This window comes from Phycodurus eques, chromosome 18 (assembly GCF_024500275.1).
Source record: "Phycodurus eques isolate BA_2022a chromosome 18, UOR_Pequ_1.1, whole genome shotgun sequence".
Taxonomy (NCBI): Eukaryota; Metazoa; Chordata; class Actinopteri; order Syngnathiformes; family Syngnathidae; genus Phycodurus; species Phycodurus eques.
The window spans coordinates 3,831,471-4,104,948 of NC_084542.1; the positions used below are offsets into that span (position 1 = coordinate 3,831,471).

Below are 273,478 nucleotides of genomic sequence, written 5' to 3' on the forward strand. Positions count from 1 at the left end.
GTCACATGAAAATAGTAATGTTCTCCACACCACACAACATTGGAAACATTCATTACAGGTATGAAAGAGGATGAGCGTGGACCAATGCAGGGTAAGGAAATGGTCTCGTTATCTTAAATCCAATAATGAATATTTTTATTCCACTGGTTTTAAACCACAAAATAATCCGAGAATGGAAAAATAATTCCAAAAGGCAGTCCAGCCCCTCGGTGTTCGCGAAGGTGGTAGAAAAGGAGGGGGGGGGGGGGGGGGCGACCCCCCGTTTTGACCCGCTCCGGCCATAAAAGGGGCCAGAGTTGAGAAGTTGAGCAGTTGAGAAGTTTTTGGAGTCTTGGTGGAGAAGTCTTCCTTTGGTCACCCTGACCAACTCGCAGACGACCGGCCCAGGCAGGACGCCCACCTCACCCGAGGTGGCAAGGACACACTGGACGATCCCCGGCTGCAGCGCTTCCTTCAAGCGCTCCGAGCCACCTTGCTTGGGGGCCCGAACTCAGTCTGTGGGAACGGAGGCGGACGCAACGCGCCCACTCCGAACGTCACCCGAGAGACGTCCTGCCTGAGAACTCGTTGGCCTCCTTCTTCTCCTCCCTTTTTTTCTTCCTTCCGTCGAATCCACCTGTTCCCGGTGTGGACCGGGCCAGCTGAACACTCGGGAGCCTGACTCGCCTGCCTCAAAGTCCAACATTGCGATCTACTAAAAGTACGGATTAGTGCATATTTGGGTTTTATATTAACGAGACCAGGAGTCCTCAGCTATTCGCATTCACTACATGCCCATTCTGCTCATCTCACGTCACAAATCCCCTCCTTTGCCAATGTTCGTAGATACCTTGTTTGTTTTGTGTTTGTCTGTGTTTTATTCTGTAGAAACCCCTTTTTATTATTACATTTTCTATAAAATTCACCACTTGGATTGATTATGTGTGTGTTTGGGCTCAGAACGAAACCTCTAGAAAGTCTAGAAGTTTCTTAAATGTAGCCACCTTCCGATAAGAGACTGATTATAAAGGTTTGTTGTCATTTTGCCTCAAGTTAAACTTGTAAAAATATGACGTGGTGCCCCTCATATCTATCAAATATCTTGATTTATAACACTGTAATTTAAAATTACGATAACCCGGAAGTGACGCACGCGCCGCTTCCAACTCATCATTTCCTTCTAAATTAAGCACAATTATTAATCCATTCCATAAACGCTACGAGTTACAAGCTCTCAGAAGGGCATTCCAAAATCACGTAAATAAAAAAAAAAAGGCCAGCTAAGGATCTTTTAGGACTTTTGAACCTACAAAAGAATGTTGTATTTCTATAGATATCTGGATTACTGTGCATATGGACGGAAGTCGAAGTATTTGTTTCCACACTAAATGGCTTCAACTCTTCCATTTCAACTCAATTGAGCTCTTCCTCATCACGATTTTCGAGGGCGCTGACTATTCACACCACAAATAATGTCAGAACTAAGGTGTTCTTAATATGCAATGACACATAGCCCTTGCTACACAGAAAAATATCCTTGCTAAAATCTTTAGGAATTTCAAAAGGTTGTTATAATTATGATTTAATATATTATGTATGTCATTTTAATGCAGCCCTATGGGGGGCACAAGTCTGTGCAAACTGTAGGCCGGTCCCAAGCCCGGATAAATGCAGGAAGGGCATCCGGCTTAAAACCTTGCCAAACAAATATGAGCGTTCATCCAAAGAATTCCATACCGGATCGGTCGTGGCCCGGGTTAACAACGTCCGCCACCGACGCCATCAACCTGTGGGGCGCCGTTGGAAATTCAGCTACTGTGGGTCGAAGTCAAAGAAGAAGAGGAGGTGGAAAGCGGGTTCTTTGGCAGAAAGAGAAGAGGAAAACACAGAGCCTAGAGCTGAATGTGGGGACTTTGAATGTTGGGACTATGACAGGAAAATCTCGGCAGTTGGTTGACATGATGATTAGGAGAAAGGTTGATATATTGTGTGTCCAGGAGACCAGGTGGAAAGGCAGTAAGGCTAGAAGTTTAGGGGCAGGGTTTAAATTATTTTACCATGGTGTAGATGGGAAGAGAAATTGAGTCGGGGTTATTTTAAAAGAAGAGTTGGCTAAGAATGTCTTGGAGGTGAAAAGAGTATCAGATCGAGTGATGAGGCTGAAATTTGAAATTGAGGGTGTTATGTGTAATGTGATTAGTGGCTATGCCCCACAGGTAGGATGTGACCTAGAGGTGAAAGAGAAATTACATCTTGTGCAGACGATGTAATCTGAAGGAGGTTACCAACTGTAAGGTATTGGTAGGGGAGAGTGTGGCTAGACAGCATAGGATGGTGGTGTGTGAGATGACTCTGGTGGTGGGGAGGAAAATTAGGAAGACAAAGGCAGAGAAGAGAACCATGTGGTGGAAGCTGAGACAGGACGAGTGTTGTGCAGCTTTTCGGGAAGAGGTGATACAGACTCTCGGTGGACGGGAGGACCTTCCAGAAGACTAAACCACTGTAGCCAAGGTGATCAGAGAAGCAGGCAGGAGAGTACTTGGTGTATCTTCTGTCAGGAAAGGAGAGAAGGAGACTTGGTGGTGGAACCTCACAGTACAGGAAATCATACAAGGAAAAAGCTAAGAAGCTTTTTCCTTGTATGCTAAGGAATATGCTAAGATGCTAAGAAGAAGTGGGACACTGAGAGGACCGAGGAGAGGCGAAAGGAATACATTGAGATGCGACACAGGGCAAAGGTAGAGGTGGCAAAGGCAAAACAAGAGGCATATGATGACATGTATGGCAGGTTGGACACTAAAGAAGGAGAAAAGGATCTATACAGGCTGGCCAGACAGAGGGATAGAGATGGGAAGGATGTGCAGCAGTTTAGGATGATTAAGGGTTGAGATGGAAATATGTTGACTGGTGCCAGTCGTGTGCTAGATAGATGGAAAGAATACTTCGAGGAGTTGATGAATGAGGAAAATGATAGAGAAGGGAGAGTAGAAGAGGCAAGTGTGGTGGACCAGGAAGTGGTAATGATTAGTAAGGGGGAAGTTAGAAAGGCATTAAAGAGAATGAAAAATGGAAAGGCAGTTGGTCCTGATGACATTCCTGTGGAGTTATGGAAGCATCTAGGAGAGGTGGCTGTGGAGTTTTTGACCAGCTTGTTCAATAGAATTCTAGTGCGTGAGAAGATGCCTGAGGAATGGAGGAAAAGTGTACTGGTGCCCATTTTTAAGAACAAAGGTGATGTGCAGAGCTGTGGCAACTATAGAGGAATAAAGTTGATGAGCCACACAATGAAGTTATGGGAAAGAGTAGTGGAGGCTAGACTCAGGACAGAAGTGAGTATTTGCGAGCAACAGTACAGTATGGTTTCATGCCTAGAAAGAGTACCACAGATGCATTATTTGCCTTGAGGATATACTTTAAATACTTGGGGTCAACCGTCCAGAGCAATGGTGAGTGTGGTCAGGAAGTGAAGAAACGGGTCCAAGCAGGTTGGAACGGGTGGAGGAAGGTGTCAGGTGTGTTATGTGACAGAAGAGTCTCTGCTCGGATGAAGGGCAAAGTTTATAAAACAGTGGTGAGGCCAGCCATGATGTATGGATTAGAGACAGTGGCACTGAAGAGACAACAAGAAGCAGAGCTGGAGGTGGCGGAAATGAAGATGTTGAGGTTCGCCCTTGGAGTGACCAGGTTGGATAAAATTAGAAATGAGCTCATGAGAGGGACAGCCAAGGTTCGAATTTTTGGAGACAAAGTTAGAGAGAGCAGACTTCAATGGTTTGGAGACGTCCAGAGGAGAAATAGTGAGTATATTGGTAGAAGGATGATGAGGATGGAGCTGCCAGGCAAGAGAGCTAGAGGAAGACCAAAGAGAAGGTTGATGGATGTCGTGAGGGAAGACATGATGGCAGTTGGTGTTCGAGAGGAGGATGCAGGAGATAGGCTTACATGGAAAAGGATGACGCGCTGTGGCAACCACTAACGGGACAAGCCGAAAGGAAAAGAAGAAGATATTATGTATGTCATTTTATAAGACTCATCTTTTATCATTCAGACTACAAGGGAACACAATCCTAACCCAATGTTTCACTGTATGTTTGCAAGACAGGCAATACTACTCTGACTCAATTTGCACAACTCAAATATGATTACATTTTATTTTAAATAACACACACTCCACTCAACTATCAGATTGAAATTAGGAGTTCACATTAGTCTGTATGTAGATGGAACCTTTTGAATTAATATGGCCGTAAAATGTCTGCACATTACATACAGTTAGTGTTGTGTGGGTGTCTCATGAAAAATGTATTAGTTGTTGCAGCCAATTGGTCAGCTGGAGATTTAATTATGCCCAAAGGAGGTTTTAAAATACAAAGAAGTCAGAAGCTGCTGCTGATCGCTGTATCGTGTCCCAAGTATCAGGTGAGAATTGTTTAACTTGGTTGAATACTTCGTTTTGCTGTTTTGGATTTTTTTTTAACATTACATTTTATTTTATTTCTTTTTTGCAGAAACATGGCTCATGTCAACACGACTGATGTCATCAATGACGTACATCCTTGTTATCAAATAGATAATTTATCTTACGTACTGACAAGTAACCCGTCGTTCACATGTGTTTCTTTGTATTTGTTTCTTGCTTTATTGTCTGTGGTCACAATCTGTGGAAACTTTCTTGTAATAATGACCATCCTTTACTTCAAAAAGCTCCAAACCCCGACCAACTATCTCATTCTCTCCCTGGCTGTGGCTGATGTGCTTGTGGGTCTTCTAGTTTTTCCCCTCAGCATGGCCTTCTCTCTGAGCTCATGCATGTATCATGAGGACCTGTTCTGCAAAATACGAGGCAGTTTTGACATATCGCTAAGCACATGCTCTATTTTGAACCTCTGCTGTATTTCCATTGACAGATATTATGCAGTGTGTCAGCCTCTGACATACAGGGCTAAAATGAATCACTGTGTTGTTGTGATTATGATATTGATCAACTGGGGGGTTTCTGCTCTGATTGCAACTGGTGTCATGATTGCCGGATTACAGAGTGAAGATTGTGAAGAAAGGTGTTTAATTGATGTTGTCATGGAAAACACTATTGGGCCGATTTTATCTTTTTACTTACCTGTCGTCATAATACTTTGCATCTATCTGAAGATTTTGTTTGTTGCATTGAGACAAGCACACAGCATTCACATCTCAACAATGCCTGGCCTGACTGTCAGTAAGATTGAGAGAAAAGCCACCAAAACTCTTGCATGTGTACTTGGAGTTTTTCTGATCTGTTGGACTCCTTTCTTTCTTTGTATAACATTTATGCCTTTTAGCGATGTTTTAGTCCCAGTTCCAGTAATTGAAATGCTTAACTGGCTCACACTGTCCAACTCAATGCTTAATCCATTCATCTATGCTTTCTTTTACAGCTGGTTCAGGTCTGCCTTCAGGATGATTGTATCAGGAAAAATATTCCAGGGTGATTATGCTAATTCAGCATTGTTTTGATTTGATGTCGATGTGTGTAGTAGATGCATTGCCTTGTTTAATGTGAGTTGGACACATTATTACAATACATTTAATTTAGAATGAAGGGAGTGGACTTACACTTTCTTGTACCTGTTAGTTACGTTTCTCACTGTCTTGTACCTGTTAGTTACGTTTCTCAACTTAATGACTCCTTTCTGGTTCTGCGATAGTTTTTTTCTTTTGCATTCAACTTCAATTCACCATGACCATCGAGGAATAACATATCAATGCACAGCAAATAATCATCTGAACAGAACTGAAGGTGTTGTGGTGTTGGCATCACCATATGAATGGGGATCTTTGTTGTTTTTTTATATGGAAATGTTTAATCTTTACACTACCACTAATGAGGGAATTGTTTTGAACCAACGTGCAAAAGGAGAATTGACTAAAACTGTTGCAGTGTGTAAAAGCCCTTGAGGCACTTGTCGTGCTGATGCTCTAGACATTCTTGGTCCTTCAATGTAAATATGGTTCTTGGGCTCATGTAGGACAAATCCGCTGTTTATTTAGCTGAGTTCATGCTTTGACACTGCACTGAAAAAAAAAAAGAATAACAAAGATTTGATTTGTTTATTTATTAAAATTCCAATAGTTGACAAATAATAGTGTTCTGATTAAAAGTAAATGTGATAATGATGGTAATTTTTTTTTTACTTTGATGTAAATTTATAGTGGGCATTTGATTGAGTATGATTTGCTCATGCTTTCTTTAAAACTTGAATGGGAAGGAAGGAGCGACGTTGACAGTGGTAAGGAAAAAAAGATTAACCTTTTCATTCTGGTAATGGGCGGCACGGTGGACGACTGGTTAGAGCGTCAGCCTCACAGTTCTGAGGACCCGGGTTAAAAAAAAAACCATGCATTAATTAGAGACTCGAAATTGCCCGTAGGCATGACTGTGAGTGCGAATGGATGTTTGTTTCTATGTGCCCTGCAATTGGCTGGCAACCAGTTCAGGGTGTACCCCGCCTCCTGCCCGATGACAGCTGGGATAGGCTCCAGCACGCCCATGACCCAAGTGAGGAGAAGCGGCTCAGAAAATGGATGGATGGATGGATTCTGGTAATGTTAAAGTCATTTATGTTTTTAAACATTTTTCTGTCCTTGACTGGACGTAATTTTCAGCCGGATAGATAAGTCACTCAGATATCAATTAATCATGAATGTACCAAATTTAATAACAACAATAATAATAATCATCATCATAATCATACATTTTATTTGCAAGGCAACTTTCAAGCCACTTCAGGTCACTGTACAGGACAATTAAAACACCGTTCAAATACAATCAAGAATCAATTTGCCGCAGACCACCAACTTAAGGGCAACAGGAGCAGCAGAATAAAAGTGACAACAATCAGAGTGAACAGGCCTGTTTAAAAAGGAGGGTTTTCGAATGAATTTTCAAATTGGATATGGAGTCCATGTTTGTGATGTCAGGAAGGAGGGAGGGAGTTCCAAAGCCGAGGACCAGAACGGCTGAAGGCTCTGGACCCCATGGTGGACAGACGGACCGGAGGGACGATGAGACTGATGGAGGAGGCAGATCTGAGTCTGAGTGGGATACGGAGCGATCAGAGAGATATGAAGAAGACAGGTTATGAATGGCCTTAAATGTGCGTGCTTAATTGTTGTGTTATGGCTGAGAGTGGACTAAAGACTAAAATAATGTTTTTAAGTATAATGTTAGCCATTTGGCCAAAAACAATCAAACATTTAACAAATGAATAAGAATAGGTTTATAAAAAAAAAAAACTTGATTTTTTTTTTTTTTTTTATTTAATTTGAGACAACAAAAATTCCAGTTCCAACATTCAAAAAATGGTTTACATGAAGTAAAAATGTTCAGGTTCAACTGAAACGATTATTTGCATTGTGTAATAAAGCCAAATTATTAAGTTAAAAATTTCAGGTTGCACTAAATGAATTATTTACATGAGTCTAAGCTAAAATATTAGATGTGATGGATTACTTAAAGTGTTTTAAGTTTATCCAATGTTTCATTTCTTTTTCAGTGTGGATGTGAGACTAGGTGCACAGCACACAATAAAAGAAAAGTAATATGTTTTTCCCAGTGTCCCCTCTCCCCATCCCTGTTCTTTTGTGCATTTATAGCACTCGGGCCATATGGTCTCAAAAGAAAAACGAGACCAGCAAACATAACCACTCAAACATTTGTTTGCACTTATCAACAGACTGAGACCTACAGTATACAGCGGACCCCTACATATTTGCGGGTTAGCATTTTGCGAATTTACCTATTGTCAGAATTTTTTTTTGGGGGGGGGGCATATTTTTGCAGATTTTTTTGCGATTTGGGAATGCAATGGGACACCTTTTTTTTGTGTAGCAAAATACTGTCCACAGCAGCGGTCCCCAACCTTTCTCACAAATCTAAGCCGTGTTAGATTTGTGATTTACCAAGGGCAGAGGATAGCGAAAATGGCAGCAACCATGTGTCCTTTGGCTCACAATAGTTTCAACAGGACTAAACATGGAGTCAAAAACCAGTGGAATCTCTAACAACAGCTCAGCAGAACATCGCTAAACCTAATATACAGTCATCATACTCATCAAAAAAAAAAAATTCAATATTTGAATATACTCCCACGAATAGCGAGGGTCTACGTTACAACGGGGGTGGGCAATTAATTTTTCAAAGAAGCCATGTGAGAAACCAAGACAGTTGTCAAAGGCCACACCAATACCTCAACTCTATTTAATATGAAGTGAAAGTCTTTATATAAAGCAGTAAATTGAATTGTTCAAATAAGCTGCTACTTCTTAATAATAATATTAAGAAATACAAGTGTAAATTATAATCAGTTATGTTCAATTTACACATGCTGTATACTCATATAGCACAATTAATCAATTAAAAAAAAACTCATTTTTAAATGTTGCTGACATTATGAGCACCAGCCGCTAACGCATTTTAGACGCTCATTATTATCAGGGCACATGCCCATCTCCCCTCTGCAGTAAAGTAAATGAGAATGTTGCTAACATTAAAACTAATGTTGGCATTGTTGCGTGTCGCTTTTTTGAAAAAAAAACAAAAGTGACAAAGTTGCTAAATTGGCAACACCGAAATACTGTAGTTGCTGTTGTTTGCTTGTACTGCATATTGCAGCCAACTTGTGGACTGGGGGGGGGGGCACAGTCCTCAGGGGGGAACTTCCAACAAAGAGGGCAACCATGCTAAAAAATTAAATACATATTGGTTGCTACATGTAATTATGCTACTGATAATCAACATCCAGTATACTCAGATGGGCACCACCCAATGCAATAAATAAGGGGCAAAGGGGCACATCTAAGGTAGGGCAGAAAGTGGATGGCACTGTGCTCCCCTGGTTCCGCTACACTGGGCGAAAGGTATGACGCACCCTTGACTGTTCGCCAAACAAACTGAAAATGTAACGAGATGTCCATCCCAAATAGCGATTCTAAATATGGACGCCCTAAAAACAGCGAGCCTGTATAGGCGTTTGATGCTGTATATACAATATATTGTACTTGATCACATTTCTTAAATCATAAAAAGATAGATGAAGAGTTCAACAAGATGCAGGTTGTTAAAGAAAGAGGATGCCGGCAAGAGTTAAAGGGAAAGTGTGACATGAACGGAACAGAGGACAGAACCCAAAAATGCATGACTCCAATACAAATGGACAGTTTCACAAAAGAGAGGTTTAATCAACGAGCAGAGGTCGGTACACAGGCAGGCAATCCGAAAAGGCAACAGTATCCAAAAATCGTGAGGCAAAGAGGCAAGGTCAATAATCGGAACAGGGTCTAGTCTTACTATGAGTCGGTGGCGTGGAAACAAGGAATGCTGGAACGTGACAACAAGGTACAACGAACTGGCGACCAGAAAGAATGAGACACGAGGTTAAATGCATGGGGTAATGAGGGTAAACGAGGCACAGGTGGGGAAGATGCTCTCAGGAGCAGGTGTGTATGAGACAGGGGGAAGACAACAATCAGAACACACACCCATGACAGTACCCCTCCCCCCCTCCCCTTAACGGCCGGCCCCAGACGGGCCCGGAGCCCCAGGATGCACAACGTGGAAGTCCCGAATGAGTGAGTCATCAACGATAAACCCAGACGGCACCCATGAACGTTCCTCAGGCCGTAGCCCTCCCAGTCCACCAGATATTGAAACCCCCTCCCCCGCAGACCAGACGACAACAGCCGCCTCACCGAGAAGACAGGGCCACTATCCACGAAACGGCCAGGAAGGCGGGACCAGAGGGGACACCCGGGCGGGCTTAAGCAGGCTGACGTGAAATGCAGGGTGGACCCGCATCGACCTTGGGAGCCTAAGCTTCATGGTTATAGGGTTGATGACCTTTGTGATGGGAAGGGCCCAATGAACCTGGGAGCGAGCTTCCTGGACTCCACCCAGAGTGGAATATGCTTGGTGGAGAGCCAAACACCCTGACCCACTTGATAGTTCGGGGCCGGTGTCCTCCTACGGTCAGCTGCGGTCCTTGGCGTAGCAGCATCTGGTGGGCTCGATCCCAGGTCCTCCTGAAGCGTCTCACCAAGGTCAATGCAGCTGGAACCGTGGACTCTGGGGCTATGGCAGGAAACAGAGATGGTTGGTAACCATGCACAATGTAAAAAGGCGATAAACCAGTGGGTGCAGAGGGGAGAGTATTGTGAGAGAACTCGAACCAAACCAGTTTCTGAGACCAGTATTGTGGCTCCTGTGAAGCGAGACATCAGAGCCCAGTCTTCAGGTCCTGATTCAGCCTCTCAGTTTGTCCGTTGGTTTCAGGATGAAACCCAGATGACAGACTGACAGTAGCACCTATCAGACTGCAAAACTCCATCCAAAATTGTGAAATGAATTGGGGGCCCCTATCAGATACCACATTCTTGGGGAAACCATGAAACTTGAATACCTGGTTAATCATCAACTTGGCAGTGTCTTTAGCTGAGGGGAGTTTCGGAAGTGCAATGAAGTGTGCCATCTTAGAGAGCCTGTCAATAATTGTGAGAATGGTGGTAGGCCCTTTCGAGGCCGGTAATCCCGTCACAAACTCTACGGAGATGTCTGACCAAGGACGTTGTGGTATTGGCAGGGGTTGCAACTCCCCAGAAGGACGTTTATGAGATGGCTTGTTAGCAGCACATACCTGGCAAGCAGTGACATAATTGATAACATCCCTTCTAACATTGGGCCCCCAAAAGCACTATTTGACCACAGATTGTGTTTTGGCAATGCCTGGGTGACATACAGTCCGGTTAGTGTGAGCCCAGTGGATGACTCTTCCACTTAAGGTCGGGACCACATAAAGCCTGTTTTTAGGGCAATCTTCAGGGCTAAGAGTGTTATTCAGAGCCTCTTTCACCACAGTTTCAACGTCCCAAACAAAAACAGAAATAAAACATGACTTGGGCAATATAGTATTAGGGTCGGACAAAGAATTCTCGTCGCAGAAAGTACGTGACAAAGCATCTGGCATTTTCAGAACCAGGTCGGTAGGATAACATGAAATTAAATCTCGTATAGAGTCCATCTAGCCTGCCTAGCATTTAATCTTTTAGCAGATTTAATATACTCAAGGTTCTTGTGATCTGTCCATATTAAAAACGGAGTCTGTGCCCCCTCTAGCCAGTGCCTCCACTCCACCAAAGCCACTTTGACGGCCAGCAGTTCACAGTCACCTGTGTCATAATTTCTCATTCATAATAACAGAGAGATAGGCACAAGGATGTAACTTACCATCCTTGAGACATTTCTGGGAGAGCACTGCTCCTATTCCGGCATCAGACACATCAAGTTCGACCACAAACTGCTGTTTGGGATCTGGCGAAGTGAGGATGGGAGCAGAGGTAAAGCTCGATTTTAGTCTCTGTAAAGCTGACTGACAAACCGGGTTCCACACAAAGGGTCTGTGTGGCGAGGTAAGATCATGCAAAGGTGAGGCTATTGAACTGAAATTTCTGATGAATTTTCTGTAGAAGTTTGCGAACCCTAAGAACCTTTGTACATCTTTGCGTGACGTGGGAGTAAGCCAATTAATCACGGCATCGACTTTGCAAGGGTCCATTTTGACTTCACCTTGAGCCAGCACGAAACCCAGAAAAGAAACGGACGCCTTGTGAAACTCACATTTCTCAGCCTTGACATAAAGTTCATTCTGCAGGAACCGCTGCAATACAGAGCGGACATGAATGATGTGAGTCTCCTCATCCGGGGAGAATATCAAAATATCGTCCAAATAGACAAAAACAGGCGGCACGGTGGCCGACTGGTGAGAGCGTCAGCCTCACAGTTCTGAGGATCCAGGTTCAATCCCCGGGCCCGCCTGTGCGGAGTTTGCATGTTCTCCGGGCACTCCGGTTTCCTCCCACATCTCAAAAACATGCATGAATTGGAGACTCCAAATTGCCCGTAGGTGTGAATGTGAGTGCAAATGGTTGTTTGTTTGTATGTGCCCTGCGATTGGCTGGCAACCAGTTCAGGGTGTACCCCGCCTCCTGCCCGATAATAGCTGGGATAGGCTCCAGCACGCCCGCGACCCTAGTGAGGAGAAGCGGCTCAGAAAATGGATGGATGGATAGACAAAAACATACACATTCAACATGTCACGCAAGACATCATTGACAAGGTTTTGGAAAACAGCTGGAGCGTTAGTGAGGGTAAAAGGCATTACCAAATACTCATAATGTCCCATTGGTGTGTTGAATGCTGTTTTCCATTCATCCCCCTCCCTTATCCTGACTAGATGATATGCATTTCTTAAGTCTAGTTTGGTGAAAACCTTGGCTCTCTCCAGAAACTCGAAGGCAGTGGACATGAGAGGAAGAGGGTACCTGTTTTTTACAGCTATCTCGTTGAGACCCCGGTAATCGATACAGGGTCGCAGGGTCTTGTCCTTTTTGTCCACAAAGAAAATTCCTGCTCCAGCAGGGGATGAAGATGGGCGAATAATCCCGACTGCCACTGATTCTTCCACATACTCCTTCAGAGTCTTGTGTTCCGGCCCTGAAAGAGAAAACAACCTCCCCCATGGAGGTGTGGTCCCAGGCAGCAAGTCAACTGCACAGTCATAAGGTCTGTGGGGTGGAAGGGATTTGGCTTTGGATTTGGAAAAACGTCTTTAATGGTAACAGGTGGGCACTTGAGATAAGTCAGGATCCCCTGATGGGGTCTTTGGAATTTCATTACAAACATATCCCTGAACATTACATGGAGACTTGAAACAGTTCTGGGCGCAATTGCTGCCCCATAACATAACATTCCCAGAGGACCAGTCAATGTGGGGGTTATGTAATTTCAACCACGGGTTCCCTAAAATATGGTCATAGTTCATGGCGTCAAAAAAATGAAAACTAATGTGTTCCGAGTGAGAATCAGGAAATGTTAATGTGAGTGTTTGGGTGCGGTGAGTGATCCTGCCCATAAAACTCCTGTCTGCAGCATAGGTGTTGCGGTGGCGTTTTACTTCTAAGGTGCATACGGCTAACGAGGAGGGAGTTGAGTAAATTTCCGTCAGAACCAGAGTCAATCAATACAGATGTATGAATCTCTTGATCTGGAGAGCATAGTGTCACTTTAGGAAGAACCCGGGTCGGGTCTTCTTATTTAGACTCACCGCTCTCGTTCCCTTGTTACCGGCACCGGCAACCTTGACGTAACAGTTGCTCACGGAATGACCCAACTGCCCGCAGTAGAAGGACCGCCCTATGGCTTGGGCCGAGGCAACGCAGCAGCACTGCCCGCGAACCTGGAAATGTATTTTCACCGTAGGGGAAAGCTTCTGTGCATTTTGATTGAATGCAAATTGCGACGTAAAGACGGCACGCAATGGCGATTATAATTTTGAATTGCGTCAAAACCTGCGGCCGACCGATCGGCCGCTCAAGGAAACAATTGCCCAACCATGCACACACACTGCGCCATAGTTCAGTGGGGTTCGGCGACAGTGCTCGGTGTGCGACAGCCTTAACCACCATAATCCTAAACTTAACTCATCCTAAACTGCCTTAACCTCAACCCTAGTCTTAAATCTATCCATCCATCCATCCATTTTCTGAGCCGCTTCTCCTCACTAGGGTCACGGGCGTGTTGGAGCCTATCCCAGCTATCTTGGGCGAGAGGCGGGGTACACCCTGAACTGAACACACACAAACAAACAACCATTCGCACTCACATTCATACCTACGGGAAATTTCGAGTCCTCAATTAACCTACCACGCATATTTTTGGAATGTGGGAGGAAACCGGAGTGCCCGGAGAAAACCCACCCAAGCACGGGGAGAACATGCAAACTCCACACAGGCGGGGCCGGGATTGAACCCAGGTCCTCAGAACTGTGAGGCAGATGTCCTAACCAGTTGTTCACCGTGCCGCCCTTTTGTTAATTTGTTTTCTGAAATGTAAAAGTGTTTTGGATTTTCTTCTTTTTTTTTTTGAAATGTAAAAGTGTTTCACAATTTGTTATATTGTTTTGCACTTCCAGTGATAAAAAGCGATTAAAGTTGGCCCATGCCGAGAGAAAAGTATTGCTTTGAGCACTTTTGATGATGAACAAAATAAAACTTTCACCTGTGTTTGACACCTCAAAAATATGGATGTAATGGATGGATCACTATAGTATGCCTTAGATTTCCCACAGTGGGATACGATAAAAAGGTGAAGCATTGTAATGAATGTGGGGATCCATACATTACAGGACAGTATGTGCTTCATAAAACATGACTGATGAATTTGCCTTTTTCCACAGCAACGTTTGTGCTTTTAGATATTATTCAAAGAAACTCTATGCAAAAAATAAAATAAATCTCCTAGTAGAGAAAAATGTTGACTTCAAATATCAGAGATGTTTCTAGAAACCTCAAAACAGCCCTATGATGTCATCAAAAAACCTGTGCTGTGATTGGATAGAATATCCGCCTTAAATGTAATAATGATGCAGGGACTCAAATGTCTTGTGCACATGAGTGAGAGCAACACTGCTGCACTTACAAGGTAACCTTATTTGTTTGCATGAACATTGATGTTGTCTATGTGCTAGTTGAACTGTATGTTTAATGTATGATGCTTTTCATGATCAATGGCTTTTAATGAAACATTTATTCACAGGAATCCCGAAGAATGGAATCAGAGATGACCAACATTCTGAGTTACATACATCCTTGCTATGTATTAGATAATACATCTTACACATTTACAAGCAAACCTTCGAAGATATGTGTTGCACTTTATGTTTTTCTTGGCTTATTATCTATTTGTACAATATGCGGAAACCTCCTTGTAGTAATCACTATTATTTACTTCAAACAGCTCCACATGCCAACAAACTATCTCATTCTGTCTTTAGCTGTGGCCGATTTGTTTGTCGGAATTTTGGTGTTTCCTTTCAGTATGGCCTTCACTGTCTTCTCCTGTTGGCATCATGAAGGGCTGTTTTGTAAAATACGAGGTTGTTTTGATGTCACACTGAGCACAGCTTCAATTTTAAACCTCTGTTGTATTTCCATTGACAGATATTACGCCGTGTGCCAGCCTCTGACCTACAAAAGTAAAATAAATTATCATGTTATCGGCATCATGATATTGGTAAGCTGGGGTGTTTCTGCACTAATAGGAATTGGAATAACAGTAGCAGGATTTAATCAAGGGAAATGTGAAGAGAGATGTTTCATTGATGCACTAATTTCGACCACTGTAGCATGTATATTTTCCTTTTATATCCCAGTTATCATTATGCTTAGTATCTATTTGAGGATTTTCCTTGTTGCACACAAACAAGTACGCAGCATCCAGAGTACATGTCAGAGTACAATGTCACGAGCAACTGTCAGTAAGATGGAGACAAAAGCTACCAAAACTCTAGCAGTTGTTATGGGAATTTTTATTTTATGTTGGACACCATACTTCATTTGTATCATCTTTCAGCCTTTAACGTTTGATGTTACTCCAATCGCCGTGATTGAAACATTAAATTGGCTTACACTTTCTAATTCAATGCTGAATCCTTTGATTTATGCTTTCTTTTATAGCTGGTTCAGGGCGGCTTTTAGATTGATCATTACTGGAAAAATATTTCAAGGCGATTTTACTAAGACGAAACTCTTTTGATTTTTTTCATAGTTATTTGGATATTTTTGTAATTCTGAATGTTTAAATGTGAAGAAAGAGGCTAAATGGATGCACTAATTTTGACCAGTCTGGCATCTACATTTTAATTTTATATCCTCGTTAACATGCTTAGTATTTACACAGAGAGATGTACACAGCATACAGAGAACACCATGTAAGCGTACAAAATCAGGAGCAACTGTCAATAAGATGGAGACAAAAGTCAGCAAAGCTGGCTATTGTTATGGGAGTTTCTATTTTATGTTGGACATCATACTTCATTTGTATCAGCTTCCAGCTGCCCTCTGATGAAGAAACCATCTGCCTCGACCAGTTCAGTTGTTGTCGAGTGTCGTTTGTGTAATGCAGTTGCTGAATATTTAAATTTTTATTCATTATAGTTATAATGTGTCAAGAGAAAATCCAATGTACACTCTGCTGTAGATTTTTTGTTGGTTGGTGTTATGTTTTATGTCTTACATTTGTAAAGCACCCTCTAACCATACCTACCGCAATCACATCTAGCCTACTACATGTCTACTATACATACAGTTTGCACCATACTTTTTTACCAACATTTATTTATTTATTAATATGCCTGTTCTCACTCCAATCCTAGTAAAAATGCACCTTGACAATTTTAGCACTTTTGAGTAAAAGGCGTGTTTCTCCAAAATAACACCCTCTTTAATCACTTTTATAAAGAATGACTGATGGGGATAGTAAATGGAACGTCCCACACAACTCACACATCTTTTTTTTAACATCACAAAAGCATAATGTGATATCGATGGCTAATGGAATGTAAAATGTTAAAACCAGTCGGCAGTATCAAATATTTGAGGAAAGTGGAGAGAAATCCACCAAAAGTCTTCTTTTCTCATATGATGGTTCCTACTGTACCTGACTCCTTACCTTTTTTTTTTTTTTTTTTTTTTTTTTTTTTTTTTTTTCAACCATTGTTCCACTACCCTTCATTAGATACTGTTATTAAAGCATCATTTCTAGTGTGCTTTGAAAATGATGACTGGAAAAATATTCAGATATACTGTATATATTGATATATAATACATAAAAATATGTTTGAAAGTGCTGAAAACATGTGCAAAGACTGAGAACTATTTAGGACTGAATTGTTTGTTTCAAGATCTAAAACGAACATTTGCAGGGTTCTTTTTTCCAATGGCAGATTTCCGCTCCCCCCAAAGATTTTCAATTGGATTGAGATCAGGACTCATCCCTGGCCATTTTAAAACAGTCTTTTTTTTTCCTTTTCAACCATTCCTGTGTGGTTTCGGTATTGGTCTTGCTGGAGGACCCATGATCTTTGTTCACCTCAAACAAAGTTTTCTTACACTGGGTAAGACATTTCACTCTAAAATCCATCCATCCATCCATTTTCTTTACCGCTTCTCCTCACTAGGGTCTCGGGCTGCTGGAGCCTATCGCAGCCATCATCGGGCAGGAGGCGGGGTACACCCTGAACTGGTTGCCAGCGAATCGCAGGGCACATATAAACAAACAACCATTCACAATCACATTCACACCTACGGGCAATTTAGAGTTGTCAATTAACCTACCATCCATGTTTTTGGGATGTGGGAGGAAACCGGAGTGCCCGGAGAAAACCCACACAGGCACGGGGAGAACATGCAAACTCCACACTGGCGGGGCCGGGGATTGAACCCCAGTCCTCGTAACTGTGAGGCAGACGCTCTAACCATTCGTCCACCGTGCTGCCCACTCTAAAATCTCTTGATAATTTTCTGATTTCATGATACCTGAGATACAGTCAAGGCCTGTAGTACCAGTTATAGCAAAGCAGTCCATCAGCATCATGGATCCTCCACCATGCTTGACTGTTGGCAGGGTGTCCTTTTCGTTAAAGGGTTCATTGCACCGTCTGTAAACATGCTGTTTTCTGTGCTCGGGTTGGTCATCTCTGGCACAGGACCGATTCGATACGTATCTAGATACACAGGTAGCAATTCAAATAAAAAATGATATCTTTAAGTGTGGAATGATTCGATTCAGGATGGGAGCGAAACGATTCTCGATTCGATTCGATGGAGATAAAATGTAATACTTAACCTTTGCACATGTGCTTATCATAAAGAACCTTGACTTGACTTAACCCAGTTCTATAAGATGATATTTGTCTCACCTTATTTTCAAACATTTACAATAAAAGACCACTTAACCATGAGCATTGTTGCTTTATGGCACTGTAAAACATAAAAAAAAAAAAAAAGAAATTATTAATTAATTCAAAAAAAGTTATTATTGAAATAGATCACAACAATACAACAATGTATTTTGAAGAGTCCCTCAACACAAACTCTGCACAAACAATATCTTTAGACCACGGGGGGTCTCGCACACCATGCCAGAGTCTGGGGTCTCTGAGGCGGGTTCTCCTATCTCTGGGGTTGAGGTCACCAAGGTGGTTAAAAAGCCCCCGGGAGTGGATGAGATTCGTCCAGAGTTCCTAAAGGCTCTGGATGTTGTAGGGCTGTCCTGGTCGACACGCCTCTGCAACATCGGGTGGACATCGGGGATAGTGCCTCTGGGTGGTGGTCCCCCTTTTTAAGAAGGGGGACCGTAGGGTGTGTTCCAACTGCAGGGGTAGCACACTCCTCAGCCTCCATGGTAAGGTCTATTCAGGGGTGCTGGAGAGAAGGGTCCGTCAGGAGGTCGAATCCCAGATACAGGAGGAGCAGTGTGGTTTTCGTCCTGGCCGTGGAACAGTGGACAAGCTCTTCACCTTCGAGGGTGCATGGGAGTTCGCCCAACCAGTCTACATGTGTTTTGTGGACTTGGCGAAGGTGTTCGACCGTGTCCCTCGGGGAGTCCTGTGGGGGGTGCTTCAGGAGTATGGGGTACCGAACCCCCTGATACGGGCTGTTCGGTCCCTGTACGACCGGTGTCAGAGTTTGGTCCTCATTGGCGGCAGTAAGTCGGAATAGTTTCCAGTTTGGTGGCCTCAGTTTTGCATCTCTGCTTTTTGCAGATGATGTGGTTCTGTTGGCTTCATCAAGCCGTGAACTCCAACTCTCAGTGGAGTGGTTCGCAGCCGAGTGTGAAGCGGCTGAGATGAGAATCAGCACCTCCAAATCTGAGATCATGGTCCTCGGTTGGAAAAGGGTGGAGTGCCCTCTCCAGGTCGGGGATGAGATCCTACACCAAGTTCAAATATTTTGGGGTCTTGTTCACGAGTGAGGAAAGAATGGAACGGGAGATCGACAGGTGGATCGGTGCAGCATCTGTCGTAATGCAGATTTTGTATCGGTCAGTGGTGGTGAAGAAGGAGCTAAGCCGAAAGGCGAAGTTCTCTATTTACCGGTCGATTTACATTCCTAACCTCCCATATGGTCATGAGCCGTTGGTCGTGACCGAAAGAACAAGATCCTGGATACAAGTGGCTGAAATGAGTTTACTCTGCAGGGTGTCCGGGCTCTCCCTTAGAAATAAAGTGAGAAGCTCAGTCATCCGGGAAGAGCTCAGAGTAGAGCCGCTGCTCCTCCGCATTGAGAGGAGCCAGATGAGGTGGCTCGGGCATCTGTTTAGGATGCCTCCAGGACGCCTCCCTGGTGAGGTGTTCCGGGCATGTCCCACCAGGAGGAGACCCCGGGGACGCACCAGGACACGCTGGAGAGACTACGTCTCTTGACTTGCCTGGGAACGCCTCTGTATCACCTCGGAAGAGCTGGAGGAAGTGGCTGGGGAGAGGGAAGTCTGGGCTTCCCTGCTGAGGCTGCTGCCCCCACGACCTGACCTCGGATAAGCGGAGGAAAATGGATTGAATAATACCAGCATATCATTCTAGATTTAGTTGGGCCTCAATATTGATGAGATCACGGAGAAATGGAAAAGCCATGTTGGCTTCAGGTGGGAGGAGATTGTTAGAAAGTCAGGATTTATCATGCATAACTTCTTTCTTTTATCATGCATAACTAATTTCTTTTACCTGGCTTGTTGAAACCGATTGATCAGGCTTTCCCTCATCTCAGGGTCAACTTTCTCGGGTTTTCACACAACCTACTTGGTGGAATACCCCTGCAGTTTTTTTTATTTTTTTTTACAAATGCAAATAAAACCTGTCGGCTCATGTTTCCCTCGTGCCTGTTTGCTATTATTATTTCCAGAATCTGCCCCTTTAGTGACAACGATAATATTTGGCCCATGCCAAGAGAAAAATATTGTTTTGAGCACTTTTGATCATGAACAAAATAAAACTTTCACCTGTGTTTGAGACCTCAAAAATATGGATGTAATGGATGGATCACTATAGTATGCCTTAGATTTCCCACAGTGGGATACAATAAAGAGATGAAGCAGTACAGTATGTGCTTCATAAAACATGACGTTTGCCTTTTTCCATAGCAACGTTTGTGCTTTTAGATATTATTCAAAGAAACTCTATGCAAAAAATAAAATAAATCTCGTAGTAGAGAAAAATGTTGACTTCAAATATCAGAGATGTTTCTAGAAACCTCCAAACAGACCTATGATGTCATCAAAAAACCTGCGCTGTGATTGGATAGAATATCCGCCTTAAACGTAATAATGATACAGGGACTCAAATGTCTTGTGCACATGAGTGAGAGCAACACTGCTGCACTTACAAGGTAACCTTATTTGTTTGCATGAACATTGATGTTGTCTCTGTGCTAGTTGAAATGTATGTTTAATGTATGATGCTTTTCATGATCAATGGCTTTTAATGAAACATTTATTCACAGGAATCCCGAAGAATGGAATCAGAGATGACCAACATTCTGAGTTACATACATCCTTGCTATGTATTAGATAATACAACTTACACATTTACAAGTAATCCTTCAAAGATATGTGTTGCACTTTATGTTTTTCTTGGCTTATTATCTATTTGTACAATATGCGGAAACCTCCTTGTAGTAATCACTATTATTTACTTCAAACAGCTCCACATGCCAACAAACTATCTCATTCTGTCTTTAGCTGTGGCCGATTTGTTTGTCGGAATTTTGGTGTTTCCTTTCAGTATGGCCTTCACTGTCTTCTCCTGTTGGCATCATGAAGGGCTGTTTTGTAAAATACGAGGTTGTTTTGATGTCACACTGAGCACAGCTTCAATTTTAAACCTCTGTTATATTTCCATTGACAGATATTACGCCGTGTGCCAGCCTCTGACCTACAAAAGTAAAATAAATTATCATGTTATCGGCATCATGATATTGGTAAGCTGGGGTGTTTCTGCACTAATAGGAATTGGAATAACAGTAGCAGGATTTAATCAAGGGAAATGTGAAGAGAGATGTTTCATTGATGCACTAATTTCGACCACTTTGGCATGTATATTTTCCTTTTATATCCCAGTTATCATTATGCTTTGTATCTACTTGAGGATTTTCCTTGTTGCACAAAGACAAGTACGCAGCATCCAGAGTACATGTCAGAGTACAATGTCACGAGCAACTGTCAGTAAGATGGAGACAAAAGCTACCAAAACTCTAGCTATTGTTATGGGAATTTTTATTTTATGTTGGACACCATACTTCATTTTTTTGATCTTTCAGCCTTTAACGTTTGATGTTACTCCAGTCGCCGTGATTGAAACACTAAATTGGCTTGCACTTTCTAATTCAATGCTGAATCCTTTGATTTATGCTTTCTTTTATAGCTGGTTCAGGGCGGCTTTTAGATTGATCATTACTGGAAAAATATTTCAAGGCGATTTTACGAAGACGAAACTCTTTTGATTTTTTTCATAGTTATTTGGATGTTTTTGTAATTCTGAATGAATCTTTAAATGTGAAGAAAGAGGCTTAATGGATGCACTAATTTTGACCACTCCGGCATCTACCTTTTAATTTTATATCCTCGTTAACATGCTTAGTATTTACACAGAGAGATGTACACAGCATACAGAGAACACCATGTAAGCGTACAAAATCAGGATCAACTGTCAATAAGATGGAGACAAAAGTCACCAAAACTGGCCATTGTTATGGGAGTTTTTATTTTATGTTGGACATCATACTTCATTTGTATCAGCTTCCAGCTGCCCTCTGATGAAGAAACCATCTGCCTCGACCAGTTGAATTGATGTCGAGTGATAAGAGAGAGGGGACAGAGGGCAGAGGGAGAGACAGAAAAGATGGATGGATCGCAGCAGTAGTAAGGAAGATTGTGTACTGGCTGATGGGAAAGGTTTGTGTATGGCAACTGCATGTCTGTAAATGTGATTTTTGTTTTTTTTTAATGGTGAGTCTGTTTTTCAAAAGTTCATTGGAATGTCTATTTTTACTCAAATGTACTGGAGAGCTGAAATCTTACAGTTTTATTTTCATGTCGTAACCTCTTTTTGTTGTTGTTGTTTGTGTAATGCAGTTGCTGAATATTTCAATTATTGTTCATTATACTTATAATGTGTCAAGAGAAAATCCAATGTACACTCTGCTGTATGTTTTGTGTCTTACATTTGTAAAGCACCCTCTAACCATACCTAACAAAATCACATCTAGCCTACTACATGTCTACTATACATACAGTATGCACCATCCTTTTTTTTTACCAACATTTATTTATATGCCTGTTCTAACTCCAATCCTAGTCAAAATGCACCTTGACAATTTTAGCACTTTTGAGTCAAAGGCGTGTTTCTCCAAAATAACACCCTCTTTCATCACTTTTATAAAGGATGACTGATGGGAATAGAAAATGGAACGTCCCACACAACTCACACATCTTTTTTTTAACATCACATAAGCATAATGTGATATATATGGCTAATGTAATGTAAAATGTTAAAACCAGTTGGCAGTAGCAAATATTTGTGGAAAGTGGAGAGAAATCCACCAAAAGTCTTCTTTTCTCATATGATGGTTCCTACTGTACCTGACTCCTTACCTTTTTTTTTGTTTTTTGTTTTGTTTTCAACCATTGTTCCACTACCCTTCGTTAGTTACTGTTATTAAAGCATTATTTCTAGTGTGCTTTGAAAATGATGACTGGAAAAATATTCAGATATACTGTATATATTGATATATGTATGATATGATACATATTGCGTTAGATTAAATTAATTTATACTGTTTATGTTGCTTACCCTGTAGAATAAATAACATGAATTTTTGAGTATAATAAAGTGGTGTTTTTATATCCCATCATTAAGTGAAGTAAATTCTTAAAGGGACAGTAAAGTTTCTGTTTTGTTTCTAAATACATAAAACATGTGCAAAGACTGAGAACTATTTAGTACTGAATTGTTTGTTTCAAGATCTAAAAGTAAGACTGGCCGAAAAACCAATCCTGGTCACTATTACTGGCACCCCTTAATTCTTTGCAAAACCTGTATAATATCTTCAGCCATAAATGGAAACGTACCAAACATATATCATCAGAATCTTTTAATTGGAGGTCCAAAGTAATATAAATTTAACAAAGATTTTTTTTTTTTTTCAACTTGGAAAAAATAAAAAGAAAACAGCATGTGCAGCAATATTAGCGCCCGTCCTTAATATTGAGTTGCACACCCTTTGGCAGCATTGACACCCTCCAAATGTTTATTGTATGCATCTAATAAGCTTTTTGCACTTCTCAGGTGGTATTTTCTCCCACTCTTCCCTTGCAGTTGATTCAACATTTCTTGAACATTTGCAGGGTTATTTTCTCCAATGGCAGATTTACACTCCCCCCAAAGATTTTCAATTGAATTGAGATCAGAACTCATTGCTGGCCATTTTAAAACAGTAAAAAAAAATATCCTTTTCAACCATTCCTGTGTGGTTTTGGTATTGGTCTTGCTGGAGGACCCATGATCTTTGTTCACCTCAAACAAAGTTTTCTTACACTGGGTAAGACATTTCACTCTGAAATCCATCCATCCATCCATTTTCTTTACCGCTTCTCCTCACTAGGGTCTCGGGCTGCTGTAGCCTATCCCAGCCATCCTCGGGCAGGAGGCGGGGTACACCCTGAACTGGTTGCCAGCCAATCGCAGGGCACATACAAACAAACAACCTGTCATGAACTGAACAGAGGATAGGACCCGAAAATGCACGACTCCAAAACAAATGGACAGTTTCCAAAAAGAGAGGTTTAATAGACGGGCATAGGGCGGTACACAGGCAGGCAATCCAAGAAAGGCAACAGTATCCAAAAACATGAGGCAAAGAGGCAAGGTCGATATTCGGAACAGGGTCAAATCTTACTGTGTGTCTGTGACGTGGAAACAAGGAATGCTGGAACGCAACGACAAGGTACAACGAACTGGCAATGAGAGGGAATGAGACACGAGATTAAATACAATAGGTAATTAGGGTGAACGAGGCACAGGTGGTGAAGATGCTCACAGGAGCAGGTGTGTGTGAAACAGGGAGGGGAAGACAAATCCCGGAACACACACACATGACACAACCATTCACACTCACATTCACACCTACGGGCAATTTAGAGTCGTCAATTAACCTACCATGCATGTTTTTGGGATGTGGGAGGAAACCGGAGTGCCCGGAGAAAACCCACGCAGGCATGGGGAGAACATGCAAACTCCACACTGGCGGAGCCGGGGATTGAACCCCGGTCCTCAGAACTGTGAGGCAGATGCTCTAACCATTCGTTCACAGTGCTGCCCACTCTAAAATCTCTTGATAATTTTCTGATTTCATGATACCTGAGATACAGTCAAGGCCTGTTGTACAAGATATAGCAAAGCAGCCCATCAGCATTATGGATCCTCCACCATGCTTGACTGTTGGCAGGTTGTCCTTTTCGTTAAACGGTTCATTGCACCGTCTGTAAACATGCTGTTTTATGTGCTCGGGTTGGTCATCTCTGGCACAGGGCCGATTCGATACGTATCTAGATACACAGGTAGCAATTCAATTAAAAAATGATATCTTTATGGGCAGAATGACTCCATTCAGGATGGGAGCGATACGATTCTCGATTCAATTCGATGGAGATAAAATGTGATACTTAACCTTTGCACATGTGCTAATCATAAAGAACCTTGACTTGACTTAACCCAGTTCTATAAGATGATATTTGTCTAACCTTATTTTCAAACATTTACAATAAAAGACCACTTAACCATGAGCATCGTTGCTTTATGGCACTGTAAAACATAAAAAAATAAATACGAAATTATGACTTAATAAAAAAAAGTTATTATTGAAATAGATCACAACAATACAACAATTAATTTTGAAGATTTCCTCTACACAAACTCTGCACAAACAATATTTACAGAGCCACTGGGGGTCTCGCACACCATGCCAGAGTCTGGGGTCTCTGAGGCGGGCTCTCCTATTTCTGGGGTTGAGGACACCAAGGTGGTTAAAAAGGCCCCGGGAGTGGATGAGATTCGCCCAGAGTTCCTAAAGGCTCTGGATGTTGTAGGGCTGTCCTGGCTGACACGCCTTTGCAACATCGCGTGGACATCGGGGATAGTGCCTCTGGGTGGTGGTCCCCCTTTTTAAGAAGGGGGACCGTAGGGTGTGTTCCAACTGCAGGGGTAGCACACTCCTCAGCCTCCATGGTAAGGTCTATTCAGGGGTGCTGGAGAGAAGGGTCCGTCAGGAGGTCGAATCCCAGATACAGGAGGAGCAGTGTGGTTTTCGTCCTGGCCGTGGAACAGTGGACAAGCTCTTCACCTTCGAGGGTGCATGGGAGTTCGCCCAACCAGTCTACATGTGTTTTGTGGACTTGGTGAAGGCGTTCGACCGTGTCCCTCGGGGAGTCCTGTGGGAGGTGCTTCGGGAGTATGGGGTACCGAACCCCCTGATACGGGCTGTTCTGTCCCTGTACGACCGGTGTCAGAGTTTGGTCCTCATTGCCGGCAGTAAGTCGGAATAGTTTCCGGTTTGGTGGCCTCAGTTTTGCATTTCTGCTTTTTGCAGTTGATGTGGTTCTGTTGGCTTCATCAAGCCGTGATCTCCAACTCTCACTGGAGTGGTTCGCAGCCGAGTGTGAAGCGGCTGGGATGAGAATCAGCACCTCCAAATCTGAGACCATGGTCCTCGGTTGGAAAAGAGTGGAGTGCCCTCTCCAGGTCGGGGATGAGATCCTACCCCAAGTTCAAATATTTTGGGGTCTTGTTCACGGGTGAGGGAAGACTGGAGATCGACAGGTGGATCGGTGCAGCGTCTGTAGTAATGCAGATTTTGTATCGGTCAGTTGTGGTGAAGAAGGAGCTAAGCCGAAAGGCGGAGCTCTCTATTTACAGGTCGATCTACATTCCTACCCTCACCTATGGTCATGAGCTGTGGGTCGTGACCAAAAGAACAAGATCCCGGATACAAGCGGCCGAAATGAGTTTACTCTGCAGGGTGTCCGGACTCTCCCTTAGAGATAAGGTGAGAAGCTCAGTCATCCGGGAGGAGCTCAGATTAGAGCCGCTGCTCCTCCGCATTGAGAGGAGCCAGATGAGGTGGCTCGGGCATATGTTTAGGATGCCTCCAGGACGCCTCCCTGGTGAGGTGTTCCGGGCATGTCCCACCAGGAGGAGACCCCGGGGACGCCCCAGGACACGCTGGAGAGACTACGTCTCTTGGCTGGCCTGGGAACGCCTTGGGATCACCTCGGAAGAGCTGGAGGAAGTGGCTGTGGAGAGGGAAGTCTGGGCTTCCCTGCTGAGGCTGCTGCCCCCACGACCTGACCTCGGATAAGCGGAAGAAAATGGATTGAAGAAAACCAGCATATCATTCTAGATTTAGTTGGGCCTCAATATTGATGAGATCACGGAGAAATGGAAAAGCCATGTTGGCTTTAGGTGGGAGGAGATTGTTAGAAAGTCAGGATCAGAATCAGAATCAGAATCAGAATCAGAATCAGAATCATCTTTATTTGCCAAGTATGTCCAAAACACACAAGGAATTTGTCTCCGGTAGTTGGAGCCGCACTTTGGAGACATAAAGACATTGACAAAAAACAATTGTGCAAAAAGATGCAGAGTCCTCTAGCACTTAGAGCAGTTCGAATGACGAATATTGCAATAGTCCGGTGCAATGACCATTGTGCAAAGGGCGCTGAGACTTCAAGGAGTGTATGCGGTTTAAAGTGACAAGTAGTGCGATCATCTGGGACAATGTCGGTTGTGCAAATGTTACAGATACTCCTCAATCAGTGTGCAAATGGAGCAGATGCTACTCTGGCATGAGTGGCCAGTATATGCAAATAGTGCAGGATGGCGAGACAACTACAGTGAGTGCATGAGCAATACATAATTGGCCCCACAGAAATGTGACAACGAACTCAAGTCAAAAAATTTCCAGCTTGTTGTAATGGAATTATAGGTTAGGTGTTTAAGAAGTTGATCGCAAGAGGGAAGAAGCTGTTGGAATGTCTACTAGTTCTAGTTTGCGTTGATCGGTAGCGCCTACCTGAGGGAAGGAGTTGGAAGAGCTGGTGACCGGGGTGCAGACGGTCCGAGAGGATTTTGCACGCCCTTGTCTTAGTTCTGGCAGCGTGCAAGCCCTCAATGGTGGGTAGGGGGGTACTGACAATCCTTTCAGCAGTTTTGATTGTCCGTTGCAGTCGGAGTTTGTCCATTTTTGTAGCAGCACCAAACCAGACTGTGATGGAAGAACACAGGACTGATTCGATGACCGCTGTGTAGAACTGTCTCAGCAGCTCCGGTGGCAGGCCGTGCTTTCTCAGAAGCCGCAGGAAGTACATCCTCTGCTGGGCCTTTTTGAGGACGGAGTTGATGTTGGTCGCCCACTTCAGGTCCTGAGAGATTGTAATTCCCAGGAACTTGAAGGTCTCGACAGTTGACACAAGGCAGCTGGACAACGTGAGGGGCAGCTGTGGCGAAGGATGCCTCCTGAAGTCCACGATCATCTCTACAGTCTTGAGCGTGTTCAGCTCCAGGTTGTGTCGGCCGCACCACAGCTCCAGCCGCTCCGCTTCTTGTCGATATGCAGACTCGTCACCGTCCTTGATGAGGCCAATGACAGTGGTGTCATCTGCAAACTTCAGGTGCTTGACAGTCGGGTTCGCTGAGGTGCAGTCGTTCGTGTAGCGAGAGAAGAGCAGCGGAGAGAGGACCCAACCTTGGGGCGCCCCAGTGCTGATGCTGCGTGTGGATGAGGTGGCCTCCCCCAGCCTGACCTGCTGTGTCCAGCCCGTCAGAAAGCTGTAAATCCACTGGCAGATGGCAGGTGAGACGCTGAGCTGGAGAAGCTTGGTTGAAAGGAGTTCAGGGATGATGGTGTTGAACGATGAGCTGAAGTCCACGAACAGGATCCTCGCGTAGGTCCCTGCACTGTCGAGGTGTTCTAGGATGAAGTGCAGTCCCATGTTGACTGCATCATCCGCAGAACTGTTCGCTTGGTAGGCAAACTGCAGGGGGTCCAGCAGGGGACCTGTGACACTCTTGAGGTGGTCCAGCACGAGACGTTCAAAGGACTTCATGACCACAGATGTCAAAGCGACAGGCCTGTAGTAATTCAGACCAGAGATTGCAGGTTTCTTGGGGACTGGAATGATGGTGGTGCGTTTGAAACAGGATGGAACTTCGCACATTTCCGAAGATCTGTTGAAGATCTGAGTGAAGACTGGAGCGAGCTGGTCCGCGCAGACTTTGAGGCAGGATGGGGACACATGGTCCAGGCCTGCCGCTTTGTTAATCTTCTGTTGTTTGAAGATGCGTCTCACATCCTGTTCATGGATGGTTAACCCAGAAGTCAGAGGTGTGGTTGTGGTCGCGAGTGCGGCCGGGTGGGTGTGTGGTGTGAAACTGTCCTTTTCAAATCTGCAGTAGAAGGTATTCAAGTCGTTGGCTAGTGTGCTATTGTTCTCAACTTGGGGGGATCGTCGCTTGTAATTAGTCAGCGATTGGAATGCATGCCAGACTGATTTAGAGTCGTTTGCGCTAAACTGTTTTTCCAACTTTGCTGCATAGATCCTCTTTGCAATGTTAATTTCTTTAGTAAGCTGGTTTCTATCTCGATTATACAGGGCCCTGTCCCCGCTCTGATATGCATCTTCCTTAGCTTGGCGAAGCTGCTTAAGTTTAGCAGTGTACTACGGCTTGTTGTTGTTGAATGTGCGAAATGATTTTGTTGGTACACAAACCTCTTCACAGAAACTGATATAGGATGTGACAGTGTCCGTATATTCATCCAGGCTGCCAGCTGAATTTTCAAAGACACTCCAGTCTGTGCAGTATAAACAGCTTTGAAGTTCCATCTTGGCTTCATTGGTCCACTTTTTAATGGTTTTCACTGTAGGCTTCGCACATTTAAGTTCTTGGCTGTACGTCGGTATTAAGTGAATTAAGCAGTGATCAGATGAGCCCAGGGCTGCACGAGGTATAGCACGGTATGCGTTTTTTACCGTAGTGTAGCAGTGGTCTAAAGTATTATTTTCCCTGGTAGGACAGTCGATGTGCCGCTTGTATTTAAGGAGTTCGTGGTTGAGTTTAGCTTTGTTAAAGTCCCCGAGAATAATGAGGGGTGAGTCCGGGTGTTTTTTTTCAATTTCGTTGACTTGTTCGGCGAGCTTTAGCAATGCGGCGTTCGTGTTAGCTTGAGGCGTAATATAGACTCCAACCAGTATGAACGATGCAAACTCACGTGGTGAGTAGAATGGTTTACAGTTCAAAAACAGCGACTCCAAATGCGGGCTGCAGTGTGTGCTGAGCACCGTGACGTCCGTACACCATTTTCCGTTGATATGGAGGAATATCCCGCCGCCCTTTGTTTTCCCCGATGATTCCATGTCGCGGTCCGCTCGATGAATGTTGAAGCCGGGAAGCATGACGGCGCCATCGGGTATGGCGTCGCAAAGCCAGGCCTCCGTGAAGCACATGGCCGCGGAACGTCCGAAGTCTTTACTGGTCTTTAACAGAAGATGAAGCTCGTCCATTTTGTTGGGTAGGGAGCGTACATTCGCGAGGTGGATCGACGGGAACGCCAATCTGTGTCCTCTCTTGCGGAGTTTCACCTGAATGCCGGCTCGTTTCCCTCTGTGGCGCCGCTTCCGCCTCCATGCGCGGAAAACCGCGGACGCCGCTCCGGTGAGTAACTCGGGGAAAAAACTGAGCGGATTTTCGAAAGTTGGTGACAGAAAGTCCGGAGTAGCCTCCTTGATGGTTAGCAGGTCTCCCCTTGTGTAAGTGAGTCGTGTAAGGTCTCCAAAGACGGACGTAAAACACAAAAACAAGGACAATACTAGAGAGCGCGTTACCGAGGCGACCACACTGGTAGGCGCCATCTTTGCACCTTGCAATTGCATTTCACTGAGTCTGCTGTCGTGGTGACTGAGACGAAATTTATTTTACCCGGCTTGTTGAAACCGATTGATCAGGCTTTCCCTCATCTCAGGGTCAACTTTCTCGGGTTTTCACACAACCTGCTTGGTGGAATACCCCTGCAGTTTTTTTTATTTTTTTTACAAATGCAAATAAAACAAGCTCATGTTTCCCTTGTGCCTGTTTGCTATTATTATTGCCAGAATCTGCCCCTTTAGTGACAACGATAATATTTGGCCCATGCCAAGAGAAAAGTATTGTTTTGAGCACTTTTGATCATGAACAAAATAAAACTTTCACCTGTGTTTGACATCTCAAAAATATGGATGTAATGGATGGATCACTATAGTATGCCTTAGATTTCCCACAGTGGGATACAATAAAGAGATGAAGCTGTACAGTATGTGCTTCATAAAACATGACGTTTGCCTTTTTCCATAGCAACGTTGTTGACTTAAAATATCAGAGATGTTTCTAGAAACCTCAAAACAGCCCTATGATGTCATCAAAAAACCTGCGCTGTGATTGGATAGAATATCGCCTTAAATGTAATAATGATGCAGGGACTCAAATGTCTTGTGCACATGAGTGAGAGCAACACTGCTGCACTTACAAGGTAACCTTATTTGTTTGCATGAACATTGATGTTGTCTCTGTGCTAGTTGAAATGTATGTTTAATGTATGATGCTTTTCATGATCAATGGCTTTTAATGAAACATTTATTCACAGGAATCCCGAAGAATGGAATCAGAGATGACCAACATTCTGAGTTACATACATCCTTGCTATGTATTAGATAATACAACTTACACATTTACAAGTAATCCTTCGAAGATATGTGTTGCACTTTATGTTTTTCTTGGCTTATTATCTATTTGTACAATATGCGGAAACCTCCTTGTAGTAATCACTATTATTTACTTCAAACAGCTCCACATGCCAACAAACTATCTCATTCTGTCTTTAGCTGTGGCCGATTTGTTTGTCGGAATTTTGGTGTTTCCATTCAGTATGGCCTTCACTGTCTTCTCCTGTTGGCATCATGAAGGGCTGTTTTGTAAAATACGAGGTTGTTTTGATGTCACACTGAGCACAGCTTCAATTTTAAACCTCTGTTGTATTTCCATTGACAGATATTACGCCGTGTGCCAGCCTCTGACCTACAAAAGTAAAATAAATTATCATGTTATCGGCATCATGATATTGGTAAGCTGGGGTGTTTCTGCACTAATAGGAATTGGAATAACAGTAGCAGGATTTAATCAAGGGAAATGTGAAGAGAGATGTTTCATTGATGCACTAATTTCGACCACTGTAGCATGTATATTTTCCTTTTATATCCCAGTTATCATTATGCTTAGTATCTACTTGAGGATTTTCCTAGTTGCACAGAGACAAGTACGCAGCATCCAGAGTACATGTCAGAGTACAATGTCACGAGCAACTGTCAGTAAGATGGAGACAAAAGCTACCAAAACTCTAGCAGTTGTTATGGGAATTTTTATTTTATGTTGGACACCATACTTCATTTGTATCATCTTTCAGCCTTTAACGTTTGATGTTACTCCAATCGCCGTGATTGAAACACTAAATTGGCTTGCACTTTCTAATTCAATGCTGAATCCTTTGATTTATGCTTTCTTTTATAGCTGGTTCAGGGCGGCTTTTAGATTGATCATTACTGGAAAAATATTTCAAGGCGATTTTACGAAGACAAAACTCTTAGATTTTTTTTCATAGTTATTTGGATATTTTTGTAATTCTCAACGAATGTTTAAATGTGAAGAAAGATGCTAAATGGATGCACTAATTTTGACCACTCCGGCATCTACATTTTCATTTTATATCCTCGTTAACATGCTTAGTATTTACACAGAGAGATGTACACAGCATACAGAGAACACCATGTAAACGTACAAAATCAGGATCAACTGTCAATAAGATGGAGACAAAAGTCACCAAAACTGGCCATTGTTATGGGAGTTTTTATTTTATGTTGGACATCATACTTCATTTGTATCAGCTTCCAGCTGCCCTCTGATGAAGAAACCATCTGCCTCGACCAGTTGAATTGATGTCGAGTGATAAGAGAGAGGGGACAGAGGGCAGAGGGAGAGACAGAAAAGATGGATGGATCGCAGCAGGAGTAAGGAAGCCTGTGTACTGGCTGATGGGAAAGGTTTGTGTATGGCAACTGCATGTCTGTAAATGTGATTTTTTTTTTTTTTAATGGGGAGTCTGTTTTTCAAAAGTTCATTGGTATGTCTATTTTTACTCAAATGTACAAGAGAGCTGAAATCTTACAGTTTTATTTTCATGTCGTAACCTCTTTTTGTTGTTGTTGTTGTATGTACACTCTGCTCTATATTTTGTGTTGTTGGTGTTATGTTTTGTGTCTTACATTTGTAAAGCACCCTCTAACCATACCTACCGCAATCACATCTAGCCTACTACATGTCTACTATACATACAGTATGCAGCATACTTTTTTACCAACATTTATTTATTTATTAATATGCCTGTTCTAACTCCAATCATAGTAAAAATGCACCTTGACAATTTTAGCACTTTTGAGTAAAAGGCGTGTTTCTCCAAAATAACACCCTCTTTCATCACTTTTGTAAAGGATGACTGATGGGAATAGTAAATGGAACGTCCCACACAACTCACACATCTTTTTTTTTAACATCACACAAGCATAATGTGATATCGACGGCGAATGTAATGTAAAATGTTAAAACCAGGTGGCAGTATCAAATATTTGAGGAAAGTGGAGAGAACTCCACCAAAAGTCTTTTTTTCTTATATGATGGATCCTGCTGTACCTGACTCCTTACCTTTTTTTTTTTGGTTTTTTTTTGGTTTGGTTTTCAACCATGGTTCCACTACCCTTCGTTAGTTACTGTTATTAAAGCATTATTTCTAGTGTGCTTTGAAAATGATGACTGGAAAAATATTCAGATATACTGTATATATTGATATATGTATGATATGATACATATTGCGTTAGATTGAATTAATGCATATTGTTTATGTTGCTTTCCCTGTAGAATAAATAACATGAATTTCTGAGTATAATAAAGTAGTGTGTTGTCAATACACTGTTTTTATATCCCATCATTAAGTGTAGTAAAATCTTAAAGGGACAGTTAAGTTTCTGTTTTGTTTCTAAATAAATAAAATATGTTTGAAAGGCGGCACGGTGGCCGACTGGTTAGAGCGTCAGCCTCACAGTTCTGAGGACCAAGGTTCAATCCCCGGCCCCGCCTGTGTGGAGTTTGCATGTTCTCCCCATGCCTGCGTGGGTTTTTCTCCGGGCACTCTGGTTTCTTCCCACATCCCAAAAACATGCATTAATTGGAGACTCTAAATTTCCTGTAGGTGTGAATGTGAGTGCGGATGGTTGTTTGTTTGTATGTGCCCTGCGATTGGCTGGCAACCAGTTCAGGGTGTACCCCGAATTGCTTTGCACAATATACAACAATGTACCACAAACACTGTCCATTCTGGTTGAGGCTTTATCCATTTTGCGTGATCTAATATAACAGTTTAACCCGACATGAAAGAAACCGAAGTTCATTTCTCTCCAAAAAAGGATGCAAGTGACCATGGTTAAGTTCATTAGCAAAGGTAAAAACATGCATTCCATGCATAGACTTGCACTAAAAGAAGCAATCCAAAGACCCCAAGACAGTCAACCACAGCCTATGACATCAAATTATTAAATTGTATATTTTTATTCTACTGTCAGTAGTTGTAATTATGTTGTTTTTGTGAAACAATAAAAATAGACGTGGATGAGTCGTCCATCATGCATCATCTGAATTTGCATTACATCTACATCTAATTGGCAGACCACAGTCTGTTAGGATTGTATTAATGAGATGTGGATTTATAAATAGCTACTGTAGATGACACACTGACTATGGGCAGGCACCACTGATTGAAGAACTACTACTATTATATACAACAAAAATAATAGGCAAGAGAACAGAAAAAAGTCGACAAGTGATAAAAAAGTATTATTTTCCTTATTTATTCATTAAATGTTAATGAGTTATACTAGTGTTTTGTTTTAGCTGCAATCCATTGTAAAGCAATTATGTTTCAAATGCTGATATTGTGGATCATTATTGCAGAAATCCTGAAGCACGGAACTGGAATTGATCCACAATGGGACCGATGGTATTAATGTCCTACATCCTTGTGATGAGTCATCCAATTTATCTTTAACATTTACAAGTGACCCTTCTGTAATCTGTATTCTAATGTTTTGTGTCCTTGCTTTTTTGTCCGTTTCTACAATATGTGGAAATCTTCTTGTTATAATCTCTGTTCTATACTTCAAACAGCTTCAGACTCCTACTAACTATTTTATTCTGTCTTTGTCTTTTGCTGACCTCCTTGTTGCTGTTTTAGTCTTTCCTTTCAGTATGGCTTTTACTGTGACCTCATGTCTTCATCACGAGAATTTGATCTGTAAAATCCGAGACATTTTTGACGTGTCACTGTGCACATCATCAATTCTGAATCTATGATGCATTTCCATTGACAGATATTATGCTGTGTGTCAACCTTTAGCATATAAATCCAAAATAACTGTTCAAGTAGCTCTGACTATGATTCAAGTGTGCTGGGATGAAGGCTGTTATGATTGGACTCAGTATTATAGTAGGAGGATTCAGCCAAGGGACATGTGAGGAAATGTGCTCTGTTACTGTTATTTTATCAAACATTATGGGAGCTGTTTAATTTTTTTTACCTACCTGCAATCATGAGCTGCATCGACTTGAAGATTTTCTTTGAAGCTCAGAAGCAGGTGAACAGCATCCAGAGCTCCAACTCTGTGAGTAAGGTGGAGAGGAAAACTACCAAAACTCTGGCTATTGTTATGGGAGTGTTTTTATTATTGATGTCTCATTAATTTTTTTGGTGTAGTCTTTCAGCCACTCTTCTCTCATCCCTCGATTCCTGTGATTGAAACTTTGAACTGGCTCACATTATCTAATCCAATGCTGAATCCATTTATTTATGCTTTCTTTTACAACTGGTTCCGGTCGGCTTTTGAAATGATTATAACTGGAAAGATATTTCAAGGTGATTTTGGTGATTCGAAATTGATTTTATGTTTCTCATGCTTGTATTGTGAAATGTATAATACACTACATGATATTGTTCAGTTTTATCATTTGTGTTGACTGCGTGCCATCATGTAATTTCATTTTCCCTGGTTCCATTTTCTAAATTAAATGCATGCAATGTAGCAATGATTCCACTCTGAATAAATTACAACAAGGTATTTCACAAATGTATTGTTTTTTTTTTTTTTTAAATAATATTACATTTTGAATTTCAGTACACACCAATGTCTGTATGCCCATATATGCTTTCGAACTCCCTAATAAATCAGATAATGTGGTAGAGAAAATAACAAGACAAAACAATTTTCTTTCTAATACAACTGAAAGGCCAACATTTGCATCTACTGAATCAATTAAAAAGTGACTAATGAATAGTATTAAATAACTTATGTACAACGTGTATAAAGAGAGAAATACTATGCACATCATAATGTCACAAATCATATATTCAAAACAGCTGCTATTTAACCATTAAACCTGCACTGTGCATTGTTTTGGTAGAGTACTATGGAAAATATAGTATACTGTATTCACCCAATCATGTGAAAATTCATATTTAATTTGGATCATTATAGAATGTATTCATGGATGCACAGTGTGGCCCTTCCAAATAGTCACATTACCAAACAGACATTACATATGTTAAAAGATTAAAATGTGTTTTTCAGTAGGCCAGTAAACCATTTTAATTATCCATTCATCTACCCGTCCATTTTCTCTACCACACATCCTCACTCGGGTCACGAGTGAGCTGGAGCCTGCACCCTGGATTGGTTGTCAGCCAATCGAAAGGCACATATAGAGAAACAACCCCCTTCACACCTCAAGACAGTTTAGTCTTCAATTGACCAAAGAAGCATGAAGCGTGCACGTGTGAAGCGTGCACGTGTGTGTTTGAAACAATGTTCTGTAATTTCCCCTTCTTCCCTTCAGTTTTATGAACTTGTCTTTAAAAAAAAATCCAATTAATTATGAGAAATTAAATTATTTTATGGAAAAACAAACAAATATTTCATGAGGTTTGTGTCATGCCAACTAGTATAGCACCGAGGTAATTTGTAGTGAGACACTGAAATACAATTTCACCTTCGATAGGCCAAGAAGCGCAATCATTCATTGCACAATAAGTCAATACTGGTTTAGTAATAGCAATAAGTCTGCGTTGTTATCTATAAGAATATGTTACAATTCAAAAACTGAAATAACGGAGTCAGGATCAATGATAATTTTAAACAGCTCACTATTGAACCGTTTTCAAATATTTACTCTTTAATCCTGTTGGAATTAACATAGTGTCTACAAATCAGTCCTTCCACTCAATATGCATATTGTATTTTAAAAGCTCTGTGCAAATTTTATAAATTGTCCTTGTAATGACTCGCTGGAACATGAGTGGCCACGCTAACTCCTTTTTTTCCCAAGTTTAGCCTTGTACAGCCCTGGATGTTGCTGCCCTCTATTGTTTTCTCAAAGACCGTGCAACCTACCACTAACATTGATGACAAAAATAAAGATGCAGGTCACAATCAGATTTTAAGAGTTGTTGCTGACTTTCAGTCCGATTTTTCTTTTCTTAGTGAATAATGCATTCTTTGACAACATCCAAATGCTGTTGTTGTGTATACGCATGAAAAGTGGGTGGAGATTGTAGGTATTGGAGGTGCTGGAGGGAAACGTGGAATTGGTTGCAAGGCCAAACAAAAGACGACAGCGTAATACCCCCAAAATATCACTAAATACATCCATCCATTTTCTGAGCCGCTTCTCCTCACTAGGGTCGCGGGCGTGCTGGAGCCTATCCCAGCTGTCTTCGGGCAGGAGGCGGGGTACACCCTGAACTGTTTGCCAGCCAATCGCAGTGCACATACATACAAACAACCATCCGCACTCACATTCACACGGGCAATTTAGAGTCTCCAATTAATGCATGTTTTTTGGGGGGATGTGGGAGGAAACCGGAGTGCCCGGAGAAACCCCACGCAGGCACGGGGAGAACATGCAAACTCCACACAGGCGGGGCCGGGGATTGAACTCGGGTCCTCAGAACTGTGAGGCTGACGCTCTAACCAGTGGCCCACCGGGCCGCCTCACTAAATACAACCTATGATAAAAATTAAACAAACCAGACATCCAACATGTTATTCATATTACCAGTGCTGGGGAGTGACTAATTACATGTAACGAGATTAATGTAATTACTGATTTTATGTAATTGTAATGTATGTAATTGTAAAAAAAATAAAATAATAATTACATTACAATTGCTTTTGGAAATTCAATGTATCTTTGTTCATCTACTTATGCCCACACGGGCATAAATAGATGAACAAAGATACATTATTTCTTGTAAATAAATCATTTTTGAGCAATTCAGTGAAATTTTGAAGAGCACTCACGGCGCACTAATCTGGTTGCACACAGGTTGAGAATCACTTGTTTATGTACTTACATTTCACCATATTTTGTCATCAGTTTATTATGTGTGTAGAGCACAAATATGTGGTTAATTCCAAAATAATGATTACAGTTTTAACCACTTTTTTTCAGAACAAAATCCAAGGCTCCTGTTAATGAATTTATTCCAAATTAAGAAACGTAATCCAAATGTAATCAAGTGTAATTAGTTATATTACTTTGAGAAAGTAATTGAATTAGTTTCACTACTATTGCATTTTCAACACGGTAACTTGTAACTGTCGTTGCAACTACAATTCTAAAGTAATCTCTGCACTGCATATTACACATATAAAGATAAGCTTGAATGATTTTGGGTTTCGTTTGAATCAAAATGTACGATTCATCGCTATTATTAGGCGTTAAAGCATATAATGGGAATCAGTATTCATCCTTTTTTTACTTTTTAGCGACAAGTTTGTAATACCATGCAATGGAATGAAATAATGAGATGAGGGAATGCAAATGCTGAGCCACCAGCACCGCTCCTCCTCGTCCTTTAGGGGATTTGTAGTTTTTGCTCCCAAGAACTCCGTCGCATGCTGGAGAGCTTTTTGAAGGGAAAACTACAATTCCCTCGGAGCTCCTCGAAAGTGCTACTTGTCAATATGGCTGTTGTCAGACAGACAAAGCGGAGAGGCAAATAATTCGCCTCTGATTAGAAATCCTTGGGAGAAAAAAATAAAAAAAAGTCGAACGGAGCACTGACATCAAAACTGCGTTAACACCGGGCCTCAGTTTAAGGAGAGGTGTGCTGTTGGTCGTTTGTTGAAGGTAGATGGTGAAGCAGACGATTTAAACCGAGGTAAGTCTTGTAGTTTGCCACACAATACACCGGAAAGGGTTGTTATATTAATATCAAACCATCGCTAGCCGCAGCAGCCGGCGCGTCGAACGTCAGCTAGTCATCGCGTTGGCACGGTTAGCATGGAATGCTAACTAGCGCATACAGCATATACTTTGCTGTTATTTGATGTTTGTGGCGTCTGCGGGACGACGCGGCTCTCCAAAAAAATATATATGGTGCGGAATGGTGTAATGGTTTGAAGGTGGCTCGTTCAACGGCACATCGGACATTATCCGTCTGCCACAGCGACATTCGCTAACATTAGCAGTTTGGGCAAAGGGCGTGAAAGCTGGCATCACCAGTTGTCGTGCCCGCAAGTGATTAAACCAAAGACACATTTTGTGGTTCTAACCTAACGACAACTAAAAACCCTTGCTGCGTGGGTACATGTAGAAACTAGATAGTAATGTAGTAACTTGTAGGACTGCAACAGTTATGAAAAACGCAATGTAACCATCGGATGAATGTAACCTGTCGGGAGAATGATAAGCATTGTCTCTCTGAGTCTGCACCCTTACATTAAGGAGTTTGTTGCATAAAATGTCAAAATTCGGTTTAAAAACATGTTCCTCAAGTGACAAACCACTTACAGTAGATATAAAGTCAACACGCCCCTGTTCAAATGCCAGTTTTGTATTGTTTTTATTTTGGTGATTTCCAAACATGAGACTTAATGTGATGTATAATCTGTAAAACTCTATTTAAAAACAAACAAATCTTTTAAGAAGAAAAAAACAATGTACAAAAACCCAGTTGCGTAAATATGCACACCTGCAAACAAATACTTTCTTGTAGCACTTTTGGCTTTTACTCAGTCTTTTAGGGGGCTCAGTGGTGTATCTTAACATGGAGGTCTTGGCCCTCTTCTTTGCAAAAATGCTCCAAATTGCGAGGGCACCACCTGTGCATAGTCCTCTTCAGATCACCCCACGTTTGCTCAGATTCAAACCTGGACTCTGGCTTGGCCATTCCAAAAGTTTTTGGTGATTTTGATGTGTCCTATGGGTCTTTTCCATGCTGAAAGATGAAGTTTATATTCATCTTCAGCCTTCCAGCAGAAGCCTGAATGTTGCATGCTAACACTGAAAAGAAAACGGCCCCAAAGCGTTTCACTGTGGCTCAGGTGTTTTGATGATTAGCAGTGTTGTGTTTGCACCAAACATACATTTTGGAATTATGGCCAAAAGGTACAACCTTGGTTTGATCAGATCATAATATATTTTCCCATGTGCAACTGGGAAAGTTCAAGTGTGTTTGTACAAAATGTATGTTTTCCTTTATAAGATAAGGCTTCCGGGTTGCCACCTTACCTCCATAGCTCAGATTGTTGTCACATGTCCTTAAACAGCCAGTCCTTGCCAGAAATTTCTGCAGCCTCCCAGAATGATATTTTGGTCAATTTTGGAGGAGCATGTCCAGTTTTGGGTGATTCCACTGTTGTGCCATATTTAATCCACTTGATAAGTACTGTCTTCACTGTGTTCCATTGTATAGTAATGACTTTGAAATTATTTTGTACCCTTCTCCTGACTGATACATTTCAACTCTAGCCATGTTTACCTGCAGACTTCTTTGTCATTCCGATTGAAATAATTCCCATTCAAGATCTCTGGTCAACTGTTTACATGTGACCTGATCTATTCCGATTTGGTGTTTACATGGGCCACCACATTTAATAAACAGCCGTTTTACAGACATGCCAAATGTGCAGATCGATGAAAATATCACGGAATTTATCATGATGGAGCTCGGTCATCTATTCAGAACAGTTGTTGCGATTGTTATTATACTTTATTAAAGCAACAGCCTGTTTAAAAACAAGTTACAAGTAGCTAAAAACATCTCTGTTGCAGACGACCTATGCTTTGAAGTCTCCATATTTTCAAGTACGTAAACGAGGACGTCACGGGGCACTTTACGTCAAGGCACAGCATGCACAGACACAACGTAGCCTGACACCATTCCGATTCACAGTTTTCATGACGGAAATTTACTTCTGATCGGTTTGGCAAAAGAAATATTCCACCCCATTGAATCCAACTTGGATTCAGCCTGTTTATTCCGATTGAGGTGTTCATATTGGTTTGGGCTTCTAAGCAGATTTAAATCGGAATACAAGGCTCCATGTGAAACAGGTTAATGAGATCCTTCTGGTGCTCTGGAAGCTCTCTGCGGACCATATCTTGTGCTGTGAGATGCGACTACAAAAAATGTCAGAAAAAGACTATTAGAACAATGGAACTTTATTTTTGGTTAATCAGCGGCACTTCAAATGGTGCCAGGTGTGTGCTGACTCCCATTTAACATGATCCACATCCCCAATTGTGAGGGCTTTGCACACTTGTGCAACCACAGTAGCTTAGGTGTTTATATCTACTTCCCTTCTCGAAAACAAAATCGTTTTTTTTCCCCCAACCGAGTTTTACAGGTTATAGGTTACATTAATTGTGGAAATGGTTTCTGGAATGATTCATCTTCATCTGTTTTGTTTATCACAAAACAGGAGTGTGGAGACTTTTATTTCCACTGTAAGTTGCTCAGCCTCTCAGTGTTTTGTGTGCAGGACAGTCATTTGTGTTGCCTTACATATCTTAAATTAAATTATTTAAATGTGTTGAAGTCTGTAAATAGTTAACTCTGTAAATGCTTGAACGGGATGGCTAATGATCACTCAGTTGCCGTTTTGAGTGTAACATAGTGCCTGCACAAAATCCGAATTGCTATTCAACATTTAATACTGTATTTATGAATCTATATGTTGCTGATGTCAATGCCATGTGCCAGTTTTCCTGTGTAACTTTGCTTGATCATTTACAGCTTTAGCGCACTTTATAAACCCCTAACGATAATGCAGAAAACTTGTTTCAATGTGCAGCTATAATGCCAAACTACCCTATAGAATAGAGGCAATGAACATATGCTGACCCAAAATGATGCTGCAATACTGAAGCTAATTGAAGTTCCCCATTTGAGAGTGTTTTAGTGCAGACAAGTAGCAGACAAGTATTAATCACAATGCCCACATTACTTTAAAGTGAAATGGATCTAGTAAACTGAACGTGACCACCCCTTCCTTCTAAATTTCTTCCAGAATTTCCTATCGGATCAATAAAGTATCTATCCAACCTACGATACCTAAACCTAACCACATTATCATCCCTGTCGTTATAGGTTGCACCAAATGTAACTGCAGTCGTATTCTATACGCATTGATTTTTAGCATAGCAAATTGCTGATGTGAAGCAATGAGCGCGGGTGGTGCGTATATACAGGAGCTGTTAAAGAATGGCAGTCAGAATGTTAAGATCGAATCAGCTGTCAAGGTGACTCTCGCACTCTGCGTGTATTGCTTGCTGGTTCCCAAAAATAGCTTTTTTTTTTCTTTTTTTTTTAAAATGCGTAGCCCCTCCCTTCCTTTTTCTTTTCACACTTCTATCTCTCACTCTTCATTTTCTTATCTACTGCAGCTTTATTTTAATCTTGCAGTTTTTGTTCTCTCACTTTCCCTACAGTTTCTCTCGACTTTCCCCTCTATTTTGCCTCACTGCTTCCTCTCTCTGGCTCATCCGTCTCATTTTCTCTGCCCATCTGCAGCTGCGTTCTTTTTTACCCTTTCCTACTTAATCCTCTCATTTCCTACTTGACAATCCCTTCATCGGTCTATTTCTTCTTGCAGTTCTTTGCCTCAATATATTTGTATACCCCTCCGTTGTCCTCAGTCTTACAACCATTCTGATTTGTCTCCAGTTCAGCATCAGGATGTCTGACTTCAGTGAGGAGCCGCGCTTTACTATAGAGCAGATAGATCTGCTGCAGCGGCTGCGTCGCTCCGGCATGACCAAGCAGGAGATCCTCCATGCACTCGAAACTCTGGACCGGCTGGACCGGGAGCACGGCGACAAGTTTGGTCGTCGCACCTCATCCTCCTCCTCTTCCTCTTCCTCCTACATGGTAGGCGGGACAAACAGCTGCACCAACAACTCTGCCTCCAACAACACTGCCTCGGCAACTACCACCTCTTCCGTGACGTGCAACGGCGCCATCAACAATGGCGAAGCCAGCGTTGGCGACCACTCCGCTACCACTGCCTCCTCTATGACCTCCAAGATATCTACCGCCACACAGACGCAGTTTGGCAACAATGGGGGGCTCTCGCCCTCTCTTAGTAACACCTATGACACCTCCCCACCTCCAGCGCCGCCTCCATCCTCCACTATCCTGCCCTCACCTGTCTCATTGGTCGCACTGTCACAGAATGGGCGCGACAGTCTAGCTGCCACACCCAATGGAAAGCTGTCTCCTCCTCGGTACCCCGTGAACAGCGCCGCAGCAGCAAGAAACTTTGGGTTTGAGGCTATAGAAGAGGACCTTGACGTTGACGATAAAGTTGAGGAGATGATGAGGTCAGTAGAAACAAGTCTTGAAGAGTTTTTAAAACTTTTGAATATTTGTTGTCATATGTGACCATATTTGGAAACTTATGCCTGTTTTCCACGGCATGGTGGCTTCTCAGCTCAACTTGGCTCGAGTCACTCATCCCCCGCTATAGCAGGGGATAGGGACCGAGCCTGACCACGAATTTCCGCAGATAATTGACACTCCCCTAAAAGTGATTATAATTTGTGATGAAGGGATACACGTTTTAGCTGCCTGTATTAATTGTTTCGATCAAAAATATACCACAAACTATGATCCCAAAACAATTGAATAACATTTCAAACGTTTATAATCATCTTTAAGCATTTCTGTGCCCTTAACAATGCAGTCAAGTACAGTAAACAGAAGCAGATATTCTTGGCAACCTGCTTGCCACATTTTTCCAGACAAAAAAAAATAATGCAAATATGTTAATACACGATTGGCGAACGGTGAATGTGCGGGGATCAACTGTACTATAAAGTGATTTTTCTCTCATTGGTTAACAGATAATTGACACCACATTATAACATTTGAGGGCATGTTAATACTGAAGACACTTGCTCAAATTTGGTAAGCTTACACTTCTCCCTGTCTGCAGTTATACTCCACAGTCTCCATTTTGCTGCAGCGCTACATTGTTCTCCACTTGAAAAGGATTTGGCTTTTTAGCCTGCCCAACAGTCACATGCCGAGAAGTTTAGTGGATTTCAAAGGTCTACATGCCCTTGTTCGAATACTAGGTTTTTGTCATATCACAAAATGAGACAAGATACATCATTTAAAAACTTTTTCCACCATTAATGTGATGTCATAACTGTACATCTAAATTGAAAAAAAAAAACATGTTTTAGAGTGAGGAAGTAAAAATATCTGAGTTAATATGGTTGCACAAGTGTGCACATGTGCTTATAACTGGGAATGTGGCTTTGTTCAGAACTCATGTCAAATGGGAGTCAGCACCCCCCCCCCATTTAAAATGCCTCTGATTAGGCCCAAATATATTCCAGCTCTTCTGGAATGCTTTTTATGATTTTTTTTTTTAATTTTTTTAATTCCCTAGCAGAAGCCTGAAGGTTTTGTGCTTGCACACTGACTGGTATTTGGAACTGTTCATAATTCCATCCACCTTGACTAAGGCCCCAATTCCAGCTGAAGAAAAACAGCCCCAAAGCATGATCCTCTGTAGGTATGATGTTCTTTTGTTGATGAGCAGTGTTGTTTGCTTAAAACCGACCTTTTGGAATTATGGCCAACAGGTTCAAGTATCTTTTTGCCAAATGTAGCCAGGCTGGCATGTTTGTTTTTTTTTCAATTTTTTTTTTTTTTGTAAGATAAGGCTTCTGTTTTGCCACCGTAGTCCAGACATATGTATGAAGAAGACGGGAGATTGTTGTCATATGTATTAAAGAGCCAGAATTTGCTAGAAATTTCCACAGCTCCTTCAATGTTGCTGTCGGCCGCTTGGCAGCCTCCCTGACCATTTCTTTTTCTAGTCTTTTCATAAGTTTTGGACAGACGTTCACTCGTCCATTTCTTGGTATTTTCACTAATGTGTCATATTTTCTCCACTCGCTGATGACTGTCTTCACTGTTTTACTATATTTAATTAACTTAAAAATCATTTGACTGATACCTGACTGACTTACTTACCTTTAAACAATGAGGTCCTTCTGATGTCTAAGCTCCCTGCGGACCATGGCTTGTGCTGTATGATCTGACTACAAAGATATCAGGAAAAGCTGATGAGAAGAGCTGACCTTTATTTGGGGTAAGCAGAGGCACTTTAAATGGTGGCATGTGTGTGCTGACACCCATTTAACATGAGTTTGAATGTGATTGGTTTATTCTGAACACAGCCACATAACCAGCGATGAAAAGGTGTGAACACCCTTGCAACCACACTAACCTTTTACTTCCCTTCCAATTTTTTTTTCTCCTGTTGAGTTATACAGGGTATAGGTCACATTAGTGGACACTTTGAAATGATTTAGCTTTGTTTTTTTGTCACAAAACCTTTGCATTTGAACAGAGCTGTGAAGACTCTTTATATTGATAGTAAATACAGGAAACCCTTGCTCTCCTCCGTTGTTGAATTTTAACCCACCTTTCTACCAAGAGCTCAACTTAAGTTCGATTTGCCATAATACCGGCTTGGGGTTTTCAGGCGGAATGATAGCGGTGCCAGCTATGTAAATAGTATGGTCAGTAAAAGGCCGATCTCACTGGCGAAGACGTCGCTGAGACTGATCACTCACCGGACTCCGAGACCCGACATATCAAAGTATCGCTTGCGCTCTCACCAGAAAGATGTCTCGGAGACACCTCCAGAGAAGTTGACAACCATTTCACCTGCAAGTTGCTGTTATAGGCCGATAAACAGTATATACACTCCCCTCCAAAAGTACAGGAATGGCAAGGTCAATTCCTTTGTTTTTGTTGTATACTGAAGACATTTGGGTTTAAGATGAAAAGATGAGTATGAGACAAAAGGTCAGAATTCCAGCTTTTATTTTGTGGTATTTACATCTAAATGTGTTAAACAACTCAGGACAGAGCACCTTTTGTTTTAACCCACCCACTTTTCAAGTGAGCAAAAGTATTGGAACAAATGACTGATGGTTGTTTTGAGGTGTTGCCTTTTAGATTGATTGCTTAAACATTAGTACTTGTTTTTGGCTTTGGGTTTCACCTATGAAAATTGCATTTGTTGTTAAGCAAACATGAAGATCAGAGAGCTGTCTCTGGGAGAAAAGGAAACTATTTTGAAGCTGAGAGAAAAGGGAAAATCAATCAGAGCTATTGCACAAACATTGGGCAGAGCCAATCCAACAATTTGGAATTTTCTGAAAAAGAACGAAACTACTGGCGCACTGCACAACTGACATCGACCAGGTCGGCCAAGGGTATCAACAGCAGTTGATGACAAAAACATTGTGAGAGCTGTGAAGAAACATCCAAAGACAACAGTCAGTGATATCACTGCTAAGCTCAACAGGCCAGGGGTGAAGGTATCACAATACACTGTTCGAAGAAGACTTCGAGAAAAGAAATATACGGGCCATACCACAAGATGCAAACCACTCATCAGGCCAAATTGGATTTTGCAAAGAAGTACAGAGATGAACCACAAACGTTTTGAAACAAAGTTTTATGGACTGATGAGACCAAGATTAACCTCTACCAAAGTGATGGAAAGGCCAAAGTATGGAGAAGAAAGGATCTGCTTCTGATCCAAAACATACAAGGTCATCTGTGATCATGTCATGGTGGTGGTAATGTCATGGCTTGGGCTTGTATGGCTGGTTATGGAATGGGCTCACTACTCTTTATTGATGTCACTCATGAAGGTAGCAGCACAATGAATTTTGAAGTCTACAAAACCATTTTGTCTGGCAATTTACAGAAAAATGCATCAAAATTAATCGGGAGAAGCTTCATCGTGTAACGAGACAATGACCTAAAACACACTGCCAATACAACAAAGGACTTCACCGGGGGGAAGATTTTAGACTGGCCAAGTTAATCACCGGACCTTAACCCAATAGAGCATGCATTTTACCTCCTGAAGAGGAGAAACCCCCAGAAACAAACAAGAACCGAAAGAGGCTGCAGTAAAGGTCTGCATTTCAAATGAAGATTGCAACAGTCTAATGAAGTCAATGGGTTGCAGGCTTGATGCAGTTATTGCAAGTAAGGGTTATGCCACCAAATATTAAATTTTATTCACTTGAAGTTAATTTAATCATGTCTGTTCTAATACTTTTGCTCACTTGAAAAGTGGTGGCTTAAAACGAAAGATGCTCTGTCCTGAGTTAACACATTTCAATGTCAATAACATCAAATAAAATCTGGAATTCTGAATTTTTGTCTCATATCTTTTGATCTGAAACCTAATGTCTTCAGTATACAGTTGTGTGTTTGTGTTTTTAAAATACGGAGATGGAAAGTTGATGGATTGCTTACAGGGACCCAGACAAGTTTCCACTTAACCAATTTATTAATGAAGACACACAGGCCTAATCCAGCTCACAATTCCAACGAAACCATTTACACATTTAACTGGGCTGGGCAATTGATCTAATTTTAATTGCGATTTCAATTTTGGCTTCTCACAATAATAAAAACATAATTTGAGGAAAAACGAGTAATGCGCTGTTGGCGTGGTGCTTGTTGTGTGGAGATGCAGCTGTAGCTGCTGCCCGCCATGCATTTGAGAGTTCGACAGCAAAAGAAAAGAATATAGTCTAGTCTGTAATTGGTCTAGGGCTGCACAATTCGATTTGAATTTTAATTGTGATCCCGATTTTGGCTACTCTGATTAAATGATCCTGATCATAGGGCTGGGCGATCTTGCAAAAAAAAAAAAAAAAAATGTTTTTCATATCGGCCGATCTCGATTTTTTTTAAATATATATATTTTATTAAATAGCCGGTTTTAAAGCATCTACAGTGAAAGCCAAAGAAGCTAGAGAGTAGTTCAACATTTTATTAACGCCTTTTGTTAACAACACTCCTCATAGTCAATATTTAAAACAGTAACCCCAACATGATATTGGCAAATAAGGCTAAACAATTTTCACTCGACAGCACAATGAATGCAGTAAAATATAACAACAGTGCACTAGTTTGAAGTCCTGAAGATGATAAATTACTGTCCCCTCTGGGATAATGAAGAAACCTTGGATTGTAAACATTATCCTTCTCCAGTTATGATGCTGTTGTTGTTGTTGATTGTATTATTGCTACTTTCAAATGTGCATCATCTTTAATAATAATACAGATGAACTAGTTTTACCATTCTACCACACCTGAATAATGATGACATGATTGACTGTTGCTTTGGTGTGGTGGCCTCACTGCTAGCAGTGGCTAACTGATATTGCTACTTGTGCTGTGCAGTGAGTGACAGGCTATACTGACTGTGCTCACATATTTATGCTTTCCACATAATGTGTTGGGTGGTGGTGGTACTTTTTCAAATTAATAAACATAGGAGTGTTGCCTGCCGACATATCTTGCACATTAGCTACTTAATAGCATTGCTCCACGTCGCTTTGGAGATGGCACCGCACAACCGGCGATAGAAACTCGCGGACCGGCTGGCTGCATCCATCGCCGGTCCGGAGCATGGGCGAAGAGTGGCCGCCGAGGACGCGGCGTGCTCTGTAACGACGGCTGAGTTGGACCCAGAGTTTAGATTTCGCCAGCCGAGGAAGCGCGTTTTATGTTTACTCCCACAACTGGCAACCAGAAATGGAGCAGTGCTCACTCTCTGGAGCAAGGACACAGGGACAGTAGTCTATAATAAGGAAAATGCTTTAACGTCCATCAAATCCATCCATCCATCCAATTCCTTTACCACTTATCCTCACTAAGGTCGCGAGGGTGCTGGAGCCTATCCCAGCTATCTTCGGGCGGGAGACTGGGTACACCCTGAACCGGTCGCCAGGGCAGATGAAACAAACAACCATTCGCACTCACATTCCAAAATATATATATATTTATTTCCCCCCAATTTTCCGTACCGCTTATCCTCACTCGGGTCCCGGGTGTGCTGGAGCCTATCCCAGCTGACTCTGGGCGAGAGGCGGGGTACACCCTGAACTAGTCACCAGCCAATCGCAGGGCACACATAGACAAACAACCATTCACACTCACATTCACACCTACAGACAACTTTGAGTCCTCAATTAACCTACAATACATGTTTTTGGGATGTGTGCGGAAACCGGAGTACCTGGAGAAAACCCACATAGGCCGTATTTTGTTATGGAAATCACTAAACGTTGACTCGTTACGGCCGTAACACTGATTGTTCTGGGTATTGGAAAAAAATAAAATAATAATAATCCTGCTTCTGACATAACTGTCGCGTCCACATTGCTTGGTGTACGCTATTATATTACGCACCTCGGCTGCCAAGCCGCGGATGCGAATGTTCTCTTTGCATCTGTCCATCCATCCATTTTCTGAGCCGCTTCTCCTCACTAGGGTCGTGAGTGTGCTGGAGCCTATCCCAGCTGTCATCGGGCATGGTACACCCTGAACTGGTTGCCAGCCAATCGCAGGGCACATACAAACAAACAACCATTTGCGCTCACAGTCACACCTACGGGCAATTTAGAGTCTCCAATTAATGCATGTTTTTGGGATGTGGGAGGAAACCGGAGTGCCCAGAGAAAACCCACGCAGGCACGGGGAGAACATGCAAACTCCACACAGGCGGGGCCGGGGATTGAACCCGGGTCCTCAGAACTGTGAGGCTGACGCTCTAACCAGTCATCCACCGTGCCGCCCTCTTTGCATCTGGTTTCAGCGCATTGTAAGTCGCCTCCATGGTAACGAATAAGCTACACTTCTTACCATGCTTCTAACAAGTGTCATAAAGGGAGTACGAGGAGTGGGAAGGAAAAGACGTAAGAGCATGATGCTAATTGCTAAGCTATCGTGTAATGCAGTCGGAAAACATCGAAATAAGTGATTTGGTGATACAGTACACTTGCCACAGTTCTGGCAGGAACCGTGTGTTCGCAGAGAGTAACCAACTTTGAACAACAAAATAACAGGCCAATTAATACGTGTTTCGAGTAAGTAAATAAATATTTGTAATATAACTTTTGGTAGTCTTACAATGGGGAAATTTGCATCATTTCATCAGCAATTGTGGATATAGAAAATATAAATTTTATATAAATGGCATGCAAGAGAAGACATGCAAAAAGTATATTGCACAAAATTGAAACCAAAACTATTGCCCGTACATAAACTATCCAATTCAATCTATCACCAATGTTATGTTTGTTTGCAAAATAGTGCCAAGTTTTAATTTTGACGTTTGAGAGCTGATTAATCTACTTTAATAGACTTTATTTTATTTATTTATTTATTTTTTTTAATTACCAGGGTTGAAAAACAGAATTGGCAAATTTCTAATTAATCCATAGACACATTTTTGATGATGGCATGTCGAAATCTAATATACTGGTACTTTGATTCAGGCTGCAACTGTGTCTGCCGTAACAAGGTTGAGGTTAGGGTAAGGTGAATTTTTATAGGTTGAGTTCAAAAGTCAGTGCAATTGTTAAAAAAAAAAAGGGGAAAAAAGACAACAAAACCAAACATTGCATGTGTGGTGGCACTGTGTACAATGTAGATGTATATTGTTAATTTGCGATTGGCTGGGGACCACTTCAGGGTGTACCCCGCCTCCTGCTCAAAGATAGCTGGGATAGGCTCCAGCACTCCCGTGACCCCTGTGAGGATAAGCGGCTCGGAAAATGGATGGATGGTTTGTTAATTTTTTTACAGTGCCATAAAAAAATCAAATCAAGGTTCTTTTATGGTTAACGTCTTCATCAACAAATTTTAATGATCGCATTGTTTCCGCACCAAATTGAATCGAGTCGTATCGCTCCACTATTGAACCGAATCGTATAGTTTTTTTTTTTTTAATCAAATCTTATCCTGTGTATCCAGATAAGAATCTGCCTCATGTCAGAGATTCGCAACCCTAAGTACCGTCCAACCCCTAATATCTGTGGTTGTAGGTGTAGGCATTTATCTGGGATAATGCATATACAGTACAACTCTGTTTTGTCTGCCTGGAAAATGAAGCAGCTAGATTTTGCTCATTTTTAAGATGTGGTTTTGAAACTGGGACGTGACCTGCAAACTAAATCGTAGGGGCACATTGGCCCCATTTCACTGTATGCTTTTGTTTCAGGTGCGGTTTGTTACTATTCTTACTTCCGAGTAACATTTTCATTAGGGCTGGACAATATATAATTTCAGCATTGTCATTGCAATGTACGAGTGTACAATAGTCACCGCAGTTTCCTCCAACAGAGGGACCTGGTTGGACATGCTAATAACTGGTTGGACATGCTAATAAGATTAGCACAAAATTCTGAACCCATCAAACAACACACGGTTTGTTTGATCGAGGGCACAGGAAACGATTACACACCTGGAGTTTCTGTATCTCTCTTCAGAATGTGACAAACAAACTCATGTTGCAGCTAGGCCTGTCGTGATACCTTTTTTTAAAGACGATTATTTAAGACCATATTTTCGCCCAAACTATCACCCATCCATCTATTTTCCGTAACGCTTATCCTCACTAGGCTGGTGGGCCTGCTGTAGCCTATCCCGGCTGACTGTGCGAGAGGCGGGGTACACTCTGAACCGGTTGCCAGCCAATCGCAGCAAAACTATCATGATAAATGATAGATGTTTTTTTTTAATGCCTCTGGAATCATGAAAAATAATGTTTTATGTTATTGCTTTTAAATCAGTATTGTTGTGGTTATTATTACAATTTCCTTTCTTGTTTCTCTATTAAATTGTTTTTCTTTACTCTATAATATGGATCCCGGTGGGTCTGAAATAAAGAATAAAGAGCTACAAGACAAGGTTTTTTTTCAGTTACTCTAACAAGCCTTTCCATATTTGAAAAATAGAATTATGCTGTATGAGTCAAAATACAGACTGAAATTAGTGGTCTTCAAGTACATGTTATGAAAATACAATTATGTGCACTGTATTTCCAGGCTTTGGTCAAGCTTTTTTGGGGTTTTTTTAAGAAATGAGTAAAAAGTAAATGTAAAACCAGTCTTAACCATGCAATGTAAACCTTTAGAACAATGTTGACTTCTAAACTGTGAAACATTGCATTCCAGTTTGCAGCAGTGTCTTTCACACATAGTCGAGTTTGCATAACACACGACGTCAGCTGCCCATCATCTGAAATAAAGTGTAAACGTGACAGAAGACTGGGTACCTTGTGAATTCCAGGAGTCATAAGTATATTGTATAAGTATATATGTATTGATGTGCTACTCGTTTGACATTAACCATTGCTTCTTTAAATTTTTTCTTTCTCAACTTAAAGTTGAGGCACAACTTCATCACGAAAATAAGAGCGGGATGGTACGACATACCTTGGATTACACGTCTTCATCAAAAATCTAAACCCCTGATTCTCAATCATGCTTTATGGTTCCATTTTGTTTTTTAATGATAAAGCAGGCATTAGAATTGGACATATTTAAAGACTTTGCGGAATTAGCTAGTAGTTTGCTGCATTGTTGTAAAGTCCTCTGGTCATCTGCAAGCACTGGATGCTTTTCAGTTTGTTTTAGCTGCTCGGAGGGATGTTACGCTAAATGAGCCGGCGCGTTTGTTGTGTTTCCCAAGTACCCCATTCGCGTTTTGCACTCCTTGCATCCAATCGTGGTCATGTCAAGCTCTCTTTTCCCTGGGACATTGTACAATCAAAAGTGCGCCCACACTTTGGATTTTAGTGACGGGCCAAATCTCCAGTTGCTGATCCACGCTGCTAATAGACTCCACTGCTAACTCATTAGCTTCCTTTATGGCAGCCCACAGGTTGAAGCCGCCGCATACGTGCGTAGCACTCAGCGAGGTGACACGGCCAAACATATATATACAGGGTGATTTAAAAATAACTCCCTATTTTAAAATGCTTATAATGTATTCATATGTAATCTTTTTATCAGTTGTTTTTGTGTATGTTCCATGATTAAAAGAGCAAGTCTATTCTACCAAACCAACGACTTTGGAAGAACTTGAAGGGCGAATACTAGAAGTTATGTCTTCCATCCCACAAGAGTTCCTTGTGAAATCAGTTAATGCAGTTCCCAGGCGGCTTGAGAAACTGCTGGCTAATGCTGGCGCCCATATCGAATTTTAAATAAAACTCCATGCAATACACTTTTTTCTCGTATTAATTTCTTGTAAGAATTATAGTTAAGAAATAAATTACAAGTAAAAATAGGGAGTTACTTTTCAATCATATTTAAAACATATCTATTTTTGAGTATCGTGAATTGATTCAAAATCAAGGCTTACAGTCGAGATTCTTTATTAAAATCTTTGGTTTTTCTGCACTCCTACTTACAAAGATGCCGCTTATTTGCTCCTACATAGTGATCAACCAAATGTTTACGTATGATCTGTTTTTAATGAGTGGTGGAAGTGTTTGTGATTGATTGAACAATCTGAATCTATTCCTTACTGTGTGGCCTTTTAGCTTACCAGTGTGAATAATGGCTGAGGATGAAAGTCTGAAATAAAAAAAAAGAATAAGTAATGTGATTTTAATGTCATCAGTTCAGTTTTTCTGAAAATCATTTCCCTTGCAAAGTTACAAATTTTTTGCTTAAAAAGAGCACAGTCATAAATAAAGGTGTTATTTATTGTGCCTACAGTCAAAATACTTTATTGCAAAGAAACGCACCACAATATTTATGTTGTAAGAAGAAAAGCTGTTCAGTCCCACCTCAGACAATTTTATAAGATTGAATTCTCAAAATGTCAAATAACATTAGGGCTTGGAATCACATGCTCAAAGTAGCAGCGTGGTAGTTACTTAGAGCCATTACAATCCATCAGTATTCTCCCCTTAGCCACCTTTTCCTCAGGCTGTAAGCACTTTACACATTAGCCCTTCCGTCCCATTGTAAACCTGATGCCTTCATGCTGCCTCATATGAGCAGTCAGACGTTGAACATGTCCTCACCGCATTAACCACTGCCTCTGCATTAAGTTCCATGTCCTCCATGAAAAACCCAAGAAGTTAAGTAGCATTCAAGTCCATTCCCATATATAGGGCCCTCCAGCATTATGTTCCACAGGGCTGCGGGGGTGTGACACACCGATTCAAGCTAGTCAACGATCCAATGTTGCCCTTGTGATTTTTCTCACTTATCAGTGCACATTTCTGTCTCTGTAGGGGATTTGGCCTTTTTTGAGTCAATCGCCTAGCGCCCTCCCTCCCTCTGTCTTCTGCTTTCCACTCTTCCTCAGTCTTGTACAGCAACTCGTGCTACATTGATTCTCTGGTGTCAATACAAGTAGCTTTTTTTCATCTCTAATTTTAGCTGTGCTGGAAGACACCACCAATGTGGAGGATATTGAAGCTGGATGTCAAGAGTCCTGACTAATTTTGTTTATTTGAGAAGTACAGTATGCTAAAAAAAAACATCTACTCAGGGCTTCGATGTGCGTTTTATGTTGATTACGATCAGGTTAAACTCCATCATTTGCAATGTCTTCATTTACTATCTGTAGTATAATGAGAAGTTATGCCCTGAAATTAATGCCCTTGTTTGTTGTTGTAGATCAGAGATTACCAACATGGTGCCCACAGGCATCAGGTAGCCCCAAAGTCTAATGACCACAGGAGTAGCCTACGGGGAGAGATTCATAGTTTTGCATATTATTTATTTCCTAGCTAGTTGTTTCCTACCTAGTTAAATCATTGTTAATTACTGTGAGTGGGACATCATTAAAATGTGTATTCACATAGCTGAATATAATTAATGATAAGTAACAAATGTAATTTGAGCGAACTTGTTAAGAAGTGTGCATCAAACTGGTATCCCTTAATTAATCAGTACTGAAAGAGTCGTTCTTTTTCAAAAATGTTTGTGACCCCTGTTTAAATGTACTGTACAGAAAATTAGGTGGGTACACTATACACATTTAATCACCACCCTCCTTTTCCTGCACCTCTGTACGTATGTATATTTTCCTCCCTTGAGTACAGACATACTAACACGATATTCTCAGCTAAATACATTTTGGAAATCTGCATCATATGATCATGGCTCAGAGGATTTTGATTTGGAAAGCCTTTGTGCTTCTCTGAGTTACAATGCTGATGTATGAGTCATAAAAACATGCACCAATACTGTTAGAATGCCACCTAGAATAAGACCCTTTTTTTTTTTAAAAAAAAAAAAAAGGTTTTTCAATAAGAATGTGAAGCCTTGAGATTCAGCAGTCATATTTTAGACACGCTGCATATTTTAATATCATTCTTGGGTAGCCAGTAAATTCCTGCTGTGGACCCAAGAGTATGAAAACTGCCTGATTTGTAGCGGTTTGGTTCCTTAGCTCTGCTGATGTGACCTTAAGCAAGGCATCCCCAACTGCCTGGAAGCTCATTGTGTATTTCTAGAGCGCTTAACACACTGGCTCAGCTGTCTTTAATACCCTCTTTTATTTATTTATTTATTTATAAATACACCTCGCTGTGAGGCACTGATGCTGGATGGAGGCCCAAATACAGTATTGAGAGGTATAACAGATTGTCACCACCTGTGCTGTGACCAGTGCTACATTGAACACCAGAGACTCTGCCCATACCCCTTTGTGTTGAAAGCAATTGCTGCTGCCGTGCTGACGTCATGACACCCATCTGGGGCCAGCTGCAACAGCTCTGTGAAAGTGTGTTTGGACGCGAAAATGTGTTTCTTTAGGGAGTTCTGTCCGAAAGGGACAGGTGAATAATTGTCTTACACCTCGGATGTTCCAATTTACTGGGAATACAGTGTGAAAACAGCTTTCTATACAAGCTTGTCTTCTTCTATTCCTTTGAGCTTGTTCAGTTAGGGGTCGTCACAGTGCATCATCCTTTTCCATATAAGCCAATCTCCTGGATCCTCCTCTCCAACACCAACTGCCCTCACGTCTTCCCTCATGACATCTATCAACCTTCTCTTTGGTCTTCCTCTAACTCTCTTGCCTGGCAGCTCCATCCTCATCATCCTTCTCCCAATATACTCACTATCTCTCCTCTGGATGTATCCAAACCATCGAAGTCTGCTCTCTCTAACTTTGTCTCTAAAACATCTAACCTCGGCTGTCCCTCTGAGCCAATTTATAATCCAATCCAACCTGGTCCCAAGAGCAAACCTCAACATCTTTATTTCGGCTGTGCTTCCTGTTGTCTCTTAGTGCCACTGTCTCTAGTCCGTACATCATGGCTGGCCTCACCACTGTCTTATAAACTTTGCCCTTGATCCTAGCAGAGACTCTTCTTCAGGACACACCTCACACTTTCCTCCACCCGTTCCAATCTGCTTAGACCGATTTCTTCACTTCCTTACTACATTCACCATTTGCGCTTTGCTCAGTACCAACACTATACCCTGCCACTGCTCCCCTTTGCCCATTCACAAATTCAAATGTATTTAAATAAAAGCCATGAATGATCGCCTGTCCTTGTATGGTTCAAAATTTTAAAAAGTCAATATTTGTATCTGTGTATTATTTGAATATTTTAGTCCTTTGCAGGTACATTTATTCATGGCATCTCATCTCAATCTCATTGTACAGTGGGGCAAAAAAGTATTGTCAGCCAACAATTGTGCAAGTTCTTCCACTTAAACCACTTAAACAGATGAGAGAGGCCTGTCATTTTCATCATAGGTATACCTCACCTATGAGAGACAAAATGAGAAAAAAAATCCAGAAGAAAATAAAAAATAAAATAAAAAAGCTGGATGCTCACAGAGTGCTCTATCAAAGTACATTAACAGAGTGTTAAGAGGAAGGAGAAAATATGGCCGGAAATGGTGCACAAGTGACAGGGATGACCGCAGTCTTGAGAGGATTGTCAAGCAACGGCGATTTAGAAATCTGGTGGAGCATCATAAGGAATGGCCTGTGTAGTGCATCAAGAACCACCACATACAGATGTCTGCATGACATGGGCTTCAGCTTTAGAATTCCATGTGTCAAGCCACTCCTGAACCAAAAACAACGTCAGAAGCATCTGTGCTGGGCTAAGGAGAAAAAGTACTGGTCTGTTGCCCAGTGGTCCCAAGTCCTCTTTAGAGATGAAAGTAAATTCATTAGGAAGTCAAGGTCCCAGAGTCTGGAGAAAAACTGGTGAAGCACAAAAGTAAAGCTGCTTGAAGTCCAATGTGAAGATTCCACAGTCAGTAATGGTTTGGGGAGCCATGTCATTTGCTGATGTGGGTCCGTTGTCTTTTATAAAGTCCACAGTTTACACAGCTGTCTACCAGGAAATATTAGAGCACTTAATGCTTCCCACTGCCGACGAGCTTTTTGGAGACAATGATTTTATCTTCAAGCAGGATTTGACACCTGCCGACAAAGCCAAAACTACCAATACCTGGTTTAATTGCCATGGAATACCAGTACTTGATTGGCCAGCAAATTCTCCTGACTTGAACCCCATTGAAAATGTATGGGGTGTTGTAAAAAGGAAGATGAGGGAACAGAAACCCCGAAATGCAGACAATTTAAAGGCCAATATTAAAGCAACTTGGGCTACAATAACACCTGAACTATGCCCAGGGCTGGTCACTGCCATGCCACGCCGCCTTGACGCTGTAATTAATGAAAACGGAGGCTCAACAAAGTACTGAGGGAATATTACTTTAATACACTTTTCAGAAGGCCAACATTTCTGTTTTAAGATCCTTTTTTTGTTGGTCACATGAAATAATTCTAATTTTGTGAAATACTGGATTTGTATTTGTTTTGTCTTTCTGCCGTAATTATCAAAATTGAAACATAAAGGCTTGAAATATTTCACTTTGTGTCTGGTGAACTAATATAACATACAAGTTTCACTTTTTGAAACTAATTATTGAAATAAATGGACTTTCCCTGGTTATTAAATTTTTTTGGCACATACCAGTATCATATGCAGCCTAATGTTGCTGAATGTGTTCTAAATGATGCATTTGTGCACCGAGTAATGCTGTGGGTATTTGCAGGAGGGATAGCAGCATGGTGAAAGAGGAGATTAAAGCGTTCCTGGGGAACCGCAGGATCTCTCAGGCAGTGGTGGCACAAGTCACCGGTGAGTACCAAACACACCGACAAAGCCAATTTACAACCAGTGCTATTGTTACTCCTTGATGTTCTCTGTAATCTAGAGACATACACATGGAAGTGTTCACAGTACTGAATGTGTTTATAAAAAGCCTGAAAAACAGAGGGCCATCTCCTTCTAGGAATGGATATTTTAATTTCTTGATAGAATTCTGTCAAATGTGTTTAATTGTTGATAAACCGCTTCTTCAGGCAACTTATAATGAATGAAAGTCGCGGTACAACATGTAGTGAGCCATGGAAAGTTAGGCCTGCTACACGCAAGGATTTTTCAAATCTTAAAATATTTTTTGTCTGCTACAGACCCCACACATGAAGATTGAGGGCACAGCATCCTTATTTAGGGCCGGGAGCGTCAGGTAGCCCATTTTGTACTGCATCACACTCACTGAAATCTTCAGGGTACTTGGACACTGCACACGCGGGATTGTTTATCTTTTGGTGGCTCTGGCCAGCCGCATTTCGACAGCCACTGCCGCTGTAGATTAAAATTTTGTTTTAATTTTAATTTTATTTATTTATTTATTTAAGAAGGAAGAAGGTGAAACCTGACATGATTAGTATTGACTTGTCCAAATTATGGCAATACTTGGCAATGCAACAAGGCATTTTGTATTAAGAATCACTCCCGGAAATACCAATTGAAAAATAACGACCGCTGTCACGTTTACGTACGGGTGGCGTCACAGTGATCATCCGACTGTCAAAATGTCACTATACGGGGTAACGTTATTATTTTGATACTAATTCCGCTTTTTTCAGGTCATCATGTGCCATAGATTTTTTTTCTGGATTATTTGTATGCACACTGTTTAATTGAATGATGGAAATAAAATTTTCTGTGTAATGGCCAATGTATTCCTTTAACAGTTTTAGTCGTATTGTTTATTGTGTGCTTCAATAACCTGAACACACAAGACCACACGCATAAAGATTCTGTTCCACCGCCGATCTTGGAACACGTCCTCCTGGAGTGATCATAGGTGATCTAACAAAACCGAAGAAGAAAAACCCTAGCGGATATGCATTCATGTTTGCCGAAGGTTGCCGGAGCCGAGAGCCTTGTAAAATTGCAATCTCGTCAAAAAAAAGACTTTCATTGTAAAATACTTGCTGTCCGGGGTACCCACTTTTATACCAAAAAAATGACATCGGGTGAGACATGTTTGTTTTTATTTATTTACGTTTCCTTGTTCCTGAGTCAGGCCACTTCTTTATTGGCGACATTGTGTTCCACGTCACAATTCACGGCATCGTAACTCGGGGAGAGGTCCGCTTCCCCCCCACGTGAAAATTTTTGGTCGTAAATGTATAACACACCTCAGACCTAAGGATAATCTTATAAAACATTAGATAGTCTGGCATTTGATGTCCTTGGGCAGGAAGGGCAAAATCGGGACAAAAAGAGCCCACTTAAGCTACATCTGCAAAGACCTCTTCTATGAGACAACTTCTCCGGTCAGCATTAATCTACTCTTCAACATACTGGTTTTGGTGGGACATTATCCCATTCCATTTAAAATCATATTACAAAAAAAATTTCAATTTTGCCAAATGTTCAACCATGGAAATATTGTCAAATGCTCACCTTAATTGCCTTGTCATATTCGCATAATAAACTTTGATAGGAAGGGAATTTAGTGCAGTTCCCCACAGAGGAGAAGCATTCCAGTATGTCTGCGTCCACTCACCTTTAGAGTTGCTCTTTTAAGCTGTTTGACTGACTGTCACTGGACTGCTGTCACAGGCTGGCATGTTCTCAACAAGAGTCAGTAGGTTGTAGTAGTTTTATTTGGTCACATTTGGCATGGAATGTAAAGAGATTTACCGCTGAGCATCTGGCTTCATGTTCTGCCTTTGTTTTGTTTTTTTCCTTAGTAAGATCTTTAAATACACATAATTATTATAATGTAATTATGTATTATTTCATTAAGGGACAATGAAACATTTTTGATAAAAATAAATTTAGAAATGACAAAATTCTGTAAAACAAACAATTTATCAATTTATCGTTAACAGAATTTTCCCTAGGGAATTTAATATTTGCAGCCTTAATTTTTCCCTGTTACCAGTGTTTATCTGCTCCAAGATCAAGATAACCCAGACCAATAATAATTTTGATTTATCACCCCCACTCTCTGGCTCTTATTCACTCCTTTTATAATAGTGTTCGGTATGAAAGAGTTTTTTATTCTTTCAACAAGTTTAGTTGTTTCTTTAATAAATGAAATCACCATTTAAAAACATTTTAAGTTAGCTTGGGTTATATTTGTCTATTTACACTTGTTTGATGATCTTAAACAAAGTGGGGAAACTATGCAAAAATATAAGAATTTGAGAAGGGGGCCAATACTTTTTCACGGCACTGTACCTGTGCTGCTACCACATTTGTGTTTCACTGTGACAAAATGGCTGTTTAAGTTGTCAGTTGAAATTCAAAATCGGTTAATTAAGGTGTGGCCATGGTGAAGCACTATTCTTAGGAGTAAAAGGGATGATGAGATCAACCACAGTAGCGCCTTCAGGCACTTTGAAGTGGAGGTCGGTTATATGAAATAACCCAACAGTACAGTAGTGATGCAAGGAGCTAAATTTCAAAGATGAGTGCATTTTTCTCTCGTTTTCCCTTTTGTCTGTAAATCTTTTTTCAAGGGATTTGTCTGCAAACTGTGCCAAGGCGTGATGTAAAACAATCACTAATTTGATGTCTGGCTGCCTTGCAGGCATCAGCCAGAGCAGAATCTCCCATTGGCTGCTCCAGCATGGCTCTGACTTGAGTGAGCAGAAGAAGAGGGCCTTTTACCGCTGGTACACGCTGGAGAAAACTACTCCAGGTACAGATAAATATTTTACTCTGACAGACCAAATGCAGAGAATCCGTTGAATTTCTACATTAAATGTAAAGATCAGAGCTGTTCTTAAAAAAATAAAATAATACAAAATTTAAATACATATGCTGCCTGCAGTTTCTTAAAGAGTTGTTGAAATACTCAAGTGTTGACCATTACATGCTTTTATTGAGGGTTCCGAGCTGATGCCGTATAGGTAAAGTAAACCGCTTTCCTCTCTGGTAAAATATGTCTCCTTACTTTGCCCAACAACCACATGACGAGAAGTAAATCCAGGAGACCTGTTTCCTGCTGCACTATTTTGAAATGGAAAATTGGCCACCCTAAATGGAGGTGAATATGGTATACGCTGGAACCTTGCCGTGGAAAAGCAGTATTAGTCCATGTGGCCCTTGGCAATCTTGGGTCAAATTATCCGCCAACATGGACTGATGTTTCAACTCTATGCCGACAACCCCCAGCTCGACATCAGTACACACCCAACCCAAGCACACTTTTATGTGCATGCTTCAACAAACCACATGCTGATGATTTTGCATCTCCAGTGTAAATGTGCTGTATCAACCGATAGACAGGCAGCAGGCATCCCACACCTTGTCCTCTGCGGCATGCCCCTTGGTGAAGGTCTGCCAACGCCATCAACGCTGTAACCTGCTCTTTACTTGTGATATTTATGGCCACACTGAGCCCAGCCAAGTACCAGACACACTCCCATCACTGATGCAGTGGAAACTGATGCCCTTTAATGCTGATTGCATGCATTGTTGAAGGGTTAGCCAGTTGTGTTGGGTTGTGACTCTGGAAATGTTTCCCAGCTTTTAGCTGGATGCTAATAGTGTGGTTGCAGTTATAGTTTGGCTTTGCATTCATGTTTTCTGTGTTCTTTATTTTAGATACCAACTGTCAGCACTATTCAGATTGTAACTCATTCACTGCCATTGATAACGAAATTTTATGTCAAATATGCATTTCAACTGGGAGGGCTGCCAGTGACTAAGGTTTAATAAGAATGTGTGGTTTGAATACCATTTCATTAAAGGTTTGGCTTGCAGTCTGTTGTGCGTAGCTCAGTGGATTTGTGCTCTGCTATGCACATTTGTGTTCTGTCTCCATGCACAAAATGCAATAGCATACATCGTAATTTCTCTTGCATAATGAAAATTTTTCCTTCTCAAAAATTTAACTGTCGCTAGAGCGCATTATACAAGGATAATTTAAAAAATCTTTCACATAGTATAAATGTATACCAGTACCTAGGGGTTGTGAAAAGGTGTACTTTCATTCCAATGTTACACATTTTTATATAATATATATTTTCTATACGTCACTGATAGTGTAGTGGTACACCCTCCTGACTTTGGTGCGGGCAGCGTGGGTTCAGTTCCCACTCAGTGACGGTATGAATGTGAGTGCGAATGGTTGTCCGTGTCTATATGTGCCTGCTACTGACTGGCGACCAGTTCAGGGTGTAGGCTCCAGCTCCCTGCGACCCTAACCAGGATAAGCGGTGTTGAAAATGGATGGATGGAGATATTTTCTATAATACGGTACATTTTCATAAAACCCACGAAATCAGGAATTCAAAAAAAATAGAATACTGTGAAGAAATAACCATTTACTTCTCAGTTTTTGTAGAAAAAAAAGAGACAGAAATTAGGGTCACATTAAATCAATCAAAATAGGGTACTTTCAAAATGAGATGTTAATCTTCAATACTTGGTTGAGAATCCTTTTGCTTTAATCACTGCCTCGATGTGCTGTGGGATTGAGACAATCAGCCCGTGGCATTGCCTGGGAGTTATGGAAGCCCAGATTTCCTTGATGCTTGCTGTCAGTTCTTCTTTGTTTTTGGGTTTGGTGCCCCTCATTTTCCTCTTGATAATACCCCTTAGATTCTCAATGGGATTTAGATCCGGCGAGTTGGCTAGCCATTCAAGCATTGTGATGGCATGGGCATCAAACCAGGTTTTGGTGCTTCTGGCGGTATGGGCAGGGGCCACGTCCTGCTGGAAGATGAAATCTGCATCTCCATACAGATTCTCAACAGAAGGAATCATGAAGTCCTCTAAAACATCCTGGTAGACTGTTGCGGTGACCTTGCATTTAAGAAAGCAGAGTTTACCAAGACATGCACTGGACATTACACCCCTGATCTTGACTGACTGTGGCTATATCACACTGGGCCTCAAGCAGCTTGGATTCTGTTCTTCTTCTTTTTTTTGCTCAGTCTCTTCCTTATTGTTGAGTCATGAACATCGACTTTAATTGAAGCAAGGGAGTTCAGCAGTTCGTTAGATGTCCCGTTTTCCTTTGTGACCTCCTGGAAGGGTTGGTGCTGTGTTCTTAGGGGATAATTATTATAGGCCACCCATTCCTGAGAAGGTTCACCACTGTTCCATTTTTTTTCTCCATTTGTGGATATGACTCTCACTGTGGTTCCCTGGAGTCCTAAAGCTTTAGAAATGGCTTTGTAACCCTTTCCAGACTGATAGATGTCAATTACTATAGTTCTCATCTGTTCTTGCCATTTTGCTGCAACTTTTTGAGATCTTTTCGCCGACTTTTATTTTGTCAGACAGGTTCTATTTAAGTTTTTTCTTGATGGAACAGGTCTGCAGACAAATCAGGCTTCAATGGTCTCAGTAAAAGTGAACTTAGCTTTCCAAAAAATGTGATTAGCCGCAGTTAATTCATTATTTACGAAGGGGGCAGATTACTTTTCATGCAGGGCCGGCAGCTTTTTTGCAACATTTAAAAATATATATTTTTTTAATATATACATTTATTTTAACTTGGGAGATGAGCTTTGTGAAGTGGGGGTACATTAAATAAATCTGCCGTCTTGTAAACTAACACGTTAAATCGGATGCCGTCAACAGACAGATGCGGGAGCCACAGATATATGATATGGATGGCGGCATCTGTGAGGACGTCATGAGTCTCGGGTGAGCGGTGTAACTTTACAGTATAATATATAAATTTGTAACATTAGACATTACATATAATATTGGAATGAAATTAAATCTTTTTCACAACCCGTAGGTGTTTGAATTGTTTGTTTCCACAGGATATTTGTTTACGTTTGTCATACAGTAACTTTAAGGAAAAATCATATACAGCGGCTGAAATAAGTATTTAACACGTCACCTTTTTTCTCATTAGATGTATTTCCAAAGGTGCTATTGACAAAGTTTCACCAGATGTTTGGAACAACCCAAGTAAGCCATACATACAAATAAGGTCAGAAATTAAGTTGTGTGACACAAGGAAAAAGTATTGAACACGCCAACTGGGATTTATTTAATACCGTATTTTCACGACCTTAAGGTGCACCATATTAAAAGGCGCAGTCTTAGTTACGGGGTTTATTTCTGCATTTAACACATACATAAGGCTCACTGTATTATTGGGCGCAGGCACGGTAAAACTGATGCTACCTTAAAACATACGGTAGCATGCATGCACGCTAAAACATACGCGAGCATGCATGTTAGCGTATGTTTTTAAAAAGGCAGTGGGAGCAGAACTGAGGTCAGTTGTACTTTGTTGAAGTATTTAACAATGTAGTCACGTTATTTTTTTGATCAATCCTCATCCACAAATCCATCTGATAGCTTGCAGTTTAAACTGTACTTCGTAAGCGTGTCTCTTCGTGGGTGCCATTTTCGGGGGTCCTTTTGCACAATGCACATACCGGCGCAATATACCTACTGCGGGCGTGCCTTTAGCGTCCTCTTCCACGCGTCCTCTTCCACGCGCACCCTTCCCCCTTTACCGTCCGCATGCTGTCCTCAGTCACGTCCGCCTTTCCTCTATATCAGCAGCGTGTCGGCAGGAAATGCTCCCAGTCAGTCAAGCGGAGCGCTCATCAAAGTCACACAACATTTACAGATTTTGGAACTCAGTGCACACATAAGGCGCGCCACATTATAAGGCGCCCTTGTCCATTTTGGAGAAAATATAAGACTTTTAAGTGCGCCTTATGGTCGTGAAAATACGGTACTTTGTACAAAAGCCTTTGTTTGCAATGACAGCTTCAAGACACCTCCTATATGGAGAAACTAGTCGCATGCATTGCTCTGGTGTAATTTGGGCCCATTCCTCCTCACAAGCAGGGCTGCATTGCTGTTTCATTATTGATGGATTTTAGTTGTTGTCTTGGCTTTCCATTCCTTTTTGCACCTCCCTTCATGTGTTCAATACTTCAGTTCACATTGTTACACACAATTTCTGAACTTATTTGTTCTACTTTTGTATGTGTGGATTACTTGGGTTGTTCCCAACATCTGGCATAATTTTCAGGTCAATAGCACCTTTTGAAGTATATTTAGTGCGAAAAATGGTGGCGTGTTAAATACTTTTTAGCCACTGCATGTGTACGCTATATAATATTGGGATATAAAATTTCCTATATTGGGTTATATCTTGTTTGGAGTCTTTCTTGTGGTATGTGTTTATTTTTATGACCAAATCAATTTTCATCCAGGATATCCCTGTACTTGGCCGCATTCATCTTTCCTTCTATTGCAACCAGTCGTCCTGTGCCTGCAGCTGAAAAACACCCCCCCACAGGATGATGCTGCCACCACCATGCTTCACTGTTGGGACTGTATTGGACAGGTGATGCGCAGTGCCTGGTTTTCTCCACACGTACCGCTAAAATTAAGGCCAAAAAGTTCTATCTTGGTCTCATCAGACCAGAGAATATTATTTTTCACCATCTTGGAATCCTTCAGGTCTTTTTTTAGCCAACTCCATGCCGGCTTTCATATGTCTTGCACTAAGGAGAGGCTTCCATTGAGCCACTCTGCCATAAAGCCCCAACTGGTGGAGGGCTGCAGTGATGGTTGACTTTCTATAACTTTTTCCCATCTCCCGACTACATCTCTGGAGCTCAGCCACAGTGATCTTTGGGTTCTTCTTTACCTCTCTCACCAAGGCTCTTCTCCCCCGTTTGGCCAGACGGCCAGCTCTAGGAAGGGCTCTGGTCGTCCCAAACGTCTTCCATTTAAGGATTATGGAGGGCACTGTGCTCTTAGGAACCTTAAGTGCAGCAGAATTTTTTTTGTGACCTCGGCCAGATCTGTGCCTTGCCACAGTTCTGTCTCTGAGCTCTTCAGGCAGTTCCTTTGACCTCATGATTCTCATTTGCGCGGACATGCACTGTGAGCTGTAAGGTCTTATATAGACAGGTGTGTGGCTTTCCTAATCAAGTCCAGTCAGTATAATCAAACACAGCTGGACTCAAATGAAGGTGTAGAACCATCTCAAGGATGATCAGAAGGAATGGACAGCACCTGAGTTAAATATGAGTGTCACAACAAATGGTCTGAATACTTATGGCTGTGTGATATTTCAGTTTTTCTTTAATAAATCTGCAAAAATTTCAAACAATTCAGTTTTCTTCTGTCAATATGGGGAGCTGTGTGTACATTAATAAGGGAAAAAAATTTTATATAAACAGTTGGCGATTGAGAGCAGTGTTGGTTGTAGTGTGGTTGTACATTGACTCTTCAGTGACTGTGCTTCTTCTCGACACAGGTGCCACTCTAAACATGCGGCCAGCACCGTTTCCTCTGGAGGAGATGGAGTGGAGGCAAACTCCTCCTCCACTGGCCACTGCCCCAGGAACCTTCCGACTTCGCCGGGGAAGCCGGTTCACTTGGAGGAAAGAGTGTCTGGCTGTGATGGAGAGGTGAGGAGACGAGAGTTAAAACTTTTAAGAGTTGTGGATCGACGACAAATGAATTGTTTCACAACACCCACTGGTCTTCACAAAGAACATTGGCAAAGTTGTAGAACTTACAAACAGTCTACTTGATTGTCTTCATCCGTGTGTAAAATGATTAATTCAGCCTGATTCTTGTGTGATTTATAGCTACTTCAATGACAACCAGTACCCGGATGAGGCCAAAAGGGAGGAAATCGCCAACGCCTGCAATGCTGTTATTCAGAAACCAGGTAAACCACAGGAACTGTAAATTTGTGCACCACATAGGGATGTGTACCTTTCACATTTGAACTGGTACAGTACCAATTCCCTGTACCTGGGAATCAATAGCGGTACTCAACAGTGGCAATTTTCAGTACTTTTGTGTTTATGTGGTAATAAATAATTTGTTCAATAGTAAAATGTAATTTGTTTTCTATTTAATATTTACTTTTCAATATATACACATTATAAACAAATGTAACAAAATAAGGAAAGTTTAAATCAAATTAGCAAAAGAGGATGGAGTGACAATAAAGGTATAATATTTCACAAATAAAAAGTATAAATCATACAAACAAATAATTACAAAATACAAAGTGCAAAGCATGCTTATTTGCAATGAACTGCACAAAGAACGAAGATAAACAGTCATTTGTCTTACGATGTATTATGATAGCTAATGCAAGTTAGAAAGCCAAGCTTTTTACTATGCACATTGTGTGCGTACGGAAAGTATTGAGACCCCCTTAAATTTTTCATTCTTTGTTATATTGCAGCCATTTACTAAAATCATTTAAGTTCTTTTTTTGCAGATTTATTAAAAAAGAAAAACTTAAATATCACACAGCCATAAGTATTCAGACCTTTTGCTCAGTATTGAGTAGAAGCATCCTTTTGAGCTAATACAGCCATGAGTCTTTTTGGGAATGATGCAACAAGTTTTTCACACCTGGATTTGGGGGTGCTCTGCCATTCCTCCTTGCAGGTTCTCTCCAGTTCTGTCAGGTTGGATGGTGAACATTGGTGGACAGCCATTTTAAGGTCTCTGCAGAGATGCTCAGTTGGGTTTAAGTTAGGGCTCTCTGGGCCATTCAAGAACAGTCACGGAGTTGTTCTGAAGCCACTCCTTCAGTATTTTTAGCTGTGTGCTTTGGGTCATTGTCTTGTTGGAAGGTGAACCTTCAGCCCAGTCTGAGGTCCTGAGCCCTCTGGAGAAGGTTTTCATCCAGAATATCCTTGTACTTGGCCGCATTCATCTTTCCTTCGATTGCAACCAGTGTCCCTGTCCCTGCAGCTGAAAAACATCCCAACAGCATGATGCTACCACCACCACGCTTCACTGTTGTGACTGTATTGGACAGGTGATGAGCAGTGCCTGATTTTCTCCACATATGCCACTTGGAACCTTTTGGCCTTAATTCTATCTTGGTCTCATCAGACCAGAGAATCTTATTACTCACCATCTTGGAGTCCTTCTGGTGTTTTTTTAGCAAACTCCATGCAGGCTTTCATGTCTTGCACTGAGGAGAGGCTTCCGTTGAGCCACTCTGTCATAAAGCCCCGACTGGTGGAGGGCTGCAGTGATGGTTGACTTTCTATAACGCTCTCCTATCTCCCGACTGCATCTCTGGACCTCAGTCACAGTGATCTTTGGGTTCTTCTCTACCTCTCTCACCAAGGCTCTTCTCCCCCGATTGCTCAGTTTGGCCGGACGGCCAGCTCTAGGAAGGGTTCTGGTCGTCCCAAACGTTTTCCATTTAAGGATTTATGGAGGCCACTGTGCTCTTAGGAACCTTAAGTGCAGCAGAAATTATTTTGCAACCTTGGCCAGATCTGTGCCTATATAAGTTCTTATATAGACAGGTGTGTGTGGGTCCAATCAGTATAATCAAACACAGCTGAACTCAAATGAAGGTGCACAACCATTTCAAGGATGATCAGAAGAAATGGACAGCTCTCAAGTTAAATGAGTGTCAAAGCAAAGGGTCTGAAGACTTATGGCTGTGTGATATTTCAGTTTTTCTTTTTTAAGAAATCTGCAAAAATTTCAACAATTCCGCTTTTTTTTCTGTCTATGGGGTGTCTGTGTGTACATTTAATGAGGGAAAAATATGAATTTAAATGATTTTAGCAAATGGCTGCAATACAGGAAGTCCTCGATTTACGAACCAGTTCCGTTCCTACGCTGGCGATGTAACCCGAATTTCCGCGTAAGTCGGATTTCACCGTTAAAGTTGAAATTTACGTCGAAATACTTCTGTTGCAGGTCTTATCCCACGTGATTGTGACAGCAAGCTCAGTGTGTGTGGGCGTGTGCGTCGATGTGTGAGTGAGACGGGACTGCGAAGGAGGAAGGAGTGCGCGCAGGTGCGAGTGTGTACAGTGGCAAGTGTAGTGACGGCGACCGGGGAAGAGTAGCGATTAGCGGAGGACCCGTTGACGTTGAATATGCAGAGGAGCTAATAAAGCCATTAAAGCAGCAAATCGGTGTTTCGTGCCTTTATTGTTGCCGCCACCCACCTCAGCTGTGCAACGAGAGAAGGGAGTTAACCCCTGCGTCTCCCGACCACGGTCAGGTGACCGTAGCAGGAAAGGTTAAAACGTTGTATAAAGAAACTAAAATACATTAAAATAAAAAAACAAGATGCTGTACTTACCATTTCTGCTGAGAGTGTGAAAAAAGGAGGGTGAAAAAGGCAAAGATAGTCCCGGCGCACAAACACAGACAAGCACTATGCACTAGCTAAGCAGAAACACTATGGTGCTGGGGACAAAATGGCGGACGAGGCACGGCCGTCGTAAAGTCGAAACGTCGTAGGTCGAGTACATCGTAACTCGAGGACTTCTTGTATAACAAAGTGAAAAATTTAAGGGGGTCTGAATACTTTTACTTTGATGCAGTTGCCCAAATGAAAAACAAATCAGAGGGAGTGAGTAAAATTAGGATGAGAGACTGTGATGCTATCAGCTTTTAGTTGATTGATGAAAGGAGGGGCAAGGTAGACTTTGCATTGCATTGAGTCGATGGAATGAGACCTCTGTGATCTTTTTCAGGGAAGAAGCTATCTGATTTGGAGAGGGTCACCTCCCTCAAAGTTTACAACTGGTTTGCGAACCGCCGCAAAGAGATAAAGAGACGAGCTAACATTGGTAATGTATCTTTTTGAGAGAACAAAGTTTGTTTAAATCACTGCACATTAAACATTTACGTCACATTTTTTCATTTTAACCCAGTTTCATGACATAATGGTTGGTCAATGGTTAGCCGACTCCCATCCCCCCCGGCCGGCCACATATGTATACAAATATGTAAGCCTTTTTTGTCATTCTGCTTTCTCATTACCATAATTTTGTATTAAAGCTGTATATTTTTTGTATCAAGATGCCGTGAATAGCGGGGAAAAAAATCTGACTAGTACACTGCCCTAAAAATGTTTTTGTGCCTTTCATGGGATCCAAGGACTTTCAACAATTACTAATGGGGGTAATTCAAATGTTTAGGATGTTGGGAGAGCCATGCTCGTGGACGAGTAGCTAGTGTTGGCCACCAGTTGATAGCCGGCTCGCTTGACAATGAACATCGGTGGGATGGAAGATTCGACAGGCTGGCGAGGATCCTTGTGGGGTTAAAGCAAAGGAAAGCAGTATGTTAAACTTCTCAAGATGATCTATGCTATCGACAGAGATGGAAGTTAACAGCGTATTAATTGATAACGGCTAGTTGCTCAATCCAAGGTACAGTGAGTCCCAAATTAAAGATAGGCATTTGCGATATGTATTTAAGAAGTGAGAGTATCAATTTATGACTAAGTCCAAAATGTAATAAAATGGAAAGTAGGAAAATAGTAATTGGTATTTTTATAGGTTACAAATTCCTTGACCTTCAGGTGCATTTTAAAAAAAAAAATGTATTCTATATATCTTAACAATGGCTGCGTGAAAATAACTGACAAAAAAAAATATTTTTGTGTGTCCAAATCTGCAGATAAGCGTGAATAGGTGTGTTTTTCCAGTAAGTAGTAGGCTCATTTGTTTTCGAGTTGGGACAGCCTGTTAGCACATCTGCTCACAGTTCTAAGGTTGGGGGTTCGAATCAGAGCTGAGGCCTCCTTGTGTGGAGTTCACTTGTTTTCCCTTTGCTTGCGTGGGTTTTCTGCAGGTACTCCAGCTTCCTCCCACATTCCAAATTGTACGTAGGTGTGAATGATTGTTTGTCATGTGGCCTGTGATTGATTGGGTGCCAGTCCAGGGTAAACACAGCCTTTTGCCCAAATTCAGCTGGGATAGGCTCCAGCTCACCTTCAACCCTAATGAGGCCCAGTGGTATAGAAAATGTATGAATGGATGTTTTTGTGTTGACCAGTTGGCACAGATGGTCCATTGTTAGTCATTAGCATAAAGTGTGACCTTTGGTACTGTAAAAGGCTTGCATACACACACTGGCACCTATGCTGTCAAATGGGCTAGACTTATTTCTTAATGACTCTCCGAACTTTGAACATTGGTGTTAATGTACCTGAATATATATTCATTATCGTGGCTTTTTTGCTGTGATAATAAAAAGGCTCCAACTAGCAAAGACAAGCTCCTTGTGCTTTAGCGTACCGTAATTTCTCGTGTATAATACGCACCCCCCAAAGTTGACCTCAGAATTCTGGAAAACCCTTCTACCCATGTATAATTTGTTTTTACAATGCATGATTTTGCTTCTACCTATAATCAAAACATGAAGTATCATTTTGTAAGGTTTTTTTCAAATACTTATTCTGAAGTATAGCACTTTATTTGAATATGTTATACAGAATTTCTAAGATGGGTAAAATTGTTTAAAGAAAACATGAACGGCCAGGTGCAACACATTTAGTTTTATTTTAATAAGATTGAAATTAAACTGTCAAGCATTTCAGATAAGCATTATCATCAAACAAAATACAACCATAAAGAAATTAATCCTGGTTGTTGTTCAGTCATCAGTCGTATTTATATTAAAAAAAAATAATAATAATTCTCAAATTCTGCCAGGGTATCTAAACTTAGGAGCACAACGGTACATATATGCAGTCATACTGTCTACCTACCATACCTGTCATACTGGAATGAAAGTGTAGGCTACACCTTTTTCATAGCCTCTAGGTGGTGCTGGCATATTAGAATGAAAGTGTACCGCTTTTTCATAACCTCTACATAGCGGCATACATTTATAAAATGGGAAAGTTTTTTCATTTCCCCCTATACCCATGTATAATGCGCACCATTGATTTTGGACATTTTTGGGGGATTATACATGAGAAATTACAGTACCTGTCTAATAAAGTTGATTATTTTCTGACTCAACTTGAATTGTTGGATTTTCAATATCCAACAAGTGCTCATGAGCCTACCTATATGTTGTTTTGCTGCCCACTACATTTTATACCCACTGCAGAAGTCTCCCAAGTGGTGAATCATGACTGCACAACAGTTTGTAATGTGATTCACGAATGATCAGTGATCAATCATAAATGTCACACTCTGTCCTTTTCCTCCAAGAAGCCACAATCCTGGAGAGTCATGGGATAGATGTGCAAAGTCCAGGGGGACACTCCAACAGCGACGACGTTGATGGGAGCGATTTTACAGACCAGGTACAGCAGCATCCTTTATCTCCGACAAAGAGGGCACCTTTTTTTATGGACCTGCTTGTCATTGACGGTCATTAGACTAAACAGAATTGTATTTATCGAATTCAGTTAAGCCCAACTCACAAATAAAATAAAAATATGAACTGAAAGACCATGTAGGAACTGATCTACTGTTTGACTGAATATTTGCTGAAGTCTTAATTGTTGGTAAATATTGATTGATTTGTTCATTTGTTTGTTTTTACATCTGTAAACTAGGGGATGGAAATTAGTATTGATCTGCATTCTTGAAGCTGTACTGTGGTTACACCACAGATTTGGAATGTTTTACTTCTCAAATTATAGTTCGGTATTTCTTTTCCCTGTAGGCATGTGATCTGCCGTATTTTGACAAGAGACCTCTCAGCCGACCATTTGGCCTTTATCGCTTGGAGCCTACCTCCCCAACACAGGTAACTCTTCACGTTTATTTACAATAGTCATAACCAGATTCCCTTGTGCCGTGGCAATATTATTTGCATTGTACACAACCCATATACAGTACTGTAACTGCATTACAAAATGTGCTTCGTTGCTAACCTCTCGTGTTGGGATGGTCAACACAACTTGCCCAAGGCTTTGTTCCCCCCTGGAGTTTGGTCCATCCATCCATTTTCTGAGCCGCTTATCCTCACAAGGGTCGCGGGAGTGCTGGAGCCAATCCCAGCAATCATCGGGCAGGAGGCGGGGTACACCCTGATACCAATACAACCATTACTATGGCGCTAGTTTTGATTGGGGCAATGTTTTGTGTTGATTAAAAGAACAACAAACAAAAAAAGACGTGTGGTATAATCCCTGGGTGCTCCGGAGAGGATGGTTTCGGCTGTCCATTCTTCAAGGAGACCTTGAGGTAATGTTCACATACCTTTGATACTGTTAGCAAGCAGGCGATATAACGTTATGTAGCCAGCTAGTGCTAGCATTCATGTTTGTATGTAAACATTATCCCAGCGTTTTGACAATTCATTCTCTAAGGTTTCGGTAAACATTGGTTTGTGCGCATAGGATTGCAAGACGCAATCCTATTGGTTGACGTCAAGGTGCTATGATGGAGGGTTCTTGTTGATATGTCACCTTACACGAAAGATATCCCAAAAATAAAAAATGCCGGACTTTTCATTCTAGCATCGTAGAGTTATCGTTGATCATGGATTATGTCACACAAGAAGTTTTGTGGTTCCTGACAAAATATGTTTGGCCCGATGTAGAAAATCGTTCTGAATAGGAAAATCAGGCCAATAACAGGGCTGAAATCTTGTAGTCTGATCCAGGCATAAACTTAACGAATTACACAACTCTATCGTCAAAAGTTCAGAAAAGTCATTATCCAGTTCAAACTTCCCCATGGAAAATATACTGCAGCAATATGTACAAGATATTCAGATGAGATATTAAAAGAAAATCCACCATCCATTATCCGTACCACTTATCCTCACAAGGGTCGCGGGCGTGCTGGAGCCTATCCCAGCTATTTTCGGTCTAGAGCTGGGGTACACCCTGAGCTGGTCGCCGGCCAATCGCAGGGCGCACAAATAACCATTCACACTCACATTCACACCTACAAGCAATATAGAGTTTAAATTGACCTACCTCACATGTTTTTGGGATATGGGAGGTAGGGTTGGGCGTCGTTTGAATTTGAGTGATTCCAGTTACAATTCTGGTTCATTTCGATTCCGGTTCCAAACGATTCTCTATTCCGATTCTTTTAGGAGCTGGGTCAAAAAACTTTTGCATGGTCTAAATAAACGGTGTCCAAATTATGAAGATCCATTTTCTTAGCATCCCACAGCATAGACTCTTGTGTGATGTTTGCATGTTGTCCACCATGCTTGTGTGGGTTTTTACCAGGTACTTCTCCCACATTCCAAAAAATTATAGGCTCCAACTCACTTTAATGAGTAGAATTTGGATGGATGGACAACTGAAATCATATACTTTGTAGATGTCAACAACCAAGCATTTCGAGTAAAGTTAGTCCTATCTTGTCCCTAAATGCTATTGTCCATCAGGTTACAATTAAAAAAAACATTACACTACCCATCAGAGAACTTATCTTGCTCACGAAATACTGCGTCATGTATGGCAACCCGGAAATTCAATTTTTATGGACTCATTGTGTGACCCCCTCTGATCCTGCTTTAATCCCTTTAATCCTCCTTCCTTGTCTCAGGATGACAGTGCCACTCATAGCGAGCATCAGGACCCCATCTCCTTGGCTGTGGAGATGGCTGCTGTCAATCACACCATCCTGGCCCTGTCTAGAACTGGAGGGGTCCCCAGTGACATCAAGACAGAAGTCCTGGAGGATGACTGAACAGTGAGAGGGGAGGAAGCAACAAGATGGTGAAGGGAAGGAGGAATTAAAAGGTGCATTTCAACAGCAGGAACCTTACCTGAGAACTGGGAACTTTTGGAGGACCATTGTTTGTTTGAACCATGGGAAATATATGTAAATTGGGGTTAGCGGTTAAGTTCCGTGTCGGAAAAACACCCTACCTGGTGGTTATAACTCTTGAGAGGTTTTACAAGGGGCAGTCAAAAAGTAATGAGTCCAATTTAATTGAACCTAGTAAGAAATGAGAATTTCTTTAGAACCCTTCATGGGTTGTAGTTTAAATACTTGTTTGAAGGTTTTTTTTTTTTTTTCAAACTTTTGTTTATACCTGTCCTCTTCCCGTCAGCCATTTTGTAAATTAGGTCGTTGTGGGATGCCTATCAGAAGGCAAAGAGCTGCGGTTGAATTTCTTGCATTGGAAGGGGTACCGGCGGCACGGTGGAAAACTGGTTAGAGCATCAGCCTCACAGTTCTGAGGATCAGGGTTCAATCCCCGGTCCCGCCTGTGTGGAGTTCGCATGTTCTCCCCGTGCCTGGGTGGGTTTTCTCCGGGCACTCCGGTTTCCTCCCACATCCCAAAAACATGCATGAATTGGAGACTCTAAATTGCCCGTAGGTGTGAATGTGAGTGCGAATGGTTGTTTGTTTGTATGTGCCCTGCGATTGGCTGGCAACCAGTTCAGGGTGTACCCCGCCTCCTGCCCGATGATAGCTGGGATAGGCTCCAGCACGCCCGCGACCCTAGTGAGGAGAAGTGGCTCAGAAAATGGATGGATGGATGGATGGATGGAAGGGGAACCACCACTAAACACTTTGAAAAGGTTGCAAAATGTGTATGGGGAAGCTGTAACAGGCTCCAGCACTGTTAAAAAATGGGTGTCCAGGATCAAAGGCAGAACAAGAGCTTGCTTTGAGTGATCTCTGTGACAAGCAAGGTGCAGCAGAACATCTTCAGTGGTTAATCCTGGGAGTAGTGCTAGGGTTAATTGGGCTCATTGCTCTTTTCTTTTGCTGTCCCCTTGTACCTAAATGTTCTGGGGACTTAAGATTGATACACAGATGCAGAACACACAATGCACTTTTGCACCAATGTTACCAGGAAAAAAACAGAACCTGAAAAAAATCCAGAAACTATATAAATTGAGTTTGTAAGGCCGGGTGAAATAAAATGCGGTGATTAGTTGCCCAATCATATGTGATGTTTGACGTTCAAGATCCCGTCCCAAAGAAAAAAAGTTTCTGGGCTTCTCGAAAGTATGATTCTCTTTGCTTCCCAGAAAAAAAAATCCAAGGAACTGAATTTAGGGGAGAGTTCCTACGATCCAAAAGTGCAATGTTTAGCCGAAAGTTCCTTATTCCAGGGTGTTCCTTGTTCCTAATGAGATCTCACACCCTGCCTTCCCAAAACAATCCATCGCGACTGATTGTCTCAACTTCCTTAATGTATTAACTAATCCTTACAACTAAAGACAAAGGATACAGCCTGAAAGTGGTCTATGGAGGGAAAAAAAAGGAAGTAGAAGCCCTGGCCTTCTCTCAAAACCAAAACCTGTGCTTCTAATTGTGCGCCCCTGCTCCTCCCAGGACACTCTCCTCTCTTTTTCCTCTCCCCGACTCCTCCTTACCTCTACAGCCTGGTTGTCTGAGCCAATCCTCATTCAGTCTCACTCAACCTCAGAGACAAACTCAGCAAACGTGTACTGTACATAAGATAAATGGTTCTTCTAGTTCTCAGTCGCCCCAACTTAATGGTGTGCTACCTACCTACTCTCCAGACTTACCCTTGTCATTGTGCAATTAACAGCAAGAGAAGACTCTGGACGATGTCTTTTGGAGAGACAAATGGAGAGCGTCTCCTTCGTCAGAACAAATCTGGTTGGTAGGCAGTTCCATTTCCTGACCTCCCAACCCTTGGAATGTTCTCAGCCCTTGACAGAACCATTGAGGTTTTCTGCTGTTGAATGAACACACCTCTTTTGAATCTCACTGCAGGACTGCTTGCATGTCAGGAATCATGATTAGTACTGTACTTTAAAAAGTGTGGAACAATGCTTATGGTAAGTTTCCATTCAACAGCAGAACGTCTTCACAATCGTGATATTTAGGTCATCGATGACTTAAGTGCTTGAGGCAATGACGAATCAGTTTATGGATCAATGTGATAATCAAGCAAATGTAAGCTATCTACTAATGGAATCTGTGCTTTGTTTTAACGCCATCCATGCCAAAGGAAAAGATGCTGTGATGTGGCCGGCTCAAAGTCGGCTTTCGGCACCACATACTGGTCTGACCACGGTCTTCATGGACACCCGAAGCCATTTCTTCAAATAGAGTTGGCACACGTTCTTGATGTTTTCTATTGGGCCAGTTTGACCCAAATACAGCAAGTTGTAATGGTCGCTAACAGAGGTCGGACATATAATCGTGGCTTCTCTGCCTCTACAATGGCCAAAAGAATGTGATTGGAGCAGATTATTATTATTATTTTTTTTTTTTCAAGTAATTACGTACATCAAGCTTAAACCACACATGGAGTTGGTTTGGATTATGGCAATGTCATTAATTAACTAATGGGTAAAAAGTACCACTTTTGCATGCAGTTTTTCCTCTCAATGTGGCTCTCGAAATCGTCAAAGGGCAGAAGTGTCATTTCTTAAAGCCAGCGTCTCCTCCTGATGACGCGGCGACTTTTCAGTCAAACTGAGCTCGGCCCTTTTTCACCAAAGGAATAGATTTACATTCTGGGAAAACTGCTGATATGCATCTTTGAGAAGGTTTGTATCCACAACAGTTAACAAGTTCAGGAAGTACCGTATTTTCGCGACCATAAGGCGCACCGTATTAAAAGGCGCAGTCTCAGTTACGGGGTCTATTTCTGTATTTAACACATACATAAGGCGCACCGTATTAAGGCCTCATCTTCTGTATCCGAAATGAACAGCCGGGCGGTTTCGCCATCAAACATGCCGGGTTCCCTCTCGTCGTCGTCGGAGTCGGTCTCGTTGCCGGCGGGCTGTTCAGCGATGATGCCGGCTTTCGCGAAAGCTCGGACAACAGTCAAAGCAGATACCTTAGCCCGGGCATCCCCTTGCGAACCATGGATTCGTTGATCTTGAATTCTCTCGCGGCTGCTCGATTCCCATGTTCCTCCGCGTAACTGATAACTTGCAGTTTAAACTGTGCTTCGTAAGCGTGTCTCTTCGTAGGTGCCGTTTTCGGGGGTCCTCAGCAAATATATACCTACTGGGGGCGTGCCTTTAGCGTCCTCTTTCACGCGCACCCTTCCCGCTTTAACGTCCGCGTGCTGTCCTCAGTCACGTCCGCCTTTCCTCTCAATAAGCAGCGTGTCGGCAGGAAATGCTCCCAGTCGGTCAAGCGGAGCGCTCATCAAAGTCACACAACAACGTCCATTTTGGAGAAAATTGAAGACTTTTCAGTGCGCCTTATGGTCATGAAAATACGGTAACTAGCTTAACTTGAATCTGAGCAGAATCTGTCAACCTAATCAACTTGGACTGATGTCCATTCATAGTCTTGAATGGTCAGCTATTGCTTATAACTTCCACTTTTGCAGTAAGGGACAAGGTGTTTGTTTCTTTTGTTTGTTTGTTTTTTTATTTTAGTTTAGCGGCCTAAATGCATTTTGATTTTTAATATCTTAACTGATTTTAAAAATGTAGGACATCCCAACATTCAAAGGAAAACAATTTAAGCAAAAACTAAAAATATAGTTAATAAAAAAAAATTAAAAAAAATCAGGTTCTACGAAACTTTGTCAAGAACCTACTAAATAAGGTATGAAAACATTGATTGATTTTCACCTCTTTCCCAAAATATTAAAAATAGTAGAACTTAGTTGCTCTTAATGCTGTTATGGTCCTAATGAAATTTAAGTGCTCTGTGATTTTTTTTTTTTTGGCTAATTTTGTTTTAAGGAACATAACGGAATAAAAAAAAATTGTGCTCCTATGTCAATTCATGAAATTAGCCTGCCAGTGGACAGATAAAATGCAGTTATCCTGTTTTTCTTTTTCTGTTCCACCAATTTATTTTTATTTTGGGTAAGAGGTGAAAATAAATCGTGCCCGCACATTGCCCTCCAAAAACTAGGATCTTGCCAACATATCAATGCAAATTGTTTAGACTCTTGAGTTTTATGGAGCAACATTTTGCATAATAATCCAGTCTGTAGGCTAAACTAATTGTTTTGGGGGTGGGGGGGATTCATTTTTAAAAAGTCGTCATTAATCTGATGCTTAAATAAATTTTTCCCAAAGTGTGAAACTATTCTTTATAAAGACAAAATATTGGAATACTTTATCAGGAAATGAACATATAATGGAATACTAGTTTTCCTTTTAAGGCGTTTCAATGGTCTGATTTGGACGTTATCACATACTGTGGTTTTAATGACATTGAAAGTGTTTATCAAAAGCTCCCCTTAAATGTAAAATCTTAAGCGTGTATGAGGATGACTCATATCTGGCATCTGCAATTCAAAAAGGATTTTAGGGTATAAAAAAAAAAAAAAAGAGAGAAACATAAGTATTTATACTCATTTTTTATGCTAATGTACAAAGTGTTTTGAAAAAGATACATACTTATTGTTAAATTAATCAAGCTTTTTTTAAGTTTGCCTTTTTTCTTTTTTTTTTTTTTTTTACACCTATATTTTCTATTGTCATTCATTATTAGACTGAACAAGTCTTCCTGTTTATGTCTGAGGTATGTAGTGAAAGACAAATGACAATGCACCTTAAAAGGAGGAAAATGTTTTGCTTTTGACTTAAACGTGATGTGATCTTGTCCTCTCCCCTTAAGCCAGGCTCCATTGTGAAATTGGCGCAATTTGATCTTGCCTAATTTGTGAGAACTGGTGCATGAAAACGAAAATAAAAAAAATAAAAACATTGACCTATTAGGCAAATACAGTTAGGCCCAGAAATATTTTGACATTGGTTTTCATCATTTTGCCTTGCTACACCCCAAAAACAATGGATTTGAAATAAAACAAGATGTGATTGAAGCCTAGAATTAAACATCGTGTAAAGTGAATTCAGAGATATGTTTCTAAATACGTTTGAAGATAATTGCAGAAAAACGTGCCTAAACAGAACTATGTGGTACTGAATTGTGGACATATAGCGTTAAACTGTTTTTCAGCGTTTCAGGTTTCCCGACTTTTCAAAATGTATGTAGGTATTTATTTTTATTTTTTCCTTTAATTTCTTCTATTATTTGGCTATAACGGCGCACAGTGACACACTTGTGCATCCAGCATGAGTAGCCCCTCCCCCACTATGGCAATTGCGATGTCCAGTTAACTAGCTAGCTGGCTATCCCCCACCCGGAAAATGCATCTTCCCTTCCGAAAGTCCACTGACATGGCCACTTTAGAGCGCCACCTTGTCTGCCTTAAGTGCATGCACAACACTGTGAAGAGCGTGGAGGAAGGAAATTTTGTCCGGCTTGACGGCTAACGTTTGGACTAGGGCTTCGGGCTGGCGTGGCCACTTTAGAGCGCCTCGTTGTTGCGCTGTCAAAAAAGTTGTCAGTTGCTTTCTTTGATGTAGTTTGCACTACTACTATGAGTTTAGTAGCATTTGGGTGAAGAATTCGTATGGTTTCTTCTCAAGTGGCAACATCGGTAAGCAACAGTGAGCCCCCACCATTAGTAGCCTTATATAACCACTCCGTAACATCGCCTCTACTAAATTTAAAGTCCGACACAAGTTGACCTTAGTTTCATTCATCAAAATGTTTTATTACAGAACATGGGATGCCTTTTGTTGTTGTGAGTATAACAAATGCCATATTTTTTGTGGAACGATTTAAAGATGAACTTAATCCAGTCACATCATGTTTTTTCCAAATCCATTTGACATTAGTTTTTTTTTTTCTTAGTTTTTTTTTTTTTTTTTTTTAAACTCAAGAGGCACAATGATTTAAAAATGACTTATTTGGAAAATTGTCCAATGTCGTGGAGTCAGTTGTTGTGTGAGGATCGGGGCCCACATAAAGAAGATAAAAATCACTTTGTCTTTGCCACGCACATACGAGTGCGTCGAGACATTCTCACTTTAAGCTACTTTCAAATGAATTGTCGATGTTGTTTCAGATATTAAATAGCAGTCGAAATTTCTGTCCAGCAGTGTTTAACCTGAGTCTTCAAGCGGGATGGACAAAAAGAGTGTTCAGGTGCTAAAGTAGTGAATCAGATGTATTGCATTTCCAGTAAAGTGACTTTGCTGAAATATAGGCCACAACCCAAGACTTGGTCCCTCCCAGCATCAACATGTACTCCAGTCGTCGTGCTTCTTCTCCAGAGATGTCCTCTCGTGGTACATCAGAGTTTCCATGTTATACGTTTCTCCTCCGTATCCCCTGTTAAACACCTCATCCGATGATAGCGCCGAAAAAGAGGACTGAATGCTGTTGTGTCAATTTCAAAAGCTATGTTATGTTCAATTTTATTGTATTGCCCATTTTGGAATTTAGTGCCTTTTTTGGACAGTAGACTGTTCTGTAATTAAGATGTAGTATATATACATTTTTGTACAGTTTCTTTGTTCATTTTTTTAACTTTTGTTTATTTTAGTATGATATATATATAATGTACAAGAGAATAAAGCTATATGACTGAAACCTCCTTTGGATTTACTACTTATTGTAAATAATCAGCTTGTGTTTACTTTAGCTCAAATAAATGTTAGTTAAAATTTTTTTTTTTTAAAGTAGGTACACAGCAGTCCCCAAGCTTATCACATCACACATTTGGACCAAGTCTGATGCAATTGTTTACATTTAAATTGAGTTTTTGGGGTTGGATAGAGTGATTGATAGGCTTGTGTGTGGGTGTTGTTGGTACCTCTCTGTTAAAGAAAAACCCATAGTCTGTAAAATAACAGACACAAGTTAATGAAATTAATTACTGAAAATGAACCCAAAAAATCTGATATTTTTAGTTTTATTTTTAAAACAGGCCTGGACTAATCCACACCGTTGCGAGGCAATCACTGCAATCAAGCCATTTCTTTAACTGTTAGTAAGACATCTACACCTGTCAACAAGACTGATTGATTACAAGTTTGGACACACCTTAGTTTAACGTGTCTGTGTTCAAATGATTTTCAATCAAATCAAAAAGCAACGTCAGCTTTTCATCGATCCATTTCTTGTACCGCTCATCCTCCTCATGTTTGCATGTGTGCTGGGGCCTATCCCAGCTAGCTAACTTAGGGTGAGAGGCCAGGTACATCCTGGACTGATCAACAGCCAATCGCAGGGCACATTTCGACAAACGTCTCACATAAGGACAATTTTGACGTTCAATTAACCTAGCATGCGTGTTTTCGGAATGGAGGAGGAAACCAGAGTACCCAGGGGAGAACATGCAAACTCCACAGGAGGAGGCCAGAGGACTGATTTGAATGCACGATCTCTGAACTGTGAGACAGATGTGCTAACCAATCAGCTACCATGCGTCGTGCCAGACTTCCAGATTTTTTAATTATTACTTTTGTCACTTATTTCTATGATCATTGCTGTTTTTCTTTTCCTTAACAGAGGGATATGAGCAATTCCTTAGGGCATGCAATTCGTTGCTCACATTGCTTGTGTTCACTAGGACTGTATTCTTCATGCATGTTTATGGGTACAATTATGTAGTATTTCTTTTATTAAGATACAAGTTTTCTATTTTTAAAGTCTCAAACATGGCAAGCATCATCAATCTGTTCAGGGGTGTTGCTAGGCCTATTTCGACAACTTCTCAAGCACCCCCAAAATTATTTGCTAGTGTGCGTTTTTATTGTCATAGTGTCCCTCCAAAAATGACCCCTTCTCCAATCAGACATCCATGGCCCATGATTGTTTTGTCAAAAAAATGACTCATTTTATTTACAGTCACATCATAAAATTGTGTAAAAAATAAATCTCCCAAAGGTGATTATGAAGATTGCAATGTTTTTAAAATGTAATTTTAGAAGATAAAAAGCTCTTTGCACAGTTCATGTGGAAGACTTCTCAACAAACTTTAAGGCACACAAAACATCAGTAACCAAAAAGCATTAAAATGCATGTCAATTTCCAAAAACATTTTTATGCCATGTTAAGATTCTTAAGGTAGTAAATGGGGGGGAACAAACTATACTTCTTGGCATGTAGCATTACAAAGTGTGCTGGTGTTTTATCAGTTTAAATAGAATTGAACAACACATTGAATGAAAACTCTTAGGGAGAAATGAGTAAAATCTGCACATGTATAAACATTTTGTTGTTAAATCTCATTTACAGCAGCAACTATGCGATGTAGAAGATGGTTCAAACCCAAATCTGCACAGCTGACGGTCCTCACTTTCTCCTGTCAGGAATTTTTATTGTCCTCTGCACTATTGCGAGCAGATGATGATGATGATGATGATGCACAGGCACCATCACCTTTAGCCAGAGCCGTGAGGGCCGTCAGGTTCGGGATGGATCCCGACAAGTTGGCGCTGCGACGCTTCGGCTGCTGCCGGCGGCGTTTGCCACCGCCGCGGCTCACCCGGTCTGGCCGGACTAGGACTCCGTAACCGGGATTGCAGTGGAAGTAGTGCTTCCCGCCAACGGAGCCGTCATTCTTTCCTGGTAAAAGACAGAAATGATGACTGCAAAGAAAGATCAGTGCTTCGCTTTCCTGGACAATGCGCCTTTAATGTAGGACACAATTTTGGACAATCACACCTCACTAGTCCAGTGTTTACCAACCTTTGTGAGCCAAGACATATTTTACATGAGAAAAATCTCATGACACACCACCAAGCCAAAATGTAAACATAGATACAGCTCTGGATGAAAATTCAGAGACTAAAATACACTGGCCCATTTCTTTGGTGTTTTGTTTGTTTAATTTTCTGCAACTAAATGCTTTGACAATATTAACATTTGGGAGTTGTCATTAGTTTATAGAGTTTAAAATATTTTTTACTCGGTCTTTCCTATAAATAGCAAAATTGGAGAAACTTATAATTTTCCAGACTTGCACATTGGTGGATGCACAGGTTCATTGTATCTTCTGCCATCTAGCGGACAAGCGTTTAAATGTTCTGCCTGTCACTATCCGTCGTTGGCATAGATAGATGATACAATGCATAGAATGATACATTATTTGTAGTAAATAATCATTTTTGGACCAATTAAGTTAAGTTTAATAATTTCCAAAAACACACTAATGTACCATGGGCCAGTGTTCGGAAATTCGTGCAAGAGGCCATTGGACCAAGAGATCATTGGTCCGCGGACAGGTACCAAGGCGCACAGACTGAAAATTGTGATTTTTTTTGTTGTTTTTTTTTTTAAGACAAGGAAAATCAACTGTCGAGGAGCGTCACAAAATGGATTTTCGTCTTCGAGGGGCCAGTGCACTGGTTTACTTTAACCCCTCTCATACTAAACTGACGCCCGCGCTGGATGGAATGCAGATTTTCTTTTTCCGCAAAACTGGTGCCAGGCTAGCACCGACTCTTTGCTGGTTTCGGAGCAGCTGGGGGTCGGTGACCCAGGTGCTAATATTCAACATCCGGTGACGAAATAAAATAGTTCTGAGTTGCCCTCTGCCTGTGTGAAGTCAAACCTATGTTTGGAAGTGCACGAGTTGAACCAAACTGAGCAATGGTGCCATCTCCGTGTCAAAGAGAGGTTTGCAGTGCACTTCCCTCACTTGTTCCATCACTTGTCCTACAGAGGTTTGATGAATTCTAACAGGTCCACATAGTTAGAAAGGTTGGGAAACCCTGGTTTTAAAGCAAAAACAAAGAAAACTCACCTGCGGGTACCTCAAGTTCAACTCCCACCCACATGCCCTCTGCAAAGTCTGTCGGGCCTAAGTAGCGCACGGTGCCTCTTTTATTGGTCCCTACGGTGACAAATTCGCCTTCTTTCATCCAGTCAGGCAGAGTGACTGCAGCAGTTGCCTCTCCTTCCTCACAGTCTAAAATAAGCTCCAAGGGCTCAGTGAGATTGGTGTCCAATTTCGAAAAACTGCCGGTCTCGGTCTGACCAGATTCCCCCATCGGTTCACCGAGTATACGCTGGAAGGACTTGAGGTCTGATGACTGGACTTTCTGAATCTTGAAAGGGTTGACTGCTGCTGCAGGAGGTTTGGAGCGTTGGACATTGGGCTCAGCAGAGGCATCAGGCGGTGCTTCTAGGTGGACCTCATCACTGGATGAAGCTGGGATGGGAGAACAGCTGGAGCTCTTTAAATGGGATTGTTCCTGCGAACAACCTAGTGGATCAGAATCCTTCAATGGGACTAGAGGCGAGTCAGAGGATATTTGGGTTGAGACAAGAGCAGGCTCTTCAGAGTCCTCCTTAGTCTGGTCTTGTTTTGAGTGTTCAATCTTCTCCAATACTTGTTTTTCTTCATGAATCGTTTTAGTGGATTCTTTTATATCCATTTGAACACTATCCTTCACAGAGGTCTTTGGTGTTGTTTGTTGTTGCTCTTGCACTAAAAACGAATTTGTCCCTGGCAGCACACTGTCTAATTGTTCAGATTCCATCGAGTCCCGCTCCAAATACACTGGCCTGGTTGGAATATTGGACTCTACACATGGAGCAGGCTCTTTTACTTCCTGTACTACAAGAGATGGACCTGGTTCCTGGTGACTCTGATTTAAATCAGAGGGATAGTCATTTGGTTTGGACTGCAGCACGTCCGTGTTCGCCGCAGCTGCCTGCAAAGTCTCCAGAGGTTCAGATCCAGAACCAATGTCAGATTGCAAGGGGAGCATCGGTGTCACTTTATTTGCTTCTTCATCTGTCACGGCTGCACAGCTTTCACCGCTGCAGCCGGACGATGGAGGAAGGTCCCAGCTGAGCATGTAGACCTCTGAAAGCGGTGCCGTGGAGATACTCGTAATGTAACCACCACTTGACGCTTCACTCATTGAGCTCTGGGTGGAGTCTTCGGTCACTGGGATGATTGGTGGAGGGAGAGGCACTGATCTGGGGCTCTCCTGTTGGATGTCAGGAGGGCTCATTCCCTGAATAGGAACCTACAGAATAACCACATACAACTTGTTAGAGATGCTGAAAGTACGAAAGGAGATCTAAGATGGGTTACTTGGAAAGCATTAACGTAGGGTCTCCCAATCTGCATATGCACTAGTATAAGTGAGTTTAGAATAGTACACATCTAGGTAATGCAACGCTAGTAAACATTTGCAAGAATTAGTATTGATTTGATCGTAACATACTCCGCATGTCTGCCATTTTCACAGATATCCATTTTCAGCCTTTACATGGAAACATTAATGGTGTCATTTTAAAACAAGTACAGCAGAGACCCATTTGAAGGTGCCGGAATGCTGTTGTCTCTCCAGAAACAATTGTCAATTTTGGCTTTCATTTTTAAAAGAAGTTATCATTGAAACAACCCTTTAACTGAGCGTGCCTTCTTGTGCCGTGTACCTTCGTATTCTTCTAAACTAGCTCACTGCACGCCATGCACGACCTCAAACGTCGTATGGCAGGACTTTCAATATACTAAGGATGTCCCGGACAGCCTGTTTCACACAACCCGTCAAAGCGGTCTTCCTGTCTTTTCCACTGTTGTATTTGGAAGGCCCTGATACGGAATAGTGAGGGAAAATTGATCCCCAAATTTTCTGAGCTCGTATCAGAGGTAGGATGGCGGCTGTGGCAAACGGGATAGTGGAAAGCCGGGACTCACTTCTCCCACTCTGTTCTGTTGAACGCGATTGTCGCTGTTTGAAAAGGATTTTATACATGACACCAGCCGCTGGAGTGGATGTCATCAGCTATCTATCAATCTCTTTGTGCTATCTGTGTCAGCAACATGCCGCCCCCTGTGAGCTCGGTCGGCTCAATTGTTAAGTCTTTGATGATGCTGCAATTGTGCGGTAACTGTGAGAAATGGGTGGCGCCAGCACATCTGTCAGGACTTGCTTGGGCTTTGGAACCGGCAGGCCATGTCTAGCGCAAGAGTCAGAGCCCAACATCCTCTAGCTCAAGAGGTGCAGCACTCTAGCAAGGTGTGAAGACAGAGTTATCCATAAACACAACATATGGCTGAGTATTCCCAAAGGGACTAAATTGCACGGACATTCTTGATAGATGCATCATATGAGAACATCTTGACTAGAACTTACTTGCTGGCGTGTGTTCATTCCCTCTTCAACACTGGCTGACTGCACAATGATACGAGGCACATTCTGAAACAGAAGAGCTTTTTTCAAGTCTCAACTTGGGTTTTCTAACAGGTCTCACGGTAGAATCATCATTTAAACTCCCTCGACCTGCACGTGTTCCCCATGTGCATTTTACAACGTGCATGCAGGTGTGATTTACCGCTGTGAAGAAATCACACAACTCAGGCTTCAGTTGAGCCAGTAAAACAGAAATCGAGACTGTGGGGAAACGTTCGTGTGTGATCTGTAAGACAGATAGTGAAACCAGACTGCCTCAAAGAATATGAAAGCGGGAGCTAACCGGCCCATCTGTTTCATGATATTATAGGCCAGCACTTTTCATCCATGTCATGAGGTCCGTATATTCATGTTTCACAAAGAGAAACAACATGTATTTAATGTAGTGATTAGCAGTGAAGCTGGTGATATGAGACAAATATTTGTTTATCAGATTCCTCAGACACAATCACGGTGAAACAATCAGGATAATGGCAGCCTTGGCAGGGTAATTATAATTGCACTCAATCGTTTATCCCTATCCAGTCTTGTGCCGCCGCTCGACAGGAGCTGTTAGCTGATGAAATATTGTGCCATTTGCTTTTAAACACTTTTTTTTTTTGTTGTCATTGAACAACATGATAAATCTCAATCACAAATCTGGAGCGTTGCTTTTTTTTTTTTTTTTTTTTTTTTTTTTAGGCTCAATGAGTTACACAATGAGGCAGGGAAAAAAGCTGATAAATGAATTCATATGCATGCATGGCTGAGCGATGTGCTTCATTCTCCATGTAGCAAATGAGAACTTAAAAAAGCAGCAGCACAACCAACATGAACAGGAGAGAGCAGGTGAAACAAATGTATCCTGTCCTGCTGGGGCTCACGACAGTCAACCTGAATGTTGACACATGCAAGACGCCACCTTGAATTACAGCGGAACAAACAGTCAAACCAAAGTCAAATGATTCTCAAGTTCTACAATTTGGACTTCAATCAGTATTCTCTGGAAAAGCAACCCTCAAACTTCCCAAATGTACTTTACTTTTCTATGGTTTTTATGTGTTCCCTCGTGCTGACCTGTTACCTTGCGCTTTAGGGGATTTATTGAAACTATGGCGGAATATCTACCTCGGGAAAGAATAAAGAGAAGAAGAAAAAAAGCCCATTCCTCGTTTGCTAACAACTGAGTAAGACTAGCAAACAGAAGCAAAGCAAAGGGACTTCAGGCATCTGAGAGGATTCAGAAATCTGATCAACAGGTAAGTGTATCACCTATTTTTTGGTTCTTAATTGATTGTACATTCCCGAAAAAAATCACTTCAAACCAAAGCTATTTAGTGTCATCGTAACACTCCATTACAAATATGTCACGCTACCAGCGCCGCAGCCGTGGCTAATGTCGGCTTGCTTACGGTGCGAATGCTAGCGTTGCTATTTTGTTGGAGCTGGATATACATTTTCTGTGACTATTTCATCACAACTACGCACTTTCATTTTCTACGCACATTCACGTTTGCGGCTCGGCATGGCAGCCAACTTGGGAGATCAGTTGCACATCGAGTTGGATGTGAGTGACGCTATTGACATGTACATTTACATACAGTTAGTGTTAGCTTTGGAGGCAGATACAAGGTGAAACAATCTTTGGTCACAGGACTTTTTTAAAAGATGGTGAGGTTCTGCTGTAGTCTTTGACATATGACGGCTAAATAATATCCGTCAACATACTAAGGTCGAGTAATTTTAAAAAGGGTTAGGATTAGTTATTAAAGTGCATCTGGAAAATATTCACAGAGCTTCAGTTTTTCCACATTTTGTTTTGTAACAGCCTTATTCCAAAATGTATTATTTTCCCCCCTGAAAAATCTAAACACTAGACACAATGACAATCTGAAAAAAAAAAAAAAGATTCAGATTCTCATTTGCCAATGCCAACCTGTCTGCAGACAGCAGAGTAAAACAAGAAATAAAAGCAAATATAAATAAATACATATACAACAAATTGTACAATGTGACATAGTTAATGTAAATGTTCATTAAAGTCCTTTCAACATATGATCACTGCCATCACTAGCCTAACACAAATCTGCTAGCTTAAGGCGAACAATGGAAAATGCCATAGATAGGCAACTTAGCATCACTATTGCATTCATTTTAAACCGTCTAACTCTTTTGCATCAGGTCCATGTTTACACTCCTTTAATCTCTAAAACACTCTTTGGCAAGACCACGCTATCTTCTATTTCTGCTCAACATACAAACTACCACCCCCACACTCTGTTCTGGAAGTTTTATATTCTCTTCATTCCCAAAGTCTGCTCTACTTTTAGTCGGTCCTTTCAATTTTCAGCCCCAAATGACTGGAATACTCTACAAACAAATTATAAAACTCACCTCATTCATCCCAATATCATTGTTTAAAAGGTTAGTAGGGGTACTGTCTATGATTGCCGCATGTGTTTTTAGCCTGTTTTGAACCTTTTATTCACCATGTGTTACTCTCTTTCATGTTCAATTGATACACTATTCTTGACATTCTCTTTTATTATGTTTTGTGTTTCATTAACATTACAGTGCTATTTTTCTTTATTTAAAAACCGACTAAAAACGGGGGGGGGGGGGGGGGGGGCTGGAACAGCTTAATGACATTTCAATTCATTTCAATGAGGAAAATTGACTTGAAATTGTGTTACGAACTTGGTCATACAGTAAACAATTTAAACTTCTAAGTCAAGATAGCACTGTATTGACTAATTGTATCTATCCATTATATTGTCTTAGACATCAATGTATTAATCAAGTACATTACATTTATATTCCGCCCCATGATACGATCGACATGATTATCTTAATGCATGCGGGAGGCTTTTGTTTTTGATCTTTGTAAGATTTGTAATCATCTGTCAGGTCAGGCGAGGTGCTGATTTTGGTGATGGGTGCCTCCAACGATGCAGTAACAACCTGCTCAAGAGTTTCCACTGCACTACAGCACATGATTTCCTTGATTAGCTTCCATCTGTGGGCCACAGAGGGAAGCCACAGACCTTGGCTTAAGGCACTAATCAGACAACTGGAGAGCTGTCATGTATTTACTGCAGTGAAGAGCTTTGTGCTCTCGCGACGCAATAGCACAAGCATGACAAGGTTCACCTGCTCCTAATTACTGCTCCTTTTACACAGTGTGTTCCTGTCTCAGCGGGGGTATTTGGAACAATCTTGGCTTTCATCGCAAACAGCACATTAAAAAACACATTATGAAACCCAGCAATCATTTGCACTATAAGTGGTGCTACTTTGAATTTCTAAACAGCTAACTCTAATTGACAAAACAAAGTTATACATGACTCATACTGCATTTGTCAGGTTGACTGCGTGTTTCATTGGAGCAGTTTTTGTCACTTTCATTATTACCAAAAGTGTAGTGGTCGCATTTTAAATGTCCATCCATCCATCCATTATCTGAGCCGCTTATCCTCACAAGGGTCGCGGGAGCGCTGGAACCTATGCCAGCTATCATCGGGCAGGAGGCGGGGTACACCCTGAACTGGTTGCCAGCCAATCGCAGGGCACATATAAACAAAAAACCATTTGCACTCACATTCACACCTACGGGCAATTTAGAGTCGTCAATTAACCAACCATGCATGTTTTTGGAATGTGTGAGGAAACCGGAGTGCCCGGAGAAAACCCACGCAGGCAGAACGTGCAAATGACTTAATGACAATTTGTTTTGGCGAAAAAAATGATTGCTTAAAGTGATGTTTGTATCCAATGAATGGACAGCTGATGAAAGAAGTGTGTCTTTAAAGTAGCCATAATGCAGAGTTTTCACAATTTAAAACAGCGGTAAGGTGTCTTATCATATCTATGATGTGCTTACATCAAAATACCAGGGATTGAGAATTACACCACAGCTTTCCTCTGATATTAGGCAGTTTTGAGGGGGTGAACCTGACACATGCAAATGAGCCACTGAATACCCCACTCCCCCTACAGCGGGACCAATGCCCAAGACAGCTTTCATTACTATGATGACCTGGAAAGTAGCTAGGGCATTGCAGTTAATTGAGTCGCTACTTGTTCTTTAAGCAGCCCAGAGTATGAAGAGAAAAGTGAAACCCCATAAAGATGAGGTGTCAATTACGATGCAGATCTGACCATATTTTTATATTATATTATATATATATTTATATATATATACACACACGCACATACACACACAGACAGTGGGTATGGAAAGTATTCAGACCCTTTGTTATATTGCAACCATTTGCTAAAATTATTTAAGTTCTCCCCCCCCTGCTGAATGTGCTCACAGGACCCCATATTGACAGAAAAAAATGGAATTGTTGAATTTTTTGCAGATTTATTAAAAAATAGAAAAACTGAAATATCACACGGCACAGTGACCAACTGGTTTGCACATCTGCGTCACAGTTCTGATGCTGGGGGTTCAAATCCTGGCCCCACCTGTGTGGAGTTTGCATGTTCTTCCCGTTCGTTTTCTACGGGTACTCCGGTTTCCTCCTACATCCCAAAAACATTCTTGGTAGGTTAACTGAAGATTCTAAATTGCCCGTAGGTGTGAATGTGCGAGTGAATATTCAATATATGAATATTTATGTGCCCTGCGATTGGCTGGCGACCAGTTCAGGGTGTACCCCGCCTCGTGCCCAGAGATAACTGGGATAAGCTCCAGCACGCCGCGGCCCTTGTGAGCATAAGCGAGACAAATATGGGATGGATGGATGAAATATCACACAGCCATAAGTATTCAGAACCTTTGCTGTGACACTCATATTTAACTCGGGTGCTGTCCATTTCTTCTGATCATCCTTGAGATGGCTCTACACCTTCATTGGAGTGCAGCTGTGTTTGATTATACTGATTGGACTTGATTAGGAAAGTCACACACCTGTCGATATAAGAATCATTAGGTCAAAGGGACTACCTGAAGAGCTCAGAGACAGAATTGTGGCAAGGCTACAAAAAAATAAATAAATAAATTCTGCTGCAGCACTTAAGGTTCATAAGAACACAGTGGCCTCCATAATCCTTAAATGGAAGACGTTTGGGACGACCAGAACCCTTCGTAGAGCTGGCTGTCCGGCCAAACTTAGCAATCGGGGGAGAAGAGCCTTTGTGAGAGAGGTAAAGAAGAACCCAAAGATCACTGTGGCTGAGCTCCAGAGATGCAGTCAGGAGATGGGAGAAAGTTCTAGAATGTCAACCATCACTGCAGCCCTCCACCAGTCGGGGCTTTATGGCAGAGTGGTCTGACGGAAGCCTCTCCTCAGTGCAAGACACATGAAAGCCCGCATGGAGTTTGGTAAAAAACACCTGAAGGACTCCAAGATGGTGAGTAATAAGATTCTCTGATCTGATGAGACGAAGATAGAATTCAGGCCAAAAGGTTCTAAGTGGTGTGTGTGGAGAAAACCAGGCACTGCTCATCACCTGTTCAATACAGTCCCAAAAGTGAGGCATGGTGGTGACAGCATCATGCTGTGTGGGTGTTTGTCAGCTGCAGGGACAGGGCGACTGGTTGCAATTGAAGGAAAGATGAATGCGGCCAGGTACAGGAATATCCTGGACAAAAACCTTCTTCAGAGTGCTCAGGACCTCAGACTGGGCCAAAGGTTCACCTTCCAACAAGACAGTGACCCTACACACACATTTAAAATAATGAAGGAGTGGCTTCAGAACAACTCTGTGACTGTTCTTGAATGGCCCAGCCAGAGCCCTGACTTAAACCCAATTGTACATCTCTGAAGAGACCTGAAAATGACAATTGTGCAAGATCTCCCACTATGAGACATAAAATCCAGAAAATCACATTGTCTGATTTTTAAAGAATGTATTAGCAAATTTTGGTGGAAAATAAGTATTTGGTCAATAACAAAAGTTCATATCAATGCTTTGTTATACTATATACCCTTTGTTGGCAATGACAAAGGTCAAACGTTTTCTGTAAGTCTTCACATGGTTTTCACACACTGTTGCTATTTTGCCCCATTCCTCCATACAGATTTCCTCTAGAGCAGTGATGTTTTGGGGCTGTCCCTAGGCAACACAGACTTTCAACCCCCTCCAAAGGTTTTCTATGGGGTTGAAATCTGGAGACTGGCTAGGCCACTCTAGGACCTTGAAATGCTTCTTAAGAAGCCACTCCTTCGTTGCCCGGGCGGTGTGTTTGGGATCATTGTCATGCTGAAAGACCCAGCCACGTTTCATCTTCAATGCCCTTGCTGATGGAAGGAGATTTTCACTCAAAATCTCACGATACATGGCCACATTCATTCTTTCCTTTACACCAGTGGTCCCCAACCACCGGTCGGCGGGCCTGGTGCCGGGCCTGGTACCGGGCCGTGAAGCATTTGTTACTGGGCCGCAGAGAAAGAATGACCAATTTATATAATTTCTGTTGTATTGCAATTCGCGTGTCAATGTGTTTTATTTTGAAAATTGACTGGATCTTCTCCGCCGCAACAGCAGCGTGTCTCAATTGATACGTCGAGACTGCACAGAACGCTTCCGTTTCTGTTCCCAGTCGGCTCGAACGCTTCTGTTTCCGGTCCGACCGGGCTGGCTAACGACGGCAGAGCTCAAAGAACTAAATCATTTCATAAACTAATTCAGCTCATTACGTTTACTGAAAAGATTTGTTCTTTCGATCGAAACGTTCGATCGAAATAACACTATATAAGGAGTCCTACTTAAAATAGGGGTTTATCGCAACAGTTAACTCTCACGCACCAAGTCCGCTCTGATACAGATACAGTCGTAGGTTGCTGCTCGACACAGGCAGAACTACTTTTACGGAGTTAAAAGTCTACTCTCATTGAGCAGCTCTGGAACTGCAGTCTGGTCTGGCTGCCTACAATAACTCCGGCCCCCACTCCTGCATCGCGCCCACAGTGGACGTGCCACGGACAGCAAAGGAGTAAGCAGAAGCAAGGCAAGCACGTGTGTGTGTGTGTGTGTGTGTGTGTGTGTGTGTGTGTGTGTGTGTATGTATATATATATATATATATATATATATATATATATATATATATATATATATATATATATATATATATCTCAATATATATCAATATATACACACGCACGCCACCACAGCCGGTCAGTGAGAAAAATGCTGACTCCTAACCGGTCCGCGGTGCAAAGAAGGTTGGGGAACACTGCTTTACACGAATCAGTCGTCCTGGTCCCTTTGCAGAAAAACAGCCTGACAGCATGATGTTTCCAACCCCATGCTTCACAGTAGGTATGGTGTTCTTTGGATGCAACTCAGCATTCTTTCTCCTCCAAACAGGACAGGTTGAGTTTTTACTAAAAATTTCTATTTTGGTTTCAACTGACCATATGCCATTCTTCCAATCCTCTTCTGGATAATCCAAATGCTCTCTAGCAAACTTCAGACGGGCATGGACATGTACTGGTTTAAGCAGGGGGACACACGTCTGGCACTGCAGGATTTGAGTCACTGGTGGCGTAGTGCGTTACTGATGGTAGCCTTTGTTACTTTGGTCCCAGCTCTCTGCAGGTCATTCACTAGGTCCCCACCGTGTGGTTCTGGGATTTTTGCTCACCGTTCTTGTGACCAGCTCTTCCATCTCCTTCCCTCAGGTAGGCGCTACAGAACAATGCAAACTAAAACGAGCAAACGTTCCAACAGCTTCTTCCCTCTTGTAATTAACTGCTTAAACAGTTAACTTTCATTTCCATTGCAACATGCTGCCAATTTTCTGTCTTGAGTTTGTTGTCAACATTTCTGTCGGGCCAATTATACATTACTCATGCACTCAGTGTAGTAGTCTCGCCCCGCTGCACTATTTGCATTTCTGTTGTTGACCAATACTGGCCCACTCATGTGCCTGAGTAGCATCTGCGCCATTTGCACAATCGACTGAGTAGTATCTGCAACATTTGCACAATCGACATTGTCCCAGATTATCGCACTATTTACTTTCAACTGCATACATTTCTTGAAGTCTTGGCGCGCGTTGCAGAATGGTGATTGCACCTGACTATTGCTCGATTAGTCTTTCAAACTGCTCTAATTGCTAGAGGAGTCAAAAAATAAAAATAAAATTGTATCGGCATTACCAGCAACCTTTTACTGCGCAGTGACTGTTTTTTCAATGTCTTTATGTCTCAAAAGTATTCTCTGACAATTGACTGTCTGTTGTCGTACTAGAGCGGGTCCAACCGGAGACAAATCCCTTGTGTGTTTTTGACATACTTGCCAAATAAAGCTGATTCTAATTTTGACCCCATGGGGTGAGATCTTGTGTGGAGCCCCAGATCGAGGGAGATTATCAGTGGTCTTGCATGTCTTCCATTTAATAATCTAATAATTGGTCCCACAGTTGATTTCTTCACACCAAGCTGCTTACCTATTGCAGATTCAGTCTTCCCAGCCTGGTTCAGGTCTACAATTTTTTTTCTGGTGTCCTTTGACAGCTCTTTGGTCTTGGCCATCATGGAGTTGGCAGTGTGACTGTTAGAGGTTGTGGACAGGTATATTTTATGTTGATATCGAGTTCAACCAGGTGCCATTAATACAGGTAATGAGTGGAGGACAGAGGAGCCTCTTAAAGAAGTAGTTACAGGTCTGTAAGAGCCAGAAATCTTGCTTGTTTGTAGGTGACCAAATACTTATTTTCCACCATAATTTGCAAATTAATTATTGAAAAATCAGACAATGTGATTTTCTGGATTTTATTTTTCTCATTTTGTCTCTCATAGGTGAGGTATACCTATGATGAAAATGACAGGCCTCTCTAATTTGTTTAAGTGGGAGAATTTGCACAATTGGTGGCTGACTAAATACTTTTTTGTCCCACTATGTGTGTGTGTATGTATACACACACACACACACACACACACAGACACACACACGCACTTCAGTAAATATCTGTATAGGAGCAATAAATAAAAAAAAATTAAAAGTACATTTTCCATACTATGTCCATTTTAAATTCAGAATCTGGTGATAAACTTGAAATCCTTGATCAAAGAGTAAAATAAATCCTGAGCTGAAGCGACTACCTGCTGATGGACAGGCACCTGGTCTCCACTATCTTCTTTGCCAGCAGAAAGCAGCGACTTCAGGAGGTGAGGCACAGCCTTCACTGGAGGAAGAGAAGATACAGCAGAGCCTCAGAATGTGTTTTGCAGAGAATTGCAGAAAAGAGAACAAAAAGTAGGTGGAGAAGAGGTGATGAATGGAAGAAAGAATGAAGGATAACTTTGGCATCACAAAAAGCAATTAGGCAATGCTAATCTACTAAGTCGCACCTGTGTCTGGGTACAAGCTGTGCGATATGGAGCTGGGCATCGTGCGCCTGGTCTGAGTAGCAGCAGCAGAGAGGTCCTGATGACTCTCCCAACCCTGTACACACACGCACACACAACACACAAGAAAGAGCATGTCATCTGTGGCTTTAAACAACCACTACTGAAGATAGGGGTTGTACAGCCTAGTTGACTAGTCAACGTTTACAGCGTGACGACTCGTCGTAATCACGTGGTTTTGACTTGACTTTTTGATAGAAATTAGTTTGTCAGTGTAATTGATTCATATCTTCTATATCTGCATACAGTGGGTACGGAAAGTATTCAGACCCCTTAAATCTTTCACTCTGCAGCCATTTGCTAAAACCATTTACGGTATTTTTTTCCCCTCAATGTACACACAACACCCCGTATTGACAGAAAAAAAATGGAATTGTGTAAATTTTTGCAGATTTATTGAAAAAGAAAAACTGAAATATCACACAGCCATAAGTATTCAGACCCTTTGCTGTGACACATATACTTAACTCGGGTGCTGTCCATTTCTTTTGATCATCCTTGAGATGGTTCTACACCTTCATTGGAGTCCAGCTGTGTTTGATTGTACTGATTGGACTTGACTAGGAAAGCCACACACCTGTCTATATAAGAATCATGAGGTCAAAGGGACTATCTAAAGAGTACCGTACCCACTGTACGCAGCTTTAGTCAGTAAGTGAGAAGCACTACAGGGGGAAAAATAAACCAGACTCGGGCAGGATTTCGAAAAACATTTCGGCCTGTACTATCCAAGTAGAAGGAGAGTGGGGACTGTTCCAGCAGCAAGCACACCAAGCAAGAGGATATTTCTCTGGCTGGAAATACCGTCACGCAACAGTAAACGACCTTTCACTCAGGCCCATGTAAATTTATCTTGCGCTGTAACGTATATTCGGCATAAATTCAGTGTATGAGCTGTCGGTGAATATAGATCACTGTAAAGCATTCTCCCCTCCTGCTGTGATTTTTGTTTTAAATTATAGTACTGTACAGAAACAAAATTACATCAGTGATTAGTCTGCGACTTTAAAAGTTGAAGTCCAACCCCCACTGAAGACAATGTTTTTTTTTTAATGTAACATGTTAAGTGGCTTAAATGTTATAAATACAAATGGCATGATTATTTTAAAAAATGTCAAGTCCAACCTTTAGAATCAATTTACATTTAAGAGACCACAGAGCTCAACTTATCTTCCGAGTTCATCCATCCATCCATTTTCTTCCGCTTATCCGAGGTTGGGTCGCGGGGGCAATAGCTTTAGCAGGGAAGCCCAGACTTCCCTCTCCCCAGCCACTCCATCCAGCTCTTCCGAGGGGATCCCGAGGCATTCCCAGGCAAGCCAAGAGACGTAATCTCTCCAGCGTGTCGTGGGTCGTCCCCGGGGTCTCCTCCCGGTGGGATGTGCCCGGAACACATCACCAGGGAGGCGTCCAGGAGGCATCCTAAACAGACGCCCAAGCCACCTCATCTGGCTTCTCTCAATGCAGAGGAGCAGCGGCTCTACACTGAGCCCCTCCTGGATGACTGATCTTCTCACCTTCTCTCTAAGGGAGAGCCCGGATACCCTGCGGAGGAAACTAATTTCAGCTGCTTGTATCCGGGATCTTGTTCTTTCGACCCACAGCTCGTGACCATAGGTGAGGGTAGTAACGTAGATCGACCGGTAAATTGAGAGCTTTGCCTTTCGGCTTAGCTCCTTCTTCACCACAATGGACCGATACAAAGTTCACATCACTGCGGACGCTGCACCGATCTGCCTGTCAATCGTCCGTTCCATTCTTCCCTCACTCGTGAACAAGACCCTAAGATATTTGAACTCCTCCACTTGGCGCAGGATCTCATCCCGACCCGGAGAGGGCACACACATCCTTTTCCGACTGAGGACCATGGACTCAGATTTTGAGGTGCTGATTCTCGTTCCAGCCGGTTAACACTCGGCTGCGAACTGCTCCAGTGAGAGTTGGAGATCACGGCTTTATGAAGCCAACACATCCATATCATCTGCAAAAAGGAAAGATGCAACACTGAGGCCACCAAACCGGACTCCTTCTATGCCTCGGCTGCGCCTAGAAATTCTGTCCATAAAAGTAATGAACAGAATCGGTGACAAAGGGCAGCCTTGGCGAGTCCAACCCTCACCGTAAACAAGTCCGACTTACTGCCGGCAATGCGGACCAAACTCTGACACTGGTTGTACAGGGACCGAACAGCCCATATCAGGGGGTTCGGCACCCCATACTCCCGAAGCACCCCCCACAGGACACGGTCAAACACCTTCTCAAAGTCCACAAAACACATGTAGACCGGTTGGTCGAACGCCCATGCAACCTCGAGAACCCTACCGAGGATGTAGAGGTGGTCCACTGTTCCACGGCCAGGGCGAAAATCACACTGCTCCTCCTGGGATTCAACTTCCTGACGGACCCACCTCTCCACCACCGCTGAATAGACCTTACCAGGAAGGCTGAAAAGTGTGATCCCCCTGTAGTTGGAGCACACCCTCCGGTCCCCCAACACCCCAGTCTGCCAATCCAGAGGCACTGTCCCCGATGTCCATGCTATGTTGTAGAGAGGTGTCACCCAGGACAGCCCCACAACATCCAGAGCCTTTAGGAACTCTGGGCAAATCTCATCTACCCCTGGGGCCTTGCCACCGAGGAGCTTTTTAACCACATCGGTGACCTCAGCCCCAGAGATAGGAGAGCCCGCCTGAGAGAACCCAGACTCTGGTTCCTCATAGGATTGTGTGTTGGTGGAATTGAGGAGGTCTTCGAAGTATTCTCCCCACCGACTCACAACGTCCCGAGTCCAGGTCAGCAGCGCCTCATCCCCACTGTACAAAGTATTGATGGTGCACTGCTTCCCCCACCTGAGACGCTGGATGGTTGACCAGAATTTTGTGGGTGAGGTTCTGCTGGAGGTGGGAGTTGAAACGCCTTCTGACAGGGGATTCTGCCAGACGTTCCCAGCAAACCATCACAATACGTTTGGGCCTGCCAGGTCGGACCAGCATCTTCCCCCACCATCGGAGCCAACTCACCACTAGGTGGTGATCAGTTGACGGCTCCACCCCTCTCTTTACCCTAGTGTCCACGACATGCGGTCGCAAGTCTGATGACATGACCACAAAGTCGATCATCAAACTGTGACCTAGGGTGTCCTGGTGCCAAGTGCCCGGCTGGGCCCCATGGGTGCAGGTCCGGCCACCTGGCACTAGCCTTCGAGCCCCACCTCCAGGCCTGGCTCCAGAGGTGGGCCCCGGTGACCTGCATCCGGGCAAGGGAAACTGATCTCCATTTGTGTTGTCTCCCTTTTTGTATGCCTAGTTTCTTTCTATTGCCATTATTCATGTTTCCTTTTTGTAGTTAGATCTCCCTGTATTGTTTCCCTGTAGTTTGCCTTAATATATATATATATATATATATATGTTCTATAAAATTCCACTTGTGTTTTGTGTGTGTTTTGAGTTACAAACATAAACCTCTGTAATCGAGAACTTATATTTCATAAATGTAGCCGCCTTCTAGAAGAGACTGATCAAGGTTTTTCATCCCTTTTTCCTACATTTTACACATCTAAAAAGAGATGTGGTGCCCTTTTACGAGACAGAAATAGTTTGATTATAACGTTAAACGTAAAATCAAGCAACGCTGGCGTCGCTTCCGGCGTATTTTTTTCTCCTAAATTAATTACGTTTTATCCAAAACCAATATATGCTACACTGTGTAAACATGTCCCACAGCTGATGAATTCCTTCCCTGTCCCCACACTCTCTTTGCCTGCACTCTTCCTCGATTCACCTTCAATTTACGTGACTTCACGTCGCTTCCCTTTATTTGTATTGTGCAAAATGGTGGTTATCATTAGCAATCACATTGATTATACAATACATCCAGGTTGGGGGCGTGTGTTTTTGCACAAGAAGGTTCTCTGTGGTCAGCCTGCAGACACCACATTGGTTGCATTTGCACAATACTACGCGAGAATTTAATCAGGATCCTTTAGAAGAAAATCATCTTAAAGTATTTTTTTCACACAAAAAACTTTTTTTTGTACAATATATAGCAAGGAGGGAAAAAAAAAAAAAAAAAAAAGAAAAATCACAGGGTTCAGGACTATTAACAACAACAAAAATAAACAAAAGACGAAGCTGCAGTACTATGCTTCTCACCTTGAAGTCACCAAGTTTATGAGTTGAAGAGAACACATCCAGATTGCTGGCTGAGAGCTGAGTGGGGAATTGCAAAAGCAGCATGTAGTAGAGAGTTAGTGACTGCAGTTCAGCCCAGGGGTGAAGAAAAAAAACCTTGACGGCCACGAAGACCCAGGAATGAGTTAGCAGTAAACTGTTGTTAACTTACCCGGTGGACGGTTGGCGTGCTGAGGCAGCGTCTGGGAGCTTTCCCTCTGACTGCTAGTTGTTCCTTCACTGTTACCTCCTATACTCAAATATTAAGTTAGGAATAGGAAAGTTGGGAGGGGGCAGTATATTTATGTATATGCTCTATATTTACTGTATGCCACAACCTGTCGCAGTCTGTCGAGAGTGAGAATGTTCTCCACAGCCAAGACACTGCGCAGGTATTTTTCTATCGCTGCCTCACTGTCGCCTGACTGATCATCATCCGTGCTAGCGGCCAATCGCGCCAGCATCTCTCTGTCTTCTGGCCCGTGAAAATCCTGAGGTAACAAGGGTACAAATCAGCAAAAGGAAAAGTAATATTTAAGGGGATTATCGGCTACTCTTGATAAATCATGTTTCAGTTTTACTTGTGAGATAAATAAAACATTACATCTGCTATCATTATTAAATACCGTATCAATGGTACAGTACAAATGTGTATTGAATTACACTAAAACCGTGCCGGTTGCACAATCGTGGTATCGGCAACCTTAACTGATACTCGTGCCCTTAGTTAACCAAGATGGCTGTAAAATGAGCAAGTTTACAGTGGGTACGGAAAGTTTGTTATATTGCAGCCATTTGTTAAAATAATTTAAGTATTTTTTTTTCCCTCATTAATGTACACACAGCACCCCATATGAACAGAAAAAATTTAATTGTTGAAATTTTTGATTTATTAAAAAAGAAAAACTGAAATATCACACAGCCATAAGTATTCAGACCATTTGCTGCGACACTCATATTTAACTTGGGTGCTTTCTTCTGATCATCCTTGAGATGGTTCTACACCTTCATTGGAGTCCAGCTGTGTTTGATTATACTGATTGGACTTGATTAGTGAAGCCACACCCGTCTATATAAGACCTTACAGCTCACAGTGCATGTCAGCGCAAATAAGAATCATGAGGTCAAAGGAACTGCCTGAAGAGCTCAGAGACAGAATTGTGGCAAGGCCCAGATCTGGCCAAGGTTACAAAAAAATGTCTGCTGCACGTAAGGTTCCTAAGAACATAGTGGCCTCCATTATCCTGAAATGGAAGACGCTTGGGACGACCAGAACCCTTCCTAGAGCTGGCCGTCCGGCCAAACTGAGCAATTGGGGGAGAAGAGCCTTGGTGAGAGAGGTAAAGAAGAACCCAAAGATCTCTGTGGCTGAGCTCCAGAAATGCAGTCAGGACATGGGAGAAAGTTCTAGAAAGTCAATCACTCCAGCCCTCCACCAGTAAGGGCTTTATGGCAGAGTGGCCCGACGGAAGCCTCTCCTCAGTGCAAGACAGATGAAAGCCCGCATTGAGCTTGCTAAAAAAACACCTGAAGGACTCCAAGATGGTGAGAAATAACATTCTCTGGTCTGATGAGACGAGGATAGAAATTGTTGGCCTTAAAGCTAAGTAGCATGTGTGGAGAAAACCAGACACTGGTCATCACCTGTCCAATACAGTCCCAACAGTGAAGCATGGTGGGTGGCAGCATCATGCTGTGAGGGTGTTTTTCAGCTGCAGAGGCAAGGAGACTGGTTGCAATCGAAGAAAAGATGAATGCGGCCAAGTACAGGGATATCCTGGACGAAAACCTTCTCCAGAGTGCTCAGACCCTCAGACTGAGCTGAAGGTTCACCTTCAAACAAGACAATGTCGGGTTACACAGCTAAAATACAGAAGGAGTGGCTTCAGAACAACTCCGTGACTGTTCTTGAATGGTCCAGCCAGAGCCCTGACTTAAACCCAATTGAGCATCTCTGGAAAGACCTGAAATGGCTGCCCACCAACCTTCACCATCCAACCTGACAAACTGGAGAGGATCTGCAAGTAGGAATGGCAGAGGATCCCCTAATCCAGGTGTGAAAAACTTGTTTCATCATTCCCAAAAAGACTCATGGCTGTATTAGCTCAAAAAGGTGCTTCTACTCAATACTGAGCAAAGGGTCTGAATACTTATGGCTGTGATATGTCAGTTTTTCTTTTTTAATAAATCTGAAAAAATTTCAACAATTCTGTTTTTTTTTTTCAATATGGACTGCTGTGTGTACATTAATGTGGGAAAAAAATGAACTTAAATGATCTTAGCAAATTGCTGCAAAATAAAAAAAGAGTGAAAAGGGGGTCTGAATACTTTCCGTACCCACTGTAGGTTAATTTTTGAATTTTGTTACACAAGAAATATTTGGGGTTCATTTCAGCTATGCATGGAGTGATTCACATTGGTCCAACCTATAAGCCACTATTGTGTGACTAAAAACATAAGGCAGGAATGGAAGAAAATGTGTATTTAAAATTTTTGTTTGATGAATATTCATTCAGTAAAACATCATTTGTGTAAGTAAATTTAGCTTGAAATATACACGTTAAAACATTTTTTTACTTCCCTAATTTCACCAGTGGTTTTAGAGATACACAGTCACTTGCTTGTATATGTTTAATAACAACAGTGTGGTGAATGACATGCTGACAAATGCTGTTAAAGTTGTGGGTCGCCTTCATTTGAGAACAATATTCTTTTTGATTTGCTCCCTTTATATTGAAAAACTGCATCCCACTTGGGTCACAAATTGTAAAAAAAAGGGTTTTTTACAGTTAATCACTGTGCTATTCTGTAGCTTTTGGGCAGAATATATTCTGAGTCAATATAAAATGGTGCAATCCGGACACTTACTCCCGGGATGTTTGAAACAATTTCAAAGGTGACACCACTTCCTGGGATGGTGCTGCGCTGGGACATCCTCTTCAGAAGGCTCTGGGCAAAACCCTACATCACCAAAACAAGCAAAATCTCTTAAAATAGCTCCTTTTGCATCTTAATAGATAACCTCGTGTTAATACCCGGATTTGTCTTTCAGATTTCTAAATATTTATTGAAAAAACAAAAAAAAGCATTCAAATGCTTTCTCTTGAAACGTTAACAAGAGGGGGGGAAAAAAATTTAAAAAAATCCCTACTCCATGTTTTTATCTCTATGCCTACCAATGAACTAATTCACTACTAGCCGTTTTTAGGGAAGAGTTCCCCATATTGCCAGCTGTTTTAGAGGATTTTGACCGCTCTTTCAAGACCCACAGAATATTGTGTGTGAATGATTGTCTGTGACAATGTAAACTACTAATAGAAAGAGTAATCCCTTCTTTCACTAGAAAAAGTTGTTTTTATCTTTTCTTTCTCCTCTCTTTCATAATCAGCAGAACATAGGTTCGTTTCATAAAAAACACCTGTTTCTGACCTTTTTTGTGGTACAATGTCAAGCAGAACAGTGACTGACGGTTTTGTTTTTTGCTTTTGTAACCCCTCAAACTATATAACAACAAATAATTTATTTACAGATATACAACTTTGAAACGCTGACTTACGGCATAGCTCGTGTTGAACATCAAGGGCTTTTTTTTTTTTTTTTTTACATGAAGTTCGTAATTCACTCCCCGAACTGTGCCTTCTTTTTCTCATGATCGCGACACAAACGTTCTACTATCACGACACGTACTCTTTACACCATATATACACATACCGTATGCCCTACCCACTACAAAGTCTGTAAATTAGTTAGTGTAAATCTGTTGAAAAACGGGAGGAAAAAAAACCTTACCTTTCTCCCACTGACATTAACACAGATGCGTTTCCTCAGGACCAATTGCATGTGGGCGGGGTGGCTCAACTCAACCACGACACGGATCGTCAGGTAGACCCTCTGCTCACCAGATGTTACACGGCTGAGCTCGGGGCACTCGTGTACTGTTGAGTCCCAGGATGCCTCCACTTTCACCTAGACCACATAAAACGGTAAATTAACAGGGAATGAAATGTTTTCATCAAATATTTAATTAACCAAATAGGATAAATCAAAGTTTAGGTTTGCAGAACAGAACTGGTGAATGGCACCTTACTTCTGAATCGTAGTGTTTGACAATGTGAAGGTCAAAGAAGTCGTCTTCATACTCCCCACCAAGATAGGCATCCACACCCCCAGCTGGAGGGGCTGAAAGGTTTGACTGGAAATCATCAGCTAAAGACCAAAAAAATTAAGGAAGTGAGTTCACCATAGAGTCAGTGAAGGAAAGTGTCGAAAGAATTACAGACAAAATACCACTGAGATCCAGAAACAGGACAGGGATGTGCGTTTCCATCCCAGGCACAGGAACTCTGCAAGAGAACAGCAGCATCAGTGTTTGGCTTAAGTGAGTAAACCACTTAGTAATTATAGAGACGAAGTGGGAAGTTTTAATGCTAAAATGCGCGCACACACACACACACACACACCTTTCAACCGGTGTTCCAGGAATGCCGCTGCCAGCTGACGGCACCAAAACAGCATTGCGTTCTTCGGTGAGTGTCAGACGGCACTCCAGCAGCTGGGACTCCCTCTCCAAATCGTCCTCTGACTTATCTGTGTGCACATACACAGGTGAAACGGGTGAAATCACTGTTTGGTAATGAGGGAGAGAAGATAATGTTACTTAAAAATGATTGAGATAGAGGAAGGGGGATGTATCCAACTGCAATTTGAAATGTCTTGCCAACCATAATTACAATAAAAACACGTGACAAAATATTACAAACGCTTTAATAATACTGCTGCAACCTTTTAAAACAACCAATGACACATCCGTCCTTTATTTATATTCTATATCCTACAAACAAGTTGCAGGGAGGTGGAGCCTAGCCCAGCTCTCAATAACAACAACCTTGAGCTAAAGAGCCTTTTTTTACAGAGGGGAAATCAATGACCCATGTTATTGACCCTTTTGATGCTTCTGTATTATTCATATGGCTGTGCTAGTGACATTTCTGGATTAATTATGTTTTTATTATCACTCCTTTTTTAATATAGTTTATGTGCTGCCTACTGGTGGTAGAAGCGGGAAGGTGTTTCCTTAAAATGTACACCGTAAGACAGTGGAGTTTTTGAAGAGATCTGTACCTGGTTTGGACACTACTTTCTGCAACTGCTGATCCAGATACTCCTGTCTCTGAGTGAGCGTGGCCAGCCACTGTTCCCTCATTCTCTCCAAATCCACTTCCTTCACACAAACACACGCAAAATAACCTTTTGATGTTCTGCTCACCAAGAAAAACACTTTCATAGTTTAGCCAAAAACGTTAGCTAATATATTACAATCGGTTAGAGCAAAGTGTGAGCACTTACTTGGTAGCTGTCCATTTCTTCATCCCTAGCCTGAAAATTTATATTTTTAGATCAATATTTTGATAGAAATGATCATCTGTGGTATTTAAACCAGGAAGGGCAGATGGTTGGCATATAAAATGAAGATCAACTAATAATATAATATATAATATAATCATCTCCCCTTACCAACAATGAGTCCCTGCGTTTTGGTGTATTTTGGACCTTGACGTCTCCAATGGACACAGAGAGGATGGAGCTGGAGATGAGCGGCATTGTGCCAGAGTCTGCCACAGAGTGCAACTCCACCTGGACACGACGAGACTGACCCTGGATGGCAATGTTTCACAAGTGTAGGTTTTGGATAATGAGCAATAAAAATATGTTTTCCAGACCAATGTGACACTGAATAACTAACTGCAGGCAAACTTATTAAAAAGAAATACACACCTGTCTGAGCTGAAAGATTCCTCCAGTGCGTACATCCTTAGCAGAAAGAATTTCTACTGGTGTGAATTGCCCTGCATCATTGAGCTCCATGAGCTGCACCCACAGGTCCACCCGCCGAGTCACCTCACTCCACCTGCCGAGTTGGGGGAAAAGAACAAAAGAATTTGCAATACTTCTAACAAGGTTAGTCATCCATCCATCCTTTTTCTCCAACGTTTACTAGTCAAGGTAGCAGGCAAGCTGGAGCCTTTGCCAGCTGACTTTGGGCAAGAGGCGGGGTACAATCTGGACCTATTGCCCGTCATTGCAGGGTACTTATAGACAAACAAAAATCTACTTAACACCTATGAAAAATAAAGTCTTCAATTAACCTAACATGCATGCTTTTAGAATATGGAGGAAGCAGAGGAAGAACATGCACGCCACACAGGAAGGCTTTGGCCGAGAGTCGAACCCAGAAGCTCTTGACTGTGAGACAGATGCGCTAAACACACACGAGCAAGTAAAGATGAGTAAAAACAAATATCAACATAGAAAATCCTATTTAGCAGTCCTTTAAGTATATATTACATATACATTTTTTCCCCTAGACTCTGAACTTCTTCAAGTGATTTCTTAATAAAATTGGATAATTGTGAGATTGTAAACCTCTCTCTGAGTGAGCGTGTTTTGGCTTGAATTACACCGAGGTCCCACAGTGCCAGGTTCCTCCGATGGTTGTCCTGTTTGTGACCATACACTTCGATTGCCACCGCACCCTCAGACAAATACTCGAGAAAGTCCTCTGACACCGGCACTGACAACTCCTAAAAAGACAGCACAAAGTACAAATCAACCATTTCATAATAAATTCCAATTACGATGAAGACTTCACATTAATAATTGTACAACCCCCATTCTAATGAAGTTGGGCCGTTGTGTTAAACAAATAAAAACAGAAAACAATTATTTGCAAATCATGTTCAACCTATATTTAATTGAATACACTACAAAGACAAGATATTTAATGTTCAAACTGATAAACTTGATTGTTTTTAGCAAATACTCATTAACTGAGAATGTTATGGCTGAAACGCATTCCAAAAAATCTGGGACAGGGTTCATGTTTTCACCTTTTCTTTTAACAACATCCAATAAACGTTTGGTAACTGAGGACACTAATTGTTGAAGCCTTGTCGGTGGAATTCTTTCCCATTCCTGCTTGATGTACAGCTTCAGCTGTTCAACAGTCCGGAGTCTCTGTTGGCGTATTTTCATAATGCGCCACACATTTTCAACGGGAGACAGGTCTGAACTGCAGGCAGGCCAGTCTAGTACCCACACTCTTTTACTACGAAGCCACGCTGTTGTAACACGTGCAGAATGTGGTTTGGCATTGACTTGCTGAAATAAGCAGGGGCGTCCATGAAAAAGACGTTGCTTGGATGGTTTTTCCAAAACTTGTATCTACCTTTCAGCATTAATGGTGATGTGTAAGTTAAACCATGCGATTGGCACTAACACAGCCCCAATACCATCACAGATGCTGGCTTTTAAACTTTGCATCCAGAACAGTCCGGTTGGTTCTTTTCCTCTTTGGCCCGGAGGACAAGACGTACACAATTTCCCAAAACAATTGAAATGTGGACTCGTCGGACAACAGAACACTTTTCCACTTTGCATCAGTCCATCTTAGATGAGCTCGGCCCCAGAGAAGCCAGTGGCGTTTCTGGGTGTTGTGGATAAATGGCTTTTGCTTTGCATAGTAGAGTTTCAAGTCGCACTTACGGCTGTAGCGCAGAACTGTATTTACTGACATTGGTTTTCTGAAGTGTTCCTGAGCCCATGTGGTGATATCCTTTACGTATTGATGTCGGTTTTTCATGCAGTGCCGCCTGGGGGATCAAAGGTCACGGGCATTCAATGTTGGTTTTCGGCCTTGCCGCTTGCATGCAGTGATTTCTCCAGATTCTCTGAACCTTTTGATGACATTATGGACCGCAGATGATGACATCCCTAAATTCCTTGAAATTGTACGTTGAGGAACATTCTCCTTAAACTGTTCGACTATTTTCTCACGCACTTGTTCACAAAGAGGTGAACCTTGCCCCATATTTGCTTGTGAATGACTGAGCAATTCAGGGAAGCTCCTTTTATACCCAATCATGGCACCCACCTGTTCCCAATTAGCCTTTTCACCTGTGGCATGTTCCAAACAGGTGTTTGATGAGCATTCCTCAACTTTCTCAGTCTTTTTTGCCACCTGTCCCAGCTTTTTTGGAACGTGTTGCAGCCATAAAATTCGAAGTTAATGATTATTTGCTAAAAAGAATAAAGTTTATCAGTTTGAACATGAAATATCTTGTCTTTGTAGTGTATTCATAAATATAGGTTGAACATGATTTGCAAATCATTGTATTCTGTTTTTATTTTTGTTTAACACAATGTCCCAACTTCATTGGAATTGGGGTCGTAAATCATGAAGTGATACCTTGGAGCTGTCAAAAACAACTGTGCACTGAGGGTCTTTGGAAGCAGATGGCGAGGGCGCCCGCGCCATCTCTGGAGGGATGAACATAGGTTCGGTCTCCCCACAAAAGTGATACTGACAGAAGACAAAGTTCGACAGGTGACGAGGAAGACCGGTAGCCTGGAGGATTTTTACCTGAGGCGACAACAGAAAAGCATATTACCTGCTTATTCCTTTGGTCATTCAAAACAAAATGCATCAAGACACATCTCGCACCACATGAGAGAGTTCTCAAGTTCTCACCACACAGTTCAGTTTACGCTCCTGTGCATCTCCATCTGTGTTACTTTCTTGTGAACCTTCTTCCTCAGTGTCTTCTGTTCCTCGCCACACTTCCACATGAAGCCGACCCGCCACCTGACAAACAAACGTAACATAGCTATTGTTTTGGCAACAGCTTTTAATCTGTCTGCCCGGACAATAAGAATTTGGAGAAAACATAATCAGGACTGTCCTACCTCTCCCTTTTGGTTGATGATGGGAACTGCGTACTGTAGTTTTACATCATAGAACAAACATGCCAGGAAAACATTGGCCACCCCAATGAGACTGTGGTTCTCCTGCTCATCAAAAAATGGGTCGGCCCGTTTGAAATAAGACCGCATCACCTGTGTTTAAAAAAAAAAAAAAAAAAAAAAACGGAAGAGCAATCATTACATTACTCTTAAAGACCCTGTAAAGTTAATTCAGAGATTTTTTTCGAAATAGGTTTTACATGTCTGAAGATGATTGCTCAACTCCTTCCAAGACTAAAACCTGTGTAGCATAAGGAGTGTAGTTTATAGCATTAAACTGGTTTCACCATTTTCCTGATTTTTGGGGGGCGTGGCTAAAACAGCGGCCAGTGTCGCACTTGGGCGTCCAACATGAGTCAACTCTCCCCCACTATAGAAGAACTGAGCACCTTTGTTCCATGAGTGGCTATTCGGCCTAATTGCAAGGTACTCAGTTATAATTACTTGTCAAATTTCTCCCACTAAAGCATACAGTTAGCGAGCAAGCTATACCATCCATCCATCCATTTTCTACCGCTTATCCGGGTCGGGTAGCGGGGGCAGTAGCTTTAGCAGGGACGCCCAGACTTCCCTCTCCCCAGCCACTTCATCCAGCTCTTCCGGGGGGATCCCGAGGCGTTCCCAGGCCAGCCGAAGGACGTAGTCTCTCCAGCGTGTCCTGGGTCGTCCCCGGGGTCTCCTCCCGGTGGGACGTGCCCGGAACACCTCACCAGGGAGGTGTCCGGGAGGCATCCTAATCAGATGCCCCAGCCACCTCATCTGGCTCCTCTCAATGCGAAGGAGCAGCGGCTCTACTCTGAGATCCTCCCGGATGACCGAGCTTCTCACCCTCTCTCTAAGGGAGAGCCCGGACACCCTGCGGCGGAAACACATTTCAGCCGCTTGTATCCGGGATCTTGTTCTTTCGGTCACGACCCACAGCTCATGACCATAGGTGATGGTAGGAACGAAGATCGACCAGTACATTGAGAGCTTCGCCTTTCGGCTTAGCTCCTTCTTTACCACAACGGACCGATACGAAGTCCGCATCACTGCAGACGCTGCACCGATCCGCCTGTCGATCTCCCGTTCCATTCTTCCCTCACTCCAAGATACTTGAACTCCTCCACTTGGGGCAGGATCTCATCCCCGACCTGGAGAGGGCATGCCACCCTTTTCCGACTGAGGACCATGATCTCAGATTTGGAGGTGCTGATTCTCATCCCAGGCGCTTCACACTGCGAACTGCTCCAGTGAGAGTTGGAGCTCACGGATTGATGAAGCCAACAGAACCACATCATCAGCAAAAAGCAGAGATGCAATACTGAAGCCACCAAACCGGACCCCCTCTACACCTTGGCTGCGCCTAGAAATTCTGTCCATAAAAGTTATGAACAGAATCGGCGACAAAGGGCAGCCTTGGCGGAGTCCAACCCTCACCGGGAACGAGTCCGACTTACTGCAGGATATGCGGACCAAACTCTGACTCCGGTCGTACAGGGACCGAACAGCCCGTATCAGGGGGTTCGGTACCCCATAATCCCGAAGCACCCTCCACAGGACTCCCCGAGGGACACGGTCGAACGCCTTCTCCAAGTCCACAAAACACATGTAGACTGGTTGAGCAAACTCCCATGCACCCTCGAGGACCCAGCCGAGGGTGTAGAGCTGGTCCACTGTTCCACGGCCAGGACGAAAACCACACTGCTCCTCCTGAATCTGAGATTCGACTTCCCGGCGGACCCTCCTCTCCAGCACCCCTGAATAGACCTTACCAGGGAGGCTGAGCAGTGTGATCCCCCTGTAGTTGGAACACACCCTCCGGTCCCCCTTCTTAAAAAGGGGGACCACCACCCCAGTCTGCCAATCCAGAGGCACTGTCCCCGATGTCCACGCGATGTTGCAGAGGCGTGTCAACCAGGACACAGTTGGTGAGCCCATGGGAAGGGAGACCCACGTTACCCTTTCGGGCTGTGCCCGGCCGGGCCCCATGGGTGCAGGCCCGGCCACCAGGCGCTCGCCTTCGAGCCCCACCACCAGGCCTGGCTCCAGTGGGGGGCGCCGGTGACCCGCATCCAGGCAAGGGAAAATGAAGTCCATTGTTTGTCGTCATCATTAGGGGTCTTTGAGCCGTGCTTTGTCTGGTCCCTCACCTAGGACCTGTTTGTCATGGGTGACCCTGCCAAGGGCATAAAGCCCCAGACAACTTAGCTCCTAGGATCACTGGGACACACAAACCCCTCCACCACGACAAGGTGACGGCTCAAGGAGGGGCTAGCTATACCTACACCCCAAAAAAAAAAAATGCATCTTCCCTGGATGCCATAATTTACATTTCAGCTGGGTGTCGTTATTTAATTTGCCAAGTGCTATGTATTTTGTATTTTCTGGGCTACCGTAATATGTTGAACCGTATTGTGGTTATATAACTAGCATGAAGCATGTGCACAAATGTCCGCCATGTCGTATGAGCTACAGGCTGAATGACATGTGCTGCCGTGTTTAATAAACGGTTAACTTTCCCTGAAGTGTCTCTGCTATGTGGACCTACACACTTCCATAACACCAAAGGGGGCAGTGACATATTGGACAAGCCCGCCGCAGGTCCGCGGAGTCCAGAAGCCTGTTAGCACGCGAGCTAATTGGTGACGAGTGCCTCTCGTCGCAGCGTGGAAAAGCCCCACGATGACTCAGTGGGCTATATTTCAGCCTCTGGTGGCTTTAAATTGATATATTTTCATGCCTCAAACATATAGAAATGTGAAGGTACAAGAAAGAACATAGACCTATGAACATATTTGATTGACAGTTAAAAGTTGAGTAGGGCATGTTTTCAGCACATTCATCGGACACGCCCACAGCTTCTTACAGCTGAGAAAATGTCAATTTTTTTGCTGTTTTGAAGCTTCATTTTGGTGATTTTTTTTAATTTTATGTATTCAAATTTGGCAAGCTTGTTAACCACACTCTGCAGTGTGTCAAATTTACAGGGATTTAACAAGAGTGAGTCACTTTAGCAAATCTTGTAGATTTCAATCTGTATGTCCAACCACTTGAGGATTCACTCTTCTGACTCACAGGGTTGTCTTCATCAAAGTCTTTCCATTCTTGGTAGAGATCCCTCATGTCCACCAGCCTGTTCTCCATCTTCTCCATTGCCCAGATCTGCTTCCCTTTCCCTTTACGCCGAACCTGAACAGCTGGCTCGCTCAGCACCATGTCACGCTTTAAAAAAAAGGGGAGAGGTTAAATATTCCTCGATGGTGCAAAAATAATGTACACCACCACATTAACAGAGGCAATCATAGAGTAATATGCCCAATTTTCCTCTAGCTATATTTTTTGCAATAGTAAGGAAATATGCGCACAGAAATAAAGCCCAAAAAGTGGGTGATTTCATCGCTACTTTTCAATATAATGTCCCTTTTTCTCAACACCGACTGTCCATCAATGAACAAGGGCATGTATGCCAGTCTCACAACATTCAGTAGGCTGCACTTCTTACCAGTTTTTACAGCTTGCTGAACATGTTCGTCATCAGAAAAGTGCTGCCCTCCTACCCCCCCCCCCCCCTACTATTTGGTGAGAGAAGATGATTCAAAAGTAACAATGGTCGAAGAAGTAAGTGTCGTCTCATTACTTTCCCGGGAAAAGTAACATGTTACTTCGCTCGTTACTCAAAATGGCGGAACTTTGTAACGCGTTACTGGCAATCCAGTCATAGCTCTCTGCTTCTGACAGCCACACAACAATGACATAATTTCCAAGTTAGCTGACAGGCTTAAATATATATATATATCCATTGCCTTATATATATATATATATATATATATATATATATATATTTTATTTTATTTTTATTTTTTTTAATGAAGCTTCAAACAAGCATTTAAACTAGAAACTGGGAATATTTCTAAAAGAAAAAACTTATTCGTAGGTTCTTTACTTTTTGACTGCCCCTCTTACATGGCTACTTTGTATGGAAAGCAGACCATTTGTTCCGAGGAAACAAGACATATGATTCTCTTACCTTCCTGTTAGCATCCAGATTTGCAGCTGGTATCTGTAAAGTGACCAGGTACTCTGTCCTTTTGTTGAGCTCCTCTGCAATGAAGCAGGCCTCCTGAGCCAACAGGTTGGCGCGAACGATCTGCTCCTTCAGACGTCGAAGGCTTCGTGTAATCATAGCCTCTCTTGATGACAAACACATACAATACAATGTATGCAGAGGGGATAAAAAGGTCCACACTGAGCAGGACTTACCTGTCTTCACTCCAGCGCCGCATGCGTTTCTGGGAGCCTGGTGATGTTCCAGTGGCAGTGCCACTAGTCGGTAAGCCTGACACATCAAGGAGATGAGAGCTCTCAGGGTTGAGCTGCTGACGAAGCCGCTGCAGCTCCTGTTCGTACATTTGCCTCTGGCGCTCGAGGGCGCAGCGTTTCTCCTCCTCATGCTGCCTCTCAAGGGTCTGTAACACTGACTGCAAGGGGTCTGAAGAGGTGGAACCAAAGTTGAGATTATTAATATGGACAATTAAATAGATAATCGCTAAATACAGAACACAGTATAGTGCACTAAATGAAATGCTTTCAGTAACCTGACTCAAAAATTTTATTGTAGTATTAAATAGGGTATAAAAGTTTGCTTTCTTTGATGAATACAAAGGAAACATTTACAATGAGGTAGTGTTTTCTCGTGAACCAAATTTAAAAACTGGTCCAGCAGACTCACTTACCATTGTTGGCCATTCCTTTCATCATGACTTCTGCTTGAGCAAACTCAAAGCCCACTTCACTAGAAACATCACTGGATGCATCAACATCCACCTCCAGCTCCTCTGTACTAAAACAGGTCTTCATTTTAGCTCTGCCCTCCTGCTCCTCACCCCCAAGATGGACCAAATGCTTGGGCAGGTTGATTCTGTTGAAGGCAAAAGTGGATGTCAGCAGGTAAGAAAGAGAAATAACATTAACAACAACAATGGGAATAATATTTTATTCATAAAGCACTTTTCTGAAACTCAAAGACCCTTAACAGTACAGGGTTGTAAAAAAGAATATAAAAAACAAAATAACTGAAAAATAAATGTGCAAAATACAAAGAATTTAAACATCAAACATTTTAAAAAGATGGCTTTTGGTGAAGGTTTTGCAAAAGTTATGCATATTGGTGAAGGTTTCGCATATTGGTTAAGTCACAAATCTATTTTGGGAGTGTGTTGCAGAGGGAGGGGGCAGCTATGGGGAAGGCTCTGGTGCCCAGGATGGATGGATAAAGCATAAAATGTCATGCTAATGGTTGTAAAATACAGCAAACGTGACTTTCAAAAAGATATACACACATGAGTTGGTCAGTCAAACCTGAAGAAATGATTATTTCCCCACAAGATCCGGTCTCCGTGATGAAGGGGCACTGGACTGGTGACCACAGTGCCATTCACCCACGTCCTTCAGGGGGTAAACATTAACAAATAACATGTTTTAATAGTGCCGATAGTTTAATAGTGCCATATGTTGCAAACGCATCGTATTAACAGAGTAGCTGTTAAAATGCAGCAAGTAACAAGCAGGTATTTTAAGATGCTGGTGTTTCGAGTCTCACAAACCTCTTAATGCAGGGGCTTGTCATGCATAATGTTCTATATTGACCACCCCTAAACAATCTCACTAAGAGGAACATGCTCAGAAAATACATGAAGACTAATTTTTCAACCGTTTTATTTACTGATGAATGTTGCGCGAAAACTTATCACTTACTGCCACGGTTAAAAAAAGAACTGTGCCTTCTGTAGAAAAATAATACTCATGCAAGACAACACACCATCCAGTGGTGTAAAAGATACAATTCAAGCATTAGCTGCTATGGGTATGTCAGGGGAAAAAAATAATGATGTCCCCTGGCCTCAACCCAATCGAGAACTTGTGGAGCATCCTTAAAAAAGAAGAACTATGAGGGTGGACTGCAGTACACCTCCGAACAGAAACCTTTGGAGGCAATTCTTCCATCCTCAAATGAGATCATAGAGGAGGAAACTTTCTGAAGACATCATTTCTATAATTTTTAGCATTGAAACGTTGTTAAGATGAGGTCGAAGAGGGGCTCTTATGAGAACATGTAACTGGATTGGCAAAATAGCTTTCTTTCTTTTTTTATTTATTTATTGATCTCTATGTAATGACAACATAGTATAAAACTGTTCCCAGGTGTCGAATGACACGTCTGAGACATGCTTCGTCATAATACCCCAAGGCCCAAGAAATAAGCCACACTTTTCACCCTCATTTTAGACCGCTGTTGAAATAAGCCTGTTCTGACGGGGAGGTGATGTCTCACGCAATTGAGCACTATTCACCACTGGCACCACAATCGTGTATGTCCGATTCTACCACGGCATTTGATATGACGTAGGCTTAATTTGCTCCTTAAACTTGCCATTTTTTAGCCTTCAGAAGTGCATGAATAGCAAGTGTAAAATCCTGAGTAACAGCCAATTTTAGAATGTCATTTAAGTTGTAAATGGTAATTTACGTGGTCGTCAGCACGCCCTCCGGTGGACAAAATCTGCAAGTTAATTTTAAGAATTGCAGTTCTATTCCTACAGCCGGATTGGAATCCCTGATGGGCCGGTTCTGGCCCATGGGCCGTAGGTTTTATAACACCGAACTAAAGTCAGTTTTCTTAACTTTGTCCCCTTTAAACAATAATAAATTCTCTTTGTGTCTCTTAGTCAACATTAAAATAATATTACGCAATAACGATATATTTCAATTATATTTTTGCAGTTAAATCAGAGAATAATAGCATAAATGAAACACAACAGCAATAAGTAATACAGTGGCCCTCTACTATTCGCATGGGATAGGAACAAGTGGGGATAAGCCTCCAGTAAGGGCTGGTCCCCCCCCACAAAAAAAAAAAAAAAAAAAAAAAAAAATCTGCAAATAGATGAATCCACAGCTGCTGTACCGCCAGTATGGGAGGGTCCACTGTACTGCATAAAAATGACTTATTGAATACATACCGAGCATTGCAGTGCGGTGTGAGCACCACACCATTGTTTTGTGTGATATCAATGATGCAGTGTTCGGCTTGGATGGCCATCCCACAAAGCTGGATGTCTTGTGATTTGGATGAACCCACACGAGTATGCTCCTACATATGTAGAAAACATGAAATAGAGATGACATGAGCAAGTCACTTTAACAATACAGATTATTCAGGTTTATATGTTGTATTTTTGTGCATGTGTCCAGCACCTTTAAGTAGTAGACAAGCAGCTCATTGAGGGCAGGGTCAGCATTCAGGTTAACCAGGAAGCACTTGTCGTCCACTACTCTGATGCCAGACGACTGCAGGGAAATACCCAAACTCTCCAGCTGCCTCTGACGCGCCTACAGAAGAAAATATTTATTTTTTATTACAAGAACAAATTATAATTTTATTCAGCCGAATTAAATGCAACCCCTTTTATTGAAATTTTGTCTGGGTAAAATTTGCTGTGAAACTCGTGTGTGAGGGTTTGTTACTTGTGCAATAGACTCAGTCTTCCTGAGTTTCTCCTCCCAAGTCACGGTCATTTCTTGAATTAGTTTCTCTGACTCCTCCAGCCGCTCCTTCAGCTCAGGGGCCTTCATAGACTGAAAACAACATAATTCAATTTTTATTTATTGTATTTAGTTTACTTTGTCAAGGGGAAAATAAGATGCTTTATTATACACACATAGACAAAATTGTTGGTAAATTTTAGAGAGAAAAAAAACCCCTAAAAACTCTGCCTCACAGTTCTGAGGTTTGGGGTTCAAATCTCCGCTCCGGCCATCGTGTTCCATTTGCATGTTCTCCCCATGCTTGTGTGGGTATTCTACTGGCACTCTGGCTTCCAAATACATTCAGGTAAGTTCATTCAAGACTTTCAATTGCCCAGATTTGTGCTAGACCAGGGTATACGCCATCTATTATCCAAAGTCAGCAAGTATAGGCTATAGCTCACCTATGAACCCAATGGGGACAAACCATATAGAAAATGGATAGATAGATGGATGGATAATATTAATGATAAAAATAACATAAGCACAATAATAAATAAATAAATAATAAATAAAAAACATGCATTAATTGGAGACTCTAAATTGCCCGTAGGCATGACTGTGAGTGCGAATAGTTGTTTGTTTCTATGTGCCCTGCGATTGGCTGGCAACCAGTTTAGGGTGTACCCCGCCTCCTGCCCGATGACAGCTGGGATAGGCTCCAGCACACCCGCGACCCTAGTGAGGAGAAGCGGCTCAGAAAATAGATGGATGGATGGACAATAATAAATGCATACAAAATATGGATTAACTACGAAAATCAGGCTTTGCTTTTGAAATGTTGTCCAACAGAATTATTCAAAGAAAAGCGGAAAAAAGTAATGAAAATGGACTGCTCCTTCTGTAGGTCAGGGCTCAGAGAAGTCAACTTCAGAATCATCATCATCAAATGTTTGTTACTTGTATGCTTTGGGTCATGACCTTGTCTGAAGAACTATGACCTGCGACTACAACCAAGGTTTCTGACAATGGGCAGCACAAAAGTGTACCACGAATTGTGTCCATGTGTGTAAGTCAAACAGCATATAAAACCTCAGCCTCTGTGAGCTGGTCCCTCAGTTTCTCGACTTCCTCTCGCAGCTCTCTGATAATTCTGGCATTGGGGTCTTCGTTGACCACCGCGTGGTTGACGATGCTTTTGGCCCGATCGGCGTAACGAAGGGTGGACAGAGTCTCGTCATAATTATCTGCTGCTGGGCTGATGGTGGCCACCATTGCTGTGCGGCTGTTCCCCCCTAAACTGTCCTGCAGTTACAGACACCTCTTCATCAACATCTGTGACAACATTTAGGAATCAAATATGTAACACTAAGAACTCAGACTGCACAAAACTCATTTTCCGAACAAAGCAGAAGGAATGCAAATTCGCAAAAAAATTAAAATTGAACATGCAAACAGGTAAAACAGTACAGAAGAGAGTACAATCTTCCTTTTCTGTAATTTTTCTCTTGATACCTTGAGCAGCCAGGTGAGCACTGAGTCCCTGTAGGGAACAAACTTGCTCCTGTTCTTCCCTGCACCCTGGTCTGCCAAGGCCGAGATAACCAAACCCAATGTGCTGAGAGACCTGGAGGCAGGCAGATAGCGGGGAGGGAAGGAGAAATCTAATTTAAAAAATATTGCATAAATAAACTTCACAATGTGAGAAAGTTTTAATTGTAAACAAAAAACTAATATGACACAATCCCATCCCATTTACGATATGATTATACGTAGCGGTAGTATTTCGTTCTCTCACTTGTTGATGTTGCTGCCTTCTTTCAGTCTTTCACCAGCTGCCCCGGTCTTGGCTGCACGCTCACTTCCTGCCAGGTCCACCAGACTAAGCTTGCTCACCTTCTCTCCGCTTGTCTGGAGTGAACACACAACAGTACAGGGAAACAAAACAGTTACAGTATACTGTTAAAATACCCTTGGCTATCCAAACATTTGAGTAAGAAAATCAAGCTTATGTAAAATACTAAATAATCAGAAACGGGCATCTCTATATTCATGGTCAAATTGAAATGGAGTAAGTGCTGACAAGCTAACTTGTTGGCTTTTGTTGCGTGTGTGTGTGTCTTACTCCTGACTGCAGGTCCATAAGAGTGTGAGTTAAGATGATGTTAAACACAGCATGAGATCGGCTGCTCTCTTCATTCATGTTTGTGGCGGCCACTGTCCGAGATTTATTTCCCTCTGACATCAGAGACTCTATATCCTGCCAGAATCGAGAGAAACAACTGACTTTTTAGTATGTCTTGAGAGAAACATTGTTCTTCCCATGGCAGTCTATAGTGTTAACTGCTGCTGTACCTTGTAGCTAGCAACAGCCAGACGAGACAGCCCATCAACATAAGGCCCCAAAACGTTGTGCTCCCTCACCCTCAGCGCTTGTCGGCTTCTACAAATACAGACATACTGTTTAGTATCATTAAAGATGCTCCTTTCTGCTCACTCCTTCGTTTTCCTTACCACAGAAATCATATACAGTGGAACCTAAATTTAACAGACCCAAATTTAACAGACTTCAGATTTAACAGACAGAAAGTAGTTGGAACTTAAACATCACCCCTTTCATACACCAGTAAGGTAAGCTTGGATAAACATTAAAACATTTTCACACATTGTAAACCTTTTCATATTTACAGTAACTTTGTACTGTACTGGATGTTTTAGCCAACAACAACAAAAAAGTACAAAACAAAAATGTCGTACTGTACTGGTGATTTTAGGCCACGAAAAAAAATTCCATTTAATTTAAAGTGGCACAAAGAAGACCCAAAAAATGGCATGTAAATTCGACCCACCACAGGGAAGAGTAATGTTAACAGGCCTGCCAAATTTGAATGAATAAAAACAAAAACAACAAAAAAAAAAATCACAAAAGTAATAAAAGCAGAATTCAAAATTTGAATAATAAGGGCCACCTCTCAGCTCTCAGACTCTGTGGGCTTGTCGAATGGATGCACCAAAAGAAATCAAACACACCGAGGGGGTGATAGCTTATACAATGTAAAATCACGTTAGGAGGCTCAACTTCAAAATTGAATGGTTATTGTGGACTATAATCATAAAAAGACTTTACACCGATCTGATCGGCTTGAACGGTATCGGGCGATAATTAGCATTTTATGCTGATCGGCTTTGTCATAATTGGCCGATCCAATCAATGACCGCAAAAGACATTTATTCCGCGTCGCCATCGTGTACAGTAGATTTTAATCCAAAAGCTAGTTTATTTTTAGCCTTGTCGCATGTCTTTTGACGTACTACTGTAAATATCCAACAGCCAAGAATCTTTTTTTTTTTTTTTTTTTTAAACGTTGGCGGTGTGGGACAGACAACACGTCTGAGACAGACAACACGTAATGCCTGTATCAGACTATAAGACAAATTTGGTCTTTCACGATTACGCTATGTCAGACTACTGTAATAAAATCTTCGTATCCCGTCTTTTATGATCAGGGGGCTTTCATCTTGTCAACTCAAATGCGACCGGATACACTCGTTACCATGGCGACAACATCGCGTATATTATAAGAACGTGTGGTGGTGGTCACTGGTTTTTGGGAGATTACTTTTATCTACGGATTGCTTTAGGTGTGTTCACATACTTTTAATACGATACAGCTCGTAAGAAGGTGTTAAATATATTGTAGAAGTTATAATTTATTTGCTTAGCTTGCATTAGTATTATGGACGATTCTGAGAAAGGAGGATGTCTCGCCTTCAAGAACATGACTCAGCAGGAATCATCAGAGAGAAGGACGTGGCAGGTGTTAGTCCCATGTCTTCACCTTGAAACCCTACCCTTAGTGTGTTGTGTCTTGTAGCTTAGTACGTTATGTCTTGTAAACTTAGAAACCTCCCTATTTCAAATAAATACAGGAGCGACGGGAGAGATTGTTTAGAGGGTATTGAGAGGCTGTAATCTGAACAATCTCCCATACGCCCTCCTCATGAGAAAGAGAGACGAGCGTCTTCATTCCTTTTGTGTCTATTTTTTATAATGTTGGGTAAGATAAATCCAACAGCAGGCAAAAAAAAAAAAAACATTACGTAGCCTAGCAAGCTAGTGCTAGCACTAACGGTTGTCCATAAACATGCCGGCGTTGTGTCAAATCATGCTCACAGCAAGTTTCGATATGTGTGAAGTAATTCAATTACAGTAAGGTAGCACCCACTATTTCTGTCATGTTATAATGTTGGTTTGACCTGACTGATTAGAACACATGACCTGACCGGACGAGAATACTCAGTATACAGTACACAAGTATATACAGTAAATGAACAAGTCATTTAAATAGACACATTCCTCCATCTTGTGATCAGATTGGTGATCGGTTATCCTTTTTTTTTTTTTTTTTTTTTTTTTTTTAAAAACTCGCTGATTAGTGATCAGCCCCAAAAATCCTGATCGTGTAAAGCCTAATAAAAAAAAAAGCACACAAGTCAACTTACCCTCGTTGTTGGTGACATGTCACAGCCCAACATGGCACCGGACAACACCGGGACGTTAGGAGGAAGCCCGGGTAGTTAAGACTGCCCAATTCACTAGTATCAAGTTACCCACGAAGCCATTTTTTCTCTCGTGAAAGTTTACAAAAACTATCCGTCGTAAAATGAGCACTGTAGAGTTGGCTGGTAGTGTTGCTGTTCAGCTCGCCATCTGTGTGTCTTTAAAAAGTCAATCCATCGCTTTTTTATTTCCTCATTTTTTGGGAGCTTAAATAAAGTCACCGAGCTGTTCTGTAAAATTGAGCCATCCAGCGATGACACATTTTCGCGGTGTAGCCATCGTTCGCTTGGTAAATACACGCTGGAATGGTAAATGGGCCTTTTTATGGAAGCTTAACAAATCTAATTCACAACTGAGCAGATAGCCAAACAAAACGTCACTTTGTACTAGTGAGGGAGGGAACCCGCGCTAGAAAATATACGCCCAGCTCTGTGATGTCAAAGGACTGTGTTTTAGCCCCGCCCACAAAATCAGGAAAATTCAAACAGTGAAAAACATTGCTTAAGCTATACCTCAACAATTCAGCACTATATTGTTATTAGTCTGCATATGCTTTCAGCACTTATCTTCAAACATATTTAATGTATAGTATTTTTCGAACTATAAAGCGCACTTAAAATCCTCAAATTTTCTCAAAAACCGACCTGCACCTTTCAATCCGGTGCGCCTTACGCATGAACTCTGGTTGTGCTTACTGACCTCAAACCAATTTTATGTGATATACGGCGCTTAAAAATCTGTCAAAATGTTTTAGTCTGACTTTGATAAACTATGACGCCGGATTGTCGGAGCATTACGGCTACCGTAGTGAGGTGCCTCGCGGAGTAATACTGTGCTTCAACATAATATGGTGTGTGTATAAGTGACTTATCGGTTTTGTTTCACTTAATTCGCCTTATAATCCAGTGCGCCTTATGTATAAAAATAGACCTGTTCATTGATGGCGTGCTTTATAAGCCGGTGCGCCTTATAGTAAAAAGAAATATGGTATTTAGAAACAAAACACAGATACCTGCTCAGAGCCCCTTTAACGGCAAATCTGATTTAACGGACAACCCCTCCCCCTATTAGTCTGTTAAATCGAGGTGCCACTGTACATAGAATAGAGGCCGCCTTGAGATGGATGACCCGTTGTTGCGGTATGTTAGTGGGTCAATCATAATGGAGATGATAATGTCTCTCGTTAACCCATTTTACACATGCACACCGATATTTTTGGGAAACAGACTGTAGGTCATACTGTATATAATATTCAATGATCCGTCTTTATGAAAAGATTGGCGTTTTGATCATTAAACACAGCTCTTTGCAGGAGATGTGCTGTACACGAGTCGTTGGTTTTCCTCACCCTTTAGGGTCCAGCAGGTCTCGGACCTTCTCATTGTAAATCTCCATGTAGGACACTTCCACAGTGAAGCTCTCTCCCTCTCGAGCCTCCTGCATGGTCCTAGAGAACAGGGAGCTGCAGAGGCGAGGGATCAGACCAGGGTGCTCTGCTGAGCCCATCATGGTGTAAGATTTCCCAGAGCCTGAACATGCACAGTTACAGTGTAAGACACTCCAACAATCAAAGAAAGGTTCTATATTCTGTCTTTACTTGTATTTTCGCCATTTTATACTGGTTTGTGAAATTTACTAAACACTATACACTATAGTTGCCTCTGAAGTAATATCTGCAGGCAATTTTTACAGCAGTTCTAGCCATGCATTTGATATGTATGAAAACATGCACTGTATGAAAACAGCAAAGTGGTGGAGCTAGAGAAAGTAATTTCATTTTTCGTCTCTCAGATAAAGATAGAAGCAGGAATTGCTACTTCTGTGTGTCCACTGAACAAGTGTTAGATTAAATCAAATCAAACTATTTGTATAGCACCTCCTACATAAAAATGCAACACAAAGTGCTTCACAAAAAATAAAGGAAATCAAAGCACTACAACACATGGAAAAAGATCCGCCCTTCCTACCACCACGCAGACACACACACCCACATACAGTGGGTACGGAAAGTATTCAGACCCCCTTAAAATTTTCACTCTTTGTTATATTGCAGCCATTTGCTAAAATCATTTCCCCCCCCCCCCCCCTCGTTGTACACACAGGACCCCATATTGACAGAAAATAAACATAATGGTGACATTTTTGCAGATTTATTAAAAAAGAAAAACTGAAATATCAGTCATAAGTACTCAGACTCCTTGCTGTGACACTCATATTTAACTCGGGTGCTGTCCATTTCTTCTGATCATCCTTGAGATGGTTCTACACCTTCATTGGAGTTCAGCTGTGTTTGATTATACCGATTGGACTTGATTAGGAAAGCCACACACCTGTGTAGCATATATTAGTTGAATAAAATGTACAACCCCAATTCCAATGAAGGTGGGACGTTGTGTTAAACATAAATAAAAACAGAATACAATGATTTGCAAATCATGTTCAACCTATATTTAATTGAATACACTACAAAGACAAGATATTTAATGTTCAAACTGATAAACTTGATTGTTTTTTGCAAATAATCATTAACTTAGAATTTTATGGCTGCAACACGTTCCAAAAAAGCTGGGGCAGGGTCATGTTTACCACTGTGTTACATCACCTTTTCTTTTAACAACATTCAATAAACGTTTGGGAACTGGGGACACTAATTGTTGAAGCTTTGTAGGTGGAATTATTTCCCATTCTTGCTTGATATACAGCTTCAGTCCACGCGGTGAGAAAAAACTCGCACCGCACTTACTTCCCAACGCAGCCTCATCCGTGAACTGTTCCACACCCAAAAGGGTAGCTTTGGGGAGTTTGCAGGTGTTCCCTGCGGTCCACGCTTGGCAGCGCGGCCAGGATGTTTGGTGTCTCCCAGCCTTTGCCACCTCGTGGTGAGAGCTTCGGGGGCTCCCCAGGCTGGGCCAGACCTTCGGCAGGTGGAACAACGAGAGAGCGAGCGAGAGAACATGAGCTTCTTAGAGTGAGGCCGGCCCCTTTTGACCAAATGGAAGGCAGCCCGCGCCACTATAATCGCATTTCATCTTAGTATAATTTGTGGTTTAAAACCATCCATCAATCCATCCAATTTCTGAGCCGCTTCTCCTCACTAGGGTCGCGGGCGTGCGGGGGCCTATCCCAGCTGTCATCAGGCAGGAGGCGGGGTACACCCTGAACTGGTTGCCAGCCAATCGCAGGGCACATAGAAACAAACAACCATTCGCACTCACAGTCATGCCTACGGGCAATTTAGAGTCTCCAATTAATGCATGTTTTTTCGGATGTGGGGAGGACACCGGAGTGCCCGGAGAAAACCCACGCAGGCACGGGGAGAACATGCAAACTCTGGTTTAAAACCAGTGGAATAAAATATTAATTACTGGATTTAAGATAACGAGACCATTGTTCCTCTTTGCCTTGTCACACACAACCAATGTTTCAAGTGTATGTGATTATTGGGAAAACTAATATTTGCAATGTGGCATTCATGTTGTGGGGTGAAACATTTCATCCGGTTCAGTTGACAAACAGATTTGACATCAGACATTCAAATTTGCAAAAATACAATCACTAGTGGCATTCATGTAAGGTTCTTAAAATATTATATTGCATTCAAGTCCAGTGAAGACTGTGATCAGTTATTCCGGGTTTGCAGTGGCTTTCCGCCACCTGTGGGGGTCGATGTGTCATCCATTGTCCCAGCCCAGATGTACAGGTGTTACGGCACGCAGCAGGAAGGCGAAGTCTTTGTTGTTGAGGCTCTCCAGGCTGGCTGGTGGTGGAAGTTAATTCATTTAGCGTTCTGGTGCGAAACCAGTTGTTTTTTTCATAGCTTTGATGCTCCGTGGGCTTGTAATTCACTTAGCATCCGCATTCAAAACAAGATGTCTGTGTACTGCTTTGATGCTTAGGCTTGTAATTCACTTAGCGTCTTTGTGCGAAGTGAAATCTGGCATCCCCGTAGTCGTCTCCCTTGGCGGGGGAGTGGAGACAGGAATGCCGTTTGGTCTAGAGTGTGGGGGTCACTGTGCCATCAGGGGGGAGCATGTCCCTTACACCTGTCTATATAAAACCTTACAGCTCACAATGCATGTCAGCGCAAATGAGAATCATGAGGTCAAAGGAACTGCCTGAAGAGCTCAGAGACAGAATTGTGCAAGGAACAGATCTGGCCAAGGCTACAAAAATTATTTCGGCTGCATTTAAGGTTCCTAAGAGCACAGTGGCCTCGATAATCCTTAAATGGAAGACGTTTGGGAACCCTTCCGAGAGCTGGCCATCCGGCCAAAACTGAGCCGTCCAGCCAAACTGAGCAATCAGGGGAGAAGAGCCTTGGTGAGAGAGGTAAAGAAGAACCCAAAGATCACTGTGGCTGAGCTCCAGAGATGCAGTCGGGAGATGGGAGAAAGTTCTAGAAAGTCAACCATCACTGCAGCCCTCCACCAGTCGGGGCTTTATGACAGAGTGGCTCAACGGAAGCCTCTCCTCAGTGCAAGACTCATCAAAGCCCGCATGGAGTTTGCAAAAAAAAACACTTGAAGGACTCCAAGATGGTGAGAAATAAATTTCTCTGGTCTGATGAGAACGAGATAGAAGTTTTTGGCCTTAATTCTAAGCGGTATGTGTGGAGAAAACCAGGCAATGCTCAACACCTGTCCAATACAGTCCAAACAGTGAAGCATGGTGGTGGCAGCATCATGCTGTGGGGGTGTCTTTCAGCTGCAGGGACAGGAAGACTGGTTGCAATCGAAGGAAAGATGAATGCGGCTAAGTACAGGGATATCCTGGACGAAGACCTTCTCCAGAGTGCTCAGACTGGGCTGAAGGTTTACCTTCCAACAAGACAATGACCCTAAGCTAAAATAACGAAGGAGTGGCTACAGAACAACTGAAGCAGTGACCGTTCTTGAATGGCCCAGCCAGAGCCCCGACGTAAACCCAATTGAGCATCTCTGGAGAGACCTGAAAATGGCTCTCCACCAATGTTCAACATCCAAACTGACAGAACTGGAGAGGAACTGCACGGAGGAATGGCAGAGGATCCCCAAATCCAGGAGTGTTGTTGCATCATTCCCAAAAATTCTCATGGCTGTATTAGTTCAAAAGGGTGCTTCTACTAAGTACTGAGCAAAGGGTCTGAATACCTATGGTTGTGTGATATTTCAGTTTTTCTTTTTTAATAAATCTGCAAAACTGTCATTTTTATTTTAGCAAATGGCTGCAATATAACAAAGAGTGAAAAATTTAAGGGGGTCTGAATACTTTCCAAACCCATTGTACATAGAAACACTCACAAATGCATACATACTAACTGTGATTAGTTACATGGCTCGGCACAAGCATTCTTGACACCTACCACATGTAATGGTTGGCTAGTGTGAATGCTCAATAAATAGGTCACAAAGTCAAGCGAGTTAAAACAATGGTGTGTCATATCATGAAGTGATGTACAGTGGGGCAAAAACGTATTCAGTCAGCCACCAATTGTGCAAGTTCTCCCACTTAAAAAGATGAGAGAGGCCTGTAATTATATAGGTATTAAATAGGTATAACTCACCTGAGACAAAAATGAGAAACATTTAAAAAAATCCAGATAATCACATTGTCTGATTTTTAAATAATTTGTTAACAAATTATGGTGGAAAATAAGTATTTGGTCACCTACAAACAAGCAAGATTTCTGGCTCTCACAGACCCGTCACTTCTTCATTAAGAGGCTCCTCTGTCCTCCACTCGTTACCTGTATTAATGGAACCTGTTTGAACTCGTTATCGGTATAAAAGAGTCACACTATAAACTCCACGATGACCAAGACCATAGGCCATAGAGCTGTCAAACGATACCAGAAACTAAATTGTAGACCTTTACCAGGCTGGGAAGACTAAATCTGCAATAGGTAAGCAGCTTGGTATGAAGAAATTAATCAATTATTAGAAAATGGAAGACATACAATCTCCCTCAATCTAGGGCTCCATGCAAGAGCTCAAGATCTCATCCCGTGGGGTCAAAATGATCACAAGAACGGTGAGCAAAAATCCCAGAACCACACGGGGGGTACCTAGTGAATGACCTGCAGCGAGCTGGGACCAAAGTAACAAAGGCTACCTGATATCAGTAACACACTACGCCGCCAGGGACTCAAATCATGCAGCACCAGACCAGTCCCCGTGCTTAAGACAGTACATGTCCAGGCCTGTCTGAAGTTTGTTTGGATGATACAGAAGAGGATTGGGAAAATGTCATGTGGTCAGATGAAACCAAAATAGAACTTTGGTAAAAACTCAACTCGTTGTGTTTGGAGGAGAAAGAATGCTGAGTTGCATTCAAAGACCACCATACCTACTGTGAAGCATGGGGGTAGAAACACTGCAAAGATTGCCTGCTGAATTTGTCTGTCGTTTTCATTTCACTCATTATTACACACAGTATTGTGCAACGCTTTTAAAAACTGTTATAAACCTAGCAAAGATAACCCCTCTATCTATCTTCATTGTCATTAAAATGAAGTGCAATTATTGCAGGAGGAATGAGCTATCCATGTTCTGTTTGGGACCATGGTTTTAAATAGGTAAATAATTTGCAAAATAGTGTGAATAATAATAATATTTTTATAGGTGGTGGTACACTGATTCAATCATTTTTAAATGTATGTCAATCATATGGTTGTGGTATTGCTCAAAATTAAGTGGTTTTCCTCAGAGAAGAGGGTAAGGATCCCTCACTATAAAAACTGAACTAATGATCAAATGAAAGTAAAGCCTTTGGTTTTTTGGTTAGTTTTTTAAAATTGATTTGACCTGAAAAAGTTAGTGTTGAGCCCTGAGGAGTATATGCAAACAGAGTAATTTAGCACGTGCAATGTGATTTATCAAACCTGAGACGTATTGTGATTTTGCAACTTTCAATACCGGCAGCAGGGAGAACTTTACCGCTGTAAGCATTTTTGAAATCCTAGACACAGAAACTATCGCAACAATACGACTATTCAGTAATGCAATTTAGGAGTTTCTGAATGATCTCAGGGCTGATTGGTTTCAGCCACAAGAAGGAGTTATGCCTCATCACCAATGACAAAAATCGCCTGGGTCGTCTCCCAGAACACTTTTCCGGGTGTGCTGGGCTGTCCCAAGTTTAAAACGTAACGTTAAACAGGATGGGGACACAGATGTAATTGCCAAACACTCTGGACAAGTTGAATTAAACAAAACATGGCTTTTACTTGGTTTCTGGCCTTCCCAAAATTATTGGAGCAATCAATTTATTTTCTGGAAATTCAAAAATATCTTTGTTTGCCTCTTCCACAAACACTTCCAATTGGATCACATCAAACTTAATTTTGTGCATGTGATGCTCTCCAAAATGTTCCATGGTGACACCAACCAGCGCGACCTAAAGCACAAAACCCTCTTAAACACAGCGGTCTCAACCACTAGTGTGCCTGTTGCCAACAGTGCGCATTCGGTTACAACACCGAACACACAATTTAGCACCCTCTATTTGGGATCTTAGTAAATCAGACCCTATGAGTGTTAGCCAGCAGGGGTAAGGGGAGGGACAACTGGTCCAGTGAGACTGCTCACTTTCCACACCACACATTAAAGGCCAGAAGTACTGTAAAAATAACCTGCAGGAGATAGATTACACTCAAGTAAAGCCATTGCCAACATAATAATTGTCCCTCACTCAATTATAATAGATACCCCTGGTTTAGTCAACGTAAAACTTTGGCAATTTAGTACAATTACATACTCTTTTACATTTTAAGGAAATGTATTAACTTAGCTTTAATTGCATGTTCCTCATCTAATTTCATAAGAACAAAAATAATATGAATCATAACATTTGCTCATGGGGTTATACAGTACTAACCTGTTTGCCCGTAAGCAAAGATGCAGGCATTGTAACCCATGAAGGCATTGTCTAGCAAACTCTCCCCAAGGGACTGGAATAGCACTTCTTGACCTGTACGAACATAAGAAAACAAATAACATGGACAACTCCTGCAACTTGTCTGCTGCATAATACAAACTGCATTTTCAAGTTAATTTCAAAGGCAACGAGGAGGTCACGCACAACAAAGATTGTTTTTCAATTTTTTTTCCCCCGATTATTTGTTATCTGATTATATAAAGATGGCTCAGAATAGACATTTTCTACCCTTTTTTTTTTGCAGTTAACGTGTGACTACATCCTAGCAGTAAAACAGCCCATTTATTTGCCTCACTCCATAAATAGTTCAGAGCTCAGCCAACATTCTGTGATGAGATAAGTATAAGAAATGAGTCACCAGGCACACAAGCTAAAAACAGAACAGAGTTTGATAAAAGGCAAACCTGCAAACTTGTCTTTCTGGGATTCATCCATGGACCAGAAACAGTGATCATAGGCAAAAACCTGATGAAAAACAGGCCGACATCGAAGGGATTAACATTTCGTAAACAAAAGGGGATGTGACATTTTGATTTAATACTAACCTTTGGCTGATTCCTGGGGGGGGGGGGGGGGGGGGGGGGGGGTTAGAAGAGATTGAAAACATTAGTACCAAAGAAAATGAACTTAATTTAGATCCAACATTATTTATACACATACATTACATAGGTAACAATGAAGCTCACACACCACAAAGTTCACACAGTAAAAACCATGCCACCAGACGCTATTATTATGTTCATTATACTTTATAGGGGTGTCCCGATCCGGTCTTTGAGATTGCCAATCGGTCCGATGTCAGCAAAAAAACAAGTATTGGATCGGACTGGATCTAAATTCTCAGATTTGACCACTCTTATACAAGCAGTCCATTATATGATCCCCTCTAGCACGTTTATCCAGTAGCGCCCGGACGGCATGCAGAGCCCACGTGATCACAACAAGTTGCCAAGGTGCTACCATAGTAGCAAGCAGTAAGAGTGAATGTTGTTTGTCTAAAGTTGCTTACTGACACTCGAGTTGATGTTCACTGCAAAGCTAAACACACACAACAAAATAATTTGATCTATTAACTGTTCAAATACATCACAGAATTGATTTATTTGTTTTTGTTCACACACAAAAATTTAAAAATAAATCGCTAGCTCAAAGTTAACACACAACAAATGAAAAACCCCATTGACGAGTTAACGAAGATGAGCATCAAACTAGTGTCAAATAATGAATATTGGTACATAAACGCCTAATAAACATACAAACAGGCAATATAACAATACTCTTAGGCATATATTCTTTAAACTCTGAAAAACGAGTTTTATTAACAATATTCGATAGTGACTTCTACTTTCTTTGTTACTGCGTGTGTATCTCATTGCGTGCACCACACTGCCCCTCAGAGGTCAAGACGTACACAGCAGGTACTTTATGTAACCCACTGGTTAATAATAAATGGGTTAGTATTTCTCATACCTACTGTGGCTGATTTTTGTTCTGAGTAATATCACTTGATCAAGCCTTTTCTAAAATTTCATACTACAAAATAAGTAAAGAATGTAATGTTATTGCTGAAATCGGATCGAACCGATGTTGGCCAAAACTCAAGGCTGCAGTATCGGATCGGATAATGTAGATGTTTTCTGTTTTTTGTTTTAACATAGAAAGTACATTGAGATAAATGCTCAATGGTCAGAAACACAGTCACTTTCACGAGGTACCGGTTCTTCACACTTTGTTTTCCCACCCAGTCTGCAACATTTATTCATGGCTTGCTAACGTGTGGCTACAAAAAAAATCCATAACAGTTGGAGAACAGTTTTAGGTATGGAATAGAAATGTTTCTTTTCGGACTGAATTAAAGTTTTTGATAACTGTTTATAGGTTTGTTAAGTGTGATTACAAAAGAACTATACAATCATTTCGACAAAACTTTGAAAAGATAGAACATGGGCTATTGAAGAAACCAATAATTTTGGCAATGGATAAAGTTGTGAATTAGGAATTAATTTTCACTTTTTGCTGCTAAGGTCTGCTTGCATTGGGGCCAAATGCAGCAGTGACGCACCAGATGGGGCTGTGTTAAAAAGATAGCAGTGTGTGGCAGGTGGCACACTTTGTGGAGGTTGAAGTGAAACAGTAACACGATCTGTTGACGGACAAGTTTAGAATTTCTCGTCTTCATGAAGTTGTGTAATCTATCTGTGCGACATCCTCAAATGAAAGGTGGAGGAGCACAAGGTCTCGAACATCCACCAGCTCTGTGATGTCATCACGAAGGAGTTGAAGAGGATTGCAGTGGCAACGTGACGCTCTGGTGAACGCCATGACCAAAAGGGTTAAAGGCAGTGCCAGAAAATAATGGTGGTCACACAAAATATTGACACTTTGGTCCCAATTATGGACATTTTCACTTTGATGTATACTCACTTTTGTTGTCAGTGTTTTAGACATTAATGGCTGTGTGTTGAGCTATTTTGAAGGGACAGTAAATAAATGTAGATGCAGCAACAATGCAGCCCCACAGGATTATGGCTCCTCCACCATACTTGACTATTGGCAGGGTGCTCTTTTCCTTAATGGCTTCATTGCGCCATCCACAAACATACTGTTTTTGTGCATCGCCAAAAAACCCTATTTTTGCTTCTTCTGTCCATATAATGTTGTTCATCATTTGCTCTTTTATATCAAACACAGGTTCTCTTTAGAAAAATGGGTTTCGCTTGATTCATTTTCTTCACGAGAAATTCCACATTTAGTACTTAAAGATCCTGTATTTTACCAAACCAACTGTTTCTAGTATTTGGGCTCTAAGGTGCCTCAGAAATATGAATTAAAATCGTCCAAACATTCCTGAGCTACAGTAAAACGTTTTTCTGCCGAGAGGCCTGAAAGCAGGTTATTCAAATTTCTCGAGTTTATCCACATCACAAGCAAAAGTCTCCGCATACCACTCCGCGCCCGTGCTACTGCTGTCAACATAAACACGTGCTCTCACAAGTGGGTCTCCTACACGGAGGCAACCAATCGGAGAAAAGGGGGCGGTCCTAGCCAAATATGGACAAAGCGAATACAGAACTGGGTCAAACAGAAGTACCGTAATTTATTGAGTATAATGTTCACCCATGTATAATGCGCACCCCCAAAGATGACCTCAAAATTGTGGAAAACCCTTCTACCTATGTATAATGCATTTTTACAATGCATGATTTTGCTTCTACCCATATGATCAAAACAAAGTATTTTTTCAAAGAATTCTTCTGAAGTTAAGCATTTTATTTGAAGATGTAATACTTTATTTTCTTGCTTTTATTTTGAAATTCACAGCCTTACTTTTATTTAGTAAACGAGAAAACACAGTTGTCATGTTGTCATGTTTGATTACCCAGGTAGAATTTGTAAGATACATTTCTTTAAAGAAAACACGACGGGCCAGGCGAAACACATTTAATTAAATTTTAATGGGATTCAAACTGTCAAGCTTTTCAGAAAAGCATTATCATTGAACAAAACAAAGAATTTAATGATGGTTGTTGTTAATTCAGTCATATTTAAAAAAAAAAAAAAAAACAATATTTCACAAATTCTCCCAGGGTATGTAAACTTATGAGCACAACTGTACATACAGTTGGTATGGAAAGTTTTCAAACCCCCTTAAATTTTTCACTCTTTGTTATATTGCAGCCGTTTACTGAGGAAATTATTTTTTACTTGAATGATTTGAGCAATGTACACACAGCACCCCATATTGACGGAAAAAACGGAATTGTTGAAATTTTTGCTGATTTATTAAAAAAGAAAAACTAAAATTTCACACAGCCATAACTAGTCAGACCCCTTGCTGTGACACGCACATTTAACGTGGGTGCTGTCCCTTTCTTCTGATCATCCTTGAGATGGTTCTACACCTTCATTGGAGTCCAACTGTGTTTGATTATACTGATTGGACTTGAATAGGAAAGCCACACACCTGTTGATATCAGAATCATTAGGTCAAAGGGACTACCTGAAGAGCTCAGAGACAGAATTGTGGCAAGGCTACAAAAAAATACAAAAATACAACTGCTGCAGCACTTAAGGTTCCTAAGAGCACAGTGGCCTCCATAACCCTTAAATGGAAGACATTTGGGACGACCAGAACCCTTCCTAGAGCTGGCTGTCCGGCCAAACTGAGCAATGGGGGGAGAAGAGCCTTGGTGAGAAAGGTAAAGAAGAACCCAAAGATCACTGTGGCTGAGCTCCACAGATGCAGTCGGGATATGGAAGAAAGTTCTAGAAAGTCAGCCATCACTGCAGCCCTCCACCAGTCGGGGTTTTATGGCAGAGTGGCCCGACGGAAGCCTCTCCTCAGTGCGAGACACATGAAAGCCTGCATGGAGTTTGCTAAAAAACACCTGATGGACTCCAAGATTGTGAGAAATAAGATTCTCTGGTCTGATGAGACCAAGATAAAACTTTTTGGCCTTAATTCTAAGCGGTATGTGTGGAGAAAACCAGGCACTGCTCATCACCTGTCCAATACAGTCCAAACAGTGAAGCATGGTGGTGGCAGCATCATGCTGTGGGGGTGTTTTCCAGCTGCAGGGATAGGGAGATTGAAGGAAAGATGAATGTGGCCAAGTACAGGGATATCCTGGAGGAAAACGTTCTCCAGCGTGCTCAGGACCTCAGACTGGGCCGAAAGTTCACCTTCCAACAAGACAATGACCCTACGCACAGAGCTAAAATAACGAAGGAGTGCCTTCTTGAATGGACCAGCCAGAGCCCTGACTTAAACCCAACTGAGCATCTATAGAGAGACCTGAAAATGGCAGTCCACCAATGTTCACCATCCAACCTGACAGAACTGGAGAGGATCTGCAAGGAGGAATGGCAGAGGATCCCCAAATCCAGGTGTGAAAAACTTGCATCATTCACAAAAAGACCCATGGCTGTATTAGCTCAAAAGGGGGCTTCTAATAAATACTCAACAACGAGTCTGAATACTTATGGCTAGGTGATATTTCAGTTTTTCTTTTTTAATAAATAAATGTGTGCTCTTTCAATCTAGTATTAGAAATGAAAAAAAAAAAAAAAAAAAAAAAGAAATTAGGGTCACTTTAAATAAATCAAAATATGGTACTTTCAAAACAATATGTTAATCTTCAATACTTGGTTGGGAATCCCTTTGCTTTAATCACTGCCTCGATGCACCGTGGCATTGAGGCAATCAGCCTGTGGCATTGCCTGGGAGTTATGGAACCCCAGATTTCCTTGATGCTTGCTGTCAGTTCCTCTTTGTTTTTGGGCCTGGTGGCCCTGATTTTCCTCTTGATAATACCTCATAGATTCTCAATGGGGTTGAGATCCCGCGTGTTGGCTGGCCAGTCAAGCACTGTGATGGCATGGGCATCAAACCAGGTTTTGTTGCTTCTGGTGGTATGGGCAAGGGCCAGATCCTGCTGGAATTCCTCATGATTCCTCAGCAGAAGGAATCAAGAAGTCATCTAAAACATTCTGGTAGACTGTTGCGCTGACCTTGAATTTAATAAAGCAGAGTTTACCAACACCTGCATTGGACATTGCACCCCAAATCATGACTGACTGTGGATATTTCACACTGGACCTCAAGCAGCTTGGGTTCTGTTCTTCACCAGTCTTCCTCCAAACCCTTGAATCTTGATTCCCAAAATGAAAGGCACACTTTACTTTCATCGGAAAAGAGGACCATGGACCACTGGCCAACAGTCCAATCCTTCTTCTCCTTGTTCCAGTTGAGACGCTTCCTACGCTGGCTCAGGCTCAGAAGTGGCTTGACCCGACAGTTGAAGCCCATCTCCCGAATGCGTCTGAGTGTGGTGGTTTTTGAAGCTGTGACTCCCGCCTCATTGCACTCTGATCACTGGGGAACACAATTTTTGTTGAGTTAGGTCTGACAGCTGTTTTTAACAAATTTTTGGGTGCGGAATCCAAAACTGATTGCAGTTTTCCTCTATCACATCAAGCTGTTTAACAAAGGGAGAAGAAAGTGGAACAAAGGACCACCACCCCTCATTCATGCTCATATATTCTGTCTTACTTCGGCTAATCTTCATTCCTCTGCTCTCCAGTGCATGCCTCCATCTTTCTAACTGTTCCCCCACCTGCTCCCTGCTTTCACTGCAGATCACAATGTCATCTGCAAACATCATGGTCCACAGAGATTCCAGTCTAACCTCATCTGTCAGGCTATCCATCACCACTGCAAACAGGAAGGGGCTTGGGGCTGATCAGTGATGCAGTCCCACCTCCACCTTAAATTCGTCTGTCACACCTACAGCACACCTCAACACTGTTCTGCTGCCCTCATACATGTCCTGTATTATTCTAACATACTTCTCTGCCACTCTAGACTTCCGCATGCAGTACCACAGTTCCTCTCTCTGTAGTTTGTCATAGGCTTTCTCTAGATCTACAAAGACACAATGTAGCTCCTTCTGACCTTCTCTGTACTTTTCCATCAACATCCTCAAGGCAAATGATGCATCTGTGGTACTCTTTCTAGGCATGAAACCATACTGTTCCTCGCAAATATTCACTTCTGTCCTGAGCCTAGCCTACACTACTCTTTCTCATAACTTCATTGTGTGGCTGATCAACTTTATTCCTCTATAGTTCCCACAGCTCTGCACATCACCCTTGTTCTTAAAAATGGGCACCAGCACACTTTTCCTCCATTCCTCAGGCATCTTCTCATGCGCTAGAATTTTATTTAACAAGCTGGACAAACACTCCACAGCCACCTCTCCTAGATGCTTCCATACCTCCACAGGAATGTCATCAGGACCAACTGCCATTCCATTTTCCCTCCTCTTTAATGCCTTTCTAACTTCCCCCTTACTAATCTTTGCCACTTCCTGGTCCACCACACTTGCTTATTCTAGTCTCCCTTCACTCTCATTTTCCTCATTCCTCAACTCCTTTTTTCCATCTATCTAGCACACTACTGGCACCAGTCAACATATTTCCATCTCTTAATCACCCTAACCTGCTGCACATCCTTCCCATCTCTTTCCCTCTGTCTGGCCAACCTGTATAGATCCTTTTCTCCTTCTTTAGTGTCCAACCTGGCATACATCATATGCCTCTTGTTTGGCCGTTTTCCTATTCTTCCTCCCCACCGTCAGTCATCTTGCACACCACTATTCTATGCTGTCTAGCCACACTCTCCCCTACCACTACTTTGCAGTCAGTCACCTCCTTCAGATTACATCGTCTGCAGAAAAAGTAATCCACCGTGTAGGTCACCCTATGTTTCTGCCTCTTCTGGAAAAAAGTGTTCACTACAGCCATTTGCATCCTTTTTGCAAAGTCTACCACCATCTGTCCCTCCAAGTGCCTTTCCTGGATGCCGTACTTACCAATCACTTCTTCATCACAACATATTTTCATGTCCATTACAATCTGGACCAATCACAACTCTCTCTCTGTCTGGGATGCTCAGAACTACTTTGTCTAGCTCCTTCCAGAATTTCTCTTTCACTTCTAGGTCACATCCTACCTATGGGGCATAGCCACTAATCACATTATACATAAGACCCTCAATTTCAAGTTTCAGCCTCATCACTCGATCTGATACTCTTTTCACCTCCAAGACATTGTACGCCAACTCTTCTTTTAAAATAACCCCGACTCCATTTCTCTTCCCATCTTCACCATGCTAAAACAATTTAAACACTGCCCCTAAACTTCTAGCCTTACAGCCTTTCCACCTGCTCTCCTGGACACAACATATCAACCTTTCTCCTAATCATCATGTAAACCAACTCCCGAGATTTTCCTGTCATAGTCCCAACATTCAAAGTCCCCACATTCAGTTCTCAGCTCTTTGCTTTCCTTTTCTCTTTCTGCCGAAGAGGTGGATAGCGGGTGCTTTCCACCTCCTCTTCTTCTTCTTCGACCCACAGTAGCTGAATTTATACCGGCGCCCTGCAGGTTGACGGCGCCGGTGGCGGATGTTGTTAACCCGTGCCACGACCGATCCGGTATGGAATTCTTTGGATGAACGCTCATATTTGTTTGGCAACGTTTTAAGCCGGATGGCCTTCCTGACGCAACCCTCTGCATTTATACGGGATTGGGACCGGCCTACAGTGCCTTGTGCCCCCCATAGGTCTGCATTTAATCAGCATAAAAATATAACTCAACAGTTTTGTTTTTCCAAATTGTTCCCCAGTGTCCGTTGAAGCCCACGGTCATCTCTTTCGCTGGTGCATCTTCTCCTCCCACATTTTGTTCTTCCATTGCTATGTTTGGACACAGCACTCTGTGAACAGCTAGCCTCCTGAGCTATGATCTTTTGTTTATTACCCATCATATGGAGGGTATCAATGATGGTCTTCTGGCCAGTTGTCAAGTCTGCAGTCTTCAACATACTGAACCCAATTGAGACAATTTAAACAAATTGAAGCAATTGAATGACACCTGGGGAAACCTGTGCAGGTACTTTGAGTTTAGTAGATGATTAGTGTGTGACACACAGTTTAAAACATTTATGGCCTGCAAAATTTGGGCTAATTTCGTCAGTCTTCTAATTTTTTGAATTCCTGATTTCGTGGGTTTTATGAGCTGGAAGCCCAAATTATGTAAAAATAAACAAATACTTGAATACATTTTGAATAGAATTATGGAAAGACGGTTGGACATTTTTCCATGATATTCAAATTTCTTGGAAAGGGTCTGAATATCAGACATATTCTGAGTGCACAACAGAAATAAAGTCTTTAAGCAAGCAGACATATCAATTTAGGGGTTTGAAAAAAAAGACTGCTGAAGTAGTCATGGCCACACAGTGGCCGGAACAAGGCCTCTCTGTGTGAGATTTGCTGGCCCGTGAAAGAGCAACATTAAGTCCTGTCCTCTCCTGGGCTGGCAAGGACATTCTTAAGATAACTGGCAGAGAATCCCAGCTCCAAGGAGTCACGAAAGTGGAGGGAGAAGGAAGGTAAGGGTGACCAACCAAGAGCAGGCCAGTGCTAGATTATGATCAGATCAGATAACCCAGATTACACTAACAGGACGTTCCAGGGCCATCCATATGATGACAACATATTTAAAATGCACGGCAGCTTCTCAACTGGGATATGAAAGAATTGTGATAAAATAAACAGATTAAAAAAGTAATTCAAACAAGAGTTGTTATCAAAGGCAAAGAGAGATAAGACAGAACAAATACAGTTCCATTTTCAGTACACTTTTCCTCAAGGGATGATAAACATTATGACCAAACTTCAGGGGCAGCTTCCAGCACATCCAGTAGAAAAAAATTAAATAATTTGCCAAAGAATGCAAACACCCAGTCGATGGAGTTAGGTGGTTAAGTTATGAAAGCAGTAACAAGGATTCATTAATCTCTCTCGATTTAAGGGTCTGACGGCACCTGATATATTGGTGGCACGCTGCGGGTACCAAGGGTGCTGTAACATATTAACATCCCCTGAGGCTCGCACAGCAATTCAGCTAAAGCTGTCAGGCAGAAAGCTGACACAGCACAAACCATGGAAAAGTGGCTAGTCAGTGACTTGCCTTACAACCAAAGAGTCTGCTAGAGATGCATTTTGCTAATACAAAGACAAATGAGATGCTAATTGGGAGGTCCATTCAGCATTTTGGTTAAAATCTTGCTCTTCTCGCTCTGTATGACGCTTTGTGTAAATCTCTTCCTGTGTTAAAGAGAGGTGGTTAAACCTGTTCGCAACATGCCCAAAGGGGAAAAGACGCAGCTGAAGCATGTCAGGGCAGAACAGACACACACAAAATGCATAGCATGGCTACAGCAACAAGGAACATCTCTCTTTTAACAAAACGTGTGTTCATACTGTCCCTTCGGCAGGCTTATTTGTCTAAAAAGATAAACTGACCACCTGTCAGAACCATGCAGGAACAGCCACTTGATTCACTGCCAGCTAGGCTGACTATTGGGTCAGGCTATTGAGTTGAAACTCTTTTGACAGAAAATACAGTACAGTAGATTTACTAGCCACTGCATTAGATACACCTGCACAGGAAATTATAGTTTGCTCTGATTTTGAATCACAAATTCTCAACTTCCAAGACATTTGGAACAGTTGTATACTTTGGGGGACCAGTTCAGGGAAGGCCATTGTCTGTTCGAGCATGACTGTGCCCTCACAACCTTGGGCTGAACTAGAACAGATATTGTGAGCCAGGCCCTTTCTTCCAACATCATTGACCTCTGATCTCACAAATGTTTTTGACGAATAGACAACAATTTCCAAATATACATTCCAAAATATTTTACAAAGGCTTCCAAGAAGAATGGGAGCAAATCTGCAAATGGTTATACCATGTTTATACTCCAGTCTGACTTCCTGCATCTGTAAAAGTGTTCCAATACTTTTATTAATATAATGGATGAAAGTACGTCCCTTTAAGTTACATAAAAGGATAGAAATTTTCCAAGTGGGATTAAAAGGTAAATATATGATGAAATAATTTATATCCTTCTCTATTATGTACAAATAGACGTGTTTACATCTGTATTTCAACTTATGTAGGGTGTTTTGATATTTTTCCAAATTGCTTTTTTAAGGTTACATTTATGTCTGTCCTACATGGAAAAAGTAGGAAATGTGTATGTTTCTCTCCATAACATTACATATTCAATTACTATTGTTACTATTCAGGATTAATTACAGAAATATATGACATACTTTTAAATCCAAATAACTAAAATAAATGATCATGCTATTTTTTTAATCCACCTCATGTTATGTAATTTTTATTTATTTTTTTAATTATGAATGTTCACGTTTGGAATGTCTCTGTATGGGGATCAAAAGCGTTCATGGGGGGAATTTAATATACCCATCCAAATGACATGAATTCATTAATATTTCTGGAATACACCCAAAATAACATAACATTTAACATGTGCGTTTTGTTTTCTGGAAAGACATGTAGTTGTAAGATCCTGAATAGCAAATATGTGTAACATGTCACCCCATTACCAGTGTTGGTTAACTTCATTTTGTATGGGAACGAGTTCAAAGTTCACCGTTCTAAAAATGAACTAGTTCAGTTCATAGTTCAAAATGTTGTATCAAGTTCACCATTCCAAAAATGAAGTCGTTCATATTTCTTTTTTTTCTTTTCAATATGTTGCTGACAGGCTGCTACCCTCAAAATACAGGCATTTCATTTTTCCATTGTTGATAGCCATTCAAGTCACACTAGTAGCCAGCTGCAGCTTTCACCCTACAATCTCAAAAACATGAGGAAAAACATGCTGCTTGAATGGTGATTTTTAAAAACAAAAACAGGACTTTTGTCCTTAATGTAAAAACAAAAACAAGCAACACAGAATGACAGGAACGATGGTGAAAGGACATTGATACCCTAGCATTCCTTGCAGCTCTGGCTGACTATATTGACAACATATTTATTCTCATACAGTCTTATATTACAAAACTAAAATTTCATATTATGACAGTGTGACTGCACAATGTTTTAACTAAAGCATTCTGATACAAATAACGTTCCTACTAATCAGTTTTTACAATGACATACTGCATTACAAAACAACCAAAGAACACATTAATTCCCATTTACGCAGTGTCCCTTAACGCACCTCGCACCGGTGCCTGCCGAATGTAAACATGAATGGCGGTTGCCAAATACGGGGTACATCCCTGAGATATGAAGGCTTGTAGATAGTGTGTCCAGATGGCTTTTGTCCTGGAAGTCCCTAGCAAAACGTGGCACTCTTGAATGAAAATGAACTTTCGCTCAAAAACCGTTCTTTGACGCCAGAATGAGCGCGCTCTCAATAACGTTCATCAGGCAGAAATGAACTGAGTTCAGTTCACGTTGGCCCAAAATATTAACGATTTCATGAGCTTTCATTCATCGAACTCGTTCAGGTACAACACTGCCAATTACTATTTAGCACAATAAAAATGTTTGCAACCACAGTAGTTACCACATACGATAACAGTAGCTTGGTTTTCTATTTCTTTTTCTACTACTACTAACTACTTTTTCATCTTCTTCATATTTTCCAGCAGTCTGAATGTCCTGTGGCACCATGCTGCCTCTCACAGGTCAGTATTTGTACTACAACAGGAAACTGGTTTGGTACCTGGCAACTCAACGATTATCTGTGGATGTATCGTTGTGTGTGTGGTGACCTGTGCTGGTCATCTCAAATGCACCACACACTAGAAGAGCTGTAAGAAGACACACTTGCTAGTTTGTCCTAGTAATGTGTGGGGTCTCTCACATTCTAAAACACAATTGGGATGTTAAGAAGCATGTTTTGGGGACAAGGGATGAAAATAGTATAACTAGAGAGAACCTCAAAATCATGGGGCTAACATGCAAGCGCCACACAGAGATTCCAATCTGGAGCTCCTCACTGTGAGGCAGGCATGCTAGCCATTAATCCAATGTGTAGTTAAATGTTAGAATCGTACTATGATGCAGTATAGATTTCTACATACAAGAAAACTGAGCATTCTTGTCAATGCAGATTTACTTTTTTAATAAAGCATTTTTATTATAATTGTATTGTGCAAGTATACATGGGAGGGGCAAACAGAATTCCACAGAGTACAGCTACTTAACATTACTCTGTGGGCAAAGACATAGGGGGTGCCAATGAGATTAGCAAGAGCCAAACCTTAATCAATATGATTATTAAGAACTGCATTCTCTCATTCTATGATTTATTGTGAATGAGGTCTCTCAATGCACAATTTGCATTGTGGACTTTCAAATCCAATAAAGATGAATTAAAATGCTGATCAGATCTATAATTTTTTTTGGGATGCTAAATTCTGAGCACAGAATGTTTTTGTTGTCATAGTACTTTTCAAACAAGACTGGGCATTCCGTGACACACCCTTTGCAAATAGTGGCATGATGCAGAAAGGAGTTTGAAGGTGGGGTATACGAGTCTCCTCCATGTAACGTTGGCTGCTAACCAGACAGGCTGGTTACAGCCTGTCCCGTGTATGCTGTACTACAGTGTGACTAGCAAGAGGAACTCCTTTAGTTTTAACAATGTATGCACACTTGAGTAGGGCACAACAAATCATCAGATGCACAGATTTGTATTTCACTCCCAAAATAAGTCTCACAAATATTTCAAAACCCAAGCTTTTTTTTTTGCTTTTTTTTTCCCCTATTAATGATGGTAGAACATGATAAGACACTTATTCGCACACACACCATGATTTCATTATTCACAGCTTCATGAAAATGACTAAGCATACATATTGCAAGAAAACATATATTTAGTACAAAAAAAGAACTTAAAAAAAAGTTATCCGGTGCCCAGAAAACACCAAGAAACATTGCACACTACTTAGGCTTACTAATAAAGAAGGCACTTACCTGTAGAAATCAGATTTCAACTCAAAAGTCAAAGCAAACCACAAATGCATCATCATTGATGATGCAAATGTATCCCACCAAATATTGTAAAATTATTCATAATACTGTACATGTAAACTATGCCGTACAACTATCAATTTCAAATACTAAGGTGCGCTTAAAATTAAAGTCTACTAAATGAAATCTACAACGAAAACAAAGGATTAAAATGAATGACTTGAACTGAACCGTTCACTTACCGGGGATCTCCTTTGCTCAAAGATGCAATGGCAGGATTCAATATTGTCTGGTTTCCTTCCATTTCTACCACACATTTTGCCGTGAGGTCTTTTTCTGTAGGGAAGCATATTGAAAATGTAAAACAGTCCCAAAATATGCACACACAAAAATTATTCATGCAGAAAAATACTTATTTACACCACTCAAATACATGTTGATGGTCAAATTTAAGATTAAAATTAAATTTGCCTAATTTCTTTGCTTTTTTTTGTTCTGGCCTTCAACTTGAGCCAGGCTCATCTCTTGGTGAACACCTGACGCCTGCTTAAAGCTGTGCCACATGAATAGCATCCGCCTCTTTAAGCACTCTTATTCTGGAAAATAATTGACTAAATTCATTGTGTATTTCACTGCATTTTTCACTATTACCAACTTCAAAGGCTAATCCCAAATGCATCCTCCACAAAAATATTAAGTACAATATTTTTCTGTTTTTATTGACCGTTTCTGAATTTGAAGTTAGTTCATTCTGTGTTGTGACATAATCCCTAACATTGGTCCGTCGCTTAATACATTTAACATTTCCATCTGTAAACTAATTAGATAATTGTAGCCGCATTTCCTAATTAATAAAAGATGTACTAGCGGATCTACTCTTGGCGCCGATGTTACATGTGCTTTGTGGTTCCGCTGGGACCACAACCAGCCCAACAATGACCCGCAGCGCCTCAACGCAAAAATACAAAAGACCAGTGCAACAAATACGACAACGGCTGATCTGATGAGCAAAAATATTGCTTAAACATAAGAGTAGCAATAGAGGATGTCCGCTCCAGAGGTGGGTAGAGTAGCCAAACGTACACAAGTAAGAGTACTGTTACTTGACAATAACGTGACTCAAGTAAAAGTAAAAAGTAGTCCTCCAAAAAATGACTTAAGAGTAAAACGTACACAGTGAAATTATTACTCAAGTACTGAATAAATACTGATTAACTTCAGATCTTTTTTACCACAGCAAAACATTATTATTTTTTTTAAATTACAAAGCAAAATGTGAATGTGCAAATTCTGATGCCGTGTGTGTGTATGCACATGCATAACTACACAAAAAATGCAATTTACTGCACGGTGTTTTCTCAGGTTATAAGTGAGCTGAAATATCAACGTTTGGGCAGACAGTGCCAGACCAATACTACAATACATGAAAGCAATTGTATTTGTTCGCTTAAATGTAAACAGGACGAGTAGCGCGCCGTTGCCTTCATGGTGACGATGACCTTCCCAACATGACCGCCACGTACGCACGACGATCAGCGGTGCAGGCTTATCTAACGTGAATACCCATGTCCGGGAAGCCCAATGGAAGACATTGTGTGAGGTCATGTCACTACATCACTAACACTTACATTGGATTGACGCAAACAGCGCCCAATGCGGAAGTCAAAGTCGTAGTCTCGCGCACGAAATAGTTGATAAATAAGCAATAAATGATAAATAAAAGTAGCGAGCGACATTTAGATCATTGTAACGGAGGAAAAGTACCATTACTTCTTAACAGCGGCGGAGGTTTTTTTCTGGTCTCGTCAACTCCTGGGACTTACCCAAAGCAGGTCCCGAGCGCACAGGCGGAACCTCAGGCCGCATATTAGTCTGCCGCGGAGTAATATTCACAATTACATCTGTGTGTGGATGGTGGATGTGTGGAATGGATCTAGCTGCCACCGTTCAAGAAGTACAAAACAGCCGATGACGTTAGCGACGTATTCAGACCCCCTTAAATTTTTCACTCTTTGTTATATTGCAGAATTGTTGAAATGTTTGCAGATTTATTAAAAAAGAAAAACTGAAATATCATACAGCCATAAGTATTCAGACCCTTTGGTCAGTATTTAGTAGAAGGAACCTTTTGAGCTAATAAAGCCATGAGTATTTTTGGGAATGATGAAACAAGTTTTTCACACCTGGATTTGGGGATCCTCTGCCATTCCTCTTTGCAGATCCTCTCCAGTTCTGTCACAATGGATGGTGAACGGTGGTGGACAGCCATTTTCAGGTCTCTCCAGAGATGCTCAATGGGGTTTAAGTCAGGGCTCTGGCTGGGCCATTCAAGAACAGTCAGAGTTGTTCTGAAACCACTCCTTCGTTATTTTAGCTGTGTGCTTAGGGTCATTGTCTTGTTGGAAGGTGAACCTTCGGCCCAGTAAGAGGTCCTGAGCACTCTGGAATAGGTTTACGTCCAGGATATGCCTGTACTTGCTTGCATTCGTCTTTCCTTTTATTTGCAACCGGTCGTCCTGTCCCGTCAGCTGAAAAACACCCCCACAGCATGATGCTGCCGCCACCATGCTTCACAGTTGGGACTGTATTGGACAGGTGATGAGCAGTGCCTGGTTTTCTCCACACATACCACTTGGAATTAAGGCCAAAAAGTTCTATCTCGGTCTCATCACACCAGAAAATCTTATTTTTCACCATTTTGGAGTCCTTCAGGTGTCTTTTTTAGCTAACGCCATACAGGCTTTCATCTGTCTTGCACTGAGGAGAGGCTTCCGTCGGGCCACTCTGCCATAAAGCCCCGACTGGTGGAGGGCTGCAGGATGGTTGACTTTCTATAACTTTCTCCCATCTCCATCTCTGGAGCTCAGCCACAGTGATCTTTGGGTTCTTCTTTACATCTCTCACCAAGGCTCTTCTCCCCCAACAGCTCAGTTTGGCCGGACGGCCAGCTCTAGGAAAGGTTCTGGTCGTCCCAAACGTCTTCCATTTAAGGATTATGGAGGCCACTGTGCTCTTAGGAACCTTAAGTGCTGCAGAATTTTTTTTGTAACCTTGCCCAGATCTGTGCCTTGCCACAATTCTGTCTCCGAGCTCTTCAGGCAGTTCCTTTGACCCCAGGATTCTCATTTGCTTTGACATGCACTGTGAGTTGTAAAGTCTGGCTTTCCTCATCAGGTCTAATCAGAATAATCAAACACAGCTGGACTCCAATGAAAGTGTAGAACCATCTCAACGATGATCAGAAGAAATGGACAGCACCCACATAAAACATGAGTGTCACAGCAAAGGATCTGAATACTTGTTGCTGTGTGATATTTAAGTTTTCCTTTCTAATAAATCTGCAAAAATGTCAACAATTCCGTTTTTTCTGTCAATATGGGGTTGTGTGTACATTGAGGGGGAAAATGAACTTAAATGATTTTAGCAAATGGCTGCAATATAACAAAGAGTGACAATTTTTAGCCAGGGTCTGAATACTTTCCGTACCCACTGTATATAATTATAAATAGCTTCCTTAAGTGAACTTCAAGACAGGTGGATTCACCCACATTTATCAGCAATCCTGATATCCTGTTCATTATTCAAAAACAAGTAAATTCTACCAACTTACATCTTTATCTTCAGTACTGTGCATACATTCTGGATTTATTTTCTTCCTGTCCCTTTTGAACCCTTTCTACAGAGAGCTCCATCACGTCTGACTGGGTACAACGAACTGCAATTTGCATTCACATGCTGTGGTTGACCTACTGGTTTTAGTCCACATAGCAGAAAATAAAAACTGAGACAGTCTCTTGTATGTTTTATTTTTTTTAGTTCCAAGTTTAGTTTATGTAGGCTAAAAAGCCAACAAACAAAAAGCCAAAGGCAGACACAGCATGGCATAGCTGTTGCTCTTTATAGTCCATAGATCAATTTTCTATACTGATCATCCTCACTCGGGTCACAGGTGAGTTGGAGCCTCACTGTAAGGTAAACATGGATTTCTGCCATGTTTTTGGTAAATAAGTCTCTTTTAAAACTTTGCTTCTGTGTGGGGCAGCGCAGAGACTGTGTGGTCATGTGGCTGCCTGGCTGCATTTGATTGGTCAAATTGAGTAACTAGTTGTTAGTTGGATTGGTAAAACAGAGACATTTGACACAAGTGACTTAAGTAGATCGCAAGGAAGTCCCCGCGGTCACTTTCGTTGGACTCAATGTTGCTGTGTTGTGAGTTTAATGGCATTGTGTCTTTTGCATTTGCAATTGTTGTGACGTGTCTCGGCCACCATAACAGACGGAGGGTATCCGAATTGTGCCAACTGAGAGCATTTTAAAAAAAAAAAAAAAAAAAAAAAAAAAAACTGAATTGAGTCACTTGAACCATGCAGTAATTTCAGCCTCCTTGAAAAATATAACTTAATGTCCAACTGTCAATTACTACAGACTCATACATACAGGATCTGGTGTAACCCCCCTCCCCCCTCCCCCTTCTACATTATTTTACTTTTATTTTCATTCAAACAGCCACCTGTCAAAAGAACAGGAAAATAGTCTACAATGCCCACTGGAGCGTGACAAAATTCTTAAAACCCCGTTTGTCTCATGGGGCATTTAAAATCATAAATACACGGTGGCTGTCAAAGGGCAGCGTGACATTATCTCACCTCTCCTGCTCATTGGTCGCACACGGACAGCGACCTTAACGTTTGAGTCATTGAGCTTGCTGTCATCCATGGCGCTGTCTGACCTATGGGACAATTGAAAAAAGAAAAAAGGTTAATTTGACAGCTCCTGTACAGTCAAAAATGAACCCCCAACCGTGTTCAACGGAAATATCTAATGGTTTGGCCACCAAGCAGGCAGGCAACGCTTGCGAACTTTTCTGTACGAAACCGCTGTCTCTTAGTTATTAAAATAAAAATAAAAATAAAATGCGTTCAAAAGCTACGCTTCCGTTTTGGCGATACGACTAAAGAACTAACCGCGTGGAAGTGCACGTTTCAATAGACCCGTCTCCTTCAGTTAGCCAAGGACGCTAACGAGAGCTGGTTAACATTAACATAAGTAACTATTTTTAAATATATTACGTAAACTTGAAGGAAACTGACTCTGTTGTTCAAGCAAACCTTTGTTTTTATTTGGACGTCTCAAAAACAAATACAAAATAAATTAAAAAAAAGCAACTTACGGCGGTCCACGGGGCATTGCGGGGCCACGTCCACCTGTTGTATTTCCTGAAAGTTCCCGTCGAGATCCGTCAAGCCATGTCACCTCGCAGCTCAAGGGGGATTTACTGCGGTGCGATTTAGCCAGTCGGCATCTGATCTACAAACCACCTGTTCCGCTGCCCGACGATCACTTCCCCTGCCACCGGGTCGGTCCGTATGCTATACAAGTCTGTTATTTACCTTCGAAGCCACATTGCAACACGAACCGTGAGAAACAAGCCACTCGTAGCCACTCACGTAGAAGACACTTATTATGGAAATGATCGAATAATTGTGTGAATGCTACTTCCACATTTCTCGACCGCTTAAAACCATTCCAACTTCAACATACATTATTCCAAAAAGTCCCACATTTGCAACAATTTTTCACCCAAACGTTCCCCATTAATTCCGAATGAGGCATCCAAGAGGTCCACATAATTTCCATTCCGAATTCAAAATGTTCATCTCATCCAGAATTTCTTAAAAACTTCAGAAACAGAATTTCCACGTTTCAAAAATTCCCACATTGAGCAAACTCCACTTTTTTTTTTTTGCCAAAATCCACATTTCCTCTGCTCCCACATTACTTTATTACTCCTTCCTCCTTCAACATTTTATGATCAATTCAAACCATTCCAACTACAACAGTTTTCCCACATTCAAAAAAATGTAAACTTTTTCACCAAAATCCCCACAATTTTCATAGTATAATTCCTGATTTTACCCTATTTCCCACATTAAGACATACTCTTCATTACTCCTTCAACATTTCATGACCAATTCAAATCACTCCAACGACAAAATGTTTCCCACATCCCCCAAATCCTCACATTCCCCAAATGTCACATTTTTCCACATCAAAATTCCCATATTTCGACATACAGTAATCCCTTGTTTACTGGGGATAGGTTCCAGACCACTCCCACTGTAGGTGAAATCTGCAAAGTAGCGACCACATCTATCCAATCATCCTTCCATTTTCCATACCGCTTATCCTGACTAGGGTCACGGCCATGCTGGAGCCTGTCCCATCTCATTTTGAGCGAGATTAACCTACCATGTATGTTTTTGGGATGTGGGCGTGATACTCTCCAGTGATGCTCTAAAAAAATAAAATAACAAATAAATAAATCACTGAATTAAATGTTCAAATTGTGCAGAATGTTACAGTGACTTGAACATTTGTTTAATTAAGTTTAATTGAATTGTTTATTTGTTAAGCACAGTAAAGTTGTATTGAACTTTTAAGTAAAATACAGTTTCAATGAATCGTTTAGAACTGGTTGGTTTCAAACCTTTCTTTCGGTGCAATTATTTCAGAACTTAACTATAACTGTTAGTGTGAATAATGTTACAGTGGCGTACAATAATATTATATATAATTTTTAAGCCTTGTTTTTTTTTATGCGCTCTTAATAATATTGTATTTTAATGTGAATCAGGATGGTGGTACTTGAAGACCTAATTATTTTTTGAGGTGGTGGCAGTTGGTGCAAAATAGTTTGAACTAACACTGCACTAGATGGTTCATCTTCTCTAACGCTGTTGGCAGGCCGACGCCACATCATTTCACAGCAATCTCTATGACAAAACATGCAAATATGCCCATCGAGGCCATGAGTGGCACATGAAGTAAGAGCAAAGTACAAAGTGTATGCAGTGGGTGTGTTTAGTTTCTTTTCCCACTCTTCAGCTGAAATGCCTTTCCGGTCTTTGTATTGTGTAACATACAGTATTCAGTATAGGTATACAGTATTGTGTAATCTTCTTACTCATAAAAAAAATTATATAATTCTAATTCTAATGAACAGCATCACATCTTTTTACGCTCTTCTGACGATCCACATGCAGTTTTTTTTAAATGATATTTTTGAATAAACGCACTATGAAAAATAACTGACACTGCAGCCATCAGACCCATGAAAGAGTTAAGGGAGCGCTATTATATAATTGTACTGTGTTCACAAGTAGTAAACCAGTTTTGCGTGTTTGCGCATTAATGGTTTTCAAGGCGATATTACGTTTACGCCATTTTACGACAGTCCCGATTGATGAACGGCAAGCCGTGTTCTGATGCTACGTGGAGTTGTTTACTATTTTCTACCGACGTGTGTGATCAGGATGCTTCTGTAAAGTTCTTTACCCCAATTGAATTTCGGCGGCTTGCATATACGTAAAAATGGGGAAGCCAAAGAAAAAGAGTGAGCTTGTAACAAACTATTTGAAATATCCATTGCAAATCCCTCTGCCTCGCCGTAGCTCATTGCTAATGTCAAGCGTTGTGTACCTCTGTCCCACGTGATTAAAACTACGTGTGTGGCAGTGTTAATTATTGTACAGCTTCAATAGCAAGTCGTCAATGTTTTGTGGCTACAACATTACCTCGCTTTCAGTTGTTTTATTAGGTTATGCCATCCTAAATGTGCTCAGTTAGCGTTCAGTGTGTTGTCGCTCCTGTCCATTTATTTACGTTTATGGATTTTTCTTTTATTTGTTTTATGACAGGTGACCTCAGTCGAGCTGAACTGATGATGATGACTATCGCCGATGTCATCAAACAGCTGGTTGAAGCTCATGAAGAGGGAAAAGACATCAACCTCAACAAGTATGCAACACACTTGATACTTCTCAGATTATATTTTGATGTCTGGGCGAAAAGGTTGTAAAAAAAGTATACTGTACATAAATGTTGCACTGTGATTTAAAAAATAATAATAATAATAATACAGGGACCGATCACATCATTAAGATGACAATAAACAAGATCCAATTGTATTTTCTGGTGGATAAGATGAGGTAACCAAAACATTAGAAACGACTCTTAGTATGATGCAGTAGAGTTCTACACCACTGCAAACTCCAACCAGAATAAGAAATCCATTGTTATATTTATATCTCTCTGAGAAAGTCAAAGCTTCATTATCTTTGTAAAGACTAAAATAAATGTGGGAGTATAATCTTATGCGTATCACTGTTTATTGGTATCGGAACAAATGATCATGCAGTTTAAACTACCACAATGTTAAAATAAACTTTAAACTAATAACCACTGAATTATTCCCTTTTGCAGTTATTTGCCCTTCTTAATTATTTTCAAACAGAGTGAAAACAAAGACATCCGCTAAATATGGCCTGGAGGCTCAGCCTCGTTTGGTGGATATTATAGCTGCTGTTCCTCCACAATACCGCCGTGCTCTGGTGCCCAAACTAAAGGCCAAACCAATCCGCACTGCCAGTGGGGTATGTGGCTCTCTCAAACATAATCTCCCATTACTATTAATTAATGTGTACAATTTTATTCCTCGTGATCTGTAGAAGGGTGAGATGTTGTTTTCTTCTGTCTCTTTTTACAGATTGCAGTGGTCGCTGTGATGTGCAAACCACATAGATGTCCACACATCAGCTTCACCGGCAACATTTGTGTGTAAGTGACATAATTTCTCATCCCTTTTAAAATGGCTTTATTCTTACATCGACAAACTAGTTCAAGTAATTCATTGGCTAAATTGTTTAATTATCTGTGTGTTAGGAGGATCTTAATAGAAATATCAAGCCAAACATTAGAACCTTATTAGATAGTTTAACTTCAGAACTCATGTAAATTTGCAAGGGTTGTTTTGTAATATGTAAAAATATGTGCGATAATCTGAAACACTCAAGTGTGGTAAATATGTAACATAAATAAATCAGGCCTCAGCAAGGGGGCATCTACTTTTTCACGCCACTGTAAGGTATATTGTTGTGTATGGAATCGGCTCCAATGACTTCTCTACCCATTATTGATTTCTAGGCTCACATGTTTAGATAGGAAGTCATTTTTGTCATCATGTTCTGTCATGCTGTTTGCAGGTACTGCCCGGGTGGGCCGGACTCAGACTTTGAATACTCCACACAGTCTTACACTGGTTATGAGGTTAGAAGGTTTTTCACTCTGCCGTAGTTCTTCATATACAGTAGAGACCTGAGCCATTTATTTTACGTAGTTAACTGCTGAAGGCCAGGCGACAATTAAAGGAAAAGCCTTTACTTGTAAAAAGAAGACAAATATTTTAATAATCAACATTTAAAATAGTGATGTTTGATTGAAATAATATTTTTCAATATTTTTAATATGAATTATTAGGACTACTATCAAGTAGGGCTGGTTAATCGATTATTTCAGAGGCACTTTGAACGGTACCAAGTTTGTGCTGACTCCCAATTATTGTGAGTTTGAATGTTATTTTTTTAACTCCGAACACAGCCCTATCTGCAGTTATAAGAGGGTGTGCAGACTTGTGCAATAACATAGTCATTGGTGCTTATTTTTATTCATTTTTTTCTTAAATTAAGTTGTACAGGTCACTTACTGGAGGAAAAGTTTTTGAAATTATTTGTCTTGGTCTCATTGGTCTCTTAACATGTTTGATCAATTGTTGTTTTTCTTTGTCATAGCCAACCTCAATGAGAGCCATCCGAGCTCGATATGATCCCTACCTTCAGACCAGGCATCGTGTGGAGCAGGTCAGTCGTATGCTCTCAGCCTGGTGGTTGATTCCACTGGCCGACGAGGGCATGTAAATAGACACTGTTGCCATTTGGGTTGGGCATCGTTTGAATTTGAGCGATTGCGGTCCTGATTCCGGGTCCTTATTTCGATTCCGGTTCCAAACGATTCCGATTATTTTAGGGGGCTGTGTCAAAAAAAAAGTTTGCATGGTTTAAATAAAGGATGTCCAGCCATTTTCTTAGCAGCCTGCAGCATAGACTAAAATGAACATTTGACTTGGGGTTCTCTACAACCAGTATCAATATCAAACCTATGACCTAAAAGGCAATGTGTGTGGAACTAACCCCATTGACTTAATATTTATTAATTAATGTTTCGGCTAAAAGTTAAATATAGCATTGTTAAAATTGTTATTTGGGACTGTTTTATCACATCAAATGGTTTATATGTGCAAATTTTAACTTGACTTCCTGTTTTAAGCTTGTAGCCTTTTACTTTGAAGCGTACGCGCCGTAACTCAGCATTTTGACACGAAAAGTAACTTCACACAGCACCAGTGATTTTATTTTATCTTTATTTTTTCCATCAATGGAACCAAATGCTACAGTATAAAACGTTGACTCTTTTCCTTACCCACCGATGAGGCACAAGGTTTGTGTTTGTGATACTGTGAGACAACGTGTATGTGAATTTTGTCCTAATTCATTGTGATGTAAAGTTGCTACGGTGAAGTTTTAGCTCAATGACAAGCTTTTTTTCCCCGTCATCGGCTCTTACGTCTGTTTGAAGACTAAAATAAACGCTAAAAACCATCAGTGCAAAAGTGCAACCAACCGTTTACCTTGTTAGCTGTCTCATTGTTGGCATAGACGCATTTTATTATTTCACGCATCCAACTGACTGAGAGTTGAACTGAAGCTCTGCGCAGACGGACGCAGACGCTATACATCGTGAAAGCCTCCTTTACACAATTAAAGGTAAAGTGTTGCACTGAGGCGACTGGTCATTCATTTGAACAAAGTTAAGACGCTTTTGTTCGCCACCGCTGCTGTTGGGCACAAGCACGTCTTCGTTGGTTTTTGCCACTTCCTCTTCGGGGTCGGCGGACTAGGCATCAAAAGTGGGAACCGACATTTTTAAACTTGAACGATTCCTGGAGAACCGGAACGTTAGTCCCGGTTCCAATCGGTTCTCGATTCTCGATGCCCAACCCTAGTTGCCATACCTTCATTGTCCCGGTATGCAAAGCACTAGCACATAACTACATGCACGTTCCTGACATCCTTTCTTCGAATTAAGCTCACTGAGTGGTTTCCAAATCACCTAAACTGCACTCCAACAATGCAGTCACGGATTTCCTCCCACATCCCAAAAACATGCATTAATTGGAGACTCTAAATTGCCCGTAGGCATGACTGTGAGTGCGAATGGTTGTTTGTTTCTATGTGCCCTGCGATTGGCTGGCAACCAGTTCAGGGTGTACCCCGCCTCCTGCTCGATGACAGCTGGGATAGGCTCCAGGACGCCCGCGACCCTAGTGAGGAGAAGCGGCTCAGAAAATGGATGGATGGATCCTACAGATGTAGTCCTGGCTTCCTGCGAGTATTACAACTTTGTTCTCAGTTGAACACGCCCAGATTTCATAGAGTTTGTAAATTGAAACAAGATCAGCATTAATGCAGTATTCTTACTTTTTGTGACATTTTTGTATGATGGTGTGCCGAGAGATTTTTCTAATGTAAAATAGGTGCCTTGGCTCAAATAATGGTTGGCAAACCGAATCAGACTAATTTTGCGCAACTTCTATAAAATATAAAAGGTTTCCATGGGGTCTTAAAAAGACTTGAAAATTTCAAGATTTCAGTCCTTAAAAAGTCTTAAAGTATTTAGTAAATTTGTTTTAAATAAGGCTAAACTGGTTTCTCACATTCACATGGTGCTTTTTCTTTCTACTCAGCACAATAAAGTAATGCTTTTTACAACATTCCCGTTTTCCCCATGAGACTCCTGTATTTTACTAGCCTCGGGGTGTAACGATTTTCTTGGAGTTGAGTCTCCCAGTTGCTGGGATAGTCACTTTTTTGGATTTAAAGTATGATTACATTTAAATAAGGGCCTTTCACACTGTTGGTTGCTATCTGCAGTTGCCGTTTCCTCACATCTTTCTGGTCTCATATCAAATTCTGTACTCAATTAAGGAGCATTCACCTCTGTATAATAAAAACAATCCGATATCAGATGGCAACAAACTATTAAGCAGCAGCATCCTGTAACTACGTCTCTTGGCAGCAGAGGCCGCTGTTGCATTACGCATAAGATAGAAATGTGCCAACGACACTTATTTTTTTTCTCTTTTTGCATAAGGGACGCCTTCAGTCCCTATAACATTTGTTAATCTGTATCATCCACAACTGTTGTATAAATGGCTTTATTTACGAGGGTGTATTAGGGTCAGCTAGTGAGACAGAGAAAGGGGAAAAAAAAAAAAAGCCGAGGTGTAATTTAAAGTCGTCATGACGACATTTAAATTTGACAGGACGGGATTTCACGTCTTCATGAAAACTGCACATAATCAACTTGTATTTATTTTGTGTGATCTGCAGCTAAAGCAGCTGGGCCACAGTGTGGATAAGGTGGAATTCATTGTGATGGGTGGGACCTTCATGGCTCTGTCCGAAGAGTACAGAGATTACTTCATTAGGAATCTCCACGACGCTTTGTCTGGACACACTTCAAACAATGTGGCCGAGGCTGTAAGGTAAACTAAAGTTTATCAGGTTTTTTTGTTTAGTTTTTTTCCCCCATAACAATTTTCTAATTACTTTCTTAAAAGTTTAGAGCCGTAGGGAATCTAAACTTCAGTAGAAACTCTAATGTTGAAGGCCTTTTACTAGTTAAATTTTTATTTAAAAGCGCACTCACACACACACACACACACACACACACGCACACACAGAGAAAGCTGCAACAAATTTCAGAGGGCCTAAGTAAATCTCGTCAACTCGGTGAGCAACCAAAGGATTCTTTGTACCATGTGCTCTTATTCAACTGTTAAGTTTTAAAAAAATAAAATAAAAAAATGTTATTTTATCTTTAAATTTTACTCAAAACATTGACTGTCTAGTTAATAAAGGTTTCACGATGATGCCATTTTGATCCTGGAAAGAATGAATCCCATTCCTGTTCTATTTTTTTCCTTCACGAATTGTCTTTAAATACGAACACGTTGTTGACCAATATGCGGGATCTATTTTAATACACGAGTAAATGAATGTAATATTGCTGTGTACACTAGAGGGAACTGTTGCATTATCTGAGCGCTTCTTGATGTGACGGGGGTAAAATTGCATGCAATTCAAGACAGAGGCTAAATGTAGCTCTGGGGCTTTTTTTTTTTTTGCGGGGGGCTAAGCGTGCTAGCCAGTGTTAGTCTCAAACAAATTGTTCCTGCACTTGTACTCTGACCATCCACAATACACAAGAACTGACACCCTGATTCCGCTCAACACAACATCAACCATTCCGTTAGATGAAGCTTTAATGCTCATGCCAGCAGACTCCTTTAATCGTCTGATCTAAATTTCAGGAGAAATAGGGCCATCTCTGGGAGTTTTTTTGGGGCCTACTTCCTTCTTGTTTACTCGAGGTACTGAGCTTTGAATGAAATTGGGCCCACGCCTGCTTGGAATGACTAACAACTTTTAAGATGACTTGGAGAAGATTCAAAGTCAAAGTAGAATTACCCATTTGCTCAGGAGGTTTTGACGTCAGACGATTTGGACCAAATAATAGCTTTTTCACAGGACTTTGTTTGTTTACTTCCTTGAAGTCTGATAAGACCAAAGAGGGCAGTTTGATTGTGCATCATTTTCCCAGCATATGTATGTGTTTGCCGTGTGTGTGTGTGTGTGTGTGTGTAAGAAAAAGCTTATCACCTATCAGCAGGCCTTGTTAAGATGCTTTGATTGCAGTAATTGCTATGGAGTTTCAGTGGCAAGGAGGACATGCTTGGTGTATGTGTTTATAGGATGTGTGCACTACGTATGACACTCACCTCTCACCATGGCCACGCTGCGCCAAATCTTTTCACATCAGCGAGATACCTCGAGATAATCACCCAAGATAATAGACTTTTTATTGATTCATTTCACACAATCTGATTGTCCTCTCAGCAGCACAAACTCCTATAATTGGTGTATATCAGCCAGCAGACTGTAAAAGATGGATATTTACTGCCAGCACCTTCAGAATCAGAAGAAATGTGACCTGGCATGTGGGAAGCTAATGGTCATTGGAAAATGAAAGCGGGTTGGTGTGGTGATGAGACATTTCTTTTGGCTTAGTCGAACGTTATTACACAGAGTAGACAAAGCTCGGGAAAAAGAAACTTGACTGCAGAAAGTGCCTTACTTTTGTAATTGGTAAAAGAAAAATTTGAATTTCATCAATGGCTTTATTTACGAGGGTGTATTAGGGTCAGCCAGTGAGACAGAGAAAGGAGAAAAAAAAAAAAAAAAAAAAGCCGAGGTGTAATTTAAAGTCATCATGACGACATTTAAATTTGACAGGACGGGATTTCACGTCTTCATGATATGAGATATAAAGTCGTCATGATGAGATACTGTTGTCACGATGAAATTTAAAGTCATCATGAGGAGATTTAAAATCAACAATTGACGTGAGGAGCCCGGTTAACATAGAGTTAACATAAAAATCAACAGTTGACGAGAGCGTATCCCAGCATAGCAACTGAGTCTACGTGACCGCCGGTCGTCAATTGTTGACATTATGCGTAAACTCTGTTAACCGGGATCCTTTCGTCTATTGTGGACTTGTCATCTCATCATGATGACTTTAATTTCGTCACGATGACTTTCAATCCTGTCGACTTTAAATGTCATTGTTTTAAATCTTTAAAACTTTAAATCACATCTCATCCTTTTTTTTTTTTTTCCTCTGGGTGCTGTTGTATTTATTATCATTACCATATTGGATAATTCCAAACTGAACACAACAACATTTTGCTAAAAATGTCACTTTGGACAATTCTATGCTTCTGATGTCATGGGAACAGTTTGGAATCCCGAACAGCTTTGGGATCGACTACACTAGAGGTTATGAGCCAAATTCTGTAAGGTCCAACATCTCTGACGTAACAAAAATTTCCACAGATACACTTCAAAATCTCTTAGAAAACCTTCCCAGAAGATTGGAAGCTGTTTGATTTGTAAAAAAGTAGACTTCCCATTTCAGTTTATGTGCCTTATGAGACCAAATCCATAACTTCCCATTTCAGTTTATGTGCCTAGTCATGGTAATAATTTTATCTATATTGTGTAATATAATGATGATGATGATAATATACATTAACAATAATTAAAGCTTGTCACAGGCAGCACGGTTATCTTGTAGGAAGCACGTTTGCCTCACAGTTCGGAGGTTTGGGGTTTCCAATCTCGGCTACGGCCTTACTGTGTGGAGTTTGGCTGTTGCGTGGGGTTTTCTCCAGATACTCTGAATTCAAATTTCAAAATCATGGTTTTTGACAGCAGAGTCCACAGAGCAGAGTCATGTCCCAAAACAGTGTGTAGTTCGCCAAAAGTCAGGAGAACAAATGTTCTAGAAAATGGATGGATGAAAAAAGTTGTAAGCAGCGATGAAGAGGCCCTCCCACTCCCTTTTTCCTGATGAATCCTCAAAATGATCATTAAACTGTGACAACATGCTCCACCCACATTAGATGACGTAGGCATAAAAGCTTCACGTCACCCATCTGTCGAGGGTACCTGCTTCCAGTTTGGGTGAATTCCGTATTTGTAGTTGGTCAAAGTATGAGCTGTGAAATTTGCTTTTTCCTCTGAATTTAATGTCCAGCGGTGAAGCTGGTGTGGGTGGCAAAATTGTTTTTAACTTTAAAGGGGGTACGACCTTTGGTGGGGGATATTTTTTTGGGGACTCTTAAAATACGTAAATCTTTAAAAGATGCATGGGCTTGCTTCCTTTAAAAGAGTTTTGGGTCATGTGGAAGCCCCCCAAAATGCAAGAATAACAATAACAAATACAAGAGGGCTTTTGCACCGCCTGTGCTCAAGCCCTATAAAAATAATGATAATGATGCTGCAGCTGCATATGTAGCCACATTAAAATAATCAGCGTGAATGCACTCAAAAAGTAGACTTAGTGTTTACCAATGTCTTGCACTGATGATGTCGTGCACAGTATGTGCCATTAGAGGTTGTTCTGTTGTGCTGTGGGACTCTCAGTAGACTAGAGCTGAAAGATGATGACTCATAGTAGTGGGTAAAATTGAAATCCATTCTAGAATTCAGTTGCACTGCTAAAAATGAGCCAGCCTTATTCTACCTGCGCTATTCATCATGCAAAGTTCGATTCGTTTACACGTACTCCAATGTACACAATTTAGCTCCTCTCAAACACAGATTACAAATCAATGTAAGTAGAGTTAGTGTTACTTTAATTGTAAATGAATTACGGGATGAGAGACTGGCAGGAAAGAAATAGAATTGGAACTTTTTGTTTTGTTTGGTGTCACGACCTCCCCTTTTCACAATCTTCTTGATATTCAATACAAGAGCTGTATCATTTAATTATTTAAAAAAATATATATTTTACAAAGAAATTATTAATACCCAAAGCAGTACTAATGTAACAATATATTTATCAAGTGTCCGACAAATGTATTTTTGAATTCTTTTCAATGATGATCTCATTGTACAATATGTGAGGGCTGGATATCAAACACGTACACAAAAAGAATTGTCTTGTGTATGTTTCAATAACGAATTCAATACATTTTACTTAAAACACCAGCAGTACTTTATTGGTATTGGGTTTATTCAAGGTCTTTTTTTCTACACTGGACTGGAATGAGCGCAATTACAGCCATCATAACCGTAAAGCCAAGGGCAATTAAACCAAAACAGTGCTGAAAGATGTTAAGTTAGCTGATAATACTTTCTTGGCTTACTGTAACTTTGAAGAGCAACTTTCACAGTACATATACTGTAGTCCATTTATTGTTATCATAACCCAAAGGATGGTACTGATTCTTACTTCAAGAAAGTCTGTATCCATTTACAATAAAAACTTTCTCTATATAATTAATTTAAATTGCTTTTGACATAAAACAAATACACATTAATATCTCATTTAACATTATTTGCTTTGCAATCAAATTTTTTGCTATCATATTAATTTTATTGCATCTACATGTCCTTAATGCGAGGTTAATGTTAACTTTGCGAGTAATGAGCCTTGCACTCTTTCAGGATGTAAATTGATGTTGCTAAATTACCCCAGTAATGTTGCCTCTGTCAAAGTAAATCACAAAATAAAATAAAAAAAATAAAAAAACATCTACAGGTACTCTGAGCGCAGTAACACCAAGTGCGTAGGAATCACTATCGAGACGCGGCCCGACTACTGTCTGAAGCGACACCTGAGTGACATGCTGGGCTACGGCTGTACGAGACTGGAGATCGGTGTCCAGAGTGTGTATGAAGATGTGGCCAGAGACACGAACAGGTCAGTAGGCTGACTGCAAGAGTCCGCAAGACCAAGTAAGGACATGGCCTGACCATTTATGTGATCTGTCCCCACAGGGGCCACACAGTTCGTGCCGTGTGTGAGTCTTTCCACTTGGCAAAAGATGCCGGCTTCAAAGTGGTGGCCCACATGATGCCGGACCTGCCCAATGTAGGCATCGAAAGAGATATGGAGCAGTTCATTGTAAGCTTTATTATTATTATTATTATTATTAGTAGTAGTAGTAGTAGTAGTAGTAGTAGTCGTATTATAAAAAATCTAAATAGAGCACAACCAAGTAAACAAGCACGAAGGAAGTATTTATTGTGGAGGTAGCAGTTCCCTGACTAAAATTACATTATATTTAAAACAAATTGATTTTAAAAGAATACTAAGTTTACTATGCAGTAATGACTTATGGTATACTGCAAGTATTTCCATGTTCTTGTCTTAATTCATCGACGCATGGGTCGTCTACTAGAAACAAATGCTGCCTTTCCCCAAGTAGACACTTTTTGTTTTCCTTTTGGGGAACAAGGAGTGGTAACTGCAATCTCCACAGATTATAGACAATGTTGAATTTCATGTTCAGTGTTCGCTTATGATCCCAGCAGATCATTGATAATTTAGGGCCATATTGTCACATTCATGTGGAAGTCTTTTTAAAAATTATTTATTATTATTTTTACTATGTGCCTGGCTTGCGCACCATTAGGTGGAGATCAGGTGCGCCATCAGGTGGAGATCAGGTGCACCATCAGGTGGGCAAGCCCTTGCACTTGCCTTCTGTCATAATAACTTCTGGCCCCACCCATTGTGCGGAAGCGGCTTGTGTGCGCAACCACCAATTCGGTGTGACTTTTAGAGTTCTGAAACTCACTGTAAAGCCTGTTGCGTCGACATTCCTGAGACGTGAATGCCATAAAAATTTGAAATTGCTTTCCGTAAAGGATGCGGAAGTTAATCCTCGTCAGTGAGATGTGCACACCGCTGACATGCCCACCGTTCCAACACACTTTGTAGGAGAGCATGTTTTTTTTTTTCATTCAGTATGAAATAAATCCAATAAATAAAATAATCAGAATACTGAGATTATGACTGAACGCGTGTTTTGAGGTCCGCCATGGGAAAGCGGATGAACCCGCTGTTGTTTATTACCCGTGCCCTGCAAGCATCTTGCGGGAAATCACGGGGCGCATCATCCTTCACGGGGCACCAGACTTAAAACAGCCTTGAAGTGCGGAAGAGGAAAGGTTCTTAAATCCATGGGAAAATGTGTGTAGTTTGCAGGTCCTTCCAGATATGAGAGAGAATGCCCACATTTCAGAGTTGCGCCACCCAGAGTCATTACTATGACAGGTTTGATTTGACCGGAGAATGCGCATAGTCAGAAAGGTGCGCACACGAGAGTATATGGCCATCAGTTGCTAACCCAAACAGGAGCAACTGTCTCTCAGATGAATTTTAAGTGTGGATTCTTACTAGCTGATACTCAGATGTTGTAAACCGCAAATATAAAATTCTAAATAAAGAGTTCCAAGTATTCCAAAAATTCTCAAACTCGTTTGTATCAGGGCAGCGCGGTGACCAGCTGGTTAGCACATCTGCTTCACAGTTCTGAGGACCCAGGTTCAAATCCGGCCTTGCCTGTATGGAGTTTGCATGTTCTCCCCGTGTCTGCGTAGCTTTTCTCCGGGTACTCCGGTTTCCTCCCACATCCCAAAAACATGCATGGTAAGTTAATTGAAGAGTCTAAATTGCACATAGGTGTGAATGTGAGCGCAAATGTTTGTTTATAAGTGTCCTGCGATTGGCTGGCAACCAGTTTAAGCTGTACCCCACCTCTCGCCAAAAGATAGCGCTGATAGGTTCCAGCACGCCCACGACCTTAGTGAGGCTAGGTGGAATGGAAAATGGATGGATGGGATAGTTTGTATAAGTCAAGGGTACATAATTCTAATCCTCCCAAGTATTGGTTCAAATTATAAACCCGTATTTTAAGTAGGACTCCTGATCTAGTGTTGTTTCATTCGCGAATGTTTTGTGCAAAAGAACAAATCTTTTCAGTAAAATTATATGAACTGGTCATTCTTTCTCCACGGCCTGGTAACAAATGCCTCACGGCCCGGTACCGGCCCGCAGACCGGTTGTTGAGGACGACTGTTATAGAGTACAAATGATATGTCTGCTGCTATGTATACATTTATTAAGAACAACTCATATAATACCTATTATGCCCATCCTTCGTTACACTGAGTTTTTGTATCGTGCTTTTCTCTTATGGCAGATAAATGATATTAAGACATGATAAACCCTACTGTGGACAATGGCGGCTGGGTAGGTCAAATATAGGTGTACATTTGTCTGCAGTTTTTGTGGTATCGTACGAAATCAGGTTATAATATTTAATAAATAATATACTTTTTGACATTTAAACTTTGTCATTAAAGTTGCATGAATCGGAAATGTAGGCACATTTTATAAGCATAAGCAGAGAAAAAAAAACATTGTTTTTTTTTTTTGTTACCACCTAATTACTTTTTAATCTTGGAGAATAGTCTTTTTATCTCTCTTATTAGGAATTTACCTTAGAAATTCAGATCCTTTCAGATTGCCCTTCAATAACCATCTCGTCTGAGTTCTTCTCATTTGGGAGACCTACCTTTCTTTAACGCACACAGTGGGACAAAGAGGGTCAAAAGTGTGACGTACTTCCTGTGTCTTAATCAACCTAAAGCATCTCATATAATGGGAATCAAGCATTAGATCACTAGTATGCCTTATTTTCCTAATGCCGTTTTTAGTTCTTCCCCAAATTTTTATTATTGACTATTTTCTTCAGGTTGATATCAAGTCATTAAAGTGATGCATCAAGTCAGTTATTAGCTTTGATGTTCATGGCATTGTCAGGTCTCATTTTGCTCCACCTCACCATGCGTCATTACTACTTACTGCACAGTGGTGTAGTATCAAAGTAGTCCTTCATGTTGAATCCAAAATAGCAACACTGTCACTACCGACTGCGAAGTGACTCAAAAGAAGAGGTTGTCAGATGTCTCTCAACAGCAGGCTCACTCTGCTGCTCTGATTGGAAACGCAGCTTTAATGCGAACGTGACGAATCAGAACAGAGCGTGACTGTAGGATATCAACAACTCAGTTTGATCCCTTGAACAATTTCTGCTTATTTGGAAGCTTTTTGCTTTGTTACACTAAAAATTAAGAAATTAAGAACTGCAATGATGCAAAACAAGGATGTATAACTAATCGGTGAGCATGAGATTGTGACACGCCACTGCGGGTCTTATGGAAATGTGTCAGTTAGTGTTTCAGTGTCTGAAACGAACGTCTGAGGTCTCTGAGGTCTCCTATCTCTGGGGTTGAGGTCACCGAGATGGTTAAAAAGCTCCTCGGTGGCAAGGCCCCGGGAATGGATGAGATTCGCACGGAGTTTCTAAAGCCTCTGGATGTTATAGGGCTGTCCTGGTTGGCACGCCTCTGCAAAATCGTGTAGACATCGGGGACAGTGCCTCTGGATTGGCAGACTGGGGTGCTGGTCCCCCTTTTTAAGAAGGGCTTCTCCTTCGCCGTAGGGTGTGTTACAACTACAGGGGGATCACACTCCTCAGCCTCCCTGGTAAGGTCTATTCAGGGGTGTCTCCAACTCGACCTTGAGCAGTTCGCAGCCAAGTGTGAAGCGGCTTGGATGAGAATCAGCACCTCCAAATCTGAGACCATGGTCCTCACTCGGAAAAGGGTGGAGTGCCCTCTCCAGGTCGGGGATGAGATCCTTCCCCAAGTGGAGGAGTTCAAATATCTTGGTGTCTTGTTCACGAGTGAGGGAAGAATGGAACGGGAGATTGATAGGCAGATTGGTGCAGCGTCTGCAGTAATGCGGACTTTGTATTGGTCCGTTGTGGTGAAGAAGGAGCTAAGACGAAAGGCGAAGCTCTCAATTTACCGGTCGATCTACTTTCCTACCCTCACCTATGGTCACGAGCTGTGGGTCGTGACCGAAACAACAAGATCCCGGATACAAGCGGCCGAACTGAGTTTCCGCCGCAGGGTGTCCGGGCTCTCCCTTAGAGATAGGGTGAGAAGCTCGGTCATCCGGGAGGGGATCAGAGTAGAGCCGCTGCTCCTCCGCATTGAGAGGAGCCAGATGAGGTGGCTCGGGCATCTGATTAGGATCTCCCTGGTGAGATGTTCCAGGCACGTCCCACCGGGAGGAGACCCTACTAGTGATGACTCAGGACATGCTGGAAAGACTGTCTTCCGGCTGGCCTGGGAATGCTTCGGGATCCCCCCGGAAGAGCTGAATGAAGCGGCTTGGGAAAGGGAAGCCTGGGCTTCCCTGCTAAAGCTACTGCCCTCACGACGCGACATTGGATCAGCGAAAGAAAATGGATGGATAGATAGATTCATCGAAGCAGCGACGCCTGCGTTGCTTACGGTTTAGCGTGATTTGACGCTTAACGTTATAAATCAAGGTATTTTGTTTCGTGAAGGGTACCACGTGGGGTCTGAATACTTTCCGTACCCACTGTGTGTGTGTGTGTGTGTGTGTTTACACGCGCACACACACACACACACACACACACACACACACACACACAGGTTCCCTCTTAATCTCATGAGATTGTGACATTGTATCAAATGAAATTTCTGCAAAATGTTTTGCTCGTCCAAAAAAAGCCTTCAAATTAGAGTAAAATTTAATTATTTCTCAACGTATCACGTCGACCTCATTACTTGGGGTACCTCTTCTCCGATTGGGTGACAAGTTTCTGTTACAAATATCCACCAACCACTCGTACAGACCAAAATTCCAAGATGTCGACGTTCAAAATTACCGTGATGTTTCTAACGGCATCATTTGCATTCAAAACTCTTTGACTTTAGTAGCGCAAATGTAATATTTTTGGTGAGAAGAGCAGTGCGGGCCGTAAAATAGGTCATGTATGTCAGCAATCAATTAAGTTTTCATTAACTTGTTTGTTATGTAGGAATATAGAGGTGTTTGAAGTGCTTATTCCAAATTTTTATTTTTTTTCAATGAAAATTCCACAAAAATGGCTGCCACTTGTTACGTTGCTTATGTGACCAATAACTGAGAAGCTTCTCTTGCTTGATAGCATGGCAATTAGGATGTATTTCTCCCTTGACTTTATCTGTGTAGCAAATGTTGAACACCTTTAAAACATAAAATTGCACAATTAAATAAAATGTACATGGTGTGTGTCTGTCGCTATTGTGTCTGTCTGTGGGGTTCTTGGACTGGTTTCCTTGTGTGAAAGTGTATCGTGATCATATGGTAATACTATGGTAATAAAGTTGATAGCAATGGGGAGGACATTAAATGTCGCTTTCAATCCGATCCCACTTGACACCTTATCTTTTTCCAAAATGTCTGAGTGCACCATTTTCTTTGTCTTAACTTCCCTCAATTCCAACTATTTATTTCTGTGTTCTTCTGTAGTCTTGACTCATCTTTCCACTGAATTAATTTCACCACATTCCCAGATTCCACAATCAGAATGTCGCTCCTCCATATCAAGCCTAAGCTCTCATGAATTCCCCGTGCTTCTAAGAGATGCAGGTCCTTAAATGTCTTAGCTCCAGGATTCAAAATAATCATCTCTTGATCTTTTAACCCTAGTTCCATGAAACTTTTTCTGCCATCGCAGTCACACATGGACCCCCATTGAAAGCAGCCGATGAATGAGACAGTTGCAGAAAGTAATGATATGGAAGAAAGAAGTAGCTACAGTGTTTTTTATCAGGATTTCTAAATTGTGGGACACTGTTTCTGTTCTTGAGAAATACAACCCAAATTCCAATGAAGTTGGGACGTTGTGTTAAACACATGCTGGCTCAAAATGTTCAACCTATATTTAATTGAATACACTACAAAGACAAGATATTTAATGTTCAAACTGATCAACTTTATTGTTTTTAGCAAATAATCATTAACTTATAATTTTATGGCTGCAACACGTTCCAAAAAAGCTGGGACAGGTGGTAAAAAAGACTGAGAAAGTTGAGGAATGCTCATCAAACACCTGTTTGGAACATCCCATAGGTGAACAAGCTAGTTGGGTATAGGTAGGTGCCATGATTGGGTATAAAAGGAGCTTCCCTAAATTGCTCAATCATTCACAAGCAAAGATGGGGCGAGGTTCACCTCTTTGTGAACAAGTGCGTGAGAAAATAGTCGAACAGTTTAAGGACAATGTTCCTCAACGTATAATTGCAAGGAATTCAGGGATTTCATCATCTACGGTCCATAATGTCATCAAAAGGTTCAGAGAATCTGGAGAAATCACTGCATGTAAGCGGCAAGGCCGAAAACCAACATTGAATGCCGTGACCTTTGATCCCTCAGGCGGCACTGCATCAAATACCGACATCAGTGCGTAAAGGATATCACCACATGGGCTCTGGAACACTTCAGAAAACCAATGCCAGTAAATACAATTTGGCGCTACATACTTTACTATGCAAAGCACAAGCCATTTATCAACAACACCCAGAAACGCCGCCGGCTTCTCTGGGCCCGAACTCATCTAAGATGGACTGATGCAAAGTGGAAAAGTGTTCTGTGGTCCGACGAGTCCACATTTTAAATAGTTTTTTGAAATTGTGGACGTCGTGTCTTCCGGGCCAAAGAGGAAAAGAACCATCCGGACTGTTATGGATGCAAAGTTCAAAAGCCAGCATCTGTGATGGTATGGGGCTGTGTTAGTGCCAATGGCATGGGGAAGTTACACATCTGTAAAGGCATCATTAAGGCTGAAAGGTACATAAAGGTTTTGGAGAAACATATGCTGCCATCCAAGCAATGTCTTTTTTTATGGACGCCCCTCCTTATTTCAGCAAGATAATGACAAATCACATTCTGCACGTGTTACAACAGCGAGAGTTTTTTAAAATATTTTTTAAATTTTTAATTGTATTTTTTTTTTTGTTAGTATCACGGTACGACAGTAAACCCTGCCCTTACTTTCAAGCCCTCCTATGCAAGGCGCTGATGTGGGATGGTGATTGAGTGTGACCTATCATAATTTTCTGTGAATTTCGACACCAGTGCCATATTGATAGAACATTGTCATTTTCTGTTGAGACGATTGAGACTGAATCAAGAGGTTGGAGCCAAAGAGTGCGCTCCATTTTGCCTCAGCAGCTTCTCGCTGTGATTACGAAGCAATCTAGTTGTGAGATTTTGTTTGTTTGGTTATTTACGATTGTATTATTTGTTTTGTGTACAGCGCTTTGGTACAGCTGCGGCTGTTGTGAAAGTGCTATATAAATACAGTTGATTTGAGTTGAGAGCGTTTGGTAGTTTTGGCTTTGGGTGGAGGTGCCAAGTCTGTTGTGCAACAAGTGCTGTTGCATTAAATCAGCATGTCCATAAAGCTTGTCAGCAGAAGGTTGCTCTAAAATTTACTGCTATGGCGCTGTGCTGACTTTGGACTTAAGAAAATGTAGTGGATCAGTACCTTTGGATGACGCAAGGCACCCCAACCATCACTGACTGTGGAAACTTTACACTTGACTTCAAACAGCTTGTGTTTTGGGCCTCTCCACTCTTCCCCCAGCATCTAGGTCTTTGATTCCCAAATGTAATGTGAAATTAACTTCCTCTGAAAAAATTATTGACTTGGACCACTGAGCGATAGTCCAGGACTTGTTCTGCTTAGCCCTGGTACGACACTTCTGATGCTGTACCTGGTTCAGGAGTGGCTTGACACTAGGAATCCTTTGTGTTAATCTGTTTAGATCCAGAACTCTTAAGAGCATCCATCTTGTTGAGCAACAACCTTATGTGGCTCGCCTTTCTTGTGGAAGGTGTTATTGACTATTGTATGGACAACAGTCGAGTCAGCAGTTTTCCCAATGAATTTAAAGGCTACTGAACCTGAATTAGATACCATTTAAAGACTCTGGAAGCATTTGCAGATTTTTCAAGTAATTAGGTGATTAAAATCTGACATCAGCCTGAGTACCCTAGGGTAACCCACACAAGCACAGGGAAAACACGATAACGAAAAGGTCCAAATCAGGATTCAGACAGTCAACCCAACCTGAATTATTCTTGTTGCGAGGATGCAGAGTCAACTAATATGCCTCACTGCTTCTGTCTTGAAATCTCATATTTATTTTTATCATCTAATTGGCAAGAACAAATCAAACGCTTTTGATATGATGCAAGCATCAGATGAGATTTCGGTGGAAAGATCTTCTATCAATTGAGCCTCCTTGAAAATTGAATTCTAGCCTCATTGGCACAACTCCAGTAGTGTTGAGCCAGAGGAAGCCCAGATATTATTTTTGTCTCGTAATAGCAATCAAATGTATTCCATTTTTTTTATGATGTGATCTTATAAAAATGCAGCTGTCAGACCGGATGACAGCCACAGGCAGGCAATGAGCATCTATAGCACAACTCTCCATCCTCCTTGCGTCTCCATGGTTGTCCTGATAGTGAAATTCGATTACAATTCCCCTCTCGCCTGCGATCCTCTTTCAGTTATCTCTCGTTTACAGATGCTCTCTGTCCAGGGAGAGACGTCCTCAACAGGGTTTCTCTCCATGTAACAAGAGCTACAGTATGATATGAGTACTAAATAAAAAGTAAGCCAAACAAAAGGTCACACAACTAATCTTTTTTATAGGTGGGAGTATAATATTATTGCAGTCAGGTTTCCGTCCTGCTCCGATTCGATTTAATGATGTGGGAGCAGTGACGACAACCTATTTTCAAGACTCTTTTCAAACGTTCTCGGTGCCGATTTTGACAGTCAGCAGAGGGAAGTGTAAAATGGCAGGAAATGATATTGATTCACTGCACAGATCCAGATTGCTTCATCTGTTTGGTTTTATTGAATAATTCAGAGCTGTCTTTTCGTGTTCTCCTCTTTGACATCCACTTTATACAGTGGGTGGCTGTTCATAACGTTTGAGTCAGGAACTTTGCACAGAGACCATTCTTTTGATATATATTTATTTTCCCCCCATCATTTCTCGACAACTACAGTAACTAATCTAAAATGTATAATCAAACAGCCCTCTGTCTATTTATTTATTTTATTTTATTTTTTGTCAAGTAGAGTAATTCACATTCAGAAAAGTTTATATCCCCATCCATCTCTGTGGGGCAGTGCAGCAAAGCTTGGATTAATGGTGCAAATTTTATGGCTATATTTTAAAACCTATTGTAGCGTGATGGACATTTTTTGCTGTTGTTTGACAGGAACGGTTACTGGCCTCATGAGTAAGGCATAGGCGCAACTTTTGGATGAATGGTATTTCTAATCATTCTTGTGGAATCATGCATTTACTGTAGTAGTACACGGGATAGAATAGCACTAGAAATCGTGATGTCTTACTCATGGACAAAATTGTTGGTTAATGAAATAACTGACAAGACTGGCATTCGCCAAAATGCATATCGATAAGCCACAACGATCTGGGAGAATTTCCTTTGGACATATGAGACAGAACTGGAGGTTTTTGGCAAGTCACATCTATAAAGGTATTTTTACAGCTGCAAAAAATTAAGCGTACAAAGAAAAGTAGACTATATATACTATGAAACATGGCGGAGGCTCAGTTACAGTACATTCTGGGGCTGCTTTGATGCAGCTGTCATCTGTGCAGGGTACAATGAAATCTCAAGAGTATCAAGGCATTCTTGACCATAATGTCCTGCCCAGTGTCAAAAAGCTTGGTCTCAGCCGCAGGTAATCGGTCCGCCAACAGGACAAAGAACCAAAACATCCATCTATCCATCCATCCATTTTCTGAGCCGCTTCTCCTCATTCTGGTCGCGGGCGTGCTGGAGCCTATCCCAGCTATCATCGGGCAGGAGGCGGGGTACACCCTGAACTGGTTGCCAGCCAATCGCAGGGCACATGCAAACAAACAACCATTCGCACTCACATTCACACCTACGGACAATTTTTTTAGAGTTGTCAATTAACCTACCACGCATGTTTTTGGGATGTGGGAGGAAACCGGAGTGACCGGAGAAAACCCACGCAGGCACGGGGAGAACATGCAAACTCCACACAGGCGGGGCCGGGGATTGAACCCGGGTCCTCAGAACTGTGAGGCAGACGCTCTAACTAGTCATCCACCGTGCCGCAGAACCAAAACACACATCCTAAAATACCCACAAATGGCCCTGGAAGAATAATCGGACTATACACCATGATCTGAACTCAATTGAATATCAACACAGTGCCTCTTCTGGTTACTTCCATGTTGTACTCTCAATTGTTGTAATGCACAATCAATCAACAATCAGTTCCACTTAATCGACCAAGTTCTTAACAATTACTTGATTTTCATATCAATCCCATGTTACACCAGCAGCCATAAAGATTGACAACCAAAGCGGCCTACAGAAAAAAAATCTAGCGTCATCTCTTGTTGTCGAGAGCAAGCACGGATTTAGAGAGATTCTGGTTGAGACAATTTAGGGAATCTGTACATTGACAATCTACAACATTTATCTGTCTTTTTGCAGGAGTTTTTTGAGAACCCAGCATTCAGGCCCGATGGTTTAAAGCTTTATCCGACTCTGGTGATCCGGGGCACAGGCCTGTATGAGCTATGGAAGACGGGCCGCTACAAAAGCTATACACCCAGCACCCTAGTCGATCTGGTGGCCCGAATCCTGGCGCTGGTGCCACCCTGGACACGGGTTTATCGTGTGCAGAGGTAAGTGGGTGAAGGTAACTGCATCAGTCTCTAAGGCTGGTGGCTTGGATGTATTAATGTCATAAAAGAGATGTACTTTATTCATCCTGTGAGGGGAATTAAGGAAATATAAATATATATCTTTAAGTGAAAAATACCACAAAGATACACAAATGTGGAAAATCTTTCATGTATTTTAGATTATTAGTTAAAGAGTATGTGCGCATATACAGTGGGGCCAAAAAGTATTTAGTCAGCTACCATATATACGTATATATGTATATATATATATATATATATATATATATATATATATATATATATGTGTATATACGTATATATGTATATATATATATATGTATATATGTATGTATATATACATGTATATATACATATATATATATATATATATATATATATATATATATATATATATATATATATGTATGTATATATACATGTATATATACATATATATATAAATATATATATATGTATATGTATATGTATACATATATATATATATATATATATATATATATACATATATAAGCAATTTGCAACTAAGCAATGCGTGGACAATTTTAATTCATATTTCACGTTTACTGAGGTGCCATAAAGCCAATATAGCATCCCAAATAATAGAAAAAGTTGATTTGTTAAAATATGGGACCTTTAATATTTTAGTGGTCCTTTGAAGTGGTACACTGTATGACAGGATTATACTAAAATGGGTTCTGGTATTTTTATTACTTTATTTAGCTAAATTTTTTTACCCATACATTCCAACAGCTGTTATTCACTTCTCATCTAGTCAGGTCAGGACCATGCTTCTCTAAAATAATTTGCTTTGTCTCCACCCATTAGGGACATCCCCATGCCATTGGTGAGCTCTGGAGTGGAGCACGGAAACCTGCGAGAATTGGCACTAGCCAGGATGAAGGACATGGGCACTGAGGTAAGACGCCCCTATTAAGCTAAAAGACTAAAAAAAGAATCTAAACACTCACCGGGATCACCAAAGCCCTCAGATCATAGATCAGATTGATGCTAACCGCGGAATTTGCCTTAGCTGCTGTGGTAGGAGAAGAGGACAGATTTATAAACCTGCCAAGAATAGATCAGAACTAATGGAGTATAGAATAGAAGTGAACCACCTCCCCTGAGTTCATTCCAACTGATAACACCAGCATCATAAGACTCCCGTGGACCTGCTGGCAACCCTAAACATTCATCAGCCAACTTTTTCAAGTTTTAGTTCCCTTTTTACAACCTCACTACACAGCAAACCTACGTGCAAACATTAAATATACTGCTTTCCTTGTAAACGAGTTAGCAATTTAATTAAAAATGTCATTGTAATGCAGTCACAAATATTGCGTGTGTATCATTAGTTACCGCGACTACCTACCTGCTTTGTTTAGTATCATCAAACATATGTAAATATCAGACAAAGATAACCTAAGAAAACATACAATGCAATTTTTAAATGATTTTATTTAATTAAGGGGGGAAAAAAACAACTATTCAATGCTACCTGGCTCTGTGTGAAAAACTAAGTGTCAATTATTAATTGAGGGAACCATGAATTCTGTTCTTTACTAGAAAATCCTAAAGGAGAATGTTCGGCCATCAGTTTGTGACCTCAAGTTGAAGCGGACTTGGGTTCTGCAGCAAGACAATGATCCAAAACACATAAGCAAGGCAACTTCCATCCATCCATTTTCTGAGCCGCTTCTCCTCACTAGGGTCGCAGGCATGCTGGAGCCTATCCCAGCTGTCATCGGGCAGGTGGCGGGGTACACCCTGAACTGGTTGCCAGCCAATCGCAGGGCACATAGAAACAACCAACCATTCGCACTCACAGTCATGCCTACGGGCAATTTAGAGTCTCCAATTATTGCATGTTTTTGGGATGTGGGAGGAAACCGGAGTGCCCGGAGAAAACCCACGCAGGCACGGGGAGAACATGCAAACTCCACACAGGCGGGGCCGGGGATTGAACCTGGGTCCTCAGAACTGTGAGGCTGACGCTCTAACCAGTCATCCACCGTGCCGCAAGGCAACTTATGAAAGATTAAAAAAAAAAAAAAAAAGAAGGCTTTAGAGAGGCCTAGTCAAAGTCTGGGCCATTCATGCTCAAAAACCCTCCAGTGTTACTGAATTAAAAGAATTCTGCAATGAAGAGTGGGCCAAAATATCTTCACAGAGATGTGAAAGACTCATTGCGAATTATAGAAAACGCTTGATTTCAGTTGTTGCTGCTGTGGGTGGCCCAACCAGTTATTAAGTTTAGGGGGCAATTACTTTTTCCACACAGGTTCTCGGTAGCTTTGAATAGTTTTTCTTTTTCCTTAATAACCAAAATCATCATTTAAAAACTGCATTTTATGTTTAGTTAGGTTATCTTTGTCTGATATTTACATTTGTTTAATGATCTTAAGCATTAAAGTGGGGAAACTTTGCAAAAAAAAACAAAAAAACACTTTCACATCAATGTGTACAGAATGTATAGGACGAGAACACCCTTTTTTCCTCATGTAATAAATTGAGACCACAATAAATTATTTCCAAACTTGAAAAATGCCACATATGCCATGTCGATTTGAACTGAAAAAGAAAAATGTACACTCTGCTTGTCGCAAAAGTGTGCACATCCTGAATGCTCCAATTCGTCCCAAATGTCAGAATGTGTGTGTATCCCGCAGTTAAATCTTTCCTTGTGTGCAGTGTCGAGATGTGAGAACCAGAGAAGTGGGCATTCAGGAAATCCACCACAAAATTCGACCCTACCAGGTAGGCAAAAGCATCCTGGAGACCATCTCTGTTAAAGAGTCACACAATACTTCCTCGTGTGTTCAGGTTGAGCTAGTGCGGAGGGACTATGTGGCCAACGGTAGCTGGGAAACCTTCCTCTCCTACGAGGATCCCGAGCAAGACATTCTGATAGGACTGCTGCGGTTGCGCCGCTGCTCCCCGCAGTCGTTCCGACCAGAGTTGAAAGGCGGTGTGTCCATCGTCCGCGAGCTGCACGTATACGGCAGCGTGGTCCCCGTCAGCAGCCGGGACCCCAGCAAGTTCCAACATCAGGTACACAAGTCAGAAACCGATGCGACACTCTTGCAGTTAAAGTGTAGTTTAACTGCTATGATTTATCTTGGTTCATTAGGGCTTCGGCATGATGTTGATGGAAGAAGCGGAGAGAATTGCCACGGACGAACATGGCTCCTATAAATTGGCAGTCATCTCAGGTTTGAATTAGAAGCACGGGATGACTTCTTTTGACCCATCTGCAAACATGTATATGACAGGGAACCCCCATATACTGTCCCGTGAAAACGTATTGGCTCCCTTCTCAAATGCTAATATTTTTGCATAGTTTTCCCACTTTAAGATCATCAAACAAATGTAATTATCAGAGAAATATAACCCAAGTGAACTTAAAATGCTGTTTTTAAATGATTTCATTTATTTAGGCGAAAAAAACTATTTTGAAGTTACCAGGCCCTGTGTGAAAATGTAATTACCCCCCTTGTTAAATCATGAATTAATTGTGGCAAATCAATATTTTTAGTTAATTTTCACCGATCACACCCAATTACACACCTGATTACCTCCAGATCTGTTCAATCAAGAAGTGTCTTAAACAGAATCTGTCCCGACAAAATCAACTCGGACAAAAGATCTAAAAAAGCCGCAACAAAAATGACACGATCCAAATAAATTCCAGAACAGTCGAGAAATAAAGTAATTAATATCAGTCTGGAAAAGGTTACAGAAGCCATTTCTAAAGCTTTAGGACTCCATCGAACCATAGGGAAAGCCAATATCCTCACATGGAGAAAACATGGAACAGTGGTGAACCTTCAAAGATTATCCCCAAGACAACAGCAATGACTCATCCATGAGGCCACAAAGGAACTCAGGACAACTTCTAAAGAACTGCAGGACTTCCTTGCCTCAGTTAAAGGTCAGCGTTCATGACACAACAATAGGGAAGAGACTGGGCAAATATGGCATCCATGGCAGAGTTCCAAGGAGAAAACCACTGCTGACCAAAAAGAACCTAAAGGCTTGTCTTACTTTTGGGGGGCAAAACAATAAAAACAAAAAAAATCATCTGAATAATTCCCAAGACTTTTGGGAGAGAAAGTTGAGCTTTTTGGAAGGTGTGTGTCTCGTTACATCTGGTGTAAATGTAGCACAGCATTTCAGAAAAAGAACATCATACCAACACTCAAACATGGTGGTGGTAGTGTGATGGTCTTTGGCTGATTCGCTTCCTCGGGACCTGGATAACTTGCTGTGATTGATGGAGCCATGAATTATGCTCTTTAACAGAAAATCCTGAAGGAGAACGTTCAGCCATCAGTTTGTGACCTCAAGCTGAAGCGCACTTGGGTTCTACAGCAGGCTAACGATCCAAACCACACCACCAAGTCAACTTCTCAATGACTTAAAAAAACAAAATGAAGGTTTTGGGAGGGGCCTAGTCTGGACTTCAATCCAATTGAAATGCAGTGCCATGACCTAAAAAAATGCTTCTGCTAATCAGTTTATGCTTGAAAGCCCCTCCATTTTTGTTGAATTTAAACAATTCAGCAAGGAAGAGTTGACCAAAATATCTCCACATTGATGTGAAAGGCTCATTACCAGTTATAGAAAACGCTTGATTTCAGTTGTTGCTGCTGAGGATGGCCCTACCAATTATTAGGTTTAGGGGGCCATTACTTTTTCACACAGGGCCAGATAACTTCAAAATAGTTTCACTAGGGTTATATTTGTCTGACGTCTACATTTGTTTGATTATCTTAAACATGAAAGAAGGGAAACTATGCAAAAATATACAATTTAAAACCCCAATTCCAATGAAGTTGGGACGTTGTGTTAAACATAAATAAAAACAGAATACAATGATTTGAAAATCATGTTCAACCTATATTTAATTGAATACACTACAAAGACAAGATATTTAATGTTCTAACTGATAATCATTAACTTAGAATTTTATGGCTGAAAAACGTCCCAAAAAAGCTGGGACAGGGTCATGTTGACCACTGTGTTACATCACCTTTTCTTTTAAAAACATTCAATAAACGTTTGGGAACTGAGCACACTAATTGTTGAAGCTTTCTAGGTGGAATTCTTTCCCATTCTTGCTTGATGTACAGCTTCAGCTGTTCAACAGTCCGTGGTCTCCGTTGTCGTGCTTCATAATGCGTCACACATTTTCAATGGGAGACAGCTCTGGAGTGCAGGCAGGCCAGTCTAGTACTTGCACACTTTTACTACAAAACCACGCTGTTGTAACACGTGCAGAATGTGGTTTGGCATTGTCTTGCTGAAATAAACAGAGGCGTCAATGAAAAAGACATTGCTTGGATGGCAGCATATGTTTCTCCAAAACCTGTATGTAACTTTCAGCATTAATGGTGCCTTCACAGATGTGTACGTTACCCATGCCATTGGCACTAACACAGCCCTATACCATCACAGATACTGGCTTTTGAACTTTGCGTCCATAAAAGTCCGGATGGTTCTTTTCCTCTTTGGCCCGGAGGACACGACATCCACAATTTCCAAAAACAATTTGAAATGTGGACTCGTCGGACCACAGAACCCTTTTTCACTTTTCATCAGTCCATCTTAGATGAGCTCGGGCCCAGAGAAGCCAGCGGCGTTTCTGGGTGTTGTTGATAAATGGCTTTTGCTTTGCAAGCCATGCAGTGCCGCCTGGGGGATCGAAGGTCACGGGCATTCAGTGTTGGTTTTCGGCCTTGCCGCTTGCATGCAGTGATTTCTTCAGATTCTCTGAACCTTTTGATGATATTATGGACCGTAGATGATGAAATCCCTGAATTCCTTGCAATTGTACATTGAGGAACATTGTCCTTAAACTGTTTGACTATTTTTTCACGCACTTGTTCACAAAGAGATGAACCTCGCCCCATCTTTGCTTGTGAATGACTGAGCAATTCAAGGAAGCTCCTTTTATACCCAGTCTTGGCACCCACCTGTTCCCAATAAGCCTGTTCACCTGTGGGATGTTCCAAACAGGTGTTTGATGAGCATTCCTCAACATTCCACAACTCTTTTTTGCCGTCTGTCCCAGCTTTTTTGGAACGTGTTGCAGCCATAAAATTCTAAGTTAATGATTATTTGCTAAAAACAATAAAGTTTATCAGTTTGAACTTTAAATATCTTGTCTTTGTGGTGTATTCAATTAAATATAGGTTGAACATGATTTGCAAATCATTGTTTTCTGTTTTTATTTGTTTAACACAACGTCCCAAATTCATTAGAACTGGGGTTGTAGATTCACTGTAAAATTGACATCAGAAAAAAGAGCATTCAACATTGTACAGTGATGTCTTGAGATACGGGTTTAATCCATTCCTTGACCATGCTCGTAACTCAAAACACTGGAACACTCTTTCGCTATTGAAATGATTGGAAATGCAGTTAATTTGTTCCAGCTCCCCAAAAAAGAAACATTGTAATGTTTTTTTTTAATGAGAAGAATAGCACTCTATGGTATACTTTATAAAAAAAACAAACGATAATGACATAAATAAATAGAATACATTTTTTTTTTTTTTACAATTTCTCATTTTCCATCCATCCATTTTTCGTACCGTTTATCCTCACTAGGATCGTGGGCGTGCTGGAGCTGGGTACACCCTCTGTGCCTCTTCCTATTACTGTAACATCCATTAATTCAGCGAAAAAGTCACCTATTTGCTCTTTTTGTGCTCAGGCCAAAGCAATAACTGAATTGTTTTGGCACCATCGGCTGGCGTCTTGGTGTCGAGGAAACAATTTGAAATGAGTTGGGGAGCTTCATTTAGACAAAAGTAGTCTGCCATCTTGTGGCATCCAAGTCCTTTTAGGGGGGCGTCAGTTACTTGCGGAGTTTCACTAATAATACCGACCTTACAGTTGCTGCTCTTCTCCTTTCCAGGTGTAGGAACAAGGAACTACTACAGGAAGATGGGCTATGAGTTGGAAGGACCTTACATGGTTAAGCATCTACATGGACCTGGATTAGACTGAACATGGTCTTTGTTTTTATCAGCATAATAGACGGACAAACACATCGAGAATTTTATCTTAAGCATAGGTTTTGGACAATGTGTTTTCTTTTTCACACCTTTTAGTTTTACTGCATCCAAAACTCTGCAGGTAAAGCCAGGACTTGGTTGGTTCGAGACAAGCCCCAGCCTTATTTGGATGACATTATGGCTGGATTTACACTGCACAGTTCAAGTGACACGAGTGCTAGTCCATACTGGATATCTGCCAATGTGAGTACAGCATGAAAGCACAGATCAGATCTGTCAAAGCGAACTGGCCCAAACAGTAAATAAACATCATAACACAGTCTTTAAATTAAAAGTACCTACTGACAATGAAATATCCTCGAAATATGGTACATGGTATGTCAATCATTAAATAAGCAAAATAATGATGGTGGCCATCAGATGGGGGGGAGGAAATTAATAGGTAGGGCGGTGGAAGTAAGACAAGACCACTATATGTTGTATATTGTTTAACATTAGTAATATTTAAGTACTATTTTTGCAACATGCAATTTGAGCTGCCATGGACACTAAAAGAAATCGACGTAGGCATTAAATCCGAATTGAGCACTTGGACCTACAGTGTAAATCCAGCCTATGACAGATATTTGAATTAGAAGACAAGCTTTCCTTTTGCTCTCCAAATATTTTGGAGCGAATAGTACACACAATTTGAATATTCATTTGGCCAGGATGCGAAACCAGTATTAACATCACAATTAACCGTCTATGATGAGCCAAGTGGGTATTAATTTTGTAGAAGAGAAGAATGTCCTGACCTGCTAATGTTTGTGTAATTACACTATTTTGATTTATATGTGACTATTTAGGCCACATAAATTGGTTCCCTTCATTCCTTTAATCCAATTTCATGGATGCATACGAATGGTTTTAGTAGCTAGAAATGTGAACTATGGTTTTTCTAAGGAATAAAGTACAAAATATGACATCATGAGTTGTGCGAGTGAAAACTCCCCCCTCCTCCTCCCGCCAAAAGGTCATTCACCCCCGAGTTGATATCCTCCCCCAATGATGAGGATGCCAGCCCCTGCAGGACACAGTCAATGATTGCCCCCGTAAGAGTGTTTTAGTGGCTCATTTGACACAGCCTCCGCAATTACAACGCCATCCGTTTTCTGTCTATTGATAATTGACTGACTGCTGTGTGGAGCCACATTTCTTGGAAAGGCTTTGTCATATGAGCAATAAAGCACTAATTCCTCATGCGTTCACCTATAGTATGTCTCACATCGGTCCATTGTGAAGGAGGATTGTGATTGTGACAACCGGGGAGGACTGAAGCAGAACAGCGGTGCGTAATTTCCTGCATGCGGCGCTCGTGTCGTGACTGGCGTTGCGGTCCTGACGCATTGAGGTTTCTGCCTTATTCACACTTTCTCTCCACGCTCGCTCAGTGCTTATCAGCTGTGAAATGGCGAAGGACTTTCCCTCCCACACTTCTCAGTGTTGCTGACTTTGTTTCCCCCTTGTGCAGGAGCCACTTTGGTTTAATCTTCCCTGTAAAACTCTCAGAAGTAGAGCAGGTCCTGCTATTCTACTAAGGTGAAGGTTGGAGCCCCTTTTTCACACGCGTTATGCGCTGCCACCTGTTAGATTTGTTTTTGTTTTGTTGCTGTTACTGGAGGGAAGTCAAAAAAAAAAAAAAAAAGGTCGCGCGACAGTCGCAGCTCCCTCTTTCAGCTATTTATTGAACAGGACCAACAGTCAAACACACAAATACAAAACAGGAACACTCGGATGGAGTCACAGTAGGGCCAAAGCTCCCGCCCAGATGCTCACACGCAGACGAACCAGCCAAATTCCTGATGTCACTGATGACGCCATGCCCCTTAAAGACACACATTGAACACTACAGCTGTCCCAACATGCAGTAATTACTTTTTATTAAACAAAATTCTATTTTTCTACAATACACAGTGCTACTTGATTAGAAAAAATGTAAATTGTATTTTGGGGGTCTGTAACGGACTAATGGCATTTCAATGGGGATTATCGATGCATAATTTGTTGTGAGTTGCGAGAATGGTCACAGAACAAAATAAACTCAAGGTACCTTTGTATATGAATGAAGGATTTTGGCTGTGGCACTTGCTCCATATGTTTACTTTTTCATTGCCCGTAGCATTTTCGTCATAAACAAATGCTTGTGCTCATTGTGGAAAACAGATTTGAAGATTCTCTCATATTCTTAGAAAAAAAACAGGTGGAAGACAGGTCTGTTTAATGGCTCCTGCGCTAAACATTTGAACTGTTATTACGCTTGTACAGAGAGGCTTAGTGGCGTTGTTGAAAAGATTTAAATGTTATTTTAAATTATTTTTTTTTTTTAACGTGTACAGCACAGTCGCTTAGTGGTCAACACCTCTGTTATGTTCTGCTTGTGTGTACTGCTCCGTTAACTATTTATATATATACATCCATCCATTTTCTGAGCTGCTTATGCTCACTAGGGTCGTGGGAGCATATATATATCTATATATATATAGATATATATATATAGATATATAGAGAGAGAGAGCGAGAGAGACCATTTCCAAAAAAAATGGAGTATCATGGAACCATATTTTGCTTGATTTAAAGGGGCCCTAATTTTTCTCTTTTTTTCCTATAAAAGTAAATGATCTCTTCACAGTATTTAAATTTTTTGAATTCTTGTTTTCATGGGTTTTATGAGCTGGAAGCCCAAATTATGTAAAAATAAACAAATATTTGAAATGGTTTAAATTGTGAGGTGAGGGACCAGACAAAGCATGGCCAAAAGAGCCCCTATGACGAATAAAATAAATGGTTGTAGGTTTCCCTACAAATTCTTGTCCACCATCGGGCGTCTCAGGAGGGGGAAGCAGTACACCATCAACAGTGTCTAGTGGGGATGGGGCGCTGCTGACCTCGACTCAGGATGTTGTGAGTCAGTGGGGAAAATACTTCGAAGACCTCAATTCCACCGGCACGCCTTCCCATGAGGAAGCAAAGTCTGGGGTCTCTGAGGTGGGCTCTCCTATCTCTGGGGTTGAGGTCAACGAGGTGGTTAAAAAGCTCCTCGGTGGCAAGGCCCCGGGGGTGGATGAGATTCGCCCGGAGTTCCGAAAGGCCCTGGATGTTGTGGGGCTGTGTTGGTTGACACGCCTCCGCAACATCGCATGGACAGAGTGGGAGTGGTGGTCCCCCTTTTTAAGAAGGGGGATTGGAGGGTGTGTTCCAACTACAGATTAGTTGGCATGTTCTCCCCGTGCCTGCCTGGGTTTTCTCCGGGCACTCCGGCTTCCTCCCACATCCCCAAAACATGCGTGATAGCTTGATTGAAGACTCTACTTGCCCATAGGTATGCGTGTGAGTGCGAATGTTTTTTTTTTGTTTCTATGTGCCCTGCGATTGGCTGGCGACCGGTTCATGGTGTACCCCGCCTCTCGCCCGATGATACCTGGGATAGGCTCCAGCACACCCACGACCTAAAATGTTATTTTCCCTGGTAGGACAGTCGATGTGCAGAGCTCCGTGACGTCCGTACACCATTTTTCGTTGATATTGAAGCATATCCCGCCGCCTTGTTTTCCCCGATGATTCCCTGTCGCGGTCTGCCCGGTGAAGATGGAAGCCGGGAAGCACGACAGCGCCATCGGGTACAGCCTCACAAAGCCAAGTCTCCGTAAAGGACAATTTACCGGTCGATCTACGTTCCTACCCCCACTTATGGTCACGAGCTGTGGGACCGAAAGTACAAGATCCCGGATACAAGTAGGTTTCCTCCGCGAGGTGTCCGGGCTCTCCCTTAGTGATAGGGTGATAAGCTCAGAGTCGAGTTGCTGCTCCTTTGCATTGAGAGGAGCCAGATGAATTGGCTGGGGCATCTGATTAGGATGCCTCCTGGACGCTTCCCTGGTGAGGTGTTCCGAGCCCGTCCCACTGGGAGGATACCCTGGGGACGACCCAGGACACGCTGTAGAAACTGTCTCCCGGCCGGTCTGGGAACGCCTCGTGACCCACCCCCGGAAGGGCTGGATGAAGTGGCTGGGGAGAAGGAAGTCTGGGCTTCCCTGCTAAAGCGACTGCCCCCGCAACCCGACCTCGGATAAGCGGAAGAAAATGGATGGTTGGACTCCCTTACTGTTGAGTCATGAACACTGACCTAAACTGAGGCCAGGGAGGCTTGCAGTTCTTCAGATGTTGTCCTGGGTTCTCCTGCTCGAAATATTATAACTTTCTCTGAAAATTATAACAGACTCTGATTGCACCTGTTTTTCGTCTTAAAGCTTGTCAACAAATAATTATTTAGTGGTCTCTCTGCTTGCACATCTAAAAGCCCAGATTGTGTATGGTCGAAATGTGTACTGACGCAATGAACACAACAATTACACATTACATTAGGGCAATTAAAAGAAAACCTAATTTAATTAAATTTTCGGGGGGGGAAAAAAAAAATTCAATCAACATCACAATCTATTTACATAAAGCAACAGCAGTAATCTCTCGGGTTTCATTATAGTCGTTTACGTGAAACGACTTTTACTTCCAACGTTCCTTTTAATGACCGGCCGGCGGCAACAGCATGTTTTCATTGAACGCAACTTAAGTCCCAGAAGAGCTCAGTGTGTACTTGTATGCTACATAAATGTAGAGTATATGTATATGGATGTAAAGGCAACAGCTCAGTTGGGGTCCCAATTCCCTTAAACATGTAAATGTTAATAATTCAGTTAACAAATTCATATACAACAATCCTTTGATGATTTTATTCATCACTTTATATATAATTTGTGTATTATGTATGGGTCATGGGCAGCTTGGTGGCGTGTAGTATGAGGAGAGATTTGTCCCAAAATGATTTACGCAAATATATCTGCGATTTACACGTTGTTCAGAGCCACAAACACAGTCCACTCCAAAAGTATTGGAACAACAAGGTCAATTCCTTTTTGTTGTATACTGAAGACATTTGGGTTTCAGATCAAAAGATGACTATGAGACCAAAGTTCAGAATTCCTGCTTTTATTTCATAGTACTTACATTTAGATGTGTTGAACAACTCAAGACAGAGCACCTTTTGTTTGAAGCCACCACACTTCAATGGAGCAAAAGTATTGGAACAGATTTTTATTAAATTCACTTAAAGTGAATACCATTTTAATATTTGGTGTCATAAATAACCCTTGCAATAACTGCATCCAGCCTGCGACCCATTGAGTTGACCAGACTGTTGCAATCTTAATTTGAAATGCTTTTCCAGGCCTTTACAGCAGCCTCTTTCAGTTCTTGCTTGTTTCTGGGGATTTGCCCCTTCAGTTTCCTCTTCAGGAGGTAAAATGCATGCTCTTTCAGGTTAAGGTCAGGTGATTGGCTTGGCCAGTCTAAGACCTTCCACTTTCTCCCCCTGATGAAGTCCTTTGTTGTGCTGGCAGTGTGTTTTGGGTCATTGTCATGATGCATGATGAAGCTTCTCCCGATTAGTTTGGATGCATTTTTCTGTGAATTGCCAGACAAAATGTTTTTTTTTTTTTTTTTTAATATTTCAGAATTAATTCTGCTGCTACCATCATGAGTTACATCATCAATAAAGACTAGTGAGCCTGTTCCAGAAGCGGCCAAGCAAGCCCAAACTATGACATTACCTCTACCATGCTTCACAGATGAGCTTGTGTGTTTTGGATCAGAAGCAAATCCTCTCTCTCTCTCTCTCTCTCTCTCCATACTTTGGCCTTTCCATCACTTTGGTAGAGGTTAATCTTGGTCTTATCAGTCCATAAAATTTGTTCCAAAACTTTTGAGGCTTATCTCTGTACTTTATCTCTGGCCTTCCGATTCTTTTTGCTGTTGAGTGGTTTGCATCTTATGTTATGGCCTCTATATTTCTTCTCTTCAAGTCTTCTTCGAACACTGGATTGTGATAACATCACCCCTGCCCTGTGGAGGTTGGCAGTGATGTCACTGACTGTTGTCTTTGGGTGTTTCTTCACAGCTCTCACAATGTTTCTGTCATCAACTGCTGAAGATACCCTTGGCCGACCTGTTCTATTTCTGTTGCTTAGTACACCAGTAGTTTCTCTTTTTCAGGGCATTCCAATTTTTTTGTATTGGCTATGCCCAATGTTTATGCAATCGTTCTGATCAATTTTCCCTCTTCTCCCAGCTTCAAAATGGTTTGCTTTTCTCCCAAGACAGCACTCTAGTCTTGTTTGCTTAACAGCAAATGCAGTTTGCATGTGCTTGCTTGTTTGTTTTCTCCAGGTACTCCAGCTTCCTCCCACATTCCAAAAACATGCATTTTAGGTTAATTGAAGACACTACATTTTCCATAGGTGTAAACCCAAAGTCAGCTGGCATAGATTCTCACTCACCCGCGACCATAATGAGAACAAGCGATATAGAAAATGGGTGATTGAGGATAAGCGGCTCAGAAAATGGATGGATGGATGGCTTAACTGCTGCCTTATACCTAAAGGTGATTACATAACATTAACAACCAACCAATAGCCCAGAATGACACAGTGCAGTTTTAAAGAAACTACTGTTATAAATGACAGTCATTCAAAACTTAGCATTATTATCTTTGCAAAGGTAGATGATGCAACTCGTGTATATAAACATATCATATTTGTACATTTTGGATTACCATTGACATAGGTGGTGGTTAGGGTTGCAAAATTCTGGGAATTTTCAAAGTTGGAAATTTAATGGAATGTACCATCTTGAAAATTGGCTCTTAATGGGGAAATTAATTAAAGATGGAGTAAATATATTTTTGCATAACCCTGATTAAATAAAAAACATTTCACAGACATACAGTGGTACCTTGAAATTTGAATGCCGCAACTTAACAATTTTTCCAGTTTTGAGGCAGTTCTTCCTCCATTTTTTGCTTTGTGTTGCAAGCCAAACTTTGAGTTTTGAGTAGGACCCGACTACTTAATCGGTTGGCCGATTTTATCGGCCAATATTAATCCTTTTCAAAATAATCCTAATTGGCTGGAGTTTTGTCGATTAAATGCAGATATATTCTTACTTTCTCATGAAACAGTAAATAATGTCAAGTGATGGAGTCACGCAGAATAATGTCCTTCAGCCATTTTTTTACGAGATGGATTTCTAACTCCAATCCAATAAGCATCTTTAACTGGAAACTTTCCACCCCTTTGCCATTGACTGAAATATGACAAGCGAAGAATGACATCTCCCTGTCGAACTACTTTACCTGTATTTGGAAAAAGTGCTGGGCCTGAATGCTCAACAACAGGACTCTTAACAAAAAGCTAAGCAGCCACACTTCAATGGCTGTAATCACCTTGAATTGTTTGAGGAGGCCTTGCTTTACCCTCTTATCTCCACTATTATTTACTCATGGAGGAAACGCCACAGTCGGTTGGCTCCACAGGAAATGTTTCCACGTGCTGGCTGTGGCCATTAGGAGTGCTTTGTCTCAGTGAGAGTCCTCTTTCAGAGCGCTGCACACTCTGGCCTCCAGCTGGTCCGCTGTGGGCCGGGAATCCGGGTTTGAGGAGAGCATGTCGGAAAGCAGGCCACACATCGCTGGGCCGGGAGGGGTGGGCAGCGGGGCTGCTCTCTTCCACTTCATGGGAATACACAATTGGAGATCAGCGTTCTCCCACAAAGCTTCACCAAGTGGCATCAACCAGCGACCCTTACACACGTAAGCACCTAAAGGGTAAAAAAAAAAACATTAAATCATCACAGGCTGGAGCTTCCGGTCCGAATGTAACCACTGTGATTCATTTTTGTTGTTCTTCTGACCCAAAGTACACATATTTTGTCTATATAATTGTACAACATTTATTCAATGGAGATGAGAGAATACAAAAACATATGCTCCTTCTAAGTAGCCTGTTCGACAAGCGGTGCCTACGTCTCACTGGGAATGGATGCATAACCTCCGGATATCAGCTCGTGGGTGAATTTCACATTTTAAGTGTGACATATTTCCTAGATGGATTTCAATGGTCTTCGGGCAAAGTCCACATTCCGGGAATTCTACCCTCTTGCAGACTTAAATTGGAGTCGTGCCTCTCAAGCCATTACATGCAAATTAGCCGGGGACGCGTGGTGGGTGTGTCAGAAGTCGTGACCGGAGAATCCGTGTACCTTGAAAACGCGCAAGCCATCCATCCATCCATTTTCTGAGCCACTTCTCCTCACTAGGGTCGCGGGCGTGCCGGAGCCTATCCCAGCTGTCATCGGGCAGGAGGCGGGGTACACCCTGAACTGGTTGCCAGCCAATCGCAGGGCACATACAAACAAACAACCATTCGCACTCACAGTCAGGCCTATGGGCAATTTAGAGTCTCCAATTAATGCATGTTTTTGGGATGTGGGAGGAAACCGGAGTGCCCGGAGAAAACCCACGCAGGCACGGGGAGAACATGCAAACTCCACACAGACGGGGCCGGGGATTGGGGCCGGGTCCTCAGAACTGTGAGGCTGACGCTCTAACCAGTCGCCCACCGTGCCGCCACGCGCAAGCCAGGCGCGTAAAATACAGACTGACAGTACGCACCAATGGGAGAATATGGGGCAATGTTAGCAAAGCTATTGGAACATGTTGTTTTGATACCAGAAAAGCTAGAAACAAGCAAGCTAGCTCTTGGTTGACATGTAATGGTTTTCCTCAATATGTAACCGGATGAACGTGGGGAACTTATGAGCAGGTAACTTTTTTTTTTTGTTGTTGTGCCAAGTTATCAAAATGAACCTAATTGATGGTAAAAATTCATTTCATTCTTTTTATTTTTGTACTTGAGTACAGAAATCATCTACACACCCTTGATCAAATGCCAGGCTTTTGTGATATCAATTATATTTTGCTGGCGGCACGGTGAACGACTGACTGGTTAGCACATCTGTCTCACAGTTCTACGGACCGGGGTTCAAATCCCGGCCTCGCCTGTGTGGAGTTTGCATGTTCTCCCCGTGCCTGCCTGGGTTTTCTCCGGGCACTCCGGCTTCCTCCCACATGCCCAAAACATGCGTGGCAGCTTGATTGAAGACCCTAAATTGCCCATCGGTATGAGTGTGAGTGCGAATGGTTGTTTGTTTCCATGTGCCCTGCGATTGGCTGGCGACCGGTTCAGGGTGTACCCCGCCTCTCGCCCGAAGATAGCTGGGATAGGCTCCAGCACACCCATGACCCTTGTGAGGAGAAGCGGTACAGAAAATGGATGGATTATATTAATGCTAAATACTACAGCATATTGTGCTCTATATTGTTTAGATATGAGGGGGATTTTATGTCAAAACAAAAAGCCCACCATTTAGACTGAATTTTAGAGTGCTGCCCTTTTCCAAATCAGCGTGTAGAATTTTAAAAAGCCTCAAAGCACCAAACACACTGACTTTATATCAATATCCATGACTACGTGCTCATTCTTTTGCCAAGTCAAATCCTGTAAGTGTGTGACTATTGAAAAAGGAAAGAATCAAATTGCAAAGCATTTTATCTGTCTGCGAAATGCCTCCAGCTGCCGCTCCTATTATTTGCCTGACAAAGAGGATTGTGATCTGCGAAATTCCATTTTTCCTCTGTTCCTCTTTGGGAAGGTACTGAAATCTCTCTCCCCCTCCAATCGTCACCATTTTAATCCAGACTAATAAGAGTATCACTGACTCTGGGACGTTTGTGGGCACTAAACTTGAGGATAATAGTTCAGATCACAACAGCACCAGGTTGGTTTTGGCTGAGAAGATTTTCTGATTTGAAAAAAAAAACAAAAACAAAAATCAATTTTTCTTATAACCCTTTCATTATGCTGGAACAGTGAAGCGCTGGGCAGAAGTGGGCCTTGTGCCGTTATATACAGTATAAAATGCCTCTTCAAGAGATTGTTCAGCCACATGGGATTCTGCAAAAATAGGACAAAAACAAAAAGGTCATATTTCTTTGGGTGGACTTGTTACATCGAAACTCTGTAGTGCCCCAAGGCTAATAATAATAAAAACAAAATAATAATAATGTAAAAAAAAAAACCAGCTCACCTGCATTTTGCATTAATGTCAAATTTCAATTAATCTTCATTAATGTAAATTGAAATAATGAATATTATTATCGCAGTCAAACTATTATCTGGGATTCCCACAGCAACAGTGCTTTTGGGGAAAGTGTGCACGCACAGTGCACACTATCGCACACACGTAAGTGCACACGCACACACACAGACACACACACACACACACACACACTGTCATCTTGAATTAAGAGGGAGAGTGCTGCATTAAACCCTTTTCAAAATGTTCAACCATCCCTCAGCTTGCTGCCATTTACATTAACGATTAATCGGCCATGCTTGACGAACACATGATGTATACTATCTGACACTTTTAATATGTGCCAGTTAATGGAGTCAAACTCGAGCCAGTGCACTGCTTCACCGACCTGTGAGATCACACACAAACACACAGACGCACGCACACCTTTTTGATCTCCCAGCTCTGAGCTCTGACTGGTAAAGTAGGGTACACACCTACCGATTTCCTTTCTTCCAGTCAAAGTCAGCAAATGCCTCATTCTCAGATGTCTCTGAAAGATTATCTTATCTTGACTGATTATCCTGTTGTGTGGGGTGTGTTAAGAGTCATTTTTCTCCCCATTTCTCATAAAATGGTCTGGGCTGACAATTCAATACGTTTAACATGTTTAGTATTTGCGATCACAAATCCTGATGTGTGCGGTCAACACAGAGTGACATGAAACTCATGCTGTTGCCGAACACAAATAAAGTAGTAATTGGTGTTAAATGTGCTGAATATAATGTGTCTCCCAAGTCATTCAACTGTAGTGGTAGTTACCAGATAAGCTAATCGGTAGCCTAACTTCAATTTTTTTTCTGTGTATTTTCCAGCAATCTTTGGAGCCATGTTGCTTCTCACAGGTCAGTCTTGGGTATTAGACAGACATCTGTTTTGGGGTAGGAGACTCACAGTTGTTATCTGGATGGTGTGCCATTATCTCCAGCACACCACACAAAAAAATGCCAGTCAGAACACACTTGCCAAAATCTCTCTCTTCATGTGTAGGGTCGCTCACGTTTTAAAAATTGGTATGCTCAAGATGAACATTACCCTACATGTAACTAGTACTACCATGCTTGTGACAGGAAAAGACTACTATAAATGTTGTATAATCCTGGAAAACAATTTTAAACAGCAAATTCTGTTCGTTGTTGACTCACCAAGTTGTTCCTGTGTGGTACCTTCCTCCACGAAGGTGATTCTCTCCAGGATGGCCCAGAACATCACACCTAGCGAGAAGATGTCTGCCTGGGCTGTGTAGGTCAGTCCACCCCAAACCTCTGGAGCCATGTAAAAGTCTGAGCCACAGGTGGAAGAGAAGTGCTTCCTGGTCAGGTTTCCATCCACTAGGCCCTCACTCATCTTGCTGAGACCAAAGTCAGCGACCTAGAGGTTGAACATGAAGATAGTACTGTTACATGCATTATGTAAGCAAAAAGACTTAAAGTGCTGTACGGGTATATTGTTGTGTTTTTGTATTTACGCATATTATTCTCCCGGATAAATATTATTTATTATTTATCTCCCGGACCCTGGACCAATCAGACAAAGACGATTCCAGTTCTTCTTTCAAACATTGTGTAAGTCTGGGTAGGAACAGATAGTGTAGTCCAAACAAAACTATCTCTGCTAAGGCTAAGATGGGGGTAGTTGCGGACCCAGAGCTCTGAAATATGTATCGACTCCTCTGTCAGGAATACATTGGTTGGCTTTTAACATGCCGTTATAATTGTAGTTCTTTCACGAAAACGTACACGCATGGAACCTCGAGAGTTAATAGGTGATTTTAAAACACAGGTTCCTTTAATACAAAACAAAGACAAGTTATTTAATGTTCAAACTGATAATCTAGATTGTTTTTAGCAAATAATCATTAACTTAGAATTTTATGGTCACAACACGTTCCAAAAAAGCTGGGACAGGGTCATGTTTTCCACTGTGTTACATCACCTTTTCTTTTAACAACATTCAATAATAGTTTGGGAACTGAGGACACTAATTGTTGAAGCTTTGTAGGTGGAATTCTTTCCCATTCTTGCTTGATGTATAGCTTCAGCTGTTCAACAGTCCGGGTTCTCCGTTGTCGTATTTTACGCTTCATAATGCGCCACACGTTTTCAATTGGAGACAGGTCTGGACTGCAGGCAGGCCAGTCTAGTACCTGCACTCTTTTACTACAAAGCCACGCTGTTGTAACACATGCAGAATGTGGTTTGGCATTGTCTTGTTGAAATAAGGAGGGGCGTCCATGAAAAAGACGTTGCTTGGATGGCAGCATATGTTTCTCCAAAACCTGCATGTACCTTTCAGCATTAATGGTGCCTTTACAGATGTGTAAGGTACCCATGGCATTGGCACTAACACAGCCCCATAGAATCACAGATGCTAGCTTTTGAAATTTGCGTCCATAACAATCACAATGGTTCTTTTCCTCTAAGGACACGACGTCCACAATTTCCAAAAACAATTTGAAATGTGGACTCGTCGGACCACAGAACACTTTTCCACTTTGCATCAATCCATCTTAGATGGGCTCGGGTCCAGAGAAGCCAGCGGCGTTTCTGGTTATTGTTGATAAATGGCTTTTGCTTTGCATAGTAGAGTTTCAAGTTGCACTTATGGATTTAGTGCAGAACTGTATTTACTGACATTGGTTTTCTGAAGTGTTCCTGAGCCCATGTGGTGATATCCTTTACACATTGATCTGGGTTTTTGATGTGTGCCGCCTGAGGGATTGACCGTCACGGGCATTCAATGTTGGTTTTCGGCCTTGCCGCTTACATGCAGTGATTTCTGCAGATTCTTTGAACCTTTTGATGATATTATGGACCGTAGATGATGAAATCCCTAAATTCCTTGCAATTGTACATTGAGGAACATTGTCCTTGAACTGTTCGACTATTTTCTCACGTACTTGTTCACAAAGAGTCGAACCTCGCCCCATCTTTGCTTGTGAATGACTGAGCAATTCAGGGAAGCTCCTTTTATACCCAATCATGGCACCCACCTGTTCCAAATTAGGCTGTTCACCTGTGGGATGGTCCAAACAGGTGTTTGATGAGCATTCCTCAACTTTCTCAGTCTTTTTTGCCACCTGTCCCAGCTTTTTGCAGTCATAAAATTCTAAGTTCATGATTATTTGCTAAAAGCAAATCAGGTTTATCAGTTTGAACATTAAATATCTTGTCTTTGGAGTGTATTCAATTAAATGTAGGTTGAACATGATTTGCAAATCATTGTATTCTGTTTTTATTACCACAACGTCCCAACTTCATTGGAATTGGTGTTGTACTTTTACGGAGTTCAAAGCCTACTCTCATTGAGGAGCTGCGACCCCCACTCCAGCATCGCCCCCACAGTGGATGCGCCACGAACGGCGAAGGAGGAAGCAGAACCGAGGAAAGCGTGTCCGTGAGAAAAATGCCGAATCCTAACCGGTCCACGGTGCAAAGAAGGTTGGGGAACACTGTTTTAGGGGGAAAGCGTTGCTTTTATTTGAACATATTTATTTGAATGTAATTTTGTTTTAACTCATTACTTTTCATATTGAATATGATAATCCAAATTCTGAATTCCAACTATAACGTAAGTATAAATATCCATTTTCTATACCACTTGTTCTCAGCAAGGCGATTGGCGAGTTGAGTTGGAACCTATCCCAGCTTACCAGACAGAGGCAGGGTACACCCTGGACCGGTCGCCAGCCAAGTGCTTTTTTGTTTTTGTTTTCCTTTAACCAATCGGTTTTCTTTTGGGAGTAAATGTTGAAATGTTTAATCGCTTTTGCTCCAAAATACTTTTCTCTTCAAACACCACCGTCAACTGCAGCTTTACAAACTTTCTTAAGGGGGAAAAAAGCAGGTGTCTTTTTGAGGGGTGGCAGTTATTTGTTCAAAGTGGAAAGCACACTTGCTAATTAACCGGGGCTGAGCACCTATTAGAGTAGTTCCACCACCATTTGAGTAAATACGGTAGGACGCTTTGTTACAACACTAGAATCACCAACTCAGACAAAACCAAACAGGACAATAGTTCAATCTGTGATAATTATGTACACAGTAATACATTTTATAAGTGTGGTACTTGTTTATGGATTTGGGTATGAAAGCATAAAAAGGTTCAAGTCGAGCTGTCCCATATAACGATATACACACCCTTTCCCAAAAAAAATTTAATATCATGGAAATGTGTATTTATTTCATAATTCCATTCAAAAACTTACACTTTCATAGGTTATAGATTCAGGCAGGGCCCACAATTTAAACAATTTCAAATATGTATGTGTTTATTTTTACGTAATTTGGGCTTCCAGCTCATAAAACCCACAAAATCTGGAATTGAAAAAAAATAGAATACTGTAAAGAAATCAGCCCACATTTTGTAGGCCATAAATGTTTTAAACTGAGTGTCACACACTAATCATCCACTAAACTCAAAGCATCTGCACAAGTTTCCCCAGGTGTCATGAAATTGCTTCAATTTGGTTCAATTGTCTCAGTTGGGTTCAATATGGGGGAAGAGTGCAGACTCAACAACTGGCCAGAAGACCATCATTGATGGTTTGGGTAATTGATTGGGTAAGCCACAAAGGTTCATAGCTAAGGTGGTTGGCTGTTCACAGAGTGAACAGCCAAGCATATCAATGGAAAGTCAGGAGAAGATGCACCAGCAAAAGAGATGACCGTGGGCTTCAGCGAATTATCAGAGTGGAAAGAGGCGGGAGTCACAGCTTCAAAAACCACCACATTCAGATGCATCTGGGAGATGGGCGACAACTGTCGGATTCCTCGGGTGAAGCCACTTCTGAGCCTGAGCCAACGTAGGAAGCGTCTCAACTGAACCAAGGAGAATAAGGACTGTACTGATGGCCAGTGGTCCAAGGCCCTCTTTTCCTTCTGCTTTCTTAAATCCAAGGTCACTGCAACAGTCGACCAGAATGTTTTAGAGGACTTCATGATTCCTTCTGCTGAGAATCTGTATGGAGATGCAGATTTAATCTTTTAGCAAGACCTGGCCCCTGCCCCCACCGCCAGAAGCACCAAAACCTAGTTTGATGCCCATGCCATCACAGTGATTGACGGCCCAGTCAACTTGCCGGATCTGAACCCCACTGAGAATCCATGGGCATCATCCATCTATTCATCCATTTTCTTCCGCTGATTCGAGGTCGAGTCGCAGGGGCAGTAACTTTAGCAGGAACGCCGAGACTTCCCTTTCTCCAGCCACTTCATCAAGCTCTTCCGGGGGGATCCCAAGGCGTTCCAAGGCCAGCCGGGAGACACAGTTTTTCTAGCGTGTCCTGGGTCGTCCCCGGGGTCTCCTCCCGGTGGGACGTGTCCGTAACACCTCACCAGGGAGGCACCCAGGAGAAATCCTAATCAGATACCCGAGCCACCGCATCTGGCTCCTCACAATGCGGAGGAGCAGCGGCTTTACTCTGAGCTCCTCACGAATAAAAGAGTTTCTCACCCTCTCTCTAAGGGAGAGGCCAGACACCCTACGGAGGGAACTAATTTCGGCCGCTTGTATCCGGGATCTTGTTCTTTCGGTCACGACCCACAGCTCGTGACCAATAGGTGAGGGTAGGAACATAAATCGACCGGTAAATTGAGAGCTTCGCCTTTCGGCTAAGCTCCTTCTTCACCACAACGAACCGATACAAAGTCTGCATCACTGCAAACGCTGCACCGATCCGCCTGTCGATCTCTCATTCCATTCTTCCCTCACTCGTGAACAAGACCCCAAGATACTTGAACTCCTCCACTTGGGCCAGGCTCTCATCCCCGACCAGGAGAGGGCACACCACCCTTTTCATTCTGAGCACCCTGGTCTCAGATTTGGAGCTGCTGACTTTCATTCCAGCCGCTCCAGTGAGAGTTGGAGATCACGGCTTGATGAAGCCAACAGAATCACATCTGCAAAAAGCAGAGATGCAATACTTATGCCACCAAACCGGACCCCCTCTACGCCTCGGCTGCACCTAGAAATTTTGTCCATGCAACGAATGAAGAGAATCTGTGACAAAGGGTAGCCTTGGTGGAGTCCAACCCTCTCGAAAACGTGCCCGACTTACTGCCGGCAGTGCGGACCAAATTCTGACACTGGTTGTACCGGGACCAAACAGCCCGTATCGGGGGTTCAGTACCCCATTCTCCTGAAGCACCCTCCACAGGACTATCCGAGGGACACAGTCGAACGCCTTCTCAAAGTCCGTAAAACACATGTAGACTGGTTGGGCGAACTCCCATGCACCCTCGAGGAGCCTGCCGAGGTAGAGCTCGTCCACTGTTCCACGGCCAGGACTAAAACGTCACTGCTCCCCCTGAATCTGAGATTTGACTTCCCGGCGGACCATCCTCTCCAGCACCCGTGAACAGACCTTACCAGTGTTGATGGTGCACTGCTTCCCCCTCCTAAGACGCCAGATGGTGGACCAGAATTTCCTCAAATCCATCCGTAAGTCTTTCTCCATGGGCTCACCGAACTCCTCTCACGCCTGAGTTTTTGCTTCAGCGACCACCAAAGCTATATTCCGCTTGGCCAGCCAGTACCTATCAGCTGCCCACTGGCCAAAAAGGCCCAATAGGACTCCTTCTTCAGCTTGACGGCCTCCCTCACCATTGGTGTCCACCAACGGGTTCGGAGATCGCCGCCATGACAGGCACCGACCACCTTGCGGCCACAGCTCTGGTTGGCCGCCTCAGCAATGAAGGCGCGTAACATGGTCCATTCGGACTCGATGTCCCCCGCCTCCCCCGGAACATAAGCAAAGTTCTGTCGGAGGTGGGAGTTCAAACTCTTTCTGATAGGGTATTTTGCCAGCAGACCCTCACAATACATTTGGGCCTGCCAGGTCAGATCGGCATCTTCCCCTTCCTTCGGAGTCAACTTACCAGGTGGTGATCGGTTGACAGGTCCGCCCCTCTCTTCACCCAAGTGTCAAAGACATGCAGCCACAAGTCCAATGACACAACCACAAAGTCGATCATCGAACTGCGACCAAGGGTGTCCTGGTGCCACGTGTGGAAATTCTTATGCTTGAACATGATGTTGCTTATGGACAATCCGTGGTGAGCACAGAAGTCCAATAACAGAACACCGCTTGGGTTCTGATCCGGTGGGGTTGGGGGGGTGAGGTGTTGGCATTCCTTCCAATCACGCCCTTCCAGTTCTCACTGTCATTGCCCACGTGAGCATTGAAGTCCCCCAGCAGAACGATGGAGTCCCCAGTGGCACCCCCTCCAAGGACTCCAAAAAGGGTGGGTACTCTGAACTGCTGTTTGGTGCATAGGTACAAACAATAGTCAGGACCCGTCCCCCCACCCGAAGGCAGAGGGAAGCTACCCTCTCGTCCAACGGGGTGAACCCCAATATACAGGCGCCGAGCCGGGGGGGGGCAACAAGTACACCCACACCTGCTCGGCACCTCTCACCGTGGCCTACTCGAGAGTGGAAGAGAGTCCAACCCCTCTCAAGAGGACTGGTACCAGGGCCCAAGCCGTGTGTTGAGGCAAGCCCGACTATATCCAGTCGGAACTTCTTGACCTCACACACCAGCTCGGGCTCCTTCCCTGCCCGAGAAGTGACATTCCACGTCCCTAGATTCAGCTTATGTAGCCGGGGATCAGATCGCCAAGGTCCCTGCCTTCGGCCACCGCCCAGCTCACACTGCACCCAACCCCTATGGCCCCTCCCACAGGTCGTGAGCCCATGGGAAGGAGGATCCATGTTACGCTTTCGGCTGTGCCCGGCTGGGCCCCATGGATGCAGGTCCGGCCTCCAGGCACTCGCCTTCGAGCCCCACCTCCAGGCCTGGCTGCAGAAGGGGGCCCTGGCTGCAGAAGGGGGCCCTGGCTGCAGAAGGGGGACCTGGCTGCAGAAGGGGGACCTGTGTCCGGGTCATGGGAAACCTAAATCCATTTATAATATTCATCATAGGGTTCTTTTTGCTGTGGTTTCTTTGGTCCCTCACCTCGGATCTATTTGCCATGGGTAACCCTAGTAGGGGCGTGAAGCCCCAAACAACTTAGCTCCTCGCCTCATTGGGACACACAAAGCCCTCCACCACGATAAGGTGACGGCTCCAGGAAGGGATGGGGTATTATCAGGAGGAAAATGAGGAGCACCTGACCCAAAAACAAAGAAGAACTGACAGCAAGCATCGAGAAAATTTGGGCTTCCATCACTCCCAGGCATGCCACAGACTGATTGCCTCACTGCCACGGCACATCGAGATATTGATTAAAGCAAAATTATTCCCAACCAAGTATTGAAGAGTTTTGAAAGTACCATATTTTGATTGATCAAATGTGACCCTAATTTATTGTTATTTTTCTACAAAAACTGAGAAGTAAATGGTGATTTGTTCAGAGTATTCTAATTTTTTGAATTCCTGATTTAGTGAGTTTTATGCGCTGGAAGCCCAAATGTAAAAATAAACAAATAAATACTTGAAATTGTTTAAATTGTGGGCCCTGAATCTATAATCTATGAAAGTTTAACTTTTTGAATGGAATTATGGAAATAAAAAAACTTTTCCATGATATGAAATTTTTTGGGAAAGGGTCTATACAGTGTATCGAAGATACGATATAAAATCCTCTATCGTTTATATCGTTAGATTTACCTTTTTGCTCCTGAGGAAATCCTGTAATTTCTTCCTCCGCTTAGTAATACTTTAACTGCATTAATGGTAGGCATACTAGTGTCTTCAAACTCTGCTGTATTCATCTTAATTATTTGCACTTTACTGCATCCCTTGAAAAGTTGTTGTACTACCAGATACTTTGAAAGGTATTTATTTGGCCACTGGATATTTTTTGGATTTTTATTCATCTTTTATTCATTTCATTGTGTGGTCTATATCAAATAAGGATTTTATCAATAAATGGAGAAAAGATCAGAACATTTCCATTAATTTCATGTAATTTTAAGGAAAATATATCAGTATACATATTGGGATATAAAATTACTTATATTGGGATATTTAATTTTGTCCATATCACACAGCTTTCAGATGAAGCATGAACTACAACTGTTTTTTTTCCAACTGTGTTTTGCTGCAGTCCAAGCTGACGGCAAAAGTGAGAAAGATGGATGCATAGGTAGCTATTTATCCAATTAGACAATTGTAGGACCTACCTTAAAAATAGGACCGCTCGGTGTAACACTGACAAGCACATTGTCAGGTTTTAGGTCTCGATGGATTATACCAAGGTTATGCAGGAAAGCTACGGCACTGCTGAGCTGCTGCACCACACTGTGGTTGCCATGGGCGTCCAGTGGCCTGGAGAGAAGATACTGATTCAAGTCACCTCCGTCACAGTACTCCATCACGAGCCACAAGGCCGAGCAGCGCATGGATCCCGTCTGCTCGTCCCCTCTCTGGGATGGCCTTTTTCTGGCTCTTTTTGGAGGTCTTTGTGGAGTTAAAGAGTAGGGTGAGTTTGATGGAGCAGAGTTGGTCCTGTCTTGAAGTCTGGACACAGCGTTAGTCCTCCTTCGAGGGTTAGACTGAGAACCTCTATCTTGACCAACACTTCCTTTTAGCACACTTTCAACTAGATGTAAAGGCAGTTTCCCCTTTCTTAGGGGCTTCAAACTCCTCTGTCCCGTCTGCAGGAGGCTGCTATGGAGTGCAATAATGTTGACATGGTTCTTGGCTGTGGCTCTCATGGCCCACAGTTCTTGCAAGTACAGTTCAATGCATTCCGGGTCCCTGCAGGGCAGATGCTTAATAGCCACCTTTTTTCCTGTTTTGGCTATATGACCCTCAAAGACCACGCCATAGCTGCCTCGCCCTACCTCCTTTTCTAAAGTGTAGAGCTCCTCCATGTCTCACAGGCCTGTTGTACAAGGATGACACAAGTAAAATACTACATTCACATTTTAATGATATATCTTTACACATACATTTAAATGTGATCTTTGTACAAATTACACTTAATAAATTCAGAGAGGATGCCGAAAAATCCAATAACTGACACGCTGGTTGATAAATTAGACTCAGCAGGGGTGTCAAACTCATTTTTGTCGTGGACCACATTGCAGTTATGGTTTTCCTCAGATGGGTGTTTTGATTGTGAAATAATGTAAATGTTTAATCACCTTATCATATTACATGCACATACAAAAAAATTATAAATAGCTACTTTTGAAATCATAATTCAATTAAAACAGTTTGTTTATTTTAAAAAGGGGGTTGGTAACAAAAACAAACAAACAAAAAACACACTATTGCAACATAAAATGAAGACAAGTTTCCATTTTGGTACACACTTTAACGGGAAACAAAGTACATGCATAGGATTTGCTTCAGCCGGCCACATGAAATGCTGTGGTGTGCCAGATCTGGCCCCCGGGACTGGAGTTTGATATGTGTGCATTACAACACACTATTTAGAGGATGATATACTGTATCACAATGTGCGTACTGCGACGTGTAACACCATTTTGTACAGAAGTCAGAAGGCGCTGTAGTCCACCACTATTCATTCACTACCCTCGACCAACACAGCAGTAAAGTCATCATCATGGTAAATATTGGAATGAAAAACAATTGAAGTTTGATAGCGCTGTTGTGACAGCTACCGTCTCAGCATTCACACAAGTAGGGTTATTATGTAGCTCAACGCGGGCTTCGAAGTAAAAAAAAAAAAAAAAGTTACAAATTTAAAAAAATAAAAAAATAAAAGTTAAACTGGACTCAATATGTCGTTTAACAACACAGCGTTTGACCGAATGTCTTTAAATCTAAAGCAGACTCTATGGTTGAACTGAAGACACAGTCACGGCGGCACGATATGTCAATGCGACACATAACTACATTGATAATAATTCAAACTTACCCTCACATTTGCTTGAATAACCACCAACGAGTTAACTTGAAAACGTTGTAAGCATCCCTCCTGGCATTATATCAGCGAATTAGTTGCACATTTCCGTGAAAAAGCAGCAAAACTTCACTACGTTACTTCCGCATTCGACCGTCGCGCGCAGAGTGCATGCGAATCGTGATTGGCGGCATAAATTCAGCTGTGTGTTTTGATTGGCCATTTCAAAGCGGGGTGAAATTTGATTTGAATTGTTTTCAGCCAATCACAATGGCTTCGGTCTGTGGCGTATGGGAATTGAGGTTTTTGAAAATTCCTCCTTGGCATTTACGAGTACAGTACAGTAAAGTATGATTCCAAACCAGGGTGCAGTGGCAGTGATACATTTGTGTGCCGTGAGAGAACACCAGGGTGCCGCGGGAAATTATGGAATTGTACTTAATTTTTTCCAGCAATTATTCATTCATGCATTTATAAATTACAGATTTATGTTTGTTCAGCTATCAATGCCAGGCAAAACAATCAAATGCTATTCCGTTAGATAGCAAAAGAAACAAAACAAAACGAAACAGTATTGCTAGCCATTTTATTTTTTTATGTACAAATGTGTGTACACATTTTACATTCGGTCGGGATTCCAATAAAGTTTGGGAAACTCCTGGTGTACTGTATGTACTATACTATAGTTATAATACAGTATACCAGTGGTGTCAAACGTACGGCCTGTGGCCCAGAACCGGGTCGTAAAGGGGTCCAATTTGGCCCGTGGTGATAGAATAAAACCTTAATTCTAAAAAGTTCCCGCTTTAGTTTGTATGGTGCGATGAGTCAGTTGAGGTTGTCAAGATTTCCAGATGGATGTAGAAATTTCCATTCATCCGTCCATTTTCTGTACCTCTTATCCTCACTAGAGTCATCAGGGCGTGCTGGAGCCTATCCCAGTTATCTTCGGGCGAGAAGTGTGGTACACCCTAAACTGGTTGTCAGCCAATAATAAATTGATTTCTAGATCGTAACAAGTTATTTTATAAAAGGTAAGTACATTGTATAGATCCACTGTGGTCTGGATGTTGCACATGTAAATGAAAACAATGTTTCATGAAATTGTTGAAATTGCACTCTTTTTTGTTAAAACCTTTCAGATTTCTCATATGATTTGAAACAAGATTTGCAGCAACATAATAATCAATAAATGTGAATATCTTCCAAATGTACTTGTAATTATTTGCATCAAAATGTTTTATTATTTATTGCTTATTAGACCAAGGTGAATGTGGCCCCTGAAAATGAGTTTAACACCTCTACAGTATACTACAGGGTGATTGGAAAGTAATTCCTTTTATAAAATACTTATTAATTATTTATGTATTCAAATTCGTATCATTTTTTAATTTGTTGTTAAATGAAAGATAATCTTATGAGCATTTTTTCATATTTTAGTGGTTTTATTTTTTCTTTAATGTATGAGAATTCAAGTAACGGTGTGTGGGCAGTATTGTGTGTCCATTCATTGTTTGCGAAACCATAAATGCCAAAAGGTATCCTACCATGATGCAAGATTAAATGTGGCCAATTAAAAGTGGTGGGGAGAATGTGGAAGACTTGATTTTTCATGGGTTCCTTCTACCTTTTGCTATTGTTGTTCGTAAATGGCTGAATGCCCACGTTACCGGGAGATGTACAAGATGGATCACCGTGGTCTATGAGTGGCCAGCCAACAGTCCTGACTTAACAAATTGTGACTTTTTTCTTTGGGGTTGGTAAAGGAGCAAGTCTACTGTACCAAACCAAAGACTTCGAAAGAACTTGAAGGATGAATGTAAGACGTTATGTCTTCCATCGCACAAGGATTCTTGGTAAAATCAGTTGACACAATTCCTGGGTGCCCGAGAAGTTGCTAGCGAATTCTGGTACCCCCTGGACTGATCAGCAGCCACTTGCCTGCGAACAACCATTCACACTCATATTAAAACCTAAAGACAATTTAGAGTCATCGATGAACATAGCAGGTGGGAGGAAGCCTGAGTATATTCTATTTTAGTTCCACAAGACACTGAATGAAACGTGTTCAATTTTTCGTTTTTTGTACTGATGGGAATTCATTGATAATGGTAAAAATATTAATGATATGGATCGACACGAAACCCACAATAGTCTCCTTAATACAGTTTGACAAATATACACGGTGCAATTGCTGCAGTCGCACACACACAACATGAATACTGCATTATTTTCTAAGGTTGTCGGTGAAAGAGCGGTAACACAGATAACACGTGGTGCATGTGTGTGTGGGTGTGTGTGTGGGCGTGTGTGTGCGCGTGTGCGTGTGTGTATGTGCATTTGTGATCCATCGCTTCTATCAGTGATGCTAATCTTGAATAGTCTTCATTACTTGTGCAGGATGAAGTCAGTCACACTTGACTTGTTTTTATGTTGAAGCAAATGCCCTTTATTGTATTATCATATGTCACCTACTGACAGACGCAGCCGGTGGCTCCAATATACAGAATGTGCATTCAAGTTGGGGGCCTTTATTAGGGAGATATTTTGTGGGGGAAACAAACCAAGAATGAGGAATTGAATTTCCGGTAAAAAAAAAAAATCCAATATGACAAGCTTTCTGAAAAGATGTTAATGGATTCAATAGAAATTTAAACTGTAATCACCCCTGTTTTCTGACTCACTGTGTTTCTGTGGGAGCTTTGTTGGCTAATTAAAGAGTCCAGCAATAGGAAGGGCAACAGTAATTATTTCCTTGATTGAGGTCAACGCCCTCCCGTTTAATCCTGAAATGGTCTCTCCTGAGCCCCCCTCCCCCAACACAGGGCGAACATCAATAAACACCCTCCTGCTATACTGTCATACATTTCACAACAGTCACCACCACATTAAAGTGAAAATTGTCCTCTTTGGGGCCCATGCTTTTATTGCCAACGCCATCCTTATTTCTTTCTATTACATTCCCAATATGTTTATAATGTAAGACTGCTGGTATGCATTCCCAGTTTGAATATTTCCTATTGCAAGAAATGAAGTGTACCTCCTGGTTTAGATGCCCCTTGGCCACTATGAGCTCGCAATGAAAAGAAATTATCTTCAATGCAAACACACTGAGTACTGCTGTGTGCTTCCCTGAATGTCTACACTCTATACAACGTTTTTGGGGTGGTTGATGCAGTGCATTCATATGAGATAGGTGTGTGTTTCCCCTATAATGAAAATGCAATTGTCTTTCTAGGCAAAAGCCACTGCAGAGATCCTCCCTGGTCACACACCAATAGGTCGAATTGTGGAACTGGGCAGGTAATCACCTCAGTTGGACAAGATGGAGAGCACACAAGGACCTCCACACGAAGTCCACAGGTGAGTATTAGTTGTAATAATATGAATTTCATTTACGTTTTCAGCAGTGTTACTGTTTTGTGTTCATTCCCAAATAACATTTGGCCCACGTTTACGTCTCAATGCCATTAGTCTTGTCTCGTGTTGCGACATCTTGCCATTATTCTATAAATATAGTTCACGTCTCCAATGGTGTTTCTTTTTCAGACTTTTGTGTAGCACAGTGCACACATACTGTAACACAATTTGAGGTGAGTCTTTGAGTGGCATAATTGCTTAGTGGCCAACAAACCACAAATTAAACAGGAATGTAAAATTAATCAATTTTATTCGAAAAGGACCAACCACAATTCCAAGGAACTTGGGACATTGTGTAAAACGTAAAAACATGATGCAGTGATTTGCAAATCATTTTCAACCCGTATATACACAAGGGTGGCACGGTGGATGACTGGTTAGCACATCTGCCTCACAGTCTGAGGACCGGGGTTCAAATCCCGTCCCTGCCAGTGTGGAGTTTGCATGTTCTTCCCTGTGCCTGCGTGGGTTTTCTTTGGGCACTCCGGTTTCCTCCCACATCCCAAAAACATGCATGGAAGATTGATTGAAAACTGAATTGCCCGTAGGTGCAAATGGTTGTCTGTTTATGTGTGCCCAGCGATTGGCTGGCGACCAGTTCAGGGTGTACCAAGCCTCTCGTCCAAAGATAGCTAGGATAGGCTCCAGAACGCCCGTGACCCTAGTGAGGATAAGCGGTACAGAAAATGGATGGATATACACAACAAAGACACAATATTTAATGTTCAAACTCATAAACTTAATTGTTTGTTTCTTGTAAAAAGCCAAAGAAAAAGTAAGTCACCCACAGTTAATCTTCATTGAACTGAGGTCCTGTGAGGTACACGTTTTTTTATGCAATGCACTGGCCATTAAATCTGAAGCTTTGAGTGACTTTGGAAGTGTATTTTTCTTGTCCTGATTTTGGCCAATTCTGAATTGTACAGCATCACTGATGTTCCACTCGCCTGACTTTAGTGCGGGCAGCGTGGGTTCAGTTCCCACTCAGTGACGGTATGAATGTGAGTGCGAATGGTAGTCCGTGTCTGTATGTGCCCTGCGACTGACTGGCAACCAGTTCATGGTGTAGTCCGCCTTTCGCCCGAAGTCAGCTGGGATAGGCTCCAGCACCCCGTGACCCTAACCAGAATAAGCGGTGTTGAAAATGGATGGATGGATGTATTGTACAACTCTCCAAATCATTTAGATCCCCCGTTTTGATCCTCATTTGCATCCCTTGGATGATGTCAATTATTTTAATTTTTCGCATGATTTCCTACTAAATTTATGTCATAAAATGTGTTTAAGAATGAAATCCGCAAACCCCTAATAATAACCTGTGAATACGTCATCGTATCCTTGACTGTGCTACTTTCTTGAGCTTTACTGTTGTGACACACAAGCTTGCAAAGCAATTACACATTGCTATGTAAGGCTATTTGTGTTTCTAATCCGTGTAGATAATAACAGTATCACGACAGCTCTGGGTTTGTTGGCAACATGTTTGGAACTGTTTGAGCTGCATGCCTAAATAAGTATTTTTCAAAATCATGATGATTATGTAAATAATATTATCCTGTCTAAAAAAGCATGTATCAGTGGTTATTGTGTAACTGCGATAAATGACAAAAACCTCAACAGCAGCAACAAAACAGTAATCTGTGATGAAACCTCCCGCAGATTTATATGAAGGAACAAAAAACATTTTACAAGATCTTATTGGCATCGTGCTTGTCACACTGCCATGTGGCTAGACTGAGAAGGTCTTAGTGGCACAGTGCCTAATTCAGCTTCACTCTTACTGTTGTCAAGCTAATCACGGTCTTGGCCACCAGAGGAAGCGTCGAGTGGCTAGGCCATGGACACCGGCGATATCAATGACAGGCAGACCTACAAACGGTCGCTTGCTCTTCTGTGCTTCTTATCTGAGCTGCAGTGAGGGCTCTTGTCTATATAAGCGATTCAGCCATCACTATCAACCTCCAACAGGTGCACAAGGAGCATTCACGCTTTTACAGGGCGCTAACGTCAGCTCAAGTTTAAAAAAAGGACTTGACGTGTGGTGTTTTGGTAACACCACTGAAGTTATCATTTCTGTTTTGTACAGGCAAGTATTGATGATGATTACCGTATTCCCTCAAATAATGACCGGGGGTGTACATTTACTGCAGCTCGTACCAGACATTTATGTAAAGGAGGCATCTACTTGAGGGAAGACTTTATTTGTACTAGGTTTTGAAGGACTAAAGATTTTTTTTGTAGTCAACCATAATGTGATAAGAGTTGAGTCGAATTCGATGAATCAGTGATGTTAGTGATATTGTTTCAGCACAGTACAGCGGTCCCTTTTTTTTCACATAAAGACACATATCGAAGGACAGGCATAGAAACAAATAAAAGCAAATGATTAAAAATCTCATCTTGTGTTCCCCCACTGCCTGAGCCGTCACCTTATTGTGGTGGTGGGGTTTGTGTGTCTCAATGATCCTAGGAGGTAAGTTGTCTGGAGCTTTACGCCCCTAGTAAGGTCACCAATGGCAAACAGGTTCTAGGTGAGGGACCAGATAAAGCACGGCTCAAATGTCCCCCTATGATGAATAACATAAATGGACTTCAGTTTCCCTTGCCCAGACGTGGGTCTGCACCCATGGGCTGCCCGAACAGGCAGCGTGGATCCCCCTTCCCATGGGTTCACCACCTGTGGGAGGGGCTAAGGGGGTTGGTGCGTAGCAAGCTGGGTGGCGGCTGAAGGCGGGGACTTTGGCGGTCCAATCCCCAGCTACAGAAACTGGCTCTGGGGATGCTGAATGTCACCTCTCTGCCAGAGAAGGAGCCCGAGCTGGTGTCCAAGGTTGAGAAGTTCTGACTAGAAATAGACGGACTACATACACAGTTTGGGCTCTGGTACCAGTCCTTTTGAGAGGGGTTGGACTCTTTTCCACTCTGGCGTTGCCCACGGTAAAAGGCGCCAAGCAGGTGTGGGCATACTTATTGCTCCTCGACTCAGTGCCTGTATGTTGGGGTTTACACCGGTGGAAGAGAGTGTAGCCTCCCTCCGTCTTTCCTGACTGTTGTGTGTGCCTATGCACCAAACAGCAGTTTAGAGTGCCCACCCTTTTTGAAGTCCTTGGAGGGGGTGCTAGAGAATGCTTCTGCTGGGGACTCCCTCGTTCTGCTGGACTGTCGGAACACTTCAACGCTCACGTGGGCAATGACAGTGAGACCTGGAGGGGTGTGATTGGTAGGAACGACCCTCAACTCTCAAACTGGATGAGTTTTATGCTTCATTTAGCGCTGACAAATTTCCGAAAATCTGGAAGATGGCACAGAGGATACTGGTGGTGTTTGGCACAACATATGTGTGTGAACAAACTTTTAGTGTGAACACCAAAAAAACATCCTACAGATCCCAGCTGAGTGATGAACAGCTCAGATGTGTTCTGAGAATTGCCACAACAAAACTAACACCAGACTTTGATGCACTGGCAAAAAAAAAAAAAGGTGATCCACAAAACAACACTGTTCCCATTAAAAGTAAAAAAAAAAAACATTGTAATGTTAATATTTATTAACACTACAATGCCTTTTAAAAATTTATTTTTTGTTTATTTTCATTTTTGATATGTAAGCATCTGGTCCTGGCTTGGGCCACTTGTCAAATTTTACAAGTCAATGTGGCCCCTGAGTCAAAGAGTTTTCCCACCCCTGTTCTAGAATATACAGTGCTATGAATTTGCAATCTTTCTGATTTCAGATTTTTTATTTATTAATTTTTGTGTGTAAATTTATCACACTTAATCAGATCATGCAAACCAATTGTAATCTCTCACAAAGACAACCCGAGTAAATATAAAAGGCAGTTTCTAAATTATGATTTTATTAAGGGAAAAACTCCAAACCTGGCCCTATGTGAAAAAGTAATTGCCCCCTGAATCTTAATAATTGGTTGTGCCACCTTGGCAGTAATAACTGAAATCAAGAATTTGTCAAAACTGGTAGTGAGTGGAGGATTTTTGGCCCAACCTTCTGAGCAGACAGCAGAATTCATTGTCACACTCACAGCAAGTCTTCCAGGTCCTGAAATAATAAAGCAATACCCAGCCCCATCTTACTGACGCCCCGTTGCAACTGTTGGCATGATATTTTTTCACCAATGCTGTGTTATTTTTTTTTACGCCAGATCTAATAGGCCACACAAATTCCTCAAAAAGTCAACGTCTCATCAGTCCACTTAATAGTTATCCAAAAGTCTTGGGGTTCATCAAGATGTTTGTTGGAAAATCACAGATGAGCCTGAGTGTTGCTTGATGTCAGAAGTGGTTGGAACTCTCCCATGGATGCAATTTTTGCCCTGTGTCTTTCTTATAGGTGAGTCATGACCTCTGGGTTCATTTGTGTCCTCCTAGATAAGTTGTCATTGCACTCTTGGAGGGCTCTTGGTTGGCCGACCACTCCTGGGAAGATTAACCAGTGTTCTTAGTTTTTCAATTTGTGGATAATGGCTCTGACCATGGTTAGCTAGAGTCCTGGAAATGGCTTTGTAACCTTTTCCAGAAGCATTCAATTCCTTTTTTTAATTCTGAATAGTTCTTGAATTTCTTTGGAGCGTGGCACAATTTATTTTTATTTCAAACTCTTGTAGCCTTCTTCATTTTGTCTGGCCGGTTGTCATGTCTCGTCGTTTAATGTTGATTCTAATTTTTAGTCATGTCTTTCATGTCGTCATGTCTGATTTTATTTTGGAGAAATTATTTCAAGTGTTGTGCTCAAGACCACAATATCAGAGACTAAGACTTACCCGGGGACCAGAACGGAGACCAAGACTTTTGTGAGTCAAGCCTGAGACTGCGACCAAACCAAGACGAGACAAGCTGGGATCATGACAACACCAAGACCATAAAAATTAATTTTAAAAACTATGAAACATTGAACCATTTAAAGAGTATCCTCCATTTAATTTATATTTTGTTTTAAATACATTTGACAGCCAAAAACACAGTATTTACAACTCTTTCAAAGCACAGCATGCACAAATCTCAAATATATTTATTTTACAATTTTGTTCAACTAAATTATTGAAAAATTTAATACTTCTATGTATTTTTTTAAATTAATATTTAAAGAGCTTTATTCCATTTAAGAAACACAAGAGACTGCAGCATTTTGTGACCTAAACATGCACAGTGGGGTCTCATCATAAAGCAAAGCAAAGCAAATTTATTTATATAGCGCAATTCATACACAAGGTAACTCAATGTGCTTTACATGATTAAAAGCATTTAAAAACAAAGAAAACACTGCTTCTAAACATTTAAAACAAAGACAAAAAAATAAAATAAAAAATAAAACCGCTTTCCAGATATATTCATCTCAGAAAGACACAATTAGATGATAGTGCTGGTATTACTTACAGTTAACGTTAGCTTACCTGTGATTATGTTTTCTTTCGAGATGTCGGCTAAAGTTGTGCCCACCGTTTCATTGTTTGAAGACCGCACAAATTGCACACCGCCGAGTGCTTTCTTTTGCGTTTTGTTTTTAATATGAAGTCTTTGTTGTTGAGGAAGCCAAATTGAATTACCGTTGAGTTAGCGGACATGTCTCCTCACTCAATTTCGTACTTACGTCTCACACCTTTCACTTCCGCTAGCATCCTGGGGTGTGGTGTGGCGTTGTCCATCGGTGGTGTCCCTCAGTCACAACATTGCAAAGTTTGCAGTCATTACGAGGGTTGTGGTGGGTTAGTAACGCATGAATTATGGATATTTGCTGTTTTTATTATCACAGATAATTGAACAATTGAAGAACAGCAGATCAGTGCTGGTCTTGACAGAAAATACAGAATCCGGCGGGTCCTAGACAAGGCCAAGACCGTCAAAATGTGGTCTTGAGACCAAGACCGATCTCGAGTGTTACAGCACTAATTATTTATTTTTGTTTCAGAAGCTTTCCTCCCGGCCGCTCCCATTTACTCATGTATAAATAGTTTGCTCCTACCTTCTGTGCTTTGTCGAATCGTCTTGCCTTCGGTCATGTACTGAGCCAGCCATCTTCACAAGAATTATGAATTCATGTTACTAGAGTCCATCCTTTGGTTGCTTGTGCTTCCTGAGTTTATATTTTTGTCTCCAGCTTTGGTGAGAACTTCTGCTACTACCTTTGTTCCTAGTTTTTGCCAGCTTCCCTGAGATTGTGAGTTACTTTTCTGTTCTCCCCCCCCCCCAGTTTGCGGTGATTTTTTGCTGTACTTTGTCTTTTCGATCCCTGTTGATATTTTGGTGCAAGTGGCGCATGCAGCAGATACATCGACTAACACTAATACCACCCTGCATCTGACCCCCACCACGTCAACAACTTGACCAAACAATCAAGTATGTGTCGCTTATCAGGAACTAACGCTAATCTGTGCGGGTAAAAACACATTGTAGCTCTGCTTAACTTTTAGTTTTGACATAGTGCTTCAGACAGTGTAGTCTGTCACGTCAGAGACAGAACTGCTGGTATACATAATATCCATAATATGTCCTTTTCAGAAAAAGAAAAGAGGCAATCATTGTGTGTGACTGGCTATTTCACTTGAGCTATAACAAGAGGCTTCTTCATAAGTGCAGCTCTAATGAATGTCATCGCCAAATGAATCCTACTATTTACCATTTTCCTATGTTAAAATGACTGCTGTGAAAAAGGTTATGGAAGGAAGTGTTGGCCTAATAGTTTTGCACAATGTTTTGCCTCAGGAAAACCATATGAGCAACATTATGGGGAAAAAGAGCACATATCTTATGACAGAGCTCACGTAACATTATGTACCAGAGGTAACTAATTTAATAGGATTCATAATAGCCTCCAATGAAAGTTGTCTAGGCAGCGCACTTGGTTTCCTAAATGTCCTTCATGAGTCACCTGCCATCTGCATACCTGGGCTGGCTGCAAATACTCCACCCGTTGACTGCGTTTTATTAACTGCCATTCATAAAACACACAATTGTCATATGTACTGTGCAGTTACCACCAACAAATGGGTTTCCATGTCTTGTCTAAGCAATTTATATTTAAAATCTTTCTTTTGTAATGATGTGACTCTGAGGTGGTATTGTTTTTTTTCACCCTTGATACCGGTCTATAGGTTGCAGGTTTTATGGACACCTTAGACGTAGAGCAGTTGGGTGATGCGTATTTTTAGAGTTCCATTAGTTGTTCAATGAAGACGAAACCGATGGCGTAGGCAGTGCTTGCTACGTCAGCGCGGGCCATGCCGGGTGTGTGTATGTGTGTGTGTGTGTGTGGGGGTGTGTGTGTGTGTGTGTTCCGATGTAACAGAATGGGGGAATCACCCCACTCTCACTATGATGATGTTTGAGGGGGCGGTGGTTGGGTGCTGAGCCAGGAGAGAAGGGGTGTGCCTTTATAAGAAGCCTCAGAGGAGGTATGTGTTCAGTTGTTGAAACCCTTAGCCTAAGGATACAAGCTGAGATCACAAACTCCCTTGCAGCCACAGAAAAAGCACTCTGAGAATATCTCTGCATCACAGATAAAGGTAGGGAAGTTTTTTTTCCGTCTCTTGTCTGACTTTCCATAGTGTGTGCCAAGATGGTGAATGCCAAAAGACATGAAAACGCAGTTTGAGGTGAGAAAACAACTTTGACAGCTTGGCGTCTCTTGGATGTAATTGTTGTGGCTAATCGATCCCAGAGGGATATTGTTGTCAATGGATAATCACCTTTAACGCTTTCCCCTGCGCTTCTGTTGTTGCTTTCTGCTCCATTGGTGGAAAGCTTTGTGATTTTGGATTTTTTTTCTCAGAAATCATTCTGTAGGTAACCATTTGCACCTGGACGCAATTCTTTTCTGGAGAGCGTTGTTTTTCCTAAACTCCATCCATCTCCCTGTTGCTCCAATGGTACCCATTGTCACCCTCAGCAGCACCCACATCACAACTGATTACTACTTAATTAACAAGATTAGCAGCATTTTCTAACGGGCTGAAGCGTCGCTGTCTTAAATCCAACTATAGTTAATGATAGAAAAATAATATAGAAAAATAATTTTAAAAAAAGAATAAAATTGACATGATTTTGTCACTATAACTAAAATCTGTATCCAGTAAGGATGAGTGTTGACCAGTATTTACTTGGGAAAAATTATTGATCAATTAATAATAATTTAAAAAATAATCATTATTGCAACCAGTGTTTTTCCATTTCGAAACTTGTTGAGACAGAATCAACAGCGCCTCTGCTGGTTACAGCCAAGTAGTGCACTCTATATTACCTTAATTGCTTCAAGGTGAGATTAATGTGGAGTATGTATGATACAAACAGAAAGGGGTGATGAATTACTAATTATGGTCAAATAAAACTACAATTTGGAACCCTTCCTTCTGTAAGTACTATTTACAAAAGCTAAATCATCCATTGTTTGCATTAAGTAACAGTCAAAGCGATCAATGAAGAATTGCCAATCATGACAATAGAAAAACACATTTGTGGGAGGAAAATGTTTCAGAAAGCCTCATCTTCATCAGTAAATCCACTGAGAGTACTGTATATGCAATATGTATCAGAGGGATTAATGCAGCATTACCACTTATGGTAATATTGCTCTATATTTTGGCAACATTCCATCAGTAAGTACTTTTACAATAGTTGAGCAGATGCAATACGTGACACAGTATGTAAGTAAGTAATGAAGAAAGTCCAATTATAATAAAACAAAATTACAGTTGGAAACATTTTATCCAGTATGCAGTTTTTGCAATTGAAGATGACTAGTGGAAATGTGCTTAAGTCAGTGTATTTTGCAAATGCAGCATTTGAGTGTTCTGCTGTTTTGACTGGTGGTGAAGTATTGCATGTAGTATTAAAATAAGACAAAGGAAACCTTGAAAGAAATATGGAGGAGGCTATCTGCTTCCAACATATAGGAAAGAAGCTCAAGAAGGGAATCAGTCAAATGCTGTTATTATGCCAAGCGCATAGCTATGATGAATTTAATGATAATGGTAATGAATGTGCATAATCTTTGGCCATCATCAGTGAAGACGTTAGTCGCGCAGACGAGGGAGAAAATGGGTGGTTAATGTGCCATTCGCAGATAAATGACTCTGCAGCGTGGAATTGTTTCATGAAGGGTGAAGCATGTTTACAGGACACACCGTATCGGAAGCAGTCTTTTGGACACATGCAAGCCGTATCTGCATAACATTGTGTGGTGAGCTACTCTTGTCAAGCTTGTGCGGTGAAAATGACTACACTTTGGGATCTTAATAACTAAGAAGAGGGAAAGTTTAATTCAAAGGAATAACATGTAATACAGATGAGCACAAACACAACCTAATCTGATGAGAGAGATGCAGTACAAGCATCCAGATGAATAATAATAAAAAAAGAGAGAGAACTGCGTTCTGCTAGATATTTTATTTCATATGATGTCAATATGTGGATTCTTATGACAATTTATTGGTGATATCATCTTTAGAATACATTTGCATAATTACAAAATACATGATCACATACCAAAAACTATTGACACAAGTTGTTTTCAAGTAGGGCCCCACCGATACCGGTTCCGATATTTGGCAGAATAAAATTCCGATTATTCAGCTGAAAAATAACTTCTTTTTTTGTCCCTAAACAAGCATAAAGATATGAATTACAGGCAGAACGTTTTCTGTTTTACAATACTTTGTCCTTCAATATTTGTTTAACTTTACAACAGAGAAGAAAAATCAGCAAAGAGTGGAATAAATAGGACCATATTTTTTTTCATGTTCGTTTGAGTCTCATTGGGCGGCACGACTGGTTACACCGTCTGCCTCACAGTTCTGAGGACCGGGGTTCAATCCCCGGCCCCGCCTGTGTGGAGTTTGCGTATTCTCCCCGTGCCTGCGTGGGTTTTCTCCGGGCACTCCATTTTCCTCCCACATACCAAAAAACATGCATGGTAGGTTAATTGAAGACTCTAAATTGCCCATAGGTGTGAATGTGGTTGTGAATGGTTGTTTGTTTCTATGTGCCCTGCGATTGGCTGGCAACCAGTTCAGGGTGTATCCCGCCTCCTGCCCGATGATAGCTGGGATAGGCTCCAGCACTCCCCTTGTGAGGATAAGCGGCTCAGAGAATAGATGGATGGAGGAATCTCATTGTCTTTGTCTTATGTTGTAATGTGTTCTTGTGTAAAAAAATCAATTAATAATAATAAAAAAAAATCGGCAACAATCAGCAAAATATCAAACGATTGTTCCAATTTGAAAAAGTCTAATAGTGGCTGATTAAATCGGGCAGTCGATTAATCGGTGGGGCCCTAATACAAACCCACGCCAAAGAAAAACTCCTTAGTTGAGATAATGTTAAAATGTGACACATGATAATCTTGTTAGTTTTGTCACTCTCTTTGGTGGATTTCTTTGTAATGTAACGTGACCCCTCTGAAGTCCCACAACAACCTAGAGTCCGAACCTCGATGTCACAGGAGACCCCCACAAGACTTCAGCATATCCTCATGAGATGTGAAAGATTAACTCCACAAGTGTGTTTTGCTTTTCCTTGCCTTTTTATTTTTGCTGTTTTAATTTGTTTTGTGTCAACAGAAGGCTAGCAGTGAAAGAGCGAAAGTGTATGGTTGACCATAGAAGCAGATACGGAGATAATTGCGATGTTGGTAATTGGTACACACATCTCTGTCCTGGCTGCGAGTTAGTACGAGTACGAGTACAATTTTTTTTTTAATTTGAGTCCTTACAACAGTGGTGACTTATTTTTGACACTTATGTGACAGTCAGGGTTAGGGTTATCATCTTTTTATTTATTTTTTAAATTGTTGATTTCCTTTTTTTTGGGTGTGCAAGATAATTTTGGGCATAAATGCCCAAGATGCGCTTCTTCAAATTATTCTAGTTGGTGTTTTACATCTGGCAGTTGAGACGGACGGATTTGTCATTAATATTCAATATGTGTTAATTGAATTAATTCTTAATTTAAATATGGAAAGCAGCTTTGCTCTGATTGGTCCTTGGCGATATAACGCCATCTTGCATTCATAGCGACTTTGTGTTTGGATCCTCCGATAGTTGTGTTCATTGTGAAGCACAATTCACCAAGCGTTGGATTGTTGGGCCACAAATAGGAAACGTGAGCTAAAGGCTATGTGGGTAAATATTGTAAGAGAGGGGCTCCCATTCACTTGAACATAACCGTTGTGCTACGTTCATCTCTCGCGACAATACACGCAAGCGTCACTGTTTCATCTCCAGTGACATTATAAATTATCATTTTAGTTAAGTATTGTTGTAAACCACAACAAATGTATACTTGATAAATTGTATTCGTATGGTTTGCCTGCGGATGAGACTCACTCGCTGAAAACCCGTAAATGCCGTGTTGCTGTACAGCTGAGTTGAGTGGGTGGATACTAACCATGAAGTGGGCAGGCACTTGAATATCTAGGAACAAACCGCATCACGAACACGGAAATCTGATCCGGTCATTTTGCAAGCCTTATCCCGTTTATTGTCTTTTGCATTCAATCAAGAAACCGCATGGATGTCAAACTTAAACCCTGTCACAGACTCGCTTTGACCTATGTTACGCATAAAACTGTAGAACATTTTGATTTTGCTGGCATGGCACATTTAAAACTTGGCTTGTACAGTTAATGAATGATTCATGATGAATTCAGTTAAGATAATTGAAATTTCCTTCATTTGCTAGGGGGAAAACTTCAAATTTCAAACAAATTAGAAGTCGACCAGCCTCATGAAACGTTTCCCCTCTTAGAAGTTCCACTGTGATTGGAAAAAGTGTTATTCCAGCCTTGCTGGACCATTTGGCAGTCCATCTTTTTCAGCCTCATTCCTCACCATTGTAAAAGTCAGAAGTGGTCGATTTCTTTCCTCTGACTGCATGTCCAATGGATTTGTGCAAGTGTCAACGCAGCTTAACAGCAAACGAATCAATGGTGAAACCTTGTCAGCTGCCTAATGCTCTGCAGGATTTCTGCTATACAGTCTGCTGGCAAGTCACACTGCAGACAATGGAGTATTGTCATTTGCACATTGTCACATACTGTATTTGAAAACGTGCTCGCCTTGTCATAGATTCACGTTTCCCAGAAGTTGGACATGAAATGAAAGTCAAACAAGATATCACAATAGCTTATTACTAGGAGTGTAATTGATTCATTTTAACAGTGTCTTGTTTCGTGTCACAATTCGTGGTTGGCGAGTCGTATTAAGGAGATTATTGATTAATAATGATACAATACGATCCAAAACGATTCAGTGGCTTGAAATCAATTCAGTAACTATTTGGCCAAATGTTCAAACGGTGTTACTGTGAAACAAATACCTAGAAACTAGACAGTGCAGGTGAAATTTCCTACATTCCTGTTGTTTTATGTAAGGGAATCATCCATCCATCCATCCATCCATCCATTTTCTACCGCTTATCCGTGTAAGGGAATCAGGTAAAATGAATTATGGTCATTAGATATGAACATTTCCTGTTGTAATTGAATTACTTTGCAGTAAAACAAAGGGGATAACGGCCACTTTTTGATATTTCTATTATTTCAGCTATGATGTTACTGGTTCGGTCAATTTTACTTCAAAAAGAGATGTTTAATTGGTAATCCGCAAAGGTTGAACGAAGGCAATGGAGTGTTTGTGTTTGTTGAAGACGTTTCACCTTTAATCCAAAAGGCTTCTTGAGTTCTTCTTCAGAACCTGGATGACTGATAATCTACACAGACATGTTTAATTGGTGTTAGAATTATGAGGGTGTTCTAAACAGTCAAACACTAATTGCTAGAAATGGAGCACAGTGAGGTTTCTATGATGGAAAACTTTTAGGAATAGTGGTAATATAATACAGCACTAGTAAACAAGTGAACAAACCTGCCCTTTCACAACAAGAAAAAGCGTCCAGTAGTCGATGTAGTCGCTTGTTCTCCTCTTTTGTCCAACAAAGTTCCTCCTCGTACTCTGCTAACGTTCTTTCAAAAGCTATGAATACTTCTTTTACGGCCACACTTGGTAATAGATTCACAAAACTCTTAGTTTTTGTACTTTACACATGTTCAGAAGATAATCATTCACAACAATTTACACTTACACTTGATCGCTGCTTAGATACGTGTTGATCACAAATGCATTTCGATGTTAGGGGCCTGTTAGCTAAACCAGGCTAGCTCGCTTGAAAGGCTTCAAGGGGCACCGAGATGAGACGAGTCACAGACATGCATCCATATAAAGTCTACTGTGCGTAAATCCACAGTGTTCTTTCCTAGTATCAATACAACTGATTACCTGTAAAAAAAATGTAATCAATATATTTAATCCGGAAGGCCAGCGTTTCCGATCACCGATCGATGTTCACTGGAACCTTGGGTAATGAACGACCCGGTTTACGAACAATTCGGGTTACGTCTAAATTTCCATAGAAAAATTACCTCCAGTTACGTATTATTTTAAGTTTGCAAACAGTCTTGGGATAGACCAACAGAAGGATCTATCATTTGGTTCGATCTGCATGACAATCATTGACTCAGTGCATAATGTTGCTTTAAGCTAAAAACTAATTGTCTCCGCCGCAGCGTAAGGAGGAAATCTGTTCGAGGCAGAACTTCCACCTCCACATTCTAAATCATCCAATCACAAATCTAATAGTGTTTGTGATTAATGTTGTAAAAGAAGTCTAAATTATTTTATTTTTGTCCATACTATTGATAGTATGTACCGTATTTTCCGCACCATAAGGCGAACCGGATTGTAAGGCACAGTCTCAATTATGGGGTCTATTTCTGTACTTAAGCCATACATAAGGCACACCGCATTATTCGGCGCATGCTAAAACAAGGTTACGGAAGCAAAACAGTGAGTTTGGTTGAACTTTCATCTACTACGTATTTAAAAATACACTCACATTTTTTTTTTTTATCAATCTTTTGCCACAAAGCCATCAAAGACCTCATCTTCTGTATCTGAATTGAACAGCTGGGCAATTTCGCCATCAAACATGCCGGGTTCCCTCTCGTCATTGTCGGAGTGAGTCTCGTTGCCGGGTGGCTGTTCAGCAATGATGCCGGCTTTCTCGAAAGCTCGGACAACTGTCAAAGCAGATACCTTAGTCCAGGCATCCACAATCCATTCACATATGGTGGCGTAACTCGCCCAGCGCTGCCTCCCAGTCTTAGTAAAGGTGTGTTCGCCGTCTCTCATCCATCGCTCCCATGCCGCTTGCAACTTCACTTTGAACGCCCTGTTTACACCAATGTCCAGCGGTTGGAGTTTGCTGGCAGTTGCTGCGCCATGGTAGTCCTTGCGCAGATGACGAGATGGCACCTTTTCATAAAACGAACAGAAAATTTCCCTTGATCGGTTTGTTGTTCCAAAATCAACCAATGAATTAGAAAAGAAACAGACACAAAAAAAACACACCTGAATCAGTAGTTCCCCTTGTTATTATGCTCAAAGGCTCTTCTTCAATGAGGACCTGTAGTCCTCCTCCCCTTTCCCTCCTTATAGTTAAAGTTAATGAGCAATAAACTGCTATAATGTTTATTTAGTGTTTCATTTCCTTATAATAGTGTGTTTTAACTCATTCTCTATCGCACTATATTTATTGTTAACCACACACTGACAAAAAAATCGAAGTATAACTTAATTTTGGGGCTGGAATGAATTAATTGCATTTCCATTCATTTCAATGGGAAACATTACCTTGGTTTATTAACGTTACGGGTTACAAACAGGGCCTCGGAATGAATTAAGTTCGTAATCCAGGGTTCCACTGTAGTTGGAATATAAATCGATACATTAATGTAGGTCATGTATCATTACACCCCTACTTATTAACAATTGAATGTGACTGACACTGAATTGGAATATGGCAACACTACATTGCCTTAAACTCACATACTCCACGTATGTAAGCTTGCACCATCTTCAACATGGTATATCCAGCTAAATAAACCCGTGACCCTTGTGAGGATAAGCGGTAAAGAAAATGGATGGATGGATGGAAAAAGTGTCAATGTGTCTGCTCTTTGTTCTTTCCTGGTCATAGCATATTATTTTGTGGTCATTAACATAGCGTCATGGGGGCTAAACAAAAGGACTGTTATTAGTCACACGGCTTCCAGTGCGTCCCCAACTATGAAGGACATATCTGCTGTTGGGAATGAGATATCAACCAGTTAATCAGCAAGGTGAAACTATACTCGCAGTTAGGAGAATTGAGTACAACAGTGGGACAATACTAATGATATGCTCAATTGACCTAATGGGGGTGCTAGAATCAAAACAAGTCTGAATATACGGAATATAATACCGCCACCTTGTTGCCGTTGAATATTAGAGTGTTAGTCTATTTGGGATGGGAAGGGAAGAAAAGCTGTGATTTATTGTATTTCAGATCAATTTGTTTCATCTGTGATTAGCACAGAAGATAAGACAGATAAGAATACAAGGCAATGCAAGACAAACAGTGTTACGGCAACCAGGATTGTGATCATTCCAGCTGATATGGAGTCACATAAATTGCAAGTGAGACAAAGGGAATTTAAAGATAGCGTCTCCGTTGCATAGCATTGCACAATATCACAAATTTCTTAATAGGTGGCTATTAATAGTTTGATCATGACGCCAGCGCCCTCAACTCTTTATTCCTTTTCTGTCATGGTCCTCATAATTTGTTAGTTCTGCCTCTGAGTGACAATAAGCAGACTTGAATGCGGTAACAGGCCAGGTAATAAGTACAAATAATTGTGTCGGGTGCTGCTCAGCCCATATAAATTGGATTAAGAGCATTCTCTCAGTTTAAGCTTTTCGGCATCCTTCGTGAGAGCAAGGTCAGTTGCAAGTGCACCTTTTCTGGTACCGCACGCTGTTTATCTGTGGCTGCACAGGCAGGATTACTGTGCTATGTGAGGTCATCCTGTAGGTTTTGTATGTGTGTGTGTCTGTGTGTGTCTTTTTTATCTATGTTGTTACAGGACCACACTGTGTATTTACTGCATGATAGTTGTTGGTGTAAGTCTAAAACAACAGGATCATTTCAATGATGAACATGTTAATGACAAAAATTCCCTTTTTTCTGCCCTCGCACTGTCAAGCATATACCATTATCGCTGTGGGTGAATTGAGGGACATTGTTTAAGTGCTATGAGTACTTTGAAGGTCACAAAGCCCCATAGCCATTTGTTCGCTGCGATTTCACTTCTTAGTAAGTAACTCACTGAAAACAAACAAAACAACAATACCTGTATAGCCATATGCATTAATCAATTGGTGGAGTGTCTTTAAGTATCTGCAGCTACTTTGTCGTGGGGTCTTTCCGTCAGTCCATTGTTGAGCCTTTGTTATATCATGTATAGTAAGTATTTAACACAAAGTAAGCAAAGTAAGTATTTAACACAGGATGTTCAATAATAATATATATTTTTTAAAACTGAAATTTCATTCTGCATCAATACATTTTAAACAGGCTAAATGCATGATACTGTATTACAAATTTATTTTAGTTGATAGACTAGATTGCTTAGGTCCAGAAGTATATCAGCAAAGATTTTCAGTTTTTATCATTCTGCCTTTATAAACTACAGTACCATAAGATGTGAAATACAGCAATAAAAATGTGATTGAAGTATAGATTGCAAGCTTTAACCAGAGGTTTCAAAAAAATATGATGAGGCCCAGTGGGAGTAGCGCATTTAGGACAGACATTTTAAATTGAAGTCTATCAAAGTCTGTTATAAAGCAATAATTGACCTGTGATTGAAAGAGAGCATGTGTCAGGCGGGTGGACTGATGAATCATCATGTTGCAATAAAAACGTTTCAGCTAGCAAGATTACCTGTGCAGCAAAGGATGTGAAGTCTTGTGTCAGAATAGACGTTGGCTAGTTGCCGGTGTTTGGTCAGGTTTTGCTATCCAGCGTCAAATCCTTGAAGGAGGCGTCCATCCACCCATCCTATTTCTATACTGCTTATCCTCAGTCGGGTCACACTCACATTCATACCTTTGGACAATTTAGAAACTCCAATTAACCAAGTAAGCGTGTTTTTGGAATTTGGGAGGAAGCCGGGGCACAGGGACAAAACCCACACAAGCGCGGGGACAACATGATAACTCCGCACAACAAAGCCAGAGCCCGGATTCAAATCACCAACCTCAGAACTATGAAGCGGATGTACTAACCACTACTTAATTGTGACCCTATAAGAGACATATCACGCATTTTTTTCCAAAATTTAAAAAAAAATCCCAGTTGTCTGACTAAGACGTATGTGACATGCGTTCATCAAAACAATTATTGACTAGCCTTCATCGCGATTATTGGCCATAGATTTATGATCCCTCATGGAGGCAGCATTTCATCACCAAGATGCCAAAACTACTCTTGTCAATTGGTGCATGACATTGCCAAACACAAATAACTCCATGCCCATGTTGGCAACTTAGCTAATATGTGCTAAAACTGCAGCTCTGCTTATCTTTTGGCTTTGACATGATAGTGCTTTGGCCGCCACTTGAATGGCTCTCGCAGAATGATTTAATGAACTTAATAATGAGGATAATACTACTGATATCAATTAATTGATTTCGACCATCATTTAGATGGTTGGATGCCCACTGTTGAAATATGTTTCTCATCCACCACGCATTTTCAAAGAGTTTGCTTGTCTGTCTGCTTACATCTGATCAAATTCACCAAAATCCCGTTAGATCACCTGCGCCAAAAGTTAGATGTGGTCCCAGTAGGTGTTTAGATGTTCAGATGTTCTTTCTTACAGTACATTCAAATCTCACTCCGCCAAATGCATCTCCAAGGGCAAATCCTTTTTAGGCGAGTCTTGCGCTTGCATCAAAATCAAGAACCAGTTCCAGTTCCAGTTTTTAGATCCAGTATTTACGCAGCTGCGTTGTCTACGAAAATAGAGCCCCAAACATCAAAATGAAAGGCTGGCACACAGTCTAAGATGTGCCCTGTCTCTTGATGAATGGAGTTAAAAAGAAGATAGAGAATATCAAAAAAGAAAAGACAGCATGACATCGAACCCCGACTCCTTAACGGTCACCATAATGGAAAAAGGTGATAAGAGAAGGTACCAACATGGCTTTCCATTCCATGATGGTCCAGTAATTAATACTAGAATCACAGCAACCCTATTCGTCAAAGCTGTCTCTGGATGTTTTACAGACAATAATACAGCTGCTCAAATAGTGATCAGATGGAAAACTGGTGGGAACTATTATTCCTTTGAGGAACCCCACAGAGGTAGGTAATAGCGCGATTTGGCACTGTGGGACATCGCTCATGTGGTTTTCCAACAATTTGAAGAAAGGTCCCTTTTTTTTCTATTTGAGCAACATTGTTTCTATTTGTGAACCAATTTGCTCTCTTATTTAAACCAAGTGCAGTGAGTGCTTTAAGATAGATCCATTCATTTTCTAATTACTTGTCATTGGGTTCACGGGTTTGCTGGAGCCCATCCAGCTGACTTATTGCCAGACAGATGAAAGGCACACGCATGGCACATAATTTCTCGTGTATAATGCGCATTCCCCCACCAAAAATTGTCAAAAGTCAATAGTGCACATTATACATAGGTATAGGAGAAAATGAAAGTCTTTCACATTTTATAAATATATGCCGCCATCTAGAGGTTATGAAAAAGCTATACACTTTCATTCCAATATTCCACCGCCCCCTAGAGGTTATGAAAAAGTTGTACATTTTCATTCTCGTATGCCACCTAGAGGTTATGAAAAAAGTGTGCCTATACTTTCATTCCAATATGACAGGGGTACATATGACTGCATATATGTACAATTGTGTTCCTAAATTTTCATACCCAGGCAGATTTTGTGAAATATTCTTTTTAAATACGACTGATGGCTGAACAGCAACCATCATTATTGTCTTCATGGTTATGTTTTATTTAATGATAATTATTTTCTGAAATGCTTGACAGTATAATTTGAAACCCATTAAAATAAAATTCAATGTGTTTCGCCTGGTTCTTCATGTTTTCTTTAAAGAATTGTACACATCTTACAAATTCGGCCTGGGTAATCAAACATATGAGCACCACTGTGTGTTTTCTCATTTAGTAAATAAACGTAGGGCTGTGAATTTCAAAATCGGAGCAAGTAAATAAAAATAAATTATTATGTGTTCAAATAAAGTGCTTTACTTCTGAATAATTCTTTGAAAAAACTAACAAAATACAAAAACTACTTATTGTTTTGATCATATGGGTAGAAGCAGGGTTTTCCAGAGTTTTGAGGTCACCTTTGGGGGTGCCTATTATACATGGGTGCGCATTATACACGAAAAATTACGGTATACTGTAGCCCATTCAGGTGTGTATAGAGTCGCCCAGGCTCAGGCTAGTGAGTCCTAACTAAGCTTTGTTGCATTAACTGATGAAGCCTGCTCGAATGAGAGGCGAAACGTCTTTTAAGTCAGACAAAATCAGTCCAGTTCTGATCGATCCAATGCCCTGAGAATAAAAATACCTGGATGAATGAGAATTTTCATAGGCACGTATAGAGTCGCCAAAAATTTTTCTCAAGTAAGATCACTCTTACTGTAGAATAATATGACAATAAATGTAAAAAGTAGTCCTCCAAATAATTACTTGAGTAATAGTAAGTATTCAGAAAAAAAAAAAAAAAAAAAACTAAATCATTCCATTTATGAGTAACTGGTGAGTAACTTCTGATTTATTTTTAAATATAAAGTAGGAATGCAGAAATTGAAATATTGCCCAACAACATCACGATAAAACAATAACACAAACTAAGGCAAATTCAACCAGAATAAATTGTCTTAAATTAAATTTCTTTGTTTAAACATGTGAAACAGCACAAAAGCCTCCCCAGGCAGATCTTAATTAGAGATGAATTAGATAATTATCTATAATTTGATTATATTGAAGTTCGACAGGTGGGTTCACCCACATCAATGATCCTGAAATCTGTTTCTTTATTCAAAAACATAATAAATTCTGCCAATTTTTACCTTTATCTTCAGTGCTGTGACCACATCGCAGATTTCTTTTCTCCCTGCTACATTTGAATGCGCACAACCCTTTCTACAGCGAGGAACAGAAAATTCCCAATGGGTCTGAGTGGGTCGGACAAACTGCCATTTGCATTCACATCTTGTGGTTTACCCTGCTGGTTTTATTCCACGGAGCGTTACTTTTTGCAAGCGCAAATGGAGACAGCCTATTGTATGTTTCTGAAGTTTTGGAGGCTGAAATGTCAACATTGTCAGGCAGACACAAATGACAGCGCATGACATCGCGGTTCTTTTTTGTAGTTTTACCATCCATTTTATATCGCACTTATCCTCACTCGGGATGCGATTGAGCTAAGCCTACCTGGAAGGGAAATATATATTTCTGACATTTTTTATGGAAATAAGCCACTTTGAAAACTTTTCTTCTGTATGGGGCTACGTGGGACTGCCTGGCTCCGTTTGATTGTCAAATGGAATCAAATGTCACTCGTAGTTATGTTGGATTGGTGAAAAAGAGGCATGTCACACAAGTCTCTGATGAACCAACATAGATCGCACAAGCGATAATAAATAACTTTAGATGAAAAGTTGAAAATTGAACAGAATCTACTGTACCTTTATGTAATGGTGTTTCTTCTTAACAAAAATACACAAGTAAAAAGCATGTTGCATTAAAACTAAACTGACAAATACAATGTATGCAAAAAGTTACATGCGTAAATGTAGCTCGTTACTACCCATCTCTCATTAGGGCTGTACTGAAGGAACATTTTCAATTTATGAGAAGGAAGTCACTAGATTATGATAATTTGTTTAATATTATTTAAAAAAGAGGTTAGGGAAATTAAGTTGTAATATTACAAGAAATATGTTGTAGGGCATGTGAGGAGTCTCCAAGGCTAATGTTTCCAACCTAATAACTGCATCTGAACCAGCTTGTAAAAAAAACAAACAAAAAAACAATTCCAAATCAGTATTATGATTGCAGTCTTTGTCTTTCTCTCCTCTCCTTTCATACGTCAAACCGAATTTTACTGGCACATTATCTCAGATCAACGCATTTTGATCAAGCGGTCACAGAATGTACGGCGATAAAACACTAATGAATCTCCTCGGGTTATAAGGAATTAATCGAGTAACGTTTATGACCCGTGGGATGTAATAGACAGAACGGGAATTTTAATCATTTTCGTCCCTAAAAAGTAACCACATCTCCTAGAAATGGCCAGGAACCTTCGCAATATGTCAATAGAGATGAGAGATCCTGGTCATTAATTCATAGGGGGGGAGGAATTGAGAAGGAGAAGGGAGCGGGAAGACAGGTAGTTTCGGGTAGAAATTGTGCAACGTGAGCATCTAAGTAGATGCAAACTAGAGAGCAAGGAGGTAACAAAGGAAGAGACAGAGAGAGACCTCTAGGTTATCTGTGCATTAGCAGACTGCTTTGTGCCTTTCAGTTTCATGCAGGCAACTAATGGACGAGATAGAGTGAGTCACAGCACCCGAGCTTTTTCTTCCCTTGTCCCCTTTCTCCGATTCATTTCACCTTGCACATCCTCCGCCCGTTCTCACCCTTCATCACAGCTGCTGATGCTAATTTCAATGACTATTAGTTTTATTTTATTAATAACTTGTACAGCCCTGCTCAGACTCTCGTAAAGTTCCATGTGCAAACACATCACATTAGGCTCCCTTTTTTAAAAGTGGTGGAACAGACTTTGTTCTTGTGTATTTTTAGGCGTAGACAACGGATGTACTCAGGAAATGCACAGTAAAAGCACCACACTAGTGGTGCTTGTATGAATGCTCTGATTGAGTCCTGTTTCCAAAGGTAAAATAACAATTTCAGGGTCTTTGTTAACACTAATGGAAGCACAAAACAAGCGTAGTTGTTGTGGTGTGCTGTTTTGAGTCTGGGTAAAACCATTAAGGTGATGGCAGCACTATTTTGAAGAGCAGAAGGACATATGCCTCTTCGCTGTGGTCCGTTTTAATTTATTTTCTTTATATGCCTTCCTTCATTTAGAAAGAAAAGGTTCCTTTAATAGTGAGTGTTGATCTTTTCCCCATCCCAACTCATTTATGTCTGTAATGAGCTCCGAGACTCTTGGCACGACACAATACTTAGTTTTGGTTCCTAGAGAGGAAAGTGTTCTGTGTAGTGGACACTTTCCTAACATCAGCAGCTAGCCAAGAGAGGGCGCAAGGGCGCGGCCCCACCACTCACCTGATTACCCTAAATAAAACTAAATACAAATGAAAATGAATTAAAAATAAATAAAAAAAATTTTAAATACTGTGGCGGCACGGTGGACGACTGGTTAGAGCGTCAGCCTCACAGTTCTGAGGACCCGGGTTCAATCCCCGGCCCCGCCTGTGTGGAGTTTGCATGTTCTCCCCGTGCCTGCGTGGGTTTTCTCCGGGCACTCCGGTTTCCTCCCACATCCCAAAAACATGCATGAATTGGAGACTCTAAATTGCCCGTAGGCATGACTGTGAGTGCGAATGGTTGTTTGTTCCGATGTGCCCTGCGATTGGCTGGCAACCAGTTCAGGGTGTGCCCCGCCTCCTGCCCGATGACAGCTGGGATAGGCTCCATCGCGCCCGCGACCCTAGTGAGGATAAGCGGCTCAGAAAATGGATGGCTGGATGGATGAAATACTGTGTATGTATACCTGTTTTTCGATGATCAGGATAAGTGTTATAAAGTAAATGATGAGCAAAGTTGTTTCGTTCATCTGTGTTATGATGTGTACCTACCTATCTATCTACCTACCTAAGCCACCCAACCTATCCATCCATCTATCCATCCACCCATTCATCCATCCATCCGTCCTTCCCACCATCTCTGCTTAACAGAGCAGAAAATAGAGTGTCATGGGTTGATGGTTCACAGCGTCGGCCAAACAATGGTCAAAAATTCAATTTAAATTTAAAGTACTATACAGCGATATGAAGCGTTACAAGATGTAGAGAAGCTGTCGCAGTTGTCAGAATGCCCTCAGCACAAGAAAAATCGAGAAAAAAGTTTGCTGATGAACGCCAGGACCCAAGGTTATGTCTAAAGGGATGCTGTTTTGCTATTATTTCTGCTGCAAAATGGCTTTTTGAGAAACAGCAAATGTGCAAACTTGTCATAACCTCTATTATTATATGTTGCTATTCATATAATGGGCTTGTCCAAAGTTATGCATGGAGCTCTGAGGAATTGCATGGTAAGCATTTTGTAAATGACACACCATTACCATTTTGGATGCTAGGAAAATGTCTTGAAAAACTCTTTCATTTTTTTTTCCTGAGAAAAGAATCATATTCGGTAACCTAAGTGGGTGTTCCAATTGGAGCCTGCAGACAACACAATGAGATATTGTAGATAAAATAATGACGCTGTCAAAACACATACTGTAATTTTAACCAACTATGATCACATTTTTTTTTTTTTTTAAATTCATACACAGTTGAATAATTACTAAAAGCCCCTTGCTACAAGATTTTGGAGTGTGTCTCTTCATCCAGAAGAACATTTGTGAGGTCAGTGATCAAGACGGTTGTGATGCGGTTCACAATTTTTGTTGGAGTACATCCCGCAGGTGTTTGACAGCGTTGAAGTCAGGGCTCCACACTAAACTAATCAAATTATGCCTTTATGGCCCTTGCTTCGCACAAGGTTAATCATTTATAATTGCCCAAAATGTTGATGTGTTGATAATGAATGATTCTACACACTTGACAATTGATTGAATTATTCATTGAATAAATAGCGTGCCCAGATAGTTTTTGTGTTACGACGCTGAGCAGCCAACAGCATTAAACCAGAGACAAGCTACTCATATTTCTAAGCCTCTTGTCAATGTACCATGATAGTGGATGTCAAGTGGCTCACAGACTGAGCTACTAATAACCAGTCATAAAGTGACCTCGGTTTACTCCTCATGTAAAGTGCTCAACTAGCAGACTCTGCTTACTGCTTGACTTAAAAGCTTTTTCCACGCAACTCTCTTTCAACCCTCATAATGCTTGTTGCATTCGTAAATGACACCAATCCATTGAGCTGAACATATGTGTATATTGTCCAAAATATAGAATTTTCAGATTTTCCATGGTTCTGCTGTGCCCGTATGGGTTTTCTCCGTTTACTCCGGCTCCCTACCACATGCCCAAAACTGGCATGTTAGGTTAAATGAAGACTCTATATTGTCCAAATGTGTGATTGTGCTGGATGTAGATCATCTGCGACCCTAATGAGGACAGTCCCATGGAAAATTGACGAATGGAACATTTTCCATTATTTTGTCCCACGGTGGTTACAATTTAGCATTTACTACAGGGGAAGGACATTAACTTCATCAAGGATACTATTGACTCTTTAATGGACTTTCTCTGTATAATAATACTGTAAAATTAAGACGAGACTCACTCTCTCCTCTTCATGCACATGAAGGCTTATGTCAGAATAAAACATATGCATTTGTTCGTCTCGTGATTTTCAGGCAGGCTTGTTTGTTTTTTAGTGTTTTTGGCTTGCTGTATTTCGATGTTCTCAAACTTCGGAATCATTATTTTTTTTTCATGTTATAGTTCAAATCCAACAATTTGGATCCTTACTGCAGCTGCCTTCGGGACTCAAGTTTTTTTTTTAATATATTTTTTTTTAAGGCACTCTTGAAATTGCATTGTTGTTATTATTCTTGGGCCAAATGCATTGCTGTTTAAAAGAGGAACTTATCTTCGAGATTTATTTTAAGATTGCAACCAAATTTGAAGCAGGTAAACTAGACAGATGGGAGATACTTGAATGATTTATCATCATAGCGCATGGGCGGACAGGGCACTACAGAACACGAAACTCTAACAATGTTCGTGTCTGGAAGACATGCGGAGGATAGTTTACCACTATTACGGCGTAGCTGTACAAATTTTTTGCTCTCAACACACAAGCTCTCCCAATAACACAAATTCTTGTGCAACAATGCACTCAGTACACATAGAAAACATAATACACTATCATAAAGCAAACACAATTCTTTTTATGAGACTCACTTTCAAATAGGTTTTTCCCTTACTGTAGTTATAATGCAAATTACACGACTTGATCAATTTCAGAGGCTAAACTTATTTCCTAACAAAACAATAGGTACTTTGTTCATTTTAATAAAGGACTTCCTCGATACAATTATGTCACAAAATTTAGGCATGCCTTTTTTCAATTTCTATGTATAAAGTGCTCGTCATATTTCATTTCAATGGAAGGATTAACCATTCTCGTCGACAAATAAAACTATTTTTTTGCTGTCAGGGAAAATGTTTGTTCACGGATGAACTGGACAATCACACGACACACAGACAGACCACCATTCTCTCATATTTACACCTATTGATTTATCAATTTACCCAACATAATGCCCATTTTTTTCATTTTGGGAGGAAAACCAAGTACGCGGAAGAAAACCAACATATGAGGAGGAGGGAGAACTGCAAACTCCACACAGTACTGCGAATCAGATCCAGAACCTTTGATTGTGAGGAAGTCCAAACTACAAAAAGAAAAGTGTTCTGCCCTTTGTCAAGTATTGATGCAGGCTGATAAAATAAATAGACAGCCGTCTCTTACTACCTTATTAAAGAGCACTCCTAGTCACTGAAAACATAGTTGAGAACACAGCTAAATTGTAAAGGAAAGTAATATGGGAACATTAATAAGGACAATTGCTTACTGACTTGTGAAATGGACATAGAAAGAATTCTTGCCAAGCAAATAAATGGATACTCTGTGTATGCTGCGGCGAAAACAAAAACAATGAAGACACAGCTCATCTCTTCGTTTATTGATAATGTGGACGAGTGTGTGTGAAAGCTGTCTTTGTATGGCGAGAACACATTGAAGATTGGCACCAGCGTGAATACTTCGGGTCACCAATGTGTCCATTAACTCGATCAGAGAGGACCACTTAAGGGAGAACACAACAGTATGAAATGGACTTCGTCAGCAGGCAGGTGACGATCACACCAAACGTTTCAATAAGGAGAACAAACATCTCCCCAACGATTTCCCATGAAGCCTTGCATGTGTATTTCTAAATGAACCACTGCGACATACAGCCTCTTTCACATTCTATTGACTATGTGTAATGTGACCACGTGGGAATGGTCACACTGTTATTTTTTTTGTTATTTGAATACGCGCTCCAGTGTATCCATCAATATTCCACCCACGCAAGTTGCTTCTCAAAGATTTTCATTCACTCTCAATATGATGTACTGAGTGCAATATTATTGAGTCATCAGTAGCTCACTTCTCTGTCTTCACAAGAGCTTTTAAGACGTTTGCAAGTGGGAACTTAACTACATTGCAGCTCATGCTCGAAGTGAGTTTCGAATACAACTTCTTAAAGGTCCCATGCCATCAAAATCAGACATATTCTCTACTCTTTTATGCATAACATAGGTCCAAATGAATCTGTGACATTGTTTATGGCTATTGCCTTTTGTATTCAGTCGGCATAGGACATGCAAAACAGGTGGGTTAGAAATCGCTGTCGTTGTCACGTGGTTTTATCAAAAGGTGCCGAGTAAGTTGCTTACAAAAACGAATAGTTTATAATGTTCAAATCAACCCTTAATCAGCAGTCTGTCATCTACTCTTGTTGTGGCTTCGGTGAAGCTCAACATTTACTGCGCATAACAGGCGCATGCGGTTTATCTTGTTTGTGATCCATAAACCAACAAGCCAGGCAGCTGTGTATGAGCAAAAGCAATTTAAAATGATCTGAGTGGCTTTCCCCCCCCCGTAACCTGTTATATTAGAAGACATGGGGGCCACCCACATGATAGATGGGGTCCAGAAGAGGCCGCATTGCATAGAGCAAAGTGTTACTATCCTCTCAGCTTTTCAGCAGTGCATTTGTTTTTTTTTTTAGTATACATCAAGGAACCATTTTGGTTCCTCTTGTGGGAGTTCACTGCACACTGTTCAGAATGGACCCTGCGTGCTTCTCTGTGAGGCACAAGAACCGTGTGAGTTCTCTCATCTGTGAAGAAGAATGTGATGAAAATCAAAATACAGTATATACATATATTGTGTGCTGCTCTAGTCATTTTCTATACTACTTATCATGCTAAAAGTTTCAGCGGAAGTTGTTGTTGTTGTTGTCCCAAGCAGATTTAAGGCTATACTTGCGGATTAAACCCTGGACTGATAACCAGTAAGCTTACAACTTTGTGAACCCTTGCATGCAGTACTTTTGTCCCAAAAGGTTGAATCATTATTGTGAAAAAAACAATTATACTAATAGTAGAGATTGTTATTCTGTTGGCCACAGATAAATAGCCAATGTATGGCATCTAAAGAGAAGTGCAAAGAGGAATATTTAGAGGTATATGAAACATAACTACAGGTTTATATCAGCTTATTTGCAGATGATTAGGTATCAGAAAAATATTGCTGGCTTTTTCCGAAACCGCCTTTATCCAAATTTGGTCCATTTAATATTATTATTATTTTTTTGTTACTAATCCATAATATTGGTCGGTCCCCACATGGTTCTGTCAGCCTGACAAAAATTGCTCCAATGTGTTTTGCAAGTGTGGGGAATGGCGCACGTTGCACAAATCCACTTATACAAATCTCGATGTTCTGTTGGACTTCCATTGAAGCCCTCTGCATTTTGCTTCATGCACACCATTTTCTCATTCATTGCCTCGGGTTGCACTGTTCCGTTTATCACACCAACACTATTCCTGATGTTGGCTGGACATTCTCCCACCACCAATGTTTGGGAAAAAAAAAAAAAGCTAATAATTCCTTGAAACGAGAAATGATGCAATCACGTGTAATCACTTTCTTTCCCTTAGGCTGGACTTAATCCCTGACCTTATCCAGCTGTTGTTGACCCTTCTTCTTGACGTCTCTGCCTGTTGGGCTCCTGTTTGGTCCTGCCTATCTGGGTGTGCAGAGCCATGAAGATCCCACTGTGGTGCCTGCTGGTTCTGCTTCCATGTTTCTTCACCCCTGGACACAGTGACTGCCAGGGAGCGTGTGTGGCCTGTGGTCTGCTCCTGGAGCAGCAGCAGCAACTGCATCAAGCCTTCAACACCATGGTAAGTGCGTGTTTTGTGCCTGCGTGTGTGTGGGTGTCTCAAGCTATCAAGAAACATTGTGTGTCAGGTCACTATTACTCCCTAACACTTTTTACCGGTAGTGTTGTAGGCATGTTAAACTTCATTTATTACAGCTTCACCACATACGTACATTAATGTGATTTACCCCCCCCCCCAGAATGTTTGTGAACAATACGTGTTCAGGATAGATAGGATGAGCCAGATACTTACCCCAAAAGATTTGTGTCAGTATTTTTTAAATTTATTTTAAAATCAATCCAGCATAACCTGTGGCTGAGAAGGATAAGGTGAGTGGAATATGTACAGTAAATCGGTGCGCAAAGAAGATAGTAAGGCTGCTAAGGATGGCAAAGTAGCCACTTCTAAAGCGATAAACTGAGAACGAAACCTCCATCAAGTGTCAAATATGCAAATATGAGATGTTTACAGTGAGTTTGACTGAATGATAAGCTGAGCAGACTGTGGCGCACTATCCATTTTACAGTCCAAAGAGCATATCTGTGTAATTAATTCGGGCAAAAAAAAAACCCCACGATCAAGCGAGCATAGCATTCTTAGTTAACAGGGGAATAGGTAGGAGGAAGCGCTAGCCTTTTGGTTACATCTAACGTGAACAAGGTTAAGGCATTGCATTTATTATTTATTATTATGTTAACTATGGGTGGCACGGTGGACGACTGGTTATAGCGTCTGCCTCACAGTTCTGAGGAGTGGGGTTTAATCCCCGGTCCCGCCTGTGTGGAGTTTGCATGTTCTCCCCGTGCCTGCGTGGGTTTTCACCGGGCACTCCGGATCCTCCCACATCCCAATAACATGCATGGTAGGTTAATTGACAACTCTAAATTGCCCGTAGGTGCGAATGTGAGTGCGAATGGTTGTTTGTGCGTATGTGCCCTGCGATTGGCTGGCAACCAGTTCAGGGTGTACCCCGCCTCCTGCCCGATGACAGCTGGGATAGGCTCCAGCACGCCCGCAACCCTAGTGAGGAGAAGCGGCTCAGAAAATGGATGGATGGATGGATGTTATCTATGTCCCTTTCCCTGGCCCAAGCACATTTTGCAATTACACATACACAAGCACATGCACACAAAATAGACATGTTGGATGATGAATGCCGTTACTCCGCTCTCCGGTTATTATTGATATCCGCCACGTCGCATAAAAGAAATAAGAAAGAACAACTCAAAGTCAAAAGCTGAGTTTAATAACTTGATGCAGATTGTGTAACATGCTACTAGGCATATTTGATGTTGATATTTGAGATATGATCTGATGGCAAGTCAGTTTGTGCGTATGTATTATTTAGGCTAGTATGCTAGCTAATACTTTTTATGAGTCTCGTGAAGGTTGTTTGTTCGTGTTAAATAATTTATCTAATGAATACAGTTGTTTATGTACCATAGGTTCATGATTGTATACATGTTTGATGGATGGTGTTGATGCTTTATGATCCTCTTCATTTTAAGTGATTTGGGTTGGGGATTACCTGTATTTAGTGGACTTCAATTATTCCCTATTCATGGCAGGGCTCGGTCTCTATCCCACACAAATAGCGGGGGTTTACTGTAGCAGCTTATCAACACAATACAGTTTACTGATATATATATATATATACAGTAAGGACATTAAATTGAACATAATTGAGGCCCTCGAAAATTGTTCCAGTTTCTCTCATGCCCCCTTTGGAAAATTAATTGGCCTCCCCTGTCCTTGACTTTCTATAAATTAAGAGATACTGCATTTCAAAGGCTGCGATCGGCTGGCGACCAGTTCAGGGTGTACCCTGCCTCTCACCGAAGATAGCTGCAACAGCACGCCCGCGACCATATTGAGGATAAGCAGTACAGAACATGAATGGATGCATTTTCCATTCATTTAATAAAAGTTAATGCAACATTTTTTGTTGCTGATGTGTCTAGCTCTGGTTGCTGCGTTCAGTGAGGTATGTTTTTCAGTTTCCCATGACTGCTGAAGCAGTACTGATTTGATGTGGCAACCGACAGCGCAATACCAAGGTGAGCGCACCCTAGCAGAGCCGAGTAGGTACCGTGAGGTGGATGAGGAAAATTAGTTAACAGAGCATATGCTCATTTTTTATATCAGTGTGGCTGCATGGTCGTGTGCACGTGTATTGGTTTTTGCCCCCATGAATCTGCGTGTCCTGATATCGTAAGATTGTTGCCAGACTCACTCACGTCTGGAGTGGGGAACAATGGATGGCTCAGTGGATTCCATCTTTGGCTCATCGTGAAAGCGACTAACACAATGAAGAGCTGATCAAATGTGTCAGTCAGCGGTGTATGCCCAGCCCAATGAGACTAAGCAGCAGTCAATTGCATAGTTCTATTACAGCTTTCATAAAGGTCCCAGCTGTCTTCCTCAGCATCATTATTGGCTAAATTAGCCATCCAACCACAATTCAAGGTTGCCCACCGACTGTTTTTACTCGGTGGCATTTCTCTCTCTCTGGCTGTTTGGAAATTAGATTGTGTGCAAGGCCACTTTTGGTTGAGTTCAGGGTGGAATAGCATCTGTGTGAAGCACAGCTGTGCCAAAATACACTCTCAGCATGACTGTGGACTCGTTATAGGATTTGTTATAATGTTACTAAATTGCTTTGCTATTAAAAGTGAATATTATTAACATGCATTTAGTGTCACAGCGGTTTCCTGGTAACATTGTGTATTTCTTCCCCATGTAGTGAAAAGTTATTTATTTTGAACCCTTTTCATGCACTAGGAACCGTATTTGGTAGCCTCAGTGGATGATGAAAATGCACCCAGCACATTTGTCCCACTCAATCAGAGACGCACAATAATGATAATAATGAAACATAATGACATTATAATGGCACGTCATTGGCACATCATTGGAAACGAAGCATCTGACATGGTCACTGTGTAGTGCTTTGTCTTTCTGGTGAAATAACAAATAGAGCTTCCCAATATATCGTTTGAGCATTGTCATCACAATGCATGTGTGCACAACAGTCACATCGGAGGTTGCTGTGTCACATGCGCAATGTTGGTGTATTGATATGCAGTCAATCAACTGTAATATTAACAAGTGACCAGCAAAAGGACTGGTTGGACATGGAGCAACCTCGAGTGTTATCTACTTTTTTGTTTGTTATATAACTATAATGAGGACACGGGAAACAATTATAGGCCTGGATTAACTGTATCTCTGTTCGTATTGTGACAATTGAATGCATGTCGCAACAGATTACACTTTGGGGAGGGGAGAGAGCCACAGCATTATTGACAGGACAAACTTCCGATGTATACGAGTTTTGCCAAAGTAATGCACTCAAATATAGAAATATATATTAAAACATAGGTGTAAAATAACAGAATGATTAAAAATAAAAATTAATAGTGTTAGGAATGTGCTAATGACTCTACAGTACAGTAGGCATGAAAGACTACAATATGTGCCAGCTGGAACTGAATTTGAATCATTCATATTTGAATGTCTACACTTGAATAATTGCATTAAAAATTGAATTTATATAAACACATTTCAATCTGTTTTGTTTAATTTGAAACATTGCATTTAAATACTGTACCTGAATAGTATAATTTGAAATTGAATTTATTAGTTTGTAATTGAAGTCCAATAAGTGAATATCAAATTATTTTAACCGCAATTAAAATTAAAATCGTATATTTTCACGTTCAGTTTGATCATTTCAGATTCAGTTCGACAAATTCAATTTCAAATTAGCTGTGACAGACATCCGGGGACTTTAGGAATAGCAATCAATCGGCGATACACAGATCTCCTCTTGGGTATATCAGCGCCTTTGTTTTTTAGGGACGCTCCGGAAAGTCAATCTTCTAACCTTAACATTTATATCACCTTTCCTTAACCTTTGTGGAATGCACTTTATAGTCAGAGAGAGATAAAAAGGTGCTCCTTTTTTGAATATAGAAAAGGACAGTGTATTGTCGGAACATATCACACCGACGTGACGAAGTCGTCTTTCCGTTTTTTGCCCAACATAATGTCATCAAGGCATTAAACAGACGGCACTGTTTCAAATGAATTTAAGGGGTTTACATGAATGAATTGTCGTTGCATCCGTTGTCCATTTTCTGGACTTTGATGTTTTCCACCAAAGACAAAGCTGTTAAAATCAAAGGTTAGAGGGCTGACATTTTTCCACACACACATATTTTAGCGCATATTTTAACTTCATGTCTGGCTGGACTATTGCTCAATACTACAGTGCATTTAAATACAGGTAGACTTCATACAAACGAACAGCAGCTATAATAAGTATTTAAGACGTCACCATTTTTTTCATTAAATATATTTCCAAAGGTGCTATTGACATGAAAATTTCACCAGATGTTGGGAACAACCCAAGTAATCCATACATACAAAGAAAGTAGAACAAATAAACTCAGAAATTAAGTTGTGTGTAATAATGTGAAATGACAGTATTAAAGGTAGGAGAAGTATCGAACCCGCCAAGTGGTACTTATTTAATACTTTGTACAAAAGCCTTTGTTTGCAATGACAGCTTCAAGACACCTCATGTATGGAGAAACTAGTCGCATGTCTTGCTTTGTTGTGATTTCTCCTCCAAACGTGGTGTGCATTATGGAATCCAAACAGTTCAGTTTTGCTTTCATCCAATCAGACTATATTCTCCCAATATTTAACTGTCTTGTCCAAATGTTGTTCAGCAAACTTTAAATATCAGCAATAGGGTCTTGTGTGGTGAGCGTGCATACAGGCCATGGCGGTGGAGTACTTTACTCCCTGTTTTTCTTGTGACAACAGTACCTGCTATTTCCAGGTCTTTTTAAAGCTTTCCACAGCTGGTCCTCGGCTCTTGGACAACTCTTCTGATTATTTTTTTCCCACTTCTTATTATTATGGCCCCAACCGTGCTCACTGGAACATTCAGAAGCTTATATATGTGCCTGTAACCAATACCATCGTTATGTTTTGCAACAATTGGTTTGCGATGGTCTTGAGACTGCTCTCTGCTCTTACCCATGATGAAATGTGTCTTGACTCACACCTTGGTAATGACACCTTTTTGTCAACCATTAATTAGGACTGAACCAGCTGATATTCATTTGTACTGGCAAGGGGCTGAATTGCTGTTTGATTATTGATCGATTTAATGTGTTGTGCTGGCTTTCCATGCCTTTTTGCACCTCCTTTTCTTCATGTGTTCAATACTTTTTTGCCTGTGTCCTTTCACATTTTTTACACACAACTTAATAGCTGATCTTATTTGTGCTACTTTCTTCGTATGTATGGATTACTTGGGTTGTTCCCAACATCTGGTGAAATTTTCAGAAAATTGTAATGTATTTTTTTCCCTAATATCATGCAGCCTTAATAACAAGCCGACTTTTTTAGGTAGGGTTGGTATTGATTTCCAAAGTAGTGTTCATCAGAAGGCTACTTGCCCAGGTCCATAATCATTATCGCAATGTCCACCAGTACCAGTGTTGCCACAGTTACCTTGAAAAAGTAACTTACTTTACGGATTCCTTGAGCTTAAAAGTAACTTAGTTACTTTACTGATTACTTGATTTCAAAAGTAACTAAGTTAGAAAAAAGTAATTTTTTAGTTACTTTCAGCAGCTACCGAGTGGCAGGAATATCACTTATCCACAGTACAAATAAAGCATTAGCTTAACCGAACCAATTACTTGGTAATATACGCCACACAAGTTACAGAATGATGTCATCAACATGAACTAATAACTAAAGTCTTAGTGTAGTTGAAGGCACATTAAATGAGCAACTTAGTGCAGACTTGACATGACAAATATAGTAAGTACATAAACATGTAAACAAGCACACCATTCTCAGTACACTTCTCGAAAGACTCTTAACTGATAGCTTAGCTAGATGCTGATTGTGGTCCATAAAGGCAACAACCGCGTGCGTGAGTTTGTACGTGCGTGTACATTAGTGTATTGGGCACACACACACACAAACACACACACACACACACACACACACCAGCATAATTTTGATGCGAAGAGCAAGAAAAGGTGTCAAAATTAAGCAACTCTTTAACTAGCAAAGCTCTGGGTGATTGACAGGGGGAAGAAGCACTTACTTACGTGAAGTCAGCCGTGCAGCGCGTTAAACCAACTCACATTCCGGACTACAATGAAGTTGAAAGTTCTCACTTTTCATTGTAAATATTATTTCAGATTAGAATTGAAAGTGGCGGCACGGTGGGCGACTGGTTAGAGCGTCAGCCTCACAGTTCTGAGGACCGGGGTTCAATCCCCGGCCCCACCTGTGTGGAGTTTGCATGTTCTCCCCGTGCCTGCGTGGGTTTTCTCCGGGCACTCCAGTTTCCTCCCACATCCCTAACACATGCATTAATTGGAGACTCTAAATTGCCCGTAGGTGTGACTGTGACTGTGAGTGTGAATGGTTGTTTGTTTGTATGTGCCCTGCGATTGGCTGGCAACCAGTTTAGGGTGTACCCCGCCTCCTGCCCGATGACAGCTGGGATAGGCTCCAGCACGCCCGCGACCCTAGTGAGGAGAAGCGGCTCAGAAAATGGATGGATGGAAGTATTGAAAGTCCTTCAGTGAGTCAGTCCTGTATGACGATTTATTACCACGCACTTCGGTATGAATAATTAACCCACAATGCATTGCATGCTTAACATGCCAGTAATATTGTATTCTTAATGTGTAAATAAAAAATTAACAACAACCAAATACACTTTTTACTAAAGAAAAGAAAATAATAGTGTGGCGACAGTGAAATCGTGCATTTCTTTGCAGTTTTACGGTACTGTACCGTCACTGTGCATTGTATAATAAACAATCACCTCCCAATCACTTCGTTGTGTTTATTGATCAACGAGTGTAATGTTATTGAACTGCTAGCCTGTTCATTGCATGAGTCATCAGCCACAAGTTTGAGTTTGATGAGAAATATAGATTAGATGACACAGAAGTAACTACTGTTGTTAGGAAGAAGTAACTGTAGTCTGTTTTCTTACTTTCCAGGCCTAAATAACGCATTACTTTGCCATGTTACTTTGCTCGTGATGCAAAATGGCAGCATTTTGGAGTAACGCGTTACCGGCATCACTGCCCAGTACAAACAGCAAAGGTTCACCTGGAATAGCGTAAACATGTAGTTAGAGTACTATGTACTTTGTGATACTGTACAGGTACTCCCTAGTTAATAATCATGTCAGCATATTGATGGAGAGCCTTGGGAGTGAATGGCCACCAGTCCATGGTAAACCCCACCGAAAGTCAGCTGAGATCATGTGACATTCGAACCAGTAACCTCTGTCAGGTGGACGCGCCAACCACAAAACAAAACTCATTCATGTTATAACATCATATTGACATAAACAGGGTCTCATCGCTGGTGCTACCATAGCATTATAAATATCCTGAATGCCCTGTCAGAGTTCTAAACTGGGTCCTCTGGGGTTACCATGGCAACCATTAAAATTATTTTGATCGTACTATAAGTAACTCTTAGCGTGCCCATTGAAATTGAAAATTGTAATAATTTAGCATAAAAGTGTTCTACCTCGTAGTAAGGCATGTATGTCGGGTTGACATCCTCTTAGAGGAGACATATAATGAAAAATTTACTTTTAATTGCTTGTATACAAGTACTGCCTACCTATCAGGTAAAAAAAAAAAAAAAAAAAAAAAAAAAGTTTGTTATCTGCCTATTTCTGAAAATGAGTTCATGAGCAAGCTGGTAATTTTCGTAATAACCACCAACACACAGTTTCCTCTGCCCGTGACCTGACTAATTAGAAGATCCAGAGCCACTTCCAAGTCTGCTGGACTATAAAAACTATCATTCAGAAGCACCATCATGCAGGTTGAGTTTTGTTGGATGCAAAGGTTAGTGTTAGGTAAAGGTTTTAGCTTATGGGAAGAGGCACATACTTAATTGCTTGGTAAAGTTCTCAACGCGATGACTTGGGTATGTGTGATCCACGCACCAAATGCACACAGTATAGTGTAGTGTAGTAGGAAGTTTTGGGGGAAGGTGCTCAAACCAAATAAAGGGCACCCTTCACCAAAAATATTTATACGATTAAGGAAAAACAGTAGTATATATTTAAGTTACGTATTTATTTCCATTAACACAATCAACACAGTCAATAATGCAACTATTAACTGTTATGTGCTATAGTTAGCAAAGCACATTTTTTAAACTAAAAAAGTAAAGTATGACCATGACCTTTTTTTTTTTTTTTTTGTTATAACCTCTGGTCCTCACAAGATGATGAAAATATGACTCATACACACATTGCCTCTCAGTCATAAACTCCTTTAGATTGTTTCACTGATCTGATGTGGAGAATCCCCTGGATTCATTTAGGATGGATAATTAATTTCCGTTAATAGATTCACAGCGGAATTCACGCCGCGCTCATCCCCTTCGATGTCTGCAGGTTTCTGATAACAATTCATTTCATTTAAGCAAGATTTGATAAGTAAATGGGCTTTGCATCTCACGTCAAACTGATGATTTTAAGTCAAGGAGCTGTGGGAGGGAAGATGTGGTTCACGAATTTCAGGAAGATGTAAGTGACTATCCTATTTACAGGGGGAAAAAATAGACCACTGTAAATGTATTACTTATTAACTTACTTTAGATTTTGAGCGTGAAGTGTCCATCATTGTATCATAAGTCACGGAGAGATTTTAGGCATGTAGCCAAATGTGGCGATATTAAGATATAAAGGTCACTAAAATCTCACTGAAAAAGTTCTCTCTATATAAAAGGTTGATTTTCAAAACATCATACATCATTCCTCAGATATTTCCTCAGGTTGAAGAGCCTGTCTAAAAAAAAATGACATCCAAATGATTTGTATTTTGTGCTCATTTGCTTCTGTCAGTCACTGTGCTGAAGTAGATGTCGCATTTATCACATGATGGACATGTTCTATTAGTTCATGACTTTTGCTGTGCTGTGAACGCTGTGTAAGAGAGAGCCCAATTAATTTCCTGACAAGTCGGTCAACCAGATGAAGCCCTTGTGAGCCTGGGACATGTTTAAGCATGAACTTGGCGAAGTTTTACATCATGAATGATGAATCACTTTGTATTAATGGCACCAATTTTCCAGATACACTTTTTTACCACCCTCTTATTGACAAAAAGTGCTGTGGGACTTTGGGAAACTTTGGGAGGGAGGAGGGGTGCGGGATACACCCTGAACTCGTCGTCAGTCAATCGCAGGGCACATAGACAAATAAACCATTCACACACATGGATGATTCAGTCATTAATTTACCGAACCTTGGAAGGCGGAGTACCTGGAAAAAATACACACAAGCACAGGAAGAATGCGCAAATTAGACATAGGAGACTGTAGCTTGGAGGCAGATGTGCTAAGCACTCGTCAACTAGTCCAAAAATGATGATTTTTTTTTTTTTTGTATAAATAATGTATCTTTATTCATCTATCTATGCCAGTGACAGATAGGGCCTTGTGGAGGGAAACTCTTCACAAAGTTGAAAATAATAAAAGATAAGCGTAGGCAAGCGTAAGTTAATAGTGAAGTAAAGGCAATGAACATGACATTTATCGAAACAAAAAAAACAAACAAAAAACAATTAACAAGTAGCGACAATAAAAAGCTAACATCCTTTACACAGCTAATAAAATGGTCGGTAATATTTAGTTCACCTGTTGCATACATGCTGCCCGTGGGAAGGAAGTTCTTCCAATTATGATCCCTTTTCTTCAGTGTATACCTTGATCAAAAAATTGTAGACTCACATTATATTTACTGCTGGAGACACAGCAGTAAATAATTGGCTGAGACCATCTCAGCTGTTAAAAATCAAAAGCAAGGCAACAATGTTAAATATATGGGAAAACAGTAACACATCAGTGAAGTTAAGTGAGGTAACTGATGTGTCTCATGCATTTCACACATTTAACATTCTTTTTAAAAGTGTCAAAAAAACAAACATTGACCACAGTTAATAGTCAAATGTGAACACTCGTGGTGGGACTGAATTAACATTTTTATCCATCCATCCATCCATTTTCTGAGCCGCTTTTCCTCACAAGGGTCGCAGGAACATTTTTATTAATTTTCAATTTTTATTTGAATACAAATATTTGACACAGTAAGCAATGTTTTTCCCAATTCAAACAACTTTTGATCAACCAATAAACTCTAAGTGTATAATAGTGTAGTGAACTCAAAATTAAATCAACATGAAAACATTCCAGAAGAGTGGAAATCCTAAAAGTATACTTAACCAAGAGTAAACACACTAACAGTTTACTACAAAGTCCCATTTCTATCATCAAAAGTGATAAAAGGATCTTAAAAAATGCTGCTGCAATGTAGTTAAATATTTTTATTAAGGTTAAAAATAAAGGGCCCAGCCTAGTGGCCGGGCCTGCACCCATGGGGCCCGGCCGGGCACAGCCCGAAGGGGTAACGTGGGTCCCCCTGCTCATGGGCTCACCACCTGTGGGAGGGGCCATAGGGGTCGGGTGCAGTGTTACCTGGGCGGTGGCCGAAGGCGGGGACCTTGGCGATCCGATCCCCGGCTACAGAAGCTGGCTCTAGGGAAGTGGAATGTCACCTCTCCGGCAGAGAAGGAGCCCGAGCTGGTGTGTGAGGTCGAGAAGTTCCGACTAGATATAGTCGGACTCGCCTCCACACACAGCTTGGGCTCTGGTACCAGTCCTCTCGAGAGGGGTTGGACTCTCTTCCACTCTGGAGTTGCCCACGGTGAGAGGTGCCTCTGGATTGGCAGACTGGGGTGGTGGTCCCCCTTTTTAAGAAGGGGGACTGGAGGGTGTGTTCCAATTACAGGGAGATCACACTCCTCAGCCTCCCTGGTAAGGTCTATTCAGGGGTGCTGGAGAGGAGAGTCCGTCGGGAAGTCGAATCTCAGATTCAGGAGGAGCAGTGTGGTTTTCGTCCTGGCCGTGGAACAGTGGACCAGCTCTACACCCTCGGCAGGGTCCTTGAGGGTACATGGGAGTTTGCCCAACCAGTCTACATGTGTTTTGTGGACTTGGAGAAGGCGTCCGACCGTGTCCCTCGGGGAGTCCTGTGGAGGGTGCTTCTGGATTATGGGGTACCGAACCCCATGATACAGGCTGTTCGGTCCCTGTACAACCGGAGTCAGAGTTTGGTCCGCATATCCGGCAGTAAGTCGGACTCGTTCCCGGTGAGGGTTGGACTCCGCCAAGGCTGCCCTTTGTCGCCGATTCTGTTCATAACTTTTATGAACAGAATTTCTAGGCACAGCCAAGGCGTAGAGGGGGTCCGGTTTGGTGGCCTCAGTATTGCATCTCTGCTTTTTGCTGATGTTGTGGTTCTGTTGGCTTCATCAAGCCGTGAGCTCCAACTCTCACTGGAGCAGTTCGCTGCCGAGTGTGAAGCGGCTGGGATGAGAATCAGCACCTCCAAATCTGAGACCATGGTCCTCAATCGGAAAAGGGTGGCATGCCCTCTCCAGGTCGGGGATGAGATCCTGCCCCAAGTGGAGGAGTTCAAGTATCTTGGGGTCTTGTTCACGAGTGAGGGAAGAATGGAACGGGAGATCGACAGGCGGATCGGTGCAGCGTCTGCAGTGATGCGGACTTCGTATCGGTCCGTTGTGATAAAGAAGGAGCTAAGCCGAAAGGCGAAGCTCTCAATTTACCGGTCGATCTTCGTTCCTACCCTCACCTATGGTCATGAGCTGTGGGTCGTGACCGAAAGAACAAGATCCCGGATACAAGCGGCCGAAATGAGCTTCCTCCGCAGGGTGTCCGGGCTCTCCCTTAGAGATAGGGTGAGAAGCTCGGTCATCCGGCAGGATCTCAGAGTACAGCCGCTGCTCCTCCGCATTGAGAGGAGCCAGATGAGGTGGCTGGGGCATCTGATTCGGCTGGCTCCCGGATGTGTCCCTGGTGAGGTGTTCTGGGCACGTTCCACCGGGAGGAGACCCCGGGGACGACCCAGGACAAGCTGGAGAGACTACGTCCTTCGGCTGGCCTGGGAACGCCTGCCCCCCAAATGTCTGCCCGCAACCCTAATGACAAGCTGTCTCGAAAACAGATGGCTGAAAGGATGGATGGATGTTGAACTGTTTAGCATATGGTGACGTTCTGTTTCCCTATATTGAGCCAAGGCACCCATTTTACATACGAAAAATCTCATGGCACACCACCAAACAAAAACAGTGATATAATGATGATCTCGTCTCAATTTACTCATAAGTTGACTTTCTTAGCGGGAAATCTGATCCTATTTAATTGAACTCAAAGCTGATATAAACACAAGAAGCAATGACGCTACTTATTCTGTTGTATGAATGGCAACAGGTGGATACAGAGATTTTTTTATTTTTTTTTTGTACGGTATCTTCCGCCATCTAATGGAGGAGCATTGTTCTGCCTTTCACTGCCTTTTGCTGTTGATGAAGAAAAAATATATATTTGTTATTAATACCTAAACTTTTGGGACAAATAAAGTCAAGATTCCCGTGGCACCCCTGATGATCTCTCACGGAACACTAGGGTACCACGGCACCCTGGTTGGAAATTGCTGACCTGTAGCATATTGAATTGGCTTTGGCATGTTTCATGAAAGCTTCCTTCCATTTTTCTGCATATGGCCATGCTCTAAATCAGGCGTGTGTCCAAAATCCGGCCCGCGGGCCAAATGCGGCCCACGTTCAAATTTCCACAAGTCAGCTGGGTAGGCCCCACCAACTCACCCTTGACCCTAATGAGCTGCTCTACAAAATGGATGGATGGATGCTTTGTACTGTCTCACCCCACCCATGTCAACTATCTGTATTAACACAAACTGCTTCCTTCTTTCTACAGGCGTGCTTGTTGGAGTGCAAGGGTCAGGTCTCCTCCTCGCTCACCTGGGAGTTGTGTGAAAGCGCCCTAAAGCTTGCCATCTACCCTCCATTTGCCGAGGAAGGCGCCCTGCTCAAAAGCACGGTGGGAGAGCTGCAAATGACCTCTCTGGATCTGACCTCTGATAGTGAACTGCAATCTGCAGCCGCGCAACCTTTCCAAGAGGAGAATGAGGACCTGGATGAGGCCCCGTTTGAGCCGCGCCGTGTCCAGTATGACTCATCTCTGCTCGAATCCTCGGAGGCGGGGGAGGACGTGCAGAGTCTGGCTCTCCATCTGGATGACGGAGAAGGCGAGCAGAGGGAAAGTGGGAATGTCAGCGAGCAGGATGAAAGCTCAAAGGCCGTTAGCTTATCCAAACGCTTTGGCGGCTTTCAGCGGGGCCGCCACGGTTACAGGAAGTTGATTGGCTCCCCCGCGAGACACCTACAGAAGCGTTACGGAGGCTTCATAGGCGTCCGTAAATCTGCCCGAAAATGGAACAGTCAGAAACGGGTCAACCAGCTGCTCAGGCAGTACCTTGGCATGAGGAGCAGCCGCAGCGGCCGCTTCAACATCTACCCGGTAACAAGAGTGTGGAGGCAAAACAAACTGTAAACATGTTGCCCAAAATCCTGCTCCGCATACCTCAACCAATCATCTTTTCAACAGTCTGAACTGTGACTTCCTCCATTGTCATCAGCTCTTTGTGTCCAACAAGTAAAACAAGGAATGCTTTGACCATGATCAATATTTAACATGCCGTCCTGTGAAATAAAAGAATTAGAGAAGTGCAATTGAATATATTTTTGTGTGTCGGTGTAACGAGAGAGACAGGGCCAAATGAGATTGGAAAAACCAGGTGTGACTTTTGACCGCACTTTCATGAATGGTACTTAAAAGTCATTTGCACTTTAGTTTGGGAGCCCAGACAGCCCAGCCAGCTTTCATTAGTTGTGTTGAATAAATTGAAATGTCGAGACTTGGGAGTTCAATATTCTACTCTTGAATTGGACCTAATGCTATCTCCCAACTCAGATGAGTGGAGTCAGTCTGGAATTCACTTGTTTTTAGCACGGGCCACATTGTACATTAAGTTGCCGTCAGGAAGCCGGTTTTCACCGTGAAACCACATGAATGCATAATCGCTAGGGGTGTCGCAGTCCCGGTATGTCAAAAAAATAAATAAATAAATAAATTAAAAAAAACACAGTTCGGGATCAGTATGTACCTCGGTTTTAAGTTCACAGTTAAGGTTCACATACGGTACAATCAGTGAACCCAATGCAAAACAACAACAACAACAAAAAATGCATATATTTTGTGTAAACAGGAACAAATTTAGTCACAATCTTTACAATGAAATGACTAAATCAGGGGTGTCAAACTTATAAATTGTTTTCAAAAGGTTGCTAAATGTGTATGAGGAAGCTGCAACATTTTGCAACCTTTTGAAAATGTTTAGTGGTGGCTCCCCTTCCACTGGAGGAAATTCAGTCAGAGCTCTCTGCTTCTTACGGGCATCCAACAACGGCGTTATTTTCATAATGTCTGACAGGAAGTGGACAGGCTTAAACAAAACCTACAAAAAACAACAACAACAACCTTCAGACAAGTATTTAAACTACAAACTGTGAATGTTTCTAAATTTCTGGAAAAAAGTCAATTATTAGAGGATTAAATTCAATTGGGCTCATTACTTACATATTACATATTTGCCCCTGCATTTGGTTATCATTGCTTTCATGGTAAACTTTCACGGACCACATAAGATGACATGGGGGGGCAGGATCCGGCCGGGGGCCTTGAGTTTGACACCAGTGCTGTAATTGGGCTCACACAGATTGTTACACTGTTAACAATCATAGTTGTCCCCCCCCCCCCCCCCCTGCTATTTCTGCATCATAAATTAAAGACAAGCGATCGAATTGTTGCTTTTTCTACCTGACAACTCAACAAATTGCATCTCTTTTCGAAATCTCCCAAAAAACAAAACTTTACGGTACCCTGGAGTCTTTTAAGGTGAAATAATACTGCCCTCTAGTGCCTGAGAAGGATGCATGCTGCCAACAGCGTGCAATAAAGTGGATTTTATTCCACCCCACACACTGCAATCACGATGAAATTATGAAGCACAACAAACCATTTGCTCTGAACTCTCTTATCTGTGGAATGAGACGGAAATTACACGGTTATCTCCTGGAACTTTTTGCCCTCCGAAGATTATTAGGGAGTTTTGCCAAAATGACCTTATGTTTTCAGCTATTGAATTCTCGAGGGAAAAAAAAAATATTCATTGGTTCGTTAGTAGATTTTGCCTTACAGCTAGTAATTAAACAACTCTAACTGTGATGTTGCAGAAATCAAGTCACAGGTCCAACATATTGTTATACGGAAAGGAAAGACTCATTTGTACTGAGGTCAGTGGAGCTGGAAATGGCCTGGGCCTGTCATTGGGTGTGTGGCACACCGTGGAAAGGCAAAGGAGTTTTAAATGATGCCATCTTAATGTATCTTTTAAGAGCAGAGGGGGGGAATTAACGGTGCATGTCAGCCACGGTCATTATTGTACAAAAAAAAAAGTTCATTTTCCTTTACTCGCAGCCACAGTCATTGTTTTACATCTTAATAGTGTATTCTGAGATGTGATGATGTCTGTACATTGTGTGTGTATACGTGTGTTTGTGTGTGTGTGTAGAGCATGCTTGAGAAACGGTGCACATGCATGCGTGTGTGTTTCTCTGCACTCACATCACATCATGACATTTGTGAATACAATGTAAATTTCAAATATTTTTAACGTTAAGTCATTGTTGTAAGTCTTCGTAAAAATGTGTATAGAAAATCAGGAATAAAATAGTTTGCTATTTCTTTTGTGGACTCTCATGCAGAAAAGAAAAGTGTCTCAAATTCTCAGTGTTTTTGTGTAACAATATACTGCCTTTTCTTTTCTTTTTTTTTTTATTGCTTTTACAAACTCTTTTCATCACAACCATCAACAATGATTGTTTGCCAACATATGGGGCAGGAAGAGTATCCATTTTTATGGAAGCAATCTGGTTAAATGAAACCAAATGTACTGTAGCTTATCTGTGTGATTTTATATTCCACCAAAGTGCCATAAACATGGAAAAAGAACGCAAACCATTAGGCTTAATGAGACATTAAAAAAGGTACAAAATACTTGTACAATGTTCAAAGCACACAATATAATAATATACATCATAAACCACCGGAAGAGTGTTGGATTAAACAAACAAGCAATCTAAGCAGTCTAATACGCTACAGAAGGGTTACAAGGGCTGTAATTATATGACCTTTGAATAAAGTAGGAGAGTATTGTAGGCCGAGTACGTCACATGATCGTCAGTCAACAGTTAGCATCATGGCAGACTGACAGGTTACAAACATACACAAACCTTCATTGCCCAAGGGAAGGATAAACAGACAAATAATAAATGGCCGGAGAAATCCGAATGTTGAAGAGATTCGAATGGCTGCAGCCATTGGAGCATTTTTTTTTTTTTTTTTTTTGCGAGAATCCACAGAAACATGAAGGCTCACTTTTACACTTCTTCTTCCTGATTTCAGCAAAAGTCTGCTTCTTAAATTAGCTGCTGCAAACTTACTCTTCGGCACATTGCAACCACTTAAGAAAATGTTTTTCCCAAGCAGTTCTGGATTTTCCCATATGAATTGGTGGAACTCAAATTGTTTTGTAACAAACCATCTGGTGTGTCAGCCTATGAAAAAGGCTGGTTGGAAAAAAAAACAAAAAAAAAAAAAAAACCCCAAAGAAACAACAACAACAAAAACAATGACACGTGAAAAGAATTTCTTTCTCATTGGCTGTTATATACACTATATCCGCTTTTTTGATAAAATTGTATTTTATCATCCATCCATCCATCCATCCTTCCATCCATGCATCCGTCCATCCATCCATCCACTGTGCAGTTTAGTCGGGGAAACGCTGGCAGGCTTTTTTCCAACGGCAGGCAGTGCACCACTGGTCCTTGCGCTCCACTCCGTAGACCTTGCGACATTTCTTGGCCTCCCCGCGACCTTTCCTGCGAATTAAACAAGGGCATTCATATTGTACATAAACCTTTGAATTTGATATCTTGATTTTCTGACCTGGTCTGCTTCATATCAATATTGCTGTACCTAGCCACAGTCTACCTTGATAATAGAGGGAATATATCGGCTTTTAAGGCAAGTACCGTACAGCTGTGGTACAGCGAACATGTTCAAATTACACATTTCATCAACAGCAGAGTATCCGATCTAATATTCGTATTCGATCTAATAATAATATTGTAAAAGAGACTTACAGAAAGCTATTAAATGTATTGAAGATGAGAGTCAAGATAAGCCACGTAGCTTAACATGTTACAGTTTGAATGTGGTTCATAACAGATTTGCCGGACAGAGCGTTTATACAGTGCCGTTTTTGAAACAGTTTTATTTCTGCTCTGTTCCAGATACTTTGGAGACGAAAGGCATCTGTTGTGTCTGGCGCTTTATTTTTTAAACAACAGAATGAATTTTAATACAAAAGCAGACAGTCGTCCAACCTGTCCCGCATGTACTGGGAAATTTAAATAGTTAATGATTCAATGATTATGCGTCCTGTAGGGCCTTCGCAGTTTGAATAGCGCGTTTCAAATTTGAGACGCATCGATCCTCCTCCAGAGCGATGCCCATCTCATAAACTGACAAAGCTAAATATTTATCTTGCGGCTACCAAAAAGAAAATGGGTATTGGCTTTTCTGCAGAGTCTCTACAGTTATGTGTTGTCATTTGGCATGTGATGTGTTTGGACAGCGTGCACTTCGGTACCGTTTAAATCTTAACGGCAGGCGGGATATGTCGACGGAGCAGCGGTGAGCGCTAACAGAAATATGTGACGGCTCACCTGAAAGAGCAGTGAGTGCGCGAGGGCGACGCGCTCATTGTCTGGAGCCTGTTCTGTTGGAGCCATTGCTCCCCGACACTGACAGACCGACAGCGAGGTTTCACCATCTGAGGGAGACAGACGACCGCAGCGGCATTCTTTAATAGATGAAGAGGCAAGACCCTACACTCGGCCTGTGGTTGTTGCATTTTTCAGAGGCAGAGTGATCTTTTCAACTGTGAGTCAGCCACATACCAGAACAACTATACATTACTCCCTTTCACTGTGTAACCATTGTACAAAATTAAAAAAAAAAAGTTTTTCTTTTCTTTTCTTTCCATTTTCTCTCCAATTTTGTCGTCCAAATGCTATTTAAAAAAATAACACAGACACTCTGGATACAAGGGTTGTAACCCAAATTTGTACATAAATCAAATTGCATCGTAATCTATCAATAACCAACACTAATCCAGTAGTATAATCATGAATGGGCGACATAACAAAACTGCAGCAAACTGTTTTGGTATGAAAAACACTTCCAAGTCATAAATGTAAAACACTCAAATAAAAAACAGTAGACCGATATATGTAATGTATCTACATCTGTTTTCAGATCCATACATGGTGGACAGAGTTGGGCTACAAGAAGACCCACCTGAGCGTTATTGTGGCCAGAGGCTGCGGTTGGGGTGGTCAAAGTGTGGCACCCTGGACTTCTTGGGGCCACGGGTGCCTGGACAGGGCTACAGGCCTGTAAGACACCACATGAGCGTCATTAAATTCATTGAGATGTGATGTACTATTTGGCTGCATCTTGTTTGTGGACAGAAAAAAAAAAAAAAAAAAAAATTTGAAGGCCTTCATCCACACAGACCACCACTTTGCTACAACTCATTCTCCCCCTCCTCAATTGCAACTCTACGCAGTGAATAGTGTGAGTTTAGCTTAGTTAACTTACTGTGAGCAACTCTAACTTAGTATGTCTCCATTTGTTCAACTGTATTTAGCTTTGCTGGACCGGCTGTTTATCCTATTGTATCAAATATTTGTTTGTCTCAATTTCACCCATCAGAAGACCCATTTCATTTACAGGTCAGGTTGAGGCCAAATAAGCTAATGTTGGCTGCTGTACTCCACACCAGGAACTTTGGTCAGTATAGCTTATTTTGCCAAATTCAAGGCAACCACTGGCAGGTCATGGCTACAGCGTAAATCAGAAATGGCAACTGGTGTCACCCGGGCCACACTCGGAATGGTACCTAGTTTGCTGAGAGATGTTGTCAGCCATGAATGTTTTGTGGCGCTAATGAGTCATACAAGACAAAAGGAGGCTCTTTTCCCTCGGGGAAGGAGGCTTTGTTGCGTAATTACTAGGAAGAGCAAACTAGCGTCTTATATATTTGGTAAATTGCAAGGTAACACTTAGCTCAGCTTCGCTTGCCATAAAACCGCACTGACCGGGAGGTTACGATATCGCACACAATGCAACATAAATGTGAGCCGACAGTTAATGCAGACTTTGAATGAACTAGAGGTAACATAAACACACTTGAATGATAAGGATGTATGTCCTTATTATGGAAAAGAAATTCAGCATTGAATGGCGCAATGCATGCTGGGAACCAAAGTTAATGCGAGAAGTATACTGACGAGGCCAAGCTCTGAAATCAAAAGTACAACGGTGATTTTTTTTTTCTTCACAACAATGGTTGTCAGTTGGTTGAAAGTCCACGGGAGGTTCCTAAAATCGGTGTCACCCGATAAGATGTACATATTTAACGCCGTTAATCGTGTCGCAAACACGTATGGTGGTTTGAACAAGCCACAGGGCAAAGGAGACGCATCAGGGATCTTTCAACAAAGCAGAGTGAACTAACTGCCCTATACTGCAAGGTGAGAAGGCCTAATAATTTAGGGGACATGCAGGACAAACATAGTATATTATTAAAACTGAGCGAGTGGATTTTTGTGGAACAATGTACAAACTGCGTTCTTGCGCCTAATATTGGTTTGCTCAGTTTTCTGCCATCTTTGAATTGTATTTTTTATGTAAAAAAGCCCTTTGCACTGGGGGGGGGGAATCACAGCTTGGGCTCTGGTACCAGTCCTCTCGAGAGGGGTTGGACTCTCTTCCACTCTGGAGTTGCACACGGGAGATCGACAGGTGGATCGGTGCAGCGTCTGCAGTGATGCGGACTTTGTATCGATCCGTTGTGGTAACGAAGGAGCTAAGCCGTAGATCGATTTACCGGTCTATCTACGTTCCTACCCTCACCTACGGTCACGAGTTGTCGGTCGTGACTGAAAGAGCAAGATCCCGGATAAGTGGCCGAAATGAGTTTCCTTCGCGGGGTGTCCGGGCTCTCCCTTAGCGATAGGGTGAGAAGCTCGGTCATCCGGGAGGATCTCAGAGTAGAGCCGCTGCTCCTCCACATCGAGAGGAGCCAGATGAGGTGGCTGGGGCATCTGACATGGATGCCTCCCTGGCAGAAGACCCCGGGGACGACCCATGACACGCTGGAGAGACTACATCCTTCGGCTGGCCTGGGAACGCCTCGGGATCCCCCCGGAGGAGCTGGATGAAGTGGCTGGGGAGAGGGAAGTCTGGGCGTCCCTGCTAAAGCTACTGGCCCCGCGACCCGACCTCGGATAAGCGGTAGAAAATGGATGAGTGGATGGATGGCCCATAATTTACTGCACTTGATATATTTGCCCCTCTCCATTCTCCAATCAGTTCTACATATGCTGTTTTAGCACATCTGCCTCACAGTTCTGAGGACCCGGGTTCAAATCCAGCCTAGCCTATGTGGAGTTTGCATGTTCTCCCTTTGTCTGCGTGGGTTTTTCACTCCGGTTTCCTCCCACATTCCAAACACATGCATGATGTGTTTGGAATGTGTGTAGGTATGAATGCATGTGAGTGCATTCATACAATTTAGAGTCTTCAATTAAGACTCTAAATTGCCCGTAGGTATGAATGTGAGTGCGAATGATTGTTTGTCTGTGTGCCCTGCGATTGGCCGGCGACCAGTTGAGGGTGTACCCCGCCTCTCGCCCAGAGTCAGCTGCCATAGGCGCCAGCACGGCCGCGACCCAAGCACGGAAAATGGATTGGATGGATGGATGTTTTTCTTGAACTCTGGTACAACCCATTTTACTCAGACTGTCAGAGAGGAATGCACTATAACCAGCTGCCTTTGTACGTAAATAAGGGCCACCTGCTTGACACCTGTTCTTTTCACAGAATGAACTTATTGAACTCTCGATGTTATTAATTTGAACAGCTTCCTTTTTCTTCACTTTCGATCACAGAACACATTTTTTTTATACAATTTGTCTTCATGTTTTGATTTGGAATAGAAAGTGCAGTGCTGTACACGTTGCTGTTTTTCAGAACTAGTGTATACTGGACATCTGGGTTATTTATGTAAAACAAGTTTTGTTTTTCAAATATAAAAACTATTGAGAGATACATGCTTTCATTGTGCATCACGGTCTGCCAGTGGTTAGCACGTCTGCCACACAATTCTGTTGTTTTGGGTTTGAATTTCGGCTCCAGACTTCTCCCACATTCCAGATAATGATATGTTAGGTTTATTGATGAGTCTAAATTGTCCATAGGTGGGATTGTGGTTCTCTCTTTTTTTTTATTTTATTTTATTTTTATTTTATATACAGTATGTGCCCTGCATTTGGTTGGGGAACAGTTCAGGGTGTACGTCTCACTCACAGCGCTATAGACAACGGATGGGTGAATGTTTAATGTCGGTTCTCCAAACTAACCTGATAGAGATGCTCTGTGTGGATCTGCCAGAAGCTGCTGGGGGCCGACTGGCTGAGCGGACTGGGCCGGCTTGTGCCCAGGCCAGAGTTGGAGTTGGACCTTGGCCTGTGTGCCGTCGGGATCTGAACAGCCAAACCGGTTGGTGAGCTGCACGAGGCCCAGCTGAGAGGGGTTGCTTGTCCCAGAGCCTGCTGGGAAGGAACTAGTGCAATGCTGTTGTCCACTGCCTCACAGGAGATCTTAGTGTAGTAGAAGTCTTCTTCTCTCTGCGACTGATCTGACCCATTGCTGTCAGGAAAAGCATGTTGTTGTTTTTTTTAACTGTTAGCTAAAGAAGCACCATTGTGGCCCAGATATAAAATCTCATTGTTTCTTCATGTTCAATTGCTAAGTCAGAGCTTCTCCGACCACTTAAAATTTTTATTCCTTCCTGTTTTTTTAACGTTGTTGCTGTCTGCATCAGTCTACCATGGCGAGGTTGCCACAGAAAGAAGATATGAAGCTCATAAAAAAATAATGGCTGTTCAACATCCTCATATTATTATTTCTACAAATCCATCATAGAGCAACAACGACAAGCAATACATCTTAATACTGAAATGTAAACAATTGAAAAAAAACTTGAGGGGAATCTAGAGATATATTCATACAAAATGTAATGCGTAATGAACTGGCGAAGAGACAAACTCACCCCAGATGCAGGACTCGGATGTGTCTTTTGATTCCGACGGAAGATGTGAGCACCTTGCCACAGCTGGGCCACAGACACTTGTACAAACCTTTGAAAGAGCTCTGTGACAGAGAACAATGTCAAGGTAAGGTACGAGTACATCATGTACTCTATACAGCATAATTGTCATCATCAAAATTCTACCTTTCTCAATACTTTGGACAAAGCCAAGTTATTTACGACACTTAACATGTTTTGCAGTTTATTAAAGCTTCTATGGCACACACTAAAGTGAGCTGCTTCATGGACAAAACTATTAGGACGCCTGTAAAATGAAAATGGAACATGATATGAAGTGGGTCCCAACAGCTTGCACACTTCCAGGAAGATATATATATATATATATATATATATATATTTTTTTTTTTTTTTTTAAACAGGCCATTGATAGCTTGCAAAGAAAACCTGGTACATAATCTCTATTCTCGTTCATCCCGTAGGTGTTTGATGGGGTTGAGGTCGGGACCTCTCAGTCAAATTCTTCCATACCAAGCATGGCAGCCATACCGGGAAAAAAAATCCTACCACAGAGTTGCATATAGTTTTACAGGAAGCATACAATTGTCCAAAATGTTGAGGTAAAATGAAGAATTAAGATTCAGATTGTACGAGGGAGTCAACCTGTGATTGATTAACTAATTGCTTAGGAGGTACTGTCGGTCTTTATTCTTTTGTCAATATTATGTATACTGGATTGGATACATTTTTTGTTTGTTTTACTTTTTTAGAATAGAATAAAATGAATAGCATTTGCGGCACGGTGGACGACTGGTTAGAGCGTCTGCCTCACAGTTCTGAGGACCGGGGTTCAATCCCCGGCCCCGCCTGTGTGGAGTTTGCGTATTCTCCCCCGTGCCTGGGTGGGTTTTCTCCGGGCACTCCGGTTTCCTCTCACATCCCAAAAACATGCAGGGTAGGTTGATTGAAGACTCTAAATTGCCTATAGGTGTGAATGTGAGTGCGAATGTTTGTTTGTTTGTATGTGCCCTGCGATTGGCTGGCAACCAGTTCAGGGTGTACCCCGCCCCCTGCCCGATGCCAGCTGGGATAGGCTCCAGCACGCCCGCGACCCTAGTGAGGAGAAGCGGCTCGGAAAATGGATGGATGAATAGAATTTAAAATATTGTTAAATTCCATTTCCCTCTGAAATGTCTCCATGAAGTTGTAAATAGTGAGAGGTGCCGCCAACGGTCAAAGAAAATGCCAAAGACGGAGGATGTAACACTGGTTAATACGATACATTAGCAAATATCACAGCAATCCCAAAATACTTCCCAAATATAGGATTGTGTGCAGTCAAGGGGATGATACCAGCGGAATCTGATTGGATGCTTTGTTTTGAATTGCTACCATGGCATCTGTGATGCATTATTCAAATTTTTTTGTGCGCATTATCTTGCCTGTGATCTTCTGGCAATAAAGTCCGACACTTCAGAAAAAATAAGTCTTTGGAATAAGAAAAGTAATCGCTCATATGTCTTGAACGAGCTGCACATTTTGTTCTTTGATTGAGTTTGAATCGGTTGAGCGATAACAAAATGGGTGGAAAACAATCAGACAAAAGAAGACTGATGCACTTCAACATTGTTTTGAATGCTCAGCTCTGAACATTTCACTCAATAATTGCCTCTTTATGAGGTTGTTTTATAACTTTGTCGAAAGAAGTTTCATCTAACTCGACCATTTGATGTCGATCATAAAGAACAATGGCATTCATCCTTTGACATAGATGAATTTGAAGAACGGCTAACAATGAGATCACTGATGGTGTCGTGTAAGAGTGCTCACACAGGCTGCCATCCATTCTGCCCACGGCATAAACTAAAATTCACAATTGACACGTCCCCTGGTACGGGGAGCGACTGGTTAGCATATCTGCCTCACAGTTCTGAGGACCGGGGTTCAATCCCCGGCCTCGCCTGTGTGGAGTTTGCTTTTTCTCCCCGTGCCAGGGTGGGTTTTGCATGGATGAGAAGAAGTAGTAGCAGGTGGAAAAATCTACAGGTATGCCCTATGCTTCACAAGTGCGTACCTTTGGCTTTTTGGTATTAATCTCCTCCCCCTGCTCCAACTCCATGTTCAGGCCTTCATCCGGGCTGCTGTCCATCTCCGGGACGGATAGCGAGGGGGCCGGGCTCACATTGCCGTGATCCCAACTCCAGTAGCCGCTGCTGCCGCTGTCGGAGAGCTCGCCGCCGCCGCACTCCATGTCAGCTGACGATGAGTAGCCAACTAGATGAGGAAAGATTCAGTTTAGTTTTACAGACTACTCTGAAACCCCTCTGTGTCATGGTTAATCTTGGACGCCCCGGCTATATCTTTTTTTTTTTTTTTTTTTTTTTTTAATGGGTTATTACAGTAAACAGGCAAGTCTGAATTTAATTAAATTGAATGTCATTCAATAAACAGAACAGGTCGAGAACAGCTCTGACACATTTGGAGAGCAACTGTATTTCGAGTGGCACGCCTTCAGTGCGGAGCCACGTGGCGGCGCGACATGCCGAGGGCTACTTCATGTAAATGCAGCGCAATTAAGAGCAAGAAGAAGAGGCAGAGAAGGTCCACTAGTAAGATGCAGTAATAGTCGAGATAGATCAAGATACGTATGCCTGTGAGGAATGCCGGATGTTATGTTTGTATGTGTTGGTGCTCCGTGTGTGTAAAGCAGCAGTGGTTTAAAGGTGCATAATTACATAACATCTATGCTAATTTCTATGAGCCGGTCTATGTTGTATCACATTATATGTTAGCATTACGCTAGCAGACTTTTGCTAGGTGAAATTATATGGTTTGGATGAACATTTTGGTGTTATGATATACTGTGCAATGAATCATTCTCTTTTGTTTTATGTGTCAGTTTTACAGTAAACTTTAACTTGGATTCCAAATAAACAGCGTGAAGCAAGCATGTTTTGCCTCTTATTTGGACAACTGTGAGAGTGAGTCTTCTTTTCATTTCCTCAAAGTGATGTTATAAGGCAGGCTCCCATTTCTTGACAGCGAAAGAGTGACAACATGCACTAAGAGTACTTCAAAGTGTGTTCTAATATGTTTAAGTGTGTTCCATTAAGTATAAATGTTTTGAAAGTGTGTGGGAGGGATAAAACTAAATAAAAAATGTTTTATATGCTCTCTCTGTATCATATTTATATCCATTACGAGCAGGTTGGGAATGTATCCCCCATGATAAAGGGCGGCTGCACTGTATTTCGGGTCTTAAAACGTTTAAAGAAAACATTTTGGAGAGTGGCTAAATCCAGAAAAAAAAAACCTAGGAAAATGGTTGGTCATGAAAAATCCGCGTTAAATTTAGACGCTTGTGCTTGTAGAAGTGCTCTCTGCTGCTTTCCACTTTGCCCATCCTACAGAGAACAGCAGGTGTCCCATATGGGTGCCAAGGTTGTGATGTGCTTCTCCTTAGCCAAACAGATTTACCATCATATTTCTTTTTCCCTTTGTTTCCCCCTCTGTTCCCTGATTCATTATTGATATTTTCCTCATCACTTTGCCAGCATTTATTTTTGTTTTGCTTTTATGATATTTAAATAGGGATGATAAATCTACACTAAGGCATTTTTATTCAAATAGGGCAATAATGATGCTCAAAGGGAATTACTAATATGTTTTAACTAGGAGCAGGGAGCTAACTTTACAGTCTATAAAAACTAGAGCATGGCCGATATGGATTTTTTTTTTAGGCTAATGCCGATTCCAATATTTGGCAGAATAAAATTCTGATAACTGGCTGATTAATTAAAAATATATATAATAATAAATAATGTCACTTATTTTTGGGTCCCTGAACACTTACGACAATAAAGATCTGAATTACAGGCAGACCATTTGACTGTTTTACTTTATCCTTGAGTATTTGTTTAACTTTACAACAGAGAGAGAAGAATCGGCAACCGTTTGCCAATTGTTTTGTTTGTTTGAACGTCATTATCTTTGTGTCATGTTGTAATGTGTGAAAAAATAAATAAATAATAAATATAAAATAAAAACTCAGCAAAAGATCGGCCAATGATTGCCAATTTGAAAAGGGCTTAATATTGGCCGATGAATCTGTGAGGCCCTAATAAAAATTATGCAAATGATCCATCCTGCTCCAGAATTTTTTTAAATGCCAAATATTGAGTGGAATCTAATGACGTTTTCCAACTTGGAAGAGATGTGTGGCGTTTGCCGGTTTCGTGCTTGCGTCCGTTTTCTCCAGGTACTCCAACATGCTAAATTAATTGAAGGTTGTAAATTGTCCATAGGTGCAAATGGTTGTTTTTCTATATGTGCCCTGCGATTGGCTGTCGACCAGTCCAGGGTGTACTCCGCCTCTCACGGGAAGTCAGCTGGGATAGGCTTTAGCTTCCCCATGACGACAAGTGCTAAAGAAAATGGATGGCTGGATGATAAATGTTCAAAACCATGTGCCACAGACCTGTTCCAGTTTCTGTCTGTGGAGGACTCTGGAGCACAGGGTTACAGGATAGGCTGGTCAGGACCATGGCCGCCATGATCTCATCCATCTCCACTGACTCTGGGCTACGGAAACTGGAGACAACAGAGCTTAAGTTGCAAGCAGACCGTTGAGCTCACTCACTAATTCGTACAGTGCAACATATCTCTCACCTGTATGCAGGCTCTCTAGCTGATACCACGCATGGGTCCATTGCAGGGGCCCTTGTTTGCAGGGGAGCGGGCACGATGCTCCAGCCTCGCTCCAGCTCACGCTGCAGGTGGACCGTCTTGTTCTTGTGAATATTTCTGTCCATAAACGGATCTTGGACGGAGTTCTGTGTGTATATCTTCATCGGTGGTTCAAAGGTAAAATTCCAAATGAGCCATTGTTTCAATGCCAATTCACTTCAAAGACTACATTTATTGTGTATGGCGGCAGTAAAGCAAATCATTAAACGCTCCAATGTGCTGAGGCATACACCGGTTATTTCGGTTAAGCTGGTTACATAAACCTCGGAACTGGAGTTTTGCTGTGGCCACGGACGGGTAAAGCTGTTGAACAAATATTTCCTGCCCATCTGTGGTGTCCTGCCTGCAGACAATATGGCTAACAATGGAGGCAGTATGAAATGGAAGCGAGTGCCAACCACTGACTAGGCAGTAACAGAGGGACAAGAATGGATGATCCCATTTGGGTGGGATGACTTCAGCGCTCAAAAAGAGGATTTATAACTGCCAATATACTGCCATGAAGGAAATAAACAGAGAAAAGTATTACGTACACTTGCACAATATAACGAAATCCAATACAAGAGCTGTTTTTTTGTTGTTGTTTTTTTGCTTCTCATAGGTGCAGTTCAAAACGCCGGAAAGTTACAACTACAATAAAGATATCATTGCTTTCCATCGAAAAGAATACCTCTTATTCAGCTCCAAATGTTCATTAATTTCTAATCCAAAAAAAAAAAAACATGGAGCTACATATGATTTTCATTGGAAGGCAACAATATCTGCCAGCGTAACACACTTGCCCTACTATTTTCTGTCATCCAAAATAATTACACTAACAATATTTAAAATAATAACAATGGATTGATTCTTTGAATTTAGTCCAACGACTGTCCCTCCAACAGTGTGTATTGCATGTTGTGTATGGTGCCAGGTATAAATAAACCTGATGTGGATGACATATAAATTAAAAGAGACATATTAAGCATGTTTTTCCCCCCCCCCACAATATAAAACATTTCCGAGATGTCTTAACAAAAGACCTCCGGCATTCTTACGCCAAACTGCCTCAAAAATACACGTAAAATCTGCTTATCAAAACACTCAGTTTTGGGGGGCGCAGTTCTGTCTCATGAAGAAGTTGAGTACCACTTTCATAACCATGAACTTGAAGAGCTGCGTGACACTAGAGCATAAAACAACCACTGGCTAATTGAGTTACTCACTTACTTGGTTGTTGAATTCTAAACTTGATGGATGGGTAAGGCACCAACGTTTGTGAATGAGCAATGAAAAAGCATTTTTTTCAATAATATGTCCCCTTTATCTATCTAGAATGGGAAACTGATCTCAGTCTGTCTTCTCACCAGAGTGTTTTGCTGCGTGTTTGGTCCGTTGATGGCAAGCATGTCGGACACGCATGCCTGCAGCCCTGCTGCCATTCCGCCTGGCTCGGATTCAGCCCCGTCCTGGGATCTCGTAGCTGCCATGCTGCTGCTGCCGCTGCTGCGTAGTGTGGGGACTCAGCAGTCGAGCACAGAGTCAAACCTCCCTGCGGGTGACGCACCGCAAAAGCATGAGATGTGAAGCAACCATATGAAAACATAACTTCCACAATGATTTGAAAGCAACAGGTCAATAATGTCTGGAGTGTGGGTGTGGTGCTTACATTTCCCATAATGAAACTCCCCGGTATGCTTAATTTAACCATTTTTGCTTCCCAAAAGTAATTTCTTTTTCACCTTCCCCCTTTAACTGATGGCGAATGACATGTTTGTGATGAGGTTCTAAAATTCCCGCTTGAACAAGTCTGATGACAGCACCATGACACCTTAGTTTTTCTGCTCACAAGTTCTGCCTCGAGCAACAAAAGGCAGTAATGTGCCAAAAAAGGAAATTCACGTGCAACATGTATGATGTGCTCCTGTTAACTGACTTCATGGAACATTCCATAATAGAACATTTGTTGAAATACTAGATTCCCTCTCTAAAACATTCTCCGTGATGAATATGCTTATATTGGAACGAACTACTAAATACTGTATTAAGTTTGGTTCGCTGAAGTTTATTAACCTAAAAAATGGCTGCTTTGGGTCTAGTGAGATTTTCCAAAGCCGTCATTGTCACATATCACTGTACAAATGAAACTTTGAATGTTATTGCAGGAATCTGGAGAAAACCACCATTCAGATCGTGTGGCCAAATCGAATAGCTTTGGGTCGTTGTGTGTTGCCCAAATACGTGACAGACAACACGTTGAGTGGATGTCATCTGATGATTCATGATGACCTGTCAGCGCAAGGGTGAAATGGGGCTATCGCTGCATGTTGCAGAAGTAGCAATAATCCAAGATCAAATGAGAGAACTTTACAAACAGGAACTTTCTTTTCTGGTTTGGCATACTGTAGTTTGTCCTTAATTCTTCTGACCAAATTGGTTGCTCAAATGCTTTCAGATGCTCAATATCTTCATTTATTTTTTAGCAAATGCTGAAACTTAATCATTGTTTTGAATCTTAAATTCACCTCCTAAACTATTTCACAAAGTTGGATTAACTGTGAAATATGTAATTAAATCTGCAGAAAAAAATGGTCGTAAAAGTTTCAACTCTGTATAAATTCCAGCTGGAAATGCTATTTACAACAATTTACTAGAATACTAACCAGAGTGGCACGCAATTGACGGCATATCTCAGCCAAGGCTGAAACGATACTTAATTTGTTTTCGCACCAAATCATCCAAACACTTTTCCTGGGTGTACTTGAATGTTGTCATGAAGATTCATACTTTTTTTGGGAGAAAATGAAAAACTAAATGTTGCAACTTGCATAACAGTGGACCCTCAACAAATTCACAAAATTCACCTTTTTTTGGAACCTGTCATGGGCGGAAAAACTCGCCTCGTCACAATTTTTTGCAACGTGGCAAAAAAAAAAAAAAAAAGAAAAAAAAAAAGAAAATCATTTGTTTATTTTCATGGCAAAATACTGTCTAAAGTAAGTGTCTCTTTAATTCGTGGCAAAAATAAATCTAATTAGTTGTCCACTCCGCCAAACTCCCGCTCAACCAAACGTCCGCGGCAGAAGGAAAAAGGTTGTTTCGTGTGTATGTAGAAATTCCACCGACACTGGGGGTGTCAAATTTATTTTGGTTTAGGGGCCACATTCACTCCAATTTGATCGAAGGTGGGCCGGACCAGTTTACAGTAATGCCTCGTTTATCGTGGGCGTTAGGGTCCGGACCAACCCGCAGTTGGTGAAATTCGCGAAGTAGCGACCACAAATGTTTTTGATTGATTTGAAAGCTGTATTAATCTTCCTTAAACTCCTATTAACACCTACCATACTCATAAACCTTTCTTATACTCTTAAACACCTTTTATACTTTAACATACAGCAATGGACAGTAGTACTGTACACTATGCACATTTTATTCCGTGTCGTGTTTTAATATTCACGTTTATTGATAGTTATCTTGAAAAGCTTGTTTCAAATCGTATGAACAATCTGAAATGTCTTAACAAAAGTGAGTGCAATCTGAACAATATTATAAATCAGCATTTTCATGTATATATGCATAACTTACAGATCACAGTGGATCACAGCATACCTTTTATAAAATCCATCCATCCATTTTCCGAGCCGCTTCTCCTCACTAGGGTCGCGGGCGTGCTGGAGCCTATCCCAGCTGTCATCGGGCAGGAGGCGGGTTACACCCTGAACTGGTTGCCAGCCAATCGCAGGGCACATAGAAACAAACAACCATTCGCACTCACAGCCATGCCTACGGGCAATTTAGAGTCTCCAATTAATGCATGTTTTTGGGATGTGGGAGGAAACCGGAGTGCCCGGAGAAAACCCACGCAGGCAAGGGGAGAACAGACAAACTCCACACAGGCGGGGACGGGGATTGAATCCGGGTCCTCAGAACTGTGAGGCTGACGCTCTAACCAGTCGGCCACCGTGCCGCCTAACGTTCACGTGCACATCCACACCCACGGGAAATTTAGAGTCTTCAATCAACCGACCACACGTGTTTTTGGGATGCGAGTACCCGGAGGAAAGCCACGCGGGCACAGGGAGAACATGCAAACTCCACGCAGGCGGGCCTGGATTTGAACCCGCAACCTCAGAACTGTGAGGCAGACGTGCTAACCGGTCGTCCACCGTCTTTTATAAAATAACTTTTTAAATTTACATAGATTTAAAAAGGAACCTAGCCAAAAAAAGCTGGCATAATTGAGCTAAAACACAAACAATGAATCTATATGAGGTAAGCAGCCCGACTCCATTTACAAACATATTATCAGTCATCAAATTAGCTTGTACTCACTAAAGAAGTAACTTTTAATTTTATTCCCTATCATGAGTCATCACAGCGAGTCACTCGCATGATTTGTTTGGCAGTTTTTACACTTTGCGCTTCCTGACGCAATCCGCGGATTTTTATCCGGGCTCGGGACCGGGACTGGCTCGGAATTGGTGCACTGACAGGGAATCGGACGCACGCCATCTGCGTTTAAGGCAGCAGCCTGTACCACTACACTCACAGTCACTTAAAGCAATTGAATAAAACATGCCCCATGTAACTTCACAAACTTTTAACTGCACTTTCACATGGAATTAACAAACAATATATGAGGTAATACAGCCGACGCTTCTGCGGCAGTTACACAAAACGTCTTACTGCGCAGATGTGATGGTATGCAGTCTTTTTTCTCTCTCAGCTCCGATTCTCAGCACTTCCGGTTCTACGGTGCTTGTACCAAAATAAAAGCGAGGGTTTGAAAATAAGAGTCTATATGGACAAATGAACTAAAACTTACCCCACGGGCCGGTTTGGACATCCTGACGGGCGTCTTATCCGAGTATTATCCTTCACTTCTGATTTCAAAACTAGTCATCCATCAATGTTGTTGCATGTAATAAGATGATAAGGCGATGAAACCTTTACATGGGTTCCGAGTACTGTATTTTTCCGAGTACTGTATTTTTAAGGGTACAGCAATGTGTTTATAAGTGTTTGAAGTGCTATTTATGTGTTTTGGGATCATACTTTCAGGCACATTTAGTGTCCATCCATCCATTTTCTGAGCCGCTTCTCCACACTCGGGTCACGGGCGTGCCGGAGCCTATCCCAGCTGTCATCAGGCAGGAGGCGGGGTACACCCTGAACTGGTTGCCAGCCAATCGCAGGGCACATACAAACAAACAACCATTCGCACTCACATTCACACCTACGGGCAATCAATTAACCTACCATGCATGTTTTGGGGATGTGGGAGGAAACCGGAGTGCCCGGAGAAAACCCACACATGCACGGGGAGAACATTGAACCCCGGTCCTCAGAACTGTGAGGCAGACGCTCTAACCAGTCGCTCACCGTGCCGCCATATTTATTATATTTATATATATATATATATATATATATATATTTATAGTATTAACATAAGTCATTATAATAACTTTTAGGGAAGTGTCAATTATTTGTGGAAAGGACTGACAGACTATTCGGCTACGCCTCCTGTCACTACACTCTCTGATTGGCTAATCTTGTCCTGCCGTGCCTAGTTGTAAAATGATAATTCAAATAAATTACAACCATTCACACCTACGGGCAATTTAGAGTATTCAATCAACATACCATGCATGTTTTGGGGATGTGGGAGGGAACCGGAGTGCCCGGAGAAAACCGTGCCGCCAGTTTTTAAATATATAACAAAAAGTATTTTTTTTTTTTAATACTGTAAATTACATTTTCTATATGCGCTTTTTGTAGTGATCAGCACGTGAATCAATAAAGAGGCTGTAATCTGCATTGTGCTGAACTGTTGTATTTTGCATTGCATGCGACTAATAGGTTCAAAGGATTTATATGGGGAAATGTTCAGTTTGGTCATTAGTCACACATTGTGATCCGTGTGTTACTGTAATACTGAATTTTGATTAGCGCTTCATCGAACAGCACGTGGGAGAGGCTATTGCTGTCGTTTCCTGTACTGTTTCGCCAGCCATTACGTTCTACTAACATTCGAATTTCCCACCCTCTTGTGTGCCTCCGAATGCAGCTCTAAACCTGGCAAAGCGTTCCACCAATCAGAATCGAGAACGCGTAGTAAACAAGCGCCATAAATGTGGGCAGGCGTCTCCCCCGATTGGCTGGCCGCTCATTTTTGGGCACACACCCCCTTCCTGACAACGTGTTCGGACACGAGTTTCGCCGGGAGGCGCTGTGCTGGACGACGGGATAGTGCCGAAAATAACCGTGTTTTCACGCTGATACACTCATAAAAATGGACGCCGCAAAGCCAAAACGCCAGCGTGACAAAATCCCACTTCGATACAAACGGCAAAGCAAACGAGAGTGTGTCAACGCTGTGGCTTACAGAACGGGGTGGAAACAAACAAACAAACACAAAAAAAACAATCATAATCATCACTCTAAGCCGCGTTTGAGGCAGCTCAAATGCGACTCGAATTCCACAAACACCAGCAGAAATGAGTTCAAAGGGCACGCACAAAGATCATGCATGTTTGTTTACATTCTGCCGCACATTCGACGCAGCTGCGTCCACAAAAAAAATGGATCATAAATGTCGAGTACAAGTTCAAATATAGGCAAGCCCCCTACCCTGTTCACATTGGTTGTTTTCACGTCTGCTCCTCAACAACGAATAAATACCACATTTAGCTAAGCGAAAGTTGCACTTCATCGCTGATCTCCACCCGGCGACGCTTACACTGTGAGCAAATACACCCCCAACCGCCTCCTCCTTCGCGTTTCGAGCACACAGCTTAAGCAAAACATGCACTTTGCTTTTTGCATGCACTGTTCCACCAATCTTATTGGGTGAGGAAGAAGAAAAAAAAACACTCTTGCACTTACTCGGTCGATAAAGACGGTCAATCCGTCTCTTCGTTGCAGTCAGTAGCGGCGGCGGGGGACGGTAGGGGGTCGCCTGGCCCGGCAGTCAGTGCCCGGGGGAAGGAAGGGAAGAAGGGGGTTGGGTTGCTCTGTGCTACGTGCGTCTACGTGTGTGTGTTTGCTCGAGCAATGCCGGGCCGACAGCTGGCCACACAGCGCTCATAGCGACATACGAGGTGAGGCGGTGACGATTTAGCGCAGCATCATCACATATCCCGCATGGTCTGGATTTGGGACCTACATGTCATTAAATGAATTCATTATTGTTGTTATTATTATTATTAGCAGTAGTAGTAGAATAAAAAATAAAAAATAAATTAAAAAAAAAAAAAAATATATATATATTTATATATTTATATATATATATATATATATATATATATATACATTACAGTCATCAAAGTATTTCTTTTGAATATTTTTAAATCATTACAAAAGTGAAATGAAAATTTGCCAAACATTTTATTTTGATTTTTTTAATTTACAATTGTAAATACATTTGAATGTTACCACATATTACACAGTAAGCAATTTCATGACTAGCCATTTGTTTCTGAAACTCAGATTTTACATTCATGTGGTAGTATTATCCGGCAAAAAAAAAAAAGAAGAATGGCATTGCTATCATATTTACCATGGACTCTATGAAATTGGCAAATAACAACTAGCACAATGTGTTATGAGCTATGTTAAAGACCCTGTAAATGTATTTCCGTGATTCTTTCCAAATACATTAAATATGTTTGAACTTTAGACTGAGAACAAGTTAGTACTGAATTGTTGAGATATACCATTAAAATATTTGTCATCACTACAGTTGTCCAGATTTTTTTGTGTGCTAAAAACAAGCCCAAGTACGCATTTGGGCTTTCTGGTATGAGTCGGCCCTCCCCCACTATACAAGTACTGAGTGTCTTCATCCCATCAGTGGAGAATCGGCGCAATTGCAAGTTACTTAGTAATAACAACTCGGCCCATTTCTACGACTGCAGCGTGCAGTTAGCCATCAAGCTATGCCTACAACCCGGGAAAAAAACTAATGCAGCTTCCCTGAAATGTTTTGTGTTATTTGCGCTACGTCTCGCGGACCGGCGTTGGGGCCGTCCAATAAGCCACAGTTAACTGTTTATTACTTTTGCCCACGAGCTAATGAGGTACTGAGCTAACAAGCTAGCTAGCTCACTAGACTGGCGGCAAGGCTGTCTAATATGTCACCGGCTTGCTGTCTTCGTTTGTGGGAAGGGAAAGGTGTTACTTCATTAAATACAGAGGAACACCCGGCAGCTCACGCCACAGACATGCATTTGAGGACATACCGAGCAAATAATGTATTGGATCGACAGGTGAAGGTCGAGCACGCCCGCAGCATCATCTAATATGATGAGGAGAACATACGATGAAAAACTCAGATTTCAAATGCACAATACTTCCCCTTTTTTTTTTTTTTTTTTTTTTTACATTGGGTATCACATTTATTTATTCAAACACACAATAAGCACTGGAACAAAACAATGCGTAGACCTGAGCATGGAGGTCATGGCTGTGTCCAGATGTGTGTGACGTCATGGGAAAACGATCTATTCTGCTTTAACAAAGACATTTTTGCTCAGTTTTGATTTACACTGTGAGAAAGGTATGACTATAACAATGTGTTTATCATTCTGATATTTTGTTTACAGTGTTTATCAACAGGAGTGTATTTGAACTGAATTGGCCTTTATCACTTTAATCAAGGCATTAGATTGTGCAAGTGTACCTTTTGTTGTGTCAGCAACTATGATGATGATAATTTGTGTCATTGAATTATTGCTAATCTAAAACTATTTCCTATTGGATACAACTACCATTATTTTGAGTAAATAGTAGTACACTTCAAACCCCATCCATGTACAGTATAATTTGACCTAATATATAGATAAAATTACATACTGGAAATGGACATACAGTATGTTCACTGCCCCTTTATTCACCCCACACAGCATGATGACTTGCTTACATGGAGATCAAACACGACAGGCCTGAGTGTGTCTGGTGTGTGTGTGTGTGTGTGTGTGCGTGCATGTGTGTATGAGAAGAGAGAGAGAAAGAGAGAGAGAGAGAGAGCGAGAGAGAGAGAGAGAGAGAGAGAGCAGATTAACGTCGACTGTCTGCACCCTCTCCGCCAGACATGCAGTCAGCAGGGATTTTCTGGTCTGAGCACTGCACTCACAAAGCAGAGGAAACCAATCCTAGTCCCAATCTCATCTCCAAACCAGACACAATTCCTTTGGTTCAGTGGCATCATCAAGACACCCACTAATACGAGACTCGTGTGGGCTGATGTTATAAACAGTCATTTCAATAGCATTGGGTAGTAAAGTCAGCATTATGCTGATAATGCAGCAGATGACATTGTTTTAGTATCAATTACTGGATGGGCAAATGGAGAGCAATATAAATGTCTTTTTATCCCACAATGGCATCATTTCTTATAGAAGTTAATGGTGCCGTTATCTTAAAAAATTCCATTTACTGTCAATTATGTGAGGACATAAACATAGATGTTTATTAGAAACAATAAAGACTAATGAACAAATTGTAATCCTTTGGGATTTAATCAGGGTCAGCTACTGTTGCCTTTGTTTCATACAATCATTTTCAGCCCAATCACTTCACAATCGGCTGCGAACTGCTCCAGCGAGAGTGGAAGATTGCAGTTTGATGAAACTAACAGAGCCACGTTACTGTATGCAAAAAGCAGAGATACAATATTGAAGCCACCAAACCGAATCCCCTCAGCACCTCAACTGTGCCTGGAAATTCTATCCATAAAGGTTACAAACAGAATCTGTGACAAAGGGCAGCCCTGGCAGATTTTAACCCTCACTGAAAACAAATCCGACTTGCTACTGGCAATGCGGCAAAACTCTGACGCCGGCTGTATGGGGATGAACAGCTCATATCAGGGGGTCGTCCGGTACTCCATACTCCACAGGACCCCAAGGGACACGGTCATACTCCTTCTCCAAATCCTCATAGTACATGTAAACAGGTTGGGTGAACTCAGATGACACTTCTAGGACCCTGCTGAAGGTGTAGAGTTGCTCCACTTTTCCATGGCCAGAACGAAAACCGCATTGCTCCTCCTGAATCTGAGGTACAATTTCCCAACGGACCTTCCTCTCCAGAATTCTGAACTAGACCTTCCCAGGGAAGCTGAGGAGTGTAGTTGAATCACACCTTCTGGTTCCTTTTCTTAAAGAGGAGGACTACGACCCTGATCAGCCAATTCAGAGGCACTGTCACCAATATCAATGTGATGTTGCAGAGGTGTGTCAACTAAGACAGCCCAAAAGCATCCAGAGCCTTAAGAAACTCCGGGAGGACCTCATCCATGGGGCCCCGCTACCAAAGAGCTTTCAAAATTTCAAAGATTCAGAATGTTTATTGCAGTCACTGACGGTGTAGTGGTACATTCGCCTGACGTTGGTGCGGGCAGCGTGGGTTCAGTTCCCATTCGCAGTGACGGTGTGAACGTCAGTGCTAATGGTTGTTCGTGTCCATATGTGCCCTGCGACTGGCTGGCGACCAATTCAGAATGTAGTCCTCCTTTTGCGTGAAGTCAGCCGGGAAAGGCTCCAGCACCCCGCGACACTGAGCAGGATAAACGGTATTGAGGATGGATGGATAAAAATGTTTATTGACATATGAGCAGTTTGGAAACATGCTTCCTCTGTGCAAATAAATTCTTATTTTGCCATCCACAAAGATGCCATTATAATGTAAGAAGAGATAAAAAGGTAAATTATAATACAAAGCAAAAAGAAAAATGCAATAGAGGCATAAAATTAGAAAATAAACCCATATGGCAACTGTACAACTTCTGAAAAATATGATTGTGTGCTGTATTCTAAAACTTATGCCTGGTACACACATAAAGATTTTTCCACTCTTAAAAGATGTTTTTATCTGCTACAGACCCCACACATAAAGTTAAAAAATCATCCATTTAACAGTTTTGGTCGTCAGCTGTGGTGTGCTCCGAGAATCTCAATCGAGCACACCACAGACATAGAGATTCTGTTCCACCGCCAATCTAGAAATCTCGCATGATCATACGTCATCTAAAAAAAAACTAAGAAGAAAAATCACTTCCGATACGCGCCGATGTTTTCCTGAACGTTCGCGAAGGTTGCCAGAGCTGATAGCCTTGTAAAATGTCGAAAAAAAAGGAAAAATACTTATTGCTGGCTGGGGAACCCACTTTTCTTCATAAAACGACGTTGGGTAAGTTTTTGTTTTCATTTAAGGTCGCTTCCGTGATTGATTGGCTACATTTTGTTCATGTCACCATTCTCTGCATCATGGCCCGGGAGAAGTCGGTGTTCCCCACACATATGAAGAGATTTGGTCGTAAATATTGAACACGTTCAATATTTAAGAAGGTTGGCACCGACCTATTTCCGACCCTAAAATCGTGACGAATGCACTCTTAACACACATCAGACCTAAGGACAATATTATAGTATAATCTTATAAGACTTAAAATTGTCTGGCGTATGATGTGCGAGGTCGGGAGGGGCAGAATCGGCACAAAAACAGGCCGATTGTCTTCATGTGTGTACTGGGCCGTAGGCAGATTGTCTCAAAAACACAACATGATATGTTTAATGTAGACTCCAACTCTTACTCCTATCAGCTTTTTAGGAATCGGGTGGCAGTGGGAAAGAAAGTTCTTCAGCGTGGTAGTCCTGCATTTCACACTTTCTGCAGCTTAATTTAGCTTCAGGCCTGAGGGTAGAAGTGTGAATGGTTCATGCTTGGGGTGAGTGGGCTCTTTGATGATGGAGGCATCCCTCCTGCGGTGTTAGATGTCCTGTAGAGACGGCAGTGGTGTCTTGGTGATCTTCTCGGCACACTCTGCTGGCGTCTGCAGTCCATAGAAGTACTGCTGTTGGACCACACATGGAGGCAGCTGGTAACGATGCTCTGCACAATATAGCTGTAGTAGTTGCACAGAATCTTGGGCGACATGCCCAAGTTTCTCAGCCTCCTGAGGAATTATAGCCATCCAGGTGAGGTCCTCATTGATGTGGGCGCTCAGGTATCTGAAGCTGCTTACCCTTTTCATTACAAGCCCTCGCACCTGCAGTCGCTCATAAGGCCTTCTTAATCTTCCTCATATCCACTATAATCTCCATTGTCTTTTCTGTTTGAGAGTGAGGTTGTTGTCCTCACCCAATGACTCCCGACTGGCCACCTCCATCCTGTCAGTTGCTTTGTCCCCGCCAATAATGAGTCCTATTACTGCGGTGTCATCTGCAAACTTTAGGATGATGATGATGTCTTTGTGGGAGGCATCACAGTTGTGAGTGAGCAGAGTGTAAAGGATGGGGCTGAGGCTGTGCCATTGTTTGTAGTGATGCTGTCTGAAATCCTGTGACAAATCGTGAGGGACTGCTGCCTGGCAGTGAGGAAGTCTAAGAGCCAGTCACAGAGGGTGGGGTTCAGGCTGAGTGTAGCCAGTTTGTGGGTGAGTCTGTAGGGGATGACAGTATTACAGGTGAAGCTGTAGTCAATGAAGGGCATCCTGTTGTCTGTTTTCCAGGTGGGAGAGAGAGTAGTGAGATGTGGCAGTGATGGCGTCTGAGGTGGACTTGATGTGTGGCATATTGCAGAGGTCCGGTGTGTCTCGTATGTTGCTGGTCGGTCAAAGAACCTCATAATGATTGGAGTGAGTACTACTGGTTTGTAGTCATTTAGGCAGGTGGCCAGCAGCGATCAAAAACACAGCAATTCCCTCATAAGGTAGTAGCATCTGCTACTTAGCTTATGAACACTTTGTATGTCTCTGCACCACGTTAAAAACATACACACCCCTCCCCCTATCGCCTGACAGAAGGCAGTCTGGTCTCCTCAGTGTACAGAGTGAGTACGAGCTGAACTTTGTCTGAGAGCCAAGTTTCAGTGAAGATAAGAGAGCAGCACTCTTTAATTTACCCCTGTGTTGTAATCCTGGTTCTCAACATGTCCAATTTGTTCTTTAATGATCGCATATTGGTGAGCAGTAGGCTGGGCAGTGGTGGGCGGTTAGCCCTCGCCTTTGGCCTGACATGGACCACCCCCCCATTGCTCCGCTTGTGTCGCCATCACTGAGGCGCTCTCCTGAGTTCAGCTTCCTCACTCTCAAGCTCGGAGCCTCAAAGCCTCTCTGTCTGTGGCGGCGGTGGTTGTGGGAGCAAACAACGTGTTGAGGTACCTGCTGGTACCCATTAGGGGTCTCCAGAAATCCACAAGCCAAAAAGGCCTGATAATCATCATCTTGACGGCATCCCTTACCACTTGTGCCCACCAACAAGCAACGACCACCTTACACAGCTCCTACTACTACTCCAGTCGCCCACATCAACAATAGAGGCACGGAAAATGGTCCACTCAGACTAAATGCTTCTTTATACTCGCACTGGCGGCGACCGCACTGTTGCACTGGCATCCTCCCCCACCGTGGGAGCTAACACACAACCGGGTGATCAGTTGACAGCTCTGCCCCTCTCTTCACCCAAGTGTCAAAAACATGGAGCCACAAGTCCAATGACACAACCATAAAGTCGATCATTGGATTGCAGCCTACGGTGCCAGTGCCAAGTACGGAAACACTTGTTTGAACATGGTGTTTGTTGTAGTGATGGGAACGTAACTTCTTTTGACTGTACTGTATCTCTAGAATCAGTTCATTAAAAAGATTCATTTGCCAAATCACTCAGTGTTTTGTCACTCTTTTTATTTATTTTGACCAACACCGTCAGAAGGAGGCGTGGCACGCAATGAGCGAGCACCCCCCCCTTTTAAAAAACAAAAACTAAAAAAGATTTTGATCCATTATTTATTATGATTTATTTATCTCTCTAATGCTCCATTGTGTTTGAATAATACAGCGGCTGAAATAAGTATTTAACATCGCTTTTTGCACCTCCCTTTCTTCATGTCTTTAAAACTTTTTCCCTGTCAATTCACATTTTTACACACAACTTAATTTCTGATCTTATTTGTTGTACTTTCTTTGAATGTATGGATTATTTGAGTTGTTCCCAACATCTGGTGAAATGTTCAGGTCAATAGCACCTTTGGAAGTATATTTAGTGAGAAAAATGGTGACGTGTTAAATACTTATTTCAGACGCTGTATATAATTAATACAGGGTTTATCGGAGTACCCGGAGAGAACCCACTCAGGCACAGGGAGAACATGCAAACTCCACACAGGCGGTGCCGGATTTGAACACAGATCCTCAGAACTGTGAGGCAGATGTGCTAACCAGTCATCCATATTTAGTATAAAAATATTCTCATATAAATCGAACATGAAAATCTCACAAGACGATACAGTGCATTTGTTATGATTTGAAATCGATTTTAAATGTTTTTTTAAAAAAAACAAATTTACAAAGTTGCTGCCTGCCCTACACACTCCCATTTACCCTCTTCCGCGTCTCCTCTCCTCCCAACTTTATGTAAAGTCTGTTAAGATAATGGAAAACACACTCCAATGGCAACCATCGTGTGTGTGTTTATTTTCATGTGGCTTGTCTCAACATGAGCAGTTAGCTTGGAAGAACAGACGCCAATGAAAGAAAGTTAAGAAGGTTAGATTCACTCAGAAATGTCGTTCTTTCACAGTGAATGACTCACTCGAGGCAGACTCGTTTTGTGCATGACACTAACATGTCATGCATTGCATCGTACTCATCACTCAGTGCACAATCAGTGGGTGTGGCCGTTTACTGAGTGATACACTAAGTCGTCGTTTTGCAGTGAACAAATCAAGAGTCAGATTCAGTACAGTCCCGACCTCGCCAACACACTGGCTGCGTCATTGGCCTGAGGATAAAGCTCTCTGACAACTTTGCTCCTAGGGTCATCGGGACACACAAACCCCTCCACCACTGTCGGGTGACAGGTCAGGCAGAAGGAGATACTTGTCATTTTTTGTGTATATTTAAGATTGAACAAAATTAAACAGTCAATTCACAATATTTTTTTTAATTATATATGTGCTAGTGACAAAACTGGAAAAAGAAAAAGAGAATAAAAAGAGAAGAAAAAGTATTGTCTCTTATTAAAAATGCAGCCCTATGGGGCGCACAAGTCAGTGCAAACTGTAGGCCGGTCCCAAGCCCGGATAAATGCAGAGGGTTGCGTCAGGAAGGGCATCCGGCTTAAAACCTTGCCAAACAAATATGAGCGTTCATCCAAAGAATTCCATACCGGATCGGTCGTGGCCCAGGTTAACAACGTCCGCCGCTGGCGCCGTCAACCTGCGGGGCGCCGTTGGAAATTCAGCTACTGTGGGTCGAAGTCAAAAAAGAAGAAGAGGTGGAAAGCGGGTTCTTCGGCAGAAAGAGAAGAGGAAAACACAGAGCCTAGAACTGAATGTGGGGACTTTGAATGTTGGGACTATGACAGGAAAATCTCGGGAGTTGGTTGACATGATGATTAGGAGAAAGGTTGATATATTGTGTGTCCAGGAGATCAGGTGGAAAGGCAGTAAGGCTAGAAGTTTAGGGGCAGGGTTTAAATTATTTTAGCATGGTGTAGATGGGAAGAGAAATGGAGTCGGGGTTATTTTAAAAGAAGAGTTGGCTAAGAATGTCTTGGAGGTGAAAAGAGTATCAGATCGAGTGATGAGGCTGAAACTTGAAATTGAGGGTCTTATGTATAATGTGATTAGTGGCTATGCCCCACAGGTAGGATGTGACCTAGAGGTGAAAGAGAAATTCTGGAAGGAGCTAGATGATGTAGTTCTGAGCATCCCAGACAGAGAGAGAGTCATAATTGGTGCAGATTGCAATGGACATGTTGGTGAAGGTAATAGGGGTGTTGAAGAAGTGATGGGTAAGTACGGCATCCAGGAGAGGAACTTGGAGGGACAGATGGTGGTAGACTTTGCAACAAGGATGCAAATGGCTGTAGTGAACACTTTTTTCCAGAAGAGGCACGAACATAGGGTGACCTACAAGAGTGGAGGTAGAAGCACACAGGTGGATTACATCTTGTGCAGACGATGTAATCTGAAGGAGGTTACCAACTGTAAGGTAGTCGTAGGGGAGAGTGTGGCTAGACAGCATAGGATGGTGGTGTGTAAGATGACTCTGGTGGTGGGGAGGAAGATTAGGAAGACAAAGGAAGAGAGGAGAACCATGTGGTGGAAGCTGAGAATGCAATGGTGAGTGTGGTCAGGAAGTGAAGAAACGGGTCCAAGCAGGTTGGAACGGGTGGAGGAAGTTGTCAGGTGTGTTATGTGACAGAAGAGTCTCTGCTCGGATGAAGGGCAAAGTTTATAAAACAGTGGTGAGGCCAGCCATGATGTACGGATTAGAGACAGTGGCACTGAAGAGACAACAGGAAGCAGAGCTAGAGGTGGCGGAAATGAAGATGTTGAGGTTCGTTCTAGGAGTGACCAGGTTGGATAAAATTAGAAATGAGCTCATGAGAGGGACAGCCAAGGTTCGATGTTTTAGAGACAAAGTTAGAGAGAGCAGACTTCAATGGTTTGGAGACGTCCAGAGGAGAAATAGTGAGTATATTGGTAGAAGGATGATGAGGATGGAGCTGCCAGGCAAGAGAACTAGAGGAAGACCAAAGAGAAGGTTGATGGATGTCGTGAGGGAAGACATGATGGCAGTTGGTGTTCGAGAGGAGGATGCAGGAGATAGGCTTACATGGAAAAGGATGATGCGCTGTGGCGACCCCTAACGGGACAAACCGAAAGGAAAAGAAGAAGAAGATATTCTCTTATTAAACTGTGTATTTTGCTTCAAATGTATTGAAAATATTTTCGACACGAGCTACAATGAGGACTTGAGATAAAGAGCAGCCAGCTCAGGAAACTCCACTCAGGCTCAACCAGATCTAGTTGATCCTGCTCTGTACACTTACATATTTGTGGACCCAGACTTGTCTTGCTTAAGGCCCCCAGATGAACAGGATTCGAAGGCCCTGTAGCCAATGCTAATCTGCTCACCTTTCGGCTTTCACATGATCGTGCTTCTGTGTAGTCCCGCAGCAGGTACCTGAAAATTGCAGCTCTTCCCTCTGCCTTGTCGCCAAGTCATGGGTGGAAAAACTCAATTTGGGGCAGTCTTATGTACATGAGCCCCACATTGACGTCACAGAGGGGCAAACTTTAAAAGTACATTATTGATAATAGACAGACAACAGGAGATACTTCCTTTTTAAACTCACACTTGATTGGTGGGAAGGCAGTCCAGAAACCTAACTTTTGCATACAAGCAATTCGCAGTTACTTCAAAGCACTTTAAATGCAGCAGGTCAGCGAGCCAAAGGTTCAAACCCAGAGGCAATGGAACATCCACACCCTAACTTACCCATGGTCTCATGGATGTGGTG

At 41.6% G+C, this 273,478-nt stretch overlaps 10 protein-coding genes and 1 pseudogene across 20 annotated transcripts; 8 read left to right on the forward strand and 3 right to left on the reverse strand.

Moving 5' to 3' along the window:
* The first annotated feature begins 4,491 nt into the window (after window positions 1–4,491).
* LOC133417362 (trace amine-associated receptor 1-like) lies at window positions 4,492–5,472 on the forward strand. The gene has a single exon (XM_061705095.1). It carries the CDS (start codon window positions 4,492–4,494, stop codon window positions 5,470–5,472), a length of 981 nt encoding a protein of 326 aa, XP_061561079.1.
* A 9,142-nt stretch (window positions 5,473–14,614) lies between these two features.
* On the forward strand, window positions 14,615–15,601 carry LOC133417100 (trace amine-associated receptor 1-like). The gene has a single exon (XM_061704602.1). The coding sequence runs from the start codon at window positions 14,615–14,617 to the stop codon at window positions 15,599–15,601; it is 987 nt and encodes a 328-aa protein (XP_061560586.1).
* Window positions 15,602–20,464: 4,863 nt separating this feature from the next.
* Window positions 20,465–21,342, forward strand: LOC133417363 (trace amine-associated receptor 1-like). Its single transcript, XM_061705096.1, is given in 2 exon segments — window positions 20,465–20,491; window positions 20,494–21,342. Coding segments are annotated over 2 exon segments (876 nt in total).
* A 9,240-nt stretch (window positions 21,343–30,582) lies between these two features.
* On the forward strand, window positions 30,583–31,581 carry LOC133417364 (trace amine-associated receptor 1-like). Its single transcript, XM_061705097.1, has one exon. The coding sequence runs from the start codon at window positions 30,583–30,585 to the stop codon at window positions 31,579–31,581; it is 999 nt and encodes a 332-aa protein (XP_061561081.1).
* Window positions 31,582–34,109: 2,528 nt separating this feature from the next.
* On the forward strand, window positions 34,110–35,923 carry LOC133417365 (trace amine-associated receptor 1-like; annotated as a pseudogene).
* A 2,118-nt stretch (window positions 35,924–38,041) lies between these two features.
* Window positions 38,042–78,554, forward strand: hmbox1b (homeobox containing 1 b). Of its 5 annotated transcripts, none has more exons than XR_009770313.1 (11): window positions 38,042–38,241; window positions 42,031–42,686; window positions 57,258–57,343; window positions 60,099–60,209; window positions 65,766–65,919; window positions 66,103–66,185; window positions 68,992–69,087; window positions 71,467–71,561; window positions 71,927–72,010; window positions 73,774–73,970; window positions 75,743–78,554. XR_009770313.1 is itself a non-coding variant. In XM_061704517.1 (10 exons), exons 2-10 carry the CDS (start codon window positions 42,043–42,045, stop codon window positions 73,915–73,917), a joined length of 1,497 nt encoding a protein of 498 aa, XP_061560501.1. In that variant the 5' UTR covers window positions 38,042–38,241; window positions 42,031–42,042; the 3' UTR covers window positions 73,918–78,554. The 5 variants fall into 5 exon arrangements, 3 of the variants coding, with proteins under 3 accessions (XP_061560501.1, XP_061560502.1, XP_061560503.1); XR_009770314.1 differs by having other exon boundaries at window positions 76,169–78,554; XM_061704517.1 differs by having other exon boundaries at window positions 73,774–78,554.
* Window positions 78,555–81,799: 3,245 nt separating this feature from the next.
* On the reverse strand, window positions 81,800–147,265 carry LOC133417054 (kinesin-like protein KIF13B). Of its 3 annotated transcripts, XM_061704511.1 has the most exons (41): window positions 146,977–147,265; window positions 146,453–146,535; window positions 142,049–142,142; window positions 128,987–128,999; window positions 128,846–128,906; window positions 128,382–128,474; window positions 121,876–122,056; window positions 118,322–118,409; window positions 118,092–118,226; window positions 117,765–117,877; window positions 117,482–117,593; window positions 117,059–117,271; window positions 115,967–116,077; window positions 115,697–115,831; window positions 115,462–115,592; window positions 113,801–113,887; window positions 113,176–113,360; window positions 112,703–112,931; window positions 112,470–112,632; window positions 111,518–111,664; window positions 108,404–108,553; window positions 108,189–108,302; window positions 107,907–108,080; window positions 106,085–106,242; window positions 105,437–105,569; window positions 105,176–105,316; window positions 105,008–105,037; window positions 104,783–104,882; window positions 104,122–104,248; window positions 103,949–104,004; window positions 103,749–103,867; window positions 103,451–103,627; window positions 102,530–102,622; window positions 100,000–100,152; window positions 99,834–99,911; window positions 99,644–99,700; window positions 95,436–95,529; window positions 95,187–95,269; window positions 86,094–86,156; window positions 83,744–84,977; window positions 81,800–82,563 (listed from the first exon to the last, which is right to left on the reverse strand). In XM_061704511.1, the coding sequence occupies exons 1-41, from the start codon at window positions 146,991–146,993 to the stop codon at window positions 82,304–82,306; spliced, it is 5,985 nt and encodes a 1,994-aa protein (XP_061560495.1). In that variant the 5' UTR covers window positions 146,994–147,265; the 3' UTR covers window positions 81,800–82,303. The 3 variants fall into 3 exon arrangements, with proteins under 3 accessions (XP_061560495.1, XP_061560496.1, XP_061560497.1); XM_061704512.1 differs by lacking the exon at window positions 99,644–99,700; XM_061704513.1 differs by lacking the exons at window positions 81,800–82,563; window positions 83,744–84,977; window positions 86,094–86,156 and adding an exon at window positions 91,624–91,794.
* A 1,787-nt stretch (window positions 147,266–149,052) lies between these two features.
* elp3 (elongator acetyltransferase complex subunit 3) lies at window positions 149,053–178,901 on the forward strand. 2 transcript variants are annotated; one of them, XM_061704514.1, is made up of 15 exons: window positions 149,053–149,199; window positions 149,504–149,603; window positions 150,100–150,238; window positions 150,352–150,422; window positions 150,848–150,911; window positions 151,433–151,501; window positions 154,091–154,245; window positions 158,871–159,032; window positions 159,110–159,236; window positions 169,563–169,756; window positions 170,603–170,693; window positions 172,466–172,531; window positions 172,598–172,825; window positions 172,905–172,986; window positions 176,697–178,901. In XM_061704514.1, exons 1-15 carry the CDS (start codon window positions 149,178–149,180, stop codon window positions 176,786–176,788), a joined length of 1,662 nt encoding a protein of 553 aa, XP_061560498.1. In that variant the 5' UTR covers window positions 149,053–149,177; the 3' UTR covers window positions 176,789–178,901. The 2 variants fall into 2 exon arrangements, with proteins under 2 accessions (XP_061560498.1, XP_061560500.1); XM_061704516.1 differs by lacking the exons at window positions 149,053–149,199; window positions 149,504–149,603; window positions 150,100–150,238; ... (1 more) ...; window positions 150,848–150,911; window positions 151,433–151,501 and adding an exon at window positions 151,508–153,089.
* Window positions 178,902–181,820: 2,919 nt separating this feature from the next.
* Window positions 181,821–197,827, reverse strand: si:ch211-63o20.7 (Serine/threonine-protein kinase pdik1l-B-like). 2 transcript variants are annotated; one of them, XM_061705034.1, is made up of 4 exons: window positions 197,700–197,827; window positions 195,988–196,691; window positions 188,007–188,232; window positions 181,821–184,485 (listed from the first exon to the last, which is right to left on the reverse strand). In XM_061705034.1, the coding sequence occupies exons 2-4, from the start codon at window positions 196,678–196,680 to the stop codon at window positions 184,247–184,249; spliced, it is 1,158 nt and encodes a 385-aa protein (XP_061561018.1). In that variant the 5' UTR covers window positions 196,681–196,691; window positions 197,700–197,827; the 3' UTR covers window positions 181,821–184,246. The 2 variants fall into 2 exon arrangements, with proteins under 2 accessions (XP_061561018.1, XP_061561017.1); XM_061705033.1 differs by having other exon boundaries at window positions 197,694–197,827.
* A 10,659-nt stretch (window positions 197,828–208,486) lies between these two features.
* pnocb (prepronociceptin b) lies at window positions 208,487–242,871 on the forward strand. Its single transcript, XM_061704528.1, has 3 exons — window positions 208,487–208,614; window positions 228,956–229,201; window positions 242,057–242,871. The coding sequence occupies exons 2-3, from the start codon at window positions 229,061–229,063 to the stop codon at window positions 242,690–242,692; spliced, it is 777 nt and encodes a 258-aa protein (XP_061560512.1). The 5' UTR covers window positions 208,487–208,614; window positions 228,956–229,060; the 3' UTR covers window positions 242,693–242,871.
* A 2,997-nt stretch (window positions 242,872–245,868) lies between these two features.
* On the reverse strand, window positions 245,869–263,235 carry znf395b (zinc finger protein 395b). Of its 3 annotated transcripts, none has more exons than XM_061704525.1 (10): window positions 263,055–263,235; window positions 257,537–257,721; window positions 256,113–256,288; window positions 255,922–256,034; window positions 253,519–253,718; window positions 251,448–251,548; window positions 250,756–251,044; window positions 247,628–247,723; window positions 246,994–247,100; window positions 245,869–246,144 (listed from the first exon to the last, which is right to left on the reverse strand). In XM_061704525.1, exons 2-10 carry the CDS (start codon window positions 257,657–257,659, stop codon window positions 246,033–246,035), a joined length of 1,317 nt encoding a protein of 438 aa, XP_061560509.1. In that variant the 5' UTR covers window positions 257,660–257,721; window positions 263,055–263,235; the 3' UTR covers window positions 245,869–246,032. The 3 variants fall into 3 exon arrangements, with proteins under 3 accessions (XP_061560509.1, XP_061560510.1, XP_061560511.1); XM_061704526.1 differs by lacking the exon at window positions 263,055–263,235 and adding an exon at window positions 262,800–263,010; XM_061704527.1 differs by lacking the exon at window positions 263,055–263,235 and adding an exon at window positions 259,779–261,468.
* Between the last annotated feature and the right edge of the window lie 10,243 nt (window positions 263,236–273,478).

What these genes read in the sequence shown, in the direction of transcription:
- LOC133417054 (XM_061704511.1), bottom strand. An exon ending in CCAGAAAGACAAGTTTGCAG is followed by an intron (nt 128,475 to 128,845) that starts GTTTGCCTTTTA and finishes ATGTTCGTACAG; the next exon opens with GTCAAGAAGTGCTATTCCAG. An exon ending in ATCTGGATGCTAACAGGAAG is followed by an intron (nt 111,665 to 112,469) that starts GTAAGAGAATCA and finishes TTTTTTTTAAAG; the next exon opens with CGTGACATGGTGCTGAGCGA.
- hmbox1b (XM_061704517.1), top strand. Translation starts at nt 42,043, where the DNA reads ATGTCTGACTTCAGTGAGGAGCCGCGCTTTACTATAGAGCAGATAGAT. An exon ending in GCTGGAGAAAACTACTCCAG is followed by an intron (nt 60,210 to 65,765) that starts GTACAGATAAAT and finishes TTCTCGACACAG; the next exon opens with GTGCCACTCTAAACATGCGG. An exon ending in AGCCTACCTCCCCAACACAG is followed by an intron (nt 72,011 to 73,773) that starts GTAACTCTTCAC and finishes TCCTTGTCTCAG; the next exon opens with GATGACAGTGCCACTCATAG.
- LOC133417362 (XM_061705095.1), top strand. Translation starts at nt 4,492, where the DNA reads ATGGCTCATGTCAACACGACTGATGTCATCAATGACGTACATCCTTGT.
- pnocb (XM_061704528.1), top strand. Translation starts at nt 229,061, where the DNA reads ATGAAGATCCCACTGTGGTGCCTGCTGGTTCTGCTTCCATGTTTCTTC. An exon ending in ATCAAGCCTTCAACACCATG is followed by an intron (nt 229,202 to 242,056) that starts GTAAGTGCGTGT and finishes TTCTTTCTACAG; the next exon opens with GCGTGCTTGTTGGAGTGCAA.
- znf395b (XM_061704525.1), bottom strand. Translation starts at nt 257,659, where the DNA reads ATGGCAGCTACGAGATCCCAGGACGGGGCTGAATCCGAGCCAGGCGGA. An exon ending in ACAGACAGAAACTGGAACAG is followed by an intron (nt 253,719 to 255,921) that starts GTCTGTGGCACA and finishes TTCCTCATCTAG; the next exon opens with TTGGCTACTCATCGTCAGCT. An exon ending in ATCCGAGTCCTGCATCTGGG is followed by an intron (nt 251,045 to 251,447) that starts GTGAGTTTGTCT and finishes TTTTCCTGACAG; the next exon opens with CAATGGGTCAGATCAGTCGC.
- LOC133417364 (XM_061705097.1), top strand. Translation starts at nt 30,583, where the DNA reads ATGGAATCAGAGATGACCAACATTCTGAGTTACATACATCCTTGCTAT.
- si:ch211-63o20.7 (XM_061705034.1), bottom strand. Translation starts at nt 196,680, where the DNA reads ATGGAGGAGCTCTACACTTTAGAAAAGGAGGTAGGGCGAGGCAGCTAT. An exon ending in CGAGCGGTCCTATTTTTAAG is followed by an intron (nt 188,233 to 195,987) that starts GTAGGTCCTACA and finishes TTCAACCTCTAG; the next exon opens with GTCGCTGACTTTGGTCTCAG. An exon ending in TACCACACAGGAACAACTTG is followed by an intron (nt 184,486 to 188,006) that starts GTGAGTCAACAA and finishes TTTACCCTTTAG; the next exon opens with GTGCTTACGTGTGTAAGGGT.
- LOC133417100 (XM_061704602.1), top strand. Translation starts at nt 14,615, where the DNA reads ATGGAATCAGAGATGACCAACATTCTGAGTTACATACATCCTTGCTAT.
- elp3 (XM_061704514.1), top strand. Translation starts at nt 149,178, where the DNA reads ATGGGGAAGCCAAAGAAAAAGA. An exon ending in AAAGACATCAACCTCAACAA is followed by an intron (nt 149,604 to 150,099) that starts GTATGCAACACA and finishes ATTTTCAAACAG; the next exon opens with AGTGAAAACAAAGACATCCG. An exon ending in TTCACCGGCAACATTTGTGT is followed by an intron (nt 150,423 to 150,847) that starts GTAAGTGACATA and finishes TGCTGTTTGCAG; the next exon opens with GTACTGCCCGGGTGGGCCGG.